Source organism: Tamandua tetradactyla, chromosome 13 (assembly GCF_023851605.1).
Source record: "Tamandua tetradactyla isolate mTamTet1 chromosome 13, mTamTet1.pri, whole genome shotgun sequence".
Taxonomy (NCBI): domain Eukaryota; kingdom Metazoa; phylum Chordata; class Mammalia; order Pilosa; family Myrmecophagidae; genus Tamandua; species Tamandua tetradactyla.
In genome coordinates, this window is record NC_135339.1 from 74,088,745 (window position 1) to 74,377,102 (window position 288,358).

General features: G+C 41.1%; 4 protein-coding genes and 1 pseudogene across 14 annotated transcripts; 2 read left to right on the forward strand and 3 right to left on the reverse strand.

Moving 5' to 3' along the window:
• The first annotated feature begins 27,265 nt into the window (after positions 1 to 27,265).
• On the forward strand, positions 27,266 to 28,669 carry LOC143653239 (transformer-2 protein homolog beta). Its single transcript, XM_077124421.1, has one exon. The coding sequence runs from the start codon at positions 27,697 to 27,699 to the stop codon at positions 28,189 to 28,191; it is 495 nt and encodes a 164-aa protein (XP_076980536.1). The 5' UTR covers positions 27,266 to 27,696; the 3' UTR covers positions 28,192 to 28,669.
• Positions 28,670 to 60,771: 32,102 nt separating this feature from the next.
• On the reverse strand, positions 60,772 to 134,772 carry GPAM (glycerol-3-phosphate acyltransferase, mitochondrial). 5 transcript variants are annotated; one of them, XM_077126020.1, is made up of 22 exons: positions 134,554 to 134,772; positions 120,789 to 123,134; positions 97,147 to 97,279; positions 95,824 to 95,946; positions 93,802 to 93,875; positions 91,466 to 91,579; positions 89,222 to 89,368; positions 88,497 to 88,593; positions 87,719 to 87,855; positions 84,948 to 85,047; positions 84,407 to 84,619; positions 76,888 to 77,001; positions 75,615 to 75,700; positions 74,666 to 74,781; positions 72,623 to 72,693; positions 70,867 to 71,131; positions 70,166 to 70,308; positions 68,812 to 68,889; positions 68,070 to 68,207; positions 66,618 to 66,807; positions 65,397 to 65,455; positions 60,772 to 64,651 (listed from the first exon to the last, which is right to left on the reverse strand). In XM_077126020.1, the coding sequence occupies exons 3-22, from the start codon at positions 97,246 to 97,248 to the stop codon at positions 64,535 to 64,537; spliced, it is 2,484 nt and encodes an 827-aa protein (XP_076982135.1). In that variant the 5' UTR covers positions 97,249 to 97,279; positions 120,789 to 123,134; positions 134,554 to 134,772; the 3' UTR covers positions 60,772 to 64,534. The 5 variants fall into 5 exon arrangements, with proteins under 5 accessions (XP_076982135.1, XP_076982132.1, XP_076982134.1 ...); XM_077126017.1 differs by having other exon boundaries at positions 68,070 to 68,210; XM_077126019.1 differs by lacking the exons at positions 120,789 to 123,134; positions 134,554 to 134,772 and adding an exon at positions 99,302 to 99,384 and having other exon boundaries at positions 68,070 to 68,210.
• Positions 100,203 to 214,244, forward strand: TECTB (tectorin beta). 7 transcript variants are annotated; one of them, XM_077126025.1, is made up of 14 exons: positions 100,203 to 104,107; positions 186,107 to 186,142; positions 186,435 to 186,620; positions 197,467 to 197,636; positions 197,803 to 197,965; positions 198,652 to 198,842; positions 200,225 to 200,367; positions 200,474 to 200,546; positions 205,928 to 206,031; positions 206,197 to 206,280; positions 210,224 to 210,386; positions 211,814 to 211,886; positions 212,995 to 213,027; positions 213,982 to 214,244. In XM_077126025.1, the coding sequence occupies exons 5-14, from the start codon at positions 197,890 to 197,892 to the stop codon at positions 214,029 to 214,031; spliced, it is 990 nt and encodes a 329-aa protein (XP_076982140.1). In that variant the 5' UTR covers positions 100,203 to 104,107; positions 186,107 to 186,142; positions 186,435 to 186,620; positions 197,467 to 197,636; positions 197,803 to 197,889; the 3' UTR covers positions 214,032 to 214,244. The 7 variants fall into 7 exon arrangements, with proteins under 7 accessions (XP_076982140.1, XP_076982138.1, XP_076982137.1 ...); XM_077126023.1 differs by lacking the exon at positions 197,467 to 197,636 and having other exon boundaries at positions 186,100 to 186,142; XM_077126022.1 differs by lacking the exon at positions 197,467 to 197,636.
• On the reverse strand, positions 174,626 to 176,268 carry LOC143653425 (uncharacterized; annotated as a pseudogene).
• Positions 214,245 to 219,442: 5,198 nt separating the features above from the next.
• LOC143653426 (guanylate cyclase 2G-like) lies at positions 219,443 to 256,403 on the reverse strand. Its single transcript, XM_077124463.1, has 21 exons — positions 256,020 to 256,403; positions 253,734 to 254,082; positions 251,855 to 251,964; positions 249,631 to 249,816; positions 248,296 to 248,440; positions 246,984 to 247,119; positions 245,660 to 245,781; positions 244,859 to 245,022; positions 243,394 to 243,531; positions 241,066 to 241,149; positions 240,228 to 240,329; positions 239,626 to 239,697; positions 234,094 to 234,262; positions 232,872 to 233,027; positions 228,473 to 228,650; positions 226,990 to 227,130; positions 225,882 to 226,074; positions 223,086 to 223,260; positions 222,183 to 222,281; positions 220,812 to 220,903; positions 219,443 to 219,547 (listed from the first exon to the last, which is right to left on the reverse strand). Exons 1-21 carry the CDS (start codon positions 256,401 to 256,403, stop codon positions 219,443 to 219,445), a joined length of 3,300 nt encoding a protein of 1,099 aa, XP_076980578.1.
• Between the last annotated feature and the right edge of the window lie 31,955 nt (positions 256,404 to 288,358).

Genomic DNA, 288,358 nt, shown 5'->3' on the forward strand with positions numbered 1-288,358 from the left:
GGAATCCAATTTAAAAGACAGGCAAAGGGAACCGCTAAAATAATGCTGGTGGAAGATTCTAGAATGACAGAACACACACACACACACACACACACACACACACACACACACACGTCAGTTGTGATTATATGTATTTATAGTAAGGTAAACACTGGATGTTGAGTTAAAAAAATTATAGTTCTATTGAAAGATGAAGCAGAGGGAGAGTGACATGATAGAGCTAAATCATTACCTTCTATATTAGGAAGTGGATAAATAATTTCTAACACAACAATAAAAAATAGGAGTATGTATGCATGATATTTATATATATGAAAGTAAATGCAGAGGTAGAAATCAGTAAAGTACTATAAGGAGTTGTCTCTGGAATTAAGAATCAGAGGTAGAGAAAAGTGTGACACAGGACTGCCTCTTTTTGTTATAAATCTTAAAGCAAAGGCTGGATTAGTTAATCTCCAGTTCTCTGAGTTTCTAATTGAATTTTTAGGACATCTATTTTGTAAAATGATTTAAGTCTCTAAATGGTTTATGTGAATCCCTCTTGGTATAGTATAAATGCTATCCACTGTGGCATCCTTGCCTCATCCCTAATGGATGGAAACTGCTTGTTCTTCCCCAGTCACACTCAACACTGGGTTTACACATCCCCTATATTGTTTGAGGTTGACGGGGCCCCCACATAATTATTTACAAGTTTCCGTTTTTAGAATTATTATTTAGGTGAGGTTTGAAGTAGGTATGTGTCATAAAAGGAAGTGAAGCAAGTTGGTGAGGTGCCTTAGTGAAAATGCCTGGAATAATTAAGGGACTTACTTAAAAAAAATAAAAAATAAAAAAATAAACCTTGTTCAAAAGAAAAAGAAAAAGAAATCAGGAACATCTTTCACCAACCCTTAGTCCTCAAAGGGATTTTTGGAATATCCTTGACCATCCCTAAACTACGAGCATTTGCCAGACCAAAATAGGTTCATGTCCTGGCTAATTTTATTTTCAGTGGAAATATCTCTGAGGAACATTGTTTAATGATGTAAAGCAGAAACAATGGCCCATGGCCCTCTCATCCCTTGGCATTGCAAAGTTAGAAATCACTTGGCTTTTCTTTCAGGCCACTGGTCTCTCCCCACTGCAGGGTCAGTGACCTCCAGATGAAGTAATTCATCTCACTCCATGGCTCTCTCAGCTCTGTCCACTTCACTTTTCAATGCAGGCAATCCTTGGAAGTCTCAACATGGAAAGCAAAAACAGACACTCTTCACTAGCCTGCAAATGAAGTCCTTTGCGTGTCAATGGCATGCTTGGAATATAGAAGAGGCTTGTGGAGGGAGCCAAGAGTGATGAATGTGAGAGACCTGCCCACGTGCACTCACACTTGGGCACATAGCTTTTTATCTTCATAATGAAGACACATGCAGTAGACGGGAAAATGTCTGCTCGCTAATGTTCCCTTTTACAGGAACAGGATGTGCTCAAACTGCCTTATGTTAGGCTCTAGCATAAGTGGGAATCTGTGCTGTCTCAGAGAGCAAAGGCCCAGGGGTAGAAGGAGACATGACTCATTAGGGGATGGCAATCTCTGAAATAGGCGGCTCAGAGCATGTGCAAATGGATATAAGGAAGATAGAGCCTAATTCAGAGTTTCTATAAGTCACCGTCTCTCTCAGCATCAGTTTTCCATTAGAGAAAAGCATTAGACTAAGTGGTTATCAAAGTTCCTGCAGTTTTGTGATTCCATGAGCCTGGGAAGATGAAGGCTGGGTCCAGATATTGAGCCTGCAATGCCAGGACCAGATCCATAAGCTTATCTCTGAAGCTAATGGAGAACACCACAGGTTAGTGAGTTGAGCTATGGCATGGCCTGACATGGTTAGAAGGTGTCAGCAGCAGCATGAAAGATTAACTGGGGAGACCATATATTTCCTGGCAGAGACAAGGAAAGGAAGAATGAAGACCCCAGCTTCATGCTATAAAAAGGAAGTAAGCCTCACCCTTCCATGCCCTAAAGAAAAGGAAGGCAAACAACTTCATTAGCTAGATCTGGAATGGACATTGACAAGAGTCTAGCACGCTCATCCTCCTTGTTTTACAAATAAAGAAACAGTAGGTTACCTAACCTGCCAATGGCAGTTCTCTTGGTTTCTTTATTTAGCACCTAGGATCAAACATCCCTTCAAGATGGTGCCTTCTCACAGATTTGTCCTCCTGGGAGATCTCGCTGATATCTTTTTCTGCTATTTCACTTTTTAGTTCCCTTAGCAACTTCCCCATTCTCTTAGATTTCCAGTCAATACACTGTATTAACTGGAGCTCTGTAGAATGTGGGAAGACTTAGCTTCCACGTCCAGGAATACTAATCATAAAATTGAAGGGAAAGCTGCAACAAGAACCAGACTTTTAATCCCACCAGATATGTGTATCTTTTCTTATCCTCGTTCAACTCTGCATCATTTTGCAAGTCTGCTGGCTCTTTTTGCTCCTGGCAGGCCATTTCTACAACATGGGAACATGGGCATCAGCAAACCGAACTCATCAAATCCAGCAGGAGGAGAAAGTAGCTTTATCCCTGTGTTCATATGCCATTCCCAGAAAAGACTCCAGTTATCCCTGCGAGGATTACCTGCCCACACTTAGACCAATCACTGTTGGTTACAATTAGCCATGCCTGGCTCACAGGGCCACCCCCCACTGGCCAGGAGAGCCAGGTCTTTTTCCTGAGGAAGAAATCTATGAAAATATTTTATATGAAGAAAATACAACAGTTGTGCTAATCTACTAAAACCATCTCTATATGAAAATTCTCAGGAAACTGCTATAATCCACTTCTGTTCAAAGTACTCTAGGATATAAGTCAGGAATTGTGTCCTGGCCACCTCTCTGAGCACATTCTAGCATGAGCCACTGGAAAATATTCATGCAGTGGTATTCACCCCAATATTCCATGCAAACATTATAATGATTGGTGTTTAGGTTGGAGAAGGGCATTTTTGGGTGCCAATGTGTAGAGGTTTACCCTCAACGTGTCCGATCTTGCTGACTTCAAGCCTCTGTAGAATACCTCTCCTCAGAGCAGAGGCCCCCTGGCCTCTGTGTGCAGACTTTTCTCTTGAAACAAGCTGCTTTCAGATAGGAAGCATTTGGGCAACTCCAGCATCACATGACCCATTTTATGGTACCCCAAAATCAGGTCCCAATTGGAATAGCTGAAGCTCTATCTTGTTTTGAAAATACAGTCCCTCATTTGTAGAACCTTACCTCATTTTCCATGCCTCGATTCCTACCAAGGACCCCTGTCCCCAAAGGACCAAAGCTCTACCCACTGTCATCTGTCCTCTCCTGAGTTCCAGGATATGTCCCAGCCTAACAGGGACCCTCATCACCTTCAACTTCACCATTGATCTAGGACTCCAAACATCTCCTCCTGCTGAATTACCCATTGCTCTGGCTCCACCTCAACACTCCAGACAGGCATCCTGGGTCTCACTGTTAGAGAGACCCCTCTTTTTTATTGAATATTTCTTCCAAATAATGTGTCTGTCCTTACTTGGGGGGTAGACCCTACTTGGTTCCAGCCTGGTAGCACTGTTTCAGGCAACATGCCCTGTCCAATGTGCTCTGTCTACATTCCCTGGGCCCACACAGGAGTGGACTGAAAGAATAGTTATCCACTGCTGAATGACAGCCAACACCTAGCTACACTTATACTTTCCCACCCTAAGCAATGTAAGATACAACTATGCAATGAAGTTCATGTAAGAAAATAGTTAGACAATCTTGTTATACTACCTAACATAAACAATGAGGGATTGTCGATCAAACCATTTGTGACTTCCATAAAAATTGTTTCTGGACTTAGGCTATCCAAGACAAACACACTACTAATTAGGTCTATCTTCAGAGTTCTTCCAAATATAGTGAAAGGAAAGATTTGATACCAAATGAAGTGGGGTTATAGGCTCACTTAGGGCAGTGGTTCTCCAAGTACAGCCCCTGGAACAGTTGCAGCAGATTATGGAAGAACTCATTAGAAGTACATATTCTCAGATGCCATCCAAATCCAAATCAGATACTCTAGGAATGGGGCTGTGTAATATGTTTTATCAAACTCCCCAGGTGATTCCTATGCATGTTAAAATAACTGCCCTGGGAGCTTTGAAAAATTCAGATGCTCATTCCCCACACCAGAGATTCTGTTTGGGTCTAGTCCAGGTGGGGCACAGGTATCTGTATTTAAGAGATGCCCCAGGTGAGTCTAACAGTCAGCTATGATTGAGAAGGACTGTCTTGAGATGTACAAAGTCCTGCAGTTTTGCTTCTAGACAGAGTAGTATTTGCTTTCTCCTCTCAACCTTCATTCTTCCCTCTACAAAGGTGGCTCCACCTGCACCTAACATTTGACAGGCTTGGCAAAGGCATCGTCTGATCTTCAGAGGACAGTCTGTAAATTTCAAGCTTCCTGTTATTCACATTGCTTTTATGTTAACTATGGTTGTTAATATCATCATCATCAGATCAGGAAATTGGACAGATTTGCCTTGGCATTTTTTCTGGATGTCTGCAACTCTAGCTGAAGTGTAGTTAGGTTAAATAAGAAAAGAGGGAGAGGAATCAAAGAAATAAGACACATGAAACTCAGTTAAATTCACTCACCATGTTCCTGTTCCTCATGGAAGTCCACCTACAACCACTTGCTTCAGTTGGTTCCAAATCTGTAGGTGGATAATAAATCAGGGCCAGGTGACATTATATAGGGGCAGAGCACCCTGCCTCCAAGTCAACGGTTCTCAAACTTTAAGTCTGAGGATCTTTTTTAATGTCAAAATACTTCTCAGAGCCCCACCTGAAGGTAATTGTTCTTTTAGCCTTGCATGATTGAAAACATCCACAAAGAGTTCTACTTTGAATTCATTATTCCTATAAATGAATGGGTATTGTATTTACCCCATGCATTTCAAAATTAGTGCCTATATACTAAACATTGTTTACTTAGCCTACATGCAATGCTTGGGGGCACAAATGGATTTCAGGGCCCTCTAGTCAACTTACAGCCCCTAGAGGAAGCACTGCTTTACAGGCTGGAACCACAGCAGCTGTTTTGTGTTCATTTTTCTATCATAAAGATCACAATTCTCCTGCATCTACCATCAGCCTAGACCCTAGAGCTGTCCAACCACACTAGGATGTCCTATGGCATCCAGAAAAGGTTCCTTGATTCCTATCCACTTTTTTCTGAACCACTCACTCATGAAAAATAAATCCAGTCTAGTTGAGTTCATTGCAAATCCTTGGGAGAAGGATTATTGGAATGACATGAGCCTCCATTTCCACTGCTAAACCACATCATTACCCTCCACATCTGTTACCAGCCTCTTAAGGATCTCCCTGTCTCCTTGCATCTTCTCTCCCCACTGCAATGAGAATGGACAATCTGAAATGCCAGTCTGAATGTGCCTCAATCCCCACTGACCTTGGGGCAAGATCCAAACTCCTCACTGTGGTATGGAAATGCTTCTTGAGCTGACCCCTCTTTATCTTACCAGTCTTCCCCTTAAAAGGCCCTGTCTTGTGGTAGATGCTGGAGCCTCTCCTAAACACTTTCTGTTCCTTGAACCTGTCAACAATAGCTTTTCTCCATCTGTCTTTACCTCGATAACTCTTACTCATCTTTCATGCTTCATCTGCGCCATCTCCACCCCCAGGGAGGAGCTTTCCCTGACCATCTGGTTCGGATTTGGTGCCCCTCTTGGTTACATCACTTATCCCCACTCTTGCCCCTCTTGGTTATATCCCCTATAATTCCCCCACTCACAGCTCTTAAGCACACCATATTGTATTACTGCTAATTTTCAATGGATCCCCAGTACTATATCCACAGCAAGAATATAAGAAAAATGCACTCAAGTGAGTTGTGTTCACACATGAGAAGAAGAGACTAGAGGCCCGAAATAACATTCTCCCTCCTGGAATTGGTTCTTTTGGATGGGTCCTCCAGCACAACCAAAGCCACAGGACACATAAATACACTTTCCACCGAGTTCCTTGTTCCCCCCAATCCCTGTTTTACCAGGATATGATCACCCTGGCCTGTCTCTAGTGATCCAGGCATTGGAGTTGTTCTCACTGCCAAGAGAACCAATTAGTCCTTTTCCACCAGGACAGAAAAATCACCTTTGAAGAAAGACAGTACAGATCTAGCATTTTTGTGAAAGGGGAAAAGGCAGAATAAATCTGTGCAATCCTGGGGATCTTTCCTGATATTAAAGTGTAGCAGTCCCATAAACAATCCTAAAAGCACACAATGCAAAAAATTATCTTCCTTTGGCCATCTAAAACCCTGGATAATTTTGTAATTCCCTCATATTTGGTTCATGGTGCTTCAGAAAGAGCCTTATGCCATTTTCAGATTACAAGTTATTTTATACAAGTAAATGTTCCAGACACAAAATATGCACTTTTCTATTCTTCAAACAATTCATTCATAGGATTTTTCCCATGAAGAAATGATATATGCCCATTATAAACATTTTAAAAATATGAACGTGCATAAAGCAAAAAGTAAGTAAAACTCAAAATTTCAATACCCAAGCATACTCACTTTATTTTTTAAAAATCACAAGCCAGACTTTTTTCAGCTTTGTCCAGTTCCTCCAGTCACAATCTCTCTCAAGCCTTTCCACAAGTAGACTACTTTGAATAAAAGAGCTTTCTCCTCCCTCCTCTCTGGCCCCTGCCTTTAACTTCCTTCCCCAGTCCTAGTTTAGACATATTACTACTATTACTTTTATTATTATATAATTATATAATGTGATGTAATACAGGGAAATACATTACAATACATCACAGTATAATAAATAACTACTGGGCATACAGTTTCCTCCAGGAAGCCCTCCCTGACATACTCAAGTCTGGGGTAGATGGTCCTCCTATATACTCTGTCAGCACCAATCACAGTACCTTTTAACCCAGGTCTATTTGATTCTCTGCTGTGACTTAGTGCCCAATGCACATCCACATTCTCTCTAACCTAGAGACAACCCTACATGCTGTTCTTCAAACAGCCTCATTCCTCAACAATAGATAGTGGACATATTTTAATGTTAATCAAGATAGAGCTATATTGTCATTTTAAGTGCTTATATTCCATTGCATGGAAATCATAATTTCTTTAAACAGGCTTTTATTGACTGCTGTGATGACATTTTTATGAGACAAGATGATCAATGTTTTTAGAGTCGTGCCTATAATAGGAGCCACTGAACTCTGAGTAAGAATATATGGAACTCGGATAGAAGGAACTTTAATGTAAGAGTTTTCTCATGCCTTCAGTCTGCTTAAAAGGTCTTTTGTTTTTTACTTCATGAGTCTGCTGCATTCTGATGGTTGATGTTGCCAGATTTGTGACCTTCAGATAAGATATGCAACACTGTATTAGAAGTAGTTTATATTTTCTGAGCATCTATAAACTGGTTTTCAGTGATGGCAGCCTAGGGGAAAGATGCCAGTCTGCGATAAATATTTTTCTTCTTAGAAGAGACCACAAAATAGTTAACATTTCTGTTGACAAATTGATATTGACTTTCAACTGTACATTACCAAAGTCCGTTAGGAACTTAGCACATTCTAGCTCTAGAAATGAAACAGTCCAATTATTTCATATCAAACTAGATTTACGGAGCTCTTGTAAATCCAGCACTGCGCTAGGTACTGTGGAGAACATAAGTCATAATTTTTGCGCCATGAGTTTAGAGTCTCTTTTAAGAATAAGATGTTTACATCAAAGTCTGTGGATCCCCAAAATTCAATCCACAGCTCCTCAGATGTACAAACACACTTTCATTCATCAACAAACTTGACCTACCTTCTGGGAAAACAGATGAGTCAGTATAATAGCTCTTTGAAAATAATTCAAGGGCTTAGGGGGAAATGACTCATTTTGTTGAGAAAGGGGTCTTTATCACAATGGAGCCAAGGCATGAGGAAACTGGGCAAGTCTGCAGAGCATCATTTTTCATTCTAAATGTAAGTATTATCACTTGTCACCACCATTAGGATGCAGACACCCAGCTAAGTAATGACTAGAGCTTCCAGGGCCATCAAATAGCATGGTAATGACACCAAATATTTACATATTCCCTGTCCCTGAGTCTCTTTACAAAATTTTTTAAAGCCACAAACAAACAAACAAAAAATCTTCCAATGAACTAGTGCAAGTGGGGACTGGTGTATTTATGATTATGAAGTAGAGATGATAGGCATCCAACAAGATTGAAAAGAAAGCCAAACATGCAATTGACATGCTTGTTTTGACCTGGTCTTCCTCTGAACTCAAGGTACATTTACTGCCTCTACTTCTTACGTAACTACCTGCTATGACAAAGACAGTTAGGATCCATAAAACCTGCCATGTGTCCCCCTTCATTTCCCAGACTCCTTTAGAGTTACGATGGGGCCAGCTGACTGGTTCTGGTCAAAGAACAATGAGCAGAAGTGAAGGGTGTCGCTTCCAGGTCAGGCAATTAAAAGAAATGCCTCTGCCATTGCTGTCTTCCTCTGCTGCAGCAACCTTGGAGGCCACGTGGTGAGATGGGGAACACAGAAGCGTGGACACGAGTCACCAGTTGGAGGACAGACTCCATCTAACCTGTATCACATTTTATGAGTACAAGGTAAACTTTGTTATGCTAAGTCACTGACATCCTGGAGTTCACTTACCATCACAGAACAGCCCATTCTATCCTGCAAGATACACCAATCCACTAAACGTTCCTACCCCTAGTCCCTTGCTGGAAAAGTCCTAATATTCTTTATGGCTCACTTACTACTTGGCCACATGCTCCCTCTCCTATCACTGGAGAATAAGTAATGGATTGACTTCAGCCTATCACAGTGGTTTTATTCCCCTTGCCAGAGATTAGCCTAGGTATGGACATGTAATACAGTTCTGGACAAGGAATTGTAAAGGAAATTGCTAGAGTTTATTCACTCATAAAAAGAAATGTAAGTGGAGAAGTCTTTCCTTTGCTATCTCAAGATGCAACTGTGTAAGAAAGCAAAGACTGGCACCACTGCAGCCATCTTGTGAGCATGAGGCTTGCCAAAATGCTGAAGATGGCAGAGAAGAAATACAGAAAGAACATGTGTTCTTGAAAAATATTGAGCCATTAAATTAGCCAAATCTAGAACCACCCTGCCTTTTTTAATTATTTGAGACATTTAAAGTATCTACCATTCAAGTTAGCAATTCTCAATCCCACTTGCATGTTACGCAAAGCTGGGAAACAAAGCATACCAATGCCCTGGTGTGCCAGTTTGAATCTATGATGGACCCCAAATAAGCCATGTCCTTTAATCCTCATTCAATATTGCTGGCTGGGAACATTTTGATTGTTCCCATGGAGATGTGACCCACCCAATTGTGGTTGGTAACTTTTGATCAGATAGCTTCCATGGAGTTGTGACTCCACGCATCAATCCTTTAAAAGAGGAAACATTTTGGACAGTCCCTTTTTATAGAGCCACAAGAAAGTCCACAGATGCTGCCATGTTCATCATGCACACTTCCAGCTGAGAGAAATGTTGAACATCATTGGCCTTCTTGAACCAAGGTATCTTTCCCTGAATGCCTTAGATTGGACATTTGTGTAGACTTGTTTTAATTGGGACATTTTTCTCAGCCTTAGACCTGTAAACTAGCAATTTATTGAATTCCCCTTTTTAAAAGCCATTCCTTTGCTTGTATATTGCATTCCAGCAGCTAGCAAACTATAACACCTGGCTAGATCCCCAGAGACACTGATTTGATTAGTCTGGCACAGAGCCCAGATATCACTTTTTTTTACACTCTCAGGTGAATTTAGTGTACAGTCAGAGTGGCAGACCACTGCAGGAGTATTTACTTCCTGAAGAGAGGAACTGTGTCTTCTGATACTTGATGTGCCCTTAAGCACCAAACACAGCGTCTGGTGTCCAGTTTCTCCCATAATTGGGGACCAGTGACTTTGGTTTGCTTCAGGGATTAGGTTGCCTCAGGAAAGAAAGTAATACCAGATTATCACTCTGGATATCTATTTCGTGTTCTAGCTTTCTAGCTGCTGGAATGTGATATACCAGAAAAGGAGTGGCTTTTAAAACAGGGAATTTATTAAGTGGCAAATTTACAGGTCTAAGGCCGTGAGAATGTCTAAATTAAAGCAAGTCTATAAAAATGTCCAAATTAAGGCACTAACAAGAGGTTACCTTCCCTCAAGAAAGGTGATAAAGTTCAGGGTTTCTCTCTCTACTGGAGAGGCCTGTGGCAAACATGGAGACATCTACCAGCTTCCTCTCCAGGCCTCTTGCTTCATGGAGCTCCCCAGGGGTCTTCTTCATCTCCAAAGGCTGGTGGACGCTGTGGTTCTCTCGGTGTTCTGAGCTTTCTCCCAAATGTTTTCTCTGTTAAAGGATTCCAGTAAACTAATAAAGATGCATGCGGAATGGGTAGAGTCACATCTCCCTCTGTTCAAAAGTTTTAATACCCACAATTGGGCAAGTCACATCTCCATGGAGATAATCTAATCAAGTTTCCAATATACATTGCTGAATAGGGTTTAAGAGAAACGGACGCTCCTACAAAATTGGATTAGGATTAAAGTGTGGCTTTTCTAGGGTACACAAATCCTTTCAAATCAGCACATTCCCAGAGGAGAAACTGAAGCAGCATCTCAGAAGAAGACTGGTGTAAGTGGTGGTAGGGGCCTGTCAAGAAGGGTCACAAGCAGCCATCTCTAGATGTTCATGGGTCCTTTGATGCACGCTGTGCCCTGCCTATCTGACACCTACCTCTCCTCTCTCTGCCTTCAGTACCCAGCCTTTCAGCCCTTCCCAAGCCCTGGGAAGTTCTCCAAATCACGCATTGGCAGCAATTTTTTCTGTGTCTGAGTCTACTGAAACCCGAGAAAGTGAGAATTGCCAATATTGCCACCATCTAACATAGAATAAACACCAATCTGATGTTCCCTTACTTTGAAGCATCCAGCTCTGTAAAGTAAATTACTGCTTTACTTTATGCTAAAAGCTCATACTCTGTACAGCAAGCGAAAGCAGAGTCTGAGCTGCAGAGAGCTGAGAGCCAGGATCTGGAATACCCCTTTCCCCACTCCCATGTCTTCGGAGACCCCTGCCTCTAGGAACTGGTACAGACTTCCCTCCAATGAAGAGAGCTGCTTCTTTCTTCTTTTCCCTAAAACTGAAAGAAAAAAGCCCTGTATTCCACTCACATGCCCATATTTTCTTTTCCATACAGAGGAACACAGAAGCTCTTTCCAGCTATCTTCAGTCAACAGCACTCTTCCAAACAGGCTAAGACTGAATCTTACCTTAAATCTGTTTATAAATATAACAACTAACATTTATTGACCATTTGCTATGCACATGGCACTGGGCTAAGAACTTTATAAATATTGCTCTGAGATAATATTATATCCATTTTACAGTTGAGGAAACAAGTACAGAAAGGTTAAGCAATTTGCCCGTGACTACATCACTAATGTACCAATTAGCTATTGCTGAGTAACAAAACTTACTGGTGATTTAAGTTAGGATCTGCTAGGCATTTTTTTCTGGCCATGGATGAATTCCCTCTGCTGTTTTTTTTTTTTTTTTTCCAATGTGATAGCATAAGCTTAATTTTTATTGCTTTTTCTAAGTGGGTATAAATGTTAGCACATTTTCCCACCCACACACTAAAGCCTCATTGTACAATAAAAGTCTGTATCCACAAGCTCAAATTCAGCCCAAGGAATCAGGCATGAAGCAGATGTGGATGTGCAGCCACCTCGTCCATTATCCTTGTCTCCCTGCAAATTTCTGGCAAGGAGGAGTGATAAGAAATCAGGTAATAGTACCTCTGCTTTCACCATTTACTGCAGATTGGATAGGCAGTTCTGTTTCTTGGTGTTGGCCAGGTATTTGCTGAGGGGCCTCTTTGTGTCCTCTTTAATGCCAGGAGATTGGCTTGGGCCTGTTTGCAAGGCAGAAGCAGAATTTCAAGAGAAAGCAAGAGTAAAACCTCTTGAGGCTTAGCTTTAGAATTGTCACTTTACCCACATTTGGTTGACTAGAGCAAGTCATAGGCTAGGTTCAAGGAATGGGGAAATAGACTTTACCCCTTATTGGGAGAATCAAAGACACATTGCAAAGGGCATGGATATGGGGAAGCTATTAATCCATCAGAGCTAATAAATTATGGAACTGGATTAAAATCAAGGCACTGTGGATTTGGGCCCTAAATCCCAACTACTATTCAAGTAGTACATTCACTCAAGTATCAGTACTCAAGCAGCCTCTCGTGCTCCCAGATATCCAGGTTCTATGGTTTGGGTACAAGCTTCTAAGTATTTCCCATCCAATTAAACTTCCAAAGTATTAGATTAATCAAACAAATTTTCAAAGGTACACCAACAGACAATAATTGCCACCTCAGTCAGTCATTCAAAACACTGCATTCCTATTAACAGAATAGGAAATATATAAGCATCTTCTAAGCCAAGCTCAATACCATCCAAGCATATATCATCATTGCTGAAACTTCAGGCACCAACATCATAAACAAAATCTGCAGGATTGGGTGCTGTGATAAAACTAAAGTGTTAGCAAAAGAAGTGCTCTTTTACACAGAACAGCAAGGATTCAAGACTTTCTTGAATGGTGAAGGATTTTTAGAACAGCTGCTTTGTCCTTGGAGAACAGAATGTTCACCCAGAATGAAGAACCCAGTCCCTAGTCTGAAAGCTCAGGACTTATAATTTCCGAGAGAGTTTTCACCCCAAACTCCATCCTATAAAGACTATTTGATGTCCTTGAACTCCCAGTACAGGCGTACTTCATTTTTCTTCGAATTATCTCCAAACAATTACATTTGTATTGCACTCATGTTCTGTAATCCAAATCCCAGTCCTCCAAATTGTCTGCAATAAGAAACGTGACTAACTCGTTCCCTCTGAGAGTTTTTTTCACCCGATGTGTGTGGTGACATCTTTTAAACAGATTCTTACAAACTGAACTTGTTACAGAGAATGTAAGTGCTCCTTGGAATGTATGAAAAAACTTTTATTGCATAAACACGAAATGAGCTCTCACCCCCATTTCACGCATGGCATCGAAGTTCCTGGACAAAGTGGGACACACCCAGGGCAGAATCCCTGTCACCATGCTCACCACCATTGCCTCAACCGGTCCACGTATCAGCAGGATGCTGCTGGGTGAGGGGCTTCTGGACTTTTCAAAGTTGTCAAAGGAGAGGGAAATTCTGCCTGTAGCAAACCACCAAGTCATCCATCTCACATCTCCTTTCTCTTTCTGCAAATAGAAATATTAAGAAAATATTGAAGAAGGAAGAAAAGAATGAGAGTGAAAGTGGGCTGAGGGGTGGAGATTGAGAATGAGAGCCCCTCTTGGCAGCCAAAAGGATTCAAATGGATTCGGTATTAAAGGATTTTAAGTTCTCTGGTAGCACAGGCATTGTCCCTGATCTAAAAATTCTCTTCACTGCTTCCCTACTTCAGGCAGTCCATCAGCTCCTGGAGCCACAGGCCCACCACTCATTTCTGCCTCCACTGCTCCTTCCTACCTCAGCACTTGGTTGCCTTTTCACAGAGCCCTGGCCCATCCCACCATCTTTTGCAGCCATGCTCTAAACCCCAAATATCTGGTTGGACTATACATGTATGGATATTTCTCAATAAAAACATTTTTAAAAAACAATGGGCAGTCATTCATATCTTTTAAACTGGAGCTGGAAGCTTATGAAAGATTTCGGTACCTCCTAGTCCATTGGTTCCAAACCCTGGCTGCACTTGATAATTGTCTGGGGAGCTTTTAAAAATATACATACAAGCCCAGACCCCACCTCAAACCAAATGAATCAGAATATCTAGGAGCACAATGCAGGCATCAATAATTTTTTAAAGGTTGAGAATGAATGTCCTAAACTATCATAAAACCCCAAACCACACACACATCTGCAATCTATCATGTATGCCGTAAATATGCCCATGGATAACTACAGATTCAGGAAGCAGCTATGCAGATGCAGCTAAAAACTCTCCACCGATGGAAAAGAGATGACATGCCAAGGGCTGGGGACCAGTCAGGCACCCTCACAGGCAAAGGGACTTTCCCCAGCACCTCCGTCTACAGTAAGTATGATTTTAATTCTTATCTCTGGAAGACCTCAAATAACTTCAAAGTCTTTAGAAAATTGTCAATCCCATGTGTCTGGAAATCTGTAAATGCCAAGAATTGACTGTATTTAGAAGATGGAAATGCCAAGGCAGAAATCAAATTTATATAATGCATCAAAGCAATGGAAAAGTGGGAGGAAGAAAAATTGGACCAGGCAGCAGACTCTCGGGTCATGTGGAGAGACGTTATGTTTTATATAATTTCAAGGGGAATAGGGATGGAATGAGTTTCTGAAGTTTGTAGATTCAACATTGCCTTGAAATTACAAATAATATATAAAGTTATGTGAGATCCCTTAATGCAGTGCTCTCAAGCAAAGGCCATTGCCTTCTGCTGCCTTATCCCACGTTACGGTACAGAACAGACAATTAAACCAAAGTGAACATGACAGAGAGATAATTGCATATCATATTAAATCTATTCTAAGCACCCACAACAATAAGAAAAAAGACCCAAATTTTAAATTAATGTCTCCTGATAAAGGCAGGCACAGAAGTGGGCAGTATTTCCACACAATTTATTATGCCAAAGAGTACAGATAACTTAATAAAACAAAAACTAGTTCTGTGTCAACAGCTTTATATTAGAGGATAATTCATTTGCTTCGGTTCACCACACACAACAGAGCACTGTTTACTAGGGACACCCGGTAAGATTCATGATCGTGGTTCCTGGTAGGTCTCATGGGCAAAATTGAGTGAAATGTAACAAATAATGCCTTTGGCACTGCTTATATAAATAAGGAGGGTGGAGGAAGGGGCAGAGGGAAGGAAGAAAAGAATGCATTTAGCTTCCTGGGCCAAAGGCAGTCGCTTAGGCTCAAGTGCCTCCTATTCTGTGCACAGAAGATCAAAATAGATTGTGAATCCTTCCAGAAGTTTCCATTTGGGGATGATTTCAAAGTTCTATGCTAGGCTAACATTCTATGATTCAACAACACCAGATATTTAAGACAGAGGGGGTCAAGGCAGGGCAACAGTCAAAGGAGGCACCAAGAAATTGGGAACATTTTGACCAGAACAGAGGCTGTTTAAATTTTTTATTCCAACTCTTTTGCAAAATCGAAACAGTAGGAATCCTTTAGCAATCCCAGTGATCTATACTTATTCATAAACCAAACTTCTCCAGAGACGTAAACACCCATTTGAATATCACATCTGAGAGATTTAGAAAGGGTCAAATTACATTAGGGCTATAGCTTACGACATCACAAGCAAAATAATAAAAGTGTTCTCAGGCAAAGAGAAATATAGTAAATGTTTCATAAGTATTACTTTCTTTAATTTTTTCACTAGTCAATCAATTGATTAATAGTCAGAGGTAGGCAGGGCATTTTGGATTCGTATGACTAATTGTGATTTAAGGGCTAATCAAGAAAATGCCATTTAGTTATGGCTTTCTGCAAGATGTACCTTTCCACTATTTGCTTTATGTTTAGTACATATTCTTCCAAACTCAAAGATAGTTGTAGATGATTGTTATACATTATAATTTCCAGACAATGAAGTCGTTTGTCTTTTTCTGATTAAATTAGAGCTCCATGAGAAAATGAATAGATGGCGGGGGTCATTTTCTTTACACAGCTAAATGAAGTAGCTAACTGGCAATGTTCCTGGAAGGGAGCCTATTTACATCCAAGCAGGCAATCTCCATTATACTTAAGAAAGTTCTGCTATGAACAAAAACAATTACCCCAACAAACAGCAGATTAAGTAATTACCTTTAAAAAAAAAATGAAACAAGAATATATATCCTGTGTAATTTTGTTGAAGAGATGAGTCAATCTTAAAAAGGTTTTGTTTTTTTAAATATATAATTTTATAAATATATAAATTATAACCCATTTTTTAGATGGGTTAAGGAAAAAGAAACCCAAGATTCCTTCAGGCGTGAGGGTCTGAGGCACAGAGAATTCCAGAGTACACAGGACTCCCCGTGCTCTCATCCTCCTCTTGTAGTAAGATGCACTTGGGTCACTGTTTGGAAAATCCACTCTCTATCACTCTCTACAACCAATGGAGTAATGGAGTAGCTAATATATTCCCTGAGACTTATCGAGGCATAACAGGAAGCTGTGAAATAATGCCAGTGATCCAACACAACTCCTCAAACAGTAAGGAGGAGTTTACCATTTCCCCAGCAGTATTCTAGGAACTGAGGAAATCACCCTATCTTCATCAGGCTTCATCTGCTTCGGGATGTACAGACATAAGCACACACTAAAGGTACTGCCTTCCTGGGGTGGAAATTCATTAGGAATATGTGGAGGTTCAAACCATAGTGAACATCTACTGAGTGCTTCCTGAGCAGAACCCTTTAAACAGGCACTAAAATAATCTCCAGTTTTAAAGAGGGAGAAGGCAAAGCCTGAAGATGCTCAGTATTACCTGCCTGAGGTCACACAATGAGTTAGTGGTGGCAACAAGGTGGGTTGTCTGCATCCAAACCCTCTGCTCTTGCCCACTCAGTCATATAATCCCTCAGAGGAAGGGATGAGCTTTATCTTGAACCTGGACTGGGAGAAGAGGCTTGAGCAGAAGAGCTTTAAGCATGTTAGGCTCTCATGGGAAACTTCAGGGGGTGAGGGCTGGAGACATCCACAAGGCCAGGCAGCAAAGAGTCTTACTCCACGCTAAGGAGTTTGGAGTTGCCTGTATGCAGTAGAAAGCCACTAAAGGGTTCTAAGTTGGTTTATGGACATGGTTCTCTTAGCATTTTAGAATGATCTGGAGAATGGATTACAGGAACACCAGCTGGGAGGCAAGAAGACCAGGCAGGAAATAATCACATTAATATAAGATGTAATCACTGACATAGTAACACCGGAGTTGGAAAGGAGAGGAAATACATAGCGTGGGAGTGATCAGGATTGGTGACTGATTAGCCCTGGGAAAAGAGGGAGAGGGAAGTGTCATGGAAGCTACTCAGGTTTCCTGCCACAGAGAATGAATGATGCCATTTGCCAGGTCAGATAATATAGAAGGAAACACAGCTGGGGAGGAGGGGAGAGGCAATGCGCCCACTTTCAGATATGTTAAATACCAGGTTTCTATAAGCAGCTAAGCACAAACACATCCAGTAGGCTGGTGTATATGGAATCGAAGCTCCTTACAACAAGCACAGATCAAAAGCAATACAGGTAATCTGCAAAGGGCAAACACACCTGGAAAGTGGTGTCTACCCGAGGAACCCAGGGGCAGGAGGGAGCAGGTCCCAGTTTCACCACATGGAGGCAGCACAGAGTAGCTTCCTGACTGGGATGACTCACCTGCTACATTCGGTCCCTATTTGGTGACAGAAAACTATGCTTCCAAGGCTCCAAAGGGAGCACTATCCATTTTCCTTCAGGCTGGGAAGTTTTAACCAGTTTTCCTTTGAGTAAATTAATCCTAACCATCCAAGCTCAGGCAACAGCTAGGGTGAATGAATTTTTCCTCAGCCTAAGCCCATCTCCTTACAGAGACATCAAGTGTGGCCAGAGGTAAAGGTGATGGGGGCTCATGTGGTAATTCAGTCATCAATAATTCCAGAGTCCCTGCATATTTACTTTGAGGTTTTTTTATGCGTCTATCTGAGTGCAGTTATTTGATTAACATCTTCCTTACAATTTCTGTAAGGGTCTGTGTCTGCTGTGTAACCCTGTTTGTCTTATCCATTGCATCTCAGCTAATATTTAACATTCAGGAAAATAATATTAAATGCCTACTTATGTGTCTGATGAAGCACAGGATTCTACAGAAATGGAGTTGGCTGAAGCCTGCTCTCTGACCTCGAGTTGTAGCCAACTGAGGTTCAGATATCATCCCCTTGGTTAGCCAAGGACATTGACCCTGACTCTGTTTTTAAAAGAAATCCCTTCTGGTCCCCCTGCACCAATTTTTTTTTTGTTTTTTTTTTCTTTTCTTTTCTTTTCTTTAAAATTATTTTATTTCATTTTTTTAAATACTAAAAAACACCTAACAAACACAAACATCCTTATTTTGATCATTCCGTTCTACATATATAATCAGTAATTCACAATATCATCACATAGTTGCATATTCATCATCATGATCATTTCTTGGAACATTTGCACCTATTCAGAAAAAGAAATAAAACGAAAACAGAAAAAAAATTCATACATACCATACCCCTTATCCCTCCCTTTCATTGATCACTAGCATTTCAAACTAAATTTATTTTAACCTTTGTTCCCCCTATTATTTATTTTTATTCCATATGTTCTACTCATCTGTTGACAAGGTAGATAGAAGGAGCATCAGACACAAGGTTTTCACAATCACACAGTCACTTTGCGAAAGCCATATCATTATACAATCATCTTCAAGAAACATGGCTACTGGAATGCAGCTCTACATTTTCAGGCAGTTCCCTCCAGCCTCTCCATTACATCTTGACTAACAAGGCCTGCACCGATTTCCGAAGCACTCCCCACAGACCCCCCACACAATCTGACTATAATACTAAGCCAAAACACAACCCAGGAAACTCCCATCGCCATCAGACTAGACAGTATCTGAGGTTAATAAAACACTTAGAACTGTGCTTACAAATGGTAACATTTCGATCCTTAAGTGAGGGAGTAATGGCACTTCCTCTAAGAGTTCCACCTGCCCCCTTCCCATTTTGAGCTGTGTGATGCTGTCCCAGTGCTTCAGAATCAAAAGGCGCCGTCCACTTCGGAGCAAACGTTCTCATGACATGACGCCATCAAAACTAAGCCTTACCTATTTGTCTGTGAAGTTGTGAGTATTCAATCTTTCTGCTTAATAAGAAGATTTCTCATGAATTAGTATAAAGAATTAGAGAGAATTTTGAGCCATCAAAAGTGATTGCCATTTTAGGTTGTTACCAGAATTTTTAAAGAGCCCTAGAAATTTACAGGATAAAGCGAGAAACCTAATATAAATCATGGACTACAGTTAATAGCATAATTATAATATTGTTTCATCAATTGTAACAAAGCTGCCACACTAATGCAAAATGTTAATATAGGGTAAACTGTGGGGAATGGGTATATGGGAACACTATACTTTTTGCATGACTTTTCTGTAAACCTATAACTGCTCTAATTTTTTTTAAAAAATGTAAAAAAATAATTCCTTTTTAAAAATGTGTGGGTAGGAGGACAGTAGTCAACCATTACTATTTATAAAGTAACTTTAGGGTTGTGTTTTCCTTCAGCTACTTCCTACCCACATCAGGGAATCCTGAAGCTAGGAAACCCTAAGGCATGGCCAGTTATCCACAGTCATATATGCACAGCTCCTACTCCTGAGGCTTGTGTGAATCAGACTGTGTTATAAGAAATTGTAGAACCTCTGGACAGGGTGAGGGAAGACTCAAAAGAGACATAAAAGACCCAAATCTTCCTTTAAAATATTACACCTAAAAGTGGGGGGAGGTGTTATATTCATTTATTTCTATGACTTTATATGATATTTATCAGTAAATCCGACTATGGAATTTCCTTTTTTTAAATCAACAATCACCAATGGGGATGTGACTATCAATGAATACAAACTGCTAGTCCCAGCTTATTACAAAATGGCAGGGAAACTTGGGGCAGGAAAACTTCGTGTGCACACCATATGATGGCAAGCTTTTCACTTCAGATCATTATTCAACACAGAGTGAAAAAGATGAGGGCGCCCACCTGAATCCATCATGAGCCAGATGTTTTTGTCCTCCTCTTTTTAAGCTCCTTCCCTCCCTCTCAGGCCATGTGGTCTGGGTGGGTCTCACCTAAATCCCTGATTCAGGGAAGCACAGAACACAGGGCCTGGCTAATAAGTCTCAAATCGGAGATTGAGCTTGGATTATTGAGAAAGAGAAGCTGTGCATCTGAGGACCACGGTGCTGAGAAAACCTGCCTATGGAAATGATCAGCAGAAGAAGGCAAAACCAGGAGACTAAGAGAAACTGAGTTTTATTGGCATCATCTGAGCCCCTGATATCACCAGGAAACTGTGCCTGAAACTAATTATCTCCAGCATTTTCCTTCACATTAATAAGTAGCACACACACACAACATGCACACCTGGCTTCTGTTCGTTTTTGTTTAGTTTTGGTTTTTTACTTAAATCAGATTGAGTTGGGTTTCTGTCACTTACAAACAAAAGTCCTCATTGACAATGGCTTGCAATTTTGTTGGTTTTTTGTTTTTTTTGCACCGTCACCATCCTATTCCTTTGGTCTGCTTCAACAATAGGGCCAGTATATGAGCAGGGCTGCTTGTGCCTTGCCCACTCGCTCCTCACATAGTGACAAGACAATTCACTTCCATGTTCGCTAAACATACCAAGTTTATTCACCTCTGGCTCGTTTTTTGTTGTTTTTTTTTTTTACACGGGCAGGCACCGGAAACCGAACCCAGGTCCTCGGGCATGGCAGGCAAGCACTCTTACCTGCTGAGCCACCGTGGCCTGCCCTGGCTTGTTCTTAATGATGTCTCCTACTTCTCTCTTATGACAGCTTGTGCCCTGTTCCACACCACAGCACATGACCTACTCAGGTAACCAGCCCCTTCATCTAACACTGCATACCAGAGTGTGTCTTCAGCTCCAGGAAAATAAACTTGACACATCGACTAAAATTTGGCAGCACACTTACAAAGCATTCAGTTCACTAAAGCTCTACGGTAACACACATCTCCAGCTCTACTTCTTTGAAATATGAGATATTTCATTGAATTGAAACATGAAAACAAAGATCCAGTCTATACCCAGATTGGGCTTTTTAAACTAATACCAATATGCTCATTAACAGAAGCAATGAGCATTCTAAATGATTCCTTCATTTTCCCTCTACTTACTCATTTATAGGGAATAAAGCCAAGCACAGTAGACATTCTCATAGTATGGATCCAACCCAAAGTTCCTGTTATCCCACATGGGTAATGTTTTTCAAGTCCACAGTTAAAGAATTTTGCATAAAACCAACCAGTAGATAAAGTTCCTTGGGGGATGGGAGAAAACCTATTAAACCTTACCATCAGGGAATCCGCTGATACTGTGTCAGACATTAGGGACACCCAAATCAATAGGCCAAGCCCTTGATCTTGAGGCTTACTCTTATGAAGCTTATGTAGGTAGCAGAGAAGCTTAGCCAACCTATATGAATGCCTAAGAGTTACTTCTGGAGGATCTCTTTTGTTGCTCTGATGTGGCCTCACCCTCTCTAAGCCCAGCTCTGCAAGTGAAATCATTGCCCTCTTCCCTATGTGGGACATGACATCAGAAGTGAAAGTCTCCCTGGTGGCATGGGAGATGACTCCCAGGGATGAGTCTGGCCCTGGCACCATGGGATCAACAATTCCATACTGACCAAAAGGGGAAAAAGAAGTATAACCAATAAAGTATCAGTGGCTAAGAGAGTTCAAATAGAGTCAAGTGGCTACTCTGGAGGTAACTCTTATGCAAGCTTCAGTTAGATATTGCTACCTATCATAGTTTGTCAACTTTCCAGAAATCACAACCTCCAAATGGGTCCCTGGACCAGAAGGGTCCTGAAACGTAGAGGGCCCAGCCTCTCCAGAACATCAGCTAGTTCCATCTCCCTACCCCATAGTATTGATAACCCCTTCCAACATGAAAAAATTAGAATGGCCTTAGCCCAAATACCCCTAAAGAATAAGAAAAAGATCAAAGGTGATGGTGGAGTTATACAGAGAAGGTAGAGTTTAACAAACAAATATAATTGCTGAATCATTAAATTGATATTTCTTTTAGTCTCCACTATGTGAGTGCAGCTAGAAGTAAAAACCTAAAATTGTGGAATTGTAACCCATACCAAATTCTGAAATCTCTTCTACAACTAATTGTTGTGCTGTGCTTCAACATTTATTGCTTTTTTGTATATATGCTATTTTTCACAAAAAAGAAAAAAAGTTGATTGTGATGATTTAAAAAAAAATGTATTCCATCTAGCCTCCTATATTCTGGAGCAGCTAGAAGGAAAAATCTGAGATGATGGTATGGTAGCCCATGACAAACTCTGGGATTTGTCCTGTAACTACTTGTTGAAGAGTGCTTTGAAATCTATTGATTTTTTCTGTCTTTACTTTATATATATATATATATATATATATATATATATATATATAATATTATATTATATTATATTATATTATATTATATTAATTATATTAATAGTTTAAAAAAAAAACAGCCAGTGGAGATGGTCCAGGTATGCAGTTGTCCAAACCCCTCTCACTGTCCTTCTGCATGTCACACCCACCTCACCTCCCCATCTGCTCCTCTTCACCCTCGGACACTCCAAAACTTTCACATAGGCAGGGACACTGACAAAGTGAAGCACTAGGCACACACGGTGGGTGAGACTTCGATCCTATGCTGCTCCCCAGGGAGCAGAATGCTGACAAAACTGGGTGAGGCAACTTAGGTCAGAAAGCATTCCTTAATTTTTATTTATAATGTGTTTTCACCTAAAATCATATTTTCCAGGTGTTTGAGCAAGGCTGAGGAGTATTTTCCAGAAAATCGAAAGAGACATGCAGATGTTCACAGCATAGCAGTTTAGAAAGTGATCTCTGGAGTCAGGCTGCTCGTGCTTAAATCCTGGGTCAACCATTTGTACACATTATTTAATTCATTTTTCCTCATCTTTTAAATATGGATAATAGAAGCTGGGATGATAAAAAAGATAATACATGCAAAGCACTCAAGAAAGTGGTCTATAACATGTTAGCTACTGGGATGATTCCTTTCAAATGTGACCAAGGAGCCAGCGGGGATAAGAAAGCTCAATGTCCAGTTGCTCTCAGGAGTGAGGGCGGTTGGTGGACCTTCGTGCACTATGACCCTGTGAGTTCGGTGGTGCTATTGAGGCAGAGTTAAAATGAGGGTTGTTGGCTGGCTGATAAGCAAAGAGCAAATTCCATGGAGCAGGCAGGTCTCAAGGAGAAAGATACCTCTGAGAAGAACCATAACAAACTGAACCTGGGGGCCAATGGACCCCACCTGAGTGAGTCATCTATGCCCAAGCATCAAGGAAGAAGGGGAAAGGAGAGGGTAGTAAAATAGTTGATAAAAGTTACAAAAGGAAAAAAAATCAATAAAAACAGATGTACCACAGTGTCAGGGCCTCTCGCCTCTCTTGCAAGGCCAGACTACCTGCTTACTCTATTCTGGGCTGTGCCCTTGAATTCTTTCTTGCAGTGCAGTCAAGAACCTAGACACAAATCCATCCACACTATGATGGGTCGGATCCCACCAGAAGGATTTTCCAGAGGAGATCCACCTCCCATCCACAGTGTGTAACCAAGATCAAAAGACGCCCCTGCCGCACAGCGTGACCACCACGGCTTGGCTTCCTTTCACTCAGAGTTGGCGTGAACTCATGACTAACAACCTCTTGCTGATCAAAATCTGCTACTGCAGAGTAGCATTAGTTCCGTGTGAGCCTGGGTGCGCATGTGACTGGCCTTTGGCGGCTGAAGGGCGGGCTCTGAGGGATTCCCGAATGTGATTTGAGGTTCAGAAGTAAAATATCAGCTATTTTAGCTCATGCATATTGTAGCTTATCTACTGACTTACCTTGTTGACGAGAGGGCAGCAGGACCTGCCGTGTTGCACCTTCCCTGGATCCCGCCTCAGCTTCCTTGACTTCTGGGCCAGCTCTTCCCTCTTCCCTCTTCCCTCTTCCCTCCCGGCTGTAGCTCCACCCTCTGAGAAATCTCCTCTCTGCCCTTAAAAACAGTAGGCCTGTCAGTATGCGTCATCAAGATGGCGACAAGACATCCTCTGGACCAATCTGCCCTCAGAAACAACTAATAACAGGACAAGTCCCAGTTCTCAGAACTCTGGAGAATGACAGACTGAAGAACTTCACAAATCCTGAATCAGAGGAAGAAAAATAAATACCAAAAAAGAAGGATCCTCTACTCGGACCAGCCAGTCCAGATTCCGTCCCCCTCCATCAGTCCCACAGCAGCAGCCCGGCCCTGGGCCTCCTACCGTGGCCGCAGACCACAGAGCCGCGCTCGTGGGTGGACCCCACGCGTTTCCAGGCACAGCGATGCAAGGCCACATAGTGCCAGGCCAACCCCGGGTGGCTGGGGAGCGCATCCCAAACGGCGCCCAGGACATGAGTGGGGCCTGCTCGGAACTGCGGCAGGAGGGGCCCACGGCCAGCCTGGTCTCTGCTGGAGCCGGGCACCAACATGAAAAAATAGACCATAAACGCTGGCCCTCTGGGGTGGGAAACCCTAACACAGAAGTGACCTGAGGCAGAAAAGCCTTCGGAAAAAGGGAGAACTGAACTACAGTGAGGCAGGACAGGCCCCAGGGCCGAGAAGTATAACCAAAAGGAGGTTGAAAGGAAAAGCCTGGAGAGAGTGGCTTGGAAGATGTGGAGATCCTCAGTAAAGCTAATCAAAGCACTAAATGCAAAACCCAATGGTATCGTATTCTCGATATAAAGCTGTGCTTTATAATTCCTGCAATAATTAGAATAAGTTGAATAAGAAATAATCATATTTCCTGATATCCAACATGTTCAAGCCATGAACAGCTGGGGAAATGCCACTGGCCACATTTTTCATCCTTTCTAAAAAAAAAGAAGCAAAAGCATGATCAGCTTGGGTTATCACAGGAAAAAACAGATATCTTTTACATGTCTCTTCTTGTTATTCACATACATATGCACACACAACACATACCCACAACACCTACATATATGCACAACACACTCACACTACACACAACACATATGTAACACACAGGTCACATACATATGCATAAACACACCACATGCACTCACATATGCACACACATTCACACACATGCACCCGTGCGCACACTCCTGCAGCCCTGGTGAAGATGGCACCCCAAGGGGGACTGATGCCTTCTTTCTCCTCCAGGTCTATTTGCTCCAAGAGCTTTCAGATATGGCACCTCTGAAGTACCCCATAAATCTTGCTGAAAATGGAAATCACAGTCCCTGTCCTCAAGGGATTTTAAATCTGAGCAGAGGCAGTCTCTGTGAGGAGACATAGGTCTACCCATAATGATGGACAAAGCCATGGCAAGTAAATAGGGTAAAGTGTTGTACATGCTGGGTGCATGTGCGAGGGGTGGGGGACTGGGTGTATGTGCGAGGGATGGGGGACTGGGTGCATGTGCGAGGGGTGGGGGACTGGGTGTATGTGCGAGGGATGGGGGACTGGGTGTATGTGCGAGGGATGGGGGACTGGGTGTATGAGTGAGGGGTGGGGGACTGGGTGCATGTGTGCGGGGTGGGGGTCTGGTGCATGTGCGAGGGATGGGGGACTGGGTGCCTGTGTGAGGGGTGGGGGACTGGGTGCATGTGTGAGGGGTGGGGGACTGGGTGTATGAGAGAGGGGTGGGGGACTGGGTGCATGTGCGAGGGGTGGGGGACTGGGTGCATGTGTGAGGGTTGGGGGACTGGGTGCATGTGCGAGGGGTGGGGGACTGGGTGTATGTGCGAGGGGTGGGGGACTGGGTGCATGTGTGAGGGTTGGGGGACTGGGTGCATGTGCGAGGGGTGGGGGACTGGGTGCATGTGTGAGGGGTGGGGGACTGGGTGCATGTGTGAGGGGTGGGGGTCTGGTGCATTTGTAAGGGGTGGAGGTCTGATGCACGTGCGAGGGGTGGGGGACTGGGTGAATGTGCGAGGGGTGGGGGTCTGGTGCATGTGTGAGGGGTGGGGGACTGGGTGTATGAGAGAGGGGTGGGGGGTCTGGGTGCATGTTCGAGGGGTGGGGGACTGGGTGTATGAGAGAGGGGTGGGGGTCTGGGTGCATGTGCGAGGGGTGGGGGTCTGGTGCACGTGTGAGGGGTGGGGGTCTGGGTGCATGTGTGAGGGGTGGGGGTCTGGTGCATTTGTAAGGGGTGGAGGTCTGATGCACGTGCGAGGGGTGGGGGACTGGGTGAATGTGCGAGGGGTGGGGGTCTGGTGCACGTGTGAGGGGTGGGGGACTGGGTGTATGAGAGAGGGGTGGGGGGTCTGGGTGCATGTTCGAGGGGTGGGGGACTGGGTGTATGAGAGAGGGATGGGGGTCTGGGTGCATGTGCGAGGGGTGGGGGTCTGGTGCACGTGCGAGGGGTGGGGGTCTGGGTGCATGTGCGAGGGGTGGGGTCTGGTGCATGTGTGAGGGGTGGGACTCTGCCCTTCATTCCCGCTCACTCCTCCCCACCCTGAATAGCCTTCTTGGCCTCGGTCTGGGCTAGTCAGTCCCAGAGTTTCCTGCCCCAGCACAGCAGGGAGACACTGGCATCTTAAGTTCTCAAGAAGGTTCTGCTAGCCTTCTGCCCTCCTCTCCCCACCAGAGCCCAGAATTCCTTCAACACGGGGTGCTTTTCCTCTCATGCCATGACTAGAGACAAGATAAAACTGTTCCCTTAAAATGAAGAAGTCGCATTTCAGCTCTGTAAAAATGGACACATCTGCTAAAGGGGGTGGTAATTTCCCAGTCCCTGGAGGGACTCTGGCTCCAGCGGGTTGACCATGTGCCCAGGAGGTCATATGTTAGAAGTGTTCACGCAGGGCTAGAGGAGCAGCTAGGAGGACCGTGACTTCGAGGGCAGATAGAATCTGCTTCAAATTCTGATACTGCCACTTAATAGCTGTAAAACACATATGTACATGATCAAAACTCACTGAAGTAGACACCTGTTTTATTGTTTTCTTTGTTCACCTGCTCAGCATCCGTTTCCTCTTGTCCAGGTAGCAGAACCGTGATTGTTGCTTAGGCTGAACCAACTTCCCCACTCCAACTCTAGCTATGGGCGAGTGACTCAGGAAGTCTCTCACCATATTCCATCCTCCTCAATTACAGCAACTGATCTGCATTGGCCCATGGTCCAAGCTAGACCAAGGAGACTCAATCCTGGGATTTGAGTTGGAACGACTAAGAAGGAAAAGCGCTCTTTCTACTCTACGTGAAACTGAGAACATATAAACTTGAAGCTGGTAGGCCACACTAAGAAAACAGAACCAAGAGAATGAAATTGAGTTTTTATCATCATTAAGATACTACATCTGGAGTTAGAGTGCGTGCGGAGGCGGTGCAGAGCGCTTCGTTTCTGAGCGACTCTGAAACCAGTGTTCTGAGAGGCTGCGGCGGAGCCTCGATAAAGAAGGCACCTGAGGTTGGCAGCTTCGCCTAAGCACATCGATCGACGACAGCAGCCGGGAGTCATGAGCGACAGTGGCAAACAGAAGTACGGCGAACGTGAATCCCGTTCTGCTTCCAGAAGTGGAAGTGCTCATGGATCTGGGAAATCTGCAAGGCATACCCCTGCAAGGTCTCGCTCCAAGGAAGATCCCAGGCGTTCCAGATCAAAGTCCAGGTCCAGATCTGAATCTAGGTCTAGATCCAGAAGAAGTTCTCGAAGGCACTACACAAGGTCACGGTCTTGGTCCCGCTCCCATAGATGATCACGTAGCAGGTCTTACAGTCGAGATTATCGCAGACGGCATAGCCACAGTCATTCTCCCATGTCTACTCGCAGGCGTCATGTTGGAAATCGGGCAAATCCTGATCCCAACTGTTGTCTTGGCGTATTTGGGTTGAGCTTGTACACCGCAGAAAGAGATTTAAGAGAAGTGTTCTCTAAATATGGCCCTATTGCTGACGTGTCTATTGTATATGACCAGCAGTCTCGACATTCAAGAGGATTTGCCTTTGTATATTTTGAAAATGTAGATGATGCCAAGGAAGCTAAAGAACGTGCCAATGGAATGGAGCTTGATGGTGGAAGGATCAGAGTTGATTTCTCTATAACGAAAAGACCCCATACCCCAACACCAGGAATTTACATGAGGAGACCTACCTATGGCAGCTCTCGCCGTCGGGATTACTATGACCGAGGCTATGACCGAGGCTATGACCGAGGCTATGATGATCGGGACTACTATAGCAGATCATACAGAGGAGGGGGTGGAGGAGGTGGAGGATGGAGAGCTGCTCAAGACAGAGATCAGATTTACTGAAGGCGGTCACCTTCTCCTTATTACAGTCGTGGAGGATACAGATCACGCTCCAGATCTCGATGGTACTCCCCTCGCCGCTATTAGAGCATGAAGTTGAAGACTTTTCCTGAAACCGGCCCTAGAGTTGGGATATGTTTGTGGACAATATTTTTTATTGTCTCCTGTTTAAAAAGTGAGCAGTGCCTAGTGAAGTTAGGTGACTTGACACCTTTTATGATGACTACTTTTGGTGGAGTTGAAATGCTGTTTTCATTCTGCATTGGTGTAGTTTGGTGCTTTGTTCAAAGTTAAGTGTTTTCAGAAAAGTATGTTTTGCATGTATTTTTTTACAGTCTAAATTTTGACTGCTGAGAAGTTTCTATTGTAAAAACTTCATTTAAAAGGTTTTTCTACTGAATCCAGGGTATTCTGAAGATCGAAGCCTGTGTGTAAAATGCTACCAAATGGCAAAAAGCAACAATAAATACTTTGATTTCTACTTTTCTTTCTAACATATCAATGCTTAGCAGAACTGTGCAGATTAAGTTGTCATTAGTGAGCTTAAAGACAAAAAAATGCCCATTTTCCTCTAGTCCATGATAAATACCATACTTAAATATACCTGCAACTAAGTGTTAAAATTATGCTCTGTAACTCTGTACTGCTAGTATGAGAACTAAAGATTTCAATACAGCAAATGCATAATGCTTATCTACATGTGGATTTGTCAGCCTTTGTGTATTCTGTATTATGTATAACAGGGAGTAAAGAAACGAGTTACACAGTGTATGCCTGCCAAAGGCTAAAGCTGTTACAAGGGGGATAATGATTATCTCAACTATAATTAACAGCAAGTGACAATACATTCCACCACAAATGTACTCTTGTTATTCTAGCTTTGGGGCTATATTTAAAAACTGGGTGCTTTGAAGTACAGGTTAAAAGAAGGGAACACTACACCTGTGTCATGGATGAAGTAAAGAATTTGCCTGTTCATTTTTTAAATAGTATTTTCAGGTCCTTTGCTTACCAAAGGAGGTCCCATTTCACTCAAATGTTTTGAGAACTGTGTTTAAATAAACTCAAATGAAAAGAGTAAACTTGCTGGTGCAGCTCTCCATTTACAAAGAAATTTTGCTTTTGTTTTGTTTTTAAACCTGGTTACATTGCATTTAATTCCATCTCATTAAAGTCCTTTTGTAGTTTAGTCCCTAATACCAGTGTACATTGGACTGAGATGCTTTGTTTTATATATTCCTGGAAAATACCTTGTGTGAGTAACGGTGGAGTGACCATCTCCATTTAGGGCGGTAGGGGTATATTAAAAAATTATTCTAACGTCCACACATGCTGTGAAAATACTTGTTGTAATACCTGTTTTCAGTATCCTTTTGAATTGAGGTTGTTTTTCTTCACAGCCAATTTTAGGGAAATTGCTCCAGTCAGATTAGTCTACTGATCTTTATGGTGCTTAGATAACATTTTAGTATGCTCCAGGTACTTTACATAAATTAATTCATTTTATGTTCAGCAATCCTCTGGTGTAGAATAACTTAAAACCATAGGGCAAACAGCTGTGTAAAGTGACAATGCCAGGATTTGAACCTAAGCAGTCTCACCCTAGAATCTGTACTAGTAGTTGTTAAGCATGGTGGTATTCTGCCTCCAATTTTAATAACCACAGGTGACCAATAAATTTTAATGTTTTCGTTTCCTAGCCCCAAGAATACCATGCAAATGATTGGTTAACAGGAATTTTTTGGCTCCTGGTTTCAGAGGCTTCACTTTGGGGTTGATGTCTTCTGGGTGGCCAGCAGTCTTTGGGGTTCCTTGGCTCCTCTATCACGTAGCAGTGCACAAGGCAGTATCTTTCTCTTCCAGGTTCCATTGACTTCCAACTTGTAGTTCTTCTGGCTTCTGTAAGCCTTCCAGTAATAGAATTAAGATCCATGTTGATGCAGTTGGGCCACACCCTAACTTGAGTAACCTCATCAAAGTTTTTCTGTTGACTATGGGTTCCTGCCTACAGAAATGAGTTAAGATTAAGTACTTGATTTTCTGGGAGGTACATAACTCCAAGCCATGACACTTGGTAGTGGAGCATAGAAGATGTTACTTTGTAAAACTCCTGGGCAAGGTGTTCCTAATGTCTGTCTCAAGACTTTTTTCATTGCAATGTTGGGTGAGGTGGCCTATAAATGTATTGGCTGAAAGCTGATTTCCCCATCACTGCTACACTTTGTAGTGACCACTGTTTTTCTCTCTTTAGCAGTTAAGGGTTCTGAAACAGCATCTTTCTCTTTTAAGGAACTTAATTCTAATCTTCATGCTATTGACCACCTAACCCAAGTTGGCTAGTCAGTTTGTCCCAGAAACTTGACTATATTAAATGGAGACTCTGGACATTAAGTGGCGAGAAGTAAAATAACTGAGTGATGGTGTGTGACTGGTTTTAGCTCTTCAGTTCTGCAAAGGATTAATTCTGCCAGTAAAGCAAAATGACTCTTGGAATTGGAAGAATTTTGTCAAATTCATAAGTTGTTACTCATAATACGTGTTACTAAAAGCAAGATTTGGAACTTTGAGTTCTGCTAAAAGTAAGAGGAAACTTTGTAGTAATTTAGTGTGCTACAATGGTGATGACCTGTGTACCCATCAAAGGAGCTTTGGAGACTCCTGGGTGACATGCCACAGACTGGTATTTCATAGGGAAACAGAAATCTTGGATTGAAATGAAACTTTAACCTTACATTCATTTCCACAAATATCTGTCCATTTATACATTCAACATTTTAAGTTGTGTTACGGGCACTGTTGTAGGTCCTGAGGTTGAAGCAGTGGGTATACAGAAAAAAACCCTTTCTCTCAAGATGCTTACGTTTTGTTGGGAAGTATGTCAGATGTTGCCAAGTGGTGAAAAAGCAGAAAAAGTTTAAAATAAGATGGTCAGAGAAAGCCACATTTAATATGACATTTCAGTAGACAGGTGAAGCCATATGGGTACTCAGGGAAGGAAATTTGAAACAAAAGGAACAGTATGTTCCTTAGCTTGTTGAAATTTAAGGCACACCAGAGAGGCCAGTGGGAGTGAAAAGGAGTAGGAAAAAAGATGGATAACATTTTCTGATTTTATAGGTGTTAAGGAAATTGTGGTTTTTATTCATGGTGAAGTGGGAGAAACCATTGGGGATTTGAGACCAAAGAGTGACATGATCTGACTTACAAAAGGCTCAACTATTGAGTAACAAGCAATGTGTACTGAGTACAAGAATGAGCTCTCAAAAGATGGCCACACAGAGATGTGATTTCATTCTAATGCAAATAAGGATCTGTTGCAAAAGTAGTTATGGGGATTCTGTGAAGAACCCCACAGGGTGCACCCTGGGCAAGGCTTTTTGGGGATGACAACATAACCACCCTGTATGTAATTATGTTGCAAAAGTGCCTTGTAAGCCATGAAACAAGAAATTTTGAAGACCATGCTTGCTTAATGGAAGCTAAATAAATGGTCACTGAGAATCTGAGACAGTAGAATTCTCTTAGACTTAATCCTCTACGCTCTTATGTAAACAGTCTTTTTTCCATGTCCTAAAGATTTCTAACAGGTCTTATTTGCCAACCCTTTCATCACCTTTGTGACCTCTGCAAAGTAAGTGTATCTGATCAGCTATGACTATAATATTTCAGGGTATTCTGAATACCTTTATTTAACTCATGAAACAGGGTTAGCTGGAATGGTGCTGATCTCAAGGCAGATTCTAATCTGCAGGACAGCTAGGGGTTGGTTGTTGAGTGCTGCAGTGGCTAAGAGCTGTGCTTCATGTTCTTTCAACTTCCTTGGACCAGTGGGCAAGCCAGCACGTTACTCTTGTACCAGTAGGAGTAACGTGATAACCAAGACCAGCCACCTAAATGCATTTCAAGCTTCTACATACACTGACCTCCAATAGGAAAACAAGCCAAGGTATGAAGGGATGAGAAAATACACTACTTTTAGTGGGTAGGATTACATTACATAGCAAAGGGCATAGATACAGAGGGATCGATAATTTGACCTACCACATTAAGTTCATTTTTTTTGCACCTACCCGGCAATCAGATTTGTCTATGAAAACATCCCGTTAGATGGATCTTGCAGCATGGCAGAGCCCACCTCCCACCACAGGTGCTGCAAATCCAAGGTAGAGCAGATGTGTGTGACCTTAACCTTAGTCGGGTGTATTCAAACATTAAAGCAGCAGCCAGTGACCATGAAGTAGGGATAACCGAAGACCTATTTGAACAGTGGGGTGGGGATGGTAAGGGTGCCTCAGAAATAGCAACATCATATGGGGGTGGGGGATAATGATTCCAGCTTTAGTGGCTGATTCTTGTCTGGAGCCTTTGGCAGTAGTGAGGCAAGTTGTTTCCAGGCTTTGGCAGCAGCAGCAATGGTAAACCAACTTTGTGGTGTAGCTGGATGTTAAACTTCCTTACATGTCTGTTTTCCAAGCCTGGTTCTCTTCATCTTTCTGAAGAGTGAACTATCCAGTGTTCAAATAAATTCTTTTTCTGCTTAAATAAGCTGGAAAAAAAAAAGATACTACATCTGGCTGGCTGTGCCTGAAGCCCAAGAATTTCTCTTTACACAAATAAAGTCCATTTGCAGCTGGATTTATCACTTGTAACCACAAATCCCAAATAATAAACCCTCCATGTTTCTGTTTCTCCATAGTTTAATGGAGATAATAAGTACTTGCCTCATAGGATTGTGGTAAGCCTTAATGAGATATAGCCACAAATATAGTTCTGGCCTTTAATACCAGTTTCCTTTAAGATAAGAAACTGAACTGGATTTTAGGAACAACTGATATCAGATAATGCAGCAGAGATGATTGCTCTCACCAACTTCTACAAATGTACTACATTTCCCAGTCCTTTTGCATTCAGGTGAGGCTCTAATTAATTTTGGATTGTGACTAACATTTTAGAGCTAGAGCCTGACCCTCCATCTTTCTCATTTCCTACCAATGATGAAGAAGCTCTATGAGGAGACAGTGGCACCACAAGGTCAAAGCAGCCAGAGTTTCTGAGTTACTGCATGGAGGACAGCTGACCTGCCCAGCTGGACCCACATCTGTTGTGTTAAGCCATTGAGATTTGGGGGATATTTGTTACCCAGCATAGCCTATCTTATCCTGACCAGTAGAGGTGTCTGCCTGAGAAAGGAATCTACAGTGAGGCATGTGAGTATAGTGAGCGTATGAGCTTCCATGAAAGGAAAACTATCCAAGGAAGTGGAAGCTGTCACCTAAAACAAAGTTAACCTGTGTCCTGATTTTGCAGAGTGGTTGTCCCTCCCATTTCCTAAGGCTCTAAATCCCTCCCATTTCCTAAGGCTCTAAATCTGAAGTGCTAGGGCAGACTGAGTTTAGCTATCAGCTAGAGAGAACCTGTGAATGGGAGGAGAGACAGGGTTTGGTGAAGCTTTGTCATTGATTTCAGAGTCAAATGTTAAATGTTAACTCCTTACTAGCCCAGGAAGTTCATTGTGATCTGGGTCCTGCCTACCTCTATGCTGCATCTCATGTGTGCCTCCTCAGTCACCACACTCCCCACCCCCACCCCCAACCCCCACTGACCTTCCAGCCATTCCCAGAATATTCCAGTCTTATCCACTGCCTCAGAGCATGCATGCATACTTGGTCCCTCTGTTTAACCTTGTTTTCACATGACTGGATCCTTTTCACTTTTCAGGTCTCAGCTTTTAAGTTATGTCCTTAGAGGGGCCTTCTTGACCACTCCATTGAAAGCAAGTCCCCTCAATATTATCACTCTCAGTACCCAGCTTGGTTTTTCTCCTCCATCTTTTCATCCTCCACCTCCTCCACTTCTTCTCCTTCTCAGTCTCTTCCTCCTCCTTCTCCTCCTCATCTAAGAATCATCTTCCTCAATTTATTCCTTTTCCTCCCTGTCCTCCTTCTTCTGCTCCTTCCTTCTTTTTCTTTATCAACATAACTAAGATTGATCGGTTGTTTCCTATGTGCCAGGCAGAATTCTAAGCCCTCTGCATAATTGCCTCATTTCGTCTAACAACAACTCTATGTACCAATCAGGATTCATGATTTTACCCAACAGCCATCAAGCCTATTTTAGCAGAGAGGTAATTTATTGGAAGGATATTGAATAGTTCACAAAATCAGTTGGATGACTGAAACCAAGCAGGACTGGGTGGTCGGGATCCCAGCCTGGGTCAACCCAGAGGCAAAGCCTAGTCAGGAACCACTGCCAGTGCTACAAGACAGGGGTCTCCACTGCCATCAACACACTGGACCTGTCACTGCCTGAATTCACTCTTACTCTCCTTACATCTTTGAGGCTGTCACTTGCTTGAGTCAAAGTCCTAGGCAGAAGCAACCCATTATCTAAGCTAAGGCCAAACAAATGCCCTCCCCAGGGAGCTCATCTTGCCACATGACGGTCCAGCAGAACTGCGTAGTGAGATGGACCTAGTGGGAGATTGCCAAAGCATACCTTGGAAATTCAGATGCTGTCCAGCTCCAAAAGTCACAAATGCCCACTCTCCCTGAGACAGACAGAGCTTTCAAGCAACAATTCTTTAAAATCCTTGCCAATACCAATGCCCCCCCCACCATGCTAATGAAATGTTGACTAAATATTTAAAGACTAGCCATTTGAAGAGGTGTGAAATTATTAGCCTGACTAGTGCACCCTCTCTTCCCTGTTCTGCTGATGAGGGTGGGCAGGGAAGTTTCCCAAGTGGTGGTCTGCTGCCCGAGCTTCTCATGGGCTCCGAGTTTCTTGTTAGAGAGCTGGGCCTTCCAAGCCTTGGCTGCACTAAGCGTGGTCCTTGATCCGGCAGCGTTACCACCAGTTACATGAGGGAAATGCTCACTTCCAGCCCACACTGCAGCCTTACTGATCAGAATCTGCATTTTAACAAGATATGCAGTGATGTATGCCTGCTTTCAAGTTGGAGATACACTATGATTCTCAACCTCATCTGCATATTAGAATCATACAGGCGATTTTTAAGAGTATTGATGTCTGGCCTAGAGATTCTGCTGTATTTGTTCCAAGATATAGCCTGGGCGTGAAGATGTTGACAAGCTCTCCCAGATAACTCTAATGAGAAGCTAAGGTTGAGAACTACTTAAAAGGAAGTGATTGGATGCATGGACGGAGAAGTAGATTGGCAAGCAATGGTGTAGACTTATGAACGAAGGTTGTGCTGCTACAAAAAAGGAACAAAGTTGTGAGGCATGCAATGATGTAAATGAACATGTGGGACATTTGATGAGACAAAATAAGCCAGAAACAAAAGAACAAGCATGGTATGGTCACCTTTAGAAAATGTTTATAAGAAAACAGGGGCCTAGATTGTAAGCTTATAGAGCAGACACATTAAGTCCAGAATGGTGATTATTATTTCTGGATTTTGAGAGGCAGTTTTATATGTATAATCTGATATTTAGAGATAAGAGTGAAGCTGTTGGGGTTAAAGTAATTCAGAACATAGGGGTAAGGAAGACAGTGTCTATATTTTAGAACCACACATACTCTTTGAGACTAATGGAAGATAGGTTTATTTGGTCTGGAACTGAAATTTTCTGAAGTGCATAATCTAATTCAACCTATCTGTACAGCTCATTTGAACAATTGAAACACTGGGAGGACAGAATAATAAATAGGTCCATTAATCCTGTATAGATTATTGTAATGCCTGGACACATCCTAGTATATATTAAGCAGATAATCAAAAAGTATTGACAAAGTCCCCTGAGGGGTGGGAGAAAAATATGGAACTATTAAACCTTACCCTCAGGGAATCCCCTGATACTGTGTTAAACTTTAGGGATACCCAAATCAATAGGCCTCAATCATGAGGCTTACTCTTATGAAATTTATGTAGGTAGCAGAGACGCTTAGACTACCTATAGGCATGCCTAAGAGTTACTTCTGGAGGCCCTCTGTTGTTCACATGTGGCCTCAGTCTCTCTAAGCCCAACTCTGCAGGTGAAATCATTGCCCTCCCCCCCTACAGGGGACATGACATCCAGGGGTGAAAGTCTCCATGGTAATGTGGGAGAGGACTCCCAGGGAAGAATCCAGACCTGGCACCATGGGATCAACAATTACATCCTGACCAAAAGGAGGAAAAGAAGTGTAACTAATAAAATATCAGTAACAGAGAGAGTTCAAATAGAATCAAGGGGCTACTCTGGAGGTTGCTCTTACACAAGCTTCAGTTAGTCCTTGCTACCTATCATAACCTGTCAAATCCCAACCAGGACCATTCCAGCCAATCCTAAAGAACACCTAGGGCAATATATAAGATTCCACAGGGGTTCCAGGCACTAGGGTAACTTTCCAGAAACCTACAACCTCCATCCAGATGGGTCGCTGGTCCAGATAAGTCCTGAAACGTAGCCCAGCCTCTCCAGAACATCAGATAGTTCCATCTCCCTACCCCATGTTAGTGACAGACCCTTCCAATATGAAAACTTTGGAATTGCCATAGCCCAAACACCCCTAAAGAGAGGGATGGAAAGATCAAAGGTGATGGTGGAGTTATACAGAGAAGGTAGGATTTGACAAATGAAGATGGATGCTGAAACATTAAATTGAGATCTCTTTTAGTCTCCAGTATTTTAGAGCACCTAGAAGTAAAAACCTAAAATTGTGAAATTGCAACCTATGTCAAACTCTGAAATATGTTCTAGAACTAATTGTGGTGCTGTGATTTGAAACTTACAGCTTTTTTGTATATATGTTATTTTTCACAAAAAAAGAAGGAAAAAAAGTCAGTTGTGATGATAAGAAAAAATACTTAGGCCTCTAGCCTCCTATATTCTGGAGCAGCTAGAAGGAAAATTCTGAGAGGATCATATGGTAGCCCATGACAAACACTGGGATCTGTCCTGTAACTACTTGTTGAAGAGTGCTTTGAAAACTATTGCTTTTTTATTTCTTTACTTTGTATATATGTTATACTATACAATTGAAAAAGTTAGGAAAAAAAAAAAAGAAGTGATTACAGAGGGTGCAAGGGTAGTTCAGTGGTAGAATTCTCGCCCTCCACATGGGAGACCCGGGTTCGATTCCCAGTCCATGAACTTCCAAAAAAACAAACAAGCAAGCAAAACAAACAAACAAAATTCAACAAATGGTGCTGCAATAATGGGAGACTCACATGGACAAATAATGAAATGCGACCCTGCCATAAGGCATACAAAAAAAAAGAGAAGTGATTACCTCCAACCTAGACCACCCTTGGGATGAAAAAAATATAGGCTTATGAAAACTTTATCAACCCAGGGAGTGACTTCTGAACACGCCACTTACTAAAACACCATTCCCAGAGAAGTGATTTTAAAAACAAAAGGGCATTCATTGACCACTCTCTTTCTGAGCAACTTAATCTAGATCTTGATGCTTTAATTTTTTTCCTTTAAGTGTTCAAGAAAAATAAAGCTGTAACAGGGGCCCAAGAGGTCATAGGGTCTTACTCTCTCATTTTACAGATGAGGAAACTGAGGCATAGATGAACTGAGTTTTCAGCATAATAGAGTTGCTGACTACCAGTCCGATCCCACTGACAGTGCTATTTCTGCCATACATACTGTGAGAGGGCTTATGAGGAAAGGATGTTTGATGAGGGCACGGTCAAAAGTTCATCACCAAAATGTTTATTATCAATAATGAGGTTAAAAGCTTCAAAGCCAATTCAGCAGTGTCAGCGGCTCCCATGACAGCCATTTTTTCAGTTTGCTCTCATCTAATTATGGGTACGCACAGTAATTGGAAACAGGCTATCTCCATGGGCAGAGTTTCAGGAAATGGAAACTTCTAATGCAATTCCGCCTGGGAAGAGTCAGCTTCCACCATCATATGCAGCTTCGACTCTCACGAAGCCTGCCCTGGGGAGGAGGAAAAGAATGTGTTCAGGGAGGAGTGGGTTTTCCCAGGCTTTTTTTTTCCCCCCAGGTTTTTCCCAGGCTCAAAACACAAGCTTCGTGAGCTCTAGGGGAGCTCAGGTCCCACCTGGAAAGCCAAGCCCGAGGCTTCTGGTTGTGCTCCACCAGTCTTCAGGACCATTTACCATATCAAGGGTTATGCAAGACCTGCCTCCTAGCTAATTGTGGTTTTGAAGTTACACCTATTAGGTGAGGTTCCACCTAGGTGCCAGCTGCTGAGCTAAGCACTCTACTCACCTTATCCCCTTTAATCCTTGCAAGTCTTCTATCAAGTAGGTACCCGTTTTATAGAGGTGAGAGCTGAGACTTAGCCGTGGTTGGAGTAACTTGCCGATAGCCCCATGACTGGGACCGACATCCACCTGAACCTAAGCTCTGAGCCATCCACTGTGCTATACTCTCTATCCCTCCTCATTATGACAGCCTCAGTTCCTAACTGGGACCAGCCTGATCTTTGCAGGTGGAGGAGAGCAGAAGCACGAGGCTTAGTCAGCATAGAAGAGCAGGTGCTGGTCAAAGGAAGGTGGACGTTAGAAGGAAGAAAATGGCACACACATAGTGAGCAGATGGCCCTATCAAATCCCTGGGGAGTGCCAGCAATGTAAGTCAGCTGGCTCATAAGCTGCCAACCCAGGCATCTGCTGCAATCCTTGTCCATTTTGATGGACCATGCGCCCACCACCAACTTTGGCGCCATCTGGCCCTCCAGTCGCAGAGATTCTCCTGCCAGTTGCAGCTGAGCATGAGCTGAGCAGGCCTCCAGCGGATACCATTTAATAAGTTCATGGCTCAGCAGTTCCCAAGATGGATTACTCAAAGTCCCGTGCTCAGGTGCCAGATTTTCCTCAAAGCCAGCTGCAACTGGTTTCTCATAGTTGTGAAACCACTCATATGAGTGGTTTCTCATAGTTGCCATCAGCCTTGTTAACAGGACCTGATCTGTAGATCATCCTTTCATTTCCCCATCTGGTGTCCACCAATTGGGCTGCTGGTGGCTGAAGGATTGATTTCTCACTCTCTCTTTCTCTCTCTCTCTCCCCCTCTCCCTCCCTCCCTCTCATCCCCTCCCTTCCACCCTCCCACTCTGTCTCCTCCTCTTCCCTTCCCTCTCCTTCTTCTTTCCCTCTGCATTTTTATTCCCACCTCCCTTTCTCATCAGTTCAATGCCCTATGCACTATTCTGTCCCTGTTTTTAAGCCCAGCCTCAAATTTGCTCTTCCCTCTACTGCACACAAACCATGCCAGCCAGAGGTGAAAATAAATTATCTTTTTGCCTTCAGATCAGGGTGGTTGAATCAGGCCAGCTGATTCAGGCCCACCCTCCTTTTTTCCTGAGGTTGCACAGAAGGTTCAGGAAGGCGAATGTGATGCTGAGGGTGGGGGAAGGGATGGAAAGACCATCCAGACCTTGCTGTCATGTGTCTGTGCAGGTCACTGCCGTGCCGTTCCCTTTGCTGCACCTGAGGCCCCTTCAGGTCTCACGAGCACTCTAGAATAATCTGCTGCTTCTGTTTCATTCAGCAGAAACTGAGGCCATGCAGGGGGTCCTTTATCAGGATCACTAGGAGGCCATTTCCTCTCTGAGGTCTTGCTGCCTCCCTGGAAAACAGACACAAGTCTCCTCTGCCCTCAGCTCCCAAAGCCCTTTGCTTGGGTCCCTCTGGGTCTAAACTTTCCCTGCGTGCTCGCGCCACACTCCCCCATCTGCCTATGTGCCTGAGAGTCTTTCTGGTCTGAAGTGGGAATGGAAGGAGAGCCTTGCCCTCACACGTCACGTTCCAGTCCAAATATTTTTTCCTCTGATATGAGTCTTTCTGTTCCCCAAAGTCTCTAGGCTTCTGAAACACAAAGCCCAGGAAAAGAGTCCCTCTCCTTTTTGTGGATAGCTTTCTGCTATCACATCCTTCCCCGAGACAGGGAACACAGGCCCCTCACTCAAGAATGAAAGGAGGGGGCAGGCTATGGTGGCTCAGCAGGTAAGAGTGCTTGCCTGCCATGCCCGAGGACCTGGGTTCGATTCCCAGTACCTGCCCATGTGAAAAATGAAGAATGAAAGGAGGGGCAAAGGGGGAAAAATAAATTCCAAAAACAGCAATCCGTTAATATTCCAAAATAATACCTTCTTAAAGGTTACGAGACTGGAGCCCAGATATGTGGGGCAAACGTTGACAGCCGAGCTCGAAGCAGAAATGAGCCTTAGGAATAGGAGATATCAGAGAGCATGGAGAGACCTGCTCCAGGCCGGCGGGTCCGAAGCCTGGCTGTAGGTCACAATCATCTGGGCTCACACTGGCACCCCAAATTCAACCAGAGCCCCAGGAAATTGTGAAATAGTAATTCTATGCTGTTTACCAGGTCAAGAAGCCTAGGCCGGAGAGGATGAACTTTCACAGTTAGTGTACGAGGATGCGATGGCTGTCCCAGGACTCCTTCCTCCAAAAACCACCCTGTTGTCCAAACCGCACCCTGTCCGCATACTTCATTTTTATCACTCTTAACCAATTTACTCATGCTCCAAAGGATATCCAGAAGGCCAACTGGGTTGAGAAGGAAATAGGAAAAGATCCAGACGTGCCTGCCATCAGCTGGAAGTGATATATATCCACAGCCAACATTGATGGGTCCCAGACAGGGTGTATGGATGTGTGTTTGGGGCAGATAGCTAAGCAAAGGTAATAAAAGCACGCACTAATCTAACTCATGATTATCTGGTTAGTCCCAGGAGAGCTTGGACAACGTCATGGATTGTTTATTTTTATTTTGGTTGACAAATACTAATCAAGTACCTCCCATACGCCCATCTTATGCCTGGCAGGGAGGCTACAGTTGTGAATTTGGCATGAAAGTCCCCTACCCTCAAGGAATTTACATTCTTATGGGATAAATAGGCCAAAAATGTGTAAACATAAAAATATATAGAATAGTTACAACATATGAAAAACGACATGAAGAAAGCAAACAGCAGGCTGAGCTAGTCTGTAGGCTGCAAACTTTTTCTACAATGGCCAGATAGTAAATATTTCAAGCTTTGCAGACCAGATGGTCTCTGTTGCAATAAACTCTGCCACTGCAAGCCCAAAGCAGCTGTAGATAATACCTAGAGGAATGGGCGTGGCTGTATTCTAAGAAAACTTCATTTACAAAAACAGGCTGGCCAGATCTGGCCCATGTAGTTTGCTGACCCCTGAGCTACAGTATAATGTGTGGGTGGGGGGTAGGGGACACCCACTTCCAATGGGTGGGCAGAGAGGACATCCCCAAGGAGGTGACATTTCAGCTGTGACTGGCAGGGTGAGGAAGAGCAGGGGAGAGAAGAGAAGCAGAAAGAGAAGGAACAGCTTGTGCAAAGCCCTGAGGCAGGGACAAACTTAGAGCAGTGGAGCAACTGAATGCAAAGAAGGAACTGGAGCCTGGTGAGGTGCTGAACAGGTTTGCAGCAATCAGCAGGGACCATGCATGTAGACTCTACCTGTGGGCTGTGTCAGGAGTTGGAATTTTATTCCATGGGCAAGGGGAAGCCATCGACAGCTTGAAGTAGGCAGTTGACATGATTTGAACAACTTACATCTTAAAACGAGCACCCCTTTTCAGGGTGCCTTTTAAAATATGGGAGACAAGGGTGACAGCTGGGCGAGGGTGGCGGAGGAGCTGTACTGAGGTGGTGGAGAAAAGCAGGGCCTTCGAGACATGTAGGGAGAAAGCCAGCAGCCCGTGCACCTGGACTGTGTGCGGAAAGAGAGGAAAGACTGGAGGGCGACTGCCAGGTTTCCTGGCTTCAGCAGGTGGGCGGGGATGAGGACGCTAAGGTCCCCTTAACTCCGACCTACATCTGTAAAGGGAGGAGAAACTTAGGATGGCAGAGCTGGTGGGATACGTCACAATAAAGACCCTCTGACCCTCAGGTACTCAGACCATCCCTGGCCACTCATTGCTTCTGTCAACCTTAATTAAGCACCAGGTTTGAAGGTCCCACTTTTATGGCATGGACAGTCTGATGAGGTCACAGCATCCTTTCTGCCAGAGCCACTCTGCCTCCTTTTCTGTCTCGGATTCCCAGATATCAGAGAATCCAAAGGGCAACCAAGGCAGAAGTGGAGGCTGCAAAAGGACAGGACTGATCTCTCCACCATGTGCTAAGTGGTTGAAAAAGCTAGAAAATTTTTTTTTAAGTTTAACTTTTAAATAAAACAGAACTGTCACCTTTATTATCTTTAACTAAAAGCCAGGCCAGATCAAATTATTTCCATGCCAGCCTGCCAGAGCGTGTGAGGAGGTGCTCTGCTTGTCTGGTGCTGCTTTTGTAAGAGGAAAGTCCTCATAGGAGGCAGGAAAAGGCCTGGAGGAGGGGTGTGGAGACCTGGATTCCAGTCCTGCACTGCCACAGGGAGGAACCGTGGGAGACCCTGGGCAGGTCACGTGCACACGCGGGGCCTCGGTGGGCCGGTCCGTGAACTTAGAGTTGGAAATGAGGCTCTTGCCCATGGCCCTTCTTGGCCTCACACCCAGAGACATGCCTCTGCGGTATATCTCCCCTGTCGGGTGATACAATTCACCACAGTGTCTGTGGTTCATGTACATCATGAAATAGTTTCCCTTATCTGCAAATTGGATTCATTCATTCAGCAAATATTTATTGAGCACTTACTATCTGCCAGGCACAGTATTAAGAGCTGTGGCTGGAGGATAAACAAGACAGAGGAAGGTGCCTACAAGAGCCCACATTCTGGTTAGGGAAACAGGCATTGCCATTTAATTTAATTTATTAAGTGCCATAATGAAATTAAAAACAGAATGATATAAGAGAGAATGATGGGGGGGTTCTAGTTTTGATTTGAACAGGGTCGAGGGAAGAAGGGTGTCCAAGGGAAGCCTCCCGGGGGAACTGGCATTTAAAGTGAGACCTAAAAGGATAGAATATGAGGTGTGGAGAGTAGGGATCAGGACAGAAGGAAAGGTCGGTGGGGACCAGACTATGCCAGGCCTGGTAGCCTTGCAAATGGTTCTGGATTTTGAATATCATACATCTAAGGGGCTAAGACAGGGGGTGGGTAGGATCAGATTTATGTTTCCAAAGTATGACTCTGGCTGCAATGTGGGGATTGAGTGGGAGTGAGGAAGAGAGGAGTAGTGGATGGCAGAGGCTGGGGCAGGCTGGAGGCAATTGAGGGGAAAGGATAGATTTAAAATTTGTTCTGGAGGTTGAGTTGGCATAATTGGCCAGAATTGGCCATACGGATAAAAGAGTAGGGTGAAAAATGCTTCTCAGCTGCTTGAAGAACTGGATGGTCGACCACTAAACAATACATTCTTTGACGGCATGAAATGAGACCCTGCTTCCCAGCATGGAGTGGGTGCTCATTAAGTACCTGTGGATTGATGGATGGCTCAAAGAGCAAACATCTGTTACCAGGACAGGTGACTTGGAGTTGAGAACAAGACCTCTGTCCTTACTTAGCTGCTGACCCTTGCAGGCTTCCAGTTGGGGAGGACAGGAGCAGACCTGCATCCCCAGACCCTTGCCCATCCCTCCTCTTCCTTTGCAGGGCATCTGGGGTGGGGGGTGGGGGGATCTTGTTGGGCAGGTGGGTGAACTGTAGACAATGTGGTTGACATGTCTCCCCCATTAGACTACAGACCTTCAATATGGAAGTAGAGGTTCAAATCAAGCTTCTTACCTGGAGCAAGAGCTGGAACATGGCAAGTCAATGATAAGCAGGTGCTGAACACTGAGAGGAGAGGAGAACACTGGATTCTCAGACCTGCTAAGGTCCCTAAGAGGAAAGACCCAAATCAAAATATGGATAACAAGGAGGCAATAGGAGGAAGCTAGGGTGCAGACATCAGATGGATTCTGTCCCTGCTAAAGAAGGCTTCTTTGTGGCAGCATTCCAAATGGCATGGCTTTGAATAAAGGGGAACACTTTCCATTTGCTCTTTGACTGCTCTCCCCCCCCTCCCATTATTTATTTTTATTCCATATGTTCTACTCATTTGTTGACAAGGTATATAAAAGGAGCATCAGACACAAGTTATTCACAATCACACAGTCATATTGTGAATGCTACATCATTGTACAATCATCTTCAAGAAACATGGCTACTGGAACACAGCTCTACATTTTCAGGCAGTTCCCTCCAGCCTCTCCATTATATCCTGAAAACAAGATGATATCTACTTAATGCGTAAGAATAACTTCCAGGATAACCTCTCGACTCTGTTTGGAATCTCTCAGCCAATGACACTTTGTCTCATTTCAGTCTTCCCCCTTTTGGTTGAGAAGATTTTCTCAATCTCTTGATGCTGAGTTTCAGCTCATTCTAGGATTTCTGTCCCACGTTGCCAGGAAGATCCACACCCTGGGAGTCATGTCCCATGTAGACAGGTGGAGGGTGGTGAGTTTGCTTGTTGTGTTAGCTGGAGAGAGAGGCCACATCTGAGCAACAAAAGAGGTTCTCTTGGGGGTGACTCTTAGGCCTAATTTTAAGTATAGGCTTGACCTATCCTTTGTGGGGTTAAGTTTCATATGAACAAACCCCAAGACTGGGGGGCTCAGCCTATAGCTTTGGTTGTCCACACTGCTTGTGAGGATATCAAGAATTCAACTTGGGGAAGTTGAATTTTCCCCCATTCTCACCATTCCCCGAAGGGGACTTTGCAAATATTTTTTTATTCACTGTTCAAATCACTGTGGGATTTATCGGGGCATCACTCTGGACAAACCAACAAAATCTCATGTCCTACCTGAGATTCCATGTACTTATGGTGTTCAATTAAGCTGTCTACATAAGTTATATTAGGAAATGCACTAGTCTTTGACTGCTCTTTGACAGGTAGCCTTGAGAGCAGCAGCTTCTGGGAAATAGCCAAGGGGAGCAGAGAATAGCCCATAGGTATGTACACCCATGTGCACACACGCACACGTGAGTACATGCACACACACTCACACACAGGCTCAGCAGGTTCTTATTTGACTGTTGCTTGAGGACCTCTAGCTCTATAAAAAGTCAAACCTGAATCTAGGCAAGCCTCCAGATTCAAGTTTCAGTTTATGGAAATACAGGAGACACCAAAACATGTTGCACAAGACCCCAGGAGTACAAATGGCAAAAGCCAGAGGTGATCCCTGTATCCAGGGTATGGACAGATGAGTAAAAAAAATAAGGCAAAAATAAATAAATAACAGGGGAGAAGAAGGGATTTTTTAAAAAGTGAGTAGATTGCAGTACTAGTGGTTAACGAGAGGAGGGATAAGAGGTATGAGATGTATGGGTTTTTTCTTTTTATTTCTTTTTTCTGGAGTGATGCAAATGTTGTAAAAATGATCATGGTGATGAATACACAGCCATGCGATGATATTGTGAGCATTGATTGTGCAATTTGGAACGACAGTATGGTGCATGAAGATATCTCAATAAAAATATTTTTTAAAAAGCCAGAGGTGGGAAACTACAGAATAACTGATCAGATTTCTTAAATGCATTGCAAGGAAAAATAGAGGGCAAGAGAACCCCTAGATCGAAGGAGATGTTAGAGATTTATCACCTGTGTGCTATGTGCAGCTCTTACTTCGATCAAGACATGAACAAAACACCTATAAAAGAAAAAAGAAAAAAAAAAAGAAGAGTCAAATGAACATTGAACACTGACTGCAAGTACTGCTGATATTTTTAGGTGTGATGATGGTATTGTGATTATGTGTGTTTGTTTGTTTGTCTTAAGAGTTTAGGAAACCGGCATGTTAATTAACAAACAGCTGCTCAAGTTTGAAGACAAAGCAAGGTCTGCTTCAACGTAGAGTTATACCAGATGTAATTTCTGCAGGGTAAATTGGAGAGATGGGTATAGACTTTCACTTTTACTTAATACACTGGGTTTTTGTTTTTTTCTTTTTTTTAATGTGCTAGTGCTTTGGGGGATTAAAAAGAAAGAAGGAAAGAAAACAAAATTAGTCAAGGGCAAAGCTGAAATTCAAGCCCATAGTGAACACATGTTGGTCCATAACTCATTGACTCCCCAGTTGAATAAAACTAGCAGTCAAAGGTGTGGTTTTAGTACTCTTCAAAACACTCACTTTTGTTAAATCAACTTAAATCCTATGCCCCAGTTAACACAAAGAACAAGTGGAATTAAATGCTTTAAAAAGATAGGGAGATATAAACCCCGTGGTAAATGTTTACTATGCCACACACGGAGGTCAGTTGTATTTCATCAGCAGTTGTTTGTTGACCTTCACGTTTCCAAGGAAGCACGGAGCCCCACACCCTCTTCACCTCCAGCCCAGCTTCTCACTCAACAAGGGGTCCTGAATGGCGTCAAGGTCATAAACAGCAGAAGTGACGAGTAATAATTATAATAGCTACCATTATTGAATACCTCCTTTGTGTCCAATTTATGCTAAGTGCTTTATGTAGTTTATCTTAGTTGGTGCTTAAAATAACTATGAGCAGATGTTATTACCTCCCCCTTGCAGGTAAGGCAGTAGAGAGCTGGTGTAGGGACGCAGCAGTGCCTTTAAAGGACCAGGTTCCTTCTACCTTCCTGCTCAGCCTCCTCGGTAATGGGTTCTTCTCCTCCAGCCTTGGGTCTGTGTTCAAGCAGGAAGAAGGAAGAAGCAGAAGAGGCAGCACCAGCAAACTTCCACTTAACTTATATTGGCCAGAACTAAGGCACTGGTGTGTCAGTCAAGGCACTTGGTCACAGTCAGTCTAGCTGGTTTAAACAGAAAGAGTCTTTTCAGACATACAGATAGTTCCTTGAGTGATGGGGAGGACAAAAGAAACAGCCTATAGGCTGAATTCTGGAAGTTACCAGAGAATTGGGCCATCGAGGGAACTGTTGCCTTGTCTAGCATCAGGAAGATACTGAATCAAAAAGCCACATTCTCCAACAGGAAGTCAGTGCCACAGCTGTCACCTCCAGAGTCATGCCACGTCTGCCACAACCAGGAAGCAACTGACTCAGAAAGCCATGACTGCAGTTGTACTCCCAGGGCACTCCATTATGCCAGCAAAACGGATGCCCGGTCCTCTTCTCTCTCTACTCACCTAATTCAATCCCCTGGCAAAGCTCACAGTCCTCTCTCCACGTGACTTGGTTCCAAATCAAGTATAAATGATTAATAAAACTTAAATTCTGGAACCCTGCAAATTTGAATGGTTTAGCGTTTCACTCTCTATAGTAGAGGCAAGTGAGAGGAAAAGATGTTGGGATAGAAGATGAGTATACCAAATGGCAGTGTTAGTCACCATTGCCACATTGAGAAATCACGTACCATATTGAGTCACCATTGCCCTGGAAAGTTGGGACAGTTGACAAAAGGTTGGCCAGCCATCCCTTTTCCCACCTCAAGTGTCCTGTCCACATATATTATCTCAGTTAATCCTCATCCTAACCCTTCAACTAAGTTTTACTAATCCCACTTTATAGATAAGAAAACTTAGACTCCTAAAGTTTAGGTAACTTGCTGGAAGGAAGCAGAATCAAGATTTGAACAAAGATCCATGTTCGACTTTTCGCATATGATAGAATTTATGTCTTTGCTTTGCAGAAACTGAACACCAAGAGTGGGTTCTACTACGTTCTCAATTCCCTTGCTCCTGAATATGATTCACTGACTTTGAAAATAGCTAAATCGGCCTAATATCCTCCCATTTCCAAATCTTTACTCCAGCAAGTTTCTGAATTGCTTGATCTGCTGAACTGCCTGTGAAGCCATATGGCACGTATTTCAGGACTGTCTGTCTAGAGCGGGAAAGAAGGAAACATTTAACCATCACCTTACATCCCTCACTGGTCAAAGAATCACTCCATGAGATGTCAATTTCCTCGTCTCCTTTATCTGACCATCCAAATCCTAGCCTTCTTTCAAGGCCCAGATCAAATGCTACTTCTCCACGAAGACTGCTCCAATTTCCCTGCCAAAGCACAGTCCTACCTTCTGTGATAATCCCACATATTTTCTTTATACCTCCCTTCAAATATTTCCCACACTCAACTTCTATAATTACTCCTTTATATCCTAAGTTTCTTGAAGACACGAACTGTGACATGTATCTCTGTGCCCCTTAAATCTCCTGGCACAGAACATGAATGGATTAAGAATTTGCTACATGAACAATAAATGAATGAATTTTACCAGTTAGGTGCTCTGTTCTTTAAAATATTAGATAATCTCCATCCAGGTAATTGCAAATCAATTGTTGTAGCCTCTCTCTGTATGCTTTTTAAATTTTTTATTCTAATACCATATATACAACCTAAAATTTCCCTTTTATCCAAGTTCAAATATATAATTCAGTGCTGTTAATTATGTTAATTATATTCACAACGTGTGCTGCCATCACCACCATTTATTACCAAATGGTATTGTGATTATGGTTGGTTTTAAAAAAAAAAAGTCATTATCCTTTAGAGCTGCCTACTGAAATATTTATGGATGAAATGATATGGTGTCTGGGAAATGCTTTGAAATAATCCAGTAGTGGAGATAGCAGAGAGGGTATAGGTAAAACAAAGCTGACAATTGTTCATGCTGGATGATGGGAACATGGTGCTTTGTTATACTATACTCTTCCCTTTTGTACATGTTTGCAATTTTCCATAATGAGAAGGAAAATAAATAATACCCTTGGCCAGTAGAGTCTCTCCTGGGGGCCCTCCCTGAGCCTCAGTCTCAACAAGGGTCAAGATTCCTGCTCCACGGGGAGCTCAACACTATTCCTTATTTCCATTATTTATCTGCTCATCTGTTTATTAGAGCTTACTCTCTGTTTCCCTTTAGGGATCCTCAATAAGGCCTCAAATTAGTGGATTATCCTACAACAAGAGTTATTTATTTTTCTCTCCCTCCAGGAAGACTTGCTTGATACCTGTGGTGACTTGAATTGTGTACCCCAGTTTGGACATGTTCTTGGACTTGGTCCACGTTCTGGTGAGTGGGAACCCATTGCAAATATCTCTTCAAGATGTTACTTCATTGCTGGCATCCTTTACAAGCAGATTGAAAGTCGGATGGATAGAGAAGCCCAGAGAGGCCACAGTGGCATTGCCACGTGACAGAAAAACCAAGGGCCAAGGTGGCTGGCAGCCAGCCCTAGAATGTCAGTCTTGGTCTCCTAGCTGACATCTTCATTTTGGACTTCTGCTGCCCTCAGGACCATGAGCCAATAAATTCCCCATGGTTTAAGCAACCCCACTAGATGGTATTTGTGGGGTTGCTCAGCAGAGGTGGTCCTCCTCTATGGATCGCCCCGACACCCTGCCTGGACTTCCCACATTGGTACACTCATTGCCCTTGTGTTGTAATTGCCTGTTGACTGGCCTGCATCCCCACCTAGTATGTGGCAAGTACTCAACAACGATCATTTGACCAACTGAATGCTTGAACACCCGACCCCAGCCCTTTGGTGTCCCATTTTGCAGAAAGAACTCTGGAGATTACAATGCAGAAATATGCCTCTGTGCCTTGCCCTGTCTCAGCTCTGCTGTGTGGCTTCAGGCAGAATCCCAACCACTCTGAGCCTCTCCCTCTCTCTAAGATTTTATCACTGTGTGATACACTGTGATACAGAAAGGATGAAAATCCAGCATTGCCCAGTGCCCCCCTGGTTTTGTGGTAAACCCGCTCTGTGACATGACCCCTCTACCATCCTCACTGTTTGGGATTGACACCTGCACTAATCGGAACTGCACACATGCCCCAGTCCAAAGCAACCCCAAGGTGGTTCCCAGCAGCCCCGAGCTCCAGAGGTATGGCTGATGCATTGACCCACCCTTTTAGTCTTCCCTTCATCAAGTTCCCTTGTGCTCCCCGCAGGCTTTGTACCACATCCCTGTGCTCTAGGCAGTTTTCATCATGAAGGCTCTAATTGCAATGGAAAGCATCCAAAATGAAATTTAAAACAAATATATTCACATTTCAGACAAGGCCATTACATGACTAACCCAACGGAGAGATTATTTTTACTCCTCAGACAGGAGAAATGGCTGCTGGAGACCAGAAAATAAGCTATGTCCTCTGGCTGGCAGAACAGAAGTTTCACCCACTGTAAGAAGAAATGCAGCCTGGCCAACGCAGTATTCGCAAACGGGTCCTGTCACGCCTACAGCCTGAGTATGAAGGCTGAAAATCCACACAAGAACTCTATCATGCTCCAGACCCAAGATAGTAAGGTTCAGAGATGCTGACTGCGAGAAACATGCCCACCCCAAACTCTGCAGGACAGAGTTTGCACCTGTGCCTGGGACTGCAGAGGCTGCCCTCACCCATGGGGCACTTCTTGGCCCAATGTCCTGTGGCTGTGGCTGAACAGGGTCTCCATGGAGGGTTATGACTGTTTGTGGGGAGAACGACGGATGGTTGGTGCTTCCAAAGAACTTGGTCAGTGGCACCAAGGCTAAGGGCCAGGGTGGAATAAGGAAAACATACCCCAGGTTCCCTGGCGCAGAACAGCCTGGAGAAAAGAAGAAGCTTTGGAAACAAGGAACAGGACAGCTTTATGGATTAGTTTCCTGGTTCTAGAATAGTGGCAGTCCCTGGTGGCTACTGGCTCCTCTCTGCCTGTCTAATCCACCCCTGTGCTTCCAAGATCAGCTAACAGCCCTCTTCTTCCTCATCCCCCCTTATCCTCCCCTAGCCTGCCAGCTTTATATCTCAGCCATGTTCTACAGGACCAGCTGAGCCCAGGGGTCTACACCATCTTTTCACCCACTCGTTTCCCACAGTGCCATACAGCACCCTGTCCAGCAGCTCACCCAGGGGAGAGCTCCCAGTGGAAACTCGGTTCTACTGGGTTTGATGAGCCGAGGGCAGGGCCCAGCTAAGCCCTGAAGGGTAAGAGGGACAGGATGCCAATGCCAGCTATGTTCTCCTCCCCAGAAAATTCCCCCTCTAGGAAGGAACCTCAGGGACCCACAGGCTCTTCGGGAGGTAGAGCTGACTACACACACTAGGGCCAGCTCGAAGAGCCCCTCTGACATTCATCTCAGCAGCCCAAAGCCTCCGGGGTCCCAACAAGGAGCCCCCATTCCTAGGGCTCATGCTGGCAATGGTGAGACCAGAGCTGGTCTATGAGATGGTCAAAGCAACAGCAGCCACATTTGAGCAGCAGAGGGGAGGAGGGGATGCAGGGCATGCGAGGCAATGGATTCCAGGCACTGCAGTATTCCTGAGGACCCCCCCAAACTTCACACTACGATCTGCCTATTTAGCCCGCACCAGCAGCTCTAGGCCTCATTGAAAGATGCTGGCGCCCTCTACTGGATAGAAGCCCCCCTGCAACCTCCAGCTTTTTGAACCTTCTTCCTTTTGCCCCCGATGAGGGTTCAAGTTCCTGGAGAGGCACCAGCCCAGGGCAAACCTGTGAGGTGCAGGACACTTGCCTTCCAATGCCAACTCCCTCCAATACCACCCCCACCCCCTTCTCTCCTCAGATCCCAGACACGAAGTCACATATTCTCCCGACTCCCCAGCCCTTCCCCAGCTTGCTTTCTTGGTCTGTTTTATTAAGGTGAAAGATTTACACTGTAAATAAGTAATAAGAATCAGTGTGTTAGCTTTATGGGGTGGGGGGAGGGAGTCCATTTCACAGCTGGAAATCTCTGTTAGGAGTGAAGTCTCAATAGGGTGATCCAGGCGTGGAGGAAGTATTTCTGGGAGGCACCGCCTGGGGGGACCCAGTCTTCCCTGAGTGCAAGGTAAACTGAGTCACAGCAATCCTGCAGTCAGGAGAGCCCACTCTTCAAAGGTTAAGCAGCAGCCGGATGGACAGCAAGAAGGAGTAGAAAGAGAATCCAAGCAATTTTTGAATTCCCAGGGGTACCGTGCAATCGACAGCACAGGAGAAAAGCAGGGACAGGCCCTTAGCCCTTCACTGTCCTTGCGGTAGGGCATTGCCCAGGGGCTGCCAGGACAGAGGGAGGCGTGCATCGCGGCAGCCGCGGGGCAGCCCGTCTGCACTCATCTCCCACAGTATCAACTCTTTAGGCCTGGTCTGGCAGCGAGACAGAAAGGACAGGGCCTGGCCACCAGCCTGGCATCCCTCTCCCAGTGGGGCAGCCGACAGAAAATGAAGACAAAAGGGAGACAGGAGACCCTGGCTGTCCCTTGTGCCCCTTCCTTATTTCTGCCTCTGTCCTTCCCTTTCCTCCACTTGGGGAACCCGTCCCTAGGTGTCATTTCTGATAGTCAAAGAGAAGCCGCAATACTAAAGAGCGTCCCGAGGCCCTCCCCAGGAGGAGACCACCCGAGCTCCGTGGGCTAAGGCAACCATACTGGGTTTTGTTGTTTTTTTTAAGGCGTCCTGACTCTAGTACCCTTTCATGAAGTTCCATCGCCACCTAGTGGACATACCTGGAAGCGCGGTGTGGCCACACCCAGCCTGCTGACAGGTGAGACCCGATTTAAGGAAGTTAGCATCCTGAAATCCATATGCTCAGGAAGGCCAAGGAGGCTGCTTAAGCACAGAGCACTAGTTCTGGACACGGATGCCCCTCTTTGCACAGCTGTTTGCATAGCGTCTGTCAGAGCATTCGTTCAGCGCTGGAGGGAGCAGGCAAAACAAGGGTCTCATCCAATGTTTGCTGAGTCGTCTGGAAAGCATATATAAAGTTAACATATATATTTTTTCTACTGTGTGCCAGGTTTGGTTCTAAAATGGGGGTGTGGCTAGTGGTGTCTATAAAGCCTTTAGCTCAGTGACTGACACTGAGTTTGTGCTTTGTATTATTTTACTTCTCTCCTGAATAAAAACAAATTGCTCATCTGCAGACTCATATGATTTTCTTTATTCCATTTCGAAGCAAGACATGCATAGGGGGGCAGGCATAGCAGTCTGTTTTGAAAAAAAGTAAAATAAAACTGTGCAACTATGTAAGCCCGCTGATTCAGTGACCCTGACCCTCAGCCTCAGTGCTAGGGTGCTGGAGGGAAGGAGGAATTGGAGCCAAAACATTAAGCCCATGTCCCGTGGGAATGGCCCCCTCCATTCATTATCCAGCCATTGTTGCAATGTGGGAATGCGGACTTCACAATCCCAGACCTCCTAATCATTTCAGCAAACGCTAGAATTTTAAAGAAAAGCCTTCTGACATTTTAAACATAGACTTCATTTCTTTGAAATTTCCACCTGGACCAAATGAGACAGGTCTGCAGGTTGAATTACGCCTACAGGTCACCAGTTTATGTGACCTCGTATTGAGGTCACATAAATTGAACTAAGCACTTATGAGCTTAGTTCAATTTAACTATCAGGTGAGATGTTTAAGGAATTCCTGTTCCCACTCTCTGTTCCCTTGCTTGCTTTTGTTCAAGGCCCAGTTAAAAACTGACTCTATGGAGAGACACACCCACCCCTACCCTCACCCCACCCCACCCCCAGACACCACCCTGATTTCCCATCGCTCCTTTTAAATCAATCACACCATTGTTATTTTTAGGGTAAAGTCCTAGGTCGCCTAGGAGACAGTAAACTGCTGGGGTAAGGAAAAAACTTTATGCTTTGTATCCTCAGTCCTGCCTAACTCTGTAGATTCTTACAACATTGATTATTGATAATAATCACACTTCCTTAATATCAGTGACCCTGAATTCTAATACCTCCCATCATACATGTCGATTGCTCTCACAGGGCAGTGTTACAGATCCTTCCTTATCACCGTCTTCTAACATGGATCTCAAACTGGACATTGAAAATGTCAGGTTTCCATCTCTCTCTCTAATTGTTTAGCAACCTAGTATGGCAATGCACTGGTAAATCCAACTTAACAACCTCTGGAAACACTAGCTTTTGACATCATTTTTTATCTCAACATCTATCTGATGAATGGTCTTGAGGCCTGCCTTAGTTTGGGTTCCAGTCCCGGAGATGAAGGGCTAGTCTTGGATGCTGGTCATTTATGCTGGAGGTGACTCCAGGAAGGGAAGGGGCTGGCAAAGTGAGAAAAGGAGGGAAAGAGTGTATTAATGAGTGGCTCACATTAATGGGCAGCTGGGGCTACACCCCACTGGGGACACTCTGAGAGCACAAGGAGAGCACACCTCTACCTTGCTGGAGGGGCAGAGGAGCTGGGTTATTTATCCCCCAGTTCCCACCCCTTCCTGGTCAAGAGTCATTCCTGGGGTGTTATCTCCCCAGCACTTCTGGCATGTCCTGTGGGTGGACATGTTTCCTGAGTCAGAGAACATCCTGGAGCAGTGAGATCCAGGAAGACATGGGGTTCAGGAACAACTGCAGTTGATACCAGGTGGCTAAGGGGATATGTGGACAGCCCCACCGCATCTACCACAAGAACTCTGCCCCAAGAAAACCCAATAGAATGAAAGAAGCACATCTTTACACTTACAGAATATATGACACCTCCAAAGTCCCTCCCATTGACTTAGTTGGTTTTCCCAACACTCCAGTAATAGATATGGGTCATTATTATTGGACCTAGTTTTAAAATGGGAGAAATCAAGTGTTTTCTCCAAGTCATATGACCAGTTGCTAGCTCTAATTAGTTGACTTGATGAATTCCAAATTACTAAAGACCTTGCCAGGGTCCAGGTGGGGGGTCTTTAAATAGCAAAGCATTTAATCCTTTAACATTATCTTTCAATTATTAAAATTGATTTCCTTAGCACTTTTCAGGAGTTCATTTGGTGCCTGGCATCTTCCATCTTTGTGAGCTTTGATAGTAGGTTTTGAGAGAGCAGCCCCCGTATACTGGCCCCCGAGTGTCCAGGAACCTGGGTGCCCTTGCTGACAACCACTCTTTCAACCTCAACATTTCACTCTCATTTATGTAGAATTATATTCTAGGAGCTGGCAAGATTTTATTCTTAGTACAATTAAAACAGCAGCCACAGACATGCCATTAAGCTGACTCTCCTGGTTCGATACATTAGAGAAGCATAATGAATTTTCCTAGAGAATGACCTAAATGCAAATTTGTTACCAGTAAAGATTAAGTTTCACTCTGACCAGAGACAATGGTTGTGTTCCAGTGCTGATTTTAGACATACGTTCCAAATTAATTTGCTGTGCTCTGATCCTGTAGTGAGTGAGAGAACATCCAAAAGGGAAGATTAATGAGGCTGGAAAGCTCCTACAAACCAGATTCTATAAAAATTCCTGATCCGGAACTGGGAACATACTTTCTATTATAAGGAGCTCCTAGTTTAGACCCTTAAAATGTCCTATAGCTGTGGCCCCATGAATGCCAGGACTCTCCTAGGATTGCTGAATTTGGGAATGGTTCACTGTTGGCTTCCTTAAAAGGGAGGGACTGTCTCCTGACCCCAGACAGAGGGGCTAGTGCAGCATGAGAGGACAGGGTGAAAATGCCACATCTTCCCCCAGCCACAAGGGACAAGAGAGCTTTCCAACCCAGCGAACACAGTGAGAGATGTCAAATCAACCCCAAAGTGAGGTTAAAGCCTTCCTTGTGCTCAGAACACTGCCCAAATAAGTGTCATCTCCAGATTCTGTTTCAATGTTATTTGTTCCATGATCCAGACGTGGAGCCACCAGGGATGCTGAGTGGCTCCAGTGCAGCACTGGAGAGTCCATTGTTTAAGATGGAGTTTGAGCCATGGCTTGCCAGCAGCATGACCTTGAATAAGTTACTTAAATTCAGTTTCCCATTAGGATTGTTTAAAAACACCATCAAGGGATCAGCATGGTGCCCGGCACATTCAATAATAAATAAAATAAAAGGCTTATCACTGATGAATCTTGGCTCTGTACCATAATAAATATGCAATAGATGGTCACAGATTCTAGCCACTCTCAACCAGACTCTCCTCTTATTCAAGCAAAGAACACAGTCTAAGTGGGGTTTCTGCATTGGTATTTTCACCCTGTCCTGATGATGTGCTTTTGTTAATCATTCCAGGATAAAGACAGTTTGCAAACTGTAGGTGAAAGTGTGCCATAATGATCAAGAGCAAATTTGAATCCTACTTTGGCAGAAGGCTTTGACAAACTACGCCAGCACTGAGCCTCAGATTCTTCACTTGTCAGATGGGGATAGTAACCGACCCCAGGGGATTGAGAGGATGTAGAGAAAGTGCTTAGCACAGTACCTAAGTAAATAAGTACAAATAACTTCTAGATATTAATATTTCTTGCTCAGAGTATCTACTTTGCAAGAGCCAATTAACTTCCTTCAACTTTCACATCATTATGTATTTTGCCAAGTTCCACATCAAACACATGGATTATCTTTACTTCACTGAATGCGAACTTGATAATTTTGATTACTTGTTTATGTTCCATTTGGCTGGTGTTCACTGGACTGGGAGTCATAAGATGTTGCTTCCAGCCTAGATTTATCATCAACTTATTGTTACAAGCATGGGCAATTTCCTGTCCTGTAAAACTTGGGGGTCAGACACTAGGTAACTCCTCATTTTCCTTACAGAGCTTAATTTTTTGTCCTAAATAGGAAATAGAGAAAACCAGATGCCATACGGGTTACATAACACTTTTAGGCTTACAAAACACTTCCATATTCATTATACCTAATTGCATCTTCAGAAGAACATTGTACTATTGTTCCTGTACCATCAAGAGACCCGCATTCGCTGGAATAATGTGACCCGCTCAGGGTCTTTCTGCCTGTGCACAGTAGAGCCAGAACTCATGACTAGGATTACTAGTCACCAAGCCTGAGGCTCTTTCTGCTATATTCCTTTCATTACAAATTTAAAAACTGATTTGCAGGGCTATATAAAACACACACAGAACTAAACCTTCCTTCTTTTAACTGGGCGAAACTTCCTTTTCACAGATCAAGGGCCAAGAAGCAAATAGAGCCAAGCTTTGTGGTATAAGTCATGTAACAAGGCAGGAGCTATTCTAGCACCTACTTGGATGTCTGATCAATGACAAGGAAGGCCTGAAGCTACCATTTCCCTACACAGAAGCATCTCCGTTATTACCTTAAAGCTCAGCTTGGTCAAGTTAACTCGATGGCTATAATACCTCCTTGAGACTAAGCCACTTTGAATAGGGCTTTATCCCCTATCTCCTTTTGCTTTCCTAAGTACACTGTGCAGAATTGTGAAACTCTAATTTTTACAAAGGCAATATGTCTACAGCAGTGATTCTCAAACTGTATTTGCATCAGAATCACCCCAGAGCTGGATAAAGCAGATCGCTGGGCTCTAGGGCAGGATTCAGGGAGTTTCCAGTAAGTTCTCAGGTGATGCTGATGTTACTGGTCTGGCCACTACACTTGAGAAACTATTGGTCTAGGTAGAGAAACCATAGTCAAGCCCTCCTTGGAATCCTCATCATGGGTGCCAGGCTGTGCCACAGGTGGTCCTTCTCTCCACCATGTACGCCTAGAACTGTGAACTAGAAGTTGGGATGTCCTGCCTGTCATTTCAATAATGGTTATGGTTATGTGAATTTGGCCTCAAAGATAGTGATGGAGATGGGCTCTGTGGGATTCTGAAGAGCTGAAAGATTACTGAGGGATATCTAGTTTGTTTCTCTGCTCTCTCCCTACAGATGCTAAGATCGGTTGAGGACACAGCAAAGCCAGATTTTTACGGTTGTTAAGCATTCCCTTATTAGTAAAGTCAAAGATTGCTCAAGTTCGCAGGTGATGAAATATACATACATACATATATATATATATATATATATATATATTTTTTTTTTTTTTTTTACATATATATTTTAAAGTAGCTTTTTTCTCAACTCCGGTAGAACCCTACCTGCCTGTCACTGGCAGCTACATGTCCCATGGATTCGGTAACTATATAACCTATCATCTAAACCAAGACACTTCTGAGAATCAAAGGGGGCACTTTTAACAATTATGAGGGGACCATTGTAGGCAAGCAAGGATGTGAGTGTAGGATCAGTCCACCAAAAATGAACAAAGATACAAGAGAAAAGGTACACACTTTACCTGTGTAGCCCCCTCACTTCTATTAAGCTCTATATCTTGGCTAAGTTAGGAATTTTCAGCAGGTGTTTGAGTGTATGTCCTTTTTCTTCCAATTTTACCTGCAAGATGAAGGTAGCAGGATACTTTCCCAGAAGGTTGGAAATTGGATTTGTTCATTCACTCATTCTAATCACTTACTGCATGCCATAGGGAGCTTTTACACCAGTACCAAGCCCTCAATGGCCAACACTGTTTTGACACCCTTTCCTAGAAATTGACAGGACAATGAACTGGACTTCAAAGATGTCTGAGTCTCTCCTGGCACCGTGGGATCGACAACTCCATCCTGACCAAAAGGGGGCAAAGAAGTGTAACTAATAAGGTATCAGTGACAGAGAGAGTTCAAATAGAATCTAGAGGTTACTCCGGAGGTCACTCTTACACAAGTTTCAGTTAGACATTGCTATCTATCATAACTTGCCAAACCCCAACCAAAACTATTCCAGCCAAACCTAGAGAACACCTAGGGCAATATATAAGATTCTGCAAAGGTCCCAGGCACTAGGGTAACTTTCCAGAAACCTACAACCTCCAGATGGGTCCCTGGATCAGATAAGTCCTGAAACCCAGAGGGTCCAGCCTCTCCAGAACACCAGCTAGTTCCATCTCCCCACCCCATATTATTGACAGCCCTTTCCAACATAACAAAGTTAGAATGGCCATAGCCCAAACACCCCTAAAGAGAGGGACAGAAAGATCAAAGGTTATGGTAGAATTATACAGAGAAGATAGGGTTTAACAAATGAGTATGATTGCTGAATCATTAAATTGACATTTCTTTTAGTCTCTCCAGTATCTTAGAGCAGCTAGGAGTAAAAACCTAAAATTGTGGAATTGCATCCCATACCAAACTCTGAAATCTGTTCTACAACTAATTGTTGTGCTGTGCTTTTTTTGTATATGTTACTTTTCACACAAAAGGAAAAAAAGATGATAAATATATGTATATTCCTTCTAGCCTCCAATGTTCTGGAGCAGGTAGAAGAACAATCTGGGAGGATCATACGGTAGTCCATGACAAAATCTGGTATCTGTCCTGTAACTACTTGTTGAAGAGTGCTTTGAAAACCATTGTTTTTTTCTTTCTTTGCTTTGTATATGTTATGTTATACGATAAAAAGTTAAAAAAAAAAATGTTGACTGGGCTGCCCACTACCTGGCTAAACATCACTCAGTGGTCCTCATCCAAGATTTGCCCCAAGTATTTATCCCTGCTTATCTCAGATGAGCAAAGTTAACCTTTTCCCACCTGTGGATTGCCTTCTGGCTCCTGGAAGGTGTCCTTGAACTATAACTTTCAAATCTTTTTTTTTAGGCTGGAAGACATGAACGGGCAGCTCACAAGTCAGAAATGGCCCAGAGGTTTATTTTACTTGATCCACACAGTTTGTAGTACCAACCTGTAAAAACTTGGTGTTTCACACACACACACGCGCGCGCGCGCACACACACACACATAATACAAATTCCAGACATAATTGAATTTTTATAAAAATAAGAGGATGCAGCAACAATCCTGGGACCATGGTAAAGGGTAAGAGGCAGAGGAAGAGTTGGAGAAGAGTGGATTCACACAGACAGACAAAAGAGAAGGTAGAAGTGCCCTGGAAACTAGAGGAGCAAGCAGTGTTTCAGTAAGAGGCCAGGCAGTGGCGTTGACACCACGGATATGGTGGATGACAATTAAGAAAATGCCTTTGTATTTGTCAAGACATTTGTCTAATAAAGCCTTGGACATTTTATTAGCTATGTGGGTGGAAGACAGCAGGGGGTAAAAAAGGAAACAGAACTAAAACTAGTGAGTACGGAACAAATATCAAGAGACTAGCCTTCACAATTAATATCCACCTAAAGAGACTGAATGGTTATAAAGCTAAAATTCTAAGATAAAAGGAAGGTAATGTTTGGTAGCAGCAAGAGAGCCGCTAATGCAAAGGAATGAATGAATGCACCAAAAAGAAAGGGCACAATCATGGCAACAACATCCCAGAGGAAATGAGAAGGGTTAGTATATAAAGTTTGGATAGAGGGGCTAATTTAAGAGTGAAGCCAGGGGCTGGGTGGAGAACGGTTGATAGTTTGGGATGTCAAGTTCACAGCCATGTCATATGCCAAAAGTGTAAGGACGTCATTATCCAGGCATGTGTTTACCACCGTTGCCAGATAGCACTCTTGAGAGAAGGCTGCTTTCGAGGGCTCTTGAAGGTTCCACAATATATAGCTGCACTTTGAAAAATAAACATTTGTCTTCTTTGTCAAAGAGTAAACTAATGTTTTGGCAACTATTATGAACCAATGGGAAAGACCTCTTAACACTTCAGTGCATACTTTTATAAACTTAAATATATAAAAACGAGATGCATCAGCTTAAAAGAATCTTTTCAGAAGCCCAATATTTACTAATTAAAAGGGTGGCAGTATCTACAGATATATAGGTATATATCTACAGTATCTATAGATATATAGGTATCTACATCATCAAATGCTTAATCAAATATGAGGAGATCTGGGTCAAGAATAAAATAATGTAAAAAATAAATAAAATAATGTGCTACAGGTTCATAAATGTATATAAGATTATTTCTTCTAACCATTTGAATAAAGTTTCATATAAAGTAAACAAAGGCAATTTTTAAAATGAATTACATACAGAATTTTTAACTACAAATCAAGACATCAAGAATATTTTCGTTTTTTGGTTTATTAATATAAAACACCCCTGTGCTTCTTACAGTACATTAACAGGCATAAAAATCAATCAACATTTCCAAATAAGTTTAGTTCACAAAATTACACAGTGTTAATTTACAGCACTTTATAGTAATTTTTTTACAACAATCTAACAATTCTTTGTACCACAGGCCATAGTTTAACACCTTCCATCAAGGCATTTCAAAGCTTTGGATGTTTGGAAATAAGGTCAAAAGACTCTTTCAAATGCAGTCATTAGTTTGTATTAAACTAAATGCCAAATGCCAAGTCTCTAGTTCCTAATCAGTGATTTTTAAAAAACAGATTTTACACCCCAAATTTCCCCAAATTAAGTCTTAGAAACCTCATAGATAGGTCCTACCATTTCTAAACACTAAAACCATCTGTGGGTAAAAATCTGCAGTCACTTGTGCAAGATTTTTTTCTAGATCTGAATTGAAACTTTATTTGTTCCAATTAATCCTTGTGTTAATTCTGCTACTTTCATTGAAAAAATCCAGCATCACTGATGGCTGATCTTTCCATCAAAGGAAAGAGCTCTGCCTACCACCTACATTACCAGTTTTCTGTGCTTATTATCTGCAGGAGAAAAAATATACAAAAGTTCTATACAAATTATGCCTTAGTGTCATCTGTCATTGTTTTGTTCCCTTAAAGAGCTACCAAATATAGTACTTTCCAAAATGTTTTCCATGAGATACTAGTGAGAGACTCATAGGTGTCTCAAAGAGAGAAAAGGTCCTGGGGTCAAAACAGTTTGGGAAATGCTCCATAAGCAGGCTCTTTACTGCAGGACCCTGAGCCCTTAATGCACTAATGTGCACTGAGTTTCCAGGAGAAAGGATTCCCATGCAAACCTACTTTACCAGCAACACCTTTTCTGCAAAACAGCTATGGACATCTCACAGGGCACTCAAATTACATGGGAGCACTATGGGAAATGCTTTTTCGCCCTGAGGTGACCGGAAATTCCACAATCTGGTCTTACAGTCACTGCACTCTGAGTATATCCTCTCCACTCATCCTTGTGACTTTGTGAGCCTCCACAGATCTGAGAAGGAAGATTCACAATGCTTCCTCTGTTACTAATTCTACACACTTTATGCTGGTTCTTCATCTTGGCTTTTCTTAAACTTTTAAGCGAGAGGAAATTTCTTCTCCTCTTCTGAATTACTTAGGAATTCTCCTTTTAAAAAAGAGTGCAGTTTTATATTGCTTATATTGGTTTTGTTGTTTGTGGGGGGTTTTTTTCCAACTTTATTCACAGCCTTCCCCTGGAGGACAAGCATTTCGGCTTTACAGAAATGCAAAACAGTAAACTGCAATTAATTATTTACAAGCACCTAGTTTGTTTAATCTTACATGGAAGCCATCTGCTTTTGAAAAACAATGAGATTATATTTATGAGCAAAACAGTGCTACCTGGAAGCCTTACTGTGACGATGCATGTTTTTTCAATAACGAGGCACTGAAGAATCAGCTGTGCTAAAATTAACTCAAGGGTCAGCTTGTCTAGATGAGCATAACTTTGGTTGAGCTCTTTCTTCCCTAAAAAGGTTTTCAAAGCACCAGTTAATTACAAAAAGCATGCATATTTATCCTCACAGTGAGTTAAGAGGCAAGAGGGCTAGTGAATCAGGTATTGCATTCCCCAAAGCATCTGATTAGATTTCTAGAAAACAAACCAACTGAAAAGGAAAATAACATCAGAGAAGTCACTGTTTCTTGCTCAGGCTGGCACAGCAGCAGCTTTTCACAGAAGGGACAGACCAACACTCCACTGGGAAGTCAGCCCTAACCAGGCCCTTCCAGGTCTCCAGACCTTCAGAGAGTCTGAGTAATCCTTGATCTCTAATTTAGAGGATGAGAAGAGAGAGTAGTGAAATGTTTGACTCCTCAGATAAGGAATACTTATATGAATCAATAAGTCTCCTTGTATATTTCTCCAAGGGCTGAGCTTCAGCCAACAGAAGTGCCATCTACCCTAGTTAATAAAAGGATGAATGGACAAAACAGTGAACAGATGACTCAATTATTTTTAAAGTGAACATTAACCATTAATCAAAATGCTAAAGGGTGAATATCTCCCTCCACACCAGAGCTGCTACAACACTGATAATGACTTAATGGCACAAGTTCTTGCAAAGATAAAGAAAAAATATATTTTAAATGTGGAATTTGAGTGGGAGAAGACCACCAGAGTACAGTATTATTGCTAAGAGTTTTGAATGAGAAATTTCATATACTTGTAAAAACTAATCAGTACCCTTCCCTCTCCCAAACACACATATGTATTATTCACGAGACACATTAGTGTTTAAAATCCAAGCTTATGAAAGTAGAAACTTAATTCTTAGTACATTTATATTAAATTCAAATATATGCAACATTCATCATGGAAAATTCCTAGTTCCATAATATTGTGGATAAGGGATAGAAAGCTGTTAAGAGAATGTTTTAACATCATACAACCTTTAAGAAATCACCAAAATGACCACAATAAGCTAAAAATTATGCTCCCTGCTCACAAAAAGGCACCTATCCATTATGAACAGATAATTTTTCACAATTATTTGCCTGTTTGTGGCATCGGGGTTTAGGCATGTAACTCATATTAATCTTAAACAGACCATGGTTTTTCCTCAAAGCTAAAAATCCATAAATGTCTCCGACCATTTACTAGTGAGTAGGGTCATCAGGTATACCAGACAGGTTGTATACAGCACAATCGAGTGGACAGCCTTCACCTGGGTATACCTGTCACCATGTACAGAATAGCCAGCAGCCTATAGCCAGAGTACCTTATGTTTGAGTCTACCAGGCCAAGTGAATTGAATTAGGGCAGTTGCTGTGTGGCTGAGGGATTTCCAGGAAGCAGCTACCACTGTGAGGCAGATACCACCTGGGGGATGAACAGGGCAGACATAAAACAGGAGTTTCAGAATACTTGCTGGTCATTTAAAACTCAATGGCACATTTATATGAGGGGCAAAGATTTTTAAGGCCAGTTTTCTGGCCAAATTTACTTTGAATTTTGCCAGCCAAATTTACCTCCTGGTGTTGGCTATTTGATCATATTATCTTTATTCCTGCAAACTAATATTGTCTGTTTCATGTAGCCCTTGAAACACTTTCTAAATCTGACTGCAAAGGACAGCACAGTGATACCCAGGTATAGTGTATATCAGCCCATTCATTTTGTAAAGCACTTTGAGAGGAAAGGTGCTCCAATACAGGGCCTACAATGACAAAACTGGAATCAAAAAAAAAAAGAAAACAGTGACCAAGGCTCTATTATTTTTAAAGGAAATAATAGCCACTAAGCAGAACATATACCAAGGAATTACCCGACAGCATTAAATATACTACACAAGTTTCAATTCTAACATACAACTACATTTTTGTGTCCATCACAGTAATTAGTCCTTAAAAGCAGTACTTAAAGTACGAATTTTTAATAAACTCTAAAATAATTTATTGAGATTCATCTGTAATCTACTGATTATGCAAATGGAGGCTGGGGGCCCAGAGTGTTATCTGGAAGCTGCTGTGGCATCTCGGTGTTGGGACGGTCACAGACCCACGAAGGGAAGAAGGCACTTGTCTTCCTGGAGGTCAGGCGAGCTCAGGTCCGGCCTGACCACACGATGGCACCTTCCACTCTCGAGTCAGAGGCTGGAGCCTCAGCAGGACTCAGCCCCACGCCCTTCACTTACTGGAGCTCCAGGTGTTACCTACAGCACCACAAAACTCAGAATATATTCTAGGAGTTTTTGCCGGTTGCACTGAGGTAGAAAGGTGCTGCTGAGTTCTAAGACAGACATTTTATTTTGTCTGGTCTCTTTGAAAACCTAAAGAGAAAGTGTGGATTAAATTAAAGACAACAAAAAACAGGACATTTCTGTCACCAACCCTGACCAGAGCCCTGGACAGCCAGGGACCTTCAAGCCCAAAAAGCAGCAAAGGCACATAAGCCCATCCCCTGGCTTTAAGTGTTCGTGGGGGTGAGTGTGGGGTAGGGAGGTCATGGGTGCAGGTGCGGTGTGTGCTTGGGCAGAGTTCAGCAGTGCACTATACTTTCAAATTTAAGTTACAATAAAGTCACACATGGTCCCTTACAAAGGCCACTAGAACCTCCATGGAAATCATGTCACTCATGATGTGTGATGAAAGTAAGAGACACCTGAGGATATGCCTGGTGCTACTGTTAAGTACAAGAAAATAACTGAAATCAGGTGCAATAATGAACATCCTCTCTAAAACTGTGGTAGCATCTTGGAACATATGGTACTTGTTATATAAAAACAGTTTGGGAATGAATGTAAAATCAGCAAAATTCTGGGACATTCAACTAATTCTATACCAAAGGGCCTCACCTTCAACTCCCCCCTCTCCCCTCCAATCCCCAGCAATGCTTTCATGATGGACCCAGCAATGCTTTCATGATGGACCCAGCAATGCTTTCATGATGGACCCAGCAATGCTTTCATGATGAACCCGGGTTCCACCAAAGTGGCTAAAAGAAGAGACAAGATTTATATAGAAAAAGAAAAGAGGTTAACGCAAACTTCTGTACCATAGATGCTGGATACCCACCCCAATATCCTTAAACATTTTCACAGCATTCTTCACGAGGCAGTACGTGGCACTCTCAGCTGCAGAGAGAGAATAAGACCATGTCATGTACTTCAGCCTAGGAAAACACAAAAATCTAGATATCCTTGGTAAGAAAGTGTGGGAGGCGTTGAAGAGGATTAGAGAAAGTCAGCAGACTGGGGTCAAGCCACTGGTGTCCTGTGAGGTGTCAAAGGATTTGCTGCTTTTTAAAACCCACTTTGTCATCTATTAAGCAAAAGAGAGTGGGGGTGGGGGAGAAGAAGAAGAGGAGAGAAAGAAAAAAACAGAGAGAAGGGAAGGGAAGGAGGAAGGAAGAGGAAATACGTAAAACAGCCATCCTGAAGTGTTTTGTGAGGACTATATTAGAGGGTTAAAAACTCCTTTAAACTGTACAAAACGTACGGATGATTCATATGTCTGTGGGGTCAGAAAGAACACAAGCCTAGAGGTAGGAAAACAAAGAGTTTTAAACCCAGGCTTGCCATCAACTACTTATGGGACCTTGGGTAGTTTCCTCACCTGTAAAGGAAGGTCATTAGACTAGATTATCTCCAGATCCTTTCTGGCTCTAAACATTGCTGATTCAGAGGAGTTTCAGTGATGTTCCGAGCCAAAAATGCTATTCTCACCCCAATCACAGCTGTTATCAGAAGGTCATGTAACAGACCACACCGAATCCTGGCAGGATTTGGGGCAACTGGGACTCTCAGGTAGAGGAGTACAAATCAGAACTACTTAGAAAACTGTTTAGCAGTATCCACTGAAGTTGAACATACATATACCCTATGATCTGGCAATTCTGTTCATAAAGAAAAACCCAAAAGAAATGAGTGCAGATATTCAAAGACACATTCAAGCATATTCACAGCAGCACTGTTCATAATAAGCTACACTACAAACAACCCAAATTGTCCGTCAGAAGTAGAATGAATAAATATGGTTAATATTTACACAGTGGAATATTACATAGCAACAGGAATTAACTCATATAACACAATGAATTCTACAAATAATGTTAAGAAAAAAAGTCAGACACAAGAGTATATAATTGCATGATTCAATTCGTATAACACAAAAAGAGATACTAACCTTTGATGTTAGAGAGCAGAATAAGTTTGTATTTTTCTAATTTTCTTTATAGTAAGTAGATTATGATAATTAATAGTTTTTTGAAAAACCCAAAAAAGTGACCTAACATACCATATACTGCAACATTTCTTTCCGTCCTGGTTATTAGGTATTTGTGCACCTTCTGCAGATATTCATGCTCCGGGACGGGGCCACTGAAGTTGTGAACAAAGATGGCAGCAGAACTATAGGCCTCCAGCAGAGGCCCAAGGAGTCTCTGTAGGAAGGTGATGAACTGCTTGTGTTCCTTGGATTGACTCACCTGAGAAAGGAAGGAAATGAAGCCATGGGAAAGGGACCTAAGAACACAGCAAGCTGACAGAGAGCTCTCCTAACAGAACCAGGAACCTGAGACAGTCACTCATGCTAACTCACATAAAAGCAGCCTACTAGTCCCTCTGCAGAGAATCTGTCGGAAACAAAAGCATTGGTTTAAAAATGCGTTCCCTATTGTAATCACTCACTTTTACAGCATTTGAGGCTTGCATTCATTGTGTTTATTGAAAAAATTGGCATAAATGAAGGACATAATTATGCCATATTGTCGTCATTGAAAATAGCTGGCCCTGAGGCTGGACCCTCCAGGGTTTGAAGCCCAGGTTCAACAGTCACTCAAGTGCACAAAAATGCCATATGCCAGGTCCTCCAGATCATCTCCGCCCTCCTCCAGCCCCTCTTCCTGCTTCCTCCAACCCAGCGCCATGGAAGACAAATGGTGGTGGGGTGATAGGGGGCTTGGTGGCAGGTTCAATTGAGCCCCTCTGTAGTGTGGAAGCTAAGAAGACCCAAAATGGAAAAAGAGAAGCTTCTAAATGTCATCTGGAATCTCCAGAAGCCACTCTCCTGACTACTGGTGTGTGTTTACGTGCATATGTGATAATCCACTTAGGGTATTCAGAAGATGGGTCACTGTTACTAATTTCTAAATTAAAATGAGACAAAACTGATTTTTCTCTATCAGAGACAATTGATCTTTGAAAAGTATAAATTTTTTTCTGTGATAGAATTTGTTTTAATTGAAGGCAAAGAGTTCAACTGTGTAAAATTTTAAAAGGCATGGCAAGTCTGGGACAGACTCAAAAACCAGAAGGGAGAAGCAATAACCAGCCACTGACAGCTGAGTATTAGTTTCCCTCCACACCTGGCAAAGTGCTTTGCTTTACTGATGACTGAGCTGAAATACTGTCTTCTTAGGAGTGGATACATGTGTAGGTAAACAGGTATGTCCCTGTTTGTTCTGTGAGAAGGTCATGAAAAGTATCACCTATGATGCTCATCTTCCTGAATTTTCTGACTCTTGTTTCCTTCTCTATATACCTATGCCTAGACTGAACAGTTTAAGGTACTAAATGAATTCAAACAGTTTGAGCATTTTTACCAGAAAGAAAGTATCCCAGCTGGTTCATGGGGACTTCAGATATGAGTAAGTCACCACAGCCACAGCTTAAAAGAACCTCATAAACTAGTGGCAACATATTCTCAACTCATCACTGTAATGCCCACCAGAATTCTTCACCAAAATACCTTCAAGTAGCAATCTCGCTGCTCTTCACCAAAATCACTGTCTTCATCTTCTTCATCACTTCTCCAAGATAGAGGTTCTGGAAGTTTCTTGCTCCATTGCTGCTCAGCAAGACCAGGACTAATGTCTTCCTGATCATCCTGCTATGGCACAGAGGTGACCAACAGTAAATGAAGATGCACAGAGGACCCAGACCAAGCAGTCCTCTCACCTTCCCTGTCACTCTTCTCTGCCTCGTGTTCACAGCATTAATCAACCTCCCTTTCCAAACTCAAAATCACTTGGGAGGGAGTAAGAGAGGGAAGAAGGAAATAGAGTGAGGGTCAGGGGTCGGCAGGGGCGGGGTGGGGGGTGTTACCAGATATATAAAAATAGCCTCAACTCTTCTAAATTGGTGTCTAGTTTCCCACGCCATACTCTCTATACTAAATCTACCAAAATCAAAACAAAACCTCAACAGAAAAAAATAGGTATGTGCAAGCTGCAAGCACACTGATCTGAGCAGCACCTCATTTCAGAATGCAATCTTCTGGATGGCAAGGAATCAAAACAAGGTATGTTTTAGACAACACCAGGTACACAAAAGGAACCAAAACATTAAACAATCCCCAAGGAACTTTTGTTTTCTCTCTTCTTTTCACCTAAATATGACTATGTATCAAACGTAATTACGGGTTAAAATAGAAGGCACGAAAGGTAGGGAAATGAAACAAGACACTAAATAAATAAAACTACTTCTCTTACCTCTGCCACTATTAGAATGCCATACTGGATAAATTTTCCTACTGTTTCAAGGCAAACTTGGTAAAATGTCTGGCAGGGCTGAAAAGAAAAGGTAATTAAATGCAAATTTCATGGCTCTATTTTTGTTTTTAAATGACAGAAAAGGCTGCACCAAGTAGTTGCCAAATACTTCCCTTGTGTCACCTACCTCACCAGGCAAGACCTATGATTGCAGATACCCTCCCTCTTGATCACTACATGGTCATGGTCAAAGCACACGAAGGGGCTCTTAACCTCCAGTGGTAGGGCACCCACTGTAACACCACCTGCAGAGAGTGTTCCCGAGCCCAGTTTTCTCGGCCAAAAGCTTGCTGCAAGCCCTCTGAAGGACTGCTCATCAGGGCCCTACCACCAGGCTCTTTTTCTTTATAAGACAATGTCATTGCAAAAGCTGTTTACAATAAACACTGTACAAAAAGGTGGTGAATGAGGAAACATAGCATTTGAATAACTCAAAAAGACCCAGGAAAAGAACAAGGTCAATCTTGGGATGCTTACTTGTCCCTGCCCCCTCCCATCCTGCCACCCAATGTCTATGCAAAACAGATTTGCCATTAGGGCCACCAGTACACCACAACAAAGAAGGACAAGGGTGAGGACTGTATCCATAACACAGGTACTCAGAAGTGTTCCAAGACACACTCATATAAGTGGAAGAGAATATAATTCCAGGAAAATCTAATTCTATCTGTGGATAATTTGGGAGAAAAAAATCTCTCCATTGCTTAATATATATGCTTCATTAAAAATGTCTAGAAGTGCTTAGATATAAAATGAATGCTCATTTAAATGAAAAGGGGCTACAGTGCAGTGTAACATTCATAAAATGCCATATAAAAATGAAAACTGGGGTTTGCATTACACTAGAAAGTAAAGCTTAACACTGATGCTGGGCCATGGTTTCCTCCTTTGTAAAATGAGAAGGGGTTGAGCATATGTTTTTAAAGCTATTTCTGACTCTTATCATCTATGGTTCTGTCATCGGGGAGTGGGTGTGTTAATTAGTTACTAGCCTGTGACCCAGCATCATATGCATAATGAATGCTCAGTAACTTTGGATCTGACTGACTGATAACGTTGAGCAACCTGTCCTGTAACATAACATCTAGCTGCACACAGGGTTCACTGGAGCCGTGACCCAGATAGCAAACGATGATAGTAAATGATGAATCAGTTTGGCAGCCCAGGAGGGGAATGTAAAGCAGCAATAATGGACCAAAACCTCTCTGAAGAGAAAAGCAGTTTCATGAAAAGGCTCAAAAGAAGAACAGGCTGGAACTACAAAGAGAGGCGACACTGAGCGGTGTTCACTTACAAGAGAGATGGTGCCTTCATTAGAGAGCAGATAACACAGGCTGGCAGCCTTCCGCACCAGCTGCTCCTGGCTGACCAAGCTGGGAGGGGCTCCAGTAGGCCCTCCCGAGCCCCTCTTGTTCAAAACTGCATAAAGGCTGCAGGCTAAGCACATAAAAGCAACGGTGAAGACTGGGAGCTCTTAAATTTCCAAGAAAAACTTCAAGTGGCTCTGATAGCTGATTACCTAAATACATTTTCAATACATCAAAAGCAATGACCTGCATTCGCTGAGGAAATTTAAATAAATCCCCTGAGAATTCATTTCAAATGATTCTGCATAATCCTAACTCCATCAAACACCTCTTCTGCTCCCTCTGTTCTCCTTCTGTCATCTCTTGTTCGCAAACGAGCCCCACTTCCACGCTTTTCACTGTCATGTGTATTTGTCTCAGTTATTAGACTTTAAACTGCTGAAAAGCAAGACATTCGACCTCTTCTCCTTAATAATTAGTAAGCATTATACATACAATAGTTCAATAACTAGTTACTGAATAATAAAAGTAAAAACAAACTATAATAGTGATAAGGCAGCAGATCATATTTTCTTTAGAGAACTAAAAATATAGCAATGCATTCCCTCTAACAAGGGGCTATCCTCCAAACTGTGATGTGGGTTAGGCCCTTTTATTTTCCATGAAAGTATTTCAGGGCCTGACATACCCATGATGGCTTCCATGATGAAGACATGAAGTACCCCATTGCTGTAGAAGTTGAGTTCAAAGACAGACGGAACAGTTGTGCTTGGCATAATAAAAAACTCATCATTCCTACTAGTGTGGGTGATTGTGACGCAATTTCCCAGCAGCTGTATGGCATGCATGACTACGTCTTCAGAACTGCCTGAGAACCCCAGGTCAAAATCACGAGCTAGGACTTCCTCCTTCATCACAAAGAAGTCTTCCACCAACGTGGAGAGATCAATTCCCTAGAGAAAACAGACAAGAAATGGTCTCATGAGAGCAGGAAATGCACTTCCAAAAGGCTGAGCAGCCAGCATTCCGAGAACATCTTGCCCTGGATTTCGCACAGCTCACTGTTGGCACTTACAGAAATATGGCCACAATGCCAAGGCAGAGCACGCTAGAAAACCACACAAGCCGGATCACCAAGAATGTCAGGGAAAGTTTCCTCACAACACAGAACACTCCAGCCACAGTATATGTGATATGAGCACATAAGATCACAGAGGGAAGGGGAAGCCATCTGAAAGTAAGAAATACTTAACTTTTGGCAGGAATGTCCCTCATTTTAAATATTTATTGGGCAAACATTTATTTGGTGCCTATCCGTGTACTACACACCAAGTACTGTGCTTGGTGTTGAAAACATGACTGGACAAAACAGACATGGTCTCTCCCACCACAGAGCTTGGACAAGTGTATTGTGGGAGGATGGTGGGTGGGGAATGGGTCCTAAAATACAAGCCAAATAACTTGGAAACTGTCAGCTATCAGGGTACTTACCACAGGTCAATGAAATATACTTTATTACAACAACACTATTACCTAAGGAATGCCTTATTATTAAAAAGTCTCTGACTTATGTTTTCCAAGCAGATTTCTCTTCCACCAGGTTTTTAGGTTACTGTGGACAGAGTCTTTGGCTTATATTACTGTTTATCTCACAGCACTAGCCAGGAGTGAGTCAAATCTATTGGTAAGTGAGTATTTTGAAAGGATGTGTGTCCCCTAGAAAAGCCTTGTTTTAATCCTAATCCCATTTTGAAAGACAGCCACTTCTTCTAATCCCTATTAAGCACTGTATGTTTGAAATTGTAATTAGATCATATCCCTGGAGATGTGATATAATTGAGAGTGGTTGTTAAATTGGATTAGGTGATGACATGTCTCCACCCATTTGGGTGGGTCTTGATTAGTTTCTGAAGTCTTATAAAAGAGGAAACATTTTGGAGAATGAGAGATTCAGAGAGAGCAGAGTAGCAGAGTCCACGAGCCAGCGACATTTGGAGATTAAGAAGGAAAACACCTCCCAGGGAGCTTCATGAAACAGGAAGCCAGGAGAAGAAGCTAGCAGATGAAGCCATGTTCGCCATGTGCCCTTCCAGATGAGAGAGGAACCCTGACCATGTTCACCATGTGCCTTTCCAGATGAGAGAAAAATTCTGACTGTGTTCGCCATGTACCCTTTCACTTGAGAGAGAAACTCTGAATTTCATCGGCCTTCTTGAACCAAGGTATCTTTCCCTGGATGACTTTGATTGGACATTTCTATAGACTTGTTTTAATTGGGACATTTTCTCAGCCTTAGAACTGTAAACTAGCAACTCATTAAATTCCCCTTTTTAAAAGCCATTCCGTTTCTGGTATAAAAATTCTGGCAGCTAGCAAACTAGAACAAATAGCTAACAAATGTTTTTGTGCGTTCTATTTAACTCTAGGTGACACTGCAGACATACCTGCCTGTGCCTGTAGAGAAGCAGACAGGCCACGATGTGCGTTGACATAATGGCACAGGATTTGCTAGCAGCTGGAAAGCAAAAGCAGAGCTTTAGTTGTACATCTGTTTTAAAAAAGCCAAAACTTTTTTAAAGTACCTAGATTTTAAACAGGAGTATTTAAAATTATAAAAGTCCTCTAGCAAACAAACGAACAAACAAAAAGCCCTCTAACGTTTCCCATGACTGTGATTTTCCCAAAGAAAGTTCTAACATTAAACCACGTCCTGGTATAATAAAACCTCATTAGAGATCACTGTTCATCATACAACAGAATTCAGTCCAAGAAATGGGCACCTTCAACCCTGACCAGTGGAATTTCATTACTGAATGATCAAGAGAGACCCTTACTGAATACAAAGACCCAAAGTACGAACCGGTTCTAAGAATTCTATAGGGTGTTCCTTTCCTACGTTGTGACTTGTTCCTCTCTGCGGTCTGTATAAGTGTAACTCTACTTCACTCAATGCAGGTATTCACCACCACATCAGAAGGAAGGGGTAGTGAAAAAGAAAGTGGCTTTGAAGTCAGAAAATCCTGGGCTTAAGTCCTAACTTCCAAAGTAGTTCTACTCCTTGGGCCAAATTATTTAAATTCCAAAATCCCAGTTTCCCCATCGGTAAAATGAAAATACTATCTCGCTTATTGGACTATGTGAGAATGAAATGATTGGGCTGGTACTATACCCATGGTAATAGGTGCTCAATCTATCTGAATTTCCTCTCTTCCTGGTCCAGAGGTTGGTAAGAGGTGGGGAGGAAGGGGACAGAAATAGAAAATTGAAACTGGACAAATCACATATGTGGACGTGCATGGGGTAATCTGAGGTAAAGATATCATTTATGAGTTTCTGAGACATGACAATAAATTCATGAATACTTCACTCATAGCTGAAGTTGTCTCTAGAATTTATATATTTAAAAAGTACAATGTACCATATTTATAGTCATTAAAAAGAATTATTTATAAAGAGTTTTTTAAAAACTTGGGCAAATGCTTGTGTTATTAATGGAAAATAACACACAATTCCTATCTGTAAAAAATATTTTTAAAGAATAGACTAGACTGCCATGCCACTGGTTATTTGGGTGGTGGATTTTTTACTACCTAACCTAGCTTTGTTTTCCAACTTTTCAACAATAAGAATATATTATTTTTAGAATGCAGGATTTAAGCAGAGAAGAGACACAATCAGGTGTGCCTAAGCAGAAACACTCTGGCCCAGCGTAAGTCAAAATAGCTGCAGCTGGAGTGGAAGGAGTGCACTCAGGTAAGGAAACCTTCACAGCAGTCAGGCAGGAAGGGCTGAGGGTCTCAACAGGGACAGGGCAAAAGCAATGGCGAGAAAGACATCTTGGCTTGGGCTGTGCACAGGGGTGCCAGGTGGAGCCATGGGATTTCTAAACAACTTCTCCACAACATAACCCGATGCTGCAATTTGGAACTTAAGCGAATTCTGTACTCAACCAACCCTCAGCTCTAGGTCACTCCCACTTCAATTGTTTGAGTATAGCTATACCACTGAAAAAAGCATTTACTCTTTGAGTGCAAAACTATTAACTATGCAATTTGTATTCCCTACAGTTAAAATAAAGCTTTATACATTATAGCCCCTCAATATTTGCTAAACAAAAATAAGCATGAGGTTAGAGGGAAATGAGACATGGAACCATCAACCAAGATATTATAATACAAGTTAGTTCAAAGAAAGAAATCCATGGGTAAAAAGGTAACAAATCATTCTGACAAAGCTGTTTCCTAAAAAACAGAAGCACTACCCACATGAGCACCTACTAGTGCCAGGCACTGGGTGCTGTTTTACTCATATGATCTCAAATCCCCAAAGTATCACCTTTTTCTAGCAACTTGCCTATCACTACCTGGGTAATAGGCGACAGAACTAGACCTGGAACCCAACCTCAGCAGATTCCAAAACCTGTATGGTTTGCACTGCATCACGCCAAATCTGATTGGCAGGACCAAAGAGTTTGCCATTCTCCTTACTGAATAGAATGTGCTCTGCAAGATTTGCAATCAGCCTTCTTCGGAAGGATTCATCCGTTGTGTTTCTGGACTCATTCATGGAAGTGTCTGCCCCTTCATCAACAGCATCGTTGGGTCTGAAAAGTTTTATAAAAGTTTAAAACAAGCAAAAAAAAAAAATCAAGCTTCTACGAATTTCATTTGTTTATAAAGCAAACTATAAGAGACTAATCTATAAATTATTACATGTCATAATTTAAACCACAATTACTTCTGTTTATTTCCCTCCATAATACATTCTGTATTTCTAACTAACATGTAAAATATGTCATTTAGTTATGACTAAATAAGATTTTGGTACATCATTTCCAAATCCAACTGGCAAAAAGAGCACATTAAACAATATACCTCATTTCAAACCACTTTCAAAAACTCAACATTTCCACATATTAAAGGAATATTTCATTTGAAATCTAGAAAATTCAAATAGCAAGATATTTTTGTACATTTCATTTTATGTACAACGTGCATAAGTTACTACAAAATAACAATTCATTTCAAATATTCAAAAGCATAAACCAAGTAAGAACCCCTACCTGAGTCACAAAATCAAAAACATCTTATTATGCAAATATCTTGGTGATCAATATACAACTATGTAATGATATTACGAGCCATTGATTGTACACCATGTACGGGATGTTTGTATGTTAAGAATGTATGTGCTTGTACGTTGTTTTATTAACAAAAATAAAAAAACAAAAAAAAACTTGTAAGGCAAATAGTCAAAAACCTCCAAACTAATGTGAAAGTAATTTCAACATCCTTTATCAGACCAAGAGAGAAAATGAGGAAGAGAAAATAAGTACATGCACATTCTTAATAAAGTTACCTGTTTTGCTATGCAATGGAAGAAACAATAGATATTTGATAGTTCAGTTAGATATTCAAAACTTTCCACAAACCTCACCTTGATGGAAGTATAGCTGGTAAAAGTGCCTGTTCCGATGAGAGTAGAGCTGTCACAGGTTTCTGAGTTTGGTTTTCTAAATATTCCTGGCAGGAGGGAAAAAAAATAGCCATTTACTCTCACTTTCATATCAACATATAAATATAATATGATCTTTAAAAATTAAAAATGGAGTTTGTTATAAATGGACCATGCTATGGAGCATACTAAACAATCTCTGTATCCTAAAATTAACTTTAGAGGTCAAGGGTGATTCAGAGAATGTAGTACTTTGGCACATCATTTCCAAATCCAACCGGCTTAAGGAACTTAAGGAGGGCTAATTCTGTACTCAAGTGACACGCAGCCCTGGGTCACTCCCAATTAAATCGTTTTTAAACAACCATCCCACTGAGAAGAGTATATGCTCTTTGAGTGTAGAATTATTAATCACTCAACTTGCATTCCCCTCAGCTAAAACAAGACATTACAGATTACAGTCATGAAAACTTACAGGCACAAAGATGAGGTGGAAGCAAAATTACTTAAAATTTTAAGGAAAAAAAATGACCTTTTCTCACTTCTTCATGAAAATATTTGACATTTCTAATATGTTAAATACAGATAATCAACCACACTTTTTAAAGGGAATCTGGCAGTCTGGGGTGTCATGCAACATCCGAAAGAATCTCAATCAAAAAGCAAGTCACAACAAGACAAAGAAGCTGTTCAATAGATTTTTAGTTTTTATTAAAAAAAAAAAAAAGGTGGCAAAAAATGTTGAGGCGCCTAAAAGCTGAAAGAACTTAAGGCTGGAAAACATCTAGCACAACAGTTAGAATCTTTTAAAGTAAAGCCAAGGGGTGGAACAGTAGGAGAGGCAAAAACCTCAGCTCCTTATCTGTGGATTCCCTGCTTCCTTAGCCATCCTTCTCTCTCTCCTTTTCCAATTCAAAAATCTTAGAATTTTAAAGCTGCAAGGATCTAAGGAACCTGCCAGTCTCGGCTTCTCAATAAGGGCCTATCAGTACTATCCTTCAGGATATAAGAATCCTGGATTCCATCCAATGGGATAGAGCATCATCCTAGACTGTCAATAAAGCTTTCAGGGGAGCTATTTTGAAAAATTTCCCCAAAATGGTGGAAAATTTGAGAAAGATTCTTGTGAAAGTAATCCATGGGGAGGATACAGGGATCCCCAGTGACACAGAGAGGTTAGGATGGTTAGAGACAGGACCAAACTCCTGACTCCAAGTCACTGCTTTAACTTAGTTTCATTTCAGCAGACACTCACCTTTAAGGAAAATGGTTGTGCAAAATCCACTCTGACACACCCATAGTTTTTCCGTAACATTCTAATAACACCTCTTGCTACACTCCAAAGGCTCTCATTCTTCTTAGGTTTGCCCTTAATTCCAAATTTGAAAGAATAACATGGTGAGAAATAAAGTTAACATACACTCAAAATTCTGTTATCCAAAAATAAATAAATAATACTAAAATTATTATTTTCCATGGAAACTGAAGGTTTGTCTTGAACAAGACAACATCAAACAAAGAAGGAAAATAAGTATTATCAATTGAGAATGTTTAGCACTAAAATATGTTAAAAGATACAATCATGCCATCAGTAGACATAATTTGGTCAATGAAAAACAGAACATTTAATGGTACTTCATTTAGTACAATTTCCACATAATTCATAAAAATACAACTGCAAACTAGTGAAGGACAAAAAGACTGAAAGACTAGTCTGTAGTTCTCAGATAAAAATAAGATGTTGTCAAAGAGGCTACTTATCTGGGTCTGATGATCACCAGAGTCCAAATATTTGAGTGGCTAACGAACGGCAAATCCAAGCCACAGTAGCCTTTGAGCTGATTATTCATTGAGTTAAACCCTGACAGCCATATAATGGACACAAGGACTTAAACATCAACTTGAGACAGTCAGATAAGTGGGATACATGTGGAGAGACAACATATACGACTCAATTCAAATGTGCCAAGTCTCATACAAAAGACAGATAAAAACCCTGTTATCACCTAATTTTTAGAGAAGTACAAGTATCCTTTACTGTCTGACATGGTTTGGGAAGTAAGCCTGAAACAATACCTTTCCCAAGATTTCCAAACTAGAAGAGGACAAAACTAAATTCCTCCAGAAGTCTCACCCTGTTGGTAGAAGTAGTATGTAAGTATTACCATTTTAGATAACTATTTAGCAGTATCTACTAAAGCTGGACATGTATATATGTATATATATACTTTATGACCAATCAACTCCATTCCTGGGTACATACCCAACAATATGCATATATATGGTCATTAAGATATGTAGAAGAAGAATCATAACCAAAAACTGTAAATCACCAATTTTTTTTTTCAATAGAATAGATAAAGATGGCAGCATAGTGAAGTATGGAATTTAGTTTGTCCTCCAGAGCAGCTAATAAATAGTAGCCAGGAACTGTATGGAACAATTGCTGGGGAGACATCAATGACTGGACACACGTTGTACACTAGTCTGGAAAGGGTGGAAAGACTGAGATCCCATACATAACTGTAAGAACCCCAAGCTGTGGAAGCTGGCACCCCTCCCCCATGGGCATAGAAGGCTGGTTTCCCAAGGGGAAAGAAAACAGACTTTACTAGTAGCAAGGACTTAGCTCAACCAAGCTAAGGGTAACTGTGGAATTAACAAATTCTGACTACTGAAAGCAGGCCTGGAGCACAGATAAACCTGGGATAAGCACTAAAGGAACCAGGAGTCTTTGCTCCTGCAGAGAGGGCTGACAGGGAAAAGAAAAAAGAAAAAAAAAAAAAGAAACCAGAGGGTTTCTGAGTTCCAAAATATTAGAGAGGGCTGGACTCTGAGAAAAGGGGGCACATACAGCCATGTTCCAACTCCACTTCTTGACTGGCAAATTCGCGGAGCTGGGGTCAGGCTCTGAAAAGGCTCCCCCACTGCCCACCCCTGCTTCTTAACAGTTCATGAGATAGAACCAGAAGCCTTCACAAGCTCCAGCACTGCACCAGACAAGGGCAGAATTAAGGCATGACTGAGTCAGGCAGATGGGGACAATTTCCTAAAGGATGCATTTTAGCCAAGGAAAAGGACAAGGCCCAGCTCAAGTAGAGGCCTTCCTTCAAGGAATTGCCCCAGGGGCCTGAAAACTGATAAAGAAAGCCCACCTACTACCTCAGCCTGTCTCAACCACTCCAGTGGCAGGGAAATGCTGCTGAAATTAAAAGGCACCGCATCACTTTATGCTGGTGGGAAGTTGCAGGCAGTTAAGCACCACATGCTCGGAAAGATAGGAAAAGCACAGATCTAGAGGCTTCATAGTAAAGTCTGACAAACAGCTGGGTCTCACCTTCAGGGAAACTTGATACTGGCTACTCTTTCCTCCTGAGATGTGGACCTATCTGATCTGGGGAAATCTGACTAGGGTCAATCATATCTGAGGAGACCCTCCTCAAAAGAAAGGCTCCAAATAGGCAGGACAGGAAAATGAAAAATGAGAACTGAAAAATTCTAATCAGCTAAAAAAAAACCTATGCTAGAAGTCTAGAATAAGTTGAACTGAAATTATTCCTGAAAATTTTCCCAACTCTTATGAAAGACTTAAAATTGCAGATTCAAGAAGTGCAGCGTACCCCAAACAGAATAGATCCAAATAGACGTACTCCAAGACACTTACTAATCAGAATGTCAGATGTTAAAGAGAAAGAGAGAATCTTGAAATCAGCTAGAGAAAAATAATCCATCATGTACAAGGGAAGCCCAATAAGAGTATGCATAGATTTCTCAGCAGAAATCGGAGGTGAGAAGACAGTGGGATGATATATTTAAATTGCTAAAAGAGAAAAACTGTCAACCAAGAATTCTATATCCAGCAAAACTGTCCTTCAAAAATGAGGGAGAAATTAAAACATTTTCAGATAAAAAAAAATCACTGGAAATACTAAACGGAACAGTAGAGACAGATACAAAAAGATAGGAGAGAGAGGTATGGAGAAGTAGAAATGAAGACTATCAGTAAGGGTAAAAAGGAGAAAAACATATAAAATCCAAAAGGCAAAATGGTAGAAGAAAGTACTGCCCATACAGTAATAACACTAAATGTTAATGGATTAAATTCCCCAATCAAAAGACATAGGCTGGCAGAATGGATTTAAAAACATGACCCATCTATATGCTGTCTACAGGAAACACATCTCAGACCCAAGGATAAACATAGGTTGAAAGTGAAAGGTTGTGAAAATATATTTCATGCAAATAACAATCAGAAAAGAGCAGGCGTAGCTATAAGAATATCAAACAAATTAGACTTCAAGTGTAAAACAGTTGAGAGAGACAAAGAAGGACGCTATGTATTAATAAAAGGAACAATTCAACAAGAAGACATAACAATCATAAATATTTATATATCGAGCTAGAAAGCTCCAAAATACAGGAGGCAAACACTGAAAACCCTGAAAAAGAGAAACAGACACATCAACCATAATAGCTGGAGACTTCAATTCCCCACTCTCATCAATGGACAGAACATCTAGACAGAGGATCAGTAAATGAGCTAGACTTAACAGACATTTATAGAACATTAGATCCCACAACAGCTGGATATACCTTTTTCTCAAGTGCTCATGGATCATTCTCAAGGATAGACCATATGCTGGGTCACAAAGCAAGTCCCATTAAATTAAAAAGATTGAAAACATACAAAACACTTTCTCAGGTCATAAAGGAATGAAATTGGAAAGCAATAATAGACAGAGTGCCAGAAAATTCACAAATATATGGAGGCTCAACAACACACACTCTTAAACAACCAGTAGGTCAAGGAAGAAATTACAAGAGAAATCAGTAAATATCTCGAGGCAAATGAAAATGAAAACACAATATATCAAAATTTATGGGATGCAGCAAAGGTAATGCTAAGAGGGAAACTTATTGCCCTAATGCCTATATCAAGAAAGAACAAAGAGCAAAAATCAAGGAATTAATTGAGAAGAACTAGAGTAAGAACCTTAGTGAGGTTGACAAAAAGAAGAAGAGAGTGGATGCAAATAAATAAAATTGGAAATAGAAAAGGAGACATAACCACTGACCTGACAGAAATAAAGGAAGTAATGAGAGGATACTATGAACAACTTTATGCTAATAAATTTGATGATGTAGATGAAATGGACAACTTCCTAGAAAGGCATGAACAATCAACACTGACTTGAGAAGAAATAGATGACCTCAACAAACCAATCACAAGTAAAGAAATTGAATCGGTCATTAAGAAGTTCCCCAAAAAAGAAAAGTCCAGGACCAGATGGCTTCACATGTGAATTCTACCAAACATTCAAGAAAGAATTAGTACCAATCCTGCTGAAACTCTTCAAAAAAATTGAAGGGAAGGCTACTTAACTCATTCTCCAAAGCCAACATCACCCTAATACCAAAGCCAGACAAAGATATTACAAAAAAAGAAAACTACAGACCAATCTCTCTAATGAATATAGATGCAAAAATCCTCAACAAAATTCTTGCAAATCAAATCTAGCAACACATTAAAAGAATCATACACCATGATCATGTAGGACTCATTCCAGCTATGCAAGGATGGTTCAACATAAGAAAATCAATTAATGTAATACACCATGTCAACAAATCAAAGCAGAAAAACCACATGATCATCTTGATTAATGCTGAAAAGGCTTCTGACAAAATTCAACATCATTTCCTGTTGAAAATACTTCAAAGGATAAAAATAGAAGGGAACTTCTTCAACATGATAAAGGAAATATATGAAAAACTCACAGCTAACATCATCCTCAACGGGGAAAAACTGAAAACTTTACCCCTAAGATCAGAAACAAGGCAAGGATGTCCACTATCACCATTGTTATTCAACATTGTGTTGGAAGTTCTAGCCAGAGCAATTAGACAAGAAAAATAAATACAAGGCATCAAAATTGGAAAGGAAGAAGTAAAACTCTCATTGTTTGCAGATGATATGATACTATGTCGAAAACCCTGAAAAATCCACAGCAAAACTACTAGAGCTACTAAATGAGTACAGCAAAGTGACAGGTTACAAGATCAACACTCAAAAATCTGTAGTGTTTCTATACACTAGTAATGAACAATCTGAAGGGGAAATCAAGAAAAATATTCCATTTACAATTGCAACCAAAAGAACAAGATATTTAGGAATAAATTTAACTACAGAAACAAAAGACCTATAGAAAGAAAACTATAAGAAATTCTTAAAAGAAATCACAGAAGACCTAAATAAATGGAAGGGCATACTGTGTTCAGGGATTGGAAGACTAAATATAGTTAAGATGTCAATTCTACCTAAATTGATGTACAGATTCAATGCAATACCAATTAAAATCCCAAAAACTTACTTTTCGGAAATAGAAAAACCAATAACCAAATTTACCTGGAAGGGCAGGGTGCCCCGAATAGCTAAAAGTATCCTGAGAAAGACAAATGAAGTCGGAGGTCTCAAACCACCTGACTTTAAGATGTATCACAAAGCTACAGTGGTTAAAACAGCATGGTACTGGCATAAAGATAGACATACTGACCAATGAAATCAAATAGATTGTTCAGATATAGACCCTCTTATCTATGGACAATTGATCTTTGATAAAGCAGTCAAACCAACTCACCTGGGACAAAACAGTCTCTTCAATAAATGGTGCCTAGAGAACTGGATATCCACATGCAAAAGAATGAAAGAGGATCCATATCTCACACCCTATACAAAAATGAACTCAAAATGGATCAAAGACCTAAACATTAGATCTAAGACCATAAAACTGTTAGGAGAAAATGTAGGGAAATATCTTATAAATCTTATAATAGGAGGCAGTTTCCTAGACCTTGTTATAATGGGTATAACCCAAATACCACTAATGAGTGGGAGAAAGATCAAAGGTGATGGTGGAGTTATGCAGAGAAGGCAGGATTTAACAAAATGCTCACTCATTATACTGATATTTCTTTTAGTCTCCAGTACCTCAGAGTAGCTAGAAGGAAAAACCTAAAATTTTGGAACTGTAACCCATACCAAATGCTGAATTCTATTCTAAAACTAATTGTTGCGATATACTTAGAAATTTGTTGCTTTTTTGTATATATGTTATTTATCACAAAAAAAAAGAGAGAATGAGGAGTATAACAGAGCAGATAGGATTTAACAAATGAATATGACTGCTGGATCATTATATTGATATTTCTTTTGGTCTCCAGTGTCTTGGAGTAGCCAGAAGAAAAAATGAAAAATCATGGAACTATAACCCATATCAAACTTTAAAATCTGTTCTATAACTTCTTGTTAAAATGTACTTGGAAATGTACTGCTTTTTTTGTATACATGTTATATTTCACAATAAAAAAAGCATTAAAATAAAAGAAAACCCTAAGTAAAAGAGTGAAAACAAACTTCCAGAATAAACTAATTAAGGAAATCAAATGCTAGACACCAGCAAAAAATTAGACATACTAGAAAAATCAAAGATATGGCCCTGTCAAAGGAACAGAAAACAGTCAAATGAGATACAGGAGTTGAAACAACTAATTCAGGATGCTCGAGCAGCCATGCAAAATCTCATCAAAAATCAAATCACCAAGTTGAGGGAAGATATAAAGAAGACACTGGGAAAACATAAAGAAGCTCTTGAAAGTCTGAAGAAACAAACTGTAGAACTTACAGAATGAAAGGCACAATAGAAGAGATAAAAAAAAAACCCAGAAGCCTATAACAATAGATATGAAGAGGCAGAGGAAAGAAGAAGTAGAGGGCAGAAAATCTAAAATCTGACATACAAAAGAAAATATAGGAAAACGCATGGAGAAACAAGAGCAGGGTATCAAGGAATTGAATGATAACATGAAACACATGAATATACGTGTTATGGGTGTCCCAGAGGAGAAGAGAAGGGAAAAGGAGCAGGAAGACTAATGGAGGAAATAATTACTGAAAACTTACCATCTTTTATGAAAAACATAAAACTACAGATCCAAGAAGTGCAGCGTACTCCAAACAGAAAATATCCATATAGATGCATTCAATAGAATTAATTGTGCTATACCTATATACTGAAAAACTACACAGGTAAGGAAATGAACAAACATAACACCATGTAACACCAGGGATGAATTTCACAAATCCCTTCTTCAGAAAAGGAAGACAAACACAAAAAGAGCACATACTGCATTATTCCATTCATAAAAAGAGCACACATACTACATTATTCCATTCATATGAAGTTCAAAAATGGGCAAAATAAATCTATTCTGTTAGAAGTCAGGATAAATGTTTGACCTTGAGGGGACAGTGAGGGGAACAAGAAGAGCTTCCAGGGTCCTGATAATATTGCTCCTTAATCTGAGTGCTGATTATATGAGTATATTCACTTTGTAAAAATTCCAGCTACCAATTAATATTTGTACAAAATATTTACAAAAAACACAACTGCCACTACCCCAACCCTACCACTTCTTCAGGGTTATCTTTAAATATGCACATGAACAGGAAGTCCTGGGGAAGTAAAACCCATATGAAACCCCAAAGTAGAGACGGCAATTGAGAGGCAAATGTTCTTCCATCACCTTATCCCCCGACCAATGCTGACATCGATAATTCTAATCCTGTCTCTTGTCCAAGTGCAGGAAAGTACCATATTAGCACTACCAGCCAGGCCAACATATGAGGTGAAAAACACTCACCACATCCACCCTGCCACGTTTCATACACTTAGAGTTAATTCTAAAAGCCCTAATTTTGGGGTAGTCAGTCTTCTTACCAGTTGCTCACCATTGTAGTGACCTTCAATGATACGATCATAGGCAATTCCAACAGGTATTACCAAGATGTCCGGGATGGTATTTGTAGACAGAGTATCTACCACAACTGACAAAAGTCCTGCCCGAGCACAGGAGGTTTTTCCACTCCTAGAGCGTGTGCCTTCCAGAAAAATCTCTAAGAACTGCTGCTGTCGAAGTAGTTCAACTACATGCTGGAATACAAGGAGAAAGTAAAACATGAATTTTAAACCATTAATCTTAGAATAAGCTCAGGGGCATGAAATCTTAAAAAAAAACTACAATTTCATCACTGACAGATATTTTACATGTACAAGTAAAACAAGGCAGTTCCTCCAATGCTATCTTTTAGTGATAACAAAAAATAGTTATCAAATGCACGTTCAAGCAATATTTGCTCAAATTACTCAGACAAGTTGTGGTTTTACGGACTTTCCCCTCTCCTACCACCTCAACTCAGTCAAATCTCTCTTTCCATGGTGACAAAATATGGCTGTAAGGATAATTAGAGATAATACATACCCCATGGAGTAAAGCTCTATAAAGAATATCTTTCCGTCCGTCTGGTGTTTCGTCTAGCCTCCGTCGTATGAAAAAACCGCCAAGCTTATGGATCAGGGTACTATAAATTTTAAAATGCATGAATTATTCATGAAGAAAAAAATAAAAAGAATACTCCAACTACAAATTACTTAAAATATTTGCCATTTGGATATAAACCACATGTATTATTTAGGTTGTGAGTGAAAATGTGTACATTTTCTCATTTTCCATACTATTGACGAGTCATTTATAGTACTCATTGGCCTTTAGAGTATCACTGCTTAAAATGAAGCTCTATTACATCTGTTCCAAACTCAAGAGGCACATGTATAGTGTGTGACACCGCAAAGGTGACAATATAGATATTAAGAGATTATGGAATACTGCCAGGCTTTAAAACCCTATTCAAAATTTAACCTTATTCAGGATGTAATCCTTACACATCCTGAAATTTGCCCCATGGCACAGGTACTATAAAATAAATGTGATGTTACAAAAACTCCTTTGAGAAACTTTTCTCAAATAAGTATTGTTTAGAAAGCATCCCTGTAAGACAAGAACAATCCCATCAAACTGAAACTAAATGTAACCATCTTTTCCAAACATGAAAAAAATTTGTTTCATTTAATATACTTAAGATCAAAACAATTATTTTCATAACACCATGTCTCTTTCTACAGCACTGATGAATTTTAATACGAAGTTGAAAGTTTCTAATACTTAAGTCAATCTTTCCAAATTCACAGCCTCCTCCTCCTGTCCTTTTCAATAGAGTGAAATAATATCCATATATTAAAAAACATAAAAATACATGTAAATATATGTACATATATACATATAAATATAAAATTTGGTGTCTTCTATAGTCGGTATCAGGAGGCCACAATAAGATGTCCCCAAAGCTTAATATCACTCTTTGAGCATGAAACTCTGCAGAATAAATTCATAATGGATGACATGAGCCATCCACAAAAATAACACATCTTAAGAGCTGGTTTGTGAACGTGGAGACTGTCACATAACAAAAGAAAGCTGTGAATAAACAGGCTAGGCTAACTACAGTCCGTCACATTCGAAGAAATGGTGAGCAAAGCAATGACTGGCAGAGAGATCATGAAATGGGAAGTGAATAATAGAAACATTGGCAGTGTTTATAAAGCATTTCTAAGAGACTGAGTTGGAGTCCAAATCTGGAAGGAATGAGTATATGTACGATTCTGATTATGAATGGCAAACTATTATAGGGCAAGGCTTCTCTAGTGGTTAGATGGAATAGTCCTTTTTGCTCAAGTCCTATGCCTACCAGCAACTTTCTAGTGACTAATTCACATTCCCAGGTTCCTTAATACTAGAAAAGGTACACTAGAGAGCAAACACAGATCTTTTAGTTCCGGGAAAAGAATGTCTCATCTGAAGGGTCAAATCACACTCTATTATAGTTGGCTGTTTGCCTATACTCCCCATTAGTGATAAACTATTTGAAGGCAAGGACTATGTATCTTATTCACCACGTCTACAGCCGCTGTACTTCTCTTCAGTCAGTCACATGAGTTTGGTAAGCTACAGAGCTCTGAAAGCCTACAGAACTCTGAGCCAAAGGATTAGGAAGAGCTTGGACTGTAAGGCTGAGTGAGGACCAGACTTCACAGCCCACAGGTCAAACCTGCACCATCTGCCAGTCCACTGCCCTTGGTGACTCCCTCCAAATTCACCCTCCACTTAATCACTCTCCCCTCACACAACTGGTCTTAAGATGCTTTGTGCTTTGAAGTTTGAACTTCAATTTCTCAATTCAACTAAATCTACTCCTCACCAACCCCTTATTAGTAATCAGCCCTACAGCCTACCCAGTGGCCTAGGAGGTAAACATCTGGGGTCTTTCTCGCTTCCCCCACCCCTTCTTTGAGCTCAACATCTAGACTAGCACTTAGTCTCGAAAATTCAACTTATTCAATAATTTCCAAATCTATGTCCTCCTTTTCACAATCACTGCAACACCTTTAATGTAAGCGTTCGTTATCTTTTTTCCTGAACTATTATAATAGAATCAGAATTGCTCTAACCCCTTCTAATGCAGAATGGCCTTTCAAAATGCATAACTGAACATGTCACTTCCCAAGTACAGGCCAGAATCCAAACTCTTGACTTAGAAGTTGTTTTGATTTAGCTCTCACTGTCCATGGAGGCACCATTTCCTGCCAGAGACTCTTCCTAATGCATCCTACATCCCAGCCTTACTGAGTCTCTGCCGTGCTCTTGGATCTCTCTGACTTTGTACATCCTATTTGTTCTGAATGGACTGTACTGTGTTCTTCTGAAAATAGCCTAAAAAACACTTTTCACATTATACTGCAATCCTTACATCTCTAACTCTACTAAATTATGAGACTGAAGTAACAGATATGTTTCTTCTCACTTACCTTTATACTCCACTACCACCACTGCTCCACCCTGCACTCTATGACCCCTCCCCACCCTTGAGTTGGGTATAGTAATTCACTAACTTGCTTCCCTAGCTGCCTTTCCATTTGATAAATATTGCCTATAATCTTTAGGTATTCACAGTTCACCAAGTATCCCATACAAAATACTTTTAAGTAATGATGACGACTTAATGCTTTGTACTTTCCAAATTTTGCACAACAGGCTGATGTCAGTTTTACAATAGCATGTATCAAAAGGCATAATGAAAAAAAAATTCAAAACACAATCTTTTTCATATCTTAAACTTCAAAATAAGCTGCTCTTACCTGAAGATGGGGATATTGAGATTATTGCCTGAAGCGATGTATGGTGCTTTGATGTTATGGCAGAACAGAACGAAAGTGAGCAGCAGATAGTCAATATGGGATCTATGAACCGGTAGAAATATAAGCGGCAAATTCATCTAGTAGAGGGGAAAATGTTAAATTTAAAACTCAAATGTAGATTTGAATCACACTTTGCAACTTGATATTTTGTTAGAATCATTTAAATACTGGCTTAACAAGGACTCCATTCTTTAAAAACATTTTCCGGTAATATGAACTTCTTTAGATTTAATACGTAAGTTAAAGAAAAAGCAGCAATAAAAAACAAGAGTTTGGGTAAAGAGAAGAATAATGAAGAGCTCAAGTTGATCCAATATATCTTCTGAGATGGAGCCCTAATCATGTACAAAATGCTTAGTTTTTGGAGCCAGGCTTGATTTGATTTGAAATTCTAGGCAAGTCACCGATTGGGTGTGATTTAGGACAATTTCTATCTATCTGAGCCTCTATTTCCTCATCTATAAAACAAGATTGTTCGGCCAGGTTTTCTAGATTGTCACAAGGTAACTTACAAAAGGAATCCTATATAGTGCTTAAGGTCCCCTTTATTCCACTTCTCCTCCCTGAATGCACAGCTACTGCAGTTATCTCAATTGGGCAAAATCTTCCAAATGGATTGAAACGCACAACAGTACACAAGGGAACATTTCCACAAGAATCCTAAAATCACTTTACAAATGTGGGGAAAACAGAATGACAGATTCACAGAAATTCTTGCCTCAGCTGCAGCTTTAACCATCTCAAGTTGACCTTTGTGAATTTGAATGTTCCAAAAGAAGCTATTGAACAGTTTTAGCAGCACCCATCCAGTCAGTCTGAAAAAAAGTTAAAAAAAATTTAAATACATCCATTTTTATATATGTGTGTATGTGTGTGTGTGTGTGTGACTATTGCCTGCTTAAGCTTCCTGAACCTACGAACAGTTTGTAAGTGAATTCTGTGCATGTGCATATGTGCGAATTGTGGAATTAAAGAGCTTAATTTACACATATATTACTTATAGAAGTATCTTTTATTATGGACTAAAAATCTTTCATTTCACTCTAATCACACACTATATACCTCAGAAGCAAACGACCAAGCAGCTGTTTAGGTAAGCAGAACATTTCCTCTAATGCATATGCACACACCATAACCCTCTTTAAGATAGGGATATGTGAAACCTGACTCACAACTTGTTTCTGAGAGCAGATGTCAGCAGTAAGAGGATGGCTGCTACCATCAGTCAGCAGCGACGAAGTCATTTTAAAGCCTATCAGGCTACTTCACAGGAAGGGTGAATGAGAATAAAAAAAAGCAGTTGCTTTTAACATCAGAACATGTTAATATATACACCTTTTGAGCAAAGAACATTGTACTAGGAACTGAAGTCCAATGGTTCAGTCTTAGTTGCTCAAAACAGGATGGCTCTTATTGAAATCTTTTTGTCTCGCCTTTTAATACCTGATCAATGCTGGTGAGACAGTGGCAACCATTTCTTGAAGGATTCTTTTGGCTTTCTTTTTCACTTTATTGATGGCTTTTAATTGCTGCTGAGCAGAACCATCAGGATTTAATTCAGCAGCCACTTCAGCAATTGCCTCTTGTACTCTGATTTGAAAATGGAAAGATAAACAATATAACTGGTTCTATGCTGCACTCTACATTCAGTATTTTCTAAACTGCAGCTATAAATCACAAAACAAAATATACCTTCTCTTTAGTATATGATAACATAAGAGAATAAGCTTCAAGTTAAAAGAGCTTTTCTGATTGCGTAGATTGAAATACAGTGGGTCAATGAGTGGGAGGGGTAAAGGGATAAGTAATTTTTTTTTCCTTTTCTTTTTCTGGAGTGATGCAAATGTTCTAAAAATGATCATGGTGAAGAATACACAACTACGTGGTGATATTGTGAGCCACTGATTGTATAATATAGTTGGACTGTATGTGTGGGTATATTTCTCAATAAAAATATTTTTTAAAGTGCTTTTCTGGGTGTCTATTAAATATTAAGAATATTAAATTCCTAAAGGAATGAATCTCTAAGGAAACTGGAAGGCAGACTAAGTTATTTAATTTGAATTCACTGGTGACAACTATGTGCAAGGGACCTAGTAATGCTGTGAGAGACACAAAGTTTGATTCTAGCAGAAGAGAGAAAAAGAAAGATTATCTCCTTAGATGCATAATCCAGGTATCCAAAGCCAGCTACCAAAGTAATGTGCAATTTTTCTTTTGAAGACCTAATTTACCCTTCATTTCTATTCTGATTCCATCAGTAGAACTACATGTATAATGTGCCAGGAGAGAACAACTTGGTGTATAACGAATCACAAATGTCCTCCAAATCAAAGCAATAATTTTTTTTTAATATTTTTATTGATAAACAACATATAAACACCAGCATTCTTAACATACAAACATTCCATACATGGTATATAATCAGTGGCTTACAATATCATCCCACAGTTGTGTATTCATCACCACGAATTCCTTAGAACATTTCAAAGCAATAATTATAATTGGTCACTCTAACGTCCAAAACAGCAGAGAACAATAAGCAGTAAAGTAAAAGGGAAGATTTAATCCAGTTTCATAAATCTCCCATTTTACTTAGGGAAGAAAGCATAAGGTTAAACTTTCTTAAATCATTTCTAACATCCCAATTACTGGTCAAAATGTCTAGATGGTATAGGAGGTTTTTATCAAGAAAATAGCATACATAATAATCCAAAGGAGTATCAAATAATTGTGTTTCTCCCACTGTTGTAACTGATTTTAGACTAGTGAAGTACAGTAAAACTTAACATGCCCCAATAAATCATTAATGCAAAAAGGATACAGATACAAGAATGTACAGATATTTTCAATCTAGCCTTTAAATGGCATTTATTTCAAGCTGACCAGAAACATTTCCACAGGTAATTGACATGATTATTATATCTCTGTCATCAACTATTCACGTTCAATAAATAGTTGCTGAGCACCCACTACGTGCCAGCACTGTCCAGGTCCTATCAACCCTACCACCAGGCCTGCATTTCAAAGCAGCCTCTCAATCCACCTTGCTCTTCGTCTCCTCAAATCCAGGGAGAACTTTAACATGGGCCACATCAATGAGGTGGAACAGAGAACAACCTTCACCCAGTTTAGGCATATTCTAGCACCTCAACTTCAGAATGATTCGTTTCTCCACTCCACGTGAGTTCAAGTCCATCTCTCCCATTTGCAGGTAGGCTCCTCTAAGAGCGCAATTAAGCTTATTCTGTTTGGACTTCTAACAATGATTTTCTAGTATAAGAATTTGTGCATAGGTATTCAACTCTTTTGACAAAAATATAAAACTCACTTCTCTTTTGGCCATAAAATAGGAAATGCAACGTGTCAAATATTCATATTACAGAAAACTTTTTAAAAATCTGGAAATAATGTGTATCTCTGAACGTCAATTTGCCTCTCATGTATTAGAAACTCATTTAGTTATTAATCCACTAAACAAGACTGCTATTTCCACATGACATTGTTCACTAAAACCGTCTGTCCTGCTTTTCCTTTGGAGCTTATAATTTAACATTCAGAAATGAAAATACCTATTAAGACAGTGTACTAGAGAAATTAAAGGTTAATAAAGGGAATCATTTCCCCACTCTCACTCCTACCACCCATCCCTGCCTCCCCCCCACCCCACAGCATCCCTACCCTTACCTGCTGCTGTTTAGTACATTTTCAGCCACATTGGTGGCAAACATGCCCTTATGGACATCTCGCTCTTGAACAAAAAGCACGTAAGAAAGACGTCTTGCAAGCCATCCTCGGTGCCTGCAATATGAAAATGATTTAGCAGGAAAGTATTATAGGAACTCCTAAAACAAGTCGCTTAAATTATACTGTGGTTTCCATCCTATAAAAACAAAGCCTAATTTCATCTACTCTTGAGGTTCAGGTTCTCCTATAGCAAATCCTCTTTAATATCAGGATGCTGCTATACAGTCAATTTTATTCATAATTCCTTTCATGTACTCTCAGCTAAAACTTAAACTTGGACTTTGTGTGTGAATACTTGAAAAGTGTTGCCTTGCCAAATAATAAGCCTAAGATTAAAGGAAAAGAAATAATACCATAAAAAAGGCAAATATGTTCAATGTTGTGGGCTATAAAAAGATAAATTTGGAAGACTTTTCCTATTATGAAGGGCTAATTTTTTTTAATAGTATTTTTGCAAAGACAGTCACTGACTCTCAAAGCCAAGCTGATCAGTTTAGAGAAGTCAAGATAGCTAGTCTGTGGTCTGAATGTTTGTGCTCTGGGTTCCCAAAGCCACAGGTTCTCTGCCCACCCACCCCCACTGACATTCAACATATCCCTGAGGGGTAAGATATAATTACATCCATGACAGTGACTGTGATGGAGTTATCAGGAGAGGAACAGATTTCAGAATGCTCTAAGCCTTCATAATGCAATAATTTGAAACCATTTGTAATGATTATATAATATTTCATTATTTCCTCCAGGATGGCACTCATCTATACAGTAGATGATTTCAAGTATAAATTTACTAATTCTGAAAAGATCTTCAATTAAGGAAAAGTAATCTGAGGAAGAACTGTTTATGAATCACAAGCTCCTTCACCTCTCCTTCTTGCTCTTCTTTCTTTCTTCCTCTTTTCCTTTGTCTCAAACCTCCAAACACTTGGTTCAATAAACTCTCCCTTCCATGAATACGTTCAGAATTATACCAGTATAATGGACAAAGTCCAAGCTCTCTATGAAATCTCTTTGCAAGTGAAGAATGAAAGCATTGCTTGTGAATTTGTGCGTATGAGTGCGTATCTGTAAAAATGTTTAGGCTTCGCCTCATGTTAACATATAGAAGGGCTAAGAGCCAGCTCAACTACACGACAGCTTACTACACTGAACTGCTGTTTCACACTGCTTGGTCAATATAGCACATGCCATTTTTTTCATAACTGCCTCCAAATTGAGGGCAACAAATGAACTTTTCGGCTTTATATGTAAAATGCTTTCTTATATAAAGAAGAGACTCTATGAGAACCCTTTTCTTAGGATCTTAATCATGCCAACCAAAAAAAAAAAAAAGAAATCAATGGCCCACAGTGTCTTCTCTCTCCTTTAAATTTAGAAAAGAAAGTAAGAGAAAGAGAGAGAGAAGGGCAGCCTGGGAAGGGCAAACACTATGTCCCCTGACTTTAGTCCTATTAAAACAAGAACAAATGAACTAATATACACAAATGTATTATAATCACTTATGCTCTCACATCATCAAAATATAAGCAGAAACATCAGAAAGGCTACAGGTTAAATTTTAAGGATTTCACTCCTTGGATCAATTTTTCAAAGAATTTCAAGTATTCTTCCTCACTTTACCCAACTGCTTACCTACTCCGGGCACCTCCTCTTAGAATTACAAGGATTGACAGCATTTTTGGCTGTTATTTCTCTCCAACCCCGCGGGCATTCATACACCCTCCCTGCCCTCCCTCCGTCTCCCTAGCCTGGATTCACACAGAACAAAGTCCCTTTTCACTCACCCTGGTGCCTAGTAGGCCACGCGCCTATGCCTGGAATTTGGAAGTAAGAATTCTCAGAAAAGTCTCAAGCAAGTAATAAATTAAAGAACATTTGCTCAATAGAGGAACATATTTACTAATATCCTATAGATTAGGCAGATCTAAATCTGTCATATTTTTTTAAGTATAAATAGAGTCATAAAAGATCATAAGACAGTCAAACCCACACATTGCATCACATTCAGATGAAAAATCAATACAAGAGTAAATTAAAGAAAGCAAAAAGTGACAGACACACTATCATGAAAATATTTATTATATATTTACACTGATAATAGTAATAAATCCCAAAGGTAGTTGCTACTGCTTCCAATTTTCAGATAAAACCTCATGTCAGAAGATAATATTTGATTAAATCTTAAGACATAAAGAGATTCATGTTAAAGTGTGTTAATTGACTATGGAGTTTTTCTTTTGAGATTTATCATAAGTGTAAAAAAATTTATTTTTTACCTTGTGTGAGTTTCATTGATATAAATAACATTCCGCAAACCCAAAGACGGGATACTGGGGTTGAAAAATGTATCCTACATAAAATAAAATAAATGCTTACATTAATATGCAACTGGATTAGTGGTGAAGGGCTCACATAACTAGTTCTTGATGACTTCTAAAAGTCAAGCATAAAGGTCAATATTCCTTCAAAATTCTAAGTAATGAAGAAAATTTATGGTTTTTGAAAAGTACTTTTTAGCCTTCAAAAAAGATCACAAACTCAAAATTATTCATTAAAACCTTGTAAAGAAGACAGTGCCTCTCTCCTTTCTGCCCCACCCCCTAAATGGAAACAGTTCAAGCTACAGATAGCTTAAGTTCTTGGCAGGAACACTGGAGATTTTAGTGTTCCCAAAACACTAGGTACCGTGCTAATTTAATTACCATGCGGTTGTTAGACCAAATCTTCCAATAATCATGACACATAAGAATTATTGCCCCCACATTATAAATAAGAAAATCGAGGCTGGCAGAGGTTTCAGATTCAATCCCCAACCTTGTTCTTTCTACTCTCTTAAGGTGACTGCCACTGAAGAAAGAAAATGTCCAGCTAAATTCACCATCTTTACAGATAACCTTTGTGGGGGAGGGTGGAATGCATGGTCTGGGAATCAAACCCATGTCTTCCACATGGAAGAGCATTCTACCACTGAACCACCCATGCTCCCCTACAGATAACCTTTTAACCAAGCTCCAGCAGGTACCATATTTAGGCAAAATACAGTTGACTATTATACTACTCACCTACTCGCATCCTAAACTATTACTATCACCAAATAATTTCTTATATTTTCTTCCAGTTTAAGAAGAACACATTACAGTCAATGTATTGTTTTGGTCTTTTAAACATTCAAAATTAGAATTAGATAAGATGACAGATCTAAAATGAAGAGTCGTGTCACCTTCTATTTCAATCTTTGTTTCCACTGACCTTTTAATCTGAGCTGGCCTCACTTCTAGACCAGAAATTTCATGATTCTTCAATCCTAACAAGTTCTTGCAACAAGGCACTTTGATTTAAAAGAACAGTATTTACATTGAGACATTCTTGTACAGACATAACACATTTAATATAAACTTTCTGGGCTCCACACAAATCTCTTCTACATTAGTAAATCCCTTTACACCAGACTCCGAATTCTGCTTCCTGCCAAATGAACCCCAAGGAGAAAATTCATATAACTAGCCATTCGTGCAATCTAGAAGCAACCTCTAAAAATGAAAGGCACTTAAATGGCAGAATTTCTATGTCCTACTGACCACCCCACCCCAGAGAGAGCCTAGCAGCAAGTATATATTTTAAAAGGCAAATCTACTTTTTTAGGAGAGAGACACAACTTCCTACCACTCTATCTTAAATCAATCCTCTCACCAACTGCCATTAGAAGCATACCTCTTATCTAATCAACTATTCTCAAATACCACACTGTAAAAGTGGAAGTTTACATATGGTTTACAAACAATAAACCCACACCAACTCTTTCTTAAATCTTCATCCTAACATTTCAATGACCATCTTTCACTGTCAAAGTCAAAAGATACCTCTCTGGATCAAAAACTTAACAAAAGGGAAAGCAGAGCAAAGTCACAAAAAATGCTTTCTCTGAGTCATTATCTCTCCCTCATCTTGCTAGGATTTTAACATTAAATGCTAAAACTATTCAATATCTTGAAATTAAGTGGCAGGTTCCTACCAACTCTTTGAAAAAATTAACTGAAAGCCTCTAAATTAACACTAGAACTACAAGAGAACCAGCAGATTGCCTAAAATCAACTATGGTATGAATATTTACTGAACAAATCAATAGAGATGAAAGTCAAGCCAATATCTTTACTTGGAGTATTTGGATTATAAATGTGGGCTTAAATTCTAAAAATGTACTAAACCCATTAGGACTATATAATAACAAAGTTACACAGTGTGAAATACAGTCAACTATTTCACACTGTTCACAGATCAATGAGTGGTAACAGTCTTACCCAGCTCTGGGGAGTGCAGGAATAACAACACCTTCCCACAAATGGCCTTTTCCGGTTCATTAGGCTCTCTTTCCATTTTAATGTTGCAGATCTGAAGACGGTAGGTCTGTAACCACATTCACCCTGAAAATATTAAAGAAAAAATAGTCTCTAGATGGCAAGAGAGATATTCATCTATTTGATCTCTAAAATTAAGATTTTTCAGGTAGAAGAGAAATTTACTACATACTTTTCTTTTAAGAGTATAAGCATGTTGTCTCTCACATAGTGGTTTTCATTTAGGCTGTCACTCCACGATCAATACTTGGAACAAAGTTCAGCACAAAAGCAAAAACCAAGCACCTACGAATAGTGACAACTGATAATGACTGCTGCACACTCAAAGCAGCAGTCAAGGCTTTAAAAATTAAATTGTAAAAGGTCAAATGGACTTCTGATGGGAGCAGAATGAATAAACTCAGAATCCTAGACACCAATGCTAAGAATTAACCTTACTCCCTCTTAAATCACAGATGCCCACAATAGAACTACAAAGGCCTTATATAGTAAACAAGTTGTATACTCCAGCTTAAAATACTTTACTTTAATGAAAAACAAAGTAATCTTAGACAGCATTCCTTTATCATATCAAGACAGTTTAAAGGCTAGAGTTCAAATTATAACTGCACTGTCCAATTAGGGCCCAAACCTGCTCTTCCATTCTAAACATTTTTTCTTCTTAATTTTGAGCTCATCAGTTGCTCAAACTACTCTACTGATTATAACATTCTCAAACATTACATAAAGCAGATAGTCTTTGAGATAATATTTAAAACATGCCTTATAGTTCTGATGCTTTCATAGGGGAAACAACATGAGAAAATGCATGTCCTTTGGATTGAATTCATACTACACTTCATTTCCTACTTTTAATTTTTAAAATAAGGTATATTTCCATTATAAAATTCATGCTTATTAAAAATAACTTATGGAAAGTAGATAACAAAAGAAAGAAAAAAAAACTCCTTAAAACACACCATCCAAAAACAATCACTATTAACACTGAGTTTTTTTTTCTATGCAAGTCGTTTGCTTTTTAACATAACCACTGTACTTAAATTTTCTACCCAATTTTAGCTTCCCTATTCACATTAGAATTTTTGAAATATTATTAGACTTCATAAACATACACTCTAGCAGCTGCCACAGCCTTTTGAGAGGCAGTGTCTGTTAGCTGTTTAGCCCTACTTCAAATTATGTTCCTGCCAGTTTTTCCACTGGCATAAATGACATGAAATAAACATCTTTACATTGAATGCTTTGGGCACTTTATCTTAAACTTACCCATTCTTCACTTGCATGTTTACATCGACCAACACTGTATTCTGATGAATTTGGCAGATAAGAAACATCTATTGTGCCAAGGGTCAGTGCAGTTTCATCCATGACACAGAGAGTGTAACTCCCAAATCATGTGCTATGAAAAATACATAAACTCATTTTAGTTAATGAAGAATCAGACAATAAATCCCAGAACTCAAAATTCTGACTTTTACGTGATGTTGCTCCATAATAGGATGTCAAACAAACTGCTGACCATATTGAGTTAAAGTTTGAAAATTGACTTTGATGTGTTTACATGGGAACTTTTATGCTGTTTTCAGGAAAAGCATAATCAACAATTGATCCATAGACTCCCTAAGCATATATTAAACAAAAGTTGAGAAAGGCATTTGCAAGTATAAATAATAACTTATTTCAGGTATGTGACAAAGAATTATTTCATTTGTGTTAATAAGTGAATAGTTCTGGGGGGTATAAATAATGTTTTTAATTAAATACATGTTGCATATATCTGCACACAGGTAGATAATTCTTTAAAGTTGTGTGCTAGGTATTTGGGCCGTACATACTTGACAATGTAAAATGCATAAAGGTAATTAGGGCACCCCTATGTTTCCTGAGGACATTAAGCTCTTAATGCCCTCACAATGCTTTAAAAGAAATGATATTTGTATTGTTAATCTATCTACAAAGCTCTAAAACAAAAGCACACTATTTTGAAACATCTGATTTATAAGTTTTCTTCCTTTTCAGTAAGGCTTTTCCAATCTTAAAGGAAAATGTTCATTAATAGTGAACTCTTAAAGAGAACAGATATTAACTAAAATATAAAAAGTTTCAAACAAAATACCCATTCTCAAATTGCTTTAACTTTTGCCTATTTCTCACCCGGTCCTAAATTAGTCCTTCAAAATCCTGAAAGGTCACATCCGGGTTAACGTAAAGGATATATTCTGATTTATTTACAATCCCAAAAGGATTTATAGGTAATAAATGATATACTCAGCACAACTACATATGTCCTTTTACAACATAATGTAAGTAACAATCTCCCATAATAGGAGAAGGGAGAGAATAATAAAACAATGCATCTGGCTTGAAAGCTTTTCTAAATTATTAAACTTCTGCACTTAGCTATAAGTTTCAGGTGCAAGAACGTCCCTACAATAGGGGGAGCCCGCTGCTGCCTGAGAAAAGGAAGACCTGGCAGTGCTGAGAGAGGGGAGGAGAGATTGGGAAAGAGACTTTTGCCAATAGGAAGTTCACCCTTTGCTCCTCCTCCCTCCCCACAGGGTTCACCCAAGGTCGAGTGAAAAAAAAAAAGATCCCAGATGAGCTGGGCTTCTGCAAGGGATAGAAGGAGGAGGTCAAGCGCTGAGGTCAGACAAACCCCAGTTCAAACCCCCCACACGGCTGTGTGAGTTTGGATAAGTTAGTTAATTTCCATGCCTCAGTTTCCCCATTTGGAAAATGGGGATATTTGATGGCTCCTACCTCCCGGGTGGCTGGGAGGACTGGATAGCACATATGAAGGCCCCAACTGAGCCCAGTCAGTGATGGCTGCTGTCATTGGGTTAACCCTAGCACTAGCTGTTCTCAGAGCATCCTGCTGCCTCAGCGTCAAAACGAATATCCCCAAAGGACCCCGGGTTGGGGAACCCAGACCTCTGCAGGAGCTTAGGGTACCGAGCCCATAGGACTTCCGTCCTTCCCAGAAGGAACCCATGTCAAAGCGTGGCCTCCCCCGGCAGAGAACAATCCCGACCCTCACCCGGCACGAGCCCGGCCCTTTTCTCAGGGGGAACCCCAGAGCTCGGGGCACGAGGAGTAGGAGGACACGGACCGCCACGGCGGTCCTGCGGAGAAGGGCGACGACGCACCTGTCCTAGCTCTCCCGGAGCTCCCAGCACAAAGGAGCCTCCCGCAGCTCGCACCCGCCCCTGCCGCTCGCCCAGCAGCCGCTCCGGCTTCAGCTGCTGCAGCTACACGCAGTGCCAGCCTCTGCCGGGAGCCTGCAGAAATGTCGCGCCCTGGTGATGCAACCCGCGCGCTGGAGTGAGGTAGAGCGGGCCGCAGAGAGCACCCGCGAGGGCGGCCAGGGGGCGGGGCTCCGGGGGGCAGGGGCGGCCAGGGGGCGGGGCTCGGGGGGACTTACTGGCATTCCAAGTGTGTCCCTCTAAATGTAGGGCATGCACGCTAGCGAACGTCTGCGTGGCTAAGGGTGCTGCTTGAGTATCTAAACAAATACGGCCTAGGCATGGGACACATGGGAGAGAGAGGAGGAGTGGGGGTGCGGGGTGGGGATGTGTACCTAAATCTGCGCTGTACACTACGAACTGTGCTTTTCTGGGAGTTTGCATGGCTGCCAGATTCTGTTGGAATGTATGCGTGGGCCGTCTGGGTTTAGTTGCATGCATGTGTTCTGTCTTTTCATGAGATTTGTAATAACGATACAGAGTGTACTAGGGTCCGGGTGTGGGGGTTGTGAATGGCCACATTTTGTAATTTCTGTAAGAGTAGCTAAGTGGCCTTTCCCTTGGGGAGAAAAGTGAGGAATCAAAAAGTAAATAAATAAGGCTTGAAACACTGAATCCAAATTTCCCTACCTTAAGCCCTTAAAAGAACAGGGTGCACAGAGTGGTTCTGTCGTAATATTTGTCATGCCATTGGTTATCAACATCATTGGCAATTTAGAAGAAAAGAGATGACCTTTTACATGCACTCAAGCAACAAGCATTAAGCATGAACTAGACTCTGGGAATACAAAGATGATTAAGACACAGTACCTGCCTTCAAGCCTCTGCCACCAGTCCTTGTCCAACGGCACACACTGACCCTAATCCTGTCTGTTCAGTGCGAATCTTCATACCTGTCTATCCAATCAAAAACCATTGATATCTCCCCACAGTCCAAATCCCTTAGTCTGGCATGCAAGGCCTCCATAGGTAGGCCTCAACCTCTCACCCACTGTTCTCCAGCAGGAATCCTTCACTTCAACCTCTCTGATTGTCCCTTGTCAAGCATTGGACACTCATACTGCTAATTCTGCTCATGCAACTCTAAGTTCCATATTTCTTTCCTAAACAAATTCTCCAAGTCTTCCCTAATCTCTCCAACCCTCAATAATCACATCCTCCTGTGAAATCTCAAAGATGCATTATGGTACCACACCTTGGGTAGTTATCAATTTGTGTCAGTCCTGATGTTACCGACTTGTCTTAGATTCCTAGCTAACACCACAGTATCTTGATTATAGTAAGCCCTCAATAAATACTTGCTGAAGCTGGACAACAAGAAGAAAATCAAGAATTTCTTCCCTTGAACTTTCTACTTCTGTTTATAAATCCATCCCAAGATGCAGATGGGCTCTTTTAAAGCAACTCAAAACAGTAGGAGTGATTATTCGTATAAAAAAGATCTGGAGCTTCTTGAGGTCGAGGTCCTTTATTCAAATTCACACACACCATGATTCCAGGCACAAACCTAAGAGCTCAAGAACTGTTTGCTGAATAGAATAATGTAAATTCTAATGCCAAAACATCTCGGAATTTTGTACACAGATTAGTAGTCCCTGAGAAAAAGGTGGGAGGAAGAGGGAAGGAAGAAAATAGAGGAGAGCCCTAGTGAAGTCACTGCTAAAGAGAAAGTTGTAAGAAATGAAGTAGAGCTTCTCAGTAATTAATATAATCCCAATGAGAAAATTAGATTGTTTTAGAAAGTTCGTATGTGGGCGACTCTTCTGTAACACCCATTGCATAAGTGTAATTGCAACCTGTTGGGAATGTGGATTGCACAGCAAGATGTTTCAGGTTACTTAATGAGAATTGTTTTGGAAACAGGTGACACCATTGGCAATTTGTTTCATCATTAGAACACAAAATTTTTATAGTAATCCAGTCTCGCCAGCTAAGATGGAGTAATAGGGACTGAATTTACCCTCCTTCCCAAAACAAGTTTAAAAATAGGCAAAATATAGAAAGCATTGGTAGCAGTACAGGACATTGGCCTCTGGGTAGGGAAAACAAATGAAGTGAGTCCTATGATGGCCTCAGTTTACTGCCCAGGCTGTGAAAGAGGGATAATCCAGGAAGACTCTTTGAGTTAAGGAGATAGAAGTCAAGACAGCTACAGCTGCAAAGGAAGAGTACCAGAGAGACTAAAGCTGCACAGAGAATGTGCTCAGGAGGTCTGCAAAAGGTCTCACTCCAATTTGAAGTGAGGACTGATCAACATGTGCACGTGAGGAAACTACCCAATGCCAAGGTGAAAACCGCCCATAAGAAGCAGAGAGAACAGTCACTTAGGCATACAAAGAGGCAGGGAATTGTTCCTGTTCCTGCCAGCCAGAATGGAAAGGTACCCAGTAATCATACGGTAATACTGGCTGATCCTATCACCCAGACTGGGAGGACCTCACAGTCCACAGGGCACTGGGCAGGGGATTCAGAAGTTCTTACCTCAGGGGTAGACAAAATTAGCCCTAGAGTAAATGCTGCTCCAGTTCTGATGAACAAAGCTTAAAAGCCAGTCCCCAAAGGGTCATACTATTTGCAAGTAGTTTAACTGCATCCCAGAACAAAGCAAAATATCCAGCATCCTACAAGGTCAAATTCACAGTACTTGGCATACAATAAACAATTATCAGGCAGCATCTGTTACAGAGGATGACAAAGGTGACCAGCATTAGATATGACAGGGAAGATTCCAGGCCCACGCACCCCTCTCCCTCAAAAAAAGATAATCAGAGGGCCTCTCTAAAGAGGATGGAGGTGGGGGCAGCCAAACTGAGCTGGGGTATGAGAAAGAAAGATGAGGGAACACAGACAAATCCTTCTCAGGAAGAGGTAACAGTTTATGCCAAGGCCCTGAGAGAGGAAAGAGCTTGGCAGAGAGTGAGAACTGAAAAAAAACCCACTTCAGTGTGGGCTGAAGTGAAGTAAGAAGAGTGAGAGAGCAGGTGTTGCAAAGCCAGGAAGGGGCCAGATAAAGCAGGATTTTTTAAGCCCTAGTGAAGAGTTTGGAAAATTAAAAATAAAATTGTGGCATATCCCTGTACACAATCCCTGTAAAGATTAGAGAAACAAAGATGAATCAAAACTGAATCCCAGACCTATGAACTTGGACAGCCTAGAAGGAAGAGTAGGTGGGCAGTAATTCAGGACCTGTTGCATGCAGGGGCCTGCCGAGAGCAAATTACAGCAGAGAATCGAAGTGGGAGGAAAGTACATTTTGAAAGCTAGCCTGTATTGAGCACTTACTATGTGCCAAGCACTTTTCTAAATATTTTGCAGACATAATCTCAGGCAATCCTCTGCATTGGCGCAGTCAGGAAAATAAAGCCCATTCCAGGAAGTTCACTTGTGGGACTTTAATATGGGACTACTTAAGTTGTTGAAGAGCTAAAAGGGCAAAAGAGGACAGTGAAGCAGTTCCAAGATTAGCAGTACAAGATCACTTCCCTCCCTCCAGCTAAAGTCACAATGCGAAGTGTTAATAGAGCCTTGGAACCAGAGCCACCAAGGAGAGCTGGGGCTAAGAAGAAAGGGGTTACCCAGGGAGAGCTGAAACCACAGAGCTACCACTGCCGGATGCCACCTGAGAAAGAAGAGGAAACCCTGGCTTCTATCCTCTCTTTGACTTCTAATCGCCTGCCAGCCCCTTTCATTGGCTGAGTCAAACTACAAAGGAGCCTGGACAATGAGTTTGCAGAGGGCATATCCCACAGGATGGAGCAGAGAAAGTTGGGAACGGATCTGAAAGCCAATGGGCAAATGAGGGGCCCGTCCCTCCAACAGCCCCATGGACTAGGTCCTATTATTACCTCTATTTCTCCAATGGGGAGGATTAGGTGAACTAGTAAGTGATCTCTCTGATACTAGAGCCCAAGCCTGTAACTGATAAATTATACAACTAGTATCAGTGAGAACCTGGTGGTACTTTCATTTTGAAAATGGATTTGCTAATGTCCATTTACTTATTGGGTATTTTGAGATACAATGGAATAATGTATGTAAGATAATTATCATAGAGCCTGCAACATGATGAGAGCTTACTAAATGGTGGCCATGATTAAAAGGGTTGTTGGGATGTGCTAAGGAAGTGGCCGTGGTTCTTCAGGAACTCTCATCTCAGGGGCTGGACTGCCAGGGCCCTGTGCTTGGAAAGGCTAATCTTTGCAGGGATTCTAGGGACCCAAGAGTACATCCTATTCCTTTGAGCTTGAATCCTGACAAAGAATTTGCCCAAAAATCTTTGAAACTCATATGAACCTTACGGTAACTTTGTTCTGGGAAGAGTGTCTCTGTGTAAGTTAGGATAGGCTATGTTATGATACGGTGACAAACATCTCAGTCTTCAAACAACAAAATGTATCTCTTGTTTATGCTATATGTCAATTGCCAGTTAATATAAGGGGTCTACTCATAATAGTCATTGAGGGGCCCAGGCTGATGGAGGCTCCAATTTGATACACACTTTCTTAATTGCCAAGGTTATGTATTGGCTCATAACCCATACATCACTTCTGTTCATATTTCACTGGCTACAGCAAGTCATTTAAAGCAAGTGGGTGTAGAAGTGTAAGCATACTACATGCTTAATAAGAAAACTAAATATTTGTGAACAGCCCTAATGATGACCAGAACAGCCTCAGTGAAACTTCTCATTTGTCAAGGATAAAGCAAAGGTCCTAATCTGGAATAAAGAGGTTTAGGAGCTTCCATCAAGTCAGCCTAGCCTGCATGACATCATAAAAGCCTGTCTTTGTTGTACCCAGAATTGCATCTCTGAAGACATTTCTTTCAGGAAAAAGTTCTTTCCTTCCTAAATTTTGCATAACACCTCTGCCCTGAAATGGCTGTTGGCACTTGGCAGATATGACCTAAGATGATTCATGGAGTTGAGATGCTGGCAGAAAAGGACATCACTCTTCTGGAGGTGGAATCCTAATACGAGCTAGACTGTGAGTACCCAAACTTACCCAGAACTTTTTTACTGCTGTAAAAACTGACATCAGAGTATTGGATTGTTGAGGAAGGTCAAGATCTGTATATAGAGAGGAGGACTTTCCTTAACTTTCACAACCCCATGTCCTCCTGGGTTTCTTTCTTCCTCCTACAGTTTCTCTTGGCAGTGTTTGCTGACCTGAGGCTCTCTTCCAGTCTCACACCATGCTAAAGCAGACCAGGAACCTAGGGGTCATTCTTGACTTCTTCCCACATCTATGCTAAGGCTTACTTCTGTCAATTTTACTTTCCAAATATCTTTAAACCCATTATCCACTTATCCTCTGTACCTCTATATCCTAACCCTTCAGCACCATCTTACCTGGGAGGAATAACAACTTCCTACATGGTCTCTTCATGTCTACTCCTGCCACCTACTACCCTTCCCCAAAATTCCCCACACAACAGTCATAATAAATGTCTGAAAATTCAATACTGATCATGTCAAAATCCCCTAATCTCCCCCATCTCTCTGCCTCATTCCCACTCTGTTTAAAATCCATTCAATTATCCCTAACAGTTTTTAGGATAAAGTCTAAAATCTTCAACATGGCCTCTAAAGTCAGGCACCACCTACCCTTGCAAATCTCACCCCCTCATCTACTTTCACTTCCCCTTTTTCTTCCCAGCTTCAGCCACCCTGGATTTTTTAAGTTCCTCAAGAATGCCAGGCTCTGTCCTTCCCTTGCACTTGCTGTTTCCTTTGGCTGGAATTGCCTCCACTTGCCCCCCCACCCCCACCCCACTTCATCTCTCTAATTCATGCTTCAAAACTCAGCTCAAATGGCACCTCCTCATGAAAACCTTTATTGAGCCTTCAAGTGAAGTCAAGCCCTTTGTCGTATGCTTATTCCCCATGGGACTTATCACAATTATAATTAGGTACTTAATTGTAGAGTAAAGTCATTTAATATCTGCCTCTCCTCCTTAAATATCATTCTTGACTTCTCCCATCCCCTCCCTCTGCTTCCCTGGTACTTAACAGTGCCTTGTACACAGCAGATGTTCAATATCTATTTGTTGAATGTCTAAATACATGATGTCATTAATAAACTAATTAATTAAGGAGACTGGAAGTGCCTATTACAATGGTCAGTAGTCCTGAACAACGAGAGCTCTAGGAATAGATATATCCAAGGAAGAGCATGTGAACTGTAGAGCTTTGGGAGTCCGGGACATTAGGGGTCATGGGACAGGCATGTATCCAAGCTTGATAGAAAGGCGGGAGGCAGATTTCCATCCCTCCCGCTCCCTGGACCCGAATAGCGGAAGCAACATAAATACAAGGGAGAACGGGGCCCATATCTCTGGCAGTGACCAGCATAACAGTTCGGCGGGGTGGGGGGTGGGGGGGAATGTTCCGCCAGGGAACAGAGTGGCACAGATGAGAACAAGGCAAAGCAAAGGCTTGAAAGTAAAAAGTAAACACCCATATGCCCAATATACTAGAAGGAAGGAATTGAATATACTTTAAAGGGAAAGCTACACATGGCTAGAGACAGACTGACAGATCAATTTTTCTTTCCTCCCTTGGAATCAATCTTTATCAAAAAGGAAAGAATGTTTCTAAAAAGGACAAAGAGAAGGAGAACTACTTGGCATTTAGATTATTATTTTCCTAATGAATTAAACTAGAACCTCACTTTTTAAGTCTAATTTGAAGAAAGAGCAACAAAGTTTAACTAAAGTTCGTTTTTAGAATATTTAGAAAGAAATTTAGTTTTATTACTTTTAAGGGCTATAGAAACTCAAAGATTTTCGTTTGGAAAATTTATTTTCTTAAGTGTTCTATACATACCTCTTTAAGACTAACTCTTTAGCTTTTAAATCATAGATTTTTCTAAAGAAAATGGCATACTGACCCTGTTTCTAATTATCTGAATTACCTGTCTTTAGTAAAACCTGAGTGAGCACACTACAACAGAATGTAGTTTCAACCAAATCATTTATAATGGACAGTCATCCTCATTTTATTCCATAAAATTTTTGAAATTTCTTTTAAAAGATTATGTCCATATATGAAAGTCAATTATTTGGGAATATGTTTCCATATACCCCTATTTTTTGATACTATTGATTGGGCAGATTATTGATGCCAACCCTTCAGTCAATTAGGGGGACATATACCTCGCCTCATTCCTGTTATACATTCAATTCTTCTTGCAAAATGGTGAAATATTCTTCCCCTTTGTCAAATTGTTTTATGTTACTTTTTCCAGGACCTTTCAGTTCTGGTTTATTATACTTTCCCTCCATGAATCACTGAAACATAAATGTAAATTAAGCACAAGTACATGAATTGTAGGATTCCCATGATAGATTATACGTTAGATTAAACAAACGTTAACATCTATTGATGGTGTTTCTCTAGATCATTCATAAATTGAGTTCATAAGTGATAGTCCACATAAAATTTCCGATCATGGCTCTTTAAATATCATCTAGGTAAAGAGTGAATTGTATCTAAAGTCCCATTAATTGAGCAAAATCCTGGAATGAATGAAACTTTAACTTCCAAGTAATAAAGTGTAGTTGATTTTAAGCTCCGTAGAGTTGAGGCATGCAATATTGTTTTAGTTTCCTAGGCTGCTGAAAGCAGATACCATGAAATGAATTGGCTTTACAATGGGAATTTATTAGCTTTCAGTTTTGAAGCTGAGAATGATATCCAAATTAAGGCATCATCAAGGCAGTGTTTTCTGCTTAAAGACTGCCTGCTAGTAATCCTTACATCCTCTGCCACATGGCAAGGAACATGGCAGCATCTGCTGATCTTTTCCTTCTTTTCTGAGAGTTTTGTTGCTTTCAGCTTCTTGCTTCCATAGCTTTCTCTCTCTCTCTTTCTTTGTATGCATTCTATTTATAAAAGAATGAGTCCTCTTCCAGTAAGAGGATTAAGACCCATCCCAAATGAGGTGGATCACATCTTAGCTGAAGTAGCCTCATCAAAAGTCTTACTTACAATAGGTCCATACTCATAGGAATGGATTAAATTTAAGAACTTGACTTTTTGGGATACATGCAGCTTCAAACCACCACACTTATGTACACAGTGTGAATTTTTTTAGTAGTAAAAACAATAAAATAACCTACTTGTTCAGTAACTCCATTTTATAAATTATAGTGGCTCTTAGCCAAATTCTAATTAAGCAGAGAGGTCAGCTAGCTCTCCTCTGCAAATGATCTGCTAAACTCCTTATTTACAAAACCAGAGATGGCAAATATAGGAAGCCTGTTATTAATTAGGCATATGCTTCAATATTACAGCATGGCCACCATTTAGACACATACAAAGTGATAATTATTCTGAATTACTATTTAGTTAGACAAAGTACATTGTCCAGGATTGTTCGTGGTCTTGGGATGTTGAGCATAAACTCAATCTATGGTTTTACTATTGCATACCTCAGTTTCCTCATCTGTAAAACAGGGCTAATAGTAGTAACTATGTTATAGGATTGTTATAAGGATTAAAAATTGTCTTAGTTTCCTGGCTGCTAAAACACATACCAAGCAATGGGTTGGCTTAACCTATGGGGAATTTATCAGCTCGTGGTTTTGAGGTTAGGAAAAGTCCAAAATCAAGGCATCAGCAAAGTGATGCTTTCTGTCTGAAGACAGTGACATTCAGGGCTGACTGCTGGTGATCCTTGCATCCTTGGCTTTTCTATTATGTGGCAGTGTCCTCTACTTTCTCTGTCAGATTCCATTGACCTCCCTTCTCCTCCATGTGGTTTTCTCTCACTGTTACTCAGTTTCTTCTGTAAGCTGGATTAAGACCCATCCTGTTTCAGCTGAAATTTAGGGAAGAAATTTGAATTGAAATTTGAAAGAAATTTAGTTTTATTGCTTTTGAGGGCACATAGAAACTCAAAGATTTTCTTTTGGAAAATTTATTTTCTTAGATGTTCTATACATACCTCTTTATAACTAACTGTTGTTAGCTTTTAAATTATAGATTTTTCTAAAGAAAATAGCATACTAACCCTGTTTCTAATTATCTAAATTACCTGGCTTTAACAAAACCTGAGTGAGCACAATACAAAAACTAAACTAAACACCTTCAAAGGGTTCTATTTACAATGGGTTCATACCCACAAGAGTGGACTGAGATTAAGAACATATTTCTCTCTTGGGTACATAATTCAACCTACTACCACAAGAGTTATAATCTATAAAGTACACAAACAGTGCCTGGCACATAGCGGGTACTATTTTACATTGGCAGGTAGCATGGTCTTCCTAGGAAAATGTCTAGTCCTCCGAAAGGAAGGTTTCATTTGATCCAAGCATAAATCCCCCTTGTTTGCCCAGATCATAAACTTATGAATTTGGTACTATAGAATTTCAGGCTTAACTGCTCCCACCATCACCACACCTGCCCCCAGCATGTTCTAACTGTCCTGTTGATTGAGTCAGTAATGTCTTTCAAGCAGTAGTTTTTAACTCCTGGAGTCAGGGTATACTTTGAGAATCTGATGAAATCCCAGACTTTTTCTGTACATATAAAAGCTTATATTCAATTTTAAGGGGTTCATAACCTCTCTCCAAGGTCATTCATGGACCCCAGATTAAGAATCAGTGTTCTTAGCCAAAAACTAAAGGACGAATACTGTATGGGTTCACTGATATGAACCAACATTAGTGAATAAACTTGGAATATGTCGTTGGTAACAGAGACCATCAGGAGATAGAAATAAGGTAAGATAGTGGGTAATTGGAGCTGAAGGGATACAGACTGTGCAACAGGACTGGATACAAAAACTCAGAAATGGAAAGCACAATACTACCTAACTGTAATGTAATTATGTTAAAACACTGAATGGAGCTGCATGTGAGAATGATAGAGGGAGGAGGGCTGGGGACATAAATGAAATCAGAAAGAAAGATAGATGTTAAAGATCGAGATGGTATAATCTAGGAATGCCTAGAGTGTATAATAATAGTGAAATGTACAATGTACAAATTTTAAAAATGTTTTTGCATGAGGAAGAACAAAGGAATGTCATTATTGCAGGGTGCTGAAAATAGATGATAATACTTTAAAATGTCACCTTATGTATGAGACTAAAGCAAAAAATGTTTATTTGTTACAAAATTTAGATTTTGACTAGAGCATTTCCTAATATAACTCATGTAGATAGTTTGATTGAATGTCATAAGTGCTTGGAATCTCAGGTAGCACATGAGATTTTGTTGGTTTGTCCAGAGTGATGCCCCGATGAATCCAAGAATGATTTAATCAGTGACTAGAAAAGTATTTGCAAGCCCCCTTTGGGGAATGGTGAGAGTGGGGAGAAATTCAACTTCCCCAAGTTGAATTCTTGATATTCTCACAAGCAGTGTAGACAACCAAAACTATAGGCTGAGCCCCCAGTCTTGGGGTTTGTTCACATGAAACTTAACCCCACAGAGGATAGGTCAAGTCTACTTAAAATTTAGGCCTAAGAGTCACCCCCAAGAGAGCCTCTTTTGTTGCTCAGATGTGGCCTCTCTCTCCAGCCAACACGACGAGCAGTCTCACCACCCTCCCCCTTCTGTGTGGGACATGACTCCCAGGGGTGTGGACCTTCCTGGCAATGTGGGACAGAGATCCTGGAATGAGCTGAGACTCAGCATCAAGGGACTGAGAAAAACCCTAGAATGAACTGAGAATTAACATCAAGGGATTGAGAGAACCTTCTCGACCAAAAGGGGGAGAGTGAAATGAGACTAAGTGTCAATGGCTGAGAGATTCCAAACAGAGTTGAGAGGTTATCCTGGAGGTTATTCTTACGCATTAAGTAGATATCAACTTGTTGTTCAAGATGTAGTGGAGAGGCTGGAGGGAATTGCCTGAAAATGTAGTGCTGTGTTCCAGTAGCCATGTTTCTTGATGATGATTGAACAATTATATAGCTTTCACAATGAGACTCTGTGAATGTGAAAACCTTATGTCTGATGCTCCTTTTAGCTACTATATCAACAGAAGAGTAGAATATATGGAATAAAAATAAATAATAGGGGGAACAAATGTTAAAATAAATTCAGTTTGAAATAGTGGTAAATGAAAGCAAGGGGTAAGGGGTATGGTATGTATAGTTTTTTTTTCTCTATTATCATTTTATTTCTTTTTCTGTTGTCCTTTTATTTCTTTTTCTAAATCGATGCAAATGTACTAAGAAATGATGAATATGTAACTATGTGATGATATTAAGAATTACTGATTGTATATGTAGAATGGAATGATATCTAAATGTTTTGTTTGTTTTTTTTTAATTAATAAAAAAAGTTAAAAAAAAAAAAAAAGAAGCGGTGTTCAAAAGCATGATTTGGAAGATAGCCACATTTGGACCTTTTTTTTTTTAACAATGTCTAAAGCCAGTCAAGATTTGTACATTGTAAGGGAATATTGGCTACTATTAGTGAGGTAGGTGCTTACCAATAAAGAGCTTTGTGGTTAAAAAAAAAAAAAAAAAAGATGATCAAGAAGATGATGAAGAAAAAAGAGCAAGAAGTGGAGGAGGAGAAAAAGGAGGTGGAGAAGAAGGAGTCATCATTGTCATCCAAAACAGATAAAGGTAGGTAAGCCAAAAGTATACTTTTACCTTTAAATGAGCCAAGTATGTGGCAGTGCTTTGAAACTCTCAAGGACTATATGACTGTTAGTATTAGCTACTCTGGAAGCAGTTAGAGTAACCGATTGTATCTAAAGCCTTCTTTTCAACCTCAAACAGCTAAAATACTATCATGGGGGCTCTTCACGCCTGTTCAATGGTCCAGACATAAAAGAAATGCTAATTAAGGGACCTGAGCTATGAATTCTGAGTGACTCTAGGGACAAAATGATTATCTGGTGGTCTTATGTTGCTGAAAATATATTAGAGGGTTTTAAGATTACATAAACTGATTTCCACTCTAAGTGCTCCACCTGGAGAAGCATTGAAATTCTCCTGATAAGAATGCTCTCAAAGAGGTAATGGCCTTGGTCAGAAGTTCTTTCAGGTGAGTTAGGGGCACTGAAAGGAGAAAAGCCCAAGTGAGGTAACTGGGTCCAGCCAAGGCAGCATGAATGGCTTGTTCCAGCTAGAGCTGCCATTTCAACAAGGTCTCACATGGGTCCCTGCTCACCTCCTGTCTCCAAAAATCACCAGTGCTAGAGTCTAAAGAGAAAGGATAATAGCCCTAATATCATAGACAGAGGCCGGACCTGGTCCACATCTTCCCCATCCATGGTCCTAAAAATTAAGGATCTTCTCAAAGCCTAAAGCTCCTACTGCTTACCTCTCCTCCCTCATCCCCTACCATTCTCCCCTTACTTCTTCCCTCTGCTTCAGTCCCTCTCTCTGTTCCAGGACCATCTCAAGGTCATCCCTGGCTCTGGACCTCCATATTTATTGTCCCCTCTGCCAGGAAAATTCCTTCTCCAGATGTTTGCATGGATGACTCATTCTTATTTTTAAGTCTTGGCTCAGCTAGCAACGTTCTGTGCCCTGCCTTGTCATCTTCTATATTGCCTTATTTTATTTTATTTATAGCACTTATCACTGTCTGGAAATAATCTACTGATTTATTTGTTCTCTTGATTATTGTCTAACTTCTCCTATTAGAATGTGAACTCCATGAAAGCAGGGACCTTCCATGTCTTGATCACTGCTGTAGCCCCCACAGGCTTAGCACAGAGAAAGCACTAAATGCATACTTGCTGTTGAATAAATGAATGAATGGTCATCATAATAGCTGAGCATTTATTCTTCGTGAGTTACAGGGCTGTCAGTTCTTACAAAGGCTTGCTCACTCAGTTCTCACAGCAACCCTCCAAGCAGGTATTATTACTCCATGGTACAGATTAGGTTTCACAGGGAGGTTATGCAGTCTTTCCAATGTCACAGCAAGCAAGTAACCAAGACAATATTTGAACACAGGCATATTTGCCTCCAGTGCTCATGCCCAAAGTTGGGAGTTGTTTAAAGGTAGAGAGAGCAAATATTTTAGGCTCTGTGGCCATACAGTCTGTATTGCAACTACTCCACCCTGCTGTTATAGTGCAAAAGCAATCACAGACAATACCTAAACAAATGGGCATGGCTGTGTGCCGACAGAACTTTATCTATAAAACAGGTATCGGCTACAGTTTGCAGATCCCACCTCTGAGTCATCTATGCTAGGCTAGAAGAGGATAAAAAAAATAAAGGGGAGAGAGAGCAGAAGAAAAGCATTAAAATATAGGTTCAGCTTGCATGAAACACATAAGAAAGACAGCAAGTGGCTAAAATGTTAAATTTAAAAAGGCAAAATAGGGGGTAGGGTTCTGGTAGGAATTATGGCTACTGATTCAACTTCTTGACTGAATTAAAACCATTACTTAAGACTACAGTAGAGTTTAATTCAAATAAGTCACTCCCTTTTAACTAAGGCTCCATTCATATTGTAATTACACCTGATTTCACATGCCAACACCCTAATAGACCCGCATAAACTTCTCTCTCAAATAGGACCCAAATAGTCAATATTGAAGGAAAAAGTAGATTGGGTCACTCTGACTGTTAAAGCTTCCTCTTGCAACCACTGAGCCTGAAAACTTCAGTCTTTCCTTCTCAGGCCAACTTATGAGCTATTGGTCTGAGTCAAAAGACAACAGCTAAATCACAGGGTCTGAGGCAGCCCAGAGAAATCTCTTGTAGCCCCTTTTAGAAGGTGGACATTATTCGTTCTCAGTTGTTTAGTAATTCAAAGTGGCTCTTGAGACTGAATAAAGCAAAATAGAAATTCACCAGTCCCTTGGGGCTGGGCTGGGAGGCAAGGGCTGAATTCTGAGAAGGTGGGAGACCAAGGGACAAAGGAAATGGTTTCTGTAGTGCTCAGCTGTGCATAAGTAATGGAGCTTTGGGGGCAAAGCCTCCTCCTCCTTGCTGCACTCTCCTTTGAGAGTGTCACGGAGTTTATATTCTGTGTGTGCATGTATGTGTGAGAGAGAGAGAGAAAGAGAGAGAATGTGTGTGTCATGAGAGAGCATGTATGTGTGTAAGAAAGAATGTGTGAGTGCAGTGTGTAGTGAATGTGTGTGAGAGAGCATGTAAGTGTGAGAGAAAATGCATGTGTGACTGTGTGAGAGAGAGAAAGTGTGTATGTGTGTACATGACAGAAGAAGAATTTTTCTGTCTTCATATGGAAGCCAGAGAGAGAGAATGAGTGAGTGAGTGAGTGATGGTAAAACACTCAGCCTCCTTTTCCTGCCCCATCTAACCAAGATGAAAAGTGAGAAAATCCCTTCCCTTCCCTGGGGTAGCCCTAGACAGTTAGAAACATATTAAACAAAATATTCACTTCTCTTTCACCCTGAAAAAAAGAGTCCCATGGGAAACAGCCTCCAAGACAGATTCCCTCTGCAAACACCTCACCATTTTTAAACCAATAGGGTTTTTCCCCTCAATTTGTATACAATTTTGTAAATCTGGATTTAAATGCTCGAGCAGGAAAGCAGCCCCGGGGGGTCGCACCAGCATCTGACTAGAACCTAGAGATATGGGGCCTTTCCCTGATCCGCCATTACCCCCAAACGAGGTCCTGGGCAGCCTTCCCCTCTCTGAACCTTGGGCTCCTCATCAGTAACAGAATGAGGCAACCTCATGCCTTTTCATCCACCCAAACTTCCATCTTTTTGTTGTCAGTTTAATATTCATTGTTTATAATTAATATTTAAGATGATGCATATGATTGATAAAAATGAATTTCTGATTGAGCACTTAGTACATGCCAGGACTGTTCTGTGTGCTCTCTGTGCATTCTATTTAATTCTCACCACATCTCTATGACACAGGGGTGCTTTTGATCCCTGAATTTTCAGATATGACAGCTGAAGTTCAGAAGGGTGACATAGATTTCCAAGGTCACAGTGGGTGTAAGTGACAGAGCTGGGGTTTGAAAAGGCCCCCCCTTTTTTTCCAGAAGAGCACTGTCTTTGCTGTGAAACTCAGAGTTCTGATCTGATCACTACACCAGGATGTCTCCTACCATGTCAGGCTAACAAACACCAAGGTATTTTCCACATGGGAAGTGGTGCAGCAGCTGCCAGGGACGTCCAGGGCAGGGTCTTTGTCCGTGAGACACTTAGAACCCAGGGGAGCTAATAAAACCCATGATTGGATCATTGTACCAAAAGGAACAGTGCTGGTAATGTACAAGTAGAAGTTCCCTTGTCCACAATTCCGCATTGACATTTGTCGATGTCTGGAGACATTTTTTATTTCTCCAGCTGAAGAGAGGGGTACTACTAGCATGTAGTGAGTAGAGGCCAGGATACTGCTAAACATCTAGAGCACACGGCACAGCCCCATGACAAAGATTTATTTGGACCATAATGTCAATTGCACTGAGACTGAGAAACATCTCATCCAACATCTCATTGTACAGATGAAGAAACCAAGATCCAGAGACATAAGTCCACTTGCCAGGGCTACAGAGATGATTGATAGCAAAGCCATGATGAGAAACATCCCTTGAAGCTCTCTACGGTATTCTTGCTACTGCCTCAAGCTGCTAACCAGCCAGAGGGCTGTCTACTGCAAAAGGAACGGGTTCAGTGGGACTGTGTTGGCATAATAGCCCATACATGTCAAGCATAATTACATAAGCTCAAGTGAATCAAGATTGTTGTTCCTTGGATTGGATTATCCCCTGAATAAGCAGCCAGGGTCCCAGATGTGAGGAACTAGGAGACGCTTTATTGCCCACCAGCCTCATCCTCCCACTCCTTACTTTGCTTAGGATTGCAAACCAAGCAATTATCAAGTTAAAGAAAGAACTTTCTTCCAATAGCGAAATAAGCAAGTTAACAAGATTAATTAATTCAGTACTCCTATTAGGTCTAGGTGGAAACTACCAGAAACTGAGTCTCTCCAAAATGTATTTATCATCATTATCATTATGATCATTTTTTGTTTTCTCACTGTGTGCCAAGGGCTGAATTGGGTCCCTTGGGAGAGCTGGACAGAGGGAGAAGAGGGTGTCTACAATTATCATGCAGAAGTTATATCCTTGACCTCAATCCAAACACAAAAGTGTCCTTTGAAGTTGCCCTCCCAGAGCAAAGACAAAATTGCAAACACAGGCAAAACAAAACCGTCCATACAGCTAAATCTCTAAGCCTAGCACGACTCACTTAATCAAAATGACCTTTTAACTCAAAAACATTCCACTACAGCCCAGAAACTTGGACTTTACCACTTGTATGATTGGGAGTTGACTTGCCTGAGGGCAAGCTTCTTGGGGAACTTCAACGCCCTGGACCATATTAAAAATGGCAGGGTAATTATATGCAATATGGGACTTCATTTAGCCAGAGCAGATCTTTTAACGAGGAGGATCCCCTAAACTGGCTAGACACAGGACCCCTAAAATTACCCTAAGTCAGGATACTGGCATCTTCTGCAGCTGCCTCTACACTACATCGAAGTGAATGCTGGAGATCAGGTTAACACACCTCTGAAGATCAACGTTTCTCTTGAAATATCAATGAAAAATTAAACATCCTGATAACAGTGGGTACTAATGGCTTTTATTTCCATTGCAACTGCTCTCTGAGATGGATAATTCCCCTTTAGATTTTCATGAGTTTGGCCCAGAAAGTGGATACTCAAGGCATTAAACATACAGAAGTCTGGGAGGCTAAGAAAAGAGTACTTTCTATTTAAAGGATTTGGCTGCCACAGCCAGCCAAGTGTCTTGGGGAAATGAGTGGAATTTGAATATACCAGCTCTGCCACTCTGCTACTGATTGGGAAATCAGAAAAGAAGAAAGACACCCCAAGGGCTCCTCCATGGGTTTGGGGCATTAGTGTTAACTTCAGAGATGTGGCTTGTTGGGCAATGCTCCCCAAACTTGGAGCTAAAATAGTGAAGGAATGCTAACTTTTTAAAATGCCCCATTACAGTATTAAAACTGAAATAAAATAAATTGGCATTGTCCAAACACTATAACTTGATAAAATAAAGAATATTTTTAAAATCAAACAAGTAAAAAAGAGAAACTCTCAGAATAAAGGGGGCAGTTGCTCTAATTGAATACACTGTACTGTATTAAAGGCTCGCTACTTTGTCCTCAGTTCTTTTATGTCACCCCAAACTGGAAAAAGCCATCCCAGACCAGCACCATCTGTAGACAGGCAAGTGGGAACCATGAGTGTTAAGAAACCATTGGAGCTCCCTGAAGGAGAACTACCTTTGATACAGTTTGAATGGAGGAGGTATTCTAGGGCAAGGGCAGATCAAGTGAGAGGTGGGGGGCAGGAGTTACCCTGTGAATACTCTGGACTCGTCTATGGTTGCCCTTTCTACGCTGTATGCCACACTGAATTGCCTGTTTAATTACCTGGCTCTTCTACCAGGTTGTGAGTTCCTTAAGAACAGTAACTGTGCCTTGTTGCCCAGGATCACAGAGCTCATTAGTTGTGGGGCTGGGATGGTGGTATAACAAGGGGGCCTTCAAAGGAGAGCAGCAAATCCCCAGGGATACACAGCACCATGCAATCAGGATTAGAGGACACATTTTCTGTGATCTAAGCATGCATACCATTCTTCCTGGTGCTTATTCAGAGTGGATGGAGGCTCCCAGCCTCCCTCTGCGCCCTAGTCCCCCACTCTCTACGCCCAGCAGAAGGCTCCCTTTGAGCATCATCCCAACAGATAATTAAAATCTGCCCCATGGGACGTTTGCTGGAGGTCAGGGCTGCTGCTGCTGCCCTGGTGAGGTGCCAAGGGACTGCTCAGCTCCTCTCCTGTGGTCCCTGAGGATATCTGATCAGGGAGCACAGCTGGGGGTGGGGAGAAGGCAGACCTGCCTGCTACCCCTTAGTGCCCCTGGCTTTCCCGTGGACAAGTCCTAGAAGAGCTCTGAGTCCCAAGATTTTTTATTTTCTCAGGCTCTTGCTCTTCATAGTCATTTTTTGGAATTGACTTTAAAAAATAAATAAATAAAAGCCATCATCAACACAGTACTGGCAGCTCCCAGGGTTAAGCTCGTGGCAACCATGTCTTCCAGCAAATATACTTGTAGCTGGCAGAGCAAGGCCAGCCCATGGGACATGAATGTCACTTTCTTTCAAGACTCATTTTGGGTAGTTTTTTGATCAGCCTGATTTCTAGCAGGATCTTGAAGCCAAATACACAAAGTCAGCCTTAGTCCCACAGGATACCAGCTGTGTGCCAAATCCAAGGCGCGATAAGCAAGTGCACTGAGGCAAGGCAGGCAGCTGGGATGAGAAGAGGACTCTTGCTTGCTGGCAGCTTGAGAGTCCAGGAGTGATGATGGAGTATTTTAATTAGTGCTGGCTTGGCATGACAACCAGGAGCCCCATTAGACGTTACATTGTTCTCCTTGGAAAACCAGGTGGCCACTTTGGTGGGACTAGCAAGGCTCTGGATTCTGGGAACCAAATGGTGGTGAAGGAGGGCTTTCCATTGCAAACTTGATGACATTTTCCTCTATGATCTGTTTGGGTAATGTACTGGGGGCACAATTTGCCATCCAAAGGCCCTCTGTCTAGTGTATTTTTTATCACATAGCATCTCCATTCCTTTTTCAACCTCCATTTCTCCATGACGGCTCCACCAACCAGGGAGTTTTCAAATATGGAATTCACGTGAGGAACAGTCCCCTGCCTCTTCCCATCTTCCCCCACCACTGTTGCTCCTTCGGGCATCATGGGCTAAAACACCATTGCCTCTTGGGTTCTACTAAGCTGGGTGACCAGCAAGCAAGAGGCAGGGACTGACCAACAGATGACTGCAAGCAGGAGTGAGGCCCAAGGTAGGGAAGTGGGGGTAGTGAGAGAATCAGATAGCTCTGTGGGTCACGGGAATAGCGTCCTCCACAGGGAAGGTGGGGGAGAATTAAAGACACTGGCATGACCTTTTTTTTTTCAGGAGCCTACAGCAGAACATTGCCTTTCGCCACTCAAGGTGGGAAAGGTTAACTTCCCCCCAACCCCACCCCCACCCCACCCAGAGCTCTGGCTTTGTCTGGGAAAAATGCTCTTTACAGGAGCAGGAGCTAATGCCCTGGCCTGAGCATTCACAAAAGAGACTGTGTCCAGGCAAAAGGAACACAGTGCTCCTGGGGGAGGCTGTTTGGGTAGAGAAGGAGGCGGCCTCGAGAGCACTCATGGGCAGCCAAGGAACAGTGATGGAGCCCAGAGCCCCTTCCTCACACAGCCCCACCCCCAAATCCTCAGCTGCTGCTCTCCTCCCTGCCCCCCAGAGCTTGGAATTTCATCCTCAGGGAGGACTGCCCCAAGTTGTGCAGGTAGGTACTCGGGGAGGAAAGACACAGGGAACTTGTTCTGTTCCGGTTCTCTGGAAATGGGTTTAAGGGTTGTCTGCTGCTAGGAGCCGCCCAAGGAAAGTGAGTTTGCAGGGCTCCAGCTGGGGGAAGAAGGAAGGAGGAAATGCAGAGAGAGAGACAGAATAAGTCACCAAGGAGCCAGTTTTCCTCCTGCCTTCTTTGAATTCTGACCCAGCCTCTTTCCGTCAGTGGAGGTTCCCAGGAAGAAGGACACTGGGCAGGGAGTCAGGAGGCCCTCATTTAATTGGCTCTGTGTTGCTGTGCCCTCTGCTGCCGATCCACAGAATCATAAAATGCCAGAGACCAGTAGCTCAGACTGAGGAATCAGGTTGTCCAAGCACCCCATTTTATACCCACAGATTCTGAGCCCCACGGAGATGCAGGGACTTGGCAGTGTTGTATTTACTGAGCACAGACCACATCCTGGTCGAGACAGCTGTTTAGCAAAGAGGCCATTCTTAGCTAGCTCTCCACCGCCATCAAAATTAGGTCCTTTGTTCTTTTTCTCAACATAGATTGGAATTACCTATCTCTATGGGTGATTTTTTTAATGGCTCTTTCTCCCATTCAAATATAACTTCCATGAGGGCAGGGACCTTTCTCCATCTCAGTCTGCACTGTAGCCCCTTACCCCATACCTTATATTTAGAATATTTTTTGAATGCAGAATTTCTATTTTCAAAGTAATCCCAGGAGAACAGTATTATACCCATTTTACAGAAGAGGAAACTGACTTTAGACACTTTAATAAACAAGCTGAGAAAGCCAAGATGAAGCTGTGGATCTGAGTGACCCTTTTCCCCAAACTGTCCCACTTTTCCAACAAAAAATTAACAGTCCTAGGAGAGTCCCTTAAGCTGGGAGCCTTGGTGTAGACTTTTCCAGCTGTAATGTTCAAGGACCATCATCCACGTCTATTCCCAGAAGGAGGAGGGAGGGCATGTCACTCTAGGACTGAAGGCATCCCTGAGTAGAGGTCTCCAGACAGACCCCAGGTCTTGCCAAACAAGTGTAGGGCCACAGTCAGCAGCGGTCAGACAGATGTTGGGGATCAGGGATCAGGGATCCAGGCAGGGAAAGTGAGGCTGAGAACCACACAGCCATGAGGGGATCCCTTCTCTGAAATTGGGTAGACAAGCAGACAGGAATACTGAGAGGGAACCAGTCCCCAGGATACAGTGAGCAGAAAGCTAAGGGTCTGGAGAAGGGCCCTGGCATGGTGAAGAGAAAGAGCAAGGGTTTTAAGGTTAGACAAGTTTGGCACTAAATCTTGGCTCTAGCACTTACCAGCTTTGGCAGATTACTTGTCCTCTCTAAACCTTAGTTTGTCCATCTGAAAATTAAGCATGATGCTAAGCCCTACCTTATAGGAGGTAAAAAGCACTTAACATAGTGTATGTATACAGCAAGCATCCAGGCAATGTTTCCTTAAGTGCTTCTTTCAAGGCTGGCCCCAGTTCCAGAATTGGAGGTCCTCTCAGTCTTTCAGTGAGAGTGATAAAATCTGGCTACAAAGGCAGGTTGAAAAGTTTAGGTGGAGATTATGACAGAGAGGAGGAGAACTCGAACAGAAAGGATCTCATGTCAGGAGCTTCCAGCCTGGTGGAAGCAATGGCTCATGGAACAAGGTATGATATGATTAGTGGTCCAATAAGGGTAAATCCAGTAGACCCTAACTTAGAACCACAGGAAATGACTTTACTCAGAGAGATCAACTAATCTGTAGGACTTGGCCAGACTTGGGGGCAGCTCTGGCTGCCCAACCCAAGCTCAGAGAACACAGGGATTAGAATGGATGTTACATATGGAACATAGACGTCACACAAAGTGGGAAACAAATCTTCATAAATGCAGTGTTCACCTCCCACCCCCATCCGTCTTTTCTCTGTAGCCAATATCACAAGGATTTGTACTGCTAAATAGAGCTTTTTAACTCCATGCCCCATTTGCAAATCAGATTTGATGACATTTCAAGCTGAAGCACCCAGATTTCTCCTAAAGTGTCCAAAATCCCTTCAGGACTTTGGACAAGGTCAAAGGAGCAGTTAGGCCTCAGGAGGGATTCAATGGGGAATAAAAGCACAGACATGAGTTTGCACCATAAACGTGCTTACATCTCATTCCATCTGCAAACAACTCATGCTCATGGAACCTTGGCTTCGTATTTCCTCAGACTTATAGGATTCTGAGCTCTCCTTTCTTTAACATCCTTCCTCTCACTCTTTCTGCCTCCCCTGCTTTACTTTCTCAGCCCCCCATCCCAATCCCCATTCCTAATGCCAAGAAATGAGACAAAAAAAAAAAAAATGTTTAAGTACCTGGAGCCTTGACTCTGTGCTGTTTGAAGAATTATTTCCAGCCAGCAATTGGAAAAGGTGATGGGGACTCTGCAGAAGATGGTCCCAGTGTGTGGATGAATCGATGGATAGGTCCAACTCCGCTGGGTGCCTGTTTGTATGGCCAAAGGCTGAGGGACTTTGGGTGCTTGGCAGGAAGCTCAGAAGAAGTTCTCTGGCAGAAGCAAACCACCAGAAGCATGGACACCACAACTAGCACAAGTTTCGAAACACCACAGGAGGAGGAAGGCTCTTTAATCAAATAATAACCAGCCAGAGATAAGGCCTGCTGGGCTGAACTGGGCCAGCCAATTGCACACTGCCTTCAGACCGCCCACAAGGACAAACAGACTCGGGCTTCTGGAGTGAGTTTCAGGGCTTGTTATAATTTAATGATGCAGCCAGTGATGTCTTCTTGGCTTTGCCTGGTGGGGATTTTCTGACCAGGGAGTGAAGCACCAAGCACAGTAGCCTCGTTCTCGATGGAAGCAACTGCTCAGAGCCACAGCTGAGCATCTGAGTGGTCACAGGGAGTGCCAGGCTCCCAGTCCAAGCATCATCAAATTGTCAAGAGAGTTCTTGATGGTCCAGTGAGAAGTAGGGGTAGGGAGTGAGCAAACTGCATACCAGATGCACAACTCAACTATGACCCTGAAAAGATTGGATAAATCCTAGTGACCTTTTCTCCGATATAGAAATGTCTTACATTCATTTCTTGTTGATCTTCAATTAGTAGTGGCTTTTAGTTTCTATATTCCTTCATCTTTGCAGCTGCCCTCCCCCTTCAAAGCCATCAAGGCTCTGTTAGGCCACAAGATATGTTGTAGAGAGGGTGGGTTCTGGGAGCTAAGCAAACCTGGCGGTGAATAATGGCCCCAGATCTTGCAAGTTCTGTCACTTTGGTCATGTCCCTTAGCTCTTCCTTAGGCAGTGGCTGCAGGGGTTAAATGTATGAGATAGCCTCTAGGCCCCATTAGGGGCTTGTAGACCCCAAAAAGGTACGAACAAACCCTTAAATGTGGACTGACATTTTAGAGTTCAATATTGAAAAGAATTTAAGAGGAACCTTTTTGTTATGCTCAATAACCATTCATTCAATAAATACCTATTTTGCATCTACTGTATTAGGAACCATGTTAATCACCAGAGATTCCAAGATGAGCAAAACCTGACATAGTTGCCTCTCCTCAGGAAGCAATTTTATGGCACAAAAGCTGTTTGTTAAAGGCCTCCTGGTATAATGGAACCAAGTGGCGAGAGCCAGTGAGAAGCTTGTCACAAAGGGCTTGGGCCTGTCTAAAGGAAAAAGATAAAAATAGCAATGGCAACATTCTCCAAGGCTCCTATTGGGGAAAAAAGAGAAAATTCTAAGTTGTAATTCCAATTCTTTTTATTTTTTAGTATAACAGCTTTTTAAAGATATAATTCATATAGCACATAATTCATTCATTTAAATTGCATAATTCAATGATTTTTAGTATATTCAACAGAGTCCTGGAGTCATCACCAGAACGAATTTTAGAACATTTGCATCATCCTGAAATGAAGCTTCTTACCCATTTATGACACCGAACAAATGTGGGGATCTCTGCCCAGTGTGTGTAATAGCCAATCCATGGCACCAGTGTTTCAAAGAGAAAAAAAAAATTATTTGCTATACGTGAAGCAGGAGATCAGATGGCCTAATTAACCCAAAGTCTGTCTCAGGGTTTTTATGGTTTCAAACAGAGAGAAATGGAGTTGCTACTTATTACAATAAATTATAAACAGGGTTGAGACTAGGCTGGAATAACCATTTCAATAGTAATTATACACAAGGCTAAGTAAGACAAGGCTAGAATAACCATTACAATAGTAGGTTTAAACAAGGGTGAGACTAGATGAGTTTCAGTAATTTCAGGTACTAACTTATAGCTATTCTACAATATAGAAAGAAAAAAATCTATATAATGATTCAGTAATCATAATCATTTGTTAATTCTTAATTTGCACTCCCCATATCCTACTAATCTCCTCCCAAACCCTAACAACAACCAATTAGCTTTGTGTCTCTTGATTTTGCCTATTCTGGACATTTCATATAAGTGGAATCATGAAATATGTGTCCTTTTGTGTCTGGCTTCTTTCACTTAGCATAATGTCTTCAAGGTTCATCCATGTTGTCACATACATCATAACTTCATTCCTTTTCATGGCTGAGCAATACTCCATTGTACAGCTATGCCACATTTTATTTATTCATTCGTGTGTTGATGAAGTTTCAGTTGCTCTTCACATACAAAACAGATTTTTATTCTTCTCCTTTATATTCAGCCTTGACATCTATGACTAAAAAAGAAGAAAGAAAGAACTACTTCATCATCATTTATGGAGAAAATAACAATTAGGCAAACAAAGTATTGTTATGACCTGCGATTTTAAATCTCTTAAGTAAGGCCCCAGGAGATTGAATATCTTATCTAAAGACCCTAAGCTATTGAAGACTCAGAAGTAGATATCTGATTTCAAGACACAGGCCAGGTCAGCTTGCTTGCTTTCCAGCAGCTGAGAACAACGCCTCCAAAAAGTTGGGTTGTTCAAGAGAAGGGCAATTTGGATGAGGTCACTGCAGGTAAGGGTTGGCCTGAGTGAGGAAGATGCCACACATAGTGGAGGGATGGGGCACAGGGAGCATGGGATTCTGAGGACCTAAGGAAAAGATGACTGTGGAAAGTAGGAGAACAAAAGGAAGAATGTTGAGAGAGTGTGGGGAGGGTCTCCTGGAAAGGATGGCCAAGTTCCCAGTTTGACCCGCCGCCAGGACTGTCTCATTCACACCCTTGAAATCATTTGGTAAACAATCAGAGCAGATGTATTGGACAGAGCCGTATGGAAAAAAATCTGCTAGGAACTGTGTTGTGGTGACTGAGAGCAAGGTGGTCACCAGATTCACATCACCTGTACATCCCAACCAAAGTCCACAGCCCTGGAGGAACATTGCCAGGGGAGTAGAGCCCTTCCTGGAGAGAGAAAGGAGGCCCGCAGGCTGGGTGAGCATGTGAAGGGCTGGGGCCTCAGCTCACCTCTGATATGGAGATTCCAGGGCAAAGTGCTTCTCACCTGGGATGTAGAATGGTGACAGCAGGGACAAGCAGAGTTGTGGGAGTACCGAAGGTCCACAACCATTTGGCCTTTCATCTTGATTCACTGCACCAGGATCATGCTAACTTTATTTGATTTCCCTTTTATCACTTAGACCTATTATTTGCAGAATTCAGTATGCATCATGCAAGCCACTCTCAGAAAAAAATTGGAAATCACGTATTCAATAAGGGTTTAATATCCAGAATGCAAAAAGAAATCCTTCATCTCAACAACAAAAAGACAGACAGCCCAATTTAAAAATGGGCAAACTTCTATATTCTGGAGCAGCTAGAAGGAAAAATATGAGAGGATCATATTGTGGCCCATGACAGACTCTGGGATCTGTCCTGCAATCACTTATTGAAGAGTGCTTTGAAAACTATTGCTTTTTTATTTCTTTGCTTTGTATATATGTTATGCTATACAATAAAAAAAGTCAAAAAAAAATTTTTTAATGGGTAAAAGACTTGAATAGAAATTTCTCCAAAGTAGATATACAAATGGCCAAAGGGCACATGAAAAGATGCTCAACATCATTAGCCATTAGTGGAATGCAATTGAAAATCATAATGAGATATCATTTCATACCCACTGGAATGGCTACTATTTTTTAAAAAAATGGAAAATTACAAATGCTGATGAGGATGTGGTAATAAAGAAACCTTCATTGTTGGTGGAAATGGAAAAAAAGTTACAGCTGCTGTGGAAGATATTTTGGCAGTTCCTTAGAAAGTTAAATACAGAATTACCAATGAGGCAGCAATCCCATTTCTATATATATACTCAAAAACATTAAAAGCAGGGACTTGAACAGATATTTGTATGATGATGTTCACTGTGGCATTATTAACTATTGCCAGAAGATGGAAGTGACTCAAGAATCCTTTAACTAAAGGATGGATAAACAAAAGATGGTATAACCACACTGTGGAATATTATTCAGCCATTAGAAGAAATGAAGTTCTGATACATGCCACAACATGGATGAACCTTGAAGACATCCTGTTGAATGAATTATGCCAGACACAAAAGGACAAATAGTTTATGATCTCGCTGGTATGGAATAATTAGAATAAGCAAGCTCATAGAATCAGAATATACAATATAGGTTACCAAGGGACAGGGTGAGGGTGTGGAATAGGCTTTATTTGGGATGATGGAGAAGTTTTGGTGGTGATGGTAGCATAACATTGTGAATGTAATCAAGAGCACTGAAGTATATATTTGAATATAGTTTAAAGGGGAAATCTCAGGTTGTATATATGTCATTATAATACATTTCTTTTAAAAAGCCTTGAAACTATGCCACACAGCGAACCCTAAGTTAAACCATAAACTGTAGTTATAGTACAATTATAAAAATGTTCTTTTGTCACTTGGAACAAATGTACCACACCGATACATGGTGTTCAATAATAGAGTGGTATATGGAAATGCACCCTGCATTTTATGAATGATTTTTCCGTAAATCCACAATTTCTCTAATAAAAAGGCAAAGTTGGTTAGAAAAGCTCTCTAAAAGTAGGAAGCAGTCCTGTGCTAGTTCCAGATCCCTCAGATCTCTGGACCATCGAAGAGATTCTTCTGGAAAATGAAAGTATACCTTTATATCTCCCCCACCCCACCCCTTCAGAGCCTCAAGGAGTATTGGGCATCAGGATGCAGAACAAGGCAAGGTGTGTTGGAGGTTCAGCTTGATAAAAGGAAGCAACAGTTCCTGAGCACCTACCATGGGCATGTCCTGGTATAGATGCTTTTCCTGTCATGTGTACTCTTCATGAAAACCCCTTCTATAAGGTAGGATTATGTGTGCCAATTTCAGAGAATGAGAGAGTAGAGTTCAGAAACGTTCACTAACTTGCTTGAGGCCACACAATTAATATGTGGAGCAAGGGCTTGAACCTAAGGGCATCTCCAAAGCTAGTGATCCTTCTCTTATTTCAGGTTGCCATGCATGACAGAGTTCTCAGATGATTCTTCTGCCTCTCACACTTATTCCTCCTTCAGTGGCAACTAAAATCATTTGTGTATGCAAACTTGCTAGGACCAGGAATCATCAACCCCATTTTATAAAAAGGGATTTTTTTAATTAAAAAACTTCTGCAATCTGGCTCCAGAGACTCTGCTCTAACCTTTTTGCTACCATTAGCTGTCTGGCTTTGGGCAAGTGACTTAAACACTCTGTGCCTCTGTCTCCTTGTCTTTAAGATGGAGATTACAGAAGTATCTACTATAAAGGGTTATTCTGAACCTTGACTAAGCGAAGATACATAAATTTAGATATGTAAATTCTAAGCTCATGGAAAACATTGGCAATACACCCTCAGACCCAGAGTCTACCAGGGACATCTGAAAAATCTTCGACCTGCTTAGTTTCAAGTTGTGGTCCCCTTCTTCTCAGACCAAGCCCGTTTGGTAGTAGTTGTTCCAAGTGGCTCCTTCTGAAGGCTTTTCTTTCCCACCAGCAAGATTGCACTATGATTTTAGTCCCTTCTCCTTTAAACAGCTGACCAAATTGTCGTACCTGGAAAATGAGCTTTTAGTATCCCCTCAGTTGGCCTTTGCCCTGAGACGCCTGGGATCAGATCCCCGAGGCCACAGACCCTCCAGTCAGACTGCCTGGTTCCAAATTCCAGCTCTGCCACCTACACGCTGTGTGGGCGTGAGCACATTACTTCTCTGTACCTTAGCTTTCTCATCTGTGAAATGGGAATAATAGCAATGCTTATAAGGTTATTGTGAAGATTAAATGAGTAAATGTACATAAAATTCTTAGAAGAGCCTCTGGCATGTAATAAGAGCAATAATCAATCTTGTCATCAGTGTAATCATGGGTCTTAGCACTGATCCCAATCAGCTATAGTATTTGGAGTCTGGCAATATTCAGAAAATAAAAATTGCTCATTTTCCAAGTGGTTTATAAGGAAAAAAATAATTTCTTAAAATTGCAGTCAGAAAACAAAAGGAAACCCATTTCAAACTCTCAGATATGTTCTACATCTAATTGTGGTGTAGTGCTTTGACATTTATGCTTTTTTGTATATATGTTGTTTTTCACACAAAAAAAAGAAGGAAAAATGCCAATTGTGATGATAAAAAATATTTATTTCTTCTAGCCTCCTATATTCTGGAGCAGCTAGAAGGAAAAAGAGGGACATATAGTAGCCCATGACAAACTCTGGGATCTCTCCTGTAACTACTTGTTGAAGACTGCTTTGAAATTGCTTTTTTATTTCTTTGCTTTGTATATATGTTATACTATACAATTAAAAAGATAAACAAAAATAAGAAAAGGAAAGCAAAAGGGAAGGCCAAGCTATTGAATTCAAACACCTTCTCTTACTTGTACTTGTGCAAACTCTGAGAAACCAGGCAGGATATTAAAATGAAATTCTGTTTTGTTATAAAGAATGAAAACATTCCCTGCTGATGAATAGATTTCCGGGGAATTTTATGCAAATGGATAATACTCTGAGGGTGGGAATACAAATCTCATCTTGCACTGATGAGATTAAAAGACATTCAACTCAAAAAGTCAGTAATTAGAATTTGTCAACGTCACCACCATTCCTCAAACAAAAAGTACTAAAAAGGGTGCACCACTATGTGTGTTCTTTATGTATACATGTATGTAAGTGAGAAGGAACATATGTGTGTTAAAAAATAATCCAACATTCTATTATCTAATATCTATTCAAAAGAAGAGTAATGGGGCAATTTGGGAACTGTGCTTTTGTTTAGCATAAATACTTAAATATTTAAAGTTAAGCATTTAAGTGAATAAGGTTTTCTAACTTGGTAATAGATCCTGAACATATGAAAACGTCATTACATTTCTGCCAGGAAACCAACTTTACCAAATAACATTTTGCGTGCAAAGAGTTCTATGAAGGCAGAAAGTATACATAACTAATACATTTCTTAGCCTCTCTAATTGTACTGAAAAGCCTGGGAGCAGAAATCATGCTTTGGGGATGGGTTATTTTCCTCCACCTTACCTAGCAAGGACCACATGCACTGGCATCATAATAGCAAACAACTGCAGCTAGGTGCTAGGCTGAGCACTTTGTTTAAAATGTAGCTGTTTTAGTTTGTTAAAGCTACTAGAATGCAATATACCAGAAATGGGTTGGCTTTTATAAAGGGGATTCATTGTTACAAATTTACAGTTCAAAGGCTACAAAATATCCAAATTAAGGCATCCAGAGAAAGACACCTTGATCAAAGAAAGGCTGATGGCATCTGGAACACCTCTGCCAGATGGGAAGGCATGTGGCTGGAATATGCTGTTCCTTTGGCTCTGGTTTCAAACAGCTTCCTGGGGAGTGTTTTCTTTCTGTATCTCTGAGCATCTCTGTCTGTATCGGCTCTAGGCTTTCTCCAAAATGTTTCCCTCTTAAAGGACTCCAGTAAGCAGATTAAAGCCCACATTGAATGGCCATAGACGCATCTCTATGGAAACCATCTAATCAAAGGTCCCACCCACAGTTAGGTGGGTCACATCTCCATGGAAACATCTTAATCAAAAAGATCCCACCGAACAATAGGCCTGCCCCCACAAGGTTGGATTAGGAAAAGAACATGGCTTTTTAGGGGTACAAAACAGTTTCAAACCAGTATAGCAGCTAATAATCCTGCAGAATAGATATCATAATGCCCATTTTATAGATATGAAAAGTGGGGCTTATATACAGATATGAAATATGTGATAGTCATATTGTTGCAAAATTTTAAAAGTAAAAAAGAGTCCTTGCCCATTATAGATGCAAAACAAAATATTCACCATTGACATTATATAATGTCTGAGATTTGCTCCCATATAATACAGGAGAGAAGGAGTAGATAAGGAAAAAAGATGAAACAAAATTTGCTATGAGTTAATTATTGTTGAAACAGTAATAGGTCCATTGGGGTCCATTTTATGAATCATTTTTCTATATTTTTTCATAATTTTCTTTATATATAATTTTTTTTCATGATGGAATCCAAAGAATGTCTGCCTATGATTGCCTCATGCCTTGCAGAGCCTAACAAATATGGGGTAGCTAAGTGAATCACTTTGGCCACTTTGCCCCATCATTAATATTAGGTGAAACTCGGGCATTAGGATTCCCACACAAATCCACGTGTATTTCTGGAGTGTGATTTGCTTTCTTAAAATGACTCATCAGTGTCCATAAACTCCTTCAAGTCCATAAACTTGTTTATGGCTGGGAACCCAAATTATCCCACACCTGACATGGGGCCTTATTCTTGCTAGCTGCTCAGTAGAATCCAAAAGAGGTGACTCATGGCATGCGGAAGCTGAAATGACACAGAACACATAGCTCACATGCCTATCATAACGCCAAAAGGGCACATCCCAAGCTTTCCTCCTGGGGTTCCTCTATGAACCCCCAGCACATATTGCTCCCAACAATTCCAGGCTGCTTCATTGCCTCCCTGCCCTCACTGCCTTTGCCATTTTGAACTCATACTGGCTCATTCAGGTATGCATATTTGCTCTTTCCAGCTAGTCCGTGAGCTCCTTGAGGGTGGAAATCCTATTTCACAAGTCTCTGAAGCCTCCAGGCCTAGCATGGTGCCTGGCTCAGGATGCTTAAGCAAACAATGCATGTTCTAGCAGCCAAGAGTCCCACTGCTCAGATTCACCTTCAAGGACCCAGCTCAGGGGCATAGGTGACTGACAGCCTCTAGGTGCTGCCCCTTTGTATCCACCATTATGTCCCCCAGGTTGTTCCTGGTCAGTGACCAAGAGCAGCGGGGGTACTAGGGCAGACCCCTTTCTCTCCCATGTGGCACTCCACCATCAGCCAGCGGAGACTTTCTCTGAGCTGAGCTGTGGTCTGAGTCTTTTTCCTTTCACAGGGCTCAGGCCTGCATCAGGGTCGAAGGCTCCCCCTGCCTGCTTCTGTGCCTTTCCCCTTTCCCCTTCACAGGTGCTTCTCCCAGTAAATCACTTTCATAACTAATCCTGTTTTAGGATCTGCTTCTCTGAGGACCCAAACTGCTGAACAACTGAAGTATTTTAACTTCACTAATAACCAAGGCTTTCCATGGTCCCTTGTGTATAAAGAAAAGTTCCATTGCCCTCTGATTTTATACTTGAAGGCTTGAAATACTATCTTAAAACCAATAAAATAAATTCTTTTGCACCTTACTGTAAGATGTTCTCCTCTTTAGTGGAGCCACTTATTATCCCATGTGGGATAAATTGGGCTACAAATGGTGGGTCTTAGGCCCTGAATATCCCACCTCCACCCCCGCACTGTTGTGACTTCTCCTCATGGTGCCACACTTCCTTTATTCATAAATTGGGCTGAAAACATCTTCCTTTATCACCTTCTTGGACATGCAGGGATGCATAGTTCAAAAAATAACAACTAATGCCCGAAAGCAGAGGTTGGCAACTTTTGCTGTGAAAGGCCAAATAGTAACTATTTCAAATTTTGTGGGTCATCCAGTCTCTGTTGTTGTAGTGCAAAGCAGCCACAGAAAATAGGTAAGCAGTTGGGTGTGACTGTGTTTCAACAAAACTTTATGAAAACCAACAATGGGCTGGGTTTGGGCCATGGGCTGTAATTTGCTGACCCCTGCCCTAGAGTCACAGAATCTTAGACTTAGCAAAGATAAAAGGCATCCTCAGGTCCCGGACACCAAGTTCCTTCCTCCTACATTCATGGCAGACATGACTAATCAATCAAGAAGCACCTTTGGGCGGAGCTTAGATGTGGCCTCAGAATCCTTCTCTACTTGGGGTTACAGATAAAGCAGAGCTGGCATGTGAGGGGAGGTCTGTTATCTTTCCCTGACCTTGTTCACTTCCCACAACTCCCAGATAGAACACTGAAGCCACATTTAAGCCCTGTGTTTCAGTAACAATAAATACAAAAGCATTTTGAAACATATTAAGTACTTCTTCAAGGCAAAATATGCTGATCTGGGGTCAAAACCCAGCTATTTAAAATAAAGGTCAATAACAACAATATAGTAATAAACCATTTCATATGAAACAATCATGATTATTTTCTATAGCATGAACAATTCAGGTCCAAATTTTCCATTGCCCTGTGCCCACCTCCTGGGAGGTAGGGATGTATAGATAAATGCCTGCTCTGTTGGTCCACTGGCAGAAAATGGACTGAGCTCCCTGGTCCTGGGCTAGAACCCAGGAAACAAAGTCCTGCATCTTCTTCTCTGCAGGACAGTACAGCTGCTGGGAACAGGGGTCCAGGCAGGTGTCCCTCTTGGCAGATGTCTGTATTTAAAGCAGAGCCCACTGTGGATGGCACCCAAGGTCCTCCTCTGGCCTCTCCTCCCCTGGAAGCTATTCTGGTCTGCATTTGGGGAAGACAGCCTTGACACTTTCTTTCTCTTCTCAACCTACTCATCAGAAAGATCAGAGTGAAATATACAAATATGCAGGACTCAAAATTTACTTTTCTGCCCCAAAGAAGCCAAGTTCCCTTACAAATATTAAACAAGTGGAACTTTGCTACTTGAAGCTCAAACACGCTTTATGGAATCTAATGATAACCATGGACTTTCTCCTCTGGAAAGGCACATGTATTATAGTGACCCTAAGTTTTCCCACCTCCAGGATCACCTCTTTCTCTACATCCAAACAACAATAATCCCAGGCCAGTTAATATCATAGTCATTTTGGCAGAATGCAAATGCCCCTTCACGGCATAAACAGAACAACTTATCTTAGTTCCATGCACGTGTCTTCGAATGAATTGGCCTTTTTAGGGCCTCCCCTGTGCTCCTAGGTGGGTGCCACTCTCACAGCTGCCTGACTTGGAAATCTTATAGGGGTCCCTCCCTGGACTGGATGCTGCTGTTCCCAGAACAGATTTCGGCTTCTGCCTAGAATGCAGAATGTACTACAGTTTTACTACATGGCACTGTCCAGATTTCCCCACTACATATACAGGTACAAATCTGCCGACAATTTCAGAATCCCAGAGGTGACCCCAGCATCAGAAGATGGCCTTTCTAAAGACCCCGCCTCAGAGTACATAGGTTCCTACAGAAAATATTCCTGAAAGTAGGGACCACCAAGTCTAGTCTTAGAAAGCCATGGACTGAGGTTCAAATCTTTGGGGCATTGAACCACCTGGCCCAGGTGTCACCACTACATCTTCCTCTCTACCCCACCATTCCACCTTCCCAGATGTGCCAGCCAGCCAGCCTGATTTCACTTACTTAGAAGTGAAGGAAAAAGAATGTTCTAGGGAGCCATGGGTAAGGGTCAAGGGAGTTTGAGTAGGATTCTCTGTCACTGTGCTCCATTATAAATTTGGTCATGGTCACCTTTTCATAAACGAAGCCCTCTCTGACCTCTGCATATGAAATGGGAACTGCATCCCCACTCCTTACTACCATCCACCTTCTCTGACGCCTTACCATCCTTAAATTTTCTCCATTGCATATTTCACCATGAAGCACTATAAAATACTACAGATTTCATCATTTGTTGATTATCTGTCCCTCTTCACTAGGATGACAGCTTCATAATGGCAAGGATTTTTTTTAGTTTGTTTCATTTTGATCTCCACAGTATCCCTAGCATCTAGAAGAATGGCTGGCACAAAAGATATTTGTTAAATGAATTTAATGAATAAATAAAGGAACCTCAAGTAGCCCTATTTTTGGAACAAGGCTCAAGCTCTACCTCCTCTAGGAACACGCTCCCCTCTCCCTTCCCCCAACTGGTCTGAGGTCACATTTTTCCTGTAGTGCTCATTCATTTTTTCCAACATACTTGTATTGAACACCTACTATGTGCCAGACCCCATCCTAGACCCTGGATTTACAAGAGAGAACAAGCAAAGTCATTGTCCTCAAGTCATTGCAATATAGTTTATCACACAGTAATCATCCAGTCTAGGTTTCTAGTTGCTTCTTGATAATAGTATTTTAGCCAAGGACCAAAGAGTTGCTGGCGAAGGAAGAAGACTCACATTGCCTAGGCATCTCCTGTCTCCCAGGTGACATAGGCTTTTCTGTAACCTGCTCAGTTCTGCCTTTGAAAGGAGAGTCGTCATTGGGTAGAGGATGGGAGGGAAAGAGAAGGGACTTGGAGAGCACACAAGTAAGAACACGGAGGTTGAAGGTGAGTGGGGAACCAATTTTCCCTTGGAAATATAAAAGGAGGTTGGATGGTAGAAAGATGTGGGAAAGGATCGCCAGGCCTGGTATAGAGAAGTCTGATTCCACCTGAACCTGTGTGACCCTGGGCATGCCACATTCCCTCACTTGGGCATTTCATATCAGTAAAGGCCAGTTAGGTGGTCTAAATGGCCTCTAAGGTTTTTTACAGCCAGACATATGTGATTCTTTCTAACCAACATAGCATTTCCCTTCTTCACTTGCTATGGGTCATCTTCTAATGTGGAAAATGTACAGAAAGTGTCTTAAGGTGTTTAATGTGGTCGTTCCATAAAAAAAGATCCATTACACCTCAACTTTGACTTCTTAGACTAAATAGATTGAAAAATGAGTGGAGCATACAACAGCTTCGTGGTTTCTCTGCTTCACTCCTTTCAATTAGCTCCAGAGCCCTCCCTCCTACTCATCCCTCTGGGACCTCCCCATCCTGGAGTACAGCCATTGGTTGTCCTGATTCTTCTCTTGCTCAAGTGACTCACCTGATTAATCGGCTGTGAGTTCAAAAGCCCAATAGGGTCCAGCAGTAACCAAGACCTTGACTTCTGGCCCTCTAGCCTCCACCAGGGCCAGAGCCAATAAGAGGCTGCTGTTGAGTAACTTCTCCCTCACCATGTGGGGTCCCAGAGAAGATGAATGAGCCAGGTAAACAAAGGCATAGGTGGAAGACAGGCACTGAGTGGTTAGCTCTCATTCTGGTGCTGTAAGCAGTCAGGCAGAGGTCAAAGTCACCTCCCCCAGTCATTGCCCAACTATACATCAAGGAGAACTAGAAGGCAAATACCTAGTGACTTTTGCAACCACAAACAGTAAGGATCAATTTATCAATTTGTTCTGAAGGTTTTTCAAGCAACCATGCTGCCCCCTTCCCTCCTTGTTTGCCTGGCCTCAAGGCTCCCTGCTGGCTCAGGGCCTGCCCAGACAGGGCAGAACATTAGCCCCCTAATTACACAGGTCTGGAATGCACAAGGTACAGTTCAGCTAATTAACTGCATCCTATTTGTAATCATGGCAAGACAGCTTGAGTAGAATTATGGTCTCCTCACTAATCATTCCCAGGCTCTTTTAAACATAACCTATCTTTCAAAACAGTCATCTCACCACTGGACTGAGATATGCTGCCATTAACAATAATTAAGTGAGGAATGACAAGTCACAGAAAATATCCTTTAAACTAAAAATATGTTAGTTAATGCCTTTTGGACAGCTTTGGTCTACTGTACAAACGTCTGTCTTAGGTTGTAAGCGGCCGTAAATGGAATGGCTTTTGCTTTTTTATTAATAAAACCAAACAACATAAAAACATGAATATTCTTAACATATGAACACAGAATGGCTTTTTTAAAGGGGAATTTATTAAGTTGCAAGTTTATAGTACTAAGGCCATGATAATGTTCAAATTAAGGCAAGGCTATAAAATGTCCAAATTAAGGCAGCACCAACAAGATGTTACCTTTTCTCAAGAGAGGCTGATGAAGTTCAGGGTTTCTCTCTCACTTGGGAAGGCACATGGTGATGTCTGCTAGCTTTCTCTCCTGGCTTCTTGTTTCGTGAAGCTCCCCAGGGGGCATTTTCCTTCTTCATCTTGTCTCTGGCTGTGTGGACTCTGTTGGTTCTGGTGGCTCTATAGGTTCTGGTGGCTGTCATGACTCTAAAGCTTTTTCCAAAATAGTTCCCTCTGAAAGTGTTCCAGTAAATAACCACACCTTGAATGGGTGGAGATACATCTCCATGGAAACCATCTAATCAAAAGTTACCGCCCACAATTGGGTGGGTCACATCTCTATGGAAATATTAAAAATGATACCGCCTAGCAATATTGGATGAGGATTAAGGGACATGGTTTTTCTGGGGTACACAACAGATTCAAACCAGCACAACGTCTGAATCAAAAGTCTCAGAAACCTTTACACACTTTCTAGCCAAGAAATCAGAGTTAACATCAATCAAGCCACTAATATTTATTGAGATTCTACCATTCACAAGGCACTGTTTGAGGATTGATGCGCAGAAGTATAAGCTCAGCCCTTGCCTTGGGGATGGTGATTTGATTACTGAAGGGTGAGTGAGGACAGAAGAGTTATATATAACCTTCATAAAAATAGTTGAGCAAAAACTCAGCCAGATGTTATGAACTACATGCCCCCCCAAAAGAAAAATGAACATCTGAAGCAAGTAGTTTACTGGATTAAACATTGTATTATTGTGAACATGGCTCTGCCAAGAACCAGTGTGAAGATGAGTAATTTGGCATGGGGCATGGAGAGACAAAGAACAGACATAACTAATGCTTTGATTTGATAAAATGTCAGGCATCCCATATCAGTGAGGGAAACATTCAGCTGCAAGTGACAGAAAACCACACGGTGGTTTTAAACAAATAAAGGACTTCATTTTATCAATAGCAATTCCAGAGGTAGACAGCCCAGAACAGGGAAAATTGTCATGAAAATCATCAAAGTGCCAAGTACTTCCCTGCTAACCTTTGCTAGTGATATTTGAATGGCTGCTGAACTCCAGACATCATGTCCAAATAAAAAAGAAGAGGGAAAGGTATGGGGCAAAAATGTTCTTTTTTTAAGTCATTGCTTTTTTTATTTGGGGAGAGAAGACTTCCCCAGGAATGTGCCATCATCACCAGATCAATTCACACAGCCAGCCCTAGCTGCAGGGAAAACAGGGCATTTCTCATTTCCAGTTCCATAGTAGAGGAAGGCAAGGGAGAGGTGACTGAATCAACAGCATTGCCACATATCTGTCAAATAATAATCATAAAATATATAAAATTAACTTTAAACTGTCTAAACCATCAAGTTTTAGGGGAATATTTTCAAAAGCAGTCAATCCATTTTTTTCTTTTTTTGTGAAAAATAACATATATATACAAAAAAGCAATAAATTTCAACAATTATCACAACGATTAGTTGTAGAACAGATTTCAGAGTCTGGTATGGGTTATCATTCCACAATTTTAGGTTTTTACTTCCAGCTACTCTAAGACACTGGAGACTAAAAGAAATATCAATATAATGATTCAGCAGTCATACTCATCTGCCAAACCCTACCTTCTCCACTATCAACCTTGGTCCTTCTCCCACTATCCAGGGGTACCTGGGCCATGCCCACTCCAACCTTCCCATGCTGGAAGGGGCTGTCAATGCTATGGGATAGGAGGTGGGAGATGGGAGATGGAACTAGTTGACATTCTGGAGAGGCTGGCTGCTCTGCATCCCAGGGTCCATCTGTTCCAGGAACAATTCATTTTTAAAACCGAGGATAAGGTATGCATTATGTCAACATTTAAACATTATTAAAACTGTTGTGTACCATATTCACAAGCACACACATCCTAATGTCAATCAATGGCACATTTCATAGATCTTCTCCTCCAAAATGGGAGATGAACGTAGCACCCAACCAAAATAATGTAGTGGGACTTATTATTCTTTGCCCTTATTTTATTGACCTACTTTATTCAGATGACAATGATCTGGAATTTTGAGTGGCATTCTAGAAAGAGAGCAGAGCTACGAGAACTGGGACCCGCTCTCTGGCCTCTACAATCAGGCCCATCAACTAATTCCTATGGACCCAGTTTCCAGAATTATCAAATGAAGACGTTGGGTTTGGTTATCTTGAATGCCCCTCACTTGGCTCTACTAGAAACTTAAATTTTAAGTGAGAAAACTCATTTTAGCCTGAGAATCTGAAAGTCCAGGATTTTAATGATATGTTTGATTTTTAGAAATACCTCTACATCCTCTGTTGCGCCTGTGATTGGAGGTATGAGGGTAGAGGAAAGGATAGGTAGCTGTAGGATGTTGGGCATTAAATGTGTTTCCACTATTTGGCTATCCAGCGCCTAGGTAAACTGGAAAGCAGCAGTAAAATAGCATTTATATATATGAGACCATATCTGTTATATCACTAGGACCACAAGCTAAGATTGTCCAAGCAGATCTGCTGGCTGTTGATCAACAATCTTGGGTTAGAATCCAGTTTTTCCTTCTCCAGTGGCTAGCAAGATGAATTGGAAAGAGGACGTGATTTGCAGTCAGGCAGGCCTGATTTTGAACTGGATTCTGCAATTAACAATGTGTAAAATCCAGGATTCGGTTTCGTCGTTTACAAAATTAGGATAAATCATATTGCTTAGAGTAATTAAACTTTAAATGCTATGTGATTGTTAGTATGCAAGAAATCTTGATTTTTCTGGCCACACTGCATGTACAATGTGGCCCTATATTTATTTTTTAAGAATATATTTGAAAATATAGATATGTTTTTAAGAATTTTTTTAAATAGTTGTACATATATTTCTGTAGTGCTTATCTCTGAGGGATAGAATTACAGGTATTTTTATTTATCTCTCTGTGCTATAATTTTTTTTATTTTATATAACAAAAATATATTTTGTAATAAGAAAACACAAAATGTTTTTCCTAACTAAGAGCATTCATGATTATTTATGACATATTGTCAAATAGAAGTGCAGTATATATAATTTTCATAAATATACATGGAGAGAAGGAAAAGTCTAGAGAGTTGCTTCTGAGTGCTGAGCATCTAGATTGTTTTTGTTCGCTTCTTTCTGTTTTTTTGGTGTTTTCAAAATTCACCACAGTAAAAATATCCTAAACAAACTGCAATCAAGGGTTAAGCAATTCACTACTCGGACCTAGAGGAAAGGGAGCCTTTTGAGTATTAACTGAAAAACAGGCTTTGGGAACTAAAATTGCAGCAAAACAAAGCATTCTACTAAGAAACTGTCCTTGTTTGTTAAGATAAAAAAGAATAGAGTAAAATGCTTTCCCCCACATCCCCCTACATTTCTTTTCTCCAATAGTAGTTTCTGCTGAGAAACGTTAAACCCTTCAAATACCTTCTGGGGATTCTCAACTCCACGCTTTGCCCTGAGCATGATAGAGGGGTGTTTGTTCCTTTCTAGTGACTCAGCTGGGAAATGTGGCTTATTGTTTTGGCAGAGATGGCCAGCAAAGGGGCCCTTGCATGGTTTCTTTTCTTTCCAGGGGGCTGGAGAAGTCAGGAACAGGAAGATGACATGATTGCTTACAGGCAGCCCAGCCCATATGCAAACCCAAAAAGCCATTTATCTTCCCCTATTTTTTTTCCTTCTAGTGAACACTGGCTTACTCACAGAAAGCAAGAGGTGATGTACAATTCTCCTGAATTTGCCAAGGAAGAGGCAAATCCTAAAGTCCTGGAGAAGTAAGGGTCTGGGAAAAGAGGATTCTCCTGCTGGATCAATCTCAAAGGGAGACCGGCCCTTTCATTCATTCATTCACTCATCCACCTATCTATCCATGTCAATGACAAGAGTGCCAGGCCAGAGGATACAGCTGATGAACAAGACAAAGTAAACCCACCCCTCATGGACCTTATATTTGGGGAGACAGATATTAAGAAAAAAAAAATGGAAGCACAAAAATAACTGATTTTAGAAAGTGAGAATGTGGCATAAAGAATTTAAAGCAGGATAATGTCCTAGAAAGTCAAAAAGACATAGGATAGGTGGTCAGAAAAGACCTCTTTGAGGAGGTGATATTTGAAGGATCAAGTTTGGCAGAGTCATACAACAGCAGAGTGGTCGAGGAGGCAAGAGGCAGGAGATGAGATCAGAGAGGTAGGGCAGGACTGGAGCATGCAGGGCCTAGAAGTTGTAGGAAGGAGTTTGGATTCAAGAGCAAGGGGCTATCTATAGGTTACTGGGGAGCCAGAGCAAAGGGTTGCGAGTAGCCAGTCTACACCTCAGGAGATGCTTAGGTGGGAACATAGAGGGTTAGATAAAAGATTCCTGTTCCTTAGGAGCTTTCAGTCTTCACCATGAGCCCAATACAATTAGAGCACAATTGGTGGTTAAGTTGTGTGGTTCTGATTCAACACAAAGGCATTTGGAGAAGGAGAGGTCAATGTGAGCAGAAGCACCCAAAGAGGATTTCATGGGGAGAGGTAGACGCGAACATTTAGCTGTACTCCCCCTCCTCCTTCCACTGCAAACACCTTAACCATATGCAGCTTTCTTTCCCACTATCTGTGACTTCAGAAACCTCAAAGAGTACCAGGCAGATGCCACCAATTCATCAGGGTTGGTACAGGAGAAGAAACCTAAGCCTAAGCTAAGCATGGTGGGTGAGGGAAATTTGGGGAAGAAGGTGACTCCCAAATAGAGACCTAAAAATTGAATAGGTGTTACCTAGATGAAAATGGCAAGAAGAGTAGTTACAGGCAGGAGAAGAGCAACAGGTGGGAGGTAGAAGAGATTGGGACAAATAATTTTGTATGGTCCCATTATAAAGTGCAGGGGGGAGAAGGGTCTAGAGAGTGATCACACAGGCTAGGGGTGGGGACGTGTGGAGTCTGAGCTGTAAGGGACAGCAATGCAGAGGCTTTGAAGGGATTGCACACAGGAGTGGAGTAGTCCTTCTCTTGCTTACAAACATCCCTCTAGCTGCTCTGGAGACCAGACAGGACAGAATGAGTCAGGAGGCCACTGCAGGAAATGGAGAACCAGACTAAGGTGATGTCAGAGAGAATGGGGACAAGTGGGTTCTTGGAGACTATTCGGAGGTGGAATCACTAAAAATTGGTGATTGAGCATGAAGGTAGAAGAGGAAATCAAAGATGAAGTTCAGTGTCCTTCCATGAGTCCTCAGTTTCCCCCACTGACAAAGGAGAAATGAACACTAGCAGTTCCAATGGGGCTGTGTGTCTTCAGATTTAAAATATCCACTGGAAGCCAGCAGTACTGGCTTAGAAGCATGCTTAGAGTGTTTGAGAAACATCAAGGAGGTCTGTGGGGCTGGAGTAGAGTGGGGCAGGGGCAGAGGAGGACAAGCTGAGGTCAGAGTGGTCATCAACCACAGCACAAAATTCACCAGTGCTTGCTTAGTTTTGGTTGTGATTTTGAGGAAAGGACTTTGAGAGGATATGAGCCTTACATCTGGTCATCTCCATAGCATTGCAGTTAAGGAAAGTGAGACTCCAGATTGGGACAGGAATTGGTCAGGATCACATAGACAGACTTGGATTTGACTCTGTGACTGTAGGACCAAGCCTGTGCCCTTCCCACTGTGGTTAGCTGAAAGGTGGAAAGTCAGGGCAGGGGAAAGAAATTTAGACAGTTTATAAGTGAAAGGGATTGTCCACATCCCTACTGAGAACGTGACCCACCAGAAGTCCACCGTCATATGGCCACAGGCCTCCTTGTATGTCCGCCTCTGGTTTCCATTAATTGACTGCATCCAAATGTCCTCTGTTTATAAGGACTTCAGCCATACTGGATTAAGGCCCACCCTGATTCAATTTGGCCTTATCCAAATAGGATCTTCAAAGGCCCAATTTTAAAATGAGTTCACATGCACAGGACCAGGGAAAAGGACTTGACCATGTCTCTGTGGGAGACATAATTCAATCCACACAGTCACCATCCATTCCCAAAACTTTCCATCACTATTCTAGTTTGCTAGCTGCCAGAATGCAACATACTAGAAACAGAATGGCTTTTAAAAGGGTGAATTTAATAAGTTGCAAGTTTACAGTTCTAAGGCCAAGAAAATGTTCCAATTAAAACAAATCTACAGAAATGTCCAATCAAAGGCATCCGGGGAAAGATACCTTGGTTCAAAAAGGCTGACAATGTTCAACGTTTCTCTCTCAGCTGGAAGGACACATGGCGAACATGGCGGCATCACTGGCTTTCTCATGGCTCTACCAAAAGGGACTCTCTCCAATATGTTTCCTCTTTTAAAGGATTCCAGTAAGCAACTCCACCTTCAGTGGGTGGAGACACACCTCCATGGAAATCATCTAATCAAAAGTTACCACCCACAATTGGGTGGGTCACATCTTCATGGAAACAATCAAAATGCTCCCACCAGTAAGATTGAATGAGGATTAAAGGACATGGCTTTTCTGGGGTTCACCACAGATTTAAACTGACACAATCACCCCAAACAGAAATTCTGTACCCATAAAGCAAGAGCTCCCTATTCCCCTCTCCCCATGGCCTCTGGCAATTTCTAATCTACTCTCTGTCCCTACGAATTTGGCTATTCTAGCTATTTCATTTTAGTGGAATCATCCAATATGCGCCCTTTTGTGTCTGACTTATTTCACTCAGCACAATGTTTCCTATGTTCATCCATGTTTTGATATGCATCAGGACTTCATTCCTTCTTATTCCAGACTAATGTTCCATTGTATGCTTAGACAACATTTTGTTTATCCATTCATCTGCTGATGAGCATTTGGGTTGTTTCCACCTTTTGCCTATTATGATTAATGCTAGTAGGAACATTGGTATACAAGTATCTATCTAAGTCCCTATTTTCAATTATTTGGGGTCTATACCTCGGAGTGGAAATAGGACATCATTTTTAACAACACTGAGCAGTAATCAAACATTTGAAAACTACTTGATATTTTAATTTGCTGATGCCCCATCTTCACAGAGAATAATCCAAAGGCTCAGGGAGGCTAGGAATGTTATTCAAGGTGCCACAGCAGGTTATAGGTGAGTAGAGAGTTAGAACTAAACATTCTCAATTTATTAGACCACTTCTTGCTCTATCCCCAAATACATCAAACCTCTTGAATTATGCCTTTGCACACCCTAGCCTATTTAAACAATGGTGCCAAGTGGAGGAGAATGTGAAGAAACCCTCACCCTCTGAATATTGTGTCAGCACTTCTATCCAAATCCCTTTCACTTATAAACTGTCTAAATTTCTTTCCCCTGCCCTGACTTTCCACCTTTCAGCTAACCACAGTGGGAAGGGCACAGGCTTGGTCCTACAGTCACAGAGTCAAATCCAAGTCTGTCTATGTGATCCTGACCAATTCCTGTCCCAATCTGGAGTCTCACTTTCCTTAACTGCAATGCTATGGAGATGACCAGATGTAAGGCTCATATCCTCTCAAAGTCCTTTCCTCAAAATCACAACCAAAACTAAGCAAGCACTGGTGAATTTTGTGCTGTGGTTGATGACCACTCTGACCTCAGCTTGTCCTCCTCTGCCCCTGCCCCACTCTACTCCAGCCCCACAGACCTCCTTGATGTTTCTCAAACACTCTAAGCATGCTTCTATGCCAGGATCTTTGCATTTTCTGTTCCTCTGCCTGGAATGCCCTTCCCTAAGATATCTGCAGATCCAGATTCCTCTTCAATGAAAAGCCACCTCCTCCATGAAGCCTTTTTTGACCTCTCTATCTAAAATTTCAACACCACTCCATTCCTCTCTCACACACTGCCCCAATTTCATATGCCTCTGTTCCCTGACTAAGGATTTCTCCTTAGCATTCGTCACTATCAAACATTTGCTATCCTCGCTAATCACCTGTTTACTCCACTACAGTATCAGCTACATGAGAACAGATTTTGGTCCATCAAATTTGCCCTTATAGTCCCAAACTCAGAAGATTTTAGAAGGCGTTCAAGAACTCTTTGTTCAATGAATGAATAAAGTTTTTGGAGGTGGGGATGACCCATATTGTCCTGCTCGTGGTATTCACGCTCTGCCTTCTGGGTTCCACCCTAGTGGGGAGTCACCCTCTCAGGCTTTCCCAGTTTCTGGGGATCCAACTCATGCCCCTTCACCCTTCTACCCCCTCTTTCTACCCCCTCTTTCCCCAGGTTTCTCGATGTCTCACCACTCACTTTTTTTGGGGGGGTGCATGGGCTGGGAATTGAAGCAGGTCTCCCACATGAAAGGTGAGCATTCTACCACTAAACCACCCGTGCACCTCCACCACTCACTTTTGCACAGCAATTCAGCTCCTTTGAGTATGCACACACCACAAGAGGAGGTCAGCAAGAAGAACCTGGAATTTAGAAGAAAGCATTATACACACAAAAAATAGTGTGTGTATATGTGTGTGTGTTTCTGCTCTGTATAATGCATTTATCAGAGACCTGAACAGAAGTGCACTTAGATGACAAATGTTCAGGTCCTGGCACATAATAGGTGCTGAGGTTCTAAGATGCTACCTCACCTCCTGGCTAGAGCGCAGGACTGAGGTATTACTCAAATGTCATGTTTCAGAGCCTGAACACATTGCATTCTACTTTCTTTTAGTTATTAATAGCTGGTCAGAGTAGGGGAAGAATTGAGATGTGGATTCCTGACCACCTCTTGTATTGCTCCAGTCCAAACCGTGAGAACGAGAACATCCCAGTCCCCCCATAATTTATGGGATGTGAGTGTAGAGGGGATTTCTTTCCAAGGAAAGTACATTTTCACAGGACAGTTCCGGTTTGCACTTGTTGCCTGGTAGAGTTGTTATAAACTCCCCTTTCATCTTCTAATGTTACGCCAGTTTGGATGATAAATTATGTGGTCACCCTGCTGAGCCTCAATTCATAGTTAGAGACTTGGTGCTATACTGTCTGTACTTTGTTTTTAAATGTTTCAGCACAGATAGTGGTATGTGTGATGGTAAGTTTCAAGCTATACTCTTAACAGTGGTTGGTTAACGTTTGATGTACAATTGATCAAGAATACAGACTCCAAGTGTTGGTTAGCATTTGAAAGGCTGATAAAAGCAGAAACTACGACCAGCCCTTCAGACAAAGGATCAATGTGATCGTGTGTTCTAGTTTGCTAGCTTCCAGAATGCTATATACCAGAAACGGAATGGCTTTTTAAAAGGGGAATTTATTAAGTTGCCAATTTAAGTTCTAAGGCCATGAAAATGTCCCAGCTAAAGCAAGTCTACAAAAAATGTCCAAACTAAGCACCAACAAGAGGTTACCTCCACCCAAGAAAGGGTGATGAAGTTCAGAGTTTCGCTCTCAACTGGAAAGGCACATGGCGATGTCTACTTGCTTCCTCTCCAGATCTCTTGCTTCATGAAGCTCCCCCAGGGGCGAAGTCCTTCTTCATCTCCAAAGGTCTCTGGTGGCATGAGCTCTCTGCTTCATAGCTCTGCTGTTCTCCAAAAGCTTCCTCTGTTAAAGGATTCCAATAAAGTAATCAAGACCCACCTGGAATGGGTGGAGTCACATCTCCATTTAATCAAGTTTAATACCCACAGTTGGGCAAATCACATTTCTGTAGAGATAACCTAATCAAGTACCCAACCTAAAGTATGCAATAGGGGTTAGAAGAAATGGCTGCCTCTGCAAAATGGGATTAAGATTAAAACATGGCTTTTCTAGGGTACATAAATCATTTCAAACCAGTATACCATATATGTTGGAAATGATAGTTATGATGGGTGTTGGAAACAATTGTTCCTTGGCAGAATGAATTAATCAAGAAGTGTAGATTGGCTAGATGTGTTCAGACACTGCTGCTCTTGTGTGAACATGGTGTGAGAATCTAGGAAGCCTGGTAGCCCAACTCTTTGGAATTGCATTCTGGGCTTAGGACTCTGTCCACAGGCTATTTAGAGAGTTTAATGGCTAATTTTTAATTGATTAGTTGATTCCTGTTGCTAAAATATTGTTATGTTTGTCCAAAGAGAACCTTTTATACAAGATAATGTGGGAGTGCCTAAAACCCAAAAAGCTGAATCACCAAATTTACGAAATTAAATCTGTTTGTGTGCCTGTTTGCTAATAAGCAAATGTACACACGGCAGAATTCCAACTGAGATTTCTTTCATTATAAACTTTACTAGTGGAGTCTGCCAGTATTTACCAAAGAAGAACTTAAGAACTGTGAACAAATTGACCTGGGTCAATTTACAACACCTGGGAAGGGGACAAGATTTCCCCCCACAAAGGAGCCACAGGATATGAGTCCAGGTGGAGAAGCTTGGATAGCCTCACGAAGCCTGGCAGGGAGCCCTACATACCCAGGAGGGCATGGAAGCTTCATGGAAAATCCCTGGGCTAGTGGACAAGAAAAAGGGCACCCTCACTGCATCATGCCTGAATGGACTCCCAAGACTATGACCTCTGACAATGAGGAGAACTTGGAGTGTAAGATGGTACCCACACTGCTGCAGGTAGGGGATGAGATGACCTACAGAAATGCCCCTTACGATATATACTTGGAAAAGGTTGAGAGGATCCTGAATTGAAGGATAGGGTTCAAAATAGGAATTTAACTGGCTGTAGGGAAATACAGAAATTTACACTTCTATCATAGCTGAATTTGTGGACTGAGTTTCATTCCTGTTATAATGGCTATCAATAATAATTCATTCGTTTATACATTTATTCAGCAGTATTTGTGGCAGATCCTGTTCTAGGTATTAGAGATACTGCAGTGTACAAAAGAGATCATCAAAGCATAATACATACATCCTATGGATTATTATCCAACCATAAAAAGAAATGAAATGCTAACTCATCCTACAACATGGAGGAACCTTAAAAATATTGTGCTGAATGAAAGAAGCCAGTCACAAAATACCACATATTGTAGTATTCCATTTATATGAACTGTTCAGAAAAGGTAAATCCATAGAAACAGAAGATAAATTAGTAGTTTCCTAGGACAGGGGCATGGGGGGAAATAAGGAGTGAATGCTAATGGACATTGGGCTTTGTTTTAGGGTGATGAAAATGTTCTAAAATTGATTATGGTGATTGTTGAAAAAATGTGTGAATGTGCTAAAATACATTGAATTATATACTTTATAGATGAATTAAGGGTATATTAATCCTATCTCAATAAAAATTTTATGTAAAAAAGCACTAAAAGAATGCAAGAAATATAATAAATGCTCATAAAATGACACTGCTGTAACTTTCATGCATTTATTATAATGCATTTAATACTTCATTCAGGGAATCATCCAGGGCATAAAAGAAGGTGCAAAAAATCAACAAACACAGATTGAGCTCAAGTTCAAATGAAGAAGGCTAAAACAAGAATGGTGTGGACTTTCTGGGACTTTCCTTTAGTCAAGAGAAGTGAAAGTCACCAGATTGGGTGTAATTTCCTCACCTCAGACTGTTGTGAACAGTTTTTTCAAGTCAGTTTGGACACTGGTCTGTTTTGGTTTGGTTCCCTGGAGTAGAGCCTACAATAAGCACTTGGGATGAGGTGTTTCTTTGGGGAGAGATCCAGGAGGCAGAGGTGAGGAATAGAGGAGAGTGAGACCAGGAGGGGAAGTCAGTAAGTGTGCGTTATCAAGCTGGTTACCACTTTGGACATGGGACCTCAGTCTCACCAGGAAAACTCCGAGGCACTGGGTAGAATGTGACTCAGAAATGAAGGATCAGGGACAGGGGCATTTATTTTTGAGGTCCCATCCTCTTTGGATTGAGGATTTCTCCAGGCTACACCTATGCAGGGGTTGAGTGATCTTCATCAGCCTCAGAGAGCACTCTGAGATTGAATGTAATTCAAGAGGTAAGCAGTGGGCTTTCCACCACAGCTGCCCTAAAATTAGAGGTGGATGAGGGCCTCTGATGTGGGGCACAAAGAGAGTCTGCTTCACAGTAGAAGGGACCCTGAGTGCCCATTGTCTAGGAAAGATACAGGCATGAGGAAAGTGACAAAGGCATTGTGAAAGGAAAATGGCATTGTTCTAGAAACATTCTATGTATTGTTTTAATTCTGTCCTTGTACTCAGTCAGAGAGGTCTTCCTACGTTCAGGTGAGAAGAGTGCCCAAGGTCGCTCTGCTTAGAATAAGACAAGGTTGGGACTTAAGCTTGGGGCCCCACCTGATCACCAAAGCTCACCCTCCTTTCACTACATCTCATGGACCCTGTGAGAATAGGAGACAAAATATCTTCAAGTCTCATACCTATTTTTCAGAACATTGTTTCATGCCACCTTGAACCAGTGGTTCTCTAACTCTGCTACATGTTGGAATCACCCGGAGAGCCCAGGATACACCACACCAATGAACTCTGAACCTGTGGGGTAGGTTAATCCAGGTGATTACAATGAGCCTCCAAGGCTAAGAAGTACCATTCTGTCTACAGACCCCACCCCCACCCCATCCACAGGGACCTTCATAGAACTCAGCTCCACAGATTCTCTCTCCTTCTGAGAAAAACTTAACAGGCCTCACCACTCCTCCTCAATTCAATAGAACCTTGTTGCTAACACAATCCATCCACCTTAGTGGTTACAGCTCCATTTTAAAGATAAATTCACTGACTCCCTGAATATTAGTAGTTTTACATTTACAGAGTATATGGGCTAGCAAATAGCTGCTATGAATTCAGTAACACTTTTAAAAGAATGGAGTTTTGTGGTCATCACTACAGCACCTCCAAATGCTTGAAAAATAGCACATATTGAGACCTGCCATTGATTTGTCTGCACACAGAGTCATTGTAACTCACAGGCCCCAGGATCCACAACCCTCAGAAACTGCTGATTAAGATCAAAGTGGAAACATTACCAAGCAGCAAACTTGAAGCCCTAAAAAGGCCAGATGAATTTCCCAAGGTCCCACAGCTAGTGGTAGAACAGGGATTTATGCCCCAGCCTTCTGATGCCCAGTCCAGCAATCTATTCAATGCAGCAGATACTCAAGACTCTCCATATTTAGCATAACCTATCTCTTCAAGCTTATGTGGGACACTTCCCAACAAGCACCCACATGGCTAGTAAAATCAATCACTTGTAATCCCTCAGTGGCCACCTCTGCATTTTCTTATGTGCCCTGCCTCTTCCCAGACACCCCCACCCCACATCTCCACTTGTTAAGACACTACACTCACTCTACAATGGAGGTGGAGAATTTACAAAAGAAAGAATAATTAAATGCCAAATAGACCTATAAAATATTCCAACATCATTCAAAATCAAAGATCAGCATGAACGGGAGTGGAGCGGTTAGTAGTACCAAGGTCTCCAGAAGTTCTAGCTCTGACAGTTCACTAGCCATGTGGTGTCAGGTCAGCTACTTAACTTCTATTGAATCCCTGTGATGGCCTTTTGAAGCATCAATTTAGCTGGCTTACAGTCCCAGTTATTCAATCTAGATGTCACTGTGAATGTATTTTATGGATGTATTCAAAGTCCATAATCCTAGGTAATCTGGGTGATCATGGTTCAATCAGGTGAAAGGCCAGAAGAGCAGAGCTGAGACTTTCCCAGTGAAGAAGAAATTCCCTCTGTGGACAGAAGGTTAGCCCATGACTCAGCGTTCTAGCCTGCCCTAGAGGATTTCAGACCTGCCTAGCCAGCCCCCACAATCACCTAAACCAATTTCTTGCAATAAATCTTTTAATATACTTCTCCTGTTTCGGTGTCTCTGGTTGAACCCTGACTGATACAGTTCTCAAGCTATAAAATGGGGATAAGAACAGTAACCTACTTCACAGGGGAGGCAGTCATGAGGACTAAATGAGATAATGCCTGGATAGTGTTTGCCCGGTACAAAACTCACTGCTCACTAAATGGTTGGTCTTGTTCCACTCTATTTGTAATAATTATGGTAGATTGCAAAAATGGCCATAAATTTTTCCCTCTTACTATTTACACCTCCTCACCATATAACTTTGAGGTATTCCAATGCAGACTCTGAGCTCAGTTGTGTGATTTGCCTTGGTCAAGGGATGTTGTCAAACGTCAAGTCTACAGAAGCTTGAAAAGTGCTTGTGTATTGGGGCATGTTCTCTCCTGCGATGCTTCAACCCCCTTCCCAACCAGGTGAAGAAACCTTCCCAACCTTATCCAGTCACCACCCCTTCCCTTACCACCAATAGCCAGTCAACCCCTCACAAGTAAAGTCTCCTAGTTGGCAGCAGCTCATCCCAAATGCATGAGTGATCCCCACTGAAACCAGCAGAACTGTCCAGGTAAGTCAGCCCAAATTGCTGACCCACAGAATCATTAGCTAAATGAATGACTGTTTTTATAAGACACTATGGGGGGGGGGGTCATAATGTGATATGCAGCAAAAGGTAACTGATATAGAAATAAACGAAAGTGAGATTCTTTCAACTGGAAATTTATTTTTTAAAAAAACAATGAAAATTGTTAATATAGATAGAGCAAAACAAATCTTCCCTTATATTTCTTTCTAGTATATAAATTGCACCACCCTTTCTGAAAGGCGATTGATTAATAGATACATGTTTCAGAACTTTTCGTACATTCACTTTGATCCAATAATTCCAGTTCACTAATTTCTTTTTTTATTAATTTTTTATTTTTTTAAATACCACAAAAACACCAAACACACGCAGACATTCTTAACTTTTGATTGTTCCATTCTACATATATAATCAGTAATTCACAATATCATCACATAGTTGCTCAATAATTTCTTATAGGAAATAATTAGAAATAGGCAGAAGGATTTATGAATGAGGATGTTCAGTGTGGTGAGCATGTTGAATGGCAATAGTGAAAAAATGGAAACAACCTAAATGCTTAACAGAAGATTGTTGAATTGATCCTAGCAAAACATAATCAAATACTAGGTAGTCAATAAAATTAGCCATTCAAAGAATATGAACAGCGTTAGAAAAAGTTTACAATTTGGTCAATGAAAAATGATCATACAAATCTGTGATTGATAGAATTTGATACAAATTTCATAGTGTATAGGGAAAGAGGAAGGAAAATGCACCAAAATATTAATAGTGAATATCTCTGAGTGTGGTATCCTGGTTGTCTATTCTATATTTGTATCTTTCTGTGTTTTCACTGTTGCTGTTTTTTACAATTAACATATAATACTTTTTGTTGTTGTTTTTTGGGGGAGGTTGTTTGTTTTTTATTGTATAATATAACCTATAAAAAAGCAATAGTTTTTGGACTTCCGGAGAAGATGGCGGCTTAGTAAGATGCGCAGGTCTTAGTTCCTCCTCCAGAACAGCTACTGAAGAAACAGAAACGGTACAGAACAGCTCCCGGAGCCACAACAGAGACCAAAAAGACAGCATACCACATTCTGGAATGGCAGAACCGGCTGGGAGAATCCACTGCGGTGAGATCCCTGAGGGGCGCGCGCTTCCCCAGGACGTGGCGGCTGGTGGCCGGAGCCCCTCCCTCCTTCCTTCCCAGGCCGGCTGGGAGATTTGGACAGGCGGTCCTCCCAAGCCGCGGTGGCCAGCGCCCCCCACCCCACGCATGGATTCCCGGGATGGCTGGGAGATTTGGACAAGCGGTCCCCTCAAGCCGCGGCGGCCGGTGACCCCCCCCACGCATGGATTCCTGGGACGGCTGGGAGATTTGGACAGGCGGTCCCCTCAAGCCGTGGCGGCCAGTGCCCCTCCCACGTGCGGATTCCCGGGCCGGCTGGGAGATTTGGACAGGCGGTCGCCTCAAGCCGCGGCGGCCGGCGCCCCTCCCACGTGCGGATTCCCAGGCTGGCTGGGAGATTTGGAGCGGCACTCCCCAAAGCCGCTTCGGCTGGCGACCTTCCCCCACAGCGAGAGTCTTCCAAAGTTAAAGGAGCCACAGCATCTTTACTGGTGGAACCTGCAGACAGACGAGCGCCACATACTGGGCAGGATAAGAAAAACAGAGCCCAGAGATTTCACAGGAAAATCTTTCAACCTGCTGGGTCCCACACCCAGGGAAATCTGATTAAATGCCCAGACGCCAGCAAAAAATAACAGATCACACCAGGAAAATTAAAGATATGGCTCAGTCAAAGGAACAAACCAATAGTTCAAATGAGATACAGGAGCTGAGACAACTAATTCTGAATATACAAACAGAAATGGAAAACCTCTTCAAAAACCAAATCAATAAATTGAGGGAGGACATGAAGAAGACATGGGCTGAACAAAAAGAAGAAATAGAAAATCTGAAAAACAAATCACAGAACTTATGGGAGTGAAGGACAAAGAAGAAAAAATAGAAAAAACAATGGATACCTACAATGGTAGATCTAAAGAGACAGAAGCTACAATTAGTGAACTGGAGGATGGAACATCTGAATTCCAAAAAGAAACAGAAACTATAGGGAAAAGAATGGAAAAACTCGAGCAGGGGATCAGGGAACTCAAGGACAATATGAAGCGCACAAATATACATGTTGTGGGTGCCCCAGAAGGAGAAGAGAAGGGAAAAGGAGGAGAAAAACTAATGGAAGAAATTATCACTGAAAATTTCCCAACTCTTATGAAAGACCTAAAATTACAGATCCAAGAAGTGCAGCGCACCCCAAAGAGAATAGACCCAAATAGGCGTTCTCCAAGACACTTACTAGTTAGAATGTCAGAGGTCAAAGAGAAAGAGAGGATCTTGAAAGCAGCAAGAGAAAAACAATCTGTCACATACAAGGGAAACCCAATAAGACTATGTGTAGATTTCTCAGCAGAAACCATGGAAGCTAGAAGACAGTGGGATGATATATTTAAATTACTAAAAGAGAAAAACTGCCAACCAAGACTTCTACAGCCAGCAAAATTGTCCTTCAAAAATGAAGGAGAAATTAAAACATTTTCAGACAAAAAGTCACTGAGACACATCCGGAGAAGATGGCGGCTTAGTAAGACACGCGGGTCTTAGTTCCTCCTCCAGAAAAGCAACTAAAGAAACAGAAACAATACGAAACAGCTCCCGGAGTCACGACAGAGACCAAAAAGACAGCGTACCCCATTCTGGAACAGCTGAACGGGCAGGGAGAATCTGCTGCGGTGAGATACCCGAGGGGTGCGCGTTTTCCCGGCCGGGGCGGCTGGCGACTGGGGTCCCCTCCACGCACATGGCTCCCCGGTCTGACTGGGAACGTTGGATAGCGGGGCCCTCCCGTAACGCTTGGCGTTTCGGGCCAGCTGGGCAATTAGGACCGGCATTCTCCCAATCCGCGGCGGCCAGTGACCCCCACCTCCACGCGCGGTTTCCCGGGCCGACTGCCGTGCAGACAGACGAGCGCCACGAGCACCACCTACTGGGCAGGAAAAGAAAAACAGAGCCCAGAGATTTCACAGAAAAAGCTTTCAACCAGCTGGGTCCCACACCCAGGGAAATCTGATCAAATGCCCAGACACCAGCAGAAAATAATGGATGATGCTCGGAAAATTGAAGATATGGCCCAGTCAAAGGAACAAACCAATAGTTCAAATGAGATACAGGAGCTGAGACAACTAATGATGAATATACGAACAGAAATGGAAAAACTCTTCAAAAACCAAATCAATAAATTGAGGGAGGACATGAAGAAGACATGGGCTGAACAAAAAGAAGAAATAGAAAATCTGAAAAAACAAATCACAGAACTTATGGGAGTGAAGGACAAAGAAGAAAAAATGGAAAAAACAATGGATACCTACAATGGTAGATCTAAAGAGACAGAAGCTACAATTAGTGAACTGGAGGATGGAACATCTGAATTCCAAAAAGAAACAGAAACTATAGGGAAAAGAATGGAAAAATTTGAGCAGGGGATCAGGGAACTGAATGACAATATGAAGCGCACAAATATACGTGTTGTGGGTGTCCCAGAAGGAGAAGAGAAGGGAAAAGGAGGAGAAAAACTAATGGAAGAAATTATCACTGAAAATTTCCCAACTCTTATGAAAGACCTAAATTTGCAGATCCAAGAAGTGCAGCGCACCCCAAAGAGATTAGACACAAATAGGCGTTCTCCAAGACACTTACTAGTTAGAATGTCAGGGGTCAAAGAGAAAGAGAGGATCTTGAAAGCAGCAAGAGAAAAACAATCTGTCACATACAAGGGAAACCCAATAAGACTATGTGTAGATTTCTCAGCAGAAACCATGGAAGCTAGAAGACAGTGGGATGATATATTTAAATTACTAAAAGAGAAAAACTGCCAACCAAGACTCCTATATCCAGCAAAATTGTCCTTCAAAAATGAAGGAGAAATTAAAACATTTATAAACAAAAAGTCACTGAGAGAATTTGTGACCAAGAGACCAGCTCTGCAAGAAATACTAAAGGGAGCACTAGAGTCAGATACGAAAAGACAGAAGAGAGAGGTATGGAGTAAAGTGTAGAAAGAAGGAAAATCAGATATGATATATATAATACAAAAGTCAAAATGGTAGAGGAAAATATTATCCAAACAGTAATAATACTAATAGTTAATGGACTGAATTTCCCAATCAAAAGACATAGAATGGCAGAATGGATTACGACCCAGCAATACCACTGCTAGGTATCTACTCAAAGGACTTAAGGGCAAAAACACAGACGGACATTTGCACACCAGTGTTTATAGCAGCATTATCTACAATTGCAAAGAGATGGAAACAGCCAAAATGTTCATCAACAGACGAGTGGCTAAACAAACTGTGGCGTATACCTACGATGGAATGTTATGCAGCTTTAAGACAGACTAAACTTATGAAGCATGTAATAACATGGATGGACCTAGAGAACATTATGCTGAGTGAGTCTAGCCCAAAACTAAAGGACAAATACTGTAAGGTCCCACTGATGTGAACCGACATTCGAGAATCAGCTTGGAATATATCATTGGTAACAGAGACCAGCAGGAGTTAGAAACAGGGTAAGATAATGGGTAATTGGAGCTGAAGGGATACAGACTGTGCAACAGGACTAGATACAAAAACTCAAAAATGGACAGCACAATAATACCTAAGTGTAATGTAACTAGATTGGAACACTGAATGAAGCTGCACCTGAAATATGGTTTTTTGTTTGTTTGTTTGTGTGTTTGTATCTTTTGTTTTTGTTTTTTTCTTTTTCCTTTATATATATATATATATATATTATTAGTATTATTATTTTAATTCTCTTCTCTATATTAACATTCTATATCTTTTTCTGCTGTTTTGCTAGTTCTTTTCCTAAATCGATGCAAATGTACTAAGAAATGATGATCATACATCTATGTGATGATACTAAGAATTACTGAGTGCATTTGTAGAATGGAATGATTTCTAAATGTTGTGTTAATTTCTTTTCTTTTTTTTGATTAATAAAAAAAATTTAAAAAAAAAAAGTCACTGAGAGAATTTGTGACCAAGAGACCAGCTCTGCAAGAAATACTAAAGGGAGCACTAGAGACAGATACGAAAAGACAGAAGAGAGAGGTATGGAGAAGAGTGTAGAAAGAAGGAAAATCAGATATGATATATATAATACAAAAGGCAAAATGGTAGAGGAAAGTATTACCCAAACAGTAATAACACTAAATGTTAATGGACTGAATTCCCCAATCAAAAGACATAGACTGGCAGAATGGATTAAAAAACAGGATCCTTCTATATGCTGTCTACAGGAAACACATCTTAGACCCAAAGATAAACATAGGTTGAAAGTGAAAGGTTGGGAAAAGATATTGCATGCAAACAACAACCAGAAAAGAACAGGAGTAGCTATACTAATATCCAACAAATTAGACTTCAAATGTAAAACAGTTAAAAGAGACAAAGAAGGATACTATCTACTAATAAAAGGAACAATTCAACAAGAAGACATAACAATCATAAATATTTATGCACCGAATCAGAATGCCCCAAAATACGTGAGGAATACACTGCAATTGCTGAAAAGGGAAATAGACACATCTACCATAATGGTTGGAGACTTCAATTCCCCACTCTCATCAATGGACAGAACATCTAGACAGAGGATCAATAAAGAAACAGAGAATTTGAATATTACAATAAATGAGCTAGACTTAACAAACATTTATAGGACATTATATCCCACAACAGCAGGATACACCTTTTTCTCAAGTGCTCATGGATCATTCTCAAAGATAGACCATATGCTGGGTCACAAAGCAAGTCTCAACAAATTTAAAAAGATTGAAATCATACACAACACCTTCTCGGATCATAAAGGAATGAAGTTGGAAATCAATAATAGGCAGAGTGCCAGAAAATTCACAAATACGTGTAGGCTCAACAACACACTCTTAAACAACCAGTGGGTCAAGGAAGAAATTGCAAGAGAAATTAGTAAATATCTCGAGGCGAATGAAAATGAAAACACAACATATCAAAACCTATGGGACGCAGCAAAGGCAGTGCTAAGAGGGAAATTTATTGCCCTAAATGCCTATATCAGAAAAGAAGAAAAGGCAAAAATTCAGGAATTAACTGTCCACTTGGAAGAACTGGAGAAAGAACAGCAAACTAACCTCAAAGCAAGCAAAAGGAAAGAAATAACAAAGATTAGAGCAGAAATAAATGAAATTGAAAACATGAAAACAATAGAGAAAATCAATAAGACCAGAAGTTGGTTCTATGAGAAAATCAATAAGATTGATGGGCCCTTAGCAAGACTGACAAAAAGAAGAAGAGAGAGGACGCAAATAAATAAGATCAGAAATGGAGGAGGAGACATAACCACTGACCTCACAGAAATAAAGGAGGCAATAACAGGATACTATGAACAACTTTGCACTAATAAATACAACAATTTAGAAGAAATGAGCAAGTTCCTAGAAAGGCATGAACAACCAACTTTGACTCAAGAAGAAATAGATGACCTCAACAAACCAATCACAAGTAAAGAAATTGAATCAGTCATTCAAAAGCTTCCCAAAAAGAAAAGTCCAGGACCAGATGGCTTCACATGTGAATTCTACCAAACATTGCAGAAAAAATTAGTACCAACTCTCCTCAAACTCTTCAAAAAAATCGAAGTGGAGGGAAAGCTAGCTAATTCATTCTATGAAGCCAACATCACCCTCATACCAAAACCAGGCAAAGATATTACAAAAAAAGAAAACTACAGACCAATCTCTCTAATGAATATAGATGCAAAAATCCTCAACAAAATTCTGGCAAATCGAATCCAACAACACATTAAAAGAATTATACATCATGACCAAGTAGGATTCATCCCAGGTATGCAAGGATGGTTCAACATAAGAAACATAAGAAAATCAATTAATGTAATACACCATATCAACAAATCAAAGCAGAAAAATCACATGATCATCTCAATTGATGCAGAGAAGGCATTTGACAAGATTCAACATCCTTTCCTGTTGAAAACACTTCAAAGGATAGGAATACAAGGGAACTTCCTTAAAATGATAGAGGGAATATATGAAAAACCCACAGCTAATATCATCCTCAATGGGGAAGAATTGAAAACTTTCCCCCTAAGATCAGGAACAAGACAAGGATGTCTATTATCACCACTATTACTCAACATCGTGTTGGAGGTTCTAGCCAAAGCAATTAGACAAGAAAAAGAAATACAAGGCATCAAAGTTGGAAAGGAAGAATTAAAACTATCACTGTTTGCAGACAATATGATGCTATACGTCGAAAACCCGGAAAAATCCATAACAAAACTACTAGTGCTAATAAATGAGTACAGCAAAGCAGCAGGTTACAAGATCAACATTCAAAACTCTGTAGCATTTCTATACACTAGCAATGAACAAGCTGAGGGGGAAATCAAGAAACGAATTCCATTTACAATTGCAACTAAAAGAATAAAATACCTAGGAATAAATTTAACTAAAGAGACAAAAGACCTATACAAAGAAAACTACAAAAAACTGTTAAAAGAAATCACAGAAGACCTAAATAGATGGAAGGGCATACCGTGTTCATGGATTGGAAGACTTAATATAGTTAAGATGTCAATCCTACCTAAATTGATTTACAGATTCAATGCAATACCAATTAAAATCCCAACAACTTATTTTTCAGAAATAGAAAAACCAATAAGCAAATTTATCTGGAAGGGCAGGGTGCCCTGAATTGCTAAAAGTATCTTGAGGGAAAAAAACGAAGCTGCCGGACTTTAAGGCATATTATGAAGCCACAGTGGTCAAAACAGCATGGTATTGGCATAAAGATAGATATATCGACCAATGGAATCGAATAGAGTGCTCAGATATAGACCCTCTCATCTATGGACATTTGATCTTTGATAAGACAGTCAAACCAACTCACCTGGGTCAGAACAGTCTCTTCAATAAATGGTGCCTAGAGAACTGGATATCCATATGCAAAACAATGAAAGAGGACCCGTATCTCACACCCTATACAAAAGTTAACTCAAAATGGATCAAAGATCTAAACATAGGTCTAAGACCATAAAACAGTTAGAGGAAAATGTAGGGAGATATCTTATGAAACTTACAATCGGAGGCGGTTTTATGGACCTTAAACCTAAAGCAAGAGCACTGAAGAAAGAAATAAATAAATGGGGGCTCCTCAAAATTAAACACTTTTGTGCATCAAAGAACTTCATCAAGAAAGTAGAAAGACAGCCTACACAATGGGAGACAATATTTGGAAACGACATATCAGATAAAGGTCTAGTATCCAGAATTTATAAAGAGATTGTTCAACTCAACAACAAAAAGACAGCCAACCCAATTACAAAATGGGAAAAAGACTTGAACAGACACCTCTCCGAAGAGGAAATACAAAGGGCCAAAAGGCACATGAAGAGATGCTCAATGTCCCTGGCCATTAGAGAAATGCAAATCAAAACCACAATTAGATATCATCTCACACCCACCAGAATGGCCATTATCAACAAAACAGAAAATGACTAGTGCTGGAGAGGATGCGGAGAAAGAGGCACACTTATTCACTGTTGGTGGGAATGTCAAATGGTGCAACCACTGTGGAAGGCAGTTTGGCGGTTCCTCAAAAAACTGAATATAGAATTGCCATATGACCCAGCAATACCATTGCTAGGTATCTACTCAAAGGACTTAAGGGCAAAGACACAAATGGACATTTGCACACCAATGTTTATAGCAGCATTATTTACAATCGCAAAGAGATGGAAACAGCCAAAATGTCCATCAACAGACGAGTGGCTAAACAAACTGTGGTATATACATACGATGGAATATTATGCAGCTTTAAGACAGGATAAACTTATGAAGCATGTAATAACATGGATGGACCTAGAGAACATTATGCTGAGTGAATCTAGCCAAAAACTAAAAGACAAATACTGTATGGTCCCACTGATGTGAACCGACATTCGAGAATAAACTTGGAATATGTCATTGGTAACAGAGACTATCAGGAGTTAGAAACAGGGTAAGATAATGGGTAATTAGAGCTGAAGGGATACAGACTGTGCAACAGGACTAGATACAAAAACTCAAAAATGGACAGCACAATACTACCTAATTGTAATGTAATTATGTTAAAAGACTGAATGAAGCTGCATCTGAACTATAGTTTTTTTGTTTGTTTGTTTGTTTGTGTTTTTTGTTTTTTTCTTTTTCCTTTTTTTCTTTTTTATATATTTTTTCTATTTTTTATTTTTATTAATATTTTTATTTTTTTCTCTATATTATCATTCTATATCTTTTTCTGTTGTTTTGCTAGTTCTTTTCCTAAATTGATGCAAATGTACTAAGAAATGATAATCATACATCTATGTGATGATATTAAGAATTACTGATTGCATATGTAGAATGGAATGATTTCTAAATGTTGTGTTAGTTAATTTTTTTTAATTAATAAAAAAAAAAAAGAATAAGCAGTGAGCTGCGTGATGGATTTCAAGGTAGAGGCTTAACAGGTAGCCCTGTTGTGTTTTAAGTTCTTAAAGCCTGTATATGACTGGATATCAACCTGTAATAGAAGCACCTAACTTTTGCCATACTTTGTTCTAGGTACTAGAGAATTGGGATTGAACAAAAGAGACCTAGTCCCATCTCTGTAAAGGGAGACAGGCAATAAACAAAGGAATTGATTATGAAAAAAAAAAAAAGCAATAGTTTTCAAAGCACTCTTCAACAAGTAGTTACAGGACAAATCCCAGAGTTTGTCATGGGCTACCATTCTATCATCTCAGATTTTTCCTTCTAGCTGGTCCAGAACATTGGAGGCTAGAAGGAATATATATATTTTTAATCATCACAATTGATGTTCTTTTCTTTTTCATGTGTGAAAAATAACATATATACAAAAAAACAATAAATTTCACAGCATATCGTAACGGTTGTAGAACAGATTTCCAAGTTTGGTATAACATATAATACTTTTAGGATCAAGAAAATTAAAAAGGTTTCAAAAATCCTATCCATTCCTGAAAACCCTTCTTTAATATCATTTGAGCAAAGCCTTCCACTATCCCTATCCCGAGACAAGTGATTTCCCCCACTGATTTACTCCTCTCTTTTGTTCTTGTCTTACACAGTTTTGCATTACATTTATTTCTTTCCTTTTCTTACTGCTTCATCTTCATGGTGAGTGCTTTAGAGTTCTGCTGTATTGTATTTACCTTAAAGGTAGAAGGCACACATCACATATATAAGTCAAATTGCATTGGATGATTTCTTGCAATATTGCCTTTGAAATACATCCAGCAGCAAACCAATTCTCACACCTCAGCTGCTATTACTCTTGTCCCAGCCACTGTCATCTAATACTTGGACAACTGCAGTAGCATCCTGATTATTCTTCCTACTTCCACCATTGCGTCCTTTCCATCTTAACAGAACTGCCAGAGGGATCCTTCTAAAATATAAGACAGATGACATCCCCCCTCATCTCCAAATCCTTCACTGGCTCCTGATCTAGGGCAAAGCCCTAAGTCCTCACTAAGCTCCAGCCGCTGGTACCACGTGATGTCATGTCCTACAAGTTCTTGTTAGCTCACAGGTCCAGCTACTCTGGGCCTCCTTCCTACTTCTCCCCCATCCTAGGCAGGCTCCTGCTTCACAGACCTTGTACTTCTTGTTCTCTCTATCTGAAATACCTCTTCCCCGTGTCATTGGTGTGGCTTACTCTATAACTTCCTTCAAGGCTTGGCTCAAATGTCCCCTTTCTCTAGTAAGCATTCAAGGAGCAAGATATATGCAACCTACACTCAAATATTTAGAAAACCATTGTGATAGATAGACAGATAGATAGAAGATAGATAGATAAATAGATAGATAGATAGATAGATAGATAGATAGATAGATAGATAGATAGATAGATAGATAGAATGATACAACAAAAGTAGCAAAATGCTAAAAGTTAAAAGCTGGTCAATCTGGGTGTCTGTTGGAGAGGTTATGTTGAAGTTCTCTGTATAGATTTTAATTTTGCAACTGTCCTATAAGATTGAAATTATTTCAAAATAAAAGCCTTTTTTTTTTTAATGTCCCCTTCTCAGAGAGGCTTTCTTTGAACCCCTGTCCCTACCCTTGGCATTCCCTATTACCTTCTCCTGTGTTGCTTTTTTTTCATAGTCCTTATTGCCATGTAGTACCATGTTATTTATATATTTTGTTTATGGTCTGTCTCCCTCTATTAGGAAGGCCTACAACAGAGACCAGCACAGAGAAAGAGTAGGCATTCATTAAATATGTGGTGAATGAATGATTGCTATATTTTCTCCCACAGGAGACTGTATCTAGATTGCACTTGTTTTATCTCACCTATTAGAACCTAGTTCCAATTCCAAATTTGACTCTGAATTCAGGCAGCGTCTTTCAAAACAGAGTTCAAGCAGGCCAAAGTTCCATTGCAGCAAAGCCTTCTTTGGTCATGTTTACCCAGGTTACCTAAAGCCTACCTAACTCAGCTTACCCAACAATCAAGATAAAACCCAGAAAGATAAATTCTGGACATCAAAGCAACCCATCAAGTGTGACATGCAATCATTCCAGCAATGCTGAAAGTTTAGTACATTTTCAATATTCCCTCATCTCTCACTTGAGTGACAAACGGGCACGTGCAGAAGCCCATAAGTGGAGGTCAACAGAACACGGCTGGACTGAGGGATCAGAGAGCTGAATTCTAGTCTAGTCTCCTCCCTCTCTGTATAGCTGGGCATTCAGGTAAGTCCCCTACTCTCTCTGAAGACTGAGATCCCTTCTTCTCAAAAAGAGAATTTAATCTAGATCATTCCTGCATTTGTAGTCAGGGTTCTCCAGAGAACCAGAACCAATAGGATATATATAATAAATATTAAGAGGTTTATTGCAGGAATTGGCTCAGGCAACCGTGGGAATTGACAAGCCCAAATTCCATTCGGCAGGCCACAGTTGGGAACTCCGGTAAAGGTGATGCTGAATTCCCCAGGAGAAGCCAGCTGGCTGCAGTAGAGATAAAAATTCTTCTTTCTGAGTGCTGAAATCCTCAGTTCTCTTTTTAGGGCCTTCAACTGATTGAATGATGAAGGCAATCTCCTTTGTTGATTGTAAATGTAATCACCCATAGGTGATGATTTAAATCCAAGAAATATCCTCACAGTAACAATCAGGCCAGTGCTTGTTGACCAAATGACTGGATATCGCAATGTGACCAAGTTGATACGTGAAATTCATCATCACAATCCCCGCACACCACGTTCTGGCTCTGAAATGTTCGTGTTCAATGAAATGCCACCTCTGTGAAGGGGGTGCTGGAGTGGTCTCCTCCCCCTCCCCTTGATTCCTGCCTGATCTCTTCCCCTGTACAAAACCATCTTCTGTCAGACCTGCAGACAATCCCTACCATGTGGTTCTGGAGAGGGTCTCGGGAGCTTCAGTTTGCTTATCTCTGAAATGGGAGTAAGAACGCAACCCCCTCAGGGCGGTGTGAGGATGAACTGAGCTCATAGACACAAAGCCCCTGTCCCAGTGCCTATCACCTACTAGGCTCTGGGTAAACATTCATTTTCTCCCTTTTAGGGCCTCTTCAAGGTTCTGTTCTAAGTCCAAGGAAACAAAGGAAACATGATATCATAATCTCAGCCTCCATGGACTCTCTGCTTCTACCTCTATCTTTGGGGCTGACAGGCCAGACCGCCTTACGGAAACCATGGCAGTTTCATCTGGGCTCAGTCAGATCAACAGGCATTTTGTGAATCTCTCAAAAAGGCTTTAAAAAGATTTCTTTGGGGCTATATACATTCCGCTATCTAATCTTCACAACAGTCCTGCGAGATAGCTACCATATCCTTATTTTACAGAAGCACGGGGTGTTAAGTATCTTTCTCAGGTACTCACAAGCAGGTGAGTGAAGGGACTGGGACTCTAATTCTAAGTTTTCTGATGCGCTGCTCTTTCCACCTTCCCAAAGCGGTCTGGTGAATAGGTATGATAAACAAATGTGGGCTTCTCTGCCTAATGCACGTAGCAGCCAATCCATGACACTAGGGTTTCAAAGAGAGTGCTTATTGCTACCTGTGAAGCAGAAAGTCGGATGGTCTATTGGCCCCAAAGTCCATCTCTCTGAGTGTCAGTAGTTCGGGGGTTTTATGGATTAAAACAAGGGGGGATGGAGTTGTTCCCATTGCAATACTGAGTGTGCACAGGGCTGAGACTAGTCTGGAATAGCCATTACAATAGTAACCGTAAACAGGAGTGAGACTAGTTGAGTTTCAGTAATTTCAGGTATTAGCTTCTGCCTATTTTACAATATAGAAAGAAAAAAACTCTATAGTGATTCAGTAATCATAATCATTCGTTAATCTTTAATTTTTTGGTGACAAATATGGAGGAACAGGAGATTCACTGAATCCAAAAATTCTGGGCACACATAGGCCAAGCTGGAGGCACTAGTATTTTGCCATGGCCCCTTTTCCATAACGGGTAAAAATGAGCAAACCTTTCATCAATTAAGTACACACAACATGCACACTATATTACATTTTACTTCCAAAATTTCTAAGAACCCTATGAAGAAGCTGGGGCACAGAGAAACTAAGGAACTTGCCCAGGGTGGCGGCAGGTTCCTACCCAGCAACCTGACACCTGACTCTGCAATTCTGCAATTTGGTCATTGGACCTAGTGGTGAGATTTAACCTCCAGCATTATTTGAGGGCTTATCCTGCACAGAATCCTGCTCACCCCGAGTCTCTGTCAAAGCAACCAGCAGCAGGACATCAGCCTCAGCCTCAACTCAGGTTTCCCTTCCCCTTACCTGAGCAGCACCTGAGCCCCCTGGGTGCCCTCCCTGCTCTAAATACCTGTGAGCCTCATCAGCTCTCCTGACGTAGGACATGTCTTTGTGTCCCCATGACACCTGGAATAAAGTGCTTCTGCTAAAAGCTTGATAGAAAATGGATTTCTTCCTCATTGCCATGGGAATTGGAATGAAGAACATTTTACTTAATTATCAGAAAGTGCTTGTCAATCCTTGAATGAAAAGGGCTGTGAAATTCAAGAATTGAGAATAAATACTAGGTTTTAGGGACTTAAGAGCAGAAACCTTTATCTGATTCCAGGTTGTATCCTTAGGCCAAAGGTGCTCCCCCTGGGCCAAGGACCTCAAAGGACAGATTTCAGCAGGTCTAATAACCCCCTCAAAGTGCATGTAAATGTTTTTGAGGATGTTAATTTTTCTGCCACAAGCATCCATAGGTTTCATCAGATCCCCCAAACTGTTAACTCTGCCTAAGTATAGTGGTAGAGACACACATCTGGCAAATTTTGAGCCTCTTCAATAACCATTTGCTATACAAATTGTTTTAGTTTGCTAAAGCTGTCAGAATGCAACACACCAGAGGGATCAGCTTTTAATAAGGGATTTCATTTAGCTACAAATTTATAGTTCTTCAGAGGAAAGGCAGCTAGCTTTCATCTGAGTTTCTCTGTTACATGGGAAGACACACAACTAGGATCTGCTGGCCATCCCTCTTGGTTTCTGGGTTCAAATGGCTTTCCCTGGGGTGATTCCTTTCTGCATTTCCAAACATCTGGGCTGAGCTGCAATTGCTGAGATAAGATAGGCTGACTGCTGAGCTCTCTTCTGACCTCTCTCTTTCAAGCCTCCAGCTAATTAAATTAAACCTGACTTATTGTGGAAGGCACTCCCCTTAGCCAACTGCAAATATAATCAGCCATAGATGAAATTCGTATGCTGATGATTTAAGTCCACAACAGAACTGGGCACCATCACCTGGCCAAGCTGGCACTTGAACCTAACTACTACACAAGTTAATCAGTTAAGGAAAAGAAGTGTGCAAGGTGAGAACTTTGAAAGTTGTGTCCATTCATTTCACTAGACCTAGTTAAAGCCTTTGGGGTTCTCTTAGTTTGCCAAGCTCTTCTTTTCAGTGAATAGTGTCCCTAAATTAACACTCACTCAAAGGTGAAATTTTTTTTTTAACATTTTTTATTGTGAAATATAACATTTATACGAAAAAGCATGAAATTTCAAAGTACATTGCAATAAGTAATTATAAAACAAATTTCAGAGTTTGGTATGGATTACTGTTTCATAATTTAAAATTTTTCCTTCTAGCTGCTCCAAGATACTGAAAACTAAAAGAAATATTAATATAATGCTTCAACAGTCCTATTCATTTGTTAAATCCTATCATCTCTGTTATAATTCCTCCTTCTTCTTTGATCATTCTCCCAATCTTTAGGGGTATTTGGGCTATGCCCATTCTAACTTTTTCCCGTTGGAAAGGGGCATTGATAATATGGGATAGGGGGATGGAATTAGTTGATTTTCTGGAGAGGCTGGCCCCTCTGGGTTTCAGGACTTATCTGGCCTAGGAACCCATCTGGAGGTTTTAGGTTTCTGGAAATTAATCTTAGTGTGTGAAACTTTTATAGAATCTGGGATAGAGCCCTAGGTATTCTTTAGGGTTGACAGAAATGGTTTCAGTTGGGATTTGGCAAACCATGGTAAACGGCAATATCTAGCTGAAGATAGCATAAGAAAAGAGTAGCCTCCAGATTAGCCTCTCAACTCTATTTGAACTTAGTCACTGATATTTTATTTTGTTACATTTTTTTCCCTCCTTTTGGTCAAGAAGGCATTATCGATCCCGTGGTACTGGGGCCAGACTCATCCCTGGGAGTCATGTCCCACGTTGCCAGGAAGACATTCATGCCTGGATGTCATGTCCCATATAGTGGAGAGAGTAATGATTTTACTTGAAAGTTGGCTTAGAGAGAGAGAGAGTCCACATCTGAGGAACAAAAAGTTTTCTGGAAGTAACTTTTAGGCATTGCTATAGGTAGGCTTAGCATCTCTGCTCCAGAAATAAGCTTCACAAGTGCAAGCCTGAAGGTTAAAGTCTTGGCTGATTGATTTAGGAGTCCCTAATGTTCCAGACAGTATGAGGGGTTTCCCTAGTAGTAAAACTCCATACTTTTTCTCCCATCCTCAATGGACTTTGACAATACTTTTTAATTATCTGCCCAACATACTCTGGGATGTATCCTGGCATTCCATTAAACTATACAGAATTATAAGCCCTCATTCCCATTCTGGACTGCACATGTTTGGGTTGTTTAAATGAGCTATCCAGCCAGGTTGAGTTAGATTATGTGCTGCAGAAAATAAACCTCTCTTCCTTTGGCTTCATACAGCGATGAGATTCTAAAATACAGACAATTTTACCCCTAATTCTGATTTACTTTAGTCCTAACCCGATCAGCTACATTCTTATCTCTGATTGAAGCTTGATCTCTTTTTCAGGGTCTTTAACAGTTGTTGTATGTAGCAATGCTGACTTTCAGAGCTGCAGCACTCCAACTGTGAGTCTTAGGTGCCACACAAGTACCCAAAGTTCCAGGGAGATACCCAGGTGATACATACATAGCACAGCATCTCAAAATCTAGAAATACCATTTGTATCTTCCAGAATAAATGTGACTCTATAAAAGCTTATAATCTATGCCCCAATTTTCTTATAAGTATTTTCTAAAAGAGGCCGTACAATATTTGTTCATTTGTTTCTGACTTATTTTGCATTATCTATGTCCTCAGGTTCATTCACCTCTTTGCATGCCTCAGGACTTAGTTCCTTTTTGTAGGCAAAGGCCACATCTTAAGAGAAGCACATTACACAAGCCTTGGGCTGGAAAGGAAATTCTGATTCCAGACTTGACACTAATCAGTAAGAGTGCCCTGGGGCAGGTCCTTGCAGGCAAAGTGGCTTTGGCCATTCTCAACCTTTATTCTCCTCAGCTGTGTGCCTTTGGGAAGTTAAATGACTTCCCTGAGCCTTCATTTCTTCGTCTGTTTTTTGGATTTTTTTGGAGGGGACACCAATTTTAAAAACTTATTTTTTTTTTTAATTTTTTTTTTTTTGTGTGTGGGGAAGCTGCATGGGCTGGGAAGCAAACCCGGGTCTCCAACATGGCAAGTGAGAATTCTGCCACTGAGCTACCCTTGCACCCCCCTTTAATTTTTATTTTCATGCTAAATTTTTAAGTGAAAATATAAGACATTGTTTTTGCTTTCGTCAAAGCAAACAGAAATTTTGTAGATTTTTGGCATTGTAAAGTTTTTGTGGATTTTAAGATGGGTCATAATCCATTTGCATTCTCTACTTCAAGGTGGCAACATTTGAGAAGTGTGGTGCCAGGGGAACTCACTACATTCTCTTGTCACTGTGTAACTGAAAGCGTTAGCTCCAGGCCCACCTCTCCAGGCAAAGACTGGTGAGTTTACCAAAAACAAGTCACTAAATTAAAATATAAAGGAGGGCAGCCACGGTGGCTCAGCAGGCAGAGTTCTCACCTGCCATGCCAGAGACCCGGGTTCGATTCCCGGTGCCTGCCCATGCAAAAAAAAAAAAATATATATATATATATATAAGAGAGGGAAAATTTTGAATTCATCTTGTAAAGAATTAGCTCAAGAAGCCACTCCAAAATGTTTAGAAGATAGACTAGAGATAGGCAAAGGATTACATAGAAAGATAGAGAGAGAGAGATGGATGAATGAATAATGTAACAGATGGGGTGAAATGTTCAAAGTTGGTAAATCTGGGTATCTGGCAAGGGGGTCTATTGGAGTTACTTATATCGATTTTGTATTGTATTTCAACTGTCCCATAAGTTTGAAATTGTTTCAAAATAAAAGGGTTTAAAAAAATAATAAAAAAGCAAGCACACCAGGACAGTCGTGGAACTACCGTGGCGCCAGACTGCAGGGCTGCATGGTCCTGGGGGAGCATTTCCACTTCGAGCCCAGGACTAAAGGCTTTCACGGACACCCCCAGGCTGGGGCAGGCGCCTTGTGATGTTGCCAGCAGACAGAGAACCTGCAGGTCATTGTTACAGCGTGTGAAAGGAAACCAGGAGCTAGAGACCTCCCCTGTCACAATCAACTAAATATCAAGACAAAATTCTAATCAAATCTGAGCAACGCTTACTTTTTTTAAAGTAATTTATTTTTGTATATAAAATTAAGAAAATGCAGCAAAGTATATACCAGAAAACAAAGATCACCCATAATCCCCTCTCTCAGAGAAAACAACTGAATAACTCTAAGTGTTTTGGTTTGGCTTTCTGGATAAATGGATGGATGGACAGATAGAAAGAGTATTGATAATTTGAATTTGGAATCATATTGCACACGTTTTTTATAACCTATTTTTTCAGTAAGCATTAAATTGCAAGCATTTTTCCATGTCCTTATTCTCCAAAACCATGGTTTATAGTATTTTTATTAATTCATTTTATTGTATTATACATATGTGTATGTATATATGAATATGTATTCAATATATATTCAATTACATATATATTTCAATTATTTGGTTATATATGTACTTCAGTTATATTCACTTCAATAGATATCTCAATATATTTAATATATATGTGCATGTATGCATAATTTGTTTGACCAATATTGTTGGGAATTTTTCACTATTATAGAAAATAATTACAAAATAGCTGACGTTTATTGTGTTAAACACTTCATAGGGATTATTTTATTTAAGTTTTACTAATGCCATGAACCGGGGACAGTTATCCTCATTTTACAGATGAAGAAATAGAGGCAGAGAGAAATTAAGTAATTTGCCCAGTCACAGATTTTTTTTTTTTTTGTATGCTGTATGGCAGGGTCACATTTCATTCTTTTCCATGTGAGTATCCTGTAATTGCAGCATCATTTGTTGAATTTTGTTTGTTTTTGTTGGTTTCTTTGTTTGGAAAGTGCATGGGCAAGGAATTGAACCTGGTCTCCCACATGGCAGGCAAGAATTCTACCATTGAACAACCCTTGCACTCCTCAGTCACAGATCTTTTAAGGAATACATCTAGGACTTGGATCCAGGCCTATTCTCAACCACTCTGAAATCTCACCAATCTCAGTTTCCTCATCAGTAAAAGGGGTGTGTTGGAACCACTGGTTCCTTCCAACTGCATATTCCATTTCTTTTATTTCATCATGAAGGAAAACAGTTCTCAAGAATGGAGGGTTTGGAGCCAGGCTTGCCTGAGCTCCAAATCCTAGCTCCACCACTCACCAGCCTGAACTCTTAGCCTCAGTTTCCTTCTCTGAAAAATAGGGATATTAGAAGTACCTACTTCACTGGCTTGCTTTGAGAAATAAATGAGATGATGCTCACTAAATGCCTCAAACTGTGTCCCCTAACTAATAACATTTAGAAATGACCCTTTTTGTTTTGCAATTTTGTTGATATATATTCACACATCAAACCATCCAAAGTATACAATCAGTGCTTCACAGTATCATCACATAGTTGTGCATACATCACCATGATCAATAGAAATGACTTTTAAAGGAAGCATTTTTGCCAATTTAGCCCTGTATTCCCTCCACCCTGCCCCCCACCCCCAATAAACTCATTAGCAAGCAGCATGGCCCTTGACAAATGGTGAAAAATTCTATTATTCCAGAAAGTAGGAATGAATCCCAGCAGGATGCTAGTGAATGAACTTACATTCCAGACATACGGGAACCTCAACTGAATTCCATCACTTACTGGTGGGGATACTTCTAGGCACTAGGACCAGGCAAAGGATTTAATTGGAAGTTTCAGACAGATTTCACAATCAGGCCCTCACTCAAGACCAGGTGCTGTTGGGAGTGAGTTATCTGCCCTCCATGAGCCCAGGTGAGCCATTCATAGACCTACATGTGAACCTGGCTCCTCCTGGCTGGAACCAGGGAGAAATCTTTGCAGAACATCCCACAGAGGCAAGGAGGCCAGGACTGTAGCACCTCCTGCCCCATGGGCCAAGGGTTGGAGACAATGAACAAACAATCACCAATCACCATCTATGCCCCATTCTCAAGGTCTCCAGAAACATCTAGTCATAGTCTGCTTATAGAAACACAACACACAAAAACACATCTGGGTTTTCTTCTAATCAGTATAAGAAGGATAAAGACTTTTCTACTTGAATATTTTCAAACCCCAGGATTTCCCATTCCAGAGGGCACAGCCTGCCCCAGGCTGTCAGATGTTTAACCAGATGATGCCTCAGGATGGTGTCATCTAGAAGAAATGAAAGGTCACACTTTCACCATCCTATACAACTTCCCTGAAGGACAATGCACAAGCTGCTAAACCAACTCACTGCTTCTTTTAATCACTCCCAAGGTACTTGACAATGTAGAAGCATTTCAAGCTTCTACAGCACCTAGGAGGTACTAAAACCAGCCAAGATGAAGCACTGTGGTTCTGTTCCATCACCCTCAACATCGACACTTTCCCGACCTCTCAACTGCTAAGTCAATTCTTATAAAAATTCCATTTTTTCTCCCTCCCAATTTCTCATGTTTTCTTCAAACACAGAGGCTAGAAAACTGCCACTCTTACCATGAACCTCCCCTGCCCTCCCACCCCATCTCCAAAAACATCTTTCTTGATTCTTTATGTAAGCCTAGAGAACGAGGGGAGAGGTATTGACTGAAAGGAGACAATAGAACAAGCCAAACCTGTCACCTTCTCCCCTAGGATCCTCCCTCTTTCACTATCTTTGGAGATTAAAAGGGGGCTATTTGGAAAGCAGAAGAAAGCAACAAAAAGCCTCTGGAAACAATGCGTTCACTGTTGCAAGTTTCCTTTAATAATATTGGGCAGGAGCCAGATGTTATTAGAATGGAATGTTCCATATGTTCTCACACATTTTTCCACCAAAAGCATATCCATTTGCAGGAAACAAAATGAAATGCCCAAGAGGATCATAGTCTCCCACCCACGCTTCCTGTTCCACAGCCCACCAAACTTGACAGACTGGACAGGCTTCCTTCAGAACCTCATTATTTCTCAGGCAAACAGGACAGTTTTTTCAGCTTGTATTTGTTAGTTAGTTTCTTTTTTTTAAACAAGAAATAGCACAAATTCTGGATAGATGGACTTCTAAAAAGAGATCAAAGCGCCAGCTGGATTCATAGAGTAAAATTTTTAATGCTAGCAGAGGTCTTTTAGACAACCTTTGTTCCTAACTCCTCTTTCTGGAAACGAGACACCTCAGACTCCCAGCGAAATGAATGTCCCAGATCAGACAAGGACATGGTGACGAGGAGAAGAGTGGTTCCTACAATCAAGGGACATATTCCTACCCCAGCAGATGAGGAAGCCAGAGCTGTGTTCTCGACCCCAACAAAGCACAGATATCTTCCACCATCACCCAGAAAGAGAGAGAGAGTATACTTAGGAGAATTTGATTTTTTTTTTGTTTTGTTTTGTTTTTGCTTTTCTAAAGGAGCATCAAAAACTCAAGCCTGGGTCTGTCCATGTTATTACATGCTTCATAAGTTTATTCTGTCTTAAAGCTGCATAATATTCCATTCTATGTTATGCTGAGTGAGTCTAGCCAAAAACTAAAGGACAAATACTGTATGGTCCCACTGATGTGAACCGACATTCGAGAATAAACTTGGAATATGTCATTGGTAACAGAGACCAGCAGGAGTTAGAAACAGGGTAAGATAATGGGTAATTGGAGCTGAAGGGATACAGACTGTGCAACAGGACTAGGTACAAAAACTCAAAAATGGACAGCACAATAATACCTAATTGTAATGTAATTATGTTAAAACACTGAATGAAGCTGCATCTGAAAAAAAAAAAATTCAAGCCTGCCTTGGATTCCTGATATCTATTTTGCTATTCTGTATTTATATTTTGAGTTACAAATAGGAGAGAACAGAACATGAGTTTCCAGGGTGCTGGGCCTCTGCAGTGCCTAATGCATGCTTGCCCTCCACCACCTCCCTAGCCCCTCAACTCCCATCTCTGATACCCGTCCCTGCACTCACTTGCATTCACAATCCACCCTGCAGGCATGTTGACCTTCTGTGACATTTTACCCTTTCAAGAAGCTGCCCATGATACTCCTGTTGACCTTTGGCTATGGAAAATCCTGGGAGCTGGAGGGCAGTGGGAGAAGAGAAAGGCACACAGGTGATTTCCCCTAAGTAGCCCTAGGTGTGAGGGGTTTAGAATTGATTATATGGGGAGTGAAAGGAAGGTAGCTTCAAGTCCCATTCTCCCATTGCATCTGCCAGAGAACTGAAGTCCAGGAGATGGACTCAGATTACCCAGGGTCTCCTCTCCAGGGCGAGGTCCAAAACCCAAGACCCTCCAGTCCTGGGTCAGCGCTGTGTCCATCACCCTACTGACCCTGATGTGTTATCTCCTTTTTTCTTTTCCTGATGTGTTTTAAACAGAAAGTACAAGAATGATTTCTTAAGGACTGGCTTTGATGCAGAGCTCTTATTCTCCAGCAGTGAGGGAGAGAAATTAAGAGGAAAGGTGACTAGTAGAGTCCCTCCAATCACGCCGAGTTGGTTGAATAGAGACCTAAGAGCACCCACCAGAATTATCGGTGGGATCTCCCAAAATAAGCATGCTTTCTCACATTCCCAATCCCATCGCCTTGGAAACTCCCTGTGTGGGAGGGAAAGCTCCCCCAGATGGTTCTGATACATAAAACCCCCCCTCCAAAGGTTTTGGCAAGAATCAGCAATTGGTCCTAGCCCCGCCTTTCTTCCCCTCCAAACACCCTGATGCTCCTCAAATGTTTCTTTTGAACAAAACCACCAGAAAATGACACCCAGGAGAATGACTGAAAATATTTTTCCTAAGGTTTCTTGAAGGTAGTCAACGCCTATTAACTGGTTACATCCTGCCAAGCCTGGGAGTGAGATGCAGTGCTCAGGTTCCCCTGTCAGAGCCACCTGAGGCATCTAGAAAAGCAAATTTTGGGTTTTAACCTTCATAAAGATCTCAGGGGGAAAGGGATGGTGGTGAATGCACGCGATCTCCCAAATGGGGACAAGCTATTAGCTGATATTGGTTCATAAGAGCTAAGGAAATTATCTCCCTTCAATGAAAACCAGAAATTTGCTGATTTCAACAAAGGAGAAGTGTCCCAGCAACATAAGAATCTTGATCATAGCTCTGGTTCCCAATTCTTGGGTCATCACTGCTCCAACCCAGAATTACAGAAAATTCAGAGGAACTGTCATCACATGTTTATAGTAAAATGTTATGATCTCAATAGAAGTCACGAAATCCTTTACCAACAATGAAATACACTCACCTAAGGATACAAATGTATGTCATGCATTTTGATACTTTCCAGTCATTGTCCCTAACAGACATTACTAATGAAATACAACATTTTATCTACATGCTGACCCCACTGTACTTTCAACACAGCATTCTGGACATTCACTACCAAACAGTCAGAGTTGGCACTAGAGATGAAACCTGTTTGTCATCATTGCTGTTACCAAGAGGGCTGAAAGAACATGATTGCACCTTGCCCAGTTTTTTTCCCGCTAATTCGAAGTTTGTCTTCTGATCATGAAGTCACCATCTTGATCTCTTGTTTCCTAGGACAGACTATAGCAGTCCTTTTCATTTATTCCTCAATACTTCCATCACTGAAGTACATTTTTCCATCTTAAAACAGACCGTGATACCTGTTTTAGTTTGTCAATACTGCGGAAATGCAATATACCAGAAATGGATTGGTTTTTATAGAGGGAATTTATTAAATTAAAAGTTTATAGTTCTAAATTATAAAAATGTCCAAACTAAGGCATCCAGAGAAAGATACCTTAACTCAAGAAAGGCTGATGGTATCAAAACACCTCTATCAGCTGGGAAGGCATATGGCTGGAATATGCTGGTTCTTTGACTTCTGGTTTCAAAGAGCTTTCCAAGGGGTGTTTTCTTTATGCCTCTACAAATGTCTCTGTCTGTGTCAGCCCTGGAGCTTTTTCCAAAATGTTTCCCTCTTAAAGGAATCCAGTGAGCAGATGAAGACCCACCTTGAATGGGCAGAGACATATCTCCATTGAAACCACTTAATCAAAAGGTCCTACCCACAATTGGGTGGGTCACATCTCCATGGAAACTACTTAATCAAAAAGATTTCACCTAAACAATAGGTCTGCCCCCACAAGATTACATTAAGAAAAATAACATTGCTTTTCTGGAGTACACAGCAGTTTCAAACCAGCACAATACCTAAAACCCTCTGTGAATTCTCTTTGCAGGCTGGACAAATCTTGTCCACTCTGTTTGGCTCAATGGTGGTGACCTTCCCACTGAGCTTCCAGCTCCCCACTCCTGGCTCAGGTCACATCTGTGTTGTCATCACTGTTACATGAATCTTGAGGCAGAGTCTTGTGCAAATATTTCCCTCCTCCCCTAATTTATCTCACTGTCTGTTTTCCAAAGTTAGGAAGACACTTCTTCACAGCCCTGGGCCCTCTGGATCATTTAGGTGAAACCACATCACATGGAGGTTAAGAGGATGGAGTAGGGAATCACATGGGCAGACTCTTTAGCCATATGACATTGGGCAAATTACTTAACCTTTTTTTTCTTAAGAGTCAGTTTCACATGCACCCATATCTTGTTTGCATCCTGCTCTCTGCCCAAGAAGTACGACCTTGTAAACCACCTCAGCAAGCTCCCTTATCTTCTGATTTTCCATTGGTTTTCTCTGTTGAGAGACCACCATGAGACTGGGGGAGAAGAATAAGTTCATGGCATTTAATCCTCACTACCTCCCTGCCACCTGCCCTCTCCATCCATACTGATGTTACTGTAAGCTGGGTGCATCTCATTCCTGGGTGTGTCTACCACATGGCTCTCTTTGTCCCCAGATCCCTTCATGAGCCCCCTTCTAGCTCTTGTTCAGCCCCACAGTTACTTGCTCCAGTGTCCTTAAAGTTTCTTTACATCTTTCCCACATCTGGGGAAATGGTCTCTTTATGAATATATTTTTAAATTATTCTAATTTGAGCATGCTGTCATATTTCTTCAGGGCCCTTGACTGACAGAATGAGTCTAATAGACTTGGGGGTCCCTTCAGAATTAAAATAATGTAACTGAATTCCAAGCTTGCATACCCTCCTGCATACTCAACATTTATCCTTGGAAGTACAGAAACATTGCATCAAACAGATTTGAAACCAAGCTATGGGCTTCATACTCACTAGAGTGGCTATTTTATTTATAGAGAGAAAATAACAAGTGCTAATGAGAATGTGAAAAAAAATGGAACCCTCAAGCATAGCTTCTGAGAACATAAACTGGTGCATCCACCATGGAAGACAGTTTGGTGGTTCCTCAAAAAGTTAAGCATAGAATTACCACATGACCCAGCAATTTGACTCCTAGGTATATAGCCAAAATAATTTTTTTGTTTGTATTTTTTTCATTCCTATGGAGTCCACTTATTTTACTTAAAGGATGAATTATAAATTAAGACATCCCTACATTGAGTACATAGAATTCCTCATGTGAAAATTCTCTGGCTTACTTATCAGTTAGTGTGGTAGATGAGGATTCTCCACTTCTGTTAGATTTACATTATGAATTCTCTTATATGATAAACCAGACCATCTTCTAAGAGCTTTGCTACATAGATGACATTTCTACAGATTCTCTCCTATATGAATTTCCTTTTATTGACTGAAATAGTATGGATGGCTAACACACTACTACATTGATTGCAAATAGTGTTTCTTCAGCATGTGAATTCTCTGATGTATTGAAAAGTTAAAGTGATGGCTGAATTCTCGTCCATATTCAAATTCGTGTAGTATGAATTTTCATATTACATCTAAGGTCAGAACATTGACTAATAGCTTTCCCACATTGATGACACTCACAGCTACTAACAAATTTTAATAATTTCATGTTGTCCAAGGATAGAAAAATTAAAGTTTTTCTACATAGATTATATTCTTATGGCTTCTGTCTAGTGTACATTTCCTTATGTTGCCTGAGAGCAGAATTTTGAATGAAAGCTTTCTCCCATAATGACATTCATAGGGTTTCTCTCCAGGGTGCATGCTCTCATGTCGTCTAAGAATAGAATATTGACTGAAGGTTTTCCCACATAGATGGTGTTCATGGCATTTCTCCCCAATGTGAGTTCTCTCATATTATCTAAGATAAAAATATTAAATGAAGGCTTTCTCATTTAGATGGCATTTATGAGGTTTCTCTCCATTATGAGTTATCTCATGTTCTTTTAAGTCAGAACAATGAATGAAGGCTTTCCCACATGTATGGCATTTTTAGGGCTTCTCTCCAGTATGTGTTTTCTCATGTTGTCTAAGATGAGAATATTGACAGTAGGTTTTACCACACAGATAGCATTCATTGGGTTTCTCTCCAGTGTGGATACTCTCATGTTGTCTAAGATGAGCTTATTGACTGATGGCTCTCCCACATAGATGGCATTTGTGTGTTTGCTCTGCAGTGTGAATTTTCTCATGTTCTTGAAAATTAGAAGATTGACAGAAGGCTTTGTCACATAGATTACATTCATAGGGTTTCTCTCCAGTGTGCGTTCTCTTATGTCATCTAAGGTTTAAAAAATCTAATAAAAGTTGATCCACATAGAAGGCATTCAAATGGTTTATCTCCAGTTTGAGTCCTATTGTATTGTCTGTGGACAGAGCTTTTGATAAAGGCTTTGGCACATAGACACCATTCAAATGATTTACTTCTAGTGTGACTCTGCTTATGCTGATTGAAAGACGATTGGTCACTTAGGACTTTTCCAAGTGGTTTGCTTAAATATGGTTTCTTTCTCATGGAAATTAATGCATGGTAGATTCACTGTGGATCTGAGAGTTGAATCTCCTTGCAGAGAATTACATTGAAAGGAATTCTTTTGAGTGTGAGATAACCGTAATGACATGATGTTTGAGTTGTCTTTCCTGTAGGTAAGTTGTGTGAATATCATTTCTTGCTTTTTATAGGCATTTTTCCTACTTGGAATCTGGATTTGGAGAAATCCCATTCCTTCTCTCCACGTTTCCTGTCCTTATATCAACTGGGAAAGCACATCTGATTTGCAGATCTGATATCCCACTGAGATGAGATGATTGATATTCTCCAGCATCACTTCTCTGAATAGCTTCCTCTGGGTTGTGTCTAGCAATGCCCACTCTTCCTGGGGGAAGCCTACAGCTACATTTTGGTGGGTCATTAACTCCTGTAGTTGTATTGTCAACAACTCAGTTGGCAACTGTCTTTCTCTACATTTTCATGCAAAATCAGACAAACAGTAGGTGAGTAAAGCTGGTATCCACAGGTGGGTGCTGCCAGAGGACTCCCAGACCCCCTACCCCTACCCCATGGCATAGGGACATGTGGGCCTGTGCAGATCCAGGTAGCAGTAGCTGCTCTTCTAGGGAACCATCCATGCCACAGGTCATGCCAGCAACCCATGCCACAGGTCATGCCAGCAACTCTGCCAGTTGAGGGGAGGCCTGTGGGAATGGCAGACTCAGGTTCAAGAGTCATGGTCACCATCACCATCTTGCATCTATTGCAGCAGCTTTGTGAATCCCAGACTGCTGCTCCCTTTGCAGTCTCATGCCATCTTGGTAATGGTGAAGCTCCTGTGAGTATAGAACTCTCATAATAATCAATCCAAAATAATTTAAACCAGGGACTCAGATACTTGCACACCAGTGTATATAGCATTATTCACAATGGACAAAAGTTAGAAACAACTTAGTGTTCATAAAGGATGAATGGAAACATTGTCTGTCTCTGCAATGGAACATTATTTAGCCATAAAAAGGAACAAAGTTCTGATTACTGCTGCAATATGGATGAACTTTGAGACCATTATACTAAGTGAAATAACAGACACAATAGGACAAATAATGTATGATTCCATTTACATGAAATATCTTCTAGATATGGACAAATTGATGGAGACAGAAAGTGGATTGGTGCCTATCAGGGACTTAGAGGAGGACAGAGCATAGGTTAGAATGAGGAGTTATCGTTTAATGAGTACAGAGTTTCTGTTTGGGGTGACAAAAAAGTTTTGGGATGATTGCACAATATTGTGAATGTAATAAACACCACTGAACTGTGCACATAAAAATGGTTAAAATGGCAAATTTTATGCTATATGTATTTTATCACAATAGTTTTTTCAAAGAGTTAATATGAAACAGCCATAAAATATGGCAAAACTTTGTGAATCTAAAAAAACAGTCATTAAAAGAAGACATGTACTCAGTGAGAAAGGACAAAAACAAAAACAAATAAACAAACAAAAAAACCAAGATGTGGATTTCCTTTCAGCCTATTCTTCTCATAATCTTCCCTACATCAGTAAATGGGAACTCTATTCTCTTAATTTCGGGATGAAAACCTGGGCACAACCCTTGACTCCCCTCTTTCACTTCTCTCCCTGTCTGCCCTTGGTAAGTGCAGATGGGACCCAGCCAGGGTGGAGATGAGTAGGTTTTCACCAGAAGATCACCAGACATCCCCTTCCACACTGCATATCTTCCTGCAGGCAGCCCTTTAACTACTTGGTTTTATAGTGCTTTGGAAGACTGTATGTGTGCACTTATTTTATTTTTATCATGATGATTATTTTATTTAAGCAGAAGTTATCAATTCAAATGTCCTCAGGGTCCACACAGGGAACACAAATGCAAAAAAGAGAAGCAGGGGGAGGTACACAGAAAACTCTGGGTGAGGGTTAGAGGCCATGGCATCAGGAGGGTATAAGACCTCTCTACGGGGCAGGAGATGCTCTGCAACCACTACTACTTACAGAAATTTGGGGACAATATTATCAGAGCTGATCATTTTTTTAGGGAATGTTAAAAATTAAGTTGGTTTGTTAAATCTCCCAATTTTTAAATGTTGGCTCAAATTCATAAAACCTTGTAAAGGCCAGACAAAAGACATCTGCTGGTTGAATAAGCCCATGACCTTCGATTTAAGGGAATGCTCTCTTGGAAATAGTTGGAAATTAAGGTAATGGAAAAGCAATGGGAAACGATCCTGAAAAGAGAGGAGGAAGGAGGCTGGGGGGAGTATTATCAGAAAAGTGGAAATGCTTGAGCAAAAGTTGGAAGGCATTAGTTAATAGAAAATGATGGAGAGAGATTGTGATTAATCCAGTAGAGGGGGTGGAGAAGAAGAAAATAAAACTGGAATCATAAATTAAGGCAGATCATATGGACCCCAAGTAATGTTATCTGGGATTTGATTTTATCCTAGAAATAATCAAGAGCTATTAAAAGTTTTTGAGCAACAGAGCAACTGGCAGTTAGCTGCAGAGGGTTACACAAAAAATCAGGGCCTCCACTAGAAGCTCTTTTTCCCCCAAGTATGAAAATCTCCCTCTCCCTTTAATAAACTAGTTGGCACACAATCAAAGGAAGAGCAGTGGAGGGCTTCACCTCTCTCATGCTACTGGGTCAGCTGAAATCCAAGCCCAACTCAGCATCACTGATTCGCTGACTTGACTTTGTTCTTTTTTTCCTAAAGCACTTTCTTGTCATCCTCTCACTTGCAATGTGTAAGCCACCTCTAATGGGCCACCTTAACGTTATTTAATACTGGTTCCTAAGGGCCCTGGACAACGAGACCATCTCCACAGGGGAAGCTATCAGCTCCCTTACAATAGCAAACGTAGGGGAACAAAAGGAAAAATTTCTCAGTAGGATAATGGTTTCAGCATGTTCAGAAAACAGGCCCTGGTGCGAAGTTATGGGCTTGGGTGGAGTGGAGGAGAGAAATCTGATTCTACACAGGATAAGCTCAAGTGCTGAGGGGAGAGGTCAACATTTGCATTTTTTCCAGTGGCTATTTGATAGGAAACCTCCACTGGTCCCTGATGGGAGATTCTGGGGGGCGGCTCATGGGTCATATTGCTGTTATACCCAACCCAATCCCTTTCATCAGCTGGAAAATACTTTTTCTGTATGTCACGCCTCTCTGCATGGCAATGGGGCTAAGCAAGGTTATCTGAGGCTCCAGTTTTTCAAACTCCACCTGAGAGAAGATCAAGGACAGTCAAGGCAGAGACTCTTGAACAGTCCCCTCTTACCCAAAAACATGGGAACTAGAGCACCCTTAGTAGTTGCAGTTTGAATATCTGAGATTTAAATTATCCTTAAGTGATCCTGAAAGGACAAGATATGGAGTTATTTGTTCTTTCTGGTCATGTGAATTTGAGTCTTAAGCAGTGGAGGACTTGATTTTACTATCCAGTTCCATAGTCAATGATGGAGCCCAGTCAACTAGACATATGTCGTCACATATATTCTAGTCCATAGACAGTCCTCAGAAGAGAGCTAACTTTTGGTGAAAAGAAAGCAAGGTGGCACAAGGCAGAGAGGTTTCACTGGGGAAATTATATGCTCTGTGAGAGTTAGCAAATATGGGGGTTCAAGAAAACCTTGAGATGAAGCTCAAGGAAAAATTATATTCTATACAAATGTCAGCAAATATGGAGATTCAAGAAGGTCCTGATAGGGAAGCTGAGAGGTGTAGCCCCTCTGGAGAGTTGCCATATGATCTTGCAACCATGTTGTTAAGTATATACCTGGAGGAGCTGGGAGTGGGGACATGAATGGACATTTGCACACTGGTGTTTATGGCAGCAGTGTTCACTGTTCCCAATGGATGGATGTGGCCTAAGAGTACAACAGCTGAGGAATGGAAGGTGGAACTGTGGTGTTTACATACAATGGACTATTGAGTGGCCAAAGTTGTGAGGCATGCAACTAGGTGAATGAACCTTAAGGACAGTATTTTGAAAAAACGTCAGAAACAAAAAGACAAATTTTATTATGCCTCATTCATGGATTAACTATAATATACAAACTCAGAGACTGGAAGTTGATAGCATGGGTTATCGGATTATGGTTTACTGTAAAGGTTCTTAGATTGTACACTTTTACAGCAGTCACATATATTTAGGAATTGTCAATGATATTTCTAAATTCTGAAATACTGAGCTATTTGTATATAACCTGGTTGTTCTCTGAAACTTCAGGTATTTATGTGACACCCGAGACTCAGAGTTGGAGCACAGAAGCTGTGAAAGTCAGTATTATCTCCTTCAGAAACTGTTTTAAAAAAAAACTGAAAAAGTGATCAGATTTTGTCTAGGGATATGAATGAAGCTGATCTGGATAGGACTATGGTAAATTATAATACTGGGTAAAGGATGATATGGCCCATATTTTCAAAGTTCAATATGTGCATGATACCAAAGGGAGAGATGTTTATTTGGTACAAAATTTATATTTTGGGTAGTGCATGATCTAATTTAACTTGTATGGTCAGTTTACTTGCACACCATAATTGCATAGAATCTTGAATGGGGAGTGAGATCTTGGTTTTACAGGTTAGTGTGATGTCTTGATATATCCCAGAGTAGTTTGGGCAGAGGACAAAAAAGTATTTGCAAAGTCCCCTTGGGGGACTGGGGAGAAAGGAGAAAATATTCAACTTCCCCATCTGGGGAATTCCTGATATTCTCGCAAGCACAAGGGACAACCAATTCAATAGGCAGAACCCTCAATCTTGGGGCTCGCCCCTATGAAGCTTATTCCTGAAAAAAGAAGCAAAGCCTATTGATATTTATGTGTTGTTCAGATGTGGCTTCTCTCAGGTGAACTTACTGCCCTTACCCCTACATGGGACATGACTCCCAGGGGTGTAAATCTTCCTGGCAACATGGGACCTAACTCCCAGGGATGAGCCAGGACCCAGCATCATGGGAATGAGAAAACCTTCTTGACTGAAAGGGAAAAGAGAGAAATGAGACAAAATAAAGTCTCAATGGCTGAGAGATTTCAGTCTAGAGGTTATCCTGGAGATTATTCTTACACACTATACAGATATCCCTTTTTAGTCTATGGTGTATTGGAGTGGCTAGAGGGAAGTACCTAAAACTGTTGAACTGTGTTCCATTAGCCTTGATTCTTGAAGAAGACTGTAAAACTATATAGCTTTTACAATGTGACTGTGTGATTGTGAAAATCTTGTGTCTGACGCTTCTTTTATACAGGGTTATGGACAGATGAGTAAAAAAAAAAAGTAATAAGGATAAAAACAAATAAATAATAGGGGAAGATAAAGAGTAAAAATTGGGTAGATTGAAAATACTGTAGGTCAATGTGAGGGAGGAGCAGGGGTATGGGATGAGTGAGTTCTTTTTTTTCTTTTTCTGGAGTGATGCAAATATTCTAAAAGTGATCATGGTGAAGAATACACAACTGTGTGATAATATTGTGAGCCATCGATTGTATAATATGGTTAGATTACATGTGCATGGCTATGTCTCAATTTAAATATTTTTTAAAAAAGAGAAGGTCCTGAGATAGATTCTGAGTTTATCAAAAATTTCCTATGCTGCAATCAGAAATGAGAGCGAGCAGGATGCCAAAATTCCATAAACCATGGGCTGTCCTTGATGTTCAAGAACGCATAGTTAAAGAAAAAAAATAGAAATAGTCACAAAAGAATGGGAAAATATCTTGAGTGTTTGCCTCAAGCAAATGGGATTATGCATTTTCTCTGTTTTACTGTTTTATACATGTTCCAAATTTCTGCAAGAAGCAAGTATTAGTTCTGAGGAAGGAGAAAATAAAAATACAGAAAGGGGAAAAGAATGAGGACAAGGTGACCTGAAGGGAAGAGAATGGAAAGATCCTCAGGGAAGTGTCACGCCAAACCTAGCCATGGAAGCCACAGCTCAGAGCTGTCTCCATTTCTACTGGCATATCCAATAAAACAGTTAGCACAACAGTCTAACTAGCAGCCTTTCCTCAAGGAAAAAACACGACCAGAAATGGTGATCCTTTATGCCTCGCATGAGTGAATGACCTTATATATATATATTTTTACCTTTTATTTTTTAAAAAAATTATTTCCCATCTGCTGTCTCTCTACCTAGCAGGAGATCTCTCATTTAGGTATATATTTAGGTATATATTTACATAGATGTGTATTTAGGTATATATTTACATAGATAGATTTTGCAAAATTGTTTATATTTAATTGTATGTTTTTATATACACCTTCTAGCTTTTCAAACACTTTTCAATTCCTCTCTTGTGACCCATACCACAACTTTGGGAGGAATATGGTGGAAATGAATGACCATGGGGTCCATTGTTCAGAGAAGAGGGGCCAGTTGCCCAAGATTGCATTGTGAGTCTACTGGGGAGGACCAATATTAATAGCTTTTTTAAAATTTTTCATAGCATTTTAACCCAACAGGAAGAGAACAAAGAGTTAGTTTCAAACCAGAAACCAAAGCAATATAAAGGTCTGAGGTACTAGTGAAGGTTGTAGGGCACAAAGTTCAGAGTATGAGACCACAGAATTATCTAGTGCTTGTAGTACTTGAAAAAAATTGCAGTCCTGATTTTATAATCCCCAATCTTCTCAGATTCAACTTACTGTGGTACTCTGTTTTGGTTTTTCTCTCAAAAGAAGAAAAACATCATTGTACTGTGTTCTTACATAGCAAATCTTAAAGCAATATATATACCGCCAGAATTTTAGATGATCGCAGAATGTCAATATCATTACTTGGATCAACCTATTTGCTCACTAGGTCATTGCCAGATAAAGCCCTTGGATTGTGATTTGTTAATAAGATGAGGAAAGAGTCAGTGACCACAAAAATCACTAAAACAATTGGCTCTGTAAGACAGAGCCCAGTAAGAAAAACGCAAATGAAAATGCTACCAAGAAAACACCTCACCCGTGTCCAAATACTGCAAGTGAAAGCAGTAAGGAGTTGATCTAAAATTCTCCTACAAGCTTTGACCCTGCATATTCTTCTGCTTTGTCCTGAATACCCAATACGTGCACAGACACAGACTGACAAGGCAGAGTTGGTGAACAAAAGTGGTCCCATACAATGTGATTACAAAGTAAGGAGTATGAGAAAGACTGTGCTGGGGGCCAGCAACTTGGAACTCTTGAAGTACCCAGACCCTTGAAGGCAACTGTGTTGGCAGTGTAAAAAAGGGAGGTCCAGGGCAGGCCATGGTGGCTCAGCAGGCAGAGACCTGGGTTCAATTCCTGGTGCCTGCTCATGCAAAAAAAAAACAGAGGTCCACGGATCCCCACATTGGGCAAGTCTCCAAGAGCCTATGCATAGGAAATTGTAAGGCGTTAGAAGAAAAACATCATTTAAATGAAGGGTTCTGAATCCCAGGGAAGAAGGAGCCAGATAAAACTACCCTTCTGGTAGGGCTTTGAGGATGATGATAAGGTAATAGCAACAGCTAACGATTTATTGAGTACTTACTAGGTGCCAAGTCCTTTATCTCACTTAAACTCACAGATGTTGCATCACCACCTTTTTCCAAATAAGGTGTGATTAAAAGAGGTTAAATAAATTTTCCAGGGACAAACAGCTTAGTGGCAAAGTTGGTCTGGCTCAAGTTCATGGCCTTCTCAACACCACACTGCCTTCCCACCACCACACACCCCTTCACATCATTACTGAAATAATTACATCATATTCACATACCAAGGCTATGATACCTTCTCCAGGTTAGACACAAAAGAAACCCAGACAGTAATTATTGTATTTTATTTCATCATCTAACAAATATTTAGTTAGTACTCACTAAATGTGGGACACCAGGCTGGGTCTTGGAAATTCAGTCATGAAAGATACAGAACCCCACCCTGACAGCACCCCACAAGTTAGTGGAAGAGGGAAACATCAACAAGTAATGATTTTGATGTGTGATCATTAAAGTAGACAGTGGATAGCCTCAAAGTGCTTAGGAAATGATGATGCCAAGGAATGTATTTGTAGCTAACTTGGATTAGCAGTTCTCAAAGTATAGTGCGCAGACTTCTTTGAGTCCTCAAGACACTTCTAGGGAGTCAGTGAGATCAAAACTCTTTTCATAATAATATTAAGCTATTATTTACCTTTTTCACTGGGTGGCCATTTGCACTGATGGTATAAAAGCAATGATAGGTAAAATACTGGCTCCTTTGCAGAAATCAAGAGAGCGGTGCCAAAGCATACCAATAGTCATTGTATTCCTTACCAAACACACTGGTGTTGGGGACAATTAAGGTAGCATGTATAAAATCCACCCTCAGCGATGCCGGAAACATGCAACATGGCCGCCAGGGCTGAAACAAAAAACAGCCTAAACTATAATCAGCCTTCTTCACGGAAGTAATAGTAGTTCGCGCCTAAAGTTCACGCCAAAAGTACTAACCGTACATCTACCCTCTGCCCTAGCAACAGCAGCCACCAATCCCAGATCACCACCGTCCCTACTAGCCACCCCCTCTCCTTCTAGGGTATATATACCCAGCCTCCTCAATAAACTTTTGCAGCTTGATCAGAATATTTGTCTTGCTGCCATTCTTCGCGTCTCTTTGTTCCATGCCATTCTTCCCTCACAGGAGTTCGAGCTTCGGTTGATCGTCCGGGACACACTGGCAGTTAAAAAAAAAAGCCATTTTCACTTAATTTCTTGATGAAGTAAAACTCATTAGTTGAAGTAAAACTTGACCTTGCATATATCTTTTAATATTAATATTAATGTTGATATTGCATATGACAAAATGGGAGCACTCTGCGACATACCAAAGTATGATAGCCATCTTGAGGAGAAATAGGTGTAAGAATGTTTGAATTCCATTGTTCGAACTAGTCACTTATCTACAGAACATGTTTACTTGAAAGAACAATGAACAAACTACGGTTTCTCAGACTCCATTCTTTGGCAGATATCTTCTCTAAAATGAACAAAATGAGCATGTCACCACAAGAGAACAACTGACAGTGTTTGTTGCCAATGATAAAAGTTGAACTTCCAAGAGACAAGTAGCATTTCATAAAACTTATATTCACTATCATATTCTTATCATATCCACCATCATATTCTTGACAGCTTCTTAATAATTAAAAGCTTTTCTGATGAGCTTTTATTGATATTTAGGAATGTGATATTTTGGGTGTTGTACAATGAAATGTGTCAACCATCAGAAGATCTGCATAAAGCAGGAACCAATATTTTCCAAAAGCTAATGCATAATGATTAAATCATGCACGTGTAAAATATCCATTCAAAAAGCAATGGATTTTAGTGTTACAGGGTTACAAAAATTCATTGATATGGTTTCAGATTCTGCATTGCTACTAAACTTGAAGAAAGCACCGTTTGTCCAGGTTCGCTGAGTATCAAACAAAGAATTCCACAATGATCTAAAAAGCCTATTAAAATACTCCTCCGGTTTCTAACTCTAAATCTGACTGAAGCCAGAAATTCTTCAAACACTTCAACAGAACAATATATTGCAACAGATTGAATGTAGAGGCAGACAGAAGAATTCAGCTGTCTTCTAATAAGCTGGACATTAAAGATATTTGTTACAATGTAAAACCTGAAATTCTCCTGCAAGCTCTAACCTTGTTCCTTTGGCTTTGACCTGATTTCCCAGTACATGAAGAGACACAGGCTGAAGAGATAGACTTGCTGGCACTCTTACAAAAGTGGGGGCATATCGGGGATGGGTTGGGAAATACAGTTATTTTTCACTAAAAAATATGTTGCTTGTGTTAACATTTAACAAGTTAATTAGTTTTAAATGAATTGATATGTATGTTTAAAGTTCTCAGTTTTAATTTCTAATACGGCTAAGTACTGGTAGACACACCCACATAAACAAAAGTTGTTTAATAATTTTTAAGAGTATAAGAAAGGCCTAAGAGCAAAATTTTGAGGACTGCTGACTTAAATCTCTTCTTCTTAAGAAGAAGGTTATTAACAAATGAATAATCACCTAAATACTTAGGTATTATCATTCCAAGGCTTCTATATATTTTGCTCATTTTTATTATTTTATTTCATTCAACAACTATTTATTAGCTGCCAAATACCATGCAGATAATATATTTTCTTCCTTTCCACTTTACAAATTGAATGTGAACTAATAACACTTGAATTAATGCAGACCCTGGGGCCGCACAGCTTGGGATCGTAGCCAAGTTCTTCCACTCACTAGCTGTGTGATAAAGGCCAATTCTTAACCTCTCTGTGTCTTGATGTCCTCTGTTGTACATTGCTGATCACCATATGTAACAATCTCACAGGATCGTGGGGAAGAATAAATTTGTCAACACCTGAAAAGTTTTTATAACAAAGTAAATGCAAGTTAATGCATCAGGTAGAATTGCAATATTACAAAATAGGTTACTAATTCTCATTGCAATTTTTTTTTTGGAGGGTGCAGGGTCCAGGAATTGAACCCAGGTCTCCCACATGGAAGGTAAGCATTCTACCACTGACCCACCCATGCATCCTCTCATTGCAATCTGACTTTGAAAAATTCCTTTCAAGGATGTGTTTACTTTGTGGATAAGAAAACAGAAGTCTTTAAATGGGCTGTCTAAATATCCTAGGTGCGCTTGTTTGAATTTGTTATGTACCCCAGAAAAGCCAATGTTCTTTTAATTCATTCTTGTGGGGGCAGACATATTATTGGGTGGGACCTTTTGATTAGATTGTTTCCATGGAAATGTGACCCCACCCATTCAAGGTGGTTCTTAATACACTTGGAGGAGTCCTTCAAGGAAGAGACATTTTGGAGACAGCGCACAGCTGAGAGAAGCTAAAAGAAAAAGAAAACATCCCAGGAGGAGACAGAAGGACGCACAGGAGCTGAGGGAGCCATTTTGAAATCAACCTAGGATAGAAGGGTCAGCAGACGTCACCTCGTGCCTTCCCACATGACAGAGGAAACCCAGGTGCCATTAGCCTTTATTTAATGAAGGTATCCCTTTATTGATGCCTTAGTTTGGACATTTTTATGGCCTTAGAGCTGTAAATTTTAATCTTATAATTCCCCTTTGAAAAAGTCAAAGCATTTCTGGTATATTGCATCTGGCAGCTTTAGCAAATGAAAACACTGGGCATAACACATTAATACTTCCTACATCTACAGCCCTCCTCTGAGGGAAGGGGAAGCCGTAGTTCTCTTATATGCAATCACCAGGTTTTATTCAACTTGAACCTGAATCCTAATTTCAGCTGATTAAACTAGGGACTGGTCCATCTCTAAGCTGGTCAGCAACCGATGACAGAGTTGACCTCGCAAAAGAATTCTGCCAATGGGGCACTAGCTGACCAATCAGATCCTCTCCTGGGTTTAGAACAAGAATCTACAGAGGGACTCAGCAGACAGTGGAGTTGGGTGAAATGTCTTTCTTGGGCATGAGAAGAAGATAAAGCAGCATCATGCCAAGATCTACCATTTCTAGCCAAATAATCACCAAAGAACTTCCCAGCTCTGACAGCCAGTGACATATCCAGCCCCAAAGCCCACATTCTTCTGTCTTCCACCAAGTCTGAAACTCACCACTACCTCCCTAAGGCCTGAAACTTGCCTGTCTGGGGTCAAAAGGCCTGGCTGCTCCGAAATATGTGAAGTCTTTACACCCAACCCTTGTCCCAAGCATCTCCACAGGGCCTGCTCTTTAGACTTCAGAAGTGGAGGACAGGGCAGGAGAATGGGTTCCTTGTGCTATTTTTCATTTGATGTTTTTTTTCCCACACAGTTGGCTGCTAACAATGAAACCACTGTCTGGAATTTTCTGGGCCAGGGCCCAGGATGGGGCTGCTGGTTGGGAGCTTCCTAAGCAGCTGGGACTGCTAAGATTAACTGTGTAATGTTTCCAGAGGAAGGAGAGGTGGGGAGTACTCGAGGATGAAGAAGGGGTTAGGGGACTCAGATCTGCAAAATGTGTTTCCTGGGCAGCAGTATCATAAAGTGGGGAAGGTTGAGAGACCTCAGTTTAGCTATAATCTGCATCAACCATTTCAATCTTTGATATGAACAATTAAGACCTTTCACAATCTTGTATAACGTACTTTTAATCACTCACACAAATAATCCATTTCTCAATCAGGTTGCTTCCTTCAAGTCCTTCCTTATAGAAAATCTGCTGCCAACATTGTGCATAAACTAGCTTTTCTGGTTAAACCACTGGATTAATGAAATAGAGCCCTCCACAGGTCATCAGTGACCCTTTCGCTGCCCATAACCAGTGTAGAGGCTGTTATTCACCTAGGGGGTGATGACCTGAACCACAGGATGTGACAGCTCTGTGGCTCTCCAAAGGGGGTTCTTCTCTCCCCCTTCCAGAGACAAAGGCCTGAGTGGGCTAAAGGTAAAGATATTTAAGGAGCAAGATTCCTAATGCTTCCTGGAATGAGATCAAGGAAGAAATCATTCTTCAACAACCCAGAAAAAAATATTTCCGAGCACAGCCTTCTTGAGTGCTGCTCATAGAGCGTTAGGACATTCTGGGACTCAGTGTGCATGATCAGACTGTTTCTAGATAATTCTCTGACCTGAGGCCTCGAATTTTTACTTTTTATTCATTAGAGAATGAATAAATGAATAAAGTTTACTTTTTATTCATTAGAGAATCAATTAGCAAATATGTACTGAGCAGTTATTGAGGGTTTTCAGGCTGTAAATTGATAAGATCACAGCTGTTTTTTTAAGAAGATTGATCTGTCAATAATTTGCCTGATAGACTAGAATCAAGGCAAACAGTTGAGGACCATTATAGTAGCCCAGTTAGGATGCTGTAACGCCTGAATAATAATGGTGATGGGAAATACGAAACAATGGAATAGTTTAAGAAACAAAGCTAATAAGCAAATATAGTGTGGTGGCTTTAGAATCAGACAACCATGGGTCAAATTTAAAAGCCTGCACTTAGCATAAGTGACTTAACCTTTCCAAGTTTGAGTTTTCTGATCTGTAAAAGAGAACTAAAAAGACCCACTCTCATACACACACACACACACACACAACTCTTCCAAAAGGTAGATATATATATATGTATTTGACTGCTATCGTGTTCACCGAACCCAGTTCTTTTTCTTCCTGGACAGACAGCTGCAGTTATCTGTCACCACCACATGACTGACTTCTAGTCAATGAAATGTGAGTGGAAGTGATCTGTGGTTCTGGTATTTTCAGCTTCCCTGTTGGAGATCCCCCATGCTTTATCTCCATTTTCTAGATCAATAGATCTCTGAGGACCCAGGGAACAGAGCTTTGAGATGCAAAGAAGGTCAAGTCCCTGAATAACCATGAAAAGATCAATTGGGAACATCTGTTTGCAACTTTATACACGAAAAACAAATTTCTATCAGATTAAGCCACAGAAATTTTTGGCTTTAACTCTATCTATCTATCGATCTATCTAACTATCCTTTCATCCACATAATAGATATAATAATATATAATCCCTCAATAAATTATCATTATGAATTTGTAGGTGATATGGGAAATACAAAGACATATGAGCTCTTAGTTTAATTAATAGGACAAGACATCCACATATCAGCACATGCTAAATGCATATGCATGATGCAGACAACACAGTTCAAAAAGGTTGAGAGTCCCCATAAGGTAAGGAAATGTGAGACAGCTACACAGAGAAGGTAACCTTGAGCTTATTGTTGACGAATGGAAAGTGGAGATGTCATTCATATACCAATATTCAAAACATCAACAAGAAATTCCCCATCATCCAATATCCATCTTGGTGGCCTGTGGAACCACTTTGGCTCTTACCCAATATTTCTTCATTGCTCAAAACATCAACAAGAAATTCCCCATCACCCAATAGCCATCTCTGTGGCTTGTGAAACCACTTTGGCTCTTACCCAATATTCCTTTATTGTTCAAGATATCAACGAGAAATTCCCCATCATCCAATATCCATCTCTGTGGCCTGTGGAACCACTTTGGCTCTTACCCAATGTCTCTTCATCCCTAATGTCCTGTATCAGCGACAATGTGAGCCTGTCCCCTGGTTTCCATACTGAAACCTCCTAAAAAATGAAATTACCTAACATTTCCACTCTCCATTCCAGAAGTTAAGGCCCAAGACAGGAAGGACATCCAGCTTGAGAACTGTTGCTATTCTACCCCTTGGGTCCATCCCAATCCTAGGTTTATGGCTTTGGGAAAATGGCTGGTAAATGAGACCATATTATGTCTTTATATTGCCCCAGCATTTTGCCTTGCTTCTTGCAGCTACTCATCAATTAATCTATTTTAATTACCATCTCCCTGTGGTTAAACCTCAAGGCTGTACAAGCAATGAGCTTCATTTCAGAAATTGAAAGACCAATCGGTCTACCAAAAGGGTTTTGTTTTTTAATTTTAACCATGTGAAGATAGTTTACAATATAAACTTACTGCTCATATTTTCCTCTGCCAAATAATGCCAAATAATAATGCATTATAGACGATGTGATGGAAATTCTGCCATGATTTATAACTTGCCTTTGCTTGTAATAATTAAAACAATTGTCCTTTAGTCTTTAAAAGCAGTTGGCATGCCTATTTTACACAAATAGCAAAAGCTAACTCTGTAACTTCCCTAATATTCCACTTTTCCAAAGCACTTAACACAGTCATTGTCATTCTCCAGGGACAGAGATGCACAATGTATTTGCTAATGCAGAATAGACTTTAAAGTATCACACATCATTCTGCCTGTTTATTAAGCAAATGAGACCCAGTAAGCAGGGTCAGGGAAAAGAGATAAACTGAACTACTCAGAATTTGAGGCATGGGATCATTTAAAACTCACTTACCCACAGTGCATTTTGCATAGAGAATGCTATTGCAGCTGCAGGATTTAGAAGCCACCCAGCCTTACTCCTGGGGATCGATTTGGTTCTCTGTGAAGGGGAAATTTTGGCAGGCAAGTACACTGTACTTATACAGAAAGTTCTTTGAAGCAATATGGCACCCTTCTCTTCAGAAGCATTTAATCTATGGTGCCTACAGGAGGTGCTGAAGTCAGAACTAGCATTGAATACAAAGATTTGGTTGAAGGAAGAGCAGAAAGAGCTTCAGAGTGACCTTTCCAGGTCTCTATATGCTATCTCTGGTTCAGATCTAATGCAAATTAATTGACTTCACAGGATTCAAAATAATATCCTTCAGCACGGGCCAGTGTTTGGGGGATAGTTGTGTGCAGTTTGCAAGTACTTTGACTTCTTACAAAGAATGACTTTGTCTCATTCATTAACACAGCAAAGAGTTGGTAAATCGACTATGTGCTAGTTCCTAGGCCAAGGTCTTGGGATTTCAGGCTGAGCAAAAATCTAGATGTAGTCTTTGCCTTGTTGGAGTTCACAGACTAGTGAAGAGACTTTGTGCAAAAAAGTGAAATCACAACTATGACAAATGCTATGAAGGAGAGGCAATGGTGCATTATAGATGTACCTCTCAGTCCTAGAAGTTGCGTGGTTGCTTACACCAGGGACAGCAAGTGGGTTTCAACTCCTATGCTAATTCCAATTGAATAATACTATTTATTTGGAGTACAAGTGTTGAGGAAGCTTCTGAGGTTGTGTTTGATGTCAGAGGGGATGACTGTCTTGATTAATGATGTCTAGTATCAATGCAGGAGGGCAGGGAGGAAATGGCAGCATGTGTGCCATGTATTTTCCATGCCTGGTACCCACCAAAAGCATGTAGACATTTGAGAACTAAGTGAAGAGAAGTGTGATTGCAATGGTGGTACACAAGCTGTTGTATAGTCCTTTTCTTCCACTGCTTCTTCTTTCTAACTGTCCCCTAGCTACCTGAGGACTAACTAGTACCTCTACCAATAAACTAGCAGAAAGATGAGGGAAAGCGAAATTCACCCCATCTCTGACATAATTACAAAGGTATCTGTTGCAGTCTTTCAGCAACCCCTGCGAAATAAAAAACACGGACGCGGACACTTCCTGTGGAATGAGTCACACAGACACACACAGAAGACAGACAAGATGACTGCAGCCCCGAAGAGCTCCAGCTGCTTTATTTTATATCATTTCTCATAGCTCTTTTGCTGACCAAGCCTGTTTTTGCAGTATATTAGTCCCTTGTTCTCTTGTTACTTTCAATCTAGCCTCCTGGATATCTGGGTAGCAAAAAGGGAACATTCCATACTTCGTGTGCGAAAGTAGGAACAAAGCAAGTCTGTTTGCAGACCATGTTCTTCCCCTTCGCCCCCAGATAAGGCTCACGGCTGGGAGCTCCCTGTTTGCAGCAGACCTCCTCAAGGCCACTTTGAAGCCAGTCACTCCCAATAAATTCCGCAGGTTTTCTGTTAACCCTTTGGCTCCTACAGGTATCAGGCTTGGTTAGATTTTGGCTAATAGTGGAAAAGCTAGGAGTGACTCATCTGGGTAAAAAGAGCTTCTCATGAAGTTCTTGGTGAGAAAAAAAACCTCAACCAAAACAGACATGGATCCAAGACCATTAGTCTGTACAAGTAGTTTTAGTTCCTAGAGATCCATAGGATACTTACTCTGATTTTAATTATAAATCTATCACCAAAGTGACACCAATCTAACATACAGGGGAAGAAAATACAGAATGGCATTATCCATTAAGGAAGGACATTCTTACTATATGGAACGTCAAGAAAGAGGCACTGTGTTTCAGTTCAAACACAAACAAAAGCTGCTTGGGTGTCTGGGAGATAGAACACCGAAAAAAATGTTTAAAAAATGATAATGTGTACAGGGATGGGTGACTGTAGGGTCTCCATCCTGCATAAGGTCCTTCTTAAGGACCTTATGGGCTCTCTGCCTAGAATATCCTGCCCCTCCACACAGACATCCCACTGGCACTCACCTCTACTCCTTCTCATGCTTCAGGCTCCTGTTAGTCTCCCTTCAAAGAGATTTCCTTGACCAAGCACCTAAAGCAGATGCCTCCAGCTTGCCCCACTGGTCTCTATCTTTAAAGCCTATTTGTGTCCTTCCTCAATTTAGCCTAAATTAATACATATATTTGATTGCTTGTTGGTGGTCAATCGCTACCACACAAGCAGGCAGACAGGCACATGCGTGATGTCCAATTCAACGTGGCTGGGACCTGGCTGTATTGGTTCATGTGGCACATAGGACAGCACGTGGCACATAACAGCCTCTCAAAGAATATTTGGTGAATGAATGAAAAAATAAGTTACGATTCTCTGGGAAGTTTCAAGAACAGAATAAATTATCTGTCTTGAATGTTTTAGACTGCCAATGAGATCCCTAATTCTGATGTGAGGAGGAGCTACTGTTTTATTCCCCCCTCTGTGACTGCCAATGGAGCTTGAGGCTGGGGGTGGGAGACAGGCGAGGGAGGGGCTGGCAGAGTGAGAAGAGTGTGGCTGATGGTCCTGCTCTTCAGAGAGAGAGGGCAAGGTATTATTGGTTGCTTGGAAATTAGCCAGCTAGGAACCCAAGATGTCCTGGGGAGTCCAGTATATCTGCCTAGAGCAATTTGGTTCTCTAAAGATGGAGGCTGCAGGGGTTGGATGAGGGATCCCAGAAGTGGGGCTTCTTGCTCTGGATTTCCATTGCACTATCAACAGGGCGTGTTTTCTCATGTCTCAATTCTCTTCTATGAAGTCTATTTTCCTCCAAGAAATAGGAGAACACTTATTTCTATGGAGAATTGTTAATTCCCAGGGAGTACTGTGAGATTTGGGCCATTGAAGCATGGATGGGAACACCCACTTGTTTGCAAATTGGCGAACAGAACCTCCCACAAAGTACAAGAATCCTTGACTAGGACCTAAAGGAAACAATTGTATCCATCTAATAAACCCTACATTTAATGAGCTCAAAACAATGTGCTTTAAAAAACAGGTTAATAAAGCAGGCTTTTAAATTTTAAGGCATGCTTATTAACTTTATTTTTAAAGTAGCATCTGTTACCTTGGTAAGAGTTTTCATTGATTCACCACCTATTTTTTTTTCTGAGCTATGAATGAAAGTGTTGATTGAAATTTTGCAGCTAGCAACTCTTTTGATCTGGACCAGTTTTCACAAATCATTCAGGACCTTCAAATTGAACAGGAACGTTTTATTGCCTGGAATTACTCAAAAAGAAAGATGCAAGAGAGACAAGGTTGCCTTTCAGATGAGTCTGCCATAACACTCATATTTGCTCCTTAGTGGGCTCTTTCAAGACCCTGGGATTGTTAAGATTATCCAGTCAGTTCTGTGTATTTTCCAAGAAATAGCACTGGGTCTCAGTGGGAGACTTTGCTTTTAGATCCCATCTTCCAATAGCACTCCCCACCATCTTCATCTCAGGGAGGGAGTTGAGTGCTAGAAAGCAGAGATGGGGTGGGGCAGGGAACTGGTGGGTAATGACCAGGAAAAAATAGAAGCCTCCTACTTTTTATGAGTGCACGTATCAAATACTGTTTGGCCCAAGTACATTTTGTCCTGTTCTGTTTCTTATGCAAATTCAACATCTAGAGACCAGCTTGCCATAAAAGTTGAATCAGCGTCCCCAATTTCATTCAATTTGCCCTTGAAAGGAGTATCATGTACCTGATTGTTAGCTGGATCTCCTCTGTGAAGAAACTGCAGAGAGATTTCTTTCTCTGTCCCAGGATCTTATCATTATCAGACTTCTCTAGAAATCAAAAACACCTGCTCTTTTGTTCAGGTGGACTTCTAACGAGAGCAATATTACCATTAGAAAACTCCCAGAGTTCATACAGAAACGCTATTGACCACGTCCTTCCAGCCTAAGGATACAAACCTCAGACAAATCAACATTATGGTCACCAATGCTGACTGAGGACACGGTGCTGGGCAATTTACATGCATTATTTCATCAGATTTTTCCAACAACCATAAGCGATAGGAAACCCTGTTTTACAGATGTGGAAACTGATGACTTGATGACAGTAAGTAACTTGCCAAAAGTCACATGTGGTGGAAATGTCATAGAGTTACCATCCCCAATTTAATGAATCTGTGTTCTTAAGTAAATACACTGTTAGTCAGCAGTGATGACAATAGCACTTGCTACCCAATAGTAACATGTTCCTAATAGGCTTCTCCTATTCTGGACAGGCAGAAGTAAGCATAAAAGATGGGTGACTTTTCTGATGCTCTGTTCTTACAAAGATAAATAGGCTCTGTCTATGCTAATAGACATATATTTTAATACCCTGAGTAGCACTCAGGTGTAGATACTGTGATATCCACCAGAAGATGAGGAAAATTAAGGCTCACCAAAGCTGAGTCACTTGCCCAAGAATAAACAGCTAGCAAGTGGTAGAGGTCGGGTTTTGCAATCTTACCCTACACTGCCTCCCAGCGAAACTGCAGGTGCCCCTTAGACATTGCTACTGGGAGATAGGCAAGGCATCTGTTTCACTGCCACCCTTTCCATGAGTGAAGTCTGCCCAATCAGGTCAGAGAAGAGATGATACAACTGGCCTGCCTGGGCCAAGGTTGGGCCGGAAAGAACATATTTGAAGATGTGTGAAAAAGATCCTTTTGAAATGGGACATGAATTGCACACAGAAGAGTAATACTGAATCATCAGAGATGAATAATCATTTATGCCACACGAGAGGGACAATTCATCTTGCAGTTGGGTCAGTTTAGGCCTCTGTGACTTCTCTCGACTTCTGTCAAGCCTTTTGGCACTTCTTTTCTCCCTCCTGCCTGTCTTACTTTCCCAGTACTGACTTCTGTCACTCCATATACCCCTACTCCTCCCTACAGGGACAGGAATGGGGGTCTTACTTCTCTGCGTCTTCCCAGGGCCTAGGCTGGTGCTTAGCATACAATAGAGGTTCAATAAATAAAGAAACATGGAAAATGAGTGCTGAGCCCTAGGAAAAGGAAACATGGAGAATCTCCACATACTTGAAGTATTCAAGTGCCTTCTTCCTACTCAAGCAGTAATGTCTGCAATGCACTGTGGAGACCAGTCTAAACATGCTGATGTTTCCAGGGCACATCAAGTGAACTTGATCCTGGATTTAAAAAAAAGGTAACTTGCTCCATCTTCCTCTCCCCCTTCAGCTCCTTTGTGCTTTATTCATTAAATGCACTGCATATGTGCTATATACTACAAATACATCTCATGTTAGATGGTACATAAGAAAGCATTGTGGTACTCTGGTGCTTCTGAGAAAAGAAACAGCTCTTTGGAGCTGTACATGTTGCTGGGATTGTTAGTTGCTTTTTCGTGTAATCTATTTATTTACCAGTGCTTTATAATTTATGAAAGCCCTTTCACATCATTGCACTCCAGCCCTGTGAGCTGAGCCCAGAGCTACTGCGTTCATTTTAAAGAGAAGGAAACGTGGTCACAGACCACATTTGTGCAGCTATTTCCTCAATTCTTAGACACCATTATAATAAGACATATTATCAGTTTAACAATGGGCTTTCAGGCAATAAGGAAATCCTACCTAATATGCATGCATGTCGCTTATATGAGATATCCCAACTTCTGTGACTTTAAAATATGTGTTTACCAGAGGGCCCAGCCTCTCCAGAACATCAACTAGTTCCATCCCCCTATCCATATCATCAACAGCCCCTTCCAACTTGAAAAAATTAGAATGGGCATAGCCCAAATACTCCTAAAGAGGTCATGGTGGAGTTATACAGAGAAGGTTGGGTTTAACAAATGAATATGATTGCTAAATCATTATATAGATATTTCTTTTAGCCTCCCTTATCTTAGAGCAGCTAGAAGTAAAAACCTAAAATTGTGGCATTGTCACCCATACCAAACTCTGAAATCTGTTCTACAACTAATTGTTGCAATGTGCTTTGAAACTTATTGCTTTTTTGTATATATGTTGTTTTTCACAATACAAATAATTAGAAAAACAGAGATAAAAAAATATGTATTTAGAGGGAAGGGCACCTGTCTTAAGACTGAGGAAATATGGTAAGCAGCAGAGCAGTAACTTAACTTGGTATTCCAACTCTGAGATATTGTGTATGGATATTTCAGCTTCTGACTGCACTATAAACCCCACAGGATGGGCCTTTCCACGCTCTTTTACATCTGTCTCTCAAGGGACTTAATGCAGTGACTTTTGTACAATAGACTCTCACTTAATGGATAAATGTGTCCTTTTCCCCTAAACACAAAAATTAAACCCTTATTTTTCATTTTTTAATTTCTGGATAATATATATGCATATCCCAGGTAATATATTTAGAATGTTCCCCGGGAGCAGCATTTTTTCATTAGCTGTTTTCAGTGGGCTCTTGTTTGGAGATTAAGGATTGAATAATAACAATAGTCTTTCCAAATGCCTTCCAACATCTTTGCTCTGGGAGACAAATAAGACTTTAAAAGCGCAGAGGCCTACAATTAAAAGTTCAATTTCAGAATGAAGTTCCAGATGTTGGACTTCATTTTATTAACAAAACTTAATTGTAAAACATTTGCATTAGAACACATAGCCTATATGAGGGTTTGCTTTGGGTGTCAGCTGTAACACTCTTAAATGTGAAAGTCTCTCCTTAAGTTCACATTTTAGAAAGCCTATATGGAAAAATTAAAATGCAAGAAATAAACCAAAGAGAATTGCCCTCTAGAAGTGTGCAGAAATAGTTTGCCTCCTGCTGGCAATTGTAAGACAGGAGAAAATTCAACCTTTTATGTCAATCCTTGTTGAGGCAGTTAAGAAAAAAGTTTTCCAACTCTGCAAGACAAAAGGAAATAGACTCGAGTGGCCGTAACTGAGCTTCCCATCGGATTATTGTGCAAAGTCCCCTTTATTCCCCCCACAGTGGATAATGCGTGCTCATTGTGATTGATCTGGAGCCGGTTTCTTTTACATCCTCGGCTATATAAAGTCATGCTAGGACTGGGACCGGAGACTCGGAGAGCACTCGGGGAGGCAGCATCCACAATCCGGAGAGAATGAGACAGTCAGGAACATGAGCAGCCACTTCTACTGGTAGGAGCCCCACTTCTTGTGTCTCTGCACTGACAGGGAACACTTAGGAACCAGGGATGAGGACGGCATGGCTGATGTCCCTTGGAAAATTTCCCCCAAGACTGTGTGTGCGTGTTGCTGTGTTCTTACCTTTGACTTTGCCTTCTCGCTTGTGTTTCTCACCTAGAATGATCAAGGTTCAGGCTGTGGCAAGACCTTAAATATCTGGCCAGCTTGGTTTGGCCACCCAGCAAAGACCAAGTTCCGAGAAGCAATGGTGACAAGGGCTTTTGTCCTGTTGGCCGTCTTTGCAGAAGCCTCTGCAAGATCATGTACTCCAAATAAAGCAGGTATGTATGCCCTGGTGCCAGTCCATTTTCCTAGAAAGAGAAGTCTCCTGATGTGTCCCTTTGCAAAGCTCATGGTTCTATGCTTCCCTTGTTAGCAAAACGCAGTAATGTAGCCAAGTTGAAGACAAGTTAAATCCCCAAATGCCAGTCAGGATTTTCCCGTAGGAAGTAAAAATGTATTGAAGAAAGTTAGACTTTTTAAAATTAAAGAATGCTACACACACACACACACACACACGTGAAACTTCCACATTTTTTTTTCTTCTGTTGAATTCAGTCTCATGCCACAACTCAGTGTTGGGAATAAAAAGGACATTTTCCATTTTAAGTTATGTGCTAATTTTCATGGGTATTTGAAACTATATATATATACATATATTCAATACAGCTAGTCTATAGTTTCCCAGAAAATTATTCAAAATAAGGTTAAGATTTAAACGTGAACAATTTTAAAAACATAGCAAGTAAATTATGATGTATACATTTCTCAGATGTAGCAAAAACTATAGAAGTGGAACTTCAACAACCGAAGTTTGGGGAAATCTTTCATCACAGCTTTTGAAGAATAACTGGGAAAGTTTTTCCAACTGACTGCTTTGCATGTTCAGGTGTCGCATAAGTCCTTCATTATGTAGAGTTACATGATTACCACCTCTGTGTTTAAACTATGTGTGGATTCCTTCCAGATGTCATTCTTGTGTTTTGTTATCCCAAAACTATCATCACCAAAATCCCCGAGTGTCCCTATGGATGGGAAGTGCATCAGCTGGCCCTCGGAGGGCTATGTTACAATGGGGTCCATGAAGGAGGTTACTACCAATTTGTAATCCCAGATTTGTCACCTAAAAACAAGTCCTACTGTGGAACCCAGTCCGAGGTAAGGCCAGACCATACAATTAGGTGTAGCTTAAGATAAGGCAACTGGGCCTAAGAATAAGATGTTTTTTTATCCATTCTTAAAAGGTTTCAGAATTTACCAATTTCCTTTAGAAAGCCAATCTGGATTCCCAAATTTCCTGGGATATTAGTGTTATCTGAATTCTTCTCCTCTACTTATTTCAGATAACTCTTGATATGAATTTTATTCTCTTTGCCATACCCTGCTGGGCCACCTTATGTTAAGTAGAATAAAGTGTATTTTCCACCCGCTTCCCCATCTCAGCTTCTAGTTCCTGAGCATGTGCTGTCATCCTTCCTGGGGTAGACCCACTATCTTTTGCCTCCAGCCTTTGGTGTGGTAATAAATTGCAGTTTGGGAGGGTATTTTAAAGGAGCGGCCAACATACAATACAGTTCATAACTGGGTCTTGTGAAATACCCAAGACATGGAATCATAGAATTTAAAAGAATCACAGATATCCTCCTGCCAAGTATCCTTATATGATGGAGGAGAAAACTGAGACCACCCAAAGGCCTTGTGTTCAAGGCCACAGAACCTGGAGAGATGTAGTTATGAAGCGAGGCTAGGTCTTCTGACCCTCCCCCTATAAGGTGGCCCCCTACTGTGTTAGCTGCCAGAAGACAAAATCTGATGGGTCTCAGAAGAGGAGGTCCAAGAACTTCCAGAGCCACCTCTTCTTTAAGTTCCTGTGAGGATTCAGTGATTTAGTGGGAAGAGTCACAGGCTTAATTAATGGAGGGTATTGTTTCTTCACTAATGGAGGGTATTGTTTCTTCATTTCTTCAAGTATACTGGTAAGGTGAACTAGAAATCACCTTTGTGGCCTTAGGCGAGTATTCCCATGAGGACATTCAAGATCCCTTGCAGTTCTAATATTTATTGATTCTAGAGTTCAACAAGTCAGAGGAGAGAGTCTCAGAAATAGCTCTCATGGTTAGAAGAAGGAAAGAGTAAAGAATCCTACAGTAACATCTTAGAACTGGGAGAAGAGCAAAAGCATTCACTTGAGATACTTGGGCAGTGGAAATGGATAAAAAGTTAATGCTGGAAAATAGAGAGCTTTGAGCCAGCTCTTTTTAGTCAGAAGCCAAATGTGTATATGGATTTTCTTTAAGTGTACATCATCCAACCTAGATTATTTTAAACAATTTCATTTGGATAGATGCAAGAACTCTTTATAAAAATTATTAGCTCACCCATGGACAAAAGGTGTGGGTTCTACTGCCAACAGGAGACACTTAGACTTCCCCCTTGGGCTTTCTCCTGAGCCATCACCATCCACTGTGAACTTTTCCCAGACTCCCCTTTCCTGTCTTGGAAAGGTAGAGCCACCCTAACTGCTTTCTTCCTTTCTCTAGTACAAGCCCCCCATCTACCACTTCTTCAGCCACATTGTCTCCAATGACAGCACTGTGATCGTGAAAAACCAGCCTGTGAACTACTCTTTCTCCTGCACCTACCATTCGACCTACTTGGTGAACCAAGCTGCCTTTGACCAAAGGTAAGTTGCTCTGCAGAATGGAGGGCTGGCTGCCTTGTGTGTATTCAACAGTATCTGACAATCAAGCATGTTTCAGTCCTTATGCAAAATTCTCTCCCCTTTTCAGAGTGGCCACTGTTCACGTGAAGAATGGGAGCATGGGAACATTTGAAAGCCAACTGTCCCTCAACTTCTATACTGTAAGTGTCTCCAGGTTCCCTTTACTGCCCTGTGGCCTCCCCAGAAGATCTTGGGATCTTTCCACAGGACTTGCTCTTTCCCAGGCCCTTTGCAGAGCCCATTTGTGAATTCAGGTTGATGTAAGCTTTGGTCTAGCTTTAAAACATCTTTGAAGACAAAATGCAGCAGGAAATCAGATTCTCAGATTGGATAGAAGAGGTGAAAGTTGCCACAGAGAAATAAGGTCAACCTTTTCCACTGTAGAGATGAGAAGGTTGAAGCTAGAGAAATCTAGTGGTTTGCCCAATGTCAAAGGAGAATAGCCAAGATCTCTTAATAAAGCCACTCCAGAGCTTTATATTTAGGATCTAACTCTACATATGACACAGAATATTAAACTTCCTGCCTGGGATAGGGCTAAGGAGAAAGGTTGGAGGTGGCCTTTACTGCCTAGTTTTTTGGACTCTGAAGCCCTTTCAGTTAGTGGATTTCCTTGGTGTCTAATTCAGGCTTGCTGCCTATGTTGATATCGAAATTAAAGGCACACTTTGGCCTCTCAGAATAAAGTGCTCCAGATAAACTAAATTCGTAATGGCCATTAGCCCAGCTGCCCTCCTGTTTAGAAAAGATGCTTTGTTTTTCAGACCCACAGCTTCTACAGGAGGCTGCACCCAGAGGCACTGGCTTGTCTGGGTAGGGGAAAATGCAGGCAGAAATAGAAATGAAGAATATTAGAACTCAAAAGCATCCTTGGAGGGCATCATTTCCGATCCATTCATTTCACAAAGGAAAATACTATATTACCTGGAACTCTACTGACTGTAAACTCTTTGAACTTGCTTTCCCCACTCCCTGGAGGCTATTAACCCTTCTGGACTCAGAATGTGAGATCTGGATGGAATCCTAGAGTAACCTAGTCCATTTATCATGGAGGTTCTGAAGCCCAGAGGGAGGAAGTGATCTGTTCATGTCCCCGTGACATCAGTGCCCAATCTGAAAACACAGATCTCCTAATCCTAGTCTCTTGGCTTCACCCATAAACACACTTACTGTGATGGTAATAAAGCTTAAGGCTCAGGACCCCTCATTTGCATATGCCCCTTTTAAGGCCCTGTGTCTAATTTCATATTCAAAATGTTGATTCTTTTTTATTAAAAAGAGCTCCCCAATTTATATAACCCACCAGACCCGGATTTGCTCCTGGCCATACCATTAGTGCTTAAACCCTGAGAATAGGCATCCCATCCAGCCACTTGGCCTGTGGTCAGGGTGATTATAAACACAATGTGGGACGCCAGTGTGATGAAAGGTTGGTGAACTACTGTTACAGCTAATGAAGCCTGTCCAGAGAGGAAAAATAGGCTTCCATGCATGACAAAAGTCTCAGAGGATATCCTGAAGACAAGCTGCATTTACTGTGCTCCTGTCTGGAATTGTATAACTGTTATTGTAACTAGAGAATATTATAGGTGCAATCTTAAGCAGGTTTTACAGAAGTTGGAAATGGAGAGGTATCAGGATTGCTGAAAAGCATCACCACAGTCAGTCGCGCTGGGCTGAGTTTCCAAACATAAATAGAACTGGAAGGAAGAAAAAACAAAAGCAATTAAGTGGCATGGCCTCAGTGTCACCCAGGTCATCCTCTGCCTCCTTTAATTGTTCTAGAAATAAGCCTAAGGCCTCTCTTGGAGCCAGCAAGACCCATCTGGGATAATGAAGAGCTCTGTTTTACAAGAGAGACTTTTGCATTGATTTATATTCACACCACTGGCTTCGTTTCTTATGCTTGACCCATGCAGTTGATATTTTTCTTGTCCTCTATTCTGCTTTAGAGCATTCTTGTGTGTTTCTTAAGCAACAACTGCTCCCTGCATATATTTCCATCAAATTACCAGAGACAGAGACATGCCCTACATAGCACAACAGAAACAATGCCCTGCTAATTGCTTAGATTCTGAGAGCTCCACATGCTGAGCTCCAAATGTACCAGTTCAATTTGGCATGCTTCCTGTTTCTTCTCTCTCATACCCTTCACACTCACTATAGCCAACTGCTCATGGTTGGTATTCTGAGAAAAAGTTTATTTTAACTCCCAGTCCAAAATAAAGGAAGATCATCCAGCTTACAGAGGCTCCTAGTGTTGTGGTTAAGAGAAGGGGCCTAGTCATTAGACCACTAACTTGAATCCTGGTTCTGCCATTTACTGGTTGGGTGACCTTGGGCAAGTTGCTTAACTTCTCTGGGCTACTAACTCTGCATTAAATAAGGATATTAATAGCACTTATTCTATAGATTTCTTATGAGGGTTAAATGAAATCATCCTTAAGAAGCACTTAGCACAGTGCTCCTGTGATTATGGACTTTGACTCCATTTAAGCAGAAGTTCTGAAGGCTCTGGAGGATATAGCAGCCAGTATCATTGCTTTATAGGTTTGAATGTCATTGTCAGTGTAGGATTAGGTTGACCTTCTTTCAACCAAAACTGCATTTACCATTCCTTTTAGAGAGAAATGAAAAAGTTAGGGCTAGAACAAACACAAGTGATAGAAGCCAAAATCATAGACTCCCAGAATCACAACAAACCTCAGATATTATCAACCTTACCCTTCCAACTAAGGTCAAAGCCCTTCTGCAAGATTACTGATGGGACAAGTGACCCCCAGATTCTTCCAAGGGCAATGGGAAGTTGGATCTCCCCATTGTTAGATTGACATATGAAATCTGCTACCCTGAACACTGTCCCTTGGTCCTGGTTCTGTCTCCTGAAATAACACCATATCATTATGTTGCCAACAGTTCTATGAATACCTCAAGGCCACCAAAACCTTCCATCTTCCCCAAGTTGAATCTCTTCCCACTGTTGGCCATCCATTCACCATCCTAGTCACTTCTCTGAGTGTGTTCCAGATAGCCAGTGCACTTCTGAAAAGGTGTAGCCCAGAATCGAATAATTTTATTCTAGACCTCTCAGACTAATGCAGGGCAAGTTGGGAAGGAGGTGGCCTTCTCTGTTCTGGGGAACATGTTGTTGAATAACTTTAGCTTTGGGGCGCTTTTTCCTTATTATGTCTCACATTAAGTGTGTAAGCCATAGCAACTTCCAGATCTTTTCCAGATGAACTGCTGTTAAACCTGGTGTACCCATCCATAGCTTGTGTCAGTAGCTGTTTGTAACTCAACCTTTTGTTCAGGTGAAGTGACTGAATGGCACGATTTTCAAAGTGCCCTTCCATTCTGTTCCATGAGTAGTTTGTGTGGTATTTTTATGCTTCAAGAGGTATTATAACAAGGTGCCCAAGTACTATAGAGTGAACCCATCCGAATAGGTCCCTTATTTTCACATTGTAAGGAAAGTAGGGGGAAATCGTGCTAAGTGTTGCCTTAGTTGTTGGGTGTGGAGTTGGAAAAGCTGATAATTGAAAGTGTTTTGTTTCAGAGATCGAATAAGCTGGTTCTGTTCTCTACCTTGTAACAAAATCAGGCAAGAATGTTCGAAAAATTTTACTAGCTAATCCCTAGGAGAAGGAGCTGGGAAAAGCCTGTCTGGCCAGGTTGGGACCGTCAGGTGGTCCCTAACTTAGTTCTCTTATTTTGGGAATGGCCTCCTGAGATATGATAAATCTCAGAAAATAAAAAGGAACACTGAAAACCACTGTAGCTCTACTACTTCACCCTTCATATTAAGCTAGTAAATCACTTCTTATAAGAATATTAATATTTCATTATCACAATCATTTAAATAGCACAGGGAGCTGATGTATGGGATAATATAAGGGAGGATTCCCTAAGGCAGGGATCCCAGGCTGGAAGTTGATGTAGGAGCTGCTAGAACATGAAGGAGATTCAGAGTTTTCTCAGAAATCCCTGTGTGCTTGACCCTTAGGAGGTAAAAATCCATTTTAACTAGCTATCCATGTTGAACATTAGTTCCTTCTGCCATGGTTTGCCTCTTACAGTTCTGCAACTTTCCAAATCCACGAAAGGCCCTCTTTTAAATAGTATCCTGGTTTACTAAACTTAATGCTTCTGTAACATAAAGTTACCACCATAAGAACATCCCTGCAAGGCAAGTAAAGGCGAATATTTTTCCCATTTTCAGATGGGGAAAATGAGGTCCAAAAGACTGCCTTTCTTAGGGTGTGTCCTGAGTTAGTAATAGGAGCTAGAATTAGAATTAGGATCTTGTCCTTCCATCATGATGCTTTTATCTCTGGAGGCTACACCTGAGCAGTAGATCAAGTTCATTTTTAGAGTTGAAGGTACCCAAAACTCAGAAAATGGGGAAAGACACATCCTTTGGGTTAGTCAGGTGAAATATTGTTGTTATTTATAATAACTCACTCAGAATTGTCTGATAAAGATGGAGGTGCAGACCACATGTGCCAAACCAGTGATCAGAACTGGGGCTCCCATGTTCCAAGCATGATGATGACTCACATTGCATTCAGAGTTGAAGTCACAACCGTGCTAGATCCACCCATCACCTCTCTGGCCTCATGTCCTGCTCCTTGATGTCCTCCTAGCACACTGCTGCCACAGGACCTTTGCTCTGACTAAGCATTCCTCCCTGGATAGCTGCATGGCCCCTTCCTCCCTTCCTTCAAGTTTTGGCTCAATGTCATGTCCTCAACAAAGACTACCCAACCATTCTATTTAAAATTGCAACCTGCCCCACCTCACACTCCCAATCTACCTTACTCTGCTGTATACACTTTTTCATTTTTTCTGTATAATATGATGTATTCTATTTTACTATAAAGCGTCCTTACTTATTGCTTATTGTCTGTCTCTCCTGCTAGAATGTCAAGTCTTTGAAGACAAAGATCTTTGCTTTGTGTATCAATATACCCCAAAATATAGAATATCCTCCTCATACAGAGACTATCCCAGTATTTAGAACGGCACCTGACACATAGTAGGTCCTTAATAAATTGTGGTTGCTCTTGATACGGTTGTTAACTGTAATGAGAATCAGATCATAAATTCTCCAACCCAGGCAGAAACGTGTTCAGGCAAAAAGTTGAATTGATCAAGGGCAGCAAGGGGCGGGGTGTGTTTTGTCCCCATGCTCTTGGGTGATTCAGAAAAACACAGGACCTCAGCATTCCAAGATTCTATTTTTACCTTCAGTCAAATCTTGTCCCCCATGGGCATAGATGAGACATACAGTGTGTATCTCACCATGATCAGCAAAGCTAGAACACGTGATGTCCTCATTCTTTCTGAGATAACACCAGCATCCTAGCAGGTACAGCATCTCTGAATGAAGAGGATCTCTCTATAGTCTCTCATGCCTGTGTCTTTGGGTTGATTTCCACCTCCACCCCAACTCTTGTGCTCCTGCTGACCCAGTTGCTCAATCTGAGAAGTCATAATGCCCAGTGTCAATTTCCTTCCAAAGAATGCCAAGTTCTCCACTAAGAAAGAAGCCCCTTTTGTCCTGGAGACATCCGAAATCGGTTCAGATCTGTTCGCAGGAGTGGAAGCCAAAGGGTTAAGCATCAGGTAAGCACATTTCCTGATTACATTAAAATTACATTATATAATTTCTTACATAAAAAGTTAATGTAAAGAAAAAAAAAAAAGAACAGTCAAGAGGTTTTTTAATCCCTGGTTGTTTCTAGGCATAAGACTCTGACACAAAGTGACGCTGTTTTGGTTTATTTGCAGGTTTAAAGTGGTCTTGAACAGCTGTTGGGCCACACCCTCGGCTGATTTCATGTATCCCTTGCAGTGGCAGCTGATCAACAAGGGGTAGGTACCCCCATTCTGAAGAGCAGAGGTGGGAGGTGGGGCCAGGCACATTAACCACTCTACCCTGGGAGGAAGAAGTGGAGGTTGTTAGGGGATCGCATCACTAACAGGCTCTGTGCCTGTGCTTCTAGGAGTACTAATCCCAGGAAACACTTATATGGTGCTTTCCAGGTACTAGGTACTGTTCTGAGAACTTTATTATATGTCAACTTAGTTAAGTCTTACAACAAGGTAGGTGCTGTTATTTCCATCTCCATTTTACAGATAAGGAAACAGAGGTACAGAAGAGGTAAGAAAAGTCACATAGTAAGTGTGTGCGTATGTGTGTGTGTGTGTGTGTGTGTGTGTGTGTGTGTGTTGGTGGGCAGGCTTGGCTCAAATCCAGTTGGCCTGACACCAGAACCATAGTGAGGACTGAACTAGATAATTCATGTAAAAAGTTTAGCACATAATGCACAGTCAATATTCAATACATGGCAAATATAATACATGTTATTAATAATTATTAATAATTATATAATATATAATAATACAAATAATTGTTTTTATTATTAATTCAATAGCTAATGGGAGCTCTTAAAATTTCGGAGTAGAGGACTGGTATATTTGAATTGCACCAAATAAAGGCAATTCTGGAAGTCATATATAAGGCGGTTTAGAACTAGTAAAGGGAAGTGGAAAGACTAGGTCAGAAGCCATGGCAAAGAGGGTTGAACTGAGGTTCTAGCCACATAAATAGAAAGGAATCATAAAAGGGAAGAAAACACATCAACATGAGTGATAAAAATTTGACAACTGATTAGATATGGGATGGAGGGAGGGACTTGATAGGAATGTGTGTCAAAGATGGCTTTGAGATTGTGAATTCATGCATTTTTATGATGGGAAACTGTTTCTGGCTAGCTGCCAGGGAAATGGGTTTATGGATAAGGAAGCATGGATTCAATGAGTTCATGGTTAATTTGTTGATTTTGAGATAACAATTGTCCAAGAAGTGCTGAGAATTTTACAACTTTGAAAAACAGGTGAGAGGTTAAGCTAGCCTAGAGGTTTGGGTGACTTCCACACAATCAACAGTATACAAAAAAGGGGCCATTTCCCAAACCTCAGCAGACTAGGATGCCACTGTTATCATCAGAACACATCAGGACAAAGTATAAACTGGGGACAAAGGCAAGTAGAGAGCAAAGATGGAGCCACCCTGGATCTTTGACTGTTGTTTTCATTGATCAAAACTTACAAGATACGTACGACATACCAGACATTGTTCTAGGTGATTCATCAGACTGCCTATATGATAGGATATTCACTATTTTATAAGTAACAAAACTGAGACCAGATAGTCCAGAACCTTGCCAACGTCTAGAGCTAGTTCAGGGATGATCTGGGATTCAAACCCAGGCAGCATTACTTCCCAAGCTGTCCAGGTAGGCCAAGCCAGCAAGGCAGAACAGCAACAATCAGCAAAGTCTCATGCAGTGATAGGAGCCCAGGTTTAGTTTGATTGCTTTTTTCAAATTTGCCATCGAATGAATCATTCAGGTTCTGTTGAGAAGGGTACAATCAAATGACTTCAGGGAGTTGAAATTACCATCAGGTACTGGGGACCTCACTCATGTGATGGCCATACAGGGGCAATGGCTTCTACAACGTGTGGAATCATCTTCCTGCAGATGGTTCTGAAGCTATTGCTCCCACCTGACAAATGTGTAATGTGGCAGAAAAAGCAACACCTATGACTTGGGGTCGTCTATACAACTGGTGCTCTAACTATAGCTTGAAGACAAATTACCTTGAGTGCCTATTAAATAGGCAGGCCCAACATTAACCCACCAAGTTTTAAAGTCATTGGGTTAAATCTGCATTTAAGCACAGTCTTATCCAAGGAGCCCTGATCTATTTATATATTCTGCCTGGTTGAGATAATACATACAAAACCAGTAAGAAAGTCCACTCTCAAAACTTCCCAGATGTTTTTGTTCACATTTGCTTTTTTGGAGGAGACCACAGTTTTCTGAGAGCAGCTGGAGAGATGAGAGTAGATATATTATCAGAATTTTTCTGAGCACATGAGTATACCTAAAACACCATAACCATCTCAAGGGTGATTGATGTAGGGAAGGATATGGTATGTTGGTGTGAAAGCTTCACTGTGAGACATTACACCATCCAGATATCTATCCCTGGGCGGGGGTGGGGGGGGTGCAGATGCCATGGCCAGTGCCAAGAGGAGGTAGTGCCAAGGGATCTAGGCCTGTCTATTATTTGCCTTCTCCCCTGCCCATTCTACTCCCTGAGTGTCTGCTTACATTCTTTTCCACTGGCTGACACCATGGCTTGGCACTCTGGCTGCAAGGAGCTATTTTAAGGACTCACATCTTGAGTTTGTCCAAGGATCTCAGGTTTATCAATCAAATGATCAGGCAAGAGTCACATTTCACTACTTGGAAAATGTGCCCAGCTCCATCACTGGTGAGAGGCTGCCACAAACAAAACCCAGTTTCTGACCCTGGAGCTGAAATCAAGGCACAGTGTTCACTCCTCATTTCACCCATTAACTCTCAGAGTTGCTAATCCTTATGTCTCACCACTAATTTGGCCCCTAAAGTCTGATTCTGCTTGAACAAGGAGCAGAACATATCATGAAGTTTCTTTGGGGCAACAGGACCACTCACCGGTGTGTGTGCATTGAATTGGACCTACAATAGAGTCAGAGATACACGGTGAGGGGTGTTAACTTTTGGGGTCCACTGTGAAGCTATCCACTGACCATAAGCTTTTTGGCCCACAGACATTTCTCCATGGTTGAAAGGCTTGCTGGTGCCCCTTGGCATCTGCTCCTATGTTGCACAACTGCAAGTGACAAGTCCTTACGCTCACGTGGGCCTCCACTCTTCATGCCCAAGAACAATTGTGTCTGTTCCCAACACCTAACTGAATGTCTGGCACTTAAATAGACAATCAGTTATGTATTTGTCAAATGAAACAGTATTTTGCTTAAACCAGAATTTCTCAGTCTTGGCACTACTGCCATTTTGGATCGGATCATTCTTTGTTGTGGGGGGCTGTCCTGTGCATTGTAGGCTGTTAAGCAGCATCTCTGGCCTCTACCCTCTAGATGCCAGCAGCACCCCTCCTGCCAGTCATGACAACCACATTGCTAAATGTTCCCAGATCGGGGGGAGGGGGACAAAATGGCCCCCACATGAGAACAATTGACTGAGACCCATGCTCATCGGTGTCACTATTTGTTCCTTTACTGAATCATTACCTTTAGGACTTTGAACTTCATAAAAACACTACATTATCATTATAGAGAATTTGAAAAATAAAGATGACAAAAATGAAAATGAAACAGGCCATAATTCCATGACTTAATAACAGTCAATTTTAACATTTAGTTGGTTTTTTTCCAGTCATGTTTTTTCTCTTCTTATTTTGAAAATATGACTACATTTTTGGTGAAGGTAATTACACAATACAGTACAAATAGTTTTAAATAATATAAATTCAAATTTCAAGGGGCAAAGCCTCCAAAAACACACACATAAATGTGTTGGGTATGACTTGACCTTAAGTGGCAGTGGTGGCACTTTGGGAGCAGCTATTTCCTGGGAGCTTGTCTTTATCTGGTAGTATCCCTCATTTCCTGGATGATACCCCAGTCATCTAGGGGTCTTTATCTCTTGGGAATTTCACTTCGTTGAGACAGAGGTGGTGACATACCAGGTGTGTGGCTTATCATAATCCACCCTTCCTGCTGTCCCCATCTGTAGAAGGGGGACAGTCATACCCATCTCATACCTCCGTTGTCATATTAGTCAACGTGCTTTGGAGTAATAAAGCTCTGTAGAAAAGCCCAGGGGAGTGCTGTTGTTGTTATTGTGTATAGTTGTCCCCGAAGCCCTTGCTCAAGTTCAAGGAGGAGATCTTTTCATTTCAGCTGCCCCACAGATGAGACGGTCCTCGTCCATGAGAACGGGAAGGATCACAGGGCAACCTTCCAGTTCAATGCCTTCCGCTTCCAGAACATCCCCAAACTCTCCAAGGTGTGGCTGCACTGTGAAACGTTCGTCTGTGACAGCGAGAAGCTCTCCTGCCCCGTGGTGAGTCAGCTGGCTCTGGAAGGAGGACGTTCTCAGGGCAGCAGGTGGTTAAGGAAACCATCAGCAGATGGATGGGGATATGAGTTGAGGGCTTCTGGGGGCAAGGGCTTTGGGGGTGGGGGCAGACCCTCCAGGCCACGTCTGCCCCAACACAGGCAGGCAATGTGGTATGGCCCATGTCACATAACCCACCAGGGCCTTGTCTTCTTATCTTTGAAGATTGAGTGGTGATAATTAATAATGGCCCTTCGCTTTTCAGAGAGCAACGTTAGGTAGAATGAAGGTGATAACAGGCATGGAAAATGCTTTGAAAAGGTTAAAAGCACAATGGAAATCCAAGGTCTAGGTGGCAGCCACAGGCTCTTAAGACAACTCAGTAGCTACGTATACTTAGCTCTTGACTGGGCAGCTTAAGAGTCTGCTTCTGCAGCTTTGGAGACATGCTGCAGACATCCCCGTCAGCGGGTCACAGCCGATCTGGTTCTATAAGAGGAAGGGTCAGCAGCTGGGACTCCAGCTTTCCAGGTGTGTATAGTGGAGCTCAGGCCAGGGAGTCAACTTTCTCTCTGCTTCCCCCCGCCAAGAAAGTGCTGCAGATTCAATCAGCATTAGAGCAGTGATTCCCAGAGTGTCGTCCAAAGACTGACCATCAGCATCACCTGGGATCTTGTTAGAGCTGCAAACTGTCAGGCTCAACTCTAGACCAACTGTATCAGAAACTCTGGGGTGGGCCCAGCACTCTGTGTCTTAACAAGTCCTCTAGGTTAAGTCTGATGTTTAGGAAATGCCTCCTTAGAAACTAAAAAGTGCTAAATTCCAAACTCACTTTCTCTGGTCTGGTCTCTTTAGACTAGGTGGAGGAGGGCACGGTGTTTCTCAAGCAGATACCTGCCCATGTATAAGCTTATTGGACCAACAGAAATAAAGTTATGATCTCTTCTATTAAAATGGTGTTTTGTGAGCACAAAGAGAGAGAGGGAAGAGGGTGCAGCATCAGGGAAAGGATGCAAGAGACATTTTACAAAGTACATCAAAATGTAAGTATCGATGCCACATTGGAAAAAGGAAAGGAAAGGAACCAGAACACATTTTGCAAGCATCCTGTCCTCAAATCACAGTGATAAAGTGTCATAGCCCATAAAAGCTTTACTTCTTATCAAAAGAGAGGCTGTCAGTCCTTCCCCCACCTAGTGACCTTTCAGCATGACCCTTTCAGGACCCCTTTGTGAGCTTGGAGAGGTAATGAAGGAAAGCTGAAGAAGGGATAAAAAAAAAAATTTGCTTAGAAAAAATAATAAATTTAAAAAGGTAAACTAATGTCTGTTGACCGGGAGATTTGATTCCATCCTGTTTGTGATTTTTTTTTAATCTCTCTCCTCTCCTCTGCTCATCCCATTCTGCCTTCCCTCTGCCTCCTGGGTTTTCAGACCTGCGATAAACGGAAGCGCCTGCTCCGGGATCAGACTGGGGGCGTCCTGCTGGTGGAGCTCTCCCTCCGCAGTAAGCCCCTCTGCTTCCCACATGCTCTGGCTCACCTCAGGGCCGCGTCCACAGGCACGGCCGGTTAGAGCATTTTGACCGACATGCCAAACCAGCGGTGCCTGGAGACACCGCCTCATCCGCTCCGCGGGTCCTCCCAGCCGGGCGCAGCTCATGCAAAGCTAAGGAGCTGGTTTGTTAACTACCCGAAGGAACTCTACCGGCTGCCTGAACTCAAATGCCCCCGAGGAATTAGGAAGTGTTGAGCTTCCTAACACATGGCACAGTTCGAGATAATAGACAATGAAATGTCCTGGGAGCGTCCAGCCTGGCCCGGAGCTGCATTTGAGAAATAAGAGACCCTGCCCAGCCCTGTCCTCAAGGAACTCCCCATCTAGCAAAGACAGAGCCGGGAAACAACTCAGGGCAAGGGAGGTGACTGTGAAGAAGGGTGGGGAAGGGGCAGGGTGCAATGGGAGTATATTACAAGGCGGTTTAGCCTTGTCCCAGGCTTAGGGAAGTGTGACCTGAAGGATGGTGTGACTCAAAGGGAGTAAGACCCGTGGGAAGGTTGGGGCCTTAGTAGCCGCACCTTAGATGTAGTCACCCATCCACGCGGTGGTCCAAATCCACGCAGCTGCCTCCTTTGGTGCAGCCTAGAAGCTAAGGATGGTTTTTAAAGTTTTATGTGGTTGAAAAAAGGGGGGGAGGGGCGAAAGGACAATATTTCACAATTCATAAAAATTATAGGAAATTAAAATATCACTGTCTATAAAGAAAGTTTTATGGGACCATAGCCCCATTTGTTCCGTTAGGTTTTGTCCATGCTGCTCTCCCAACAGCAGAGTCGAATAGTTCCAGTAGAGCCCATACAGCTAGGAAGCTGAAAATAGGAGCTAGCAATACCTGGCCCTTTAGAAGAGACATCTTACTGGCCCCTGCCATAGGGGAGAAATGGGGTAAGATGAAAGCTTTGTGAGCCTGCTGGATATAGGCTTTGCCCTAAAGGTAATAGGGAGCCTGGAGTTATCATCATACCCTCAGGGCTGTGTTTCAAAGCAGCTCTGAGACTTCCCTTTCCATTATTTTTTTTCTTAAACCATCTGCATTCTCTCTTTGCTCACTACAGGCAGGGGATTCTCAAGTTGCTATAGCTTCTCAGGTAAGGAAAAGAAACCCCTCTGGGAAAAGTCACGGGGCAACACTTTGAAAAGGCAGGTGTGTGTTTTAAAAGAAGCTAACAAGCCTTAAAATAAATGGAAAATTACACTTTAGAGCCTACTTTAGAGAGCTGGTCCCACTCCCCCAAGTCTCAGCAAAGCTTCACTTGGGTTTCTCCATATAGAGAATACGATTTCCAATCAGCTGTTCATGCGACAACTTTGAGTCCCTCCAGTGGCTCTGTCACTCTCAACTGGTAGGCTTGGGTAATGACCACATCTCCCCATTCCCCAGCTTCCTTGGGAAAATTAGCCTAGAAATTTCCATTACCACAGCTGCCTGCTGTATGGGTGAAATATTACAGAGCAGCCATCCAGTAAGGGTCAGCCACGATGATAAGATTCTGTGCCAGCCACTCTCCCAGGCTCTGTGGTCTCAGCAGTGACCCAGACTGGCGAGACCCCCGCCCTTCCTAAAATGAGTGAGGGGTGCGGTGGGGTGAGGGACAGTGATTTAGACAGCAATCAGAGCAGTCTCTTTGAGGAAGAAACATTTCAGCTGTGACTCAAGACCTCATCTGGATAAGAAGGCGGCTACTGTGCAGAGATGGGTAAGACTGGTCCATGTATTAATAATTCCACAGGTGTGGATTGTGCTCTCCACAGTTACAAGAAAACACTGTAAACTAAATTTCTATAGCTTCCCATTTTCAAAGGAAGTTCTACAAGTGCACCATCGTGCTTTATCCAAGCGCAGATTCCCATTTGTCAGCATTCCATCACTAGCTTCATTGTCATATTCATTCTACTGATAGGTGAGCTACAGAAAGCCCAAGAGATTAACAAAGTTAACTTTGTATAAAGTATATTTAAGATCCCTGAGTGGACTCCTTGGTCTTTTAGTTGTCCTTAAACTGTTTCTGAGCGGGCTGACCCCTGTCCCCTCTGGTTCACAGATGTTCTCTATCAGCTCATCGTGACGCTGGGGATTTGTGCCATCTTATAGGAGAGAGCCAGGCAGCTGCCCCTCCACCCAAGGTCATCTCCTCTGCTGAAAGCAAGGTCACGGTTATTGTATTGCCAAAAGAACAGACAGAAGACCATACTGTTGGGGAGCAGAGAATAGGACTTTGCCAAATACGTGTTCCAGTGATTTTTGTAAAATTCAATGATTATTTTTTTCCTTTGTGCCCCAGTTCCACTTTTTATTTCCCATGGCTCGTAGATAACTGTGGCTGGGGATGGGGTGGGGGTGGGGGGGAGCCTCCTGCACTCCATAATCAAGTCGGGGCTGCAGTGGAATCCTTTGAAAATTATCCTAATTTTAAAAGACTTGCACATCTAATCAGGTAAAGCTGAGCATTTGGGGGAGGATGTGGGGCAGAAACAGAAGCCGATGCCGAATACAAAATGCAGAGGAACTTTGCCAGTGAGGGGCTTTGTCATTGAGGCTGGGTGAGGACCAGACTCAGGTTCCAGGGCCTTCCAGAGAGGATGTGGACATGAGAGAGGAAGTCAGAACTTTTGCTTTAACGCGAGTAACGTAAGGGAAAATGATTCTTGAGAGTCCCTGGTGCTAACCTAATTTGTTTTTAGTATAGTTACCTAAATATGTATAAGTATTATATAGGTATTAAGTCCTTACTTTTATAGCTTAAGATACTTCCAAAAAAGCAAGAAAAAAGTACATAGAAATAAGACTACAAAATGAATAAAATTCCCATTGACATTAACATCATAGTAATGTGATTTTGCCAAAATGAAACTGCTGCTTCCGACAGGACTCTGGAGTCTGCGTCCCGCGTGGGCTCTCCCCTCTGCTTGGCCCCCATCCTCTCGTGTGCCGTCTGACACGCAAGGTTCTCACTACCTTTTCTATTTGCTCTGCTGCCATAGCTTCATTTCTACAGAATGATCTGAGCTCATTTAGCCTTTACCTAAACACTCAAGCCCATCCCTGTTTTTTGTTTTTTGTTTTTTTTGTCTCATTAACTCAGAAATTAAGCTCCTTCTCAAATCTCCAGAGACATAGCACATGTTTGTTTGGTAACAGACTAGACTAAAATGACTAATCTCAGTCTCAAAGCTGGTGCTTTAACCAGTTTGGTATCTCTTCTTTCTATAAACTCGGATTTTTTTTTTGTAGTCAGGAACAACAGAAGCAATATTTCATTGGTTCTAGTCAAAAAGTCTTAAATAGATTAAGCATAGACATAATCATCCTTGGCTGTCAGAGAAAAACAATGTTGTGTTAGTTTTTGGCTTATTTTATCACTCTTATGATCTTGTATCTCTACCTGGTGCTATGAAATAAATAAAATATCTTAAAATAAATAACCTATGACTACAATTTACAGTGTACATATATCAAATTGACAGCCAATTCCTCCACCTTCCCAGGAGTTTTTACAGCTAGAGTTTCTTAGGCTCACATGTATACCAGAGGCTTTCAATCATTCTATCCTACATTTACATTTCAAAACTTCCACTTTTGGGTTTCCAATGTCAGGAAGTAAAGCCATTTCTCATGATTAACATTTTTGGGATAAAGGTCACTTTGGTCTTCCCTATCCATCAAACCCTAATGTCTCTTTCCAGCAACTGGATGTGCTTTGACAACGTTAACTAATGGTCCCGTGGTGTGTGATTGTCCTTCCTGCCTCTTAACTTCTCTATTGGGGAATGACAATAAAGCATCCTCCAAACAGTCCCTCTTGTGAATTCCCAACAGTGCTAACACAAAACAGACATTCAGAGAAGGAAGAAAGAGTGCATTCTCCCTTCAATATTTTTGGAAGATGTAGCAATAATACTGGATACACATTTTAGGAAATTGCTCTCATCAGAATTCCTTGTTAATATCCCTAAAAGACTCAACATATGTGTGTGCACATTTATGTAGTGTGAATATCTGCGCACGTACATCTGTGCATACATGCATTTATGTGTATATGTGTCTGATGTCAAATGCTACTATAGTACACAATGAAAAAGGTAGAGTTAAGAAAAAGTATTTTATGAACACAACTTCTGTAAGCGTGTAGGCTAGGGCTGGAAGGGAACAAAACCACACACATACATCCAATGTATATACAAAGGCAGTAAACAATGGGCAGTTGCTTATGCCACTTCCTTCACTACATCCGTGTATCATTTTTCTAATGCTCTTTTTATTGATTTATTTATTTTCAGCATATAGTTGTATATTCATCATCATGATCATTTCCCAGAACATCTGCATCAATTCAGAAAAAGAAATAGAAAGAAAACAGAGAAAAATTCATACATACCATACCCCCACCTCTCCACCCCCCGCCACTGACCACCAGCATTTCAATCTACTAAATTTATTTTAACATTTGTTCCCCCTACTATTAAGCCATCTTCAATCCCCATGTTTTACTCATCTGTCCATAAGGTAGACAACAGAAGCATCAGACACAAGGCCCTCATAATCACACAGTCACATTGCAAAAGCTATATCATTATACAATCATCTTCAAGAAACATGGCTACTGGAACATACCTCCACATTTTCAGGCACATCCCTCCAGATTCTCTGTTACACCTTAACTAAAAAGTCGATATCTATTTAATGTGTAAGCATAACCTCTAGGAGAACCTCGACTCTGGAATCTCTCAGCCATTGACACTTCATTTTGTCTCATTTCTCTCTTTTCCCTTTCAGTTGAGAAGGTTTTCTCAATCTCTTGGTTCTGAGTCCCAGCTCATTCTAGGATTTCTGTCCCACATTGCCAGGAAGGTCCACACCCCTGAGTGTCATGTCCCACGTAGAGAGGGGGAGGGCAGTGAGTTTGCTTGTCATGTTGGCTGAGAAGAGAGGCCACATCTGAGTAACAAAAGAGGTTCTCTTGGGGATGACTCTTAGGCCTAATTTTAAGTAGGCTTAGTCTATCCTTTGCGGGGTTAAGTTTCATATGAACAAATCCCAAGACTGGGGGCTCAGCCTATTGCTTTGGTTGTCCCCACAGCTTGTGAGAATATCAAGAATTCTCTACTTGGGGAAGTTGAATTTTCCCCCTTTCTCACCATTCCCCCAAGGGGACTTTGTAATGCTCTTTTTTTTTAATGCGTTTTATTGATCTTATATATAATCCTATATATAATCCCCCCAAAGTATAGAATCAAAGGCTCACAGTATCATCACATAGTTGTGCAATCATCACCACAATCAATTTGAAAACATTTTCATTACATCAAAAAGGAAAATAAAAAATAGATATAATAAAGAAAACCCAAAACATCCTACTCCCGAAATCACTCCTATTGTTGACCCTGAGTATTGGTGTGCTATATTTATTACCGTTGATGAAATATTAATATATTACCGTTAACTATAGTCTGTAGTTTGCAATACGTACATTGTTTTCCATATACCACTCTATTATGAACTCCTTATAAAGGTGTTGTTCATTTAGTGCTCTTTAAATGTAACACTAGAATGCTTAGTTACTTCTTCTGCATTATTTTGCATATCTCTCTTAGTCCTTCATATATTGCATATATATCATTTCTTATGCCTCCTCCTTCACAACTAAACTATGCGTAGAAGATCAAGGAATGTTTCATATTCTTTCAAGTCCCTGATACCTGGCACAGAGTAAGTGTTTAATAAATGCTCCTTGAAAAATGAAATGTTCAAATGAGTGGATGGACACATAGGTAGGCGAGTGGGCGGATGGATAGGTGGGTAGATGGGGGGGTAGATGCGTGGATAAATGGGTGGATGGATACATGGATAGTCCCCTAAAAGGACTCATAGCAAAAGCTGCCTTGTTCCCTTTCATGGTTGGGCAAAGTAGGGTTCCAGAAGCCCTGATTGCAAACAAGGGAAGAAGTTACGAAGCATGAGGACATAAATTTGGGCTCCTTGGGTCTACATTCTGGGATAACAAAGGATAGCTCCCCTGTCCCCTTCACATAAATGCCTTCTGCCTTTCCCCTTCTAAGCATCGATCGAAAGGCTCCAGTCTCCAATGCTGAGGGCCTGTGAGGAGAAGCGGAGCCCACCCCAAAGCAAATGGAACCATATTAGAGAAAAAGGGAGTCTGTTGAAGCCATAGAGCTCAGCTAGCCCGAAGAAAAGTATTGCTGATGGAAAGGCCTAGGAGGTCAATGGAAAAGCACTGCTCTTGGCCTTGATTTAGTGAGCTTCTTCTTCCAAAAAGCAAGAATTCTACCAAACCCATTGTAAAGGCTCTCAATAACCAAAAAGTAGTTACCAGCATATTTATTTTCCTATCTAGAGCTCAAAAATATCTCTGCAAAGAGGTAGCTCTGAGGTCCAGCAAGAAAGGAAACATTCCCAGCCTTGCTGGTTTTCACTCCCTCAGTCATGGGAAATGCAACAGGAAAAGGTCTCAAACATGAAATATCATTTATATTGCTGTCATAATTAAGAGCTACGGCAGGGAAGATGTTTGGATGTGATGATGTGCAAAAAAATGAAGAAAGAAGTGCTGTAAATACATTAGTGGCTCTGTAGACCTATTATAAATATCAATGCATAAAATGATATAGAATCCTATTCTTGTTTAAAGAGGAAAATATGCATAGCAGAAATGAATGTTCACTTTTATCTCTGAGAAATTTAAAAAAAAAAGAACTCTTCATAAATGAATCGAAATTTTCACTTAATATTCACACCCTGACTGCATCCCTTGCTTGGTGAATTGAAAAAAAAATTAAGCAAAAAAATGGAAACAGGATATCATCCCTTAGGAAGCTGAAATGTTTACATGAATTCAGAGTTCAGGACCAGGCATTTCCAGCAACTGCCGTGGGCCTGTCCGCTTGTAACGACCTTGGCCTTTTTGGATTGAGGTGAAAACTCACACCTCAGAGATTTAGCCCCTGAACCCATTCATAGATGCTGACTTATATGGGCGCCCATCTCCTTGCAGACTGATTAGCCGATAAGGAAAAGTAGGTTTAGGGAGCGGCTGCTCCCTAAAACCCAGCAGATACAATCAGGAGCAAAGGCTGGAACAGGGCCTGTGGCTCCAAGCTTCATTCTCCAACCTTCCTCTCCTGGAATGAAACAGGGTTCAGTGCAAGTTCACATGCTAACAGGCTGGAGATGTCTGGCAGCTGGAGCAGGCTCACTGGCAGATGAAACCGCAGTCACTCAGACCGGAAGCAACAGCCCACCCCTGGCCCCAGGAAATGCATCCACCCTTTTCACCATAACCAGACCCACACTTGATCTGGGTTCCGAGGCTGAGGGCAAACCCCAAGGTGGGAAGAGGAGGTCAGCTAGCTGGCTCCCCCTAGTGGGAGATCGACCCACTACCCCCATAGCCAAACCCCTTAAGTGGGAGCTTTCCAGGATCCAAAGAAAGGTCCCTCACGGAGGTTCACGTGACCCCAAGCACCACTTTCGGGAAGATGCTCACCTCAGAAGATCTCTGGGACTTGAGCTTCTTCCTCAGTAAATTCAGGCAGTGGAAAAGGGAGGCCTTCCTTGCCTTTCAACCAGAAAGTTGTTTGTTCTCCTTTGCCCTGTGGGAGGTAGTGAGGGGCCCTGGAGGTCACAGAGGAGGGGACACCGCCTCCGAGCAGACACCTCTGGTCTGCCTCAGTGGGGGAAAGGCTTCAGTGTTGCTGACATTTGGTGATTTTCTCAGGGATTGCTGAAAAGCCTAAATGAAGCATCAGCAATGGTCTGAGAGGTGAGGGCCGGTTATGATTAAAGTCTGTGGCAAAGAAAACTTAAAAAAAAAAAAATCTACTGAGCTCTTACTATGAGTCAGGAACCATACAAGCACCTCATGTGTGTTCACATTTAATCCTCACATCTGCCCTTCCAGGGCAGCGTTATCCCCACCCTCATTGCACAGGTGGCAAAACCAAGCTCCAAAAGCATACAGCCAGTGAGCAGTGGGGCAGGCTTCAAAGTCAGATCTACACTGTAGCTTTGCTAGAAAAATCCTCCTCTGGATTGAAGTCTGCTGTTCCAGTACAGTATGCCAGGGCGAGGCTCAGCAGACTGAAGTTGAAGCCATCCCTACTCTCTCTCTTATCTTCCCTGCACCCCCACCCACCCACCCAAACACCTAGAGTCATAGTAGCCACCCACCACTCCCACTGTAGAGGAAAAGGCTGAAGGAAGGAATTCACCCTAACGCATTTGCTTGAGTATCTCTCCTACAGACTTGCCCTCAAGAGGCACAGCCCTTCCCCCAGGGAAACAACAGTGTTTATCAGAAAGATGAGAAGGTATCATGATACGTTTCAGTGACAGCCTGCAGGCCAGGGCAGGGGAGAAGGCAAGGGAAGAGAGATTTAAATGCACAGAGATGAGGTCCGAGCATCTCCAAGTCTAAACCAATGGACTTTTTTTCACCCTCTGCCTGGACACTTTAGACCTAGGTAAAGGGACATGGAAGGAAAGGTGAGCACTGTAATTCCTGGGCTTTGTGTGGGGAGCTGAACTGGGGGTGGGGGATGGGGAGGTGATGGGGGTGGAGCACTTGTGGCAGAGAGAAAAGAGGCATCCCAGGATAGGTTGGTCTAGGTGGTGGCTAAGGTATTTTCTGTCATATGTTTCAGGATTTTATGACACTGATTCCTCATTTGGCCATTTGAGGATGCTGCATAGTCCCTTTTGAAAGAAGAAGACCTGGCAGTGGTGAGAGCTACCAGATATGGACCTTAGAAGTCTCTATGCCCTGCTGCACAGAGATTCATTCATCCCACCCAGGTCCTCAGCATCACCATCAGAGTCCCAAATGGGGCAGGTGGGATGCAGTTGGCTTGGCCTTACCTTGACTAGAATGGTGCCTCGCTTTTGCAAATGGTACTTTCCCAATGCTAGCAGGGTGCTTGTGGTGCTCTGAGAGACGTGAATCCGGAGAGCTGCCATAAATCAGTCATCACCAAGTTATGACCTTGGTCATGGCTTTCATACGGGTGTCGGGAGGGTGGGGGCTGCTTTGGAGAGGGAACATTTCCCAGCTCACATTCCCAGATTGCCAGGATCTCCCATTAAGCAACCCACAGACAACCTCCTTGAAATCTGACACACCTGGGCTAGGACCCCCAACCACCCAGGCATTGCTCAGACATTGTTGGGTGCTACTGAAGTTTACCATATCAGTACAGAAACAGGAGACAGAACTGATTCGGTTTGCAAGCTGTTACTTCCCACTGTTCCTTGAGATTTTAGGAAACAGAAAGGCTACTTGGAATGGTAACAAGACTGGGACATATTACTGGAAGATGTTGTTTAGGACCAGAACTGCAGTTGAAATTAGGTTTGGGGCCTACATAAGGAGTTCTGCAGTCAAAATCTACCCTTAAGACCTTTACTTACAAGCTAAGAGAGAGGTTTATATCTGTGTTTGAAATGCGGTTGATTAACTTAAACACAGTAATCAAAAGAGGGAAATTTTTTGTTTTGTGTTTGTATAACGAGAGAAATATATAAATTCAAAAGAAAGTTAATCCAAACGTTTTGAAGCTTAAATACTGAGTAATTATTTTTTCCACATCTCAGCTGATAAATGGCCTATTTGTGCCCAGCAGTAGTCAATGCGATAAAATTACTGTAAAGCAAAAGAATGTAATGTTCCCTAGAGTTTCTGGCTATAGATTTCTCCTGCACCATGAAGAATATACTTTACATTAGGGATCAACAAATTACAGCCTGTGGACCAAATCCAGCCAACTACCTGTTATTGTAAATAAAGTTTTATTGAAACATGGCCGTGCCTGTTCATCTACACATTATCTGTGGCTGCTTTCATGCTACAATTTCAGAGTTGAGTAGTTCCAACAGAGAACACATGCCCCGTAGAGCCTAGACTGTTTACTGCCTGCTTTTTTTTTCAAAAAAGTTTGCTAACTCCTGCTCTACATAAAATAAAACAATTTTATTCCATGTGTGTCTGGCTGTTTAGAATGGAAAGTCTCGGAAGGAGAAGGATGTGGGTGTTTCCAAGGCTGGTAGATATACGTGCAAAACCCTATCTACAAAGCTTGTGATCAGTGTTGCCTGAGGTGGATAATTTTGTCCTTCAGATGGAAAAGAAGTAGACGAAATGCAAATAGGTCTTCTGAAAATACTCTCTAGATAAACGTAGAGGACTGGGGGGAGAGCACTATTGTATTTACAAAGTGCTTATGTGATACTCACGTAAACTGCTGCTTTCCATCCTGGATGCCATGTTCACAGTGTCTCCAAACAGACAGTATCTGGGCATGGTGATTCCCACCACACCGGCCACCACGGGACCTATAGAGTAAAGGACCAGATTGCATAGCCAGTGTGCATTTCTCCAGGGCCAGACCCCCCCATGCCCAACAAGTCAACAAACAAAATTCCACAAATCTTTGTTAGGTGCACTCCTAGGACAAAGCTTGTCAATCGGCCTTACGATAGAAGGACCTGGTAGGGACCAACATATTCCGTTAATGATATGTCATTTGTGCATTAGAGATGTAAACGAAGTCAACCGATGCACAAAGGTGGGAGTAATTAATTGTGATTGAGGGTCAGGTAAATGCTCCATCTAAGAGGTTTTATCTTAGTTGGATCTCATAGGGTAGGTAAGGGCACAACCAGCTATATGATTTGTGGGGGCCAGTGTAGAATGAAAATGCAAGGCCTCTTTTTAAAAAATTATTAAGAATTTCAAGACAAAGATTTTTAATTTTAGTGTCAGAGCCTTAAAACAAGCATGGGGTCCTTCGGCGCACACCCATGAAGCCTTCCCTCAGTAGGAGTTTAACAAGAACAGAACACATCGAACGGCATTAGAAGCAGAGGAGAAACAGAGGCATGGAGGGCAAAGTAGCCTGGTTTTGGGTCCCCTCCTTATTTTGATTCACCACCTTGGAGTCTTTGAGTGTCCTTGTTGGTGCCAAGCAATCTGGCCACCTGGAAATGCACATGCAAAGACAATTCAACCTTCTGTTTCCACTGAAGATCTCATCATTCAATTTCGGAGTTCTTAAAAGCCTCAGAACTAGGACTCAAACCCAGAACTACCCGCCACCATATTTGAACCATAGGCCCTCTGCATTTAGAGCTGTATACCTGTGTGGAGGCCGATTCGGAGCCTGAGCTTCTCCTCAGGCATGTGTCCAATCTGGAAGTGGACGGTGGCACTGAGGAAGTGCAAGGACATTGTGGCTATCTGGTCCACATGTTGGGTTCCGTTGCGGATGGGAAGCCCGCTAGCCACCATGTATGCATCTCCAATGGTTTCAACCTTAAAATAAAGCAGCAAAGTGACCTCGTGTTCTCTGGGTGATGGGGCTAGGAGTTGGAGACTAGCCCCTTCCATTCATTTGCTGAAGGATCACATTTCCTTCCCCCCACCCCATACAAGTTCCAGTTATCCTCAAGTTTCTACTCTTCTCGTGGTTCTTCCACAAAGCCCCATCTCTCTGACCCCGCCACTCCCACAGTCACTCCTCCTTCCTCTGGGATCTGATATTGGTGGTGGCCATATCTCCCCAACTCAAATTCAGGACCATTGAGACAGGCAGCAGTGTAATGGTGGAGGGAATCTTTTTTTTTTTTCTAACTAATTAAAAAAAAATTAACAACAAACAAAACAATAAGATATCATTCCATTCTACATATATAATCAGTAATTCTTAATATCATCACATAGTTGCATATTCATCATTTCTTAGAACATTTGCATCGATTTAGAAAAAGAAATAAAAAGACAACAGAAAAAGAAATAAAACGATAATAGAGAAAAAAAAGTTATACATACCATACCCCTTACCCCTCGCTTTCATTTACCACTAGCATTTCAAACTAAATTTATTTTAACATTTGTTCCCCCTATTATTTATTTTTATTCCATATGTTCTACTCTTTTGTTGATATGGTAGAAAAAAGGAGCATTAGACACAAGGTTTTCACATTTACAAACTTACATTGTGAAAGCTATATCATTGTTCAATCATCATCAAGAAACATGGCTACTGGAACACAGCTCTACATTTTCAGGCAGTTCCCTCCAGCCTCTCCACTACATCTTGAACAACAAGCTGATATCTACGTAATGCGTAAGAATAACCTCCAGGATAACCTCTCGACTCTGTTTGGAATCTCTCAGCCATTGACACTTGGTCTCATTTCACTCTTCCCCCTTTTGGTCGAAAAGGTTCTCTCAATCCCTTGATGTTAATTCTCAGCTCATTCTAGGGTTTTTCTCAGTCCCTTGATGCTGAGTCTCAGCTCATTCCAGGATCTCTGTCCCACATTGCCAGGAAGGTCCACACCCCTGGGAGTCATGTCCCACGCAGAGAGGGGGAGGGTGGTGAGACTGCTCGTCGTGTTGGCTGGAGGGAGAGGCCACATCTGAGCAACAAAAGAGGCTCTCTTGGGGGTGACTCTTAGGCCTAAATTTTGGTGGAGTGAATCTTGAAGGACCAAGTGGCTCAAGCAGAATCCATCTCACCCAACCTGAAATGTCCTCACTCTACATCAGGGCTCCTGTATATATTTATACATATTTATATGTATACATGTATCTTCCTGGCTTCTCTTCTTCTCCCCCAGCCTTCCTAATGAAATCAGTTTTCAGAGCCTTCATTCACAACAGGAAAATAAATAATTTTTTTTATATTTAGAAATTATCTAGAAACTTCAAGTCACGATTCTTTCCAGATCCTCTGCATTTTAGCAAAATTCAAAGTTGATGTGGTAAAAGTGAAATTTCAGGCATTAGCCAGGCAGTAAAAATACCTCCATCTCCTGGTGACCCTCAAGTTATGCAAAGTCAGCCAGTACACAAGTCCAACCTGCTTCTGGGTTACCTTTCCCCTCCATGAGAACATCCTTTAGGAATACAAACTGTTTAATATTAGCTTATGCAAAACTAAATGAGAAGGTAAGAGTGGGAGGAAAAATCCCAGAGAACGCCACCCTAAACAGGGCAAGTTTGGGTTTGGCTTGGTGTGCATGATCTGCTGAGATTGCCTACACCAAATTTCTTCCCCCCTTGAAGAAAGCAGAATATTTGTGGGAAACCCTAGGGGATACCCACTGAGGACATGTCAGTGAGGGACATGACCTCATTGTCCCCCATATCTTCCTGGCCTCAGATGCAAAGCCCTGGGATCACCGATTAAGCAGGTATGCTTGTCGCACACAACATGCACAACCACAAGCACCCATTACCATCCCCAGTAATGGCCTGGCCCTAGCTGAAAAAATTAGAAAACACATAAGATGGTCATCATCACCATAGGCTGCTTTTTCCACTGGGTAAAAGAGCATTTTTTAAATGAAGTCAAATTAATAGTTTTTGCTGTACCCCTCCCTAATTTTGTTCACTCTAGGTGGCCATGCTCACACCTCCCCAGAGCAACATAGGCAGGTGACTGTTGTCTCAGCTTTAGCCACAAGTCTCATAGTCTAACACTGTGGGCCTACCTTCACTCTGAGCTACTAAGAAACAGAACAGAAATGAGACCCACACCAGATCCAGAAAGCAACCTTGAAAGGAGAGTAAAGATGAGCCTCTCTGAATGTGAAGGAAAGCCATTCCGGGACAGGGAGAGGAGAAGGAAGAAATTAGCCAGTAGAAGGTCAATGCTTCTTTTAGAAATACATTTAGTGTTAAGTAAAATAATGGAAGGAAACAGAGGGAACAACAGATCATTCTTGACAAGCCCGTACATCTGTGACTAATCACGCCCTTTACCAGGAAAATAAACAGGAATAAAATATTGAGTTTCTGCCACGTACTGGGATAGACTGCCAGCCTGGTCCCTAGCCTTCCTTGTGGCTGACCTCTGGGGCCACTGGCATCTGCCCTCATGCCCCGGAGTCCCAGTTACCTCACCACCCAGGAACCAGGCACCTCACCTTATACACATCGTAAACCAAAATGATATTATCGAACAAACTGTATAGGTCGTTGAGGAGCTTTACAACTTGCAAAGGGGAGCTGAGAGAACACAATTGTGTAAATCCAACGATGTCAGAGAAAAAGATTGTCACGGACTCAAAATGTTCTGGTTCCACGGACCTTCCAGCTAGAAGCTGTTCTCCAATGAAGCTGAAAACAGAGAAAAGGATCATTTTTTTTAACAGCATCTTATTTATCTTGTCTCCCACTGACCCCTGTAGAGTCACCCTCACGGATCCTTTTGTGGCAATGGATTGAGTGAATGAGGTTTTAGGTCAACAAAATGCAATCATCAAAAGGGATTCTGTTGGCATTCTTTTTTCCAACTGTACATTCTCTAAGGAAGTTTGTTCGTTGGTGGGTAAGAAGTAGTGTGGGGGTTTACACATAAATGCATTTACAAAAAGGATTTTTTCCCCTGAGGGCATCTCATTTTCCAATCCTGTTTTAGAGTTTAATTAAAAAGATTTATATAGAGTTTGCAGTTGTGGAAGCAAAAGGCAATCATTCACTGACCCACAAATCGGTATTTTTACTTCAATTACCCAGCCCCACATGAAAATATTCACAGCCCCCTCCCTGTGTCTTTTGTTGACACACAAGAAGGATATAGGAGTTTTCACTGGAAATTCTTCTGTCAAGAATTTAGATAAGAGAATACACAGGTGAAAAACAGAATCAAACTGATCTTTTAAATCGGATGTCATGGATGCATATTGCATCGTGCAAAGCTTTTGGATGTACAATTTGAAATACTGGCAGGCTCATTAACCAGACTCGTGAAGCTAGAGCGCCATCTACAGGCCACTCTCCTTTTGCCGCATCCACCCTCTTCCACCGCGGCGTCTTTGCCTCTGGTGGATGCAGGGAGGGGCTTTCTCCTCTATCTCCCTTTACAGAGTGAACTAAATTACACACAAAATGCTGGACGCCTTTTAGAAGAGTCTGACAGCCTCTTAGGAAAAGAACAGAGTCAATAAAATAGTCTCTCCATGTGGGACCTCTTAGGAGGTGCTGCTGTTACTCCTGGCTTCCTTTGTCAAGACCCACAATGCTTTGGAATACCTGGGCAGCATTGTAGACAGCAGCTTCTCCACTTTGCTTTTCTCTGCCCTCAGCTGTTCCGTCCGCTCCTCCACCACCTCCTCCAGGTGATTGGCATACACCTCCAGCTTGCTCACCATACTGTCGAGTATGCGCACGTGGCTTTGAAAGAACCCAGGTGTTAATATGGTTTTCCCGGAACTTTTGGGCCACAGCGGTAACACCTCCAGCTAAGCACAGCCTCCAGCTAAGCATTCCAAGAACACATGCCTCACCCTTAAGGTTTCCTACTTAAGGGTTGTCAGTGGATGGCAGTGAAATGATGAGGGCAACGAGGTCATGAAGACAGAGCTTGTCGTTTACAGGCTCTGTGATCTTGGCCAGCTTCTTTCATTTCTCTGAGCCTTCTTCGGAAAAACATGAATAATACATACTTTCTAGGGCTTATCTGAGAATTCAGGGAAAAATAACGTGAATAAAGTTTCCTCATGCCATGTCATGAGGAAAATGCTCAGCAGGCACTCAAAAAAAATGGCAGACATCCCTGGCTCTCCCACTGCTACCCAGTGTGCTCCATACCGCCATCATAGATGATTGAAAATGCAGACTTCAGGTTGAGACAGCCTTTTCAGATTGTCACATTTAAGAGGCATTTTTAGATCCTATAGACTCTTACTCTTAAAAAGATCTTCAGAGAAGTCATTTAAACTCATCTTTCTGATGAGGAGACTTAGGTCCAGAGAAAACTGACTTGGCTTCACATTAGGGACCTTATTTTCTGAGTAAAAAGTCATGACATAGTTACTAACCTGAGACATACCATTTGAAACTTTTAAGATTCTGGAAACTACAGAAGGCAGGGCTGGTGTGTACAAAATGCACAACTGAGTGAACGGCAGATTTAGGAGATGTTGACTGTCAGCCCAGGGCTCTTTCTGCCAACTCAGACTTCCTCTAACACAACTATACCTCCATATGTTCAATGCAGCAAAAGGATGCAATTATCCTGATGTGAAGAAAGTCGATCGGGAGAAAAATGTTGAGTTGTATGAATACGCTGAGCCAATCGTGTACTCTAAGGTTAGTGAATCATTTTTATCTCATAGTCCAATTCCAATGGATTAGTAATGACCCTTGGAATGTTGGTTTGAAAAAGATCCTAAGGTCACGTCAAAACTCCATGGGGGAAAAAAAAAAAACTCCATGGGAACAAATGCCTTGATTGGTGACATCTGCAATGGGCAAGAGGTCAACAGAAGTACGAATGCCTGATACATTTTTGTAATATATAGGTATGAAATAAAGGGAGCACTTATCACTCCACTTTAATCAGCACTAATAGGGTGCTTTGCATATGGTAGGCTCTGAGTGAGTATATGATGAATGAATTAACACATGCATGAACAAATGGAGTAAGCCATACAGAATTTTTCACCACCATGTAGTTTTAAAATTCTAATGGTTAAACAACTAGGAGAAAGTGTCTGTTGCACATCTAACTCACCCTTTGGGACTGATTTCTCGTAAAACTTTCCTGATGGAAGAGAAAGTCGGCCTTTTCTCAGGAGATTCATCCCAACATGTCCTCACCATGACCACGAACTTTTCATTGCCCTTCTCCTCTGACAGGGAAGGTCTCAGTGGAACTGGTGCCATGGGGTCTTTGATTCGGTTGATGATTTCTGAAATTCATTTTGGGTTGAGATAGTCAAATGTATGAGGTTTATGCAATTTAGTACACTTTTTTTTAATTTAGTACATTTTTTAAAGTAGCTGTTCTTCTAAAGTTTATGGATTGGCTTTTTAACAAATAGCAGCAGAGGCAAATTTCAGAAGAATCTAGATATTTTAAGTGACATTTGAAAATCCTCCCAACAAATGAAGAATCCTAATGTAGAACAAGTAAGCATTCCCTAGTTAAACTCCTTTTAGAGCAAAACATTTTTTTTTTAATAAATCAACTTTTTTTGTAGTGGAGCACTCGCCTATACAATCTTAGGCATTTAGTGTTGGAAATTTCCAAAGCATGCTTTATGCAATTTTGATTTCCATATAATATGTCACATTAAAGTTATTTGTGCAAATAAGTATTGCTTTGTTTTGTCCCTCTGTCCAACTTCGTAAATCTGTTTGAACTTCCTCATTGGCTTTCACAGTGGTTTTTAAATATTCCCCTTAATTAGGTTTTGTGAAGGAAATGATACTTTGAGAATAATGTACCAATATTTTGGTGTAAAATACTGCAGGTAGTATAACATGGATGAATCTCAAATGCATTATCAGTAAGTGAAAAGCTAGTCTGAGAAGGCTATGTACTATATGATCTGGTTTATCTGACATTCTAGAACAGGCAAAATTATAGAGTTAAAAATAGATCAGTGATTTCCTGAGGTTTGGGGAAGAGAGGGAATTCAATAGGTGAAACAAGGGAGATTTTTTTAGGTGATGAAACTATTCTGTGTGATACTTTAGCGTTAGATACATGAAATTATGTATTTTTTAAAACCCGTAGAGTTCACAGCACAAAGTGTCAACCTTAAGGAATTCAATTTTTTAAAAGATCAATTAGGATATCAGGGAACCAAAGGACGGAATGCAGGCTGTGACAAAATGTACCAATGTATGACATAACCTCACTAAAGGGGGTAGATGAAAAAAGGTGCTGACTGTAAAATGGCTAGAGATAATAGGTCTAAAGATAGAAGTAACTGTTCATAATTATTGTACTCAAATTGGGAAAATTCTCACAAGGGTACAGGTAAACCAGTCTGATTCTGATATATATATATATATATATATCACATATTCACATATATACACACACAGATTGGGATTGAACAAGTAAGTGGATGGATGGCAGACAGTATGAGCCAGCATTCTCATTTTCAGAGAGGGTAAGTTACAGGAAAGCAAGGCGGTAGGCTGAATGAGTTGGAGTTATCGGTATGAACTTAATCCAGTTCAATACAGACACAGTTGGAACCTTGATAGAGAATGAGCTCTTATTGGCTTGTGTGATCCCCCAATTCATCCTAGAGTAATCTGGGCAGAAGACTAAAAAGTATTTTCAATGACTCCCTGAGAGACTGGGGAAAAAGGTGGAAATATTCAATTTCTTCACCTGGGGAAGATCTGATATTCTCGCAAGCATTGGGGACTGCCAATTTCATGGGTCAGGCCCTCAATCTTGGGGCTTGCCCTAATGAAACTTATTCCTGCAAAGGGGGAGCTAAGACTACTTATGATTAAGCCTAAGAGCCACCTTCAGAGAACCTCTTTTATTGCTCAGGTGTGGCCTCTCTCTAAGCCAATTCCATAGGTGAATGAGGGGTGTAAATCTCCCTGGCAAGTTGGGACATGACCCCTGGAGATGAACTTGGCCCTGGTGGCATCATGGGATTGAGAAAGAATTCTTGACAAAAGGAGGAAGAGAAATAAACAAAATAAAATTTCAGTGGCCGAGAAATTTCGAATAGAGTTGAAAAATCATTCTGGAGTTTATTCTTATGCAGTATATGGATAGCCCCTAAGAGTCTCGGGGGTATTGGAGTAGCTGGAGGGAATATCTGACAGTGTTGAATTATAATCCAATAGCCTTGATTCTTGAAGATGATTAAATAATTATAGAGTTTTTAAGGTGTGACTAAACGACTGTGAAAACCTTGTCCCTTTATCCAGTGTATGAACAGATGAGTAAAAAAAAAAAAGAGAGATAAAACATAAGTAAATAATAAGGGGGAGAGAAGTGTTCTTTATTACTTTTATTTTTACTTTTCTTGTTTTTATTTTTTTATTTATTTTGGGAGTAACGAGAATGTAAAAAAATCAATTGTAATGATGAATACATAGCTATATGATGATATTGTGAACCACTGATTGCATAATTTGAAAGATTATGTGGGATGTGAATATGTAATATATCTCAATAAGATTGCCTTAAAAATATAGATAGATGGATAGATGATATAGATAAAGATATGTATATAGATACACATACATTTCCTTGCTTTGTCTGTTGAGAGGGCCTAGAAGCAATGGTACCCCAGTCACAATGAGCACACCCAACATCCAGATCTTGGTTTTTAACACCATTTTCTAATAAAAGAAACAAATGCTTCTTGGAGAAATGGCTGCTTCTAAAGCTGAGGCAGAGAACATACAAGATGAATCTGAAGCATCTTGTAGTACAAGAAAGTAAAGAAGGGCTTTAAAAAGCAAACACACAAAACTTCCCACAATGATTAGGTATGAAAAAGGGACACAGAAGCCAACTGAAAGAGCTTCCAATGGTCAAAGCTAGAACAACTTGAATAGCAAAATAAAGTAATATTGATTATAACCCAATGCATTAAATAAATATCCATGAACCCATATTGATATAAATAATTGGATAAATAAATGAGAGGAATAGGCAAACCTCCCATAGAGAAGAATTCTAAATAACTTATGTAGATACTCCACCCTCAGCGTGGTAGAGCATAACTCTATCCCTGTAGGCGTGGGCTTCACATAGTGACTTCCTTCCAAACAGAACAGCATGGAGGGGTTGGAGGGGAGTAATTTTACAGAGGAGAAACCTGAAAAACATTGCCTCTGCCACTGCAAGGTCAACATCAATAGTGTTAAATCATGTTGATAATAATTACCTTGACATGATTTAAATGGTCCTTTACTTCCAAACCCATCACCCCAGTCTAACCATGAGAAAAGCATCAGATAAAACCACATTGTGGGGGCCATCAGCCTTCAGTTTGCTCATATGTCAAAAAGGTTGGACTCAAAGTAGTAGGTCTTGTTCTCTACTTGCATACTGGAGTCATTTGGGAGGCTTTTAAAAAAAATGTGGATGCCCAGACCCCCATCTTCAGATGTTCTGGTTTGGTTGAAATGGGGTGGGACCCGGGCATCCTACAACAGGTCTGGCCAGTACTCCTCAAAAGTGCCAAAGTCATCAAAAACAAGGAAAGCCCTAGACAGGTTAAGGAGACATGATGACTAAATGTGACATGGTATCCTGGGACAGGAAAAAAGGACGTTAAGTAAGAACTAAGGAAATCTGAACAAACTATGGCCTTTGGTTCATAACAATAACAAACAGCTGACAAAGTGTATGTAAACTACGACTTTAATTTTGTAAATATATGTGCTTGTTTTTAAGTGCACATTTTTTAATGCCTAAAACATAAATCTAAAAGGATATGCATTTAAAAATACTGTGGGGTAGGCAATTGGTTTCCCAAATGAAGTAAAATTGGAGTCATGGGACAACCATAGTTTCAAAAGTAGTGGTACAAATTCCAGGGAACCACATTTCCATACTGCATTCCCACTAGTAATTTCCTATATTAACTCTAAGAACTGCCATGAAACAATCAATAAAACGACCTCAAACTTTAAGAGGAAATTCAAACCACCGGGCTGCACCTCAGAGGATACACCCTGATTTGGGATCTTCTGCCTCCAAAACTGTAAGAGAATAAATGCCTGTTGTTTTAAACCCCTCAGTCTGAAATTTGTTTACAGCAGCCCTGGGAAACTAAGACAGGAGGTAACAAGGGCTGGATAGTTTGGGATCTTCAGTGGTTTAATAGGCCATTATAAGGCAATGTAAGGAAGCCAGGGGAGGGTTTGGAGTAGAAAAGGGACATGATCTGACTTGTTTTCTAATAGGCTCACTCTGACTGCTATAATAGAATAAAATCTGCAATTTTAAGTCATTTGATATTTTTTGGTGGGGGGGGAATAACCAGAATGCAATTGTTTTTCTATTTTTCAAAGCAAAAAATAAGAATGGAATAAGTTGTAAATTAATTAATAAAAACTTAATGCAACAGTTAATAAAAACTAACTTTGTAAAGCTAGCCCAGATGACCAGAGCTTCTGAGGAGACTCTCTGGCTTTACCTGTAGGCCCCTCATTGAGGTGGTCAAAGGGCCCATGCTCCTGGGGGTGGATCAGCTGCCTCATCAGAATAGCAAAGCTGTACACGTCCCCTTTTGGGGTGCCCGACCGGGGTGCCTCTGACAGCCGCAACAGCTCCGGGGCCGTCCAGTAGAGCTCTGCAAAGCAACAGGACATTTGCATGGAGTGAGATCCGCCATGCAAAACTGGAAACACCACCCCCTCTTTCTCAGGGGGAAAAAATGGGAGAAATTAAAGCATCCAGGCCCCCGAGGAGTCAGCCCTGTTAGTGTCTGACTTAGAGAGCGAATAGGGCCCAGGTGTGCAAATGGACAGAGAAAATCATCAGGAAAAACACACAGGAACATGTTGACAGTGCTTAATATCTGAGAGTGAAGTTACAAGTGGTTTTCCTTTTATTTTTCCCTTTCTGCTACCTACTTTTTTTTTTCCAATGAACTTGTGTTGGGTTTATGATCATTGAATGAGAACATATTGGTGGGTGAGGGACTAGGAGTAGCTACTTGCAGGTCCTTGACATTTTTCCATTTGTATTTTTCTGGAAGACACCATCCTATCCCATGTTACAGACACCTCCTGACACCCCCTCAGAAAAGTCGCTGGCAATGTGCTGTTCTAGCAAAGAGGTGGTCAGGGCTGAGAACAATGGGCTTGTAGCAGAGCCGGGGATCTGCATCAGGGGAACTGAGACTCAAGAGGCCTCAACTGACTTTGGGCAATAAGGAAGAGCCATCAGCCTTCGGTTTGCTCATATGTCAAAAAGGTTGGACTCAAGGCATTAGGTCTTGGTCTCTACCTGCAAACTGGAATCATTTGGGAGCCTTTAAAAAAAAATACAGATGCCCAGACCCCCATCTTGAGATGTTCTGGTTTGGTTGAAATGGGGTGGGACCCAGGCACCTATATATGTTTTTAGCTTTCCAAATGATCCTGGGGCATGACAAAGACTTGCTTCAAGTGACCCTTCCAAGTCGGTATGGAACCCAGTCTTGTAATCCACACATCACACTATGTTCTAGTTCACCCACTGAGGCTATTCTCTCTGGTTCTTAGGTGAGCCAAGCAGGCACATAGTGTCAGCTCCAGAGGAAGGCCTGCCTGCAGGGACTTGTACAAGTGCACATTCAGGAAGCAAAGGTAAAATAAAGAGCCTCTTTTACCCTCTGCCAATAGCGAGTGGGTGCAAGATCTTTCAGTGGTTACCTGAGTAGTCCGTTGTCTTCTCATTATACGTTCTATGGGTCTGTCCATACTTGAGTTCCCACAGCCCAAATCCTGACAGCTTCACCTGCATCCGACCATCCACCAAGCAGGTGGAAGGCTTCAGGTTTCCATGGGACCCCAGCGGGCTCCTGTGGAGGTACTGCATGCCCTGGAAGAGGAAAAATGAGTAAATGAAACAGAGTGGGTGCCATAGGCATGGCTGGAAGAAACAGGAGAGAAAGAGAGACAGACCCAGAGAAGGGCTCTTGCCTGTGTTCAAGAGCCACTAACACAGCCCCTCTTCCATGTTGACACAATGGGGTAAACATGGGCAGGGACGCCAAAAAAAATGGACTCTCAATGTGGAGCCAAGAAGTTATTGGCACTTAAAATAAACATATCCCAGTGGTCAGCCCCTGAGTTCAAATCCCAGCTCCACCACTTAGTAGAGGGCAAGCTACTTTACCCCTGTACTCCTCATTTTTCTTACCCAAATGGAGGTGACAATGATACCCTTCTCATCAGGTGGGGACAGAGATTGAACGCGATAATGTATACAAAGCTCTAGACACGGTGCCTGGCAAATAGTAAAAGCCCAGTGCAAACTGCCATGAAAAAGTTGTATAAATTTAATAAGCACATAAATATGTTAACTAATGCCAGTAATAAATAAACAATTCTATGTAATTAAGAATATTCTTTTATTACTTATATACTGTTTACTATATGCTATTACCTGCAATTAAGGGTCCTGTTTGAGGACTTCACAGGGGAAAGTAACAAAATGAGGAACACTGAAAAATTCAGATGTCATCCACTGTGTTCATAAGGGGTTCTATATTATTATTAACTATTAAATATATTATACAAGTAGACATGCTCATGCCTGAACTTTACCACTAAACCCCTATTTACCAAGTAGTCCCTGCTACCTTACCTCCTTGGGCCTCTGTGAGATGAGACTGCTCCTCGGAGGACAGGCACGTTACCCAGGAGCATGGCAGAAATGCAGAGTACCAGGCCCGTGCCAGACAGCCTGAATCAGACTCTATAACAAGATCCCCATAGGCTTTGTGTGCCTATTAGGTCTGAGAAAGCCTGGCCTAGACCAATTGCTTCCAACTTGGCTGCACATTAGAATCACAGGGAGAGCTTAAAAAAGAAATACCAATTTTTTTTTATTAATAAAGAAAAGTACAAGGTACAAATTACACCCACTACAAGCCAAGCACATGTGCTAAGGTCTACAAACAAGAGAGTGAACAGAATGGAGGGAAGGGTGGTTAATCTCAGAAGGCTCCTTGGAGGAGGTAAACCCTGAGGGCCCTGATGTCTATGGCTCAGCAAGGAGGGCAGTGGAGCACTTTCCATGGTCAGGGAGGGGCTCAAAGAAAGGCCTGGAGTTGAGGAAGGAAAGGATTATCCAGGGAAGTCAGGTAGGAGAAGAGATTAATTTGACAAATGAGAACTATCATATTTGGAAACAAGATTGGAAAGAAGGATGTTTGTATGTCTCTGAAATTTCCAAAGGCAGACCAGGAAGTGGTGAAATGAAGGTTAAGAAGACGCTTTTCAGAAGTGAACCGTGATTGTGCAGAGAGCTCCGGGGCCCAGCTGTTTTCCTGGGTGTTTTTCTTCCTTCCTCAATGGCTTTGGTGAAAAGACACTTAACCACTATTTATCTAACACCAGCTTCTTGGACTTAAAGTGCTGACATTGAGACTTTGTCTAAATTGAATCTGAATCTTTTCTTCTCAAAATATTGTGGGAGTCGGTAGAGAACTGAGAGCCTCAGGGTTTCACAGGGTACCGAGCTGTCAGCGATCCCTCTTACCTGGGTTTCCATCACGCCTGCTTCTACCCAAGAGGTTTCTGAGCAAGACTGAAAATGTCAATGCCTCTCTCAAGGGTCTTCTAGATCCCATTTTTGTTTTAAAGTTTCAAGTGCTAACTTGGGATTCAGACTATTGGTTCTAAATCCAACTCCAGCACCAACCAGCCATGTGCCCTGGGGGCAGATTACCTAACAGCTTTGGATGTAATACCTCCGAACAGTTCCGGATTGGTATACCATCCACTATCAACAGGGTCACCAGGCAGATTACAGGCACTTAAGTATGAGACTCTATTAATAATACTGTGCAATAGAAACATAACACAAGTCCTAGGTGTCATTTGAAATTTTCCAGTAGCCACATTAAAAAGTGAACTTAGTTGAATTTATTATATTTAACCCAATATATCAAAATCTTATTTCAACATGTAAGAAATATTTTTTAAATATTAATGGTATAATTTTCCATTCTTCTGTTTTTACCAAGGCTTTGAAATCCAGTATGAATTTTATCCTCACAGTACATCTCAATTTGGACGAGGCTCAATAGCCACATGTGGCTGGGAGCTACCATATTATAGAGAAAAAACCTATGCCATAGGATTGCTAGGGGAATTAATAAGAAAATCAGGTGTTTCAGTACTAGCAATGGAGTTATCTGTGGCAGAAGTAATACTATTGCTATGTTACTAACATTTATTGAGCACCAGCTATGCAGAAGGCGCCTCACAATAACCCTGTGAGGTGGGTACTACCATTATTTTTATTTTGTATGTAGGGAAACTGAGGTTAGGTTAGGTTAGGTAAGCAACATATCTAAGGTCATCTGGTGGCAAGTGGCAGAGCCAGGGTTCAAACCCCCAAGACAGCTTCTATGCCAACCTGCTCTTCATCCTTTTAATCCATCAAAACTTCTCTTCCTTAAAAATGAGTCCCATCCCTAACTCAAGAGGAAGTTGGTATTATACACTCCAAAGCTTCTTCCCAGGCTGAGCTCAGTGTATCGAGCTGCTTAGGGATAGGACAGTGAGCCTCATTCTTCTGGGCTCTCCACATCCAGAATGGAAGCCAACCCAAATTAAGTCCTCCATCAACATGTCCATTGGCTTGAGATGTCAGAGTTATCTCAGAACCTCTCTGGTATAGAGGAGGTGCTGGTCAAATAGATGTATGGGGAGGACTTGTTTTTATGATTGGTACATGATGGTCAGAAGCACCATCTGACTCAGAGTGAGAGCCAGCACCTGGGTTCATGTCAAAGTCACCCATGGCAAAGCTCTGAAAGACTGAAGAGTGGCCAGTGAACATTCTTTACCTTATTTATTCTGCCTTTTCCTATTATTCTTGTTCCCCTTCCAAATAATATGTGAGCAGAATAATTTGGCCTTGAAGAACTTAAATGTCCTTCTGCCTTGGACTAGCCCATCCTGTCATCAGTGACTTCTTTACATGATTCATAATGTGCACACTACGTTTCAGGAGGCAGAGATCCTTCCAAAGCAAGGTGTCAAGCCATCCTCTGTTTTTCAGGCATTGGAGTAGGGGGTAGATTCAGTGACCTAGAGTAGGTAAGATTACTCCCTTCAAGTTACCACTCCCACCCACCCCATATTCTCCAGAGAAAACTTTGGGTTAATACCTCTTGAAAGCCAACTACCAACACTGAAAACACTAACTCTTTTAGTCATTCTCACCTTGGTGATCATTTATTTAGTAGCTTGCTTTTCACATCCAATATACATGATATTAACTATTTTGATTGAGGCAGGACACAGATAATTGGAGTTCTAGAGTACTTCCCTGGGTTTTATAGATTGAGAAAGGAGAGAAGAGTCCCGCAGTAGGAAAGGAGGCTACAGTGGATCCTTCCATTTTACAACCATTCCACTGTCACTTAAAAATTGTATATGTACACATCTTGATGGTTGCTTTATTGTTCCCTCTAGCTAGATTTAAAGCCATTCAAAGCAGAAAGAAGTCTCTGTTTTCCTACCAAAGTACCCATGGTATTTTAAGCCCTAAACAGATGCTCAATAAAGTTTTACTGAAATAATGACAGTGGTAGTCCAGGGTTGCCCATGGAGACCCAACCATGAGAGGTTTCTGTTTGTCTACCTTTCTTGGTAACAATATGCTGGCTCCCCATTAAAGCCCAGGAAATCAAAGTTTCACAAGGCCATTAAGACTCAGTCCTTAGAAACAAAAGCAATAAAATCCTTGAAGAAGAAAAGCCCTTCAAAGTTAACCAGGTCAACCTCATTCATTACACCCAGATGGAGGCTGAGGTCCACAGAGAAGAAATGGCCTGCCAAAGTCCCTCAGTGAGACAGTGGCCCAGTACTCCAAGGATGAGGTGCCAGTACTTCAGGAAGCAGGTCTCATGTTTCACCCTTGTACCCCTGACTATGCCCAAGCAGAGCCTTCCCCACAGGAGTTTCTCAGCACTCATTTGTGGATGGACTGTCAATTGACAAAGATGATGACTAGCTCTAGCCCTGCTGCCCATGTGTCAGACTGACAGGCCTCCTACCAGGTCATTGGCTTAGTCCCCTCTGGCAGTAAAAGCACATACAGCAAACTTAGGAAGAGCTCCTGGATTTTAGCCCAAGTTGAGAGAGCAGCCTCAGGATGCTGATCCATACAGACAAGATCCAACACCACAGCTCATCTCCTCAACTTCACTCCTGTCTCCTCCAGCTGCACAGCTGGATGATGACCCTTTGAGACAATGAGTCCTCTTGGGCTTGCTGGTCTAGCTACCACCTCTCAGCATGCCCTCTGGCTATATGACTAGAGGCAAGAAGGGACCTCACGCCACATCTCTCTGAACTGCCCTTCTCAGTTGCTGAAGGGCTTCTAGATATTAGACTGAGTTCTGCCTGCTGCAAAAGATGAGAGCAATCTTTAGTTCCTACTACTAAAGGGCTTCTTATTTCTTACCTAGTGGTTAAGGGTGTAGGATTCGAAACTACCTAGGTTTGAATCCTGGCTCCACCACTCAGTAGCTATGAGACTTTGGGTAAGTTGGGTAAACTTTCTGTGCTCATTTTCCCATCTGTGACACGGGAACATTCATAGATCTATCTCATATTTTCTTGTGAGAATTAAATAAATTATAATATGCAAAGTGCTAGGAAGCACCTGGCCCAAAGTAAGCACTAAGTATATTTTAGCTATTGTTGTTGTTATCTTCTTAGCAGCGACCTCAGCCCCCTTTGCCCAAAGTCAAGTTCTGCCTGCTTATACACTTTCTTGGATCATTCAGTGTCCACCTCTGAGGTCGGCGCTTTGTGGTTACTGTGGCACTAATCTCCATTTTCTGGGAAAAGGGATTAGGAATTAGGAAGAGGTCTCAGTAGTCACTTTCCCTAGCTCACTTCATGGTCTAATCATGAGAATAATCATAATTCTCTTTGGAATAAAAATCCCCTAAAATGTAAACATTTTACATTTTACTCTTTTCCGATTGGGTAAGCCCAGCATCCAACTTTTGGGTAAAATAATTTTTTCTTTCCATATTTACTTGAAACTGGGGAGGGAGAAAAGTTGGGCGAATCTGACTGAAGTGATAGATTTTAGAGTTAGAATCACTTTGTAGAGAAGATTTTGAGGCAGGCCAAAATTTTCAGAGGAACTACTAATCCAATTAAAAAAACTCTATGGTATTTGTTCATTAAATAAGATTATATTATACTCACATTGACTATATCATACGCAAATGATAGTTTGAATATCCAGTCCATTTCAATATCTGAGTTCCTCAAGACATCCTGAAAAACATAATTATTCAAAATATTATTAGTGACTTAACCTGAAGCACTGCGCACTTCATAGATTGAATGGATTTGACACTGATCCATCAGATATTTTTGGCCAGAACTAATACAACCCGAGGCTGAACACTCTAAATCTAGCAACCAGAAATCTAACCAGGATCACTGTACCCTTAATTGACTCGAGACTGAGAAAAGGTGCAGTCTTGCGTTTCCACTCCCTTACTCCTAACACAAACTGATCGCCATATGTTGTGTATACAATGGGCCCACGAATGCAATTTAGGAGTAATTGTGTCATTTTAGGAGATGGAACCAAACTCAGACAGTTTCAATCCCAAACAAAGGAAAAAGACACCGGACAACGTGACTGCTAATTTGATCCCATAAAGATGGTTCAACAAAATAATCCAGATCTTGGAATCAGACTAGAGAGGAACCCAGAGTTGAAGAGGTGAAAGCATTGATAAGGTTCCTTTTTAGTTGTTGCTAATCAAATCTGAGGTCAGATTTGCTACTTTGCTTACCTTAAGACTTCCTTTTTTGCAATACTGGGTGATAATGCAGATGGGTGGTTCTGTGCAAATACCAAAGAAAGGAACAATGTTTTCGTGCCTTAACTCACACACCTGAAAATAATAATGGCAGTGATAGATCAGGTTTATAGAGTGCATCTCCCACGCTGGGGTCTATGCTATGTGCTTTACATAATTTCTCTCACTGAATTCTGACAAATTGCTCTGTGTGATAAAAACTATTATTGCTTTCATTTTATAGATGAGGAAACGGATGGTCCAAAGGTAAAGTAAGATCATATCACTTTTAGGTGGCAGAGCTGAGATGTAAACCCAGGCAGTCTACCTCCAGCAAATAAGCCAGAGGAACGATTGAAGTCACCCTTAAGTAAGGGGATTAACAAACCAAGTGGACCCAGCTCCGTGTCCCTGTATTTATTTATGGCTGCTGATGCCTGTGTCGGGGGCTTGGCAGATCATAGATGTGGAACAAGAAGTCGGACTCCACAATTCCAACTCCCTGCAAGGACCAGGTTGACAGTAAGTGAGCGGCCAGCACAGACACAGAAGACTGAGGGACAGAATTAAGGCCAAGAAGAATTACGAGAAGAACCCAGTCTTCACTCCAGTGCCCGATTCAGGCCAGAGGGTCTGAGGTCCAAAGCCTGAGCTGTTGGTGGGGATGCAAAGGATTCGGAGGCACCAACTTAGGGGAAGTGACTTCCCAGTGTGGCTCCTTTGGGGCAGGAGCCATACCTCCCTGGGTGGAAACAGGAAGCTGGAAGAGAAGGGCAGGCAGGGGCAGAGGGAGCACTGCTTTTTCTCTTCCCCAAGAGGGTAGGGGCCTTACCAGCTGGATTTCCTGTAGCACAGACGGCTTCCTAACCCAGGCTTCTGCTTGGTCGCCAACATAGCGAATGGCCACATGGCTTCCCTGGAACCAGAGATCAAGTGGAATGTTCTTAACCAAGGACAATCCAAAGAAAGCGTCACCCAGAAAGGGATGGAAAGGGCAGTAGGAAGACTAGCAAGAAATCCACTTTTGAGAGGACTTCTCAAATGCCTTCCTTCCCAAACCAACCCCTGTGGTTGACCCTGTGCTGTGCTCAGACACTGTGCTGGATGCTTACCATGTAAGATCTCATTTAATGAGCATCATAGCCCTGCAAGGTGGGTTGATGAGCTCATCTGCAGATGGGATCACTGAGATCAGGTAACTTATCCAAGGTCACACATTTGTAGATAGTACAGCCAGAATTTGAACATCTGACTCCAAGATTATACTCTTTCTATTCTATACAGTAATGCTCCAATATCATTTGGAGGAAATACAGAGTTGAGGACACAGATTAAGTCTGGAGACAGATGCCTGGTTCAGAGCCCAGCTCCTCCACTCATTACCTGTGTAACCTCAAGCAAGTAATATAACATTTCCAAACCTCCATTTCCTCACCACAAAATGAGGATTAAAAATAATGCCTATGTCATAGGAAGGTTTTGAGGATTATATGACTTAAAATATGTAGCACTGTTCATTCCAAGCCTGGCACATATTACATTTTTAATAAATGGCATCTCTTCGTGTTATTATCTATTGACTCTCTCTGCTTTTAGAGAGTGACTTTATCAATCACCACAAAACACACAACAGTGTGGGAAGAGCTGAGTTGAACATAGAATCTGTACACAAGGGAAGGTAAACATCAGTACATGTTAAATATCAACCCATCTGCTGCTGGGCAAGTGTGGGATGAATGACACCAGATGCAGGACTACAAGGGGATGATGAAAGCTTCTTGGAAGAAGGGATCAAGCTGACATCTGAAGGGAAAGAAGGTTCCAGATGGGGTGGAGGAAGAAAGAGCAGGCACAGCCTTGTCAGAAGGTGATATACACATGGTATAATCAGAAGACCAATTTGATAAGCACAGGATTTATTCCAGAAGCAAAAAAACAAAAAAGGTCCTAAAAGGAGGTTGAGGCTAGGTGGTAGAAAGTCTTGGGCCCCTTGTTAAAGAGTCTGAACATGGTCCTGCAGGCAGCAGAAGTGCGGGAACCAGTGACAATGTTTGAGGGAGGGAGGGGAAACACCTTTGGGGATGATCCATCAGGCAGTGGTGGGCATGGCGTATGCATGGCCTCCTTCTCTAAATGGCAGTGGATCACAACATACAGTTTTATATAAACAGTGATCCTTATATTTGGTTATATCCCAAGAGTTTTTTGTAGTTTGGAAACTCAAGCAAGTAGACCTTTAGGAAAAATAAGTACTGTTTGCACAGGGATAATTTGGTTCTGATCTTTGCTAAGTCCACTTTAGAGCAATGAACAATTCTTCCCTTGCTAGAGCTCTCTGCCCCACTCTCAGGGATCTCAATTTTAAACAGTAAAATACAGATTTTTTTCCTTCTTTACGTAATTTTCTCCCAGGGGACTTGAACTTCTGAAGGATGCTAAATCCTGGTATGGGAGGCCCAGGGTGTGGGATGGAGAATAAGCAAGGAAAGGCAGGGATCAAGCTCCAGGCTTCAGTAGCTGCCACCGTTTACACAGCAGAAGCACTAGTACCACGAATCCTTGGTATGCTAACGTACCAAGGATGAAATAATTCATGCCCACCCTGTACTGTCCAACAGCGCAGCCACTAGCCACATGGGGCTTTGTAAATTTATTAAAATTAAATAAAATTTACACTCCAGTTCCTCAGTCACACTCATTATCCACATGTGGCTAGTGGCTGCCAGTGAGGACAGTGCAGATGCAGAACCTTTCCATATTTATAGAAAGTTCTATTAGGCAGAGCTGAGTCTGGGCCAGAAGACTTGCTATACAAGACATGGGCATGGGCCAGCAGGATAGGAATCACCTGGGAGTTTATCACAAATGCACAATCTCAGACCCCATCCTGGACCTACTGAAACAGAATCTATATCTTAGCAAGATCCCTAGATGATTCGTATGTGGGAATCATTATGGTGGGAGAAGCACCAGTCTAGAGTCACAGGACCAACTTGACTTTTTTTAATTGTATAATATGACGTATATACAAAACAACTTGACTTTTGCTTGGAGAATGTCCCCCTATTCAGAATGCCCTGCCCGACAGAAATGATAGGCAGAGAACAGGACAGAAGCACACACTAAGCCCTACATCCAGCCATCCTGCCATCACAAGTACCTGGTAAAACCCCAGTGGGGTGTAATAGAGGTCTTCCCCTGACTGGCTCTTGATAAAGGAGCTGAGGTCTCCAGAAATCATCACACTCGACGCATTGCTGTTGTCCTCTCTTGACCCAAGAATGCCTCTCTGCGATGGCTGTAAGAAAGGACACAGTTCATTTGCTCTCAGTAGCATGGTCAAGGATGGAAAGGACTGTGCATTTTATAGATGAGAAAAATGAGTGTCAAGATCACCGTTAACAAATGAGAGAGCTGCAACTTGAATCCTGATCTCCCTGAAACCAGAGAGTGAGCTGCTAACTGCTACGTGTACACCACACTTTGCATCTATGCCACAAAGGACAGTAGAGTATAGTGTTTAAGAGGGCAGGATCTGCAGTTAGACTGCTCAGATTTTCAAGTTCTGGCTATGACAATGAACTGTGTGACCTTGGGCCAGAGTCATTTTCATAAATGAACATCTAACCATGTTATCTCTCTGTTTAAAGTACTCAGTTCCTTCCCAACACCTAGAGAACATCTTTAAAGCAGAGAAGCCCTGTTTTTGGAAAGGAATCTTACATGGAACCTTCATGTAGAAACCAGATAGATCAAAGCAGAGCTGCTTTGCTGGATGAGGGAAAAGAAAGGCTCAGTCTTCTCCCTACCTCAGTCCCCAATCCCATCCTCCATAAATCCTTCACCCCAACACTGATGCAGAAAGTCCCAGAATCCAGAGGACATTTGAAAATGATTTACCAATGCATCCCAATCTCCTGGACTTAGCCTCTCAACATCTTCCTGACCTGGTACCTGCCAAGCTTCCCAGCCCCAGCTCCCACCCCTGAGCACCCCACATCCTGGCATATCCTGTATTACTTCTCTCCTTTTCACCACATAGCAGACCTACTCCTCTCAAATGTAACTTCTTCTCTGAAGCCTTCCTGAAGCCAAGCATTTATTCCCTCCACCTGCAAATATTCCATCTCAGTTTGTGGGCCCCTCTTTGAGCATTTGCCTCTTTCTGAAGGCATCTCATCTGTGGCTGCATGCCTGGCACTATGTTTGGGCTACAGTAGAAGTTCAACAGATGTTTGTTGAGCAAATGAACCTTATCATACTAGTCATCAGGGCATTAAAGGAGTTATTGTGGTTTTGAAAATAAATAAATACTCCTGGGAGACAGTCTTAACATTTAAGCAGGAGATATAGATTGTGACACCCACTAACTGACAGGACCTTTAGATACTGTCTAGGAATTTTTATGTATTCAGAGACTGAGAGAGGTGAAATGATGTTCGCAGAGAGATTCAGCAAGTAAGTGGCAGGCCTAGAACCAGAACTCAGGTTTCAAGACTCTTCGTTAAGTGCTCAATTGATACATGAATCAGCCCCCTACTTCCATGAACCCCCAAGTGAGGTCCCTTCCATGAATTGACAACAGCACGCAGGGAAATAGAGGTCTCAGTTATGTGTGGCCTCACCTTGTTCTGGGGCAGAATGGTGATGTCGTCGTGATCAATTTGCCACCAGATGTCTTTATTTTGCCTCTGCAGTTTTCCCTTCTGCATCCTTAAAATCAGGCCTATAGTGGCAGCAACCGAGATGGTAATCAGGAGCGTCAGCATGATAACCACAGCAGGTACACCTGTCAGGTAGAGACAAAGAATTACTCGACCTGCCCAAGAGCAGGAGTCATACATCCCTGCCTTGCCCTGCTGAGCAGATGTTCCAAAGGCTGCTCAGTGTGGGACCGGGTTAGGACACACTGTGCCCACTGATACTTCATCTCTTCTAAAGATACTTTCATGACCACCTCTCTGGCTCCCATGCAACCTTCCATGGTGGAGAAATAATAATGATGACTTCTAATACCACCACCACCTTTCATCAAACATCTGCTATGTGCTGTCCCTAGGGTTGTTCTCTAGGCATGAGCCATCTAATTCCAGGGCCTGGGGGCCTAAAATTTGGCAGCACTCCTGTGTCCTGACTCTGTCTCTCTAGAAACGAGGTTCCCGAGCCAGGCTTCCCTAGAGTTCTCAATAGGAGAGGGAGGTAGTTTTGCCCCATAGAGGACTTTGACAACATCTGGAGAGACTTTTGGTTGTTACAACTAGAGAGATGCTACTGATATGTATGGAGCAGAGGCCAGGGATGCAGCTAAACATCTTACACACCACAGGACAAAACCCCTCACCAAACAAAGAATCAAATAGCCCTAAATATCAGTAGTGCTGCTGAGAATCCCTGCCCTACAGTATCCTGTCCTACCGTCTTCAAACAGCCATACTTGCCTGTAAAAGCAGGCTCCGTTTCACAGAGCTCATTATAAAATCCACAGCCAGGTCTGTTTGCAGGAAGAGACCCAAAGGACCAAGTAATATTGGAGAAATTCCCTATGGGCCTTTAAAAAAAAAGACAAAGATTAAAAAGACACAACCACAATCAAGAGCAATATGACCTTAAAGGCCAAATTTGAGCATCATGAGTTCAGTGGACAAGTTCAGTTCAAGGTCAGAGCCCATTCAATTTATTCTAGTCATCTCTACTTCAGGTGTGGCAGGGACAGCTGAAACACATGTAATTTGTAAAAAAAAAAAAAAAAAAAAAAACAGGCCTTGGTTTCTTGATTCAAATTTCTGCTGACACATACAATTTTCTCCTCTCACTTGGAGCTTTCAAATCCAGCCTTCAAGTAATCTACTTATCTACTTCATGGAAGAATACTGTCTTTTTGCTGGCTAGAATACCTGACTCAATCTTTTGATTTAAATAATATCTCTTTCAGTTTCAAAGATGAGGTACCAATTCTCCGACGTGGCTGGGATTTCCACCCATGTTTATGCAGACAAACTTTGTTATATAACACCTTGATATTTCACAGACCAAAACACTCCCCCTGCATGGAGTAGACCTGTCCCTACAATACTGAAGACCTATTTGCCCTGGTTATTTTGTTCCCTGGGCTGACCCATTATGGTACATTAAAATTCTGCAAGGGTTAAAGTCTTAAATTCTATTTGAATTGGGGTGGTAGAATTGGGGACAAGTAGAAATTGAATTAAGTTCTAGATTTCCTTTCAGTTTTCTTATTAATTTATAGCTGAGAGAACAAAAACTGACTTTCCCAGGGATTGCTGGTTATTGGGAGCCCAGGGCAAGCAAACAGGTCCTGGTATGCACCAATCCTGTCTGTTTTGATGCCAGGCTCTTTGAATGAGCCAGGTTTGCTGACTGCCAGCTTTTGGGGGATGCTATGCTCCATCACCCACTCTGGACTCAGGGCCTCTCCACCAAGGGTTATGAAACAACCAGCAGGGATTACCAGGCTGGAACATCACAGAAGGCCGAGGCCCCTGTAGAGTTGCAGTTAGGAAGCACTTTGAACTAAATCTGAAGGGGTCAAGCCACACCCACAATCAAGGGCAAGATGGCCGCGAAGACCAAATGCGAGCATCATGAGTTCAGGGGACAACTTAGCAGAATCTAGAAACTGGACCCCATCTGGCCGGGAGGTATCCCCTCACCACCCAGCAGGACCTCCTTCCTCAACCCCCGGTCTCTTCCACAGTGTAACTGAGACTCGCAGAAACGTCCTGCAGGTACCTGATTTCTTTCTGATAGCTGTCATAACGAAGAAAAGGAAGAAAAGAAGACCCATTCCCAGACTTCCGTAAGGCATAGACCGAGTAATCCATGTGCCTTTCTCCCTGGGAGTCGACAAATACCGGGCCAGTGATTCCTGGAAAGAGAGTTGGACAAGGAAAGGTGGACAGACAGGAACTCATGGGCTTCAGATGCCAACCTGCTGACTCAAATAAGTAGAATATTCCCCCCGACCCCTGCCAAAATAGCCATCAAAAGCCAGACGTGAGGTTTCTGCCATTTCAGGGAATTTAAAGGTCAAGGAGGGAGAAGGTCGTTCAGAGGCAGTACCTGGTGGGACTCAAGGGTCACATCAAGTAGGCAGATGTGTTTTGTTAGGCCTGTGCTGGGGAGGCCCACGCAGCATTTAAAAGAAAAAAATTAATTTCCCATGAAATCCCAGATTTATGTTTCCTTCCCTCCGATAGTCAGATCTGACAACAGGAATCCAGCAGTTGGCTGGAGCTGAGGAGCAGCTGTTCCCTCCAGGAGGGGTTCCTAGGCCCCACCAGCCCGTCTACCTCTTGGCCCGCCCTATCCTTCAGTGCTGCCAGGCCCCAGGGGCACACGTTTTTGAGCTTTGTTCTCAGAACAAGTCCTTCTCACCTGGTTTTGCTTTATACAGAGGCCATGGCCAGGTGCTTATTTCTGGTCCAGACTATTCTTTGTTCCTGCTTTGTTCCTTGTGTTAAATTCCTCCCACAAAGGAACAAGTCAGAGCCCTCGAGAGAAGTAAAGTACAGCTTGCCCAGACCCCAAATAGGACACACGGTCTGACAAAGGACTTAGTTCTAATTTCTTCCCATTGGGAATGTGATGCAAAACTACCATCTATGAAGTACCTACTGTGTGCCTGGCACGGTGGTCATGGAGATTCCACAGGTCTAGTCTCAGTTAACTGCAAAGGAGGTACCATCATTAGCTCCTAGCGAGCAGAGCTTTGGAGGCATACTCCCTGAGTTTCCAGAGCCAGGACGAAGCAGAGTTGGGACTCAGGCCCATGCTTGTTGGGCCCAAGCACCACTACAGGCCTTTCCACTTGACCTACACAGATTTCTGGGCAGACAGGCAAAATCCACTGTGGCAGCTGGGAGTTGCAACCTCATTCATCCCTTACAGTGGACCAGAATCTCCATGAAAAAGGTGGATTCTTTAGTTCAGTGGAAGGCAGGCCTTGAAGAGGTCTTTAATCACATGTCCAACATCTCAAAAACCATGATCTTAGAGCAACGGCCCTGAGTTCAGGAAACCTACGAGCAACCAAAGCCCTTACCCTGCAGTGCAGTGTGATTGGAAGCTTTCAGAGCACTAACCAGCTGCCGCCCATCCCGGAAATCACTTCCAGCCTTGATCATCAACTTCACAGTCTGAGCATAGAGTAGGACTGCATCGTGAAGGTAGGCGGAGTAGGGACTCACCTTCAAAAAGGAGAGCAAAATCTGGGGTTGGGAAAGGCCCACATCCTCCCATTGCTTGGTTGAGAACACTCTCCTTCCCCTTACTGTGTAACTTAGCACGTGCCAGGGCCTGAATTCCTCAAGCTTTCTGTCTTGTTTTCCCAATTAGATCACATGGTCAGTAACAGCCCTTGAGGCCACAGTCTGATGGTGGAACGATTTAAGGGAAAGAGCGATGATGTTGGAGTCAGGCAGACTGGTTCAAATCCTGGCCCTGCCACTTCTGGCTATGAGATCCCTAGGTAAGTTCCATTACCTCTCTGAAACTCAGCTTCTTCCTTTACGAAATGGGGACTAAACCACCTCTCGCAGTGAGTACGAGGATGGTTCAATATGACAGCTAGTTAAATGAACTGACACTTAGTAAATGGTTCCCCAAATATGCATTGATTAACCACCTTGTCTTGTGTCTTGGCATCCACAGTTGCCCCCTCATTCCTAACTGAAGTCCTTGTCATCACCTTTAGGCTTGGCTTTGCTCCTCACTGGAAGTAACTCCAGCTCTGGCCAATGATCTCTCCATACAAAATTTTCTACAGGAGCCAGATGTTTGCCTCATCATTGCACACATATTCAGATCCCCACTGGCTGCTAATCTCTTTCCTGACTGTTTGTTTTCTGCATCCCATCTGCTTGCCTGGGCCTGTCCTAGTCCACCTCCCTGGTCCCTCTGTTCTAATCTTCATCCTGGTGTCCTCCTAGGAAAAGAAACTGTCATGTCTGAACACACTAGTCTCTGCTCTGATAGATACTAAAAACCATAATTTGGGAGGAAGAACCCATTATCAGACCCATTTTACAGATGAATAGACTGAAGTGTGGAGAGGTTAAGCAATTCACTCCAAGTACCACAGTTAATAAATAGCAGAACGAGGGTGGGAGCCCAGCTCTCTGATTCTAACGGCCACACAGCCTTTCATTTAGGAATCCCTGTGCCTCCTGTGGTTCTGGGGTACAGAGCTCACAAGAGAGCACCAAAGTGCTACTTCTTTTGGGCTGTGGAAGATGGGGGAACTGTATGTGTGTGTCTGTCTGTCTGGGTAGGGAAAGGAAAAGAGAGGGAAGAAAAGAGAGAAAAGCAAAAGCCAAACACAAATATTTCATCCTTAAAGAAGGGGAGACTGAAGGGACAGGAAGACGCCACATCAGACCTGCTCCTCGGAGGAGATGGAGCTGTGAAAGGGTGGCCCCCTCAGCCTTTGGTAGACTTCTTTCTGGAAACTTCCATCTCCAGAGTCATCTCCGTAGGAGCTGAGGGTGATGAGAAACACTGACTCGTAGACTTTGGGGAAGAGTGTTGCCTTCCGATTTGTCAATGCCTCCTTCCAAAAACTGTCCTGAGAAGTAATGAAATAAATGTAGCCATTCTGTATGAAATAACCTGGGAAATGGAACTGAATTTAAGTCAATGTTGAATTTTAATCACTACACTCTCACCCGAAGAAACACAATGATTACTAAAGACCTGCTGTGTCAGGGCCCTGTTTTCTAGCTAGTATATCCGTGGTGGGAAGGAAGCCAATAAATAACAGAAACTTATCTGGGACTTCAGGCTGCTGAGACACAGAACGTTTACCTTCTAAGAATGGGTAGTAAAAACTTAAAACATGCATAACTGTCGAGTCTCCATTTTTCTGCTTGCAGCTTATGTGTTTTGTTATTATCATCACTATATTGTAATTATCAGGAAAGTAATTTCCACGCAGTGTGTGTATGTACAGGAAACAGTTGAATCCTCCCCAGTTTCCCTATCACTCCATCCCATCCCATCCTGAGATGTGACCAAAGAGTTATAGGCATGTATAGAGGTTCGTGTGTGTGTGCATGTGTGTATGCACATGGGGATATGTTTACGCTAATGGTGTCACTATCATTCTTTTTGCAGCTTGATTTTTTTTCCACTTAAACCTATATTGGAAGCACATATATAGAATGGATTTATGCTGTTCTTTTAAAAGCAGCCTGCAATTCAATTATATGGCTGTTGTGAGGTGTAGTTTCAGTTTTATATTCTCTTTACTGTTGCAAGTCAATCAGACTTTGATCATTAAGAATTTTGGAGAAAGTGGCAAAGAGGTTGAAAGGGCTTCCAGCTGATACTATTATTTGGCCCATGCTCTCCTCTTCTCATCTATCTGAAGTTGGAGGGGAGGGTAAAAGTAAAGAGAAAAGGAGGTAGACAACAACGAAAAAGGGAGGTAGGAGGATGATCTGGAACATTTAGCATACATTTAAAATTCCAGCTGACCACCCAAAGAAATATGAAACACTCTTTGACAATCTAAAAGACTTCATTATAAACAAAAAGAAAAGAAATCTAAAACATCATTATACATTTTTAATCCCTTTTGCCCCATTTCATCTTCTTATGTCCACGTTAAATAAACTCATTTCAGAGAGATAAAACTGATGGGAAAATTATACAGTGTGTCCATAGCTAAATGCAAGTGGGCTTTTTTGAGTTGGCCTGCTAGTGCTGTGTGGGGGTCAAATGCACAGACAGAAGCCAGCTGAACCTGGGTTAAGATCTAGCTCTCCCTCATGCTGGTTACGTGACCTTGAACAAGTTATTTTGCCTCATGGATAACAGTTTCCTCATCTATAAAATAAGGATAACACAAGCATCTACCCCATAGGGTCATTATGAGCGCAAATGAGTTTTAGCACATCAAGAGCTCACACAGGCCCTGGCACCCAGTAATTGCTGTCTGTGTGGGTGGAAGGCTCAGTCCCTGGAGTACCAGGCCCAGTTTGGAAAGCTAGTTGTACCTCTTGGGAGCTCTGAGATCTTGGGTGAAGATCAAAGCCTCAATTTTTCCGTCTGTAAGATAGGATGCTCATAATATCTGCCTCACAGAACTGTGGGGAGTATCAAGTGCAACGTTGCATGTTATAATGTATACCTCACCACTTGCTGGAGGCACATGTACCCTATAGTTACCCACAGATCCAAGCTTCCCAAGAACTACCTCATTGTACCATATTGGTCCGGCCAGGCTTTTGCTAGGGCTCCCACAGGTTCACAAGGGGTGACTGTGGAAGGAAGGAAGGGAGAGCCACTTGTCTTTGAGAATCCTTTGGGAAGGTCCCGGTTACCCAGTAAGAATGAAAGTTCTTTCTCAGCAGGTGTTCACTGATATGAGAGAAGAGGGCCAGGCCCTGGAGCGAACCTGCCTGGTTTGAGGCTGGGATCAACCCCTTGCTGGCTGTGCAAAAGAACTTTGGGTTCTCCTGATCTTAATATGAAGAAACAAGAGCCCCTCCCTCACAGAGTTGTAGCGACTATTCAATGAGTTAATCAATCCTGGCACACAGGAAGGGCTCCACAGGCATTACCTTTTCCGCTGGAACTGCTGAGTAGTCATCAACGCTTACCTGAGACTGCTGCAAAATGATGAAGACAAATTCTCCTGTGTTTAGTCCCAGCTTCTCTGCTGCCATCAGAATAACTTTTGCATCCTCTGAGCTGCATATTAAGATGATAACTAAAAGAGGGGGGAGCAGAGTCAACCAATCGCACGTGCTTGCCTACACATGTGCACATATATGCATGTTTTCAGTCTAGGCTGCATCCATTCCAAATGAGACATCCACTTACTGTTTCCTTGAGCGTGCTTTAGGAATTAGCAATGCCTAAGTGATTCCCAAAGTATATAGTTATTGAACCAAGCCAGCAGTGTACACATGAGAAGGTTTGCTCTACAGAACTAAAGTCTTCACTGCAGTGCCCGCCCCACCCCCATTTCTCTGCTCTAGTTTCTTTAGTTTGTTTGGCTCAAAAATCAAACAATTTTAGCTGTTTGACTCAGCAGCCACATATTAGTTAGGAGGCACTCCCAGCAGACCTGGAGTCAGGTATATTCAGGCCTTCCAAGTTGGGATGGGGGAAAAGGTCACACGCTTTTCTTCCTACCCAAACACTAACATGTCAGCATTCTTGCAGTGACATTTCGCTTTTTTTATTTTAATTTTGTTGTTTTAATTTTTGTGTTTTTAAAACTGAGATATAATTCACATGGAAAATTCACCATTTTAAAGTGTGCAGTTCAGTGGTTTTAGTATTTTCACAAGGTTGTGCAATCAAGAATATTTTCATCACCCCACAAAGATACCCCATACCCATTAACAGCCGCTCCCCATCTCCCCTCCTCCCAGTCCCCGGCAACCACTATTCTACTTTCTTTCTCTGTGGATCTGCATAGATGCTTTGCTTTTGATGATCCTCCACAAATAAAGTAGTGATTGATTTTTTAAATAAGGTAAATTATAATCCATTTATCAAAGTTCTGTTCATGTGCTAAATGCTGCTTTAGGCATGGATAGAGCAATTAGCAAAGTAGAGGAGTCCCTGTCCTCCAGGAGCTGATATCCCAGCGGGCAGACAGACAGGTCAGACAGACAGTATACAAGCGAACAGATTAAAGAGATCATTTAAGATTCTAATGAGGAGGGGCCATTTCTGCATCACGGAGTCTGAGAAGGTCTCTCTGAGTGGGTGAGCTGTAGGCTGTATTTGGAAGAATGAAAAGAAGCTCCCACGGGAGGAGTGCTGGTGGCGGGGTGGGGTAGAGGGAGATTGGGTTGTAAATGATACTTCAATTCAAGGGATCAATAAGTTCCAAAGTCCCAAAGCCAGAAAGAGTTAAGTTTATCTGAAGAACAGAAAGGAGTCAAATCTTATTCATGCTAGAAAGTAAAACCTTATAAGCACCATAAAACAATGATTGCTAACATTTTTGATCAATTATTATATCTGGACATTGAGCTTGTCACTGTAAAGTGACAAGCACTTTACAGGTGTGAACTTATTTAATATGGTTCTATGAAGTAGATAGGATGGCTGTTTCCATTTTACAGATAAGGTATCTGAAGCACAGAGAGGTTAAAGCACTTGCCCAGAAGCACACAGCTAGAAAGTGTCAGAGGCTAGATTCAAACATAGGTCTGTCTGTCTTCAGAGCCCATGCTCTGAAATACTGGTGAAGCCTAGGACCCAGTATGGATGCTTCCAGAACTTACTCTTTGAATCATAATACTAATGTATCTGGAATTTCACTTTAATCAAAAAGCAATTTTCTGTTGGTAATGTCGAGAGAAAAAGGAACTTCCTCATAGATATCATTAATTTTGTATAGTTTCCTCCTGCTTTTTTACACTCATAGGAAAATGAAGAGTTCCTAGTTTTTTCAAACAATCTGCATTTTCTATTTGACCCTTCAAACATAAGCAAGAGAAAACTCTTTTTCCTACTTACCTCTGACAACTGAGGACATGCTCCTAAGATTCTCTTGAAGGAGAACCGGATCACTGTTGGTGCATTTCATGCTGGCAGTGACGGTAAAATGTGGTTTGATCTCATTTTCTACAACCCTCCACAACTCATCCACTCCCTCCCAGGAGGAAGCCCCTGAATAGCCTCCAAACACACCAATATGTTTCCAGCCCAGATATTGGAGGCTTTTCTGAAGCACATTACCAATTTCCTGCATGGGTGGCAGGAGTTTCACACAGGTGTCATACAAGAAGTGGTTCTCCAGTTTTGCCTTTTGTCCAACAAAGTCAAACATGGGGATGTTCCACTGAGAGGCCAGCAAACCAATAACCTTGAAATAAATCAAAAGAATGATTTCCATAATTGAGTTTATGCTACACTCAAACCCGATTATAAGATCTCTGCATAAACCTTGGATTTGGTGAGACTATGAGTCATAATGTGACCTCTTTTGGAATATTGCTGATAAAATCTTGAATCCAACTTAGGGGTGCAAAATCTCAGGGCACAAGGAGAGCAATAGTGAGCATTTATTAAGTGCTTGCTAAGTGCTGAGTTCTCTACTAAGAGTTTATACATTTCGTCTTAATTCTTACATTTCTTTAAGATAGGTATTATTACTACCCCATTTTATAGATGAAAACATGGGGGATACTCAAAACCATATAGTTACCAAATAGTGGAGCCAGGATTGGAACTCAGGCAATCTGGTTCCAGAGCCCACAATTATAGTTGCTACTCACTCTCTTAGTTACTCTTTTTTAATCCTTTCCATATTCATTTCTCATTCATTTTTCATTGGGAGGCTATTTTTTAGAAGGCACTTTGGAGACCTTGTTCTTTTTTTTTTTTTTTTAAATTTATTTATTAATTAAAAAATAAACAAAATAAAACATCAACATACATAATCAGTAATTCACAATATCATCACTTAGTTGCATATTTATCATTTCTTAGAACATTTGCATTAATTCAGAAAAAGAAATAAAACGAACACAGGAAAGAAAAAAAAAAAGATTATACCTACCATACACCTTACCCCTCGCTTTCATTGATCACTAACATTTCAAAGTAAATTTAAAACATAGTATTCTTTTTTTATTAATTAAAAAAAGAATTAACAAAACAATTAGAAATCATTCCATTCTACATGTACAATCAGTAATTCTTAATAACATCACATAGTTGCATATTCATCATTTCTTAGTACATTTGCATCGATTTAGAAAAAGAAATAAAAAGACAACAGAATAAGAATTAAAACAATAATAGAAAGAAAAAAAAACAAAAAACAAAAAACCTATACCTCACATGCAGCTTCATTCAGTGTTTTAACATAATTGCATTACAATTGGGTAGTATTGTGCTGTCCATTTCTGAGTTTTTATATCCAGTCCCGTTGAGACCTTGTTCTTAAGAGAGCTTACAGTCTATTACAGAAGCTAATTCATAAAAATAGCTCTCAAGTTAAATATATTTTATGATTTATAGACAACAGCTTTATAGGAGTTCAAAGAAGAAATTACTTCTGATTTGAGAATTAGAGATGGGAGGGAGGGATATAGAGGGATGAAGAAAGGATCCGTGGCATTGAGCTTGCTTATGAAGAATGTGTTGGCTTTGAACAATTGGAAATGTGTTAAGTAGGAAATTCAAGGAAAGAGTGAGACTCAAATTAACTTTACTCTAAAATGTACCAATAATGATAGTTTGGCAGCCTTTTTGAGTGAGAACTGTGATACTCTTTTCCTATTCAGACTTCCTGTCAACACCTCTCAGATTATATGATACCAAAGACATCAGCAAAGTGAATACCGTGAGCCAACAAATGCAAGGCATTCATTTCCCTCATTTTCTTGCTATAGTTCCTCACAGTTGGTCGTATTTAATTCTTTCCCATTTACTTTCACCATCACTGAATAACTGATTATACATACTCCAGGGAAATAAAACCAAGCATTAGTTTTCTTCTTAAATTTTCTGAGCCATGTGGCTGTCAGTGTTAGAGTAAATAGTCTATACCTGACAGCAGCAGGTTCAAACAAGCGACAAAAGGAGGAAGAGAATGAATGAAATAACAAATGATTGGCTCAAAACATTTCTTTAAAGAAAGTTTTAACTGGTCTAATTATATCTCAACGAATGTTACCCAAGACCTAACATTGTTATTATAATAATAAGATTATTGTCAAGAGATTATTCACATCTTTAAAAGCAGTCCTTCCAGTGGAAACTCAGCCAAAATTTTTAGAAGACTGTATACACTACCTCTGCTGCTTCTGGGCATGCTGGTCCAAACAGGGCAGAAATCTGTTCTCTCTGGACCTGTTTGGTGAAGATGGTAAGGGACTCCTTGGTGCTGCAGGTTGAGTTGGTGTAAGTAAACGCCCAGCTGAAGTTTCCCAGGTGATCTGGCTCTGAGCTGACCTTGTCGATGGCAATCTGGAGACCTGCACCAAGCCTTTGCACACTGAATGGATGGGAGATATTCCAGGGGGCCTGGAAGCCCACAGTGAGTTTAGCAGCCTCTAGCCAAGTCACTAGCACACTGGTAAAGAGCATCAGAACTAGTGTTTGGAGGGCAACATAACATTCAACCCCCAAACAGAGGCCAGACCCGAGTAGGGCCTCAGGACCTATTCTTGGAGCCATGAATGTCCTAACACCTGGAACCCTGAAACACTCTGAGAGGCTCAGCTTCCTGACCATGCAGGCCAGGAGTTTTTATGATAGTGCAGAGTTCCCTGAGGACCATAGCTCACTTTCTATTCAGTGTCGTTAATTAACTGAAACCCTCCCTCTCCAGAGCCTCTTCTAAAACAGTCTAGAAGCGGCAGAGTCTTGTAGAAAGAGGCTGGAGCAGGGAGTCATCTGGCCCTGGTTATTGATCCATTGATGCCACTAATAAATTGGGAGCTCCTGGGCAACACATTGACCTCCTCTGTATCTCTTCACCAGTAAAATAAGAATTATGAGAACCAATCAAGTGTTATCAGATGGTCAGCACTGGAATTCAAACTCTGCCAATGTTAGCTGTGTGGCCTAGGACATGTTACTTCCACCGTCTATGCTTGCATTCCCTGATCTGTAAAATGGGAATAAAACTATAATGTACTTATGGGAATCTGTATTTTAACAGGATAGCATGTGTCCTTAAGTGCACCAAGGTTTGAGAAACTCTGAAATAGTCTGAAATGAGAGGAGGGAAAGAACAGCCAGTAGCTATTCTCTACTCACCCTGCTTTAGTAGCAAACCTCTGAACAGCATCACTGTGCCTCACACAGACCAATTTTCCAGAGCCATTTTCAAGCCTTGGATTATGGAGGCTTGCTTTTCTCCAAACCAAATTCACCATAACTGCATCTTCACTGAGCTTCGATTTCTCTCATTTCCTGCTAGAACAGCTTAGAGACAATTTGCAAAATCATCTGAGTCCAAAGGCTCCCTCATGCTAATCAAAGGCAGAATTCTATGGATCTTTTTGGCTCAGATGCTTACCAGATGTATATGGCCTTGGGTAAGTCAATTAAATCTGTGTCTCAGCTTCCTTGACTTCGAAATAAGCATAAAACTCGCCTCAGAGGATGTTGTAAAAATACGGTGAGATTACATAATGATTTAGCACGGCAACTCACATTTCAGAAGAATTCAATAAAGGAGTGCTGTTAATGGTTGTGTCATTGCAAAATCATGATCTCAAAACTAGGATGCTGGAAGAAGTGTGTTATTATATACATATATTAAATATTACAGATATTATGTGTGTACCATCCCCCACCCCAACCCCCACCCGTGCTACCACTCCCAATACAAGCTTCTTCTATTTTTCTTTGTGTGTATGTATTGCCTTTCTCCTGAAAGTCTTTGAGACCAGGTGCCTTTGTGTCCTTCTTTGGATCATCAGAGCCAGGGCAGTGCTTGACCCTTAAGTACACAAGTGAATATTACTCATAATAAGTATAAGAATTTTGTGATTCTTAAGCATTTAGAAGCAAGCATGATCAAAACTAGAAGAATATACCAGTGATGTTTTGGTGGGAGTTTAAGGAACAGACACCCTTTTAGTAGGAGAGTTGTTAATTGATAGCTGTTTTTAAATATGCATCGAAAACCTTAGGAATGTGTCCATCTTTGATTCAGAAATTTGAATTTTGGGAATTTATCTTAAGGAGATAAGATTGTATAGTAAAAAAAAAAAACCAGGAGAAGATGGAGGCTTAGTAAGGTGTGTGCGTCTTAGTTCCTCCTCCGGAACAACTACTAAATAACTAGAAACAGTACAGAACAGCTCCCGGAGCCACAACAGAGACCAGACACACAGTGTACCCCAGTCTGGAACGGCTGGACCAGCTATGAGACTCCGCTGCGGTGAGGTCCCCAAGCGGTGTGTTCTTCCCCGGGCCACGGCGGCTGACGGCCGGCCCCCCTCCCTCCCTCCTTCCCGGGCCGGCTGGGAGCCTCAGATCAGCGGTTCCACAAGCCACGGCGGCCAGTGACCGGAGCCCCTCCCACACATGCGGCTTCCCGGGCCAGCTGGGAGCCTCAGATCAGTGGTTTCCCAAGCCGCGGCGGCTGGCAACTGGAGCCCCTTCCACACACACGGCTTCCCGGGCCGGCTGGGAGCCTCGGATCGGTGGTTCTCCAAGCGGCTGGCGCCCCTCCCCCACAGGCGACTTCCCAGAGGGAAAGGAAAGAGTCTCCAACAGTAGTAGAGACTGAGTCCAATCTAACACCAATAGTGGCATTAATGAACAACTTCTGACTACTAAAAATAGGCCCTCAGCTCAGGCAAAACTGATCAAGGCAGAAGTCGCTTATTGGGCTAACTGAAAAAGAGGAAAGGGGGCAAAACAGAGCCTTCTGTGGCTGTTTCTGCGGAAGTTTGGTTGCCTCTGGGCTCAGCGCTGGGATTACACAGGTTGCGACTGCCCCAAACACAGAGGTGGGCTGCTTTCAGGGCTCTCTACCACCTGAACCTTCCCCATGGGAGGGGTGAAATGCAACTCAGGTGGAACCCTCTCTCAAGGAATTCAGATCCCAGGACTTCACAATTTGAAGTCATTAAAACCAACCTACAACCTTTCCTCTGTCTCCACCACACACCCAGCAGTGAGAGTCTTCCAAAGTTAAAGGAGCCACAACATCTTTTGCTGGTGGGACCCGCAGACAGACAAGCACCACATACTGGGCAGGATAAGAAAAACAGAGCCCAGAGACTTCACAGGAAAGTTTTTCAACCTGCTGGGTCCCACACTCAGGGAAATCTGATTAAATGCCCAGACACCAGCAAAAAATAACAAATCACACCAGGAAAATTAAAGATATGGCTCAGTCAAAGGAACAAACCAATAGCTCAAATGAGATACAGGAGCTGAGACAACTAATTCTGAATATACAAACAGAAATGGAAAACCTCTTCAAAAACCAAATCAATAAATTGAGGGAGGACATGAAGAAGGCATAGGATGAACAAAAAGAAGAAATAGAAAGTCTGAAAAAACAAATCACAGAACTTATGGGAATGAAAGATACAGTAGAAGAGATGAAAAAGAACCATGGAAACCTACAATGGTAGATTCCAAGAGACAGAGGCTAGAATTAGTGAACAGGAGGATGGAACATCTGAAATCCAAAAAGAAACAGAAACTATAGCGAAAAGAATGGAAAATTTCGAGCAGGGGCTCAGGGAATTGAATGATAATATGAAGCGCATAAATATACATGTTGTGGGTGTCCCAGAAGGAGAAGAGAAGGGAAAAGGAGGAGAAAAACTAATGGAAGAAATTATCACTGAAAATTTCCCAACTCTTATGAAAGACCTAAAATTACAGATCCAAGAAGTGCAGCGCACCCCAAAGAGAATAGATCCAAATAGGCGTTCTCCAAGACACTTACTAGTCAGAATGTCAAAGGTCAAAGAGAAAGAGAGGATCTTGAAAGCAGCAAGAGAAAAACAATCCATCACATACAAGGGAAACCCAATAAGACTATGTGTAGATTTCTCAGCAGAAACCATGGAAGCTAGAAGACAATGGGATGATATATTTAAATTACTAACAGAGAAAAACTGCCAACCAAGACTTCTATAGCCAGCAAAATTGTCCTTCAAAAATGAGGGAGAAATTAAAACATTTTCAGACAAAAAGTTACTGAGAGAATTTGTGACCAAGAGACCAGCTCTGCAAGAAATACTAAAGGGAGCACTAGAGTCAGATACGAAAAGACAGAAGAGAGAGGTATGGAGAAGAGTGTAGAAAGAAGGAAAATCAGATATGATATATATAATACAAAAGGCAAAATGGTAGAGGAGAGTATTACCCAAACAGTAATAACACTAAATGTTAATGGACTGAATTCCCCAATCAAAAGACATAGACTGGCAGAATGGACTAAAAAACAGGATCCTTCTATATGCTGTCTACAGGAAACACATCTTAGACCCAAAGACAAACATAGATTGAAAGTGAAAGGTTGGGAAAAGATATTGCATGCAAACAACAACCAGAAAAGAGCAGGAGTAGCTATACTAATATCCAACAAATTACACTTCAGATGTAAAACAGTTAAAAGAGACAAAGAAGGATACTATCTACTAATAAAAGGAACAATTCAACAAGAAGACATAACAATCATAAATATTTACGCACTGAATCGGAATGCCCCAAAATACGTGAGGAATACACTGCAATTACTGAAAAGGGAAATAGACACATCTACCATAATAGTTGGAGACTTCAATTCCCCACTCTCATCAATGGACAGAACATCTAGACAGAGGATCAATAAAGAAACAGAGAATTTGAATATTACAATAAATGAGCTAGACTTAACAGATATTTATAGGGCATTACATCCCACAACAGCAGGATACACCTTTTTCTCAAGTGCTCATGGATCATTCTCAAAGATAGACCATATGCTGGGTCACAAAGCAAGTCTCAACAAATTTAAAAAGATTGAAATCATACACAACACTTTCTCGGATCATAAAGGAATGAAGTTGGAAATCAATAATGGCGGAGTGCCAGAAAATTCACAAATACGTGGAGGCTCAACAACACACTCTTAAACAACCAGTGGGTCAAGGAAGAAATTACAAGAGAAATTAGTAAACATCTTGAGGTGAATGAAAATGAAAACACAACATATCAAAACCTATGGGAAGCAGCAAAGGCAGTGCTAAGAGGGAAATTTATTGCCCTAAATGCCTATATCAGAAAAGAAGAAAGGGCAAAAATTCGGGAATTAACTGTCCACTTGGAAGAACTGGAGAAAGAACAGCAAACTAATCCCAAAGCAAGCAAAAGGAAAGAAATAACAAAGATTAGAGCAGAAATTAATGAAATTGAGAACATGAAAACAATAGAGAAAATCAATAAGACCAGAAGTTGGTTCTATGAGAAAATCAACAAGATTGATGGGCCCTTAGCAAGACTGACAAAAAGAAGAAGAGAGAGGACACAAATAAATAAGATCAGAAATGGAAGAGGAGACATAACCACTGACCTCACAGAAATAAAGGAAGTAATAACAGGATACTATGAACAACTTTATGCTAATAAATACAACAATGTAGATGAAATGGACAAGTTCCTAGAAGGGCATGAACAATCAACTTTGACTCAAGAAGAAATAGATGACCTCAACAAACCAATCACAAGTAAAGAAATCGAATCAGTCATTCAAAAGCTTCCCAAAAAGAAAAGTCCAGGACCAGACGGCTTCACATGTGAATTCTACCAAACATTCCAGAAAGAATTAGTACCAACTCTCCTCAAACTCTTCAAAAAAATTGAAGTGGAGGGAAAGCTACCTAATTCATTCTATGAAGCCAACATCACCCTCATACCAAAAGCAGGCAAAGATATTACAAAAAGAGAAAACTACAGACCAATCTCTCTAATGAATATAGATGCAAAAATCCTCAACAAAATTCTAACAAATCGAATCCAACAACACATTAAAAGAATTATACATCATGACCAAGTAGGATTCATCCCAGGTATGCAAGGGATGAATCCTACATAAGAAACATAAGAAAATCAATTAATGTAATACACCATATCAACAAATCAAAGCAGAAAAATCACATGATCATCTCAATTGATGCAGAGAAGGCATTTGACAAGATTCAACATCCTTTCCTGTTGAAAACACTTCAAAGGATAGGAATACAAGGGAACTTCCTTAAAATGATAGAGGGAATATATGAAAAACCCACAACTAATATCATCCTCAATGGGGAAAAATTGAAAACTTTCCCCCTAAGATCAGGAACAAGACAAGGATGTCCATTATCACCACTGTTATTCAACATCGTGTTGGAGGTTCTAGCCAGAACAAGTAGACAAGAAAAAGAAATACAAGGCATCAAAATTGGAAAGGAAGAAGTAAAACTATCACTGTTTGCAGATGATATGATACTATACGTCAAAAACCCAGAAAAATCCACACCAAAACTACTAGAGCTAATAAATGAGTACAGCAAAGTAGCAGGTTACAAGATCAACATTCAAAAATCTGTAATGTTTCTATACACTAGCAATGAACAAGCTGAGGGGGAAATCAAGAAACAAATTCCATTTACAATTGCAACTAAAAGAATAAAATACTTAGGAATAATTTAACTAAAGAGACAAAAGACCTCTACAAAGAAAACTACAAAAAACTGTTAAAAGAAATCACAGAAGATCTAAATAGATGGAAGGGCATACCGTGTTCATGGATTGGAAGACTAAATATAATTAAGATGTTAATCCTACCTAAACTCATCTACAGATTCAATGCAATACCAATCAAAATCCCAACAACTTATTTTTCAGAAATAGAAAAACCAATAAGCAAATTTAACTGGAAGGGCAGGGTGCCCTGAATTGCTAAAAGTATCTTGAGGAAAAAAAATGAAGCTGGAGGTCTCACGCTGCCAGACTTGAAGGCATATTATGAAGCCACAGTGGTCAAAACAGCATGGTACTGGCATGAAGATAGATATATAGACCAATGGAATCGAATAGAGTGCTCAGATATAGACCCTCTCATCTATGGACATTTGATCTTTGATAAGACAGTCAAACCAACTCACCTGGGTCAGAACAGTCTCTTCAATAAATGGTGCCTAGAGAACTGGATATCCATATGCAAAAGAATGAAAGAGGACCCGTATCTCACACCCTATACAAAAGTTAACTCAAAATGGATCAAAGATCTAAACATTAGGTCTAAGACCATAAAACAGTTAGAGGAAAGTGTAGGGAGATATCTTATGAAACTTACAATTGGAGGCGGTTTTATGGACCTTAAACCTAAAGCAAGAGCACTGAAGAAAGAAATAAATAAATGGGAGCCCCTCAAAATTAAACACTTTTGTGCATCAAAGAACTTCATCAAGAAAGTAGAAAGACAGCCTACACAATGGGAGACAATATTTGGAAATGACATATCAGATAAAGGTCTAGTATCCAGAATTTATAAAGAGATTGTTCAACTCAACAACAAAAAGACAGCCAATCCAATTACAAAATGGGAAAAAGACTTGAACAGACACCTCTCAGAAGAGGAAATACAAAGGGCCAAAAGGCACATGAAGAGATGCTCAATGTCCCTGGCCATTAGAGAAATGCAAATCAAAACCACAATGAGATATCATCTCACACCCACCAGAATGGCCATTATCAACAAAACAGAAAATGACAAGTGCTGGAGAGGATGCGGTGAAAGAGGCACACTTATCCACTGTTGGTGGGAATGTCAAATGGTGCAACCACTGTGGAAGGCAGTTTGGCAGTTCCTCAAAAAGCTGAATATAGAATTGCCATACAACCCAGCAATACCATTGCTAGGTATCTACTCAGAGGACTTAAGGGCAAAGACATAAATGGACATTTGCACACCAATGTTTATAGCAGCATTATTTACAATTGCAAAGAGATGGAAACAGCCAAAATGTCCATCAACAGATGAGTGGCTAAACAAACTGTGGTATATACATACGATGGAATATTATGCAGCTGTAAGACAGAATAAACTTATGAAGCATGTAATAACATGGATGGACCTAGAGAACATTATGCTGAGTGAGACTAGCCAAAAACTAAAGGACAAATACTGTATGGTCCCACTGATGTGAACCGACATTAGAGAATAAACTTGGAATATGTCATTGGTAACAGAGACCATCAGGAGTTAGAAATAGGGTAAGATAATGGATAATTTGAGCTGAAGGGATACAGACTGTGCAACAGGACTGAATACAAAAACTCAAAAATGGACAGCACAATACTACCTAATTGTAATGTAATTATGTTAAAACACTGAATGAAGCTGCATCTGAGCTATAGTTTTTTTTTGTATGTTTTTTTTCTGTTTTTTTTTATATTTTTATTCTTTCTCTATATTATCATTTTATTTCTTTTTCTGTTGTCTTGCTATTTCTTTTTCTAAATCGATGAAAATGTACTAACAAATGATGATCATGCATCTATGTGATGATATTAAGAATCACTGATTGCATATGTAGAATGGAATGATTTCTAAATGTTGTGTTAGTTAATTTTTTTTAATAAGTAAAAAAAAAGATTGTATAGTAAGGTTCAGCAATGACTTAAAAAGCTGAAAAAGTGATCAGACTTTGACTAGAGATATGAATGAAGCTGATCTGTATAGAACTAAGGTAAACCATGAAACTGGGTAAAGGATGATACAGCCCATATTTTCAAACTTCAACCTCTGTGCAAGACCAAAAGGAGAGGTGCCTGTTTGGTGAAAAATATATATTCGGGGTAGCACATTAGCTAATTTAACTTGTATGGTCAGTATACTTTAAAACCATAATTATATGGGATCTTAAATAGGGCTTGAGATCTTATTGTCTTGTACAGGCCAGTGTGGTGCCTCAATATATCCCAGAGTAATTTGGGCAGAGAATAAAAATGTATTTGCAAAGTCCTCTTGGAGGACTTGGGAGAAAAGAGGAAATATTCAACTTCCCCATTTGGAGAATTTCGATATCTTGCAAGCAGTGGGGACAAACAAATCACTGAGCCAAGCCTTCCATCTTGGAGTTCACCCTTATGAAACCTATTCCTACAGAGGATAGGCTAAGCCTACTTAAAATTAATCCTAAGATTCACCTCCAGAGAACCTCTTTTGTTACTCAGATGTGGCCTTTCTCTCTAAGCCAACTTTGCAGGTTCACTGCCCTCCCTCCTATGTGGGACATGACTCCCAAATCTCCCTGGCAATGTGGGACAGGAATCCCCAGGATGAGCAAGAACCTGTCATCAAGGGATTGAGAAAGCCTTCTAACCAAAAGAGAGAAGAGAGAAATGAGACAAAATAAAGGTTCAATGGCTGACAGATTTCAAACAAGATCAAGAGGTTACTCTGGAGGTTATTCTTATGCATTATACAGATATCCTTTTTTAGTTTATGGTGTATCAGAGTGGCTGGAGGAAAGTACCTGAAACTGTTGAGCTGTGTTCCAGTCTCTTTGATTCTTGAAGACAATTGTATAAAGATATAGCTTTTACAATGTGACTGTGTGATTGTGAAAACTTTGTATCTGATATTCTTTTCATCCAAGGTATGGACAGACGAGTAAAAAATATGGATAAAGGACTTCCAGGAAGATGGTGGACTGGAGTAGAGTGAGTTCATTCCTGCTCCATGAAACAAGATAGCAGACAGGGGAAAAAACGTCCAGGACTGCAGGCCCCAGGGTGCTAGGCTAGGAGTTCAGCTTGGGTCTCCTGCATGGTGGGCTGCCATTCTGCCACTGGAGTACCTATGCATCCTGGCCTATTTATAATAGACCCTTAAGTTGAATTGTATCCCCTACATGAGATCCTGACTTTGATTTGACAAAGAATAACCCACCAACAAAGTGCACAAGGAAACAGTCAGCAAAAACTAAGTAAATACAAAACTTTGGAAGAGTGAAGAAAACCTACTTGCATAATAAGCATATCAAGATAATGGTTATTATGCAACTAAAGACAACAGAAAATCACAAAGCACATGAAGATCTAAGCAGAAATGGCCCAGCCAAGTGACCAAATCAAAAGTCCAGAGGGGACACAGAATATGGAACAGCTACTGAAGGATATTTATAAAGAAATAAAGGATACCTGAAATTTAGAGATAAGAACACAGCCGAACAGGTTGGGGTTAAAGTAATTCAGAACATAGGGGTAAGGAAGACAGTATCTATATTTTAGAACCACACATACTCTTTGAGATCAATGGAAAAAAGTTTTATTTGATCTGGAACTGAATATTTTTGTAATGCATAATCTAATTCAACTTATCTGTATAGGTCATTTGAACAATGAAACACAGGAAGCACAGAATAAGAAACAGTATATCCTGTATAGATTATAGTAATGCCTGGATACATCCTAGACTGTATTAATCAGATAATCAAAAAGTATTGGCAAAGTTCCCTGAGGGAGGGAAGAAAGAATATGGAACTATTAAACCTTGCCATCAGGGAATCTCCTGATACTGTGTCAGACTTTAGAGATACCCAAATTAATACCTGATACTGTGTCAAACTTTAGAGATATCCAAATTAATAGGCAATGCCCTCAACCATGAGGCTTACTCTTGTGACGCTTATGTAGGTAGCAGAGAAGCTTAGATACCTATAGGCATGCCTAAGAGTTAATTCTGGAGGTCCTTTTTTGTTGCTCAGATGTGGCCTCAGTCTCTCTAAGCCCAACTCTGCAAGTGAAATCATTGTTTCCTCCCTATGTGGGACATGACATCCAGGGGTGAAAGTCTCCCTGGCGATGTGGGAGATGACCCCAGGGATGAATCCAGAGCCGGCACCGTGGGATCAACGATTACATCCTGACCAAAAGGGGGGAAATAAGTGTAATTAATAAAGTACCAGAGAGAGTTCAAATAAAGTCGAGAGGCTACTCAGAAGGTTGCTCTTATGTAAGCTTCAGGTAAACCTTGCTACCTATCATAACCTGCCAAATCCCAACCAGGACCATTCCAGCCAATCCTAAAGAACACCTAGGGTGATATGTAAGATTCCACAAGAGTTCCATGCACTGGAGTAACTTTCCAGAAACCTACAACCTCCAGAAAAATCCCTGGTCCAAATAAGTCCTGAAACCTAGCCCAGCCTCTCCAGAACATCAGATAGTTCCATCCCTTTACCCCATATTAATGACAGACCCTTCCAATATGAAAAATTTAGACTTGCCATAGCCTAAACACCCCTAAAGAGAGGGATGAAAAGATCAAAGGTGATGGAGGAGTTATACAGAGAAGATATGATTTAACAAATGAATGTGAATGCTGAATCATTAAACTGATATCTCTTTAAGTCTCCAGTATTTTAGAACAGCTATAAGTAAAAACCTAAAATTGCAAAATTGTAACCTATGTCAAAGACTAAAATATGTTCTACAACTAATTGTGGTATTGTGCTTTGAAATATATAGCTTTTTTGCATACATGTTATTGTTCACAAAAAAGAAGGAAATGAAGTCATTATGATTAAAAAGTATTTAAGCCCTCCAGCTTTCTATATTTTGGAACAGCTAGAAGGAAAAATATGAAAGAATTGTATGGTAGCCCATGACAATCTCTGGGATCTGTATTGTAGCCACTTGTTGAAAAGTGCTTTGAAAACTATTGCTTTTTTATTTTTTTGCTTTGTATATGTGTTATACTATACAATAAAAAAGTTAAAAAAAAAAAAAGAAAAGAAAAGAAATAAAGGTTATCAGCAAGACACTAGTAGAGTATAAAGAAGAATTTGGGAGGTTAAATAGAAAAATGGCAGATCTCACAGAAATGAAAGATACGATAGACCAAATAAAAAACATATTGAAGACACACAATAGCAGATTAGAAAAAGCAGAAGGAAGAACAAGTGAACTAGAAGAAAGAACAATAGAACTAGAGTGCACAAAAGAACAAATGGCAAGAAAGATGGAAAAATGTAACTGGATCTTTGGGAAATGTTGGCCAATAAGAGGTGCAAAAATATAAAAATTATTGGTGTCTCAGAAAGAGAAGAGAAGAGTAAAGGGTTTGGAAAGTATGTTGAAGACATAATTGGAGAAAACTTCCCAACCCTTATAAAAGACATGAGTATGCACATCAAAGAGGCTCAGTGAACTCCAAATAGAATAAATCTGAACAAGCCCATTCCAAGACACTGATCAGATACTCATCAGATTCTCAGGTGTTGAGGAGAAACAGAAAGTCCTGAAAGCAGTACAAGAAAAGCAATCTACTAATACAAGGAAAAACACATAAGACTGACTGCAGACTATTCAATAGGCACCATGAAAGCAAAAAGGCAGTGGTATATTTTTAAGATCCTGAATGAGGAGACTTTCAGCCAAGAATTCTTTATCCAGCCAAGTTATCCTTCAAAATTGAGGGAAAGATTAAAATCTTCAAAGATAAAGAAAGATTGAGAAAACTAGTCAACAGAGACCAGCCCTGCAGGAAATACTAAAGAGAACCCTGTCAGCTGATATAAAAAAAGACAGGAGAAGGAGGTCTGGAGGAGGGCACAGAATTGAAGAATATGAGTGAACGTAACTTAAAGGAAAAGAGAAAGAGAAGTAAAATAATATACAGATCTGACAAAAGCTAAAGAATAATATGGTAGAGTCAAGAACTGCTTTTACAGTAATTACTTTGAATGTTAATGTACCAAACTCACCAGTTAAAAGATACAGACTGACAGAATGGATCAAGAAACATAATTCATCTATATGCTGTTTACAAGAGATGCATCTTAGACTTAAGGACACAGTTAAATTGAAAGTGAAAGGATGGAAAAAGATCTTCTATGCAAACTGTAACCAAAAGAAAGCAGGAGTAGCTACACTAATATCAGACAAAATGTAAAGACATTAAAAGAGACAAAGAAGGACAGTACATATTAATAAAAGGGACAATTCACCAGGAAGAAATAACAATCATAAATGTTTATGCTCCCAATCAAGGAGCTCCAAAGTACATGAAGCACATACTGGAAAAACTGAAGGAAAAACTGAAGGGAGCTATAGACACATCAACAGTAATAGTGGGAGACTTCAATACACCACTCTCCACTATAGATAGAACAGCCACACAGAGGATCAACAAAGAAATAGAGAACCTAAACAATAAGATAAGTGAATTAGATCTAATAGGCATATATAGATCATTACATCCAAAAACACCAGGATACACATTATTCTCTAGTGCACATGGAATGTTCTCCAGGACAGATCATATACTGGAACATAAACTGGGTCTCTATAAATTTAATAAGATTGAAATTATCCAAAGCACTTTCTCTGATCACAATGGAATAAAGTTGGAAACTAATAATCACCAAAAAAACAGACCTTTCACTAATATATGGAGAATTAAATAACAATCCTCTTAAATGTTCAGTGGGTCAAGGAAGAAATTGCTAGAGAAATCAGTAAATATCTGGAGATGAATGATAATGAGAATACAACATTTCAGAACTTATGGGATGTGGCAAAGGCAGTACTGCGAGGGAAATTTATTGCCCTAAATGCCTGTATTAAAAAACAAGAATGAGCAAAACTTGAGGACTTAACTGCTCACCTGGAGAACTTATGGAAAGAACAGCAAACTAACCCCAAAGCAAATAAAAGAAGAGAAATAATAAAGACTAAAGCAGAAATAAACAAATTGGAGAACAATAAAATGATAAAATCAACAAAACTAAAAGTTAGTTCTTTGAGAAAACTAAAAAAATTGATGGTCCTCTAGCTAGGTTAACAAAGAAGAAAAGAAAGAGGACACGAATAAGTAAAATCAGAAATAATGGGAGGGGGGGTTGTTACTATAGATCATGAAAAAATTTTTTAAATCATAAGAGAATATTATGAATAACTATACGCCAGAAAATTAGATAGATGAAACGGAAAAATTCCTAGACACAAATGAACTACCTATACTGACTTGAGAAGGAATAGAAAATCTCAACAAACCAATTACAAGAGATCCAATCAATCATCAAAAATCTTCCCCCCAAAAAAGTACAGGACCTGATGGTTTCACAGGAGAATTTTATCAAACTTTTCAAAAAGAACTGACACTGATCCTGCTCAAACTCTTCCAAAAAATTGAAGAAAAAGAATGCTACCTAACTCATTTTATGAAGCTAACATCACTCTAATACCAAAATTGGATGAAGACAGTACAAGAGAAAACCACAGACCAATCTCCCTAATGAACATAGATGTGAAAATCCTTAACAAAATACTAGGAAATTATATCTAACACCACATTAAAAGAATTGTACATCATGATCAAGTAGAATTCATACCAGGAATGCAGGGTGGTTCAACATAAGAAAATCAATAAACATAATACAGTACATTAACAGATCGAAAGCGAAAAATCACATGATCATGTCAATTGATGCTGAAAAAGCATTTGACAAAATCTAGCATACTTTCCTGATAAAACTCAAAAGTTGGGCATCGAAGGAGACTTTCTCAGTATGTTAAAGGGCATATATGAAAAACCCATGGCCAGCATCATACTTAATTGTGAGAAATTGAAAGTTTCCCCCTTGAGATCAGGGATGAGACGAGGATGCCCATTGTCACCACTATTAGTCAACATTGTATTAGAAGTACTAGCTGGAGCAATTAGACAAGAGAAAGAAATAAAATGCATCCAAATAGGAAGGAAAGAAGTAAAACTTTCATTATTTGCAGATGACATGATCCTATACTTAGAAAACCCTGAGAAATCTACAGTAAAACTATTTGAACTAATGAACAAAGTCAGCAAAGTGGCAGGATACAAAATTAATGTACAAAAATCACTGATGTTTCTATACACAAGCAATGACCTATCTGAGGTGACAACTAAGGAAAAAATTCCATTCAGAATAGTGACCAGAAGATATCTAGATAGAAGGTATCTAGGGATAAGCCTAACCAAAGATGCCAAGAACTTATACACAGAAAATTACAAAAAATTGCTATAAGAAATAAAAAATTACCGAAATAGATGGAAAGATATTCCATGCTCATGGTTGAATATCAGCAAGATGTCAATTCTACCCAAATTGATCTACAGATTCAATGCAATAACAAAAAAAATCCCAACAACCTACTTTAAAGACTTGGAATTTAAAGACAGATTAGTGGATAAATACAATGTAGTATATACATACAATGGAATACAGAACATTTAGACAAAATGATGTCCCAAAACATACGACAATGTAGATGAACCTTGAGGACATGAAGCTGAGTGAAATGTCAGACACAATAGGACAGATATTGTATGATTCCATTATTATGACTCTGGTAAAGCCACCAGTGTTTTGGAACAACTAGAAGGAAAATCTGAGTTGAGGGTATGGTAGTCCATGACAAATTCTGGGAACTGTTCTGTAGCTGCTTGTTGAAGTGTGCTTTGAAAATTATTGCTTTTTTTCCTTTTTTTCTTTGTATATATATATATATGTTATATTTCACAAGTAAAAAGACTGTTAAAAAACTATAGGCAATTATAGTAATATTAGGTAAAATAATTTCTGAAATGAAAAATTTGAAAATATTTAGTAACATAGCTCACAACTAAGCAAAGTTGATATTTGTAATAACTTTTTACCTGGTATTTTGAGAATGCACACAGTTTTGATAGTTAACCAAATGGTATTGAAAATATTATTTAATTTTAGAATTCAAGTAACTCTGCTATCTGTATTTATAGGTTTTTTTTTCCTTCCTTGCTTTAATTTTAAATTGGCTTATAAAACATATTGTATGAACAGACTTTATGATGATTACTTAGATTTTTTTGAATATGCCTATGGATAAGCTAACCAAGATATCCATTTTAGGTGGTTAAGATTTTCATATGTTAATTGTAAAAATATTTGCATCTTAGTAGCATAGATCACTACTATAGCAATGCAGATATTTGTAAGAACTCACCATTTGATATTTTGAGAAATTCACAGTTTTGACAGCTGATCAAATGGTATCTAAGCTAGCATATAATACTTAGAACTTAAGAACTTTGCCATCTGAATATGTAGATTTTTTCCTTGTCACCTTAATTTTAAATTGGTTTATGAAACTTACTGTGCAAACACAGGCTTTACAATGATTAAATGAATATATTATTTAATTATGCCTATGGTTAAGCTAACTAAGATATCCATTTTTGGTGGTTCTAAATGTATTGTTTTCTTGAATTTCAAAAAAATGTTGAAAATATGGATAAAAAATAAATAACGGTAAAATAAATGGATGGAAATACTAGTGGTCAATGAAAGGGAGAGGTAAGCTGTATGGTATGTATAGGTTTTTTCTGTTTTCTTTTTATTTCTTTTTCTGGAGTGATGCAACTGTTCTAAAAAATGATCATCATGATGAATAAGCAACTATGTGATGATATTGTGAGCCATTGATTGTACACCATGTGTAGAATATGTGTCTGAAGGTTTCTCAATAAAAACACTTTTTAAAAATAGATTATGTGGTAAGGTATATATCCACAGTGTTATCTCTAATACTAGAATAGTAAAAAACTGGACACAACCTTTTCATCAATAGTAGGGGCCTGGATAAATAACATACAGGAAATCTGTGCAGTCATTAAAAATTATTGCTAAGCGGAGATGCATGCTATAAAATATGAATAGTATTCTATTTTTTTGTTTTTTAAAAAAGCAGGCAAAGTTGCATAGAAAAGTTTTTATACACCAAATCACTTTAAGTGACTATTTCTGAATGATGGGAGTTATGAGCATTTTTCTTTCGCTTTGTTTATCTTAATGTTCATAACTGTAGTAGTTAGATTCAACTTGGCCAGGTGACAGTACCTAGTTCTTTTGCTGTGGGCATGAGCCAATGGCATGTGAGCCTCATCTGTTGCTGATTACTTCTGCAGTCGGCTAGGAGGCATGACTGCCGTAATGAATGATGTTTGATTTAATTGGCTGGTGCTTAAATGAGAGAGCACGACATAGCACAGCCCAAGCAGCTCAGCATACCTCATCTCGATCACGATCACTCGCAGCTCAGCCCAGGCCTTTGGAGATGCAGAAAGAAATCACCCCAGGCAAAGTTATCAAAACCAGTGGCCTGGAGAGAAGGCCAGCAGAGATCACCCAGTGCCTTCCCATGTAAGAAAGAGCCTTAGTTGAAAGTTAGCTGCCTTTCCTCTGAAGAACTAATGAAATAAACCCCCTTTTATTGAAAGCCAATCCATCTCTGGTGTGTTGCATTCCGGCAGCTAGCAAACTAGAACAATATCTAATGCATAATTTAATGCAATTAACATTGTTGTATTAAGGAAGAAAAGTCAAAGTTTAATTTAAAATAAACCTTACAGATCTGGATTCTTGGAATGAAAACACAGGGGCTTAAACTCATGTTGTCTTAGGCCTCATATCTAGAGCATCTCACCCTACTCAGGACCCTCACACTTCTGGCCACTTGGCTTAACTCTGTGGCCCAAATTATTCCCTGCTAAGCTCAGGTCTTTCCATTTCTCCAATGCTGTTGGTGGGGGAGAGAGCTGGAAAGCCTGGTGACAGGAATCAGGGGCCTTAAACCAGTTTCCTAGTTAGAGGCCCACTTTGTATGAAGCCCTTGATTGACTAGACTAGAAAAGGCTTGACGTTCCAACCACGGGGACAGAGGGTTGTCCCTACTATGGCTGCTGGAGACAGATACGCTGGTCTCCACTTTGCTTCTCCAGCTGTTCTTCCTTTGGGGACTCTGATGCCGATAAATTCCCAGTACCATGCTGGTTGATGGGGAGGCCACATTGCTTCATTAGATGATGCTTCAAAACAAAAGCCATCTTGCAAGAAATAACCTCCACACCCAGGCTACCCCAGTCCCCCTGCCCATCATCACACAGCCTTACCCCGTCCGCCCACCTTGAGCTGTGTGCATCAGTTTACAGCACTCCTAGACACACACATGCATATAGGCCTCCAATAATGTCATTCAGCTCTGGGAACCGCACCTTGCAGCAGTCCTAGAACCATGCATGTGCACAGCCCTCAGCCACACATCCCAGCTCTGAGAAAGTGTTGACCTGCTCAGCCAGGTCACATCTGTCCCCAATACACAAAGGCATAACACCAACCTGCTGCCACAGTTCTACACATGCACACAAAGGGCCCCATGCCTTAGACCAGTGCACACCAGGGTTATGCCCCTCAGAGTGGTGCCCTCCCTGACCACTGGGCACCCACATTCATAAGCATCAGTACAACATCCCCAACCTGTGCCCATACCTGCTCTGAAACAAATCACCACACTGAGTGCTCCACATTGTGCCCTGCTCCCTTCTGTACAACCATTCTGCAAACATAAGGCTTTAGACTACTGAAAGAAATCAACTCCCAAAGTAAATCAATCAAGATATTTACATTCCAGAAAGACAGCAGAAGATCACTAAGCATATCATCACGCAGACAGAGATAGCCCTGCCTAATGACCAAATTAAAACACCAGAGGAGACACAGATGTTGGAACAACTAATCAAAGATGTCTGTACAACTCTACTTAATAAAATAAGTGGGATATCAAATGACATAAAGAAGATCAAGGAGACAGCAGAAGAGCATAAAGAGAATTTTGAAAGAATAAATAGAAAAATAGTGGATATCACAGAGATTAAAGACTCTGTCAACCAAATAAAAAACTTACTAGAGATATATGACGCCAGATTTGAAGAGACAGAAGAAAGAATAAATGATGTAGAGGACAAGATAACTGACTTTGGAGACTCAAAACAGCAAATGGGAAAAAAGATGGAAAAATTTTAATTGGATCTCAGGGTAATGATAGACAAAACAAAGCATGCAAATATAAGAATCATTGGTGTCCCAGAAGGAGAAGAGAGGAGTAAAGGGCCAGAAAGAGTAGTTGAGGATATAATGGGGAAAAACTTCCCAACCCTCATAAAGGACATAAATATACAAGTTAAAGAAGTCCAACGAACTCCAAACAGAATAAATCCAAATAAGTTTTCCAAGGCACATACTAATCAGTCTGTCAAATGTTGAAGAAAAGCAGAAAATCCTGAAAGCAGCAAGAGAAAAACAATCTACTACATACAAAAGAAATGAAATAAGACTGTTCAACTACTCAACTAGTACCCTGGAAGTGAGAAGGCAGTGGTATGATATATTCAAGATCCTGAAAAATAAAGACATCCAGCCAAGAATTCTGTACCCAGCCAAATACTTCTTCAAAGCTGAGAGAGAGATTAAAATTTTCACAGATGAAAAAATCCTGAAAGAATTTGTCAGCAAGAAACTGACCCTGTAAGAAATACTAAAAGGAGTTCTGCCTGCTGAAAAAAAAAAAAAAGACAGGAGAGGAAGGTCTGGAGGAGGACACAGAATTTAAGAGTAAGACTAAAGATAATTTAGAGAATACAAAGAGAAAGAAGGAAAAGAATATATAAAGTTTACAAATAAAATAAAAAAGATAAGATGGTGGATTCAATAAATGCCTTTCAAGTAATAACTTTGAATGTTAATGGACAAAACTTACCAATTAAAAGATACAGATTAGCAGAATGGATTAAGAAACATAATCCAGCTGTACGCTACTTACAAGACTCATTTTAGACACAAGGATGCAAATAGATTGAAAGTGAAAGAATGGAAAAAGATTTTCCATGCAAGTTGTAACTAAAAGAAAGCAGTAGTGCCTGTACTAATATTGGATAAAATATACTTTAAATGTAAAGACATCATAAGAGACAGAGAAGGACACTATATACTAATTAAAGTGTCAATTCACCCAGAAGATATTACAATCATAAATGTTTATGCTTCCAATCAAGGAGTTCCAAAGTACATGAGACAGACATTGGCAAAACTGGAGGGAGTGATAGATGTTTCAACAATAATAGTAGGACACTTCAATATACCACTCTCCTCTATAGATAGAACAACCAGACAGAAGAGCAACAAGGAAACAGATAAGTTAAATAACTTGATAAATAAATTAGACCTAACAGACATATATAGGTCATTGCACCCCAAAGCACAAGGATATACATTCTTCTCTAGTGCTCATGGAACATTCTCCAGGAGAGCTCACAGGCTGGGGCACAAAACAGGTCTTTATAAACTTAAAGACGTTGAAATTATTCAAAGCACTTTCTCTGATCACATTGGAATGAGGATGGATCTCAGTAACCGTCAAAGAATGAGAACATTCACAAATATATGGAGACTAAATAACATACTCTAAACAACCAGTGGGTCAAAGAACAAATTACTAGAAAAATCAGTAGCTATCTGGAGCTGAATGAAAATGAGAACGCAATTTATCAGAACTTATGGGATGTGGCAAAGGCTGTGCTGAGAAGGATATTTATTGCCCTAAATGCCTATACTAAAAAACATGAAAGCAAAAATCGAGGACTCAACAGGAAACCTGGAGGAACTTGAGAAGGAACAGTAAACCAGCCCCAAGGCAAATAGAAGAAGAGAAATAATAAAGATTAAAGCAGAGATAAATGAATGGGAGAACAAACAAACAATAGAAATAATCAATAAAGCCAAAAGTTGTTTTTTTGAGAAAATTAATAAAATTGATGGGCCACTAGCAAGACTGACAAAGGAAAAAAGAGAAAGGATGCAAATAAACAAAATCAGCAATGAGAGAGGGGTCATTACCACAGACCCTGAAGAAAGCAGAAGAGGATACTATGAACAACTATACACCCACAAACTAGACAACTCAGATGAAATGGACACATTCCTGGAAACACACAAACAAGCTACAGGAAGAAATAAAAGATCTCAACAAACCAATCACAAGTAAAGAGATTCAATCAGTCATCAAAAATCTTCTTACAAAGAAAAGCCCAAGGCCAGATGGCTTCACAGGGGAATTCTATCAAACATTCTAAAAAGAAGTAACACCAATCCTGCTCAACTTTTCTAAAAAATTGAAGAAAAAAAGAACACTACTTAAGTCATTCTATGAAGTTCACATCACTTTAATACCAAAACTAAGTAAAGATGTTATTAGAAAGGAAAACTACAGGCTAGTCTCCCTAATGAACATAGATGCAAAAACTTTCAATAAAATATTAGCAAACCAAATCCAACAACACATTAAAAAAATTATACAGCATGACTAAGTGGGCTTTATACAAGGAATGGAAGGATGGTTCAACATAAGGAAAAAGATTAATGTAATATAGCACATTAACAAATCGAAAGGGAAAAATCACATGATCATATCAATTGATGCTGAAAAAGCATTTGACAAAATTCAACATCCTTTTCTGATAAAAACAGTCCAGAAAATAGGAATCAAAGGTTAACTACCTCAATATTATAAAGGGAATAATATGAAAAACCAGTAGCCAGCATCATACTCAATGGAGAGAGACTGAAAGCTTTCCCCCTAAGATCAGGAACAAGACAAGGATGCCCACTGTCACCACTATTATTCAACATTGTTCTAGAAGTTCTAGCTAGACCAATGAGGCAGGACAAAGAAAAAAAGACACCCAAATTGGAAAGGAAGAAGTAAAACTCTCGTTATTTGCAGATGATATGATCCTGAGATATCTACAGCAAAGTTCCTTGAGCTAATAAACAAATTCAGCAAGGTGGCAGAATATAAAATTAACACGCAAAAACCAGTAGCATTTCTATATACAAACAATGACCTAGCTGAGGAGTCAGTTAAGGAAAAATATTCCATTCAAATAGCAACTAAAAGAATCAAGTACTTAGGAATGAGCTTAACTAGGGACATAAAGGACTTGTACACAGAAAACTACATAACATTGCTAAAAGAAATCAAAGGAGATCTAAATAGGTGGAAAGACATTTCCTGCTCATGGATAGGAAAGCTAAATATAGTTAAGATGTCAATTCTCCCCAAATTGATCTACAGATTCAACACAGTACCAATCAAAATTCCAACAACCTACTTTGAAGATTTGAAAAGCTAATTACCAAATTCATCTGGAAGAGAAAGAGACCCTGAATATCTAAAAGCATCCTAAAAAAGAAGAGTGAAGTGGGAGGATTAACATTCCCTGACTTAAAACCTATTAAAAAGCCACAGCAGTCAAAATAGCATGGTACTAGCACAAAGATAGAAACATTGACCAGTGGAATTGAATCAAGAGTGCAGAAATATACCACTAAATCTATGGTCAACTGATTTTTTGACAAGGCCTCCAAATCTTCTGAACTGGGACAAAATAGTCCTTTCAATAATTGAGCATGGAAGAACTGGATATTAATAGGCAAAAGAATGAAAGAGGACCCCTATCTTACACCCTACACAAAAATTAACTCAAAGTGGATCAAACACCTAAATATAAGAACTAGCACCATAAAGCTTCTAGAATAAAATGTAGGAAAATATCTTCAAGACCTAGTAATAGGAGGTAGCTTCCTAAACTTTACACCCAAAACACAAGCAACCAAAGAAAAAAGTAGGTAAATGGAAACTCCTCAAAATCAAATTCTTCTGTACCTCAAAAGACTTTGCCAAAAAGGTGAAGAGGCAGCCAACTCAATGGGAGAAAATATTTGGAAATCACATATCAGACAAAGCTTTGATTTCCTATATATACAAAGAAATCATACAACTCAACAAGGAAAGAACAAACAACCCAATTGTAAAATAGGCTAAAGATATGAATAGGCATTTTTCTGAAGCGCAAATACAGATGGCTCAAAAGCACATGAAGAGATGCTAATTTTCACTGGCGATAAGGGAAATACAGATCAAGACTGCAATGAGATCCCACCTCACACCTATAAGAATGGCTTCTATTAAACAAACAGGAAACTATAAATATTGGAGAGGATGTGGAGAAACTGGGACACTTATGCACTGCTGGTGGGAATGTATAATGGTGCAGTCACTATGGAAGACTGTTGGTGGTTCCTTAGGAAACTAAATATTGAGTTGCCCTATGACCCAGCAATAGCACTACTTGGTATATACCCAGAAGAGCTGAAGGCAACAACACGAACAGACATTTTCACACTGATTGTTCATAGCAGCATTATTCACAATCGCCAAAAGATGGAAACAAACCAAATGCTCATCAACAGAAGAATGGATCAGTAAAATGTGGTATATACATACGATGGAATATTATGCAGCAGTAAGATAAAATGACATACTGAAGCACATGACAAGATGGATGAGCCTTGAGGACATAATGCTGAGTGAAATTAGCCAGACACAAAAGGATAGATACTGTATGATTCCATTTTTATGACCAGCATAAAGGTCTAATTAGAGACTAATAATACAGAATGTAGGGGACTTAGAGATATATAGAAGCTAGAGATGCGTGAACCATTAGCTAATGAGGTTGAACGCCAATGTAAGGGAATAGATAGGAATGAAAGTGGTTCTCTAGTGGGTCTATAATATTACCATATTGAAGATGAACAAGATTGAAAGGGATTGTATAGACCTACATGTCCCACTGATTAACACTAGAAATATGAATTAGTTCTTGCAAGAATTACTTCAAAGATATGATTCTTGCACAAAGAGTGTTTAAGTCCAGGGTACAGGGGGAAAACTGCTATTGCATGCTATGAGCTATGTTCAAAAGGAGATCATCAACACTACCACAGCAACAGTAGAGAAAAATATGGGGGGAGGGACGAAAGTTAGGAGGTTTAGATTTCCTATTTGGCAAGAGTGTGTTTATTGGGAACAATGAAATGATCTAAAATTGAGAATGTTGATGGACTGTGGACTTTGGGCCCTCTACTGATGCCCGATGAATGCAGGTGGCTGAAGGATGTACTGATGGAGAAGTAGATTGGTGAATGATAGTATATACTGATGAACGAAGGTTGTGCTGCTAAAAAAAGGAACAATGTCATGAGGCATGCAACGATGTAAATGAACGTGTGGAACATTTGGTGAGACAAAATAATCCAGAAACAAAAGAACAAAAATGGTATGGTCACTTTCAGAAAATGCTTATAAGAAAACAGGGGCCTAGATTGTAAGCTTTTAGAGCAGACACATTAAGTCTGGAGTGGTGATTATTATTTCTGGATTTGGAAATAATATGTATAACATGATATTTAGAGATAAGAACGAAGCCGAACAGGTTGGGGTTAAAGTAATTCAGAACATAGATAAGGAAGACAATGTCTATATTTTAGAACCACAAATACTCTTTGAGATCAATGGAAGAAAGGTTTATTTGGTCTGGAACTGAAATTTTCTGTCGTGCATAATCTAATTCAACCTATCTGTATAGCTCATGTAAACAATTGAAACACAGGGAGCCCAGAATAAGAAAGAGGTCCTTTAATCCTGTATGGATTATTGTAAATGCCTGGATACATCCTAGACTGTATTAAGCAGATAATCAAAAGTATTGGCAAAGTTCCCTGAGGGAGGGGAGAAAGAATATGAAACTATTAAACCTTACCCTGATACTGTGCCAAAATTTAGGGATACCCAAATCAATAGGCCGTGTGCTCAATCCTGAGGCTTACTCTTGTGAAGCTTATGTAGGTAGCAGAGAAGCTTAGATACCTATAGGCATGCCTAAGAGTTAATTCTGGAGGAACTCTTTTGTTGTTGCTCAGATGTGGCCTCACTCTCTCTAAGCCCAGCTCTGCAGGTGAAATCACTGCCCCCCCCGCCCAACGTGGGACATGACATCCAGAGGTGAAAGTCTCCCTAGCGACATGGGAGATGACCCCCAGGGATGAATCCAGACCTGGCACCATGGGATCAACAATTACATCCTGACCAAAAGGGGGAAAAGAAGTGTAATCAATAAGTTGTGGTGCTGTGTTTGAAATTTATAACTTTTTTTTTGTGATGCGTTTTTTTTTTTTATTAACGGAAAGAAAAAAAAAAAAGAAAGAAATTAACGCAACATTTAGAAATCATACCGTTCTACATATGCACTCAGTAATTCTTAACATCATCACATAGATGCATGATCATCGTTTCTTAGTACATTTGCATCGGTTTAGAGGAACTAGCAACACAACAGAAAAAGATATAAAATGTTAATATAAAGAAAAGAAATAAAAGTAGTAATAATAGTAAAAAACAACAACAACAAACAAACAAACAAGCAAACAAAAACAAAAAAACCCTATAGCTCAGATGCAGCTTCATTCAGTGTTTTAACATGATTACTTTACAATTAGGTATTATTGTGCTGTCCATTTTTGAGTTTTTGTATCTAGTCCTGTTGCACAGTCTGTATCCCTTCAGCTTCAATTACCCATTGTCTTACCCTGTTTCTAACTCCTGCTGAACTCTGTTACCAATGACATATTTCAAGTTTATTCTCGAATGTCCGTTCACATCAGTGGGACCATACAGTATTTCTCCTTTAGTTTTTGGCTGGATTCACTCAGCATAATATTCTCCAGGTCCATCCATGTTATTACATGGTTCATAAGTTTATCTTGTCTTAAAGCTGCATAATATTCCATCGTATGTCTATACCACAGTTTGCTTAGCCATTCTTCTGTTGATGGACATTTTGGCTGTTTCCATCTCTTTGCAATTGTAAATAACGCTGCTATAAACATTGGTGTGCAAATGTCCATTTGTGTCTTTGCCCTTAAGTCCTTTGAGTAGATACCTAGCAATGGTATTGCTGGGTCGTATGGCAATTCTATATTCAGCTTTTTGAGGAACCGCCAAACTGCCTTCCACAGAGGTTGCACCCTTTGACATTCCCACCAACAGTGGATAAGTGTGCCTCTTTCTCCGCATCCTCTCCAGCACTTGTCATTTTCTGTTTTGTTGATAATGGCCATTCTGGTGGGTGTGAGATGATATCTCATTGTGGTTTTGATTTGCATTTCTCTAATGGCCAGGGACATTGAGCATCTCTTCATGTGCCTCTTGGCCATCTGTATTTCTTCTTCTGGTAGGTGTCTGTTCAAGTCTTTTTCCCATTTTGTAATTGGGTTAGCTGTCTTTTTGTTGTTGAGTTGAACAATCTCTTTATAAATTCTGGATACTAGACCTTTATCTGATATGTCGTTTCCAAATATTGTCTCCAATTGTGTAGGCTGTCTTTCTACTTTCTTGATGAAGTTCTTTGATGCACAAAAGTGTTTAATTTTGAGGAGCTCCCATTTATTTATTTCTTTCTTCAGTGCTCTTGCTTTAGGTTTAAGGTCCATAAAACCACCTCCAGTTGTAAGATTCGTAAGATATCTCCCTACATTTTCCTCTAACTGTTTTATGATCTTAGACCTAATGTTTAGATCTTTGATCCATTTTGAGTTAATTTTTGTATAAGGTGTGAGATACGGGTCTTCTTTCATTCTTTTACTTATGGATATCCAGTTCTCTAGGCACCATTTATTGAAGAGACTGTTCTGTTCCAGGTGAGTTGGCTTGACTGCCTTATCAAAGATCAAATGTCCATAGAAGAGAGGGTCTATATCTGAGCACTCTATTCGATTCCATTGGTCGATATATCTATCTTTATGCCAATACCATGCTGTTTTGACCACTGTGGCTTCATAATATGCCTTAAAGTCAGGCAGCGCGAGACCTCCAGCTTCGTTTTTTTTCCTCAAGATGTTTTTAGCAATTCGGGGCAACCTGCCCTTCCAGATAAATTTGCTTATTGGTTTTTCTAATTCTGAAAAATAAGTTGTTGGGATTTTGATTGGTATTGCATTGAATCTGTAGATGAGTTTAGGTAGGATTAACATCTTAATTATATTTAGTCTTCCAATCCATGAACACGGTATGCCCTTCCATCTATTTAAGTGTTCTGTGATTTCTTTTAGCAGTTTTTTGTAGTTTTCTTTATATAGGTTTTTTTGTCTCTTTGGTTAAATTTATTCCTAGGTATTTTATTCTTTTAGTTGCAATTGTAAATGGGATTCGTTTCTTGATTTCCGCCTCAGCTTGTTCATTACTAGTGTATAGAAAAGCTACAGATTTTTAAATGTTGATCTTGTAGCCTGCTACTTTGCTGTACTCATTTATTAGCTCTAGTAATTTTGTTGTGGATTTTTCTGGGTTTTCTACGTATAGTATCATATCGTCTGCAAACAGTGATAGTTTTACTTCTTCCTTTCCAATTTTGATGCCTTGTATTTCTTTTTCTTGCCTAATTGCTCTGGCTAGAACTTCCAACACAATGTTGAATAATAGTGGTGATAGTGGACATCCTTGTCTTGTTCCTGATCTTAGGGGGAAAGTTTTCAATTTTTCCCCATTGAGGATGATATTAGCTGTGGGTTTTTCATATATTCCCTCTATCATTTTAAGGAATGTATTCCTATCTTTTGAAGTGTTTTCAGCAGGAAAGGATGTTGAATCTTGTCAAATGCCTTCTCTGCATCAATTGAGATGATCATGTGATTTTTCTGCTTTGATTTGCTGATATGGTGTATTACATTAATTGATTTTCTTATGCTGAACCATCCTTGCATACCTGGGATGAATCCTACTTGGTCATGATGTATAATTCTTTTAATGTGTTGTTGGATACGATTTGCTAGAATTTTATTGAGGATATTTGCATCTGTATTCATTAGAGAGATTGGTCTGTAGTTTTCTTTTTTTGTAATATCTTTGCCTGGTTTTGGTATGAGGGTGATGTTGGCTTCATAGAATGAATTAGGTAGTTTCCCCTCCACTTCGATTATGTTGAAGAGTTTGAGGAAAGTAGGTACTAATTCTTTCGGAATGTTTGATAGAATTCACATGTGAAGCCGTCTGGTCCTGGACTTTTCTTTTTAGGGAGCTTTTGAATAACTAATTCAATCTCTTTACTTGTGATTGGTTTGTTGAGGTCGTCTATTTCTTCTTGAGTCAAAGTTGGTTGTTCATGTCTTTCCAGGAACCCGTCCATTTCATCTAAATTGTTGTATTTATTAGCGTAAAGTTGTTCATAGTATCCTGTTATTACTTCCTTTATTTCTGTGAGGTCAGTGGTTATGTCTCCTCTTTCATTTCTAATCTTATTTATTTGCATCCTCTCTCTTCTTCTTTTTGCCAGTCTTGCTAAGGGCCCATCAATCTTGTTGATTTTCTCATAGAACCAACTTCTGGTCTTATTGATTTTCTCTATTGTTTTCATGTTTTCAATTTCATTTATTTCTGCTCTAATCTTTGTTATTTCTTTCCTTTTGCTTGCTTTGGGATTAGTTTGCTGTTCTTTCTCCAGTTCTTCCAAGTGGACAGTTAATTCCTGCATTTTTGCCTTTTCTTCTTTTCTGATAAAGGCATTTAGGGCAATAAATTTCCCCCTTAGCACTGCCTTTGCTGCGTCCCATAAGTTTTGATATGTTGTGTCTTCATTTTCATTTGCCTCTAGGTATTTACTAATTTCTCTCACCTGGAGATGTTTACTAATTTCTCTTGTAATTTCTTCCTTGACCCACTGGTTGTTTAAGAGTGTGTTGTTGAGCCTCCACGTATTTGTGAATTTTCTGGCACTCTCCCTATTATTGATTTCCAACTTCATTCCTTTATGATCCAAGAAAGTGTTGTGTATGATTTCAATCTTTTTAAATTTGTTGAGACTTGCTTTGTGACCCAGCATATGGTCTATCTTTGAGAATGATCCATGAGCACTTGAGAAAAAGGTGTATCCTGCTGTTGTGGGATGTAATGTCCTATAAATGTCTGTTAAGTCTAGCTCATTTATTGTAATATTCAAATTCTCTGTTTCTTTATTGATCCTCTGTCTAGATGTTCTGTCCATTGATGAGAGTGGGGAATTGAAGTCTCCAACTATTATGGTAGATGTGTCTATTTCCCTTTTCAGTAATTGCAGTGTATTCCTCACGTATTTTGGGGCATTCCGATTCGGTGCGTAAATATTTATGATTGTTATGTCTTCTTGTTGAATTGTTCCTTTTATTAGTAGATAGTATCCTTCTTTGTCTCTTTTAACTGTTTTACATCTGAAGTGTAATTTGTTGGATATTAGTATAGCTACTCCTGCTCTTTTCTGGTTGTTGTTTGCATGCAATATCTTTTCCCAACCTTTCACTTTCAATCTATGTTTATCTTTGGGTCTAAGATGTGTTTCCTGTAGACAGCATATAGAAGGATCCTGTTTTTTAATCCATTCTGCCAGTCTATGTCTTTTGATTGAGGAATTCAGTCCATTAACATTTAGTGTTATTACTGTTTGGGTAATACTCTCCTCTACCATTTTGCCTTTTGTATTATATATATCATATCTGACTTTCCTTCTTTCTACACTTTTCTCCATGCCTCTCTCTTCTGTCTTTTTGTATCTGACTCTAGTGCTTCCTTTAGTATTTCTTGCAGAGCTGGTCTCTTGGTCACAAATTCTCTCAGTGACTTTTTGTCTGAGAATGTTTTAATTTCTCCCTCATTTTTGAAGGACAATTTTGCTGGATATAGGAGTCTTGGCTGGCAGTTTTTCTCTTCTAGTAACTTAAATATATCATCCCACTGTCTTCTAGCTTCCATGGTTTCTGCTGAGAAATCTACACATAGTCTTATTGGGTTTCCCTTGTATGTGATGGATTGTTTTTCTCTTACTGCTTTCAAGATCCTCTCTTTCTCTTTGACCTCTGACATTCTGACTAGTAAGTGTCTTGGGGAATGCCTATTTGTGTCTAATCTCTTTGGGGTGCGCTGCACTTCTTGGATCTGTAATTTTAGGTCTTTCATAAGAGTTGGGAAATTTTCAGTGATAATTTCTTCCGTTAGTTTTTCTCCTCCTTTTCCCTTCTCTTCTCCTTCTGGGACACCCACTACACGTATATTTGTACGGTTCACATTGTCCTTGAGTTCCCTGATAACTTGTTCAAATTTTTCCATTCTTTTCCGGATAGTTTCTGTTTCTTTTTGGAATTCAGATGTTTCATCCTCCAAATCACTAATTCTATCTTCTGTGTCTTTAAATCTGTCATTGTAGGTATCCATTGTTTTTTTCCATCTTCTCTACTTTATCTTTCACTTCCATAAGTTCTGTGATTTGTTTTTTCAGTTTTTCTATTTCTTCTTTATGTTCAGCCCATGTCTTCTTCATGTCCTCCCTCAATTTATCGATTTCGTTTTTGAAGAGGTATTCCATTTCTGTTCGTATATTAAGCATTAGTTGTTTCAGCTCCTGTATCTCATTTGAACTATTGGTTTCTTCGTTTGACTGGGCCATATGTTCAATTTTCTGAGCGTGATCCGTTATCTTCTGCTGGCGTCTGGGCATTTAGTCAGATTTCCCTGGGTGTTCGACCCCACAGGTTGAAAGATTTTTCTGTGCAATCTCTGGGTTCTGTTTTTCTTATCCTGCCCAGTAGGTGGCACTCGTGGCACACGTTTGTCTACGGATTCCACCAGTGAAAGTTGCTGTGGGTCCTTTAACTCTGGAAAATTCTCGCCGTAGGGGAGGTTTGGCAACCGAAGCATCTTGGAAGAGTGCCAGCCGGCCTGGGGTTCCAAATGCGGGGAGGGTCGCCAGCCGCCGCAGCACGGGAGAGCGTCCGGCCGAATTAGCTAGTCGGCCCAGGGCGCCAAGCGTGGCGGGAGGGCGCCAGCTGTCGCAGCCCAGGAGAGTGCACTGTTCCCAGCCGGACGGGGAAGTCACGTGTTTGGAAGGGATCCCCCGGTCACTGTTCTCCGCTGTCTGGGGATTTCCGACCCAACTCTCTCAGTTGGTCTGGGGGGCCTCGCGTGGTGGGGGCACCAGCCGCCGCAGCCTAAGGGGACCGCCTGTCCAATTCTACCAGCTGGTCTGGGAAGGTGGAAGGGAGGGACTCCGGTCGCTTGCCGTCCCACCCAGGAAAGCCCGTGCCCCTTGGTGATCTCACCGGAGCTGGTTCTCCCAGATAGTCAGCCGTTCCAGGATGGGGTACGCCGTCCCTTTGATCTCCCTCGTGGCTCCGGGAGCTGCTCTGTATTATCTCCACTCCCCCAGTAGCTGTTCTGGAGGAGGAAAGGTGAGGGTGGCAAGGCTGTCGAGGCTGGTGGCGGAGGAGCCGGTGAAGGCGGAAGAGGGGAGAGGAGGGCGGGCGGGTCTGCTGCTGCGGGGTGTGGGCGCCGCGTGGCGGGCCGGCGGACAAAAGAGGGGAGAGCTATAACTTTTTAATATATATGTTATTTTTCACAAAAAAAAGAAAGAAAAAAGTTGTTTGTGATGATAAAAAAATATTTAAGCCCTCTAGCTTCCTATATTCTGGAGCAGCTAGAAGGAAAAATAAGAGAAGATCGTAAGGTAGCCCATGACAAACTCTGGGATCTGTCCTGTAACTCCTTGTTGAAGAGTGCTTTGAAATCTATTGCTTTTTTTTTTCTTTGCTTTGTATATATGTTATAGTACACAATTTTAAAAAGTTAAAAAAAAAAAAAAAAAGTCATCTGTGTTGGCCAGCAGAGGCACATAGCTTGGTTCCCAGGGTCAGAAGGGGCAGCATTTTGAGTCCTAGCCATTTCCTCGTGTCTCTGTTTCCTGAAGACACTACTGCAGAAGGACGGCTATTTCTGCCTGATGAATAGTTTCCTCAATGCTCACCAGCCTTGCTGTAAACCAGATGCAGAGCCAAATGTTCAGTATGAGGCTTCAGGTTGGAAGGCAGATGTCAGGGCTTCAGAAAAGCCTCAGCAGGATTCCAGCTGCCCTCCTTCCCCTTCTGCTTGGCCTCTGCCTCCCTTCAATTTGGCTTGGCCATGTTTAGAAGGAAAAGTGAAGGTTTGGAATGTGTCTAACTTCTCCAGGCAGAAGGTGAAAGGTGAAAAAGGGGTTTGACCTACAAAGCACGGAGTGACTGAGCCTCTAATGGCCTTAAGTAAGAGGAAGAGGGAGAGACAGATGGCTGTCGCTCCCTTCCATGTCATGAGGAGTTTGGGGAAAGGTTGATCAACCTTAGTCTTCACTGAATCAAAAAAGGTGGGATCTGAGCCTCAGCTTTCTTATCTATGAAATGGGGAAATGGCTGACCTTTTCAGCATCTTACCTTAAAATCCAAGGACTCTAGTGAACTCATACCTAAGCAAGTATTCTTGGGTGTCATGCTGAGTGATGGCAGCAAGTTTCTTTCCAGGTCTTGCTCACAAGTTCCTAGAGAGAACATTCCTGAAGCCTTAGCACACCTTGTTCTAACTACCTCAGAAACAAAACAAGGAAATGTGGCCTGAGAAATGAAGGCACAATTAATTACCTGTGCCTATTCGGAACTGAATCATAAATTGTGTTCTAAGCTCTTGAAAATAGCTGTGATGTAGTCTCTGAATATGAGGCTTCTAGTCAGCAAATGTTTGCAGAGCCATAGAAAAGTGGGGTCAAGTTTGAACTTGTATAAAAGGGGGGGATCATGTGTCTTTGGCTTATAACAAAGCAAATTCCTTGAGATTCAAAAGCCACTTCTTTTGTCTTCACATGCACTTCTACTAAAAGATCAAGGATGGACAGTGGCCTTGGCTCACAGAGGGTTCTGATCTTATTTTTAAAAAGGTTTGTGCAAGGAGACGAGAATACCTCCCTCACAGCGGTCTTCTCCCATCTCCTGTGCACTCCAACCATCCGATTTTTACCCAGTGCTGCTGAAATAGATTCTTCCTCCAGACTGTGATATGGGGCTCTATTCCCTCCTATTTCTTCAAGGAATTGACCTTTAACA

What these genes read in the sequence shown, in the direction of transcription:
- LOC143653239 (XM_077124421.1), top strand. Translation starts at nt 27,697, where the DNA reads ATGTCTACTCGCAGGCGTCATGTTGGAAATCGGGCAAATCCTGATCCC.
- TECTB (XM_077126023.1), top strand. An exon ending in ATGTACTCCAAATAAAGCAG is followed by an intron (nt 197,966 to 198,651) that starts GTATGTATGCCC and finishes GATTCCTTCCAG; the next exon opens with ATGTCATTCTTGTGTTTTGT. An exon ending in GCCAAAGGGTTAAGCATCAG is followed by an intron (nt 206,032 to 206,196) that starts GTAAGCACATTT and finishes GTTTATTTGCAG; the next exon opens with GTTTAAAGTGGTCTTGAACA.
- GPAM (XM_077126017.1), bottom strand. Translation starts at nt 97,248, where the DNA reads ATGGATGAAACTGCACTGACCCTTGGCACAATAGATGTTTCTTATCTG. An exon ending in CCTGCACTCCCCAGAGCTGG is followed by an intron (nt 93,876 to 95,823) that starts GTAAGACTGTTA and finishes TATTTTATGTAG; the next exon opens with GATACATTTTTCAACCCCAG. An exon ending in AAGAAATGTTGCAGTATATG is followed by an intron (nt 65,456 to 66,617) that starts GTATGTTAGGTC and finishes CTCTCTCTGCAG; the next exon opens with CTGAGAGTGCCACGTACTGC.
- LOC143653426 (XM_077124463.1), bottom strand. Translation starts at nt 256,403, where the DNA reads ATGGCTCCAAGAATAGGTCCTGAGGCCCTACTCGGGTCTGGCCTCTGT. An exon ending in CAATCACACTGCACTGCAGG is followed by an intron (nt 247,120 to 248,295) that starts GTAAGGGCTTTG and finishes CTCTCTTTCCAG; the next exon opens with GAATCACTGGCCCGGTATTT. An exon ending in GATGGAAAGCAGCAGTTTAC is followed by an intron (nt 220,904 to 222,182) that starts GTGAGTATCACA and finishes GATTTATGGCAG; the next exon opens with CTCTCCGGATTCACGTCTCT.